Genomic DNA, 288,358 nt, shown 5'->3' on the forward strand with positions numbered 1-288,358 from the left:
CATAAAGATTCTGATTATGACACTGACTTTAAAATAATTTCCAAGTGACCGTCATTATATGATTCAGTTGTGCGAATCGATAGTAAATGATGCAAAACCAGACAATGGCACAAAGTTCAGGAATGACCACTCACTCTTGGAAATTTTGTGGCCAAATGCCACATGCATTAGGAACAACGGAATGGACAAAAAGAGGGCTAACTTTAGTCATAGCCAACAAAATCATTCTGTCCTTTATCACCCAGTGAGCTATGATAATTTTGTGAGGTAACTAAGTTTGCAGCAGAAGGAGACAAAAATAAAAGCCAAGAGGAATCCAATGTCCTTGTGTAGGATTTGAAGGACTGCCATATGTCAATAGACGGCATCCTCATTTTAATTAGAAGGGAGGAGATAACGTTCTTACAATGTTGCTCTGGTCCAAAGAGACGGTTCAACAAAATTTAGCAAAGAGACAAACAGAAGTGGCAGTTAACTGCAGGGACAGTGTGGGTCATCCATCAAACAGTCTCTGACATCTGAAGAGAATGTTGCCGCCTCCACACTCCCCACTTCATGCATTATGTTGCATACAAACACCATCATACACAGCCATTTTGTACAGTAAACAGCTAGAATGAAAAATGCTCGAAGTTTTACAGCATGAGCAATTTGGATTTATTTATCTACTTATAGATACAATCTGCAAAATTATCCACAAAAAGATTGTAAGCTAATGTGTTCTTGAATCCCAGCTGTGCCTTTGTGTTTTTGACCTGGTCTGAACATGAGGGCGTCCAAAACACACACATCCAGTGATCTTTGACACCAAAATTGCACGTCACCCCTTAATAGCTACTCACACACCATGTCTAGTGTCTCTCCATCCACTGAGGCATAGTTAAGTTAGTCACCAAAACACTGAATAGAGCTAAAGGAAAAAAAAAACATCTAACTAAATACGTAAATAAATAAACCTGTGCATAGACCTGCCACTTTGTCACACAAATCCCTGCCACGCACAGCTACGAGTTCTCTGTGTGTGCTCTTTAATGGAAAACTTAAGCCGTCCTCTTTCAGAGGCCGCTGCAGGCAACACTGTGGCCCATTAACATCAGCAGAACAACATGTGATTATTCCTCGCAGGACAAATGTGCTCAATCATATACTTAGATAGCATTATATGTGGCACACTTTCCCCTCCCCTTCAGTTTTATGCTGAAATGAGGTCCACTTCCTGCAGAGCATGCATGGTAACAAATCCAAAATGTCAGCGTCCTATGATTTATAACACAATCCTTAACTGAGAGGTTGTATATCATGTCCAAACATTTCATTAACAAGATGAAATGTCACATATTAATTCATGGCTCATAACTGCAGCCATATTATTTGTTGATTTCATTCATAGGTTAGACAAGACAGACAAAACACAGGAGAGTGAATCACTGGTTCAGTCTCTCAGGTGTGAGTGTTTGAATAAATCTGGAGGTTTTTTTTTAAATCACATTTGCCGTGGTGTTCTTGGTTTCTAATTACATGACTGTACATACTGTACAAATGTATCACTTAACACCACAATAAAATCAAGTCATATTTTAGGCAAAATAATATTTTTAAAGTGCTTCTTGGTGTGCCATTTGAACTGCCTTTCAATATTAATGTTCCACATAAAGCCAGTGAGATTTGTTTTTGGTTTGTGTTTGTTACTGTATTAACAAAATATAAGTCAAGGAAAACAAAGAGAGAGCAGTACTGCTGTTCAGTTGTTCTGGCCCCCTGAACAAAATATTACACATGCTGTTTCAATTATGAAGCCCAATTACTCACTCACAAGCCAGAGTGATCAAAAGCAGGCTCCTCTGTTATGTTGTTTGGTTTCTTTTCTCTGGATTTTCCTGAGGGGGATTTTGGGGGAGCATAGGAGTTTTTTAAGACTGGTGTGATTGAGGCTTTGAGAGCTGATGGAATTGCAATAATGCGCTGTGTGTTTTTAAAACTAACGTTCGCAAGGCTCATCCTCCATACAGCAGAGTACATTACCAGCTTTAATTTGACGTCTTAAGGATTTGTCTTGTGGGAGAAGTGATTTTTTTTTGCGGTGAAGAATGTCGTATGTGACAGATGTGATTGGCTGCATCTTTTTCAAAGAATAAGAAAAAGAAAAAATCTGTTGTGTGCAGCTGCTTATTTCACATCAAACTGAATCTGCTTCCTTCAGGAGCATGTCACGAGGCATTAGAAGCTAATTTAGAAAATTCCCACAATTAATTGCTGAAGACAGGTGGACTATTAAGTTGGACACCCTGTGAGCAATTAGATCAAAGTTGTCATGTGCCGAGAAGAGCTTTAGTGTTCACACTGGTTTTGTATATCAAGGTCATATGGATCTTGCTCAAGGATGGCTTTTGTAATTCCCCTTCCAGGTATTCTCTGATCTGCATGTCCAGCAACATGTGGATAAAGAGCTATGTGCAGGTGACATTTATATATTTTTTCCTAATGTTTTACATTGTGTTACAGCGTGAATCTAACATAAGCTATTGTTTGAAACACATTTTTAGCATGTGCCATCATCTAGTCAAGCATTTAGCCTAGAGCTGTCAACTTCTCTATGTTTGACATTATAGTAGCATTTAATGTGTATCATCAATATGTACTCAGATATGATGTGATTTGTCAATACGTCTCTGCAGCACTATAAAACATTCCTCACAAAGTATATTCATAGTAACTGTACACGGTACAGTAATTGTTTTTAATCCTGATCTGCACATGGCAACTGTCAGTGATGATGCCGAGATGCAATGCCTGATTTATGAAACTTATTAAAATGCTATTTTTATTGACAGTGTCATCCACACAGTGTCTATTTATGGGGATCCTAATTCCTAAGGTTTGTACACATTTATTTATCTTTATGTAGTATTTTTAAACACTAACAGAGAAAAACTTGCAATGGGAAGGGGATGCAACAAGTCAACTTGTTAGCTTAAGTCAGTGAGCTGATTGAGTGAGACAGAAATGGATGTTCAAATGTTATTCTTCTAGAATCAGTAAATTAAAGGAATAGTTTGACATTTTTGGAAAAAAAAAAGCCAAGAAATAGTCCGACACATAACTCAAAATCACAACTTGTTATTAATTTTTACACTTCGGTTTTGGTACAGATTAAACAAGCGAGACATGGAGAGGGACTTTTGGTTGGCCTCGCGGAAGTTCTGGCAAACCAACTCAGGAGGGGAAAGCAGGGCATGGCTCAGGCTGTGTTCAGCAGGGGAGAACTGCTGACCCTGACTGGGGATATTGTTGAGCATTGGAAAGAGCATTTTGAGGAACTACTGAACCAGACTGAACAGAGGACGCGTCGGCGTCCTCTGTGGAGGAGGCAGAGTTTTAAGACTCAGGGGAAGCCTCACCCATATCCCTGGCAGAGGTCTCGAAGGGTGGTCAAGAAGCTCCTCGGTGGCAGGGCGCCAGGTGTGGATGAGATTCGCCTTGAGATGCTGAAGGCTCTGGACATCGTAGGGCTGTCTTGGCTGACACGCCGCTTCAGTGTTGCATGGAGGTCGGGGACAGTGCCTGTGGAGTAGCAGACCGGGGTGGTAGTTCCCATTTTTAAAAAGGAGGTGCTCCAATTATCGGGGTATCACACTGCTCAGCCTCCCTAGGCAAGTTTATTTAAGGGTGCTGGAAAGGAACTCAGATCCAAGAGCAAGGTGGATTCCATTGGCCAGGGAACGGTGGACCAGCAGGGTTGCTGGGGGGGTCATGGGAGATTGCCCATACAGTCTACATGAGAGCGCTATCGATTGTGTCCCCCAGGGGGTCCTGTGAGGGGTACTGTGGGTGTATGGGGTACCAGGGCTATTGCTACGAGCCATCCGGGCCCTATATAACCAAAGTGAGAGCTGTGTCTGTGTTCTCTGCACAAACATGTTTGTGGTGGATTCTGCCAGAGATGTCCCTTGTCACATTTCTGTTTGTGATATTCATGGACAGGATCTCAAGGCGCAGCCGGGGGGAGGAGAGTCTCCAGTTTGGGGACTTTAGAATCGATCTTCTCATCTAACTCTCGGCAAGAAAGCGAATAAGCATATTTCCCAAAATGTCCTTTGCTTTTTGGTAAGGTTAGAAAGAAATCTAGCAACACATATGCATCTAAAACTTAACATTATTCTAATTAAATGTATGATACACAGGACCCTGTAGAAACAGAGTACAACTTCACCTACTTCCTAGGTGCATGGAGAAGGGAAAAAGTGTGAAAAGGTCAAAACTCCAGCAACCCTTGTAGTATACAGAACAACTTTATTGTCAAACCAACGCATTTTGGCCTTCTTCGGGGATGACCTGTCATGGATAAGCCCGATGAAGGCCACAAACCAAAATGCGTTGGTCTAACATTATGGATCCTGCTCGTGATTTATGATGAGAATTGCCCCGATAATTAAACATTTTTGTGCTCAGGATCAACAGTGATCCTGCCCCTCCACCCCAGAAAAACACACTTCTGCTCACCGTTGCTTTCATGTTAGGTAGTGTTGATAGTCATTGACCTCAGTTAACACCACCTAACACCCTTCAATTCATATCAACCAGAGACTTCCTCAATCTACTGTAGGCTTTTCCCCAATGCCCATGTGATTTAACTGTGGGTTAAAAATGTATTTCATTGAAATGATTATGGAGGAATTTACATTATTCATCCACTTTAAGATTAAAAAGGGTATATTAAACTATATAACTCATTTAGGTCCTGCTCTCGGAAACTGTTGTCCAGAATATTAAATCCCAGTCTATTTTCCAAGACATAACCTTTACATGAATTTCATTGTTATGAGCAATGAAAATGCTGCTACTGAGTGCACGAATCATTAGGAATTTGTGCTCTTAAAAATCAACCAGATCAAAATAGATTAAGCTCTGATTTCTTTAGTCAAAAATATGTAGATGAAAATGCTGAGTAAAATAATTAGTAAAAACATGGATTCTTTGTTTTAGTCCTGAGACAATTAAAACATAACATTCAGATAGCTTTACCTGCATTTAATGGTGTCAATAACTGATATTTTCTTGTTTTCCTTTCTCAACAGCTTCCCATTTGTAGAGAACAGTCCACCACCCTGCGGACATCTGGCCAATGAGAGCAGAGTGGTTGAAAATGGCTCATTAGTGAAAGACTGAAATATGCAGTGAGAGAGAAGCTAGTTAGTCTACTGACAATCCAGCGCATTAGAGCCAAAAGATCCATGAAAGCACACACAACTCATTATGCTTTGACACGCATGAGGGAGGAAAACCAACAACTTCACCAACTTCTGCTTCTCTCTGTAAACACAAGGCATTGTGATATACAGGATAAAGAGTGAAAAACCCTGCCTGTTAGAGGATTCTATCAACAGTGCTCATTCAGATCAATAAGAGTTCCTGTTGTTTTATGCTGGTGAGAACTAGTATTATGTACAAAACCGCCAGTGCTTCCATTTGTCATGCAACGTGTCAATATTGCTGGCTGTCGATGTTGTGGGGTGTGATTTCACGGTACACATTCAGCCCCTTGATGAAAGTGGAGGAACGCCACGGGGTATCTGAACATCAGAGGCAGCCAGGAACATCCCTTCATTGTACCCGCACATGCACCTCTGCAAATTGATTTTCTACAGCAGGCACATGCCCACGCCACAAGACCACAAATGCCTCCATGAACAGGACAGTGAAATCAGCTTACTGCGCTAACCTGCTCAGTCACCAGAACTCAATTGAGCATTTGTAGGATGACATGGTACAAACTGCAGCAGAAGCACACTGCTGAACACCAGAGAGGTTTCTCAAGGGATTCTCCAACACAGAAACCAGAGCTCTAATGAAGCTATATATTGTTCTAAGAGCAAGCAGGGGGTCAAGTCAGTGTTTAGAAGGCATTGCTATTAGTGTATTACACTGAGCATACACCTATACTGAACAAACACCCTGAGCCTATTTGACATCTCAGCTCAACACCAGCTTATATTACATCATCACCCTTTGGGTAAAATCTGCTTGATGAAGCTTCGGAGTAACTTCAATAGAAAATCCTTCTAGCAAATATTTCTAATCCATACACAAATCCCAGGCTTAGAATTTAAAGTATATGCTTAACCTGAAATCAAACTGGTTCCTGCCAGTCAAGTGTACGTTGTTTGATTTTTATGGGGCCTCTTCATCCTTTCTTCATTGAGCGTTCTGTGATCTCTGTCACACTCTCTTCCATTTTCTCTTCGATTGCTGCAATTAGCTTCATCTTAGTCAGTTACAATGATGTTCTGACAAACTGTCACCTCCTCATGTTGACAAGTTTGTGGCAGGTATCTACCTATTTGATATTTGAAGTTTGAACATTAACTTCAAATAAGATAACTTCAACATACTCTTCTCAGATACACTGCTGTTTTCCAGAATTATACAGTTTCAGTTACAAATGCACATATTATAGATACCATGTCATGGTAAATTCTGTTCTTTGTGCAAAAAACAGGTTTCCCTCAAATGCTTTGACGTTCATATTTTGCCTATAAATTTTTTTCCTATTTTCGCAGCCTTTGTTGTATCTCTACCAGAGTCCATAAATGGTCAGTCATCAAAATTGCCCACTCTGAAGATTTGTAAAAAAAAATAAATAAAATGAAATTACAACTGTAAGTCATCTTACATGCAAAGTAAAGTACATTCAAACGTCATTTCATTTTGTGCCCAGCTCTTTCTTTTCTAGAGTAAATTTCAGCCATCTATAACCACTGATAGTGACAGAGAGAGGGAGGTTAAATGAGACTCACATCACAGCGGAGACAAGGAAAGCTCAGAGTAGCTAATGCTGCAGTGTGACTGCTCTCGAATGTCTGGAAATGCAGATGATGGGAAGTCAAATTATAGTACCATTTCACTTCTTTCAAACTGTGTTTTAAAGGTTGAGACTGAATTTCTGCTCACACCAGGTGTTCATGTTAACAAGGATTACAGGCCGCAAAGCATTGCTACAGTGTCCCTTGGATGGAGATTATATCAGTGCTAAGCTTATTTTGGCTAAACCAAGCAGTGGTCAGCAAGTGGAAAACTCATTAGAAAATCTGTAACGGAAAGAAGCATTAGAATGAATGATAAAAGCTAAACCAAGCCATGACATCTCTATTAATAAAAGAGAATAGCAAGATGGAAGTTCATTATTTTATGTTTTATATATAAATTAAGGATTTATACACTGCTGATAAAGAAAAAATACAAAACATTTTTTGATCTTACATGACATTTACATGTGAAATTTTACACAACATATTCAATAACTTACAAATGCTTTATTTGCATAAAAAATATATCTCTTTACAAAAGTTTTGTAATATGTACATATTCATACACACAGGTTTTTGAATGGGATAACAATTGTGTGGTACATTTAAAAGTATTCTATTCTACTCTGGAGTCTGACTTGCTGTATGCTGTTTTTTACCAGATGCATTTCTTTTCTCATCCATAAGAAATATGAACCCGCAAAATATATTACATATCAATAACACAAGACATCTTGCCAAAGAATGCCATCAAGTATCAAAACTGTATAAATGTACAAAATGGACAGCAATGACAGGAATCAACATAGTGGTACAAAGTACTATATAGCAGCAATTGCTATACTGGATCACTTTTTGCCAACATGCACAGGTATGAAACTATGAGCTACTTTTCAAACACACCTCTTCTCAGATAAACCATCACAGCTGACATCACTGAGCTAAATCATTGCAAACTGTGCAGATAAATTACACTGATGTACTGTCTTACTAATGCAATGTATGTTATGTCGTCCTTAAAAACATATGCCCATACAGTATTCAAGGCACTGCAATGATGTAGAAATGTGATGACAGTGTCAAATTAATTTTTCACTTTTAAAACATGGATTGACTTGGATGATAGTACAATACTGATGGTGGCTCATGTTTATTAAGTGTGCAAAATTTTTCATGTATACTGTACATTTGTTGGCAGAAGCTGATGGTTCAGTAAGACATTGAAATAACCGTTTGTAGCAGTGGGTGTCAATAAAAGAGGCCAAAGCCGTGTATTCATCAAGTATCTCAGAGTAGGAGAACGGATCAGGAATTTACTGACTCAGGTGCGGTTTCCCAAAAGAATTATAACAAAACAATAAACACTGCTCAGTTTATGAAAAAAACAGAGATTATGTGAAGTTGCACTTGTTCTGTCTTGGAATTACTCTAAAGTAAGGCAGACACACGTCAAAACGTTTATTAACATAAAACAAGACAACAAGCTTCATCTGACCTCAGACTGCCCATTGACATATTTTGCACTTTGATTTACCAACATCCAGGCTTAAATAAACTTCTGGGAAACCTGGCCAGCTGTAGGTATTTTCAACTTTGTCAATCAATAAAACCTGAAATAATTAAGCAAGGAACTACTTTGAGATTATTGATACATACAGGCTCAAGGCTGGGGTTAAATCACTCTAATGTTAGTTTATTTGGGACACAAAAAGCTTGAAAATTATAGTAAGCAAAATTCCGTAAAAATAAATCAGTTTTCAGAACAGTTTCAATAAGTTAAGAACAGGTTAAACAGATGGATGATTTGAGTACAGCCCCACATGACCAATATACTGAAAGGTACAGTATGCCTTGACTAGACTCTCAAGACTAGCCAGCAATTTAAACTCTCATACTTAAAGAACATTTCTGTTAAAAACAAATTCATTGCACACAACTTGATAATAAACTCTAATGTTGACTTATCTCTTGTGAAGAAAATGTACTCTATTGTTGTCAGAGAACCTGCACTGTAACAATAAAAGCCCTAGCATTCCCAGTGGCACTCAAAAAATTGAAAATGTTTACTGCACTTCAGTAATTACATCCCTGGCCATATATTTTGTCAGTACGAGGTACCATCCAATTAAGAGGTATAATTGACCATATAACTTTGAACAGCATCAACACTATTTAAAGAGAGGCAGTTTCTTTTCTACTTTCTCCTCTCCTCTCATACACCCCACTGCTTGGAAAAAAGACTCTAAAGATTACATTGATCAACTCACAGTTGAGAGGCTCCTCACCTCTGTAAGAGAAAATAACTCATCAGGGTGAACGCTAGACTAAGACAACCCCTCCCCCCCAAAAAAGAAAAAAAAAAAGGGTCTAGATCTGGGGCTGTTTTATTGAAAAGAAAAAGTTTACATTTTTCATTTGGCATTGTGAAGTAACCCCTCTATATTTATACTACAGAGCATAAAATACTCTCTTTTATCTATATGCCAGAGGCTCTTTAATTCATAAAGACAACACTCACAGAGTGTAAAGAACCACTTCTCTTCACCGAACTACGGGAAGATCTGGAAAGGTCTTCCTTTCTCATTAATCTTTGAGATTCTGTATACGATCGAACTGCAGTGTTGCTGAAAGTGTGCTTTATGTTTCTAAGCAATTCTGTGTCTTTGTTGTATGTCATCAGAAACAGAAAATATAAATGTCTATATATATTCATGTTAAGCAAACAAGGAAAAGTTGTATTCTGCCTCTATGTGTTTCTCTTTCTCTCCTTCTGTCTTTCTCTCATACTCAGCAGACATCAAACCATGGTGCAGATGGTGTTGAGATTGGGGTCAAAGCGGACAACTTTCCCCTCAGCAGCTTTTGTGTTTGTGTTGTACATGGGATTCTCAAAAGTAGCCTGTCCATTGTTGTTCTCGTGGACAGAGCATCCTGTGTACTGCGCTTTATCTGTTTTCCTGAGGAAAAAAAGGAGGTTGCACATTAGTTGACAGACAGTGTCCTAATTATATCCACTCCTTCAAATCCAATTAACATGTTTCCATTATCATGGTGTGGACAGCTGCAGTAGGTAAATGACGCTGAATGGTAATTATTGATGAAAGATCAGTCAGAGGAGCCCTATGCCAGTTCACTGGTAACTAACATGAGTACAAAGCACGTCATAGGCTCTCCGTTTATGTACTGTCCACCCATCTATACACAGTACATACATTCATCCGTATTCTGCGCCCCTCCCTCCCACCCATTTCTTTCTTCTACTTTTTCCCTCCTTCCTACTCTCTGTAGGGTCCGGGGCGCAGCAACAGACTGAAGAAGTACAAGAGTTCAAGCTTGGCACATAATCTTTTGTTTTCGTTAATAAATCATTTAAACATATCGATTGATGGTGTGGTCCTTGCTAGTGAAGTTAAAGTTGTTCTCATTAAAAATGCCTGATGTATGCTATTGTGTAATGTGGTGTGGATGGTTGACTAATATTGCATCATGCTTTGAAGCCTCTCACACATAAGCTACTGTATCCAGTGAGGAAACTTCCTGCAGTAAAGCAGGCTGTGGAAGTGGGCCACAGTGTACTATCTACCTCATCTTGATGTGCATTTCCTTTGGCTGCAACTGTATAATCATCTACATAAATCTGGGTTTCTAAAACTTTTTCAACATCAGATCTGTGGTAAATAACTTTAAAACTCAACATGGGACACAGGCTCATGAAAACGTACTATTTTCTTTCTCAAGTGGGAACCAAACAGATATAGACCACAGTAGCTACTGAATTTGGGTTCCGAGCTACTATGGAAGACACCAGGACACTCTACAGTACATACCGCTGTTTGTAGAGATAAAAACCCAGGCCTGCAAAGATGAGGGCAAAGAAAGGCACGAGGATCGCGACAGCAACAGAACTGCTGTTGGTGGAGCCGTTGGTTTCAGGGTCAGTGAGTGTAACATTCTCTCTCACACTCAAACCTGGAAGAAAAACATTATATTTAGCAAAAGAATATGGAAAATAGTCAATATACAGAATATGTGAATGAAGACCATTTAAAATATTCAGATTAACAAAATGACAAACACAGAAGAAACAAAATGGAATAATAGAAAGATACGTATCATCTGCTGGTGACGCCGACGCCGATGATGATAATGAGGATGAAGGTGATCACAACGATGACAAGTTGAAGACGCAGCAGCCAGTTGATAAAGACGACAACCGTAATGATCATACTGATAATGATCATTGTGACTGTGATAATCTTGTTGAAGACAATCATGAGATGATGACAACAGGAAGGGTGAACACAAAGAAATGAATGACAATGATGTGGAAGGGAATAATCTACTTTCTGCTATATGAGTGTGGCAATAGGTGGTTGACAGCAGGTATTAAAGGCAATGCACTATAAATGTATGTATGCTGTCAATACAGAGCATATACATAGCTTTATTGTTTGAAAAAAAGGTATTGTAAATCTTTGGGTTATAAATTGAGTGTTGCCATTTAGCCTCAACTTCCTACAACTTGCTTTTACCATAGTAATAGTAGGTGTTACTAGAAACATTAGATCCTATTTGGGCCTCAGTTTGTATTTCAAAAAAACAATGTTTTAAATGAAAATGTCTCCATTTGGAAGGAGAATAATGGTTCTAACAGTGATAGTGAGGCAAAGGAGAAAATATGTACATGATAAAGATGTTTTCCTATCTGTCTCAACAAAATCTGGTCATATTTCCACATTTGCAATATTTTGTAATATAATCTGTATTTGCTATGATAGCAAAATAAAAGGTTTCCACAAAAAATTCAATTATCTTGTTAAAATTTTTAAAATTGCATCTATTTTGTCTCCCTCAAAATTCTGACTGATGACCACTGACGGACACAAGATTATCAGTGTAAATGTGCAGAAGGTTTCAAGTTTCCATATCACACTTGTAAGTTGCACATTGAACCACAATTGGCTTCCAAGCTAGTTGTGATGTCACAAATCATGCTTGCATGTACAGTATGCATCTTAAACTCTTTAAGGTGAACACAGGGAAACTTTCCTCCTTCAGCAGATGAATGTGAAAATAGCCATGTCAAACTCTGCTCATGCAGAACACATTTTTGCGTGGAGTGGGGGGTTTAAATATCATCTCTTTCTTTACTTTTATCAAAATGAAAGATGAGGAGTGACCAATGGAAATGGGACTTCACATACCAAGTCTCTGTAGTCCAAACTGTCCATAGTCTTTACCCTGTATGAAGCCTTGGAACACATAGCTGCCACCATCAGGCTCAGCTGAAACCTGGTAGAAAAAAAATAACAGAGCTCGAGAAACAGTATTTTTTTTTCAACGTCATTAATAAAATCTGCTTTTGAGTGTTGCATCTATTGCACACCACATCAAAAACTACATATACTGCATTTAGTATGACAGTCAACACATTCTGTCATGCTACTTTAGAAAATAACACCTTTGTTTTTTGAAACCCTGCTCTAGAAGCTGTGAAGTATGCTATCAATAGCTCAGCGGTGTGCAGTCACCTGTCACACGCTGTTATTAAGTGGACCTTGAAGTTTATTTTAGAAGAGGAACTTCAATTCCACCAACAAAAATTGTTCTGCAGTTGTTCCAGGTCCCTTAGATGTCAGGTGTGGCTGAGCTTATTCAGCAAATTGTCAATGTGGGAATGCTGAAATGATTCATAGAGAGTGCCTGGTGATTTGACGTACAGCCAATATAAATATATGTAAACAAAAAAAGACAATAAGCCAGGAAATTACTATCCCGCTTGTTGACACAGTTTCTTCTCATGTCTTGTGATTTTTTTTTTATGTTGGCACAGTAAGTAGGATGAGAAAAAACTAATTATTTATTATAGTTATTTAATCTTGGTTATTTTCATAAGATCACTGGTCAGCTGCTTTAAATTCCTGTGTATACTCACAAATCCGTCCATTGCCCAGGTCTCATCAGTAATCCTGCTCAAGGAGCTGTGGGCCAGCGCTCTCATCTGGTACAGCAAGAGCATTAACCGTTCCTCCTGGCGCTTGTACACTCCTACAAGGTAGAGGACAAGAGGCAATACGAGAAATTATGTGAATGAAGAGATGAGGCAATACGTGTGTGGGGGAATGATAAAGGAAGAAAAAAGAAAAAGAAGCAGAGAGAGGTAAGGAGAGAAAATAAAGAAAAAGAAGAGAAGATAAGCAGTAAGAAAATATGAGAACAGAAAAAACCGAGGGAGGAGGGGAGGAGACGAGTGACTCTTGAGTGGGCATTTAGTCAGTCAGCGCAGACTAATACATCCGTCTTTAGAGCCAATAGTTAATTTCCACTCTCATGCATGAGATCATTTGATGATTGACTGATTGACATGAGGCACCCTCAAAATAAATGGAAGTGACACGCAGCGGTAGTGAGAGGAGGAGAGGGGAGGCGGAGGGGAGGAAGTAGAAGACAGATGATTTATAGATGACTCACCAGAGAGCAGAAACTCCATGCTACTGTCGGTTAAAGTTACATTGACTTTTCCTGTCGTGGCATTAAAGCTTGTGACTGTCAAAGTCATTGGCTGTTTCAGGCCTTTGTAATCATATGAACCCTTCCAGACGAAATCAGGGGCAAAGACGTCGTCAGGAACTTCAGGAAAGAAGAAATGAAAGAAAACCCATTAAATAATGCCATTAAAATAATAGCATGAAAGAAATGAAAAAAATGCATATGTAGGAAAATGTGGTTATCAAAAGTTATCATTATACCAGCAGTGTCTAACATGTATCTTTTTAAGACACATCTAATCAATATTATGTTTTTAATTAAAGCTGAATACTTGCACCCGTGCTGCAAAATGGTAATTAGCTATGCAGTGGAATCAACATATCAAACAGCTGATAACAGTCTTTTCATTCAATTTGAATAATATCACATTCCTTATATGCTTTGACAATATCAATTAATGATAATTAAATACATTCTGAGAGATAACTCTGTGAACTCAGCAGAACTTTTTTAATAGTTTAACACTGATAAAACTTTTTGTAGCACTTCTACAGCACAGTCATTATCTACTTGTAATTATTTACTTGGAAATGATCAGACAATTATCCTTGCAAAAAGGTGACTGCCTGTAGTTAGCACCAGGAACTAAACCTAATAACAGTCAGAATAATTACCTGGTATTTACTAGATAATTTTCAGTAATCGTTGACTCAACAAGTTACATTTTAAGACATAGAAATGGGACTTAGATGCCACGTAACATTATTTTGCAATTGTCTGGCATTCCTAATAGTTTATTACTTTTTATGATATTGATTAAGCAAATGTAAAATGTAATTCTATAAGGGATAAATATTTAATTATCTTTTTGTATCAATTATTCACTCTTAATTATTTAGAAAGTACCACATATGTAACTGCAAACAAAGGGTAACAGATCATGTTTTGGCATAGTACAAACAGTACACATCAGGTTCTATGCTAATCACTTTCCTCTACTCTAAGAAATGCTGACTTTGATGTACAGCACTAAGACTAAGGACGTATGAAGACAGTGAAACTTCTATGATTTTGATGAACATATACACTGGGCATAGCTGCAGTTCTAACACTGAGCAGAGTGCAATGATATAGACTACAGAATTTGTACTGTCAAAGAAACTTTCTTATAGCTGAGGCTAATGCTATCAAAAAACAGATGCAGGACTGCTGACTTCTGTGGCTACCCGTTGAACAGCTTGCGCAATTCAAAACTCACCATTAATTTTAGGGCTTGGTGTCCCTGGTATGGGTTTGACAGTTTTCTCATGTGATTTGGAGCCGACTGCAGAAGAACATAAATATGTATGTCACAAAGATGTAGTGATACACAGAAAGGCTTAACAGCTGGAGGATGTTGGAAAAGTAAACACAGCTCAACTTTAACATGCTGCCTGCATTAAACTTTTCCACACTTGGGTAAGATCTCTGGTGGCTCAGTTTTAACAAACATTTACAAATCAACACACTGCTGAAACAAGTTCACAAAAGACTCTTAACAGGAATATTGCAATTAGTTGACAGAAAACATCACAGAAACCACAATGGTTCATTATATTTGATTAGTGTTTTATTTGACATAACTAACAGTGAGCAGTAGTGCAAATGACACATAAGATGGATTTTGAAATACTAAGCGTATGCACTCATCTAAACCCCCCTACCCTGCATCTTTAACAGTTGAACTTTTACTCCTTCCCCCCTCCTCCCTGCCATCTTCTCCATCATCTGCCCTTGTAGACCTCCGCCAACCACATACCTCTGCAGACAGGCACTTTGCCAGTCCAGCTGCTGTCAGAGCGGCAGACACGGTGCTCTGAACCCCCGGAGAGGAAATAACCTGGTTGACAGGTGTACACCAGGGTGTACCCGTAGGAGGGCAGGTCTAGACCCACAACGTCAGCATTGGCCGGGCTCCGCGGCTGCTTGCAGGAGTGAGCTAGAGAGCAAGGAGAGGGCAGACACGTTAGTACACACACATCTACACCCACACACATGTACAAATGTGAGCCAGATACACACACACACAGACCTAGAGATAGACAGGAAGACAATTAAGCACTCACTGGGGGGAGAGAGAGGGAGAGATGGGGGAGTGTCAGAAAATAAAAAGGATAAAAAAGGAAGCACGCACATTTTACAATTCAGAGTCCAGGGAACTATTAGGGAGCATATTGATACTTTAATATGTCATGTTTCTTTTCTGATATGAACATGGACATGGGAGACACTGCTTAATTTTAGACTGAATTTGCCTGCAAAATGAAGAGAGCTTAAATTAAATGAAAACAATAACTGTGTGAATTATTACAAGTCATTTACCCATAGGTTTGGCTTGCAAAACATAAGGTATCTCATGTTATAATGCTGTGCCAGTGCAACAGAAAGGTCTGGCTGAACTCATCTATCTATTAGATGATCTATTATCATTCAGCAATAGTTGAGAAAACATTCAGAGTTGTTTTTGTATTTCATGAACTAATGAAAATTTTCAAGGACGGGACCAAACTTGACTAAACTCACCGGTGTCCTTGCAAAATAGTGCTTAAGTGAATGTTTTTATGTTTTTTGAAACTTTGTTTATTGTTTTTTAAGTGATAAACATACAAAAACACATACAGAACACATGCCCCCCTCAAAATAAGTTACTAAATAGGTCAAATAAATAAATAAAATAAAATAAAAATACAGAAAGGAAGGAGTAAATGCAGCAAACTCAAATAATCCAAGGTTACATACCCAATTTCACTGTGCTGGTTACAACTTCAGTATGATCAACAACACTGAAATAATATCGTTGGAGTTCACAATATAAAATAGAGAGAAAAAACAGGAGATTAAATTCAGGAGAGACTATCCTATTTCTCAGGGTCTATCAGAGCGAGATATTTAACCAATACTGTTATCCTATAATCACATTTGCACTAAGGGTTCTCATGTAACTCAATCTCCTCTTCAACGTATCTTAGAAAGGGTCGCCAAATCTTACAGAATTTGCCAGTTGAACCTTGCAGTGTGTACTTAATTTTTTCTAACCTCATATAATATATTAGATATTCCTGATCCTGATTCCTGAGATGAAGGAATCGCGTCTTTCCATTTCAGTAGGATTAGACGACAAGCAAGCAGCGTACAGAATGCCAAGAAGTCACGCTGGAACTTGTTCAAAGAGTAGACATCAGAGGGTACTCCAAAAAGAGCAATAACAGGGGAGGGGTCTATAGTCACATCAAGGACCTCTGAAAGTGTCTTTGCTAGCTTGGAGCAGTTCCAAAATGTATGTAGATATGAAGTTGGGATCATTTTACATCAGTTACATGCTGGATCTATGTCTGGGAATCTCTCTGACAACTTCTCTTTAGTCCAATGTGCCCAATATGGTATTTTACACTGTAGTAGCCCATGTCTTGCACAAATAGAGGAAGTGTGGAATCGTTTTAATACAGCATCCCAAATTTAGTCTGTTATATCCTCACCCAGGTCCTGCTCCCATCTATGTCTAATGGTGGTGAAGGAGGACTTTTTTTTGGGTGAACAGTGCACCATACAGGTTAGATATTATGCTTTTAAATTATTGAACAGATGCTATTATGGAGTCAATATCAGAATTTAGGGGTAGTTCTGGAAAGTGAGGGACAAAATCACGCACCTGCAGGTATCGGAAAAAGTGTGCGCGTGGAATAACAAATTTAGTACGCAATTGTTGAAAAGAGGCAAAAAGTCTGTCTATATTCTGCCAAAGTACAAACGCACTATCCCACAGAGAGGGGGCAAACATATGGTTTGCATGAATTGGGGATTTTATTGAGAGCCTATACCATCCATAGTGCTGCCGGACCTGCTTCCATATTCTAAGTGTTGGTTTGACGAGGATGTTATTTGTGTATGGGGTAGTGTCTGAGGCCATAGATGCGTGGACTAATGCAGAGTGCTCTAATGAATGTTATTGTAAATCTTGCGAGTGTTTTCCACCATGAGGATGCGCGTATAGGTTGCAAGGTCACAGACACTTGTGGACACTGGAAGGAAGCAGAATGCTGACTGAAATAATTGAGGCTTACAAGTGCAGCCCATGTTCTGGAAGTCAGACCAGTGTAACCTGAAAAGAGTGTGAGCTCAATGGATACCAAAAAAAAAACAAAACAACTACAATATAAGTATAGATTTTTTTTTATAGTTTTTTAAGACTGTTTTGACTTTCTTGACTTTGACTTTCTTAGCTTATTATATTATGCTGTCTCAAAAAACAGGAAGCTAGTGACATGCTCATTGAGAATAGTGTTGAAAAGCTTAATTTACAAGCTTTCACTGAATCAGAAACTAGGGACAAAAGCTGTTATTGCTGTGTTGCCAAAACACAGGCCTCTTATAGACCATATTAAATATGTTCATTCTCTCATGAGTGGGTTGAGTATAATTTTTCACATTAACAAACTCTCTACAAAACAAAAATGTATGCAAATCACTCTGCACCACCAAAACACTGAGGGGTTGAACGTTCAGGCTCTGAGGCGTCAACAATAATGTGAAAATAGCGAAATAATTTTGCAGCTTGTGAGTGAAAGAATACGTTGCCAGCTGTCAAATGGGAGACAGCTGCAAGTGAGTCACAGTACCAAATTGATCCTTCATGGCGTCTTAATGACATTAGTGGCAATAGGGTGTGGAAGGGATGCCAGGAAGAAACCCAGTTTCTGGGCTTTATGAAAGATGAGGAGACTGCAGGAAATTCCTCTTGTTGGATATTACTTTTTCTGGTGTTTGATCTGGTAATATTATATGTGTGTGCATGTCTGAAGACATACATTTGTTAACACTCTGGTAAGAAAAATAGGTGCATCAAGGTGAAAGTTGTGTGCTGATATCCAGCAGGACTATTATTCATCTTATACTCAGTTAAACAGGGGCTATAACAATTTAGTATACATAGAGAGGACAACTGTATGTCACGTGTATGTGCCACCCAGAGCGTTTTCAATTAGTTGATAAATCTGCCTTGAGAAAATCGAATGTGGTATACTATATTTTTACACTGTATGAAAGAAGAAAAACTGCCTCATATTGTAAGTTGTAGATTCAAGACATAAAATAAATAAATAAATAGATAAATAATTAAATAAACTCCCTTCTCGCTTCCTGAGCACAGTCTATGTAACCCATTTAAAATGACAAACTGTCAGCACATGTCCAGAATGGTTGTAGAGTTTGTAGACCATGAATACTGAAGACACTTACAAGGCCGATGAATTGTGGTATCAAAGACATGTCATATCCCTCATCAAGTTCTGTTGACAATACCATGTTTATTTACACTTCAAACAGCACAGCGGGCGCTACTCCTGAGATTACATGAGGCCTCAAAAGACACTTTCACTTTTTCCATCACACAACAACGTGTAATGTTCTTAGTTGAAAGTTGGTATCTGATAGAGACAGAGTGCATTAGTTAGGGACACAGATAGACAGAGACAGATCGAGGCAGACACACAGAGACAGCCCTGCTGATGGCTTTCTGTTCGAGCCAAGGAGGTTGGCCAGCTAGAGACAGCAACAGCAGGTCACAGTCAAGAGGACAAAGTTAAGTTTTGAATTGTTACACTGTTTTTCTTATAGCATTTTTTTTTTTTTTTTTTAAAACAGGCAATCTTGTTAGCATGCCTTGCTGTACAAAATGACAAATTCTGCTGCTGGTCAGAGGCTGGCATGCATGTTTAGTTTGGCTGCTTACACTAGCGGTGTCTGCCAAGTAAATTTTGAGACTACTGCTGATTTGTACTTAAGGTACACTTACTGAACTTTTTTTAATACTCAATGGCACCCTCAAATCTCAAAATGTCAGTGTTGATGCTTTGGAACTCTACACTATTCATTGTTAAGTTTCAAAACATAAATGTGAGCTGGAAAGAAATTTGGGGATTTGGGGTGTGTACCTATAAGCAAAAATATTAATTTGATAGAAAGGTAATGTGATTAAGATCCAGTGATATTGAACTCTGACTTGTGTCCATTGCATCGATTACTTCTATTGTGTTGATACTCCCTCCAAGTTTTTGCTTTCACCCGCAGTACAAGATTGGTTGGCTTCACTTTTAAATCCATTTAAGTGGCTTCACAGTAACAGAAGACTATTTAATCATAGAGAAAGGTATTTTAGAGGATTTATGACTGCTTTGACTGAGGGTCAACACAGAGTGTCGGACCCATACAAAAGCACTCATACTCAAATACATATACATAACCACAGTTTTCCCCCAATGTATTATCGGCCAGACAGCCCTTTGGGTCTGTATGTCCACCTTCCACCTGAAAATGAATTCAGTTTTATTTTAAAGCAGAAATACACAGTACTTTGATTTATGTGTTTTGGATATCAAATGATGTAATAACTATACTCTTAAATTCATAGTAACCAAAAAATAGTAATATTGTTTATGAATGCACTATTCAATGATACATATTACAGTGCAACTTTACAAATTTAACAGTTTTGCTGCCAATACCTAATGGCAGAGTAACATAATGTTACATGATTTATGTGCAGACCTGTAAAATAAGAATTGTTTCTTCTTGGCACAAATAATGCTATATTCATACACCAACAGCAAATTTAAAGTTAGCATGGTCTTTTAATGACAATATTCTGAAAATAGAGTCTGCAGTATGACATGAATGTAGAACATTTACTGGATGTTTCTACCACTTACCTTAGCTGAGCTTATTTGCTGCAAAGTTAAAAGGCAAGCTAACTTAATTTAAAGGATATCTGTATTATGAAAAATAAAAATGTTTATTTAACTTACCTTCACCGATCTGTATGTAACATTAAGGTAAAAGTTTCCTCAGTTACAAATTTGAAAAATTTTAGAATTTATTCATGAAAATATGGGGTGCTAGAATCTGGCGACCATCAGAGATACATTTCTTGATTTGATTTCCAGTGGTAACAATGACAGGGTGAGGGCAGAGGAAAATAAATACATTTTTCAAGCTACCGCAGGCGATGGACCGAAGCCAGAGAGCAGCTCCAGGAACGTTGGCAACCTCAGCAGACACAGACAAACCTGGCTAAGAAACTGCACCTGCTGAACAGAGTGAGTCAGGAAAGTTAAAAGTTGACTCCTGACCTCAGCTCGTGTCTGTGCATTGCTCAGCAGTAGCATGCTAAGATGCTGCTGATAAAGTGCCTCATATTAAGACCTTTCAGACAGCAGCGGTAGAATCTTTACATGCATTTCCATAATAATGAAAGTTATAATATTATTATTCATTAGGTTTCCTCAGAGGAAATGCAAGACAACTGGTCGTCAACAACCAGAAAGTGACTTTAAGAGAATTACATTTCAAAGCCTAAAAGTTTATCTTCTTGTTTAGTGCTTTATCTTCCATTTCTGTTGAATTATTATGTTGTTTACTGGTATTTTCCTGTTTCCTTAGAAACACCAAGACAAACTGTGTCTCCCGCAGGACCATGCAATCTCAACCATTCAAAAATTTTGACAGCAGTGCATGCAGCCCTTGTAAGGAGCAGACTGTGTATGATCCACTTTGTATCAGTCATATATCTGCATGCAGATATTCCTCCTCACCTATCAAAACTTTTCCCAAGAAAAAATGTCAATTCTCTGGTTATAACGAAAATTCTAAGTGCCAGTTTGAGGAGTTTGCTGAAGCTTTAACCTATAATTCTGTTGACTTAAACTTACTCTGACATCTCTTTTATTTTAAGGGACCTGTCAGCGTACTGGCAATAAACGCCATTAAGGAGCAAGGGGACGCGCAACCTCCTGAATCATTCCTTAGTGAGCGGGATGACGGAGTCAACAGTTTAAAGATACAAGTGGAGCAGGAAAGGCAGAGGAGCTGTCGGGTGAGTCCAGACAGGGGTGTGTTTTGTATTCTTTTCCGCCGTCAGCTGTTCAAATTAATGTTTTAGAAATTTTTTGTTAGAAAATAAACTCTATGAATGACAGTAAGACCATAAAAGTGACAGACAATTTTGTGAATATTTTGTTGTTGTGTTCTATTGTAAAATGTTGTGTATAACTGTAGAAAATTTTGCTCTACATATTATAGAATATATATATACAGCATTTCAAAGTATTTGATTAAATGTCTTTGTTAAATGTGCTTGCACACAATCACATGCATGCACCCCATTTGTTTCAATGAGGGGAGACTAAATATTAGACCTATTAGATATAACACCTCTCAAATTCAACAGCACCACAAACAACAGCCTCCAAAACGGCCATTAAGTCGAATCAACACTTCTCTGAAACAATTAATAAAAACTGAACATGATAGCCCTCATGAAAGTAGGATTTATTGCAGTGATCTTGTATTAGACTGCATTAGTGTATTGCACAATAAAAAGACAGCATGCACATATTCAAGGTTTCACAGTCCTTTTAAAACTTCTCCTCCCACTAAAACATGCACGCACACACACACACAGACACACACATAAAGCCGTGCTGCACAGTAGATCATGTAGAGAAGATGGATAGGTATTACAATGTTTCTGCTCCCTCAGCACAAATGTCTCCGGGAAACTCAAGTGGGTGTTACATCTTGGGGCAGTTATGAAATCAAGATTACAAAATATAATTTGAATCCCCTTATCATCACACAGCTCAAGTGTTTACACTGTAAGTGCATAGTAAAATGCAGACTATAGTAAGATTTGAACTGGGAATATTTCCATGAAAAATGCTGCAGCTGAAAGGGATTTCACTGAAATACTGGATTACATCACAACTTTGAAAGCACTTGGCTAGGCAAAGTGACTGGGCTAAATTGCACAGCCCTAGTTTGGTGTTGGTGGACAGTTCAGGTAGTTCAAACAGAGTGACAGTAATCACGGTCAGCACCTCACTCTCAGAAAGACTGGGATGGCAGGTTGATTGAGGCGCGAGCTGCAATCTATTGGGAGGTCAAAGGTTATGGCAGGATTGAGCGAATAAGAAGTTGTACTGGAAGAAGGCATTGACGGGGGGGAACAGAGTGTCTAAGTAGCCAGCAATGCAGATAAACAGTGAGAAGATGCCAGAAGGGGAAGTGAAAAACAAAGACAAGAAGAGTGATATAAAGATATAGCAAGAGAGCATGAGGAACAAGCACTCACGGATACAGGTAGGCTGGATGCCGGTCCAGGTGAGATCTGGCAAACAGAGCCGTGTGGTAGAGCCCTGCAGTAGGTGTCCCTGTTGGCACTGGAAGTCTACTCTGCTGCCCACCTGGCCACAAACAGACAGCACACAAAGTGGAGAGAGTCAATACACTGATGTAAATGCCAATAGGCCCCCGGCATCAAATCTAAAGAGCTTGGAAAAAATACTGCACACTTAAGTTTTTTTCCTTTTTTAATGATTATCTGTAGTGTGTGGAGGCAGATGGAGACTATTCCTAGAGGCGATGGCCCATGTTTGTGTTCTCAACTGATGCACAGACATTAGAAAGTGAGGGAGCTGACTTTCTGGTAAAAATATAGAGCCAAACTGTTTTCTGTTATCTTAATAAATTACTTTAATTTTTAGCCATCATCCCAGTCGACGGTTTAAAAACAGCATCGACACATAACTTTCTCATTCGGTGGTGTCAAGATATTGGTAAAGTTATTCAGTAATGCAGAAAAACGCAAGACAGCCATTACAAGCAGTGATCCAAATAATAAGCTGCTTCTGCTTTCATTTGGGACAAATCTCATATCAGATATTCTACTGAATGTTCTGGAGAAATTGTTTGCACTTAACTTGTAAGTGACACTCTAAAAGCAACAGGGAGGAAATAAAATGAAATACACTGGCTGAAAACATCTTAAGGGAGCTACTGAGCATACACCAATGGTCATGATATAAATTTTTTTTGACTATGATGCATTTTAGCATTGCTCATTTTACACACATGCTTAAACTGCATAGAGTGCACATTATTATAGATCTAGATATGCACCATGTCTTTACAAATTCGCAGTGGTAGAGAAATCCGTTTTTTTTTTTCTTTCTGTGCAATCACCTGTGATGGATACAAACACACATCACTGCTTCATCGTTGCACATCAAATCATCTGCATACATGATGATACCTGAAACATCCAATGGAAACTGCCCATTTGAAAGAGGACTAAGTACAGGTAACACGGGTGAGCTGCAAGCTTTGAATGGTACTTTGATTTGGTATTTCTTGTTCACACTCATCTACCTCCGCCTCTCAGGTACAATAGCCAGGCTGCTTCAAATATTGATCACATGGAGATTTGCTGTATTAAGCTGAATTAAGTAAGTGAAGTATTTCACCGCATATCAAATATGTTGTGCTAGTTGAGTACCCAACATATATTTTTATGTTACATATCTGTTAAATAAACCTGTAAATAAACTAGGAATATAATTTTTCTGGTCCTGTTTGAAATACATTTGCTGGTACAAATTCACCTCAGAGTTAAAGAACATAACACTATCTGTATATAAAACACATCCATTGCAGGTTATACTCACTTTACCTTAAAGCCTGTTGTGTAATTCATGAAGCCATGCTCAGGTGTCCCTGGATTTTCACATGTGGTTCTTGTGGGCTCTGGAACAAGAAATCATTGTCACGATGAGCAGGGGAATTGCAGGAGAGCAAAAGTGAGAATATGACAGAGGGGTAATCATTGATAATGATGAAGCAATTTCTCTCTGGTGTACCATGTACCAGAGGACAATTACTGAAGTGGCGTTGTAACATGAGCAGAATTACCCTGCCATCTTTAGTCTCTTTGACTATGAATTCCTTGGCTTTTAAAAGTCTCAAGAATATGCACTTCCGAGACTTTTAATCATTAGTGAGACTAAATTTAAATTAAGGCACATTCATTTGATAAAATGTTTCTTCAGCACTTAATATTTCCTGCAACACTAAGCTGTAAATATAAAGCATTGCCCCTGAGGTAACAATATAAATAATGTATTTCATTCTTGTGATTTAGTTTAACATCAGTGCCAGATGGCAACACACTGATTCTAGTTCACCTTCAACTGTGCTGTGCTATTTATATTAGACGCTTCAAGAGAATCAACAGAGAACGATCATTTGGAAGACTAGTTAAATCAAGTGCTCTATGTTTTTCTTTAATTTTTTTTAAATGAAGGTTGTTATTATTAAGGGAAAACAAAATCCAAACCTACATGGCCCTGTGTGAATATAGTAATTGCCCCCTAAACCTAATAACTGGTTGGGCCACCCTTAGCAGCAACAACTGCAATCAAGCGTTTGCAATGTTATATCAAGCTTTTACAGCGCTGTGGAGGAATTTTGGACCACTCATCTTTGCATAATTGTTGTAATTCAGCCACATTGGAGGATTTTCGAGCATGAACTGCATTTTTAAGGTCATGCCACAGCATCTCAATAGGATTCAGGTCAGAACTCTGACTAGACCACTCCAAAGTCTTCATTTTGTTCTTCTTCAGCCATTCAGAGGTGGACTTGCTGGTATGTTGTGGATCATTGTCCTGCTGCAGAACCCAAATTCGCTTCAGCTTGAGGTCTTGCACAGATGGCCGGACATTCTCCTTCAGGAGCTTTTGGTAGACAGCAGAATTCATGGTTCCATTTATCACAGCAAGTCTTCCAGGTCCTGAAGCAGCAAAACAGCCCCAGACCATCACACTACCACCACCATATTTTACTGTTGGTATGATGTTCTTTTTCTGAAATGCGGTGTTACTTTTACGTCAGATGTAATGGGACACACACCTTCCAAAAAGTTCAACTTTTGTCTCGTCAGTCCACAGAATAATTTCCCAAAAGTCTTGATCAAGATGTTTTCTGGCAATAATGAGACGAGCCATAGCGTTCTTTTTTCTCAGCAGTGGTTTTCATGGTTTTGGAACTCTGCCATGCAGGTCATTTTTGCCCAGTCTCTTTCTTATGGTGGAGTCATGAAACCTGACCTTAACTGAGGCAAGTGAGGCCTGCAGTTCTTTGGATGTTGTTGTGGGGTCTTTTGTGACCTCTTGAAAGAGTCGTCTCTGCGCTCATGGGGTAATTTTGGTCGGCTGGCCACTCCTGGGAAGGTTCACCACTGTTCCATGTTTTCGCCATTTGTGGATAATGGCTCTCACTATGTTTCGCTGGAGTCCCAGCTTCTCATTTGTTCCTGAATTTCTTTGGATCTCGGCATGATGTCTAGCTTTTGAAGATCTTTTGGTCTATTTCACTTTGTCAGGCAGGTCCTATTTAAGTTTATTTCTTGATTGAAAACAGGTGTAGCAATAATCAGGCCTGGGTGTGGCTAGAGAAATTGAATTCAGGTGTGATAAACCACAGTTATGTTTTAACAGGTGGGGCAATCACTTTTTCACACAGGGCCATGTAGGTTTGGATTTTGTTTTCCCTTAATAATAACAACCTTCATTTAAAAACTGCATTTTGTGTTTACTTGTGTTATCTTTGACTAATATTTAAATTTGTTTGATGATCTGAAATATTTAAGTGTGACAAACATGCAAAAAAAAAAAGAAATCAGGAAGGTTTTTCACACTACTGTATTTTGTGGATTAGCTGAACCAACATACAGACTTATATTCAGTACCTATACATCGAGGCTGAGATCCGCTCCAGGTGCCGTCCTCCTGGCACATGCGTGTTGTTGACCCCACCAGCACATATGGAGCATTGCAGCTAAACGACACCTCGGACTTGAAGATGAAACTGCGCCCTTCTCTCCGTCCTTTGGCAGGCGTACCAGGGTCTCCACAGAACTTGGCTGCAGAGGCAGAAATGGGGAATATTGCTGATGTGATAAGCTAAGGTCCAACCAATCCAACACAGATGTATTTTCCTTCAAGTATTTATGCAACATTGTACCACACTGTACTGTTACACCTTCCCTCCAATTCATATCAATGTTGATACCCTATTGCTGTGCCCCATTTTTACAATTCAAACATTCATCTCTTTTTAACCCCATTACACATAAGGAATACTGCAGCAGCTATTTGAATGCAGCACTGAGTAGACTATTCAGCATTTATTTCAGAAATTATAAGTCGTGTGGGCTGCTGCTGTACAGATCAGCCCATGATGAGGAGTGCCTACAGTGGTTTCCACTGCTGCTGTGAGCTTCTATTTTTGATTGGCTTTTGATTATGTCAAATTTATTTGAGTAACTGACTGTAAAAAGCTATTGTCTTTCTATATGATTTGGAAAGAATTATTCAAATTGCATTGACGTTATGCTTGTTGCACAAATTCCTTTAGCCATTTTTAATTGTATGTGGGCAGATGCATTGATGTCCTTGTCTCAGGATGAACTGCTCTGTCTAAACATTTTTTTGTTTCCAACAATCAACCTTGCTGGTGAGTGGTTACAGTAGGTATGTGAGTATTCATCTTGGCGGCAAAGAGAGTGTGGGAGGTCATGGTACTCAATTTTAGATCAAAATAATTAGCAAGTGAAATATGAATTTCTCTGACAGGGCCTTGAGGTTAACACAACTGGAGCCATCTGTTACCGCTGTTGCTCTTCAAGCCTCTTGTATGATATCGGCTTTTTAATGGGACTCCAGCCAGAGCCTCAGCAGATGAAGCCCGTTGGATTATCACTGCTGCTCCTTCAATTTATTGCTTATAGTCATCTAATCAAATTGCCTGGAATAATTTAGTCTGAGTGGGTTTGATGGGGAGAAAAGTTAGCCATTTACAGTCTGCCAATGTACAGTATCTTTCTATCCATCTTTACTGTATATATACACATCCATCAATCCACTATAACCATACTGATCAGTAAAATTTCTCTTTAGCTGTAGGAGGTCCAGAAATGCGCAGTGTGTGAGAGAGTAGAGGCGAGGACAAGAGTCACAGCATTCAGTCACGCAGCCATAGCACTGTGGGATCAAGCCAATAATAAGGCAGGCTGCTTCTCCAGACCTAACATGTGCTGCTGCGTGGAGGTCTGGAGACAGAGATAAGTTCTCGCTTGCTCTCTTCCTAGAAATCAGGAACCAACAGGGGCTTCCCACAGCCAATCCCTGACATAATAGATATCTAGTAAGAGAGGAGATTAGGATCCAGCCCATGCAGGAATGGCTGAATAAAGCCATTACTGCAAATACTGTTATCTCAGAAACAAATCCTTGTATTCAGAGACATATCTTCTCCTAGAAAATATGTTTGCCTATACTGTAGGTCCCGTCTGAAAACGCATTGTATTGTGAGTTTCAACCCCCCAGCACCCAATAGTTTGACCGTGTTTGATATGACAACAATAAAGATGCAAATGTTGGCTGGATCTGAAAACGATTCTTGTCACTTTTCAAATTACATTGCATTTTTTGGGAGGTTTGACAATACAGGCCAAACAGGTGACATGCACATCAGTCATAAGCTTCAAGCCGCAGGGAAATAATGTACTGTTTTATGGATATATAAGAGAAATGGCCCCGGGCCAAACCAAGCTCAGCATACTTAAAGTGCCTGTGTGTAGGTGGATGAGTGTGTGTGAGAGAGAGACTAATCAAACTTTTTCTCACTCTCTCTCTCTCTTACAGCCTCTTTCCTTCCTTGATGAATTATCAATGCTTTGAAGTAATCAGTATGCAGAGGCCAGATTCAAAGTTGGGATCACAGTCTCATCCCTACAGACACATGAATGAGCATTCTCAGAAACAGAATTTTGCTGCTTGCTCTCTGTTTCCCATGTGTTGTGATAGGGAACATGAATATGCATCTTAATCCTGTTTATCTGCAAATGCTTACAAAAGTGCAGATTTTAAGAAATGCACAGACAGATTTGCATTTGTAGATGCATGGCATCTCCTGCAGTATTGCTGAGCTGGATTTCAACTAAAACTGCTGAGTATGAACTGCAATCATATTTCTAAAGTCTACAGCAGTGCAAGCCTAATATATGTCTAATACACAGCAAGACCCAGGCTTTAAAATTATTATGCACCAAACTAAATTTAATAAACTGATCAGGTTAAATCTGCAGCAGATGTGTATGATAGAGCCAAAAGGAATCTGATTATATCTTTTGCTCAGCTCATAATTTTGTTGGTAAATCTCAGCTCAGTCTACAAGGTGATGTAATGTTTTAACTAAAGCGTGGAGTATATTTTTATAGTTGCATCCTATACACAGATACAAAAACATTACTGGCCTGTGTGCATTTACAGCTGTTCCATGACAAATGTATGTGTTTCTAAAAGAATGCAGACTATGTACAGTAATGGTCAGTCCTGTGACTACATTGTGAGCATTGACATTAACTAAGGATTTACCGCTTAATAATGGCTTAACAATTTATAGGGACTAGCACATAAGACTGCTGTAGATAGTGCTGTGCTGACATTTTAATGCATAGATAATAGCCTTTTCTACACCAAATATGATCAGCACTTTCTTCCCTGTTGTTCCCATTTTCCAGACTGATTTATTTGCCTTAGTAAACTCAGTGATTTATCACAGACTTGCTTCCACTTTGAGTACTGTAGCAGGAGGCTAGCTATAACAACATGTTAAGGAGAGGCCAGTTCTTTACAGAAGCTGGTTATTGATCACACTGAATGATATTTATAGTGTATGGCTCTCAATTTGTGTCAAAATTGCACTTTGGAACCTGCATTCTAGGTAGTAAGTAATGGAGCTATTAAATATAATTACTACATCAAAAACAATTCTCTGCTGAGACACATTAAACCCTAACTTTACATCATGGGACATATAGGTTACACGCTCACATATCTGCACAAGGTTGTTTTGGGGATGCTGATGTGGAAAAATGATTGTAGTGTGTCGAGGGATGACACTGCTCATCATAATTGCAGTAAACAGAGAGTAGACATAGTACATTCACCAAGTGGAACCTTATCCATTTTATGTCCAGATGACATTTTTTACCCATCATAACAACTCAGGACCAGAACGCAGATATACCAGTGAACCTCAATAAAACAGGCAGTTGGTCACTTAGTAGTGCTAAAGTACATATCTGGTCATAACAGACAAATACGATCCTTTACTGTTAAGCAGGATATAAATCAGACAGCAGCATGCACATTGGCTTACATAAATTACAATAAACGACTGCAATGTGGCCATTTAGAAGAGCAAATGGCTGCACGCGGTACTGTGCTTCTAGTCGCACGGTCACTAGCAGTCTGTCAGCTGGATCTCAGATGCTAAATACCCAAATGGGGCCGTGTTCGCTTGACTGAATATGGCCACAAGCACCAAATTCAGTCATTAGCATCAATTACAAAAGAACACACAAGTGAATGTAGTGCTTTTTAAATAGGCTCAGGGGTCTCAGACAGTTTTTTGTCATGATCAAACATGTGTTACTAAAATACTACAATCTATTTTTTTCCAATTCATAAACTCTTATCCAAAGTCAGCAATCAACACAGTGTAGTTACTGTATGCATAATGAATGCATGCAGCGATCTGATAGCTCAGATTCTCTGCAAAAGAAGGCATGCAATAATCAATTAATATTATGCAAATGCAGCACAAAACTAAAGGACTGCCTAGATTCACCAGTTTAAGTGAAACTACAGATAATCAACTGTGCAGCACAGCAATCAGAAAAAACAACAACACATCTTTCAGCACTTGGAGTGTTGTGCATGGATATTTTTTAGTGACATTTGATTTTATTCCACTTAGTCCCGACTAACATTCAGTGAGAAACAAACACATGTAAGTAGTTTACCCTTCATGATATTTCATTTCTGTCTGACTGATGTAATGCAAGAATGATTCTGATGACAATGAGATGCTCTTGAGCAGTCATGCATTATTATTATGCTTGCAAAGATGATTCTGAGAAGGTCTTAATGAGGAGATAAAACTTTAAAGGTGCTATTGATAACAATGATAACATCCAGCCACTAGATGACGCACTCCCCCTCCCCCCTTCCATTCGATTCCAGTGGTTGCCAGTTCGTTGCACAACCTGCATATTTTATGGTCGAGTGGAGTGAGACTCAGACAGACTCAGTCATGTCAAGTGATGAATCTTTCGTGATAGAGTAATGAATTACATATTAGCTATAGATTTAGGTTACTTTGTGCGGTGGTGTTTCATGTAACATTATCTATGGTAATCTTAGGCTATGGCTAGCTAGCTTTAGGTAACCTTTTTTTCCCAATCATTTAATAATTATAGGGGCCCTATATTGCAACATTTACCGTAAAATGACATTTCAATCATCTTTACACTATAAGACATTAGGTAAATATTTACATTTTAATCCAATCAAATAGTACAGTACAGTGTTTTTTGAAGTGTTTTCTTATTAACAAATCTCATAGCGGAAAAAAAAAAAACAGCTGAGCGTCACACAGCAACAATGGCTACAGGGAGAAAGGACGACTGTATGATTATGTCAGTATTTTCAGATTTTTATATTAACGTGAGTACCGTAGCTGTTGAGCTCAACGCAGCTGGCTACTTGGCTAGCTAGCCACAAGTACCTCAGCGAAGTGTCTCATAATAGGGCTAATGATAGACTGCTAAATGAGATGACACCCTCAATAACAGTCATGTCTTGGGTCTAAACGCTATAATGAGCAGATTTACAGTAGTTCTGAACTTTAATTTACCTTCGACATGACACTTTGGTAATACACTGGGATCCCATGTCCACTCTGTTCTTAAAGTAGAGCGACCGTCTTTTCATAAGCAGACCAGTCCACAACTGACACGGACGGACCAGTGACCAGTGGTCCAGTGGTCAATCAAGTTGCCCAGAGATAAACAAAACATTAATTTTGGACCTGTCAAAATTTTAAAAATGGATAATTCACAATCATAATACTTTTTTAGGAAAAGTGATACCTTTATTCTGCACCTTTCTAAAAGCTATGTGGATGTATTATTTTTTTTAAATATTCATCTACATTAAAATGTTATCAATATAACCTAATTAATAACTAATGTACTGAATGTATGAGACAAGTTGTAAAATAACATGCAGGTATATCCCTGTTAAGAGACCTATTTGAGAAAGTATCTGCTATTTCACGACTTCCCCAATTAGAGTTGTACAAAGTTAAAACAAATTCCATGCACAGTAGTAACCATGGTAATTTTACAGTCAAGAGGCAAGATAGAATCTTTTATTTTTACTTCCAAATGATTTAATATGAATTCATGATCAATAGATGAGTAAGAGGAAAAGCAACAAGATGCCAGATTATAATTATGAGTCCATAACATTTCACATGCTGATAATGTTTAAAAAGGGGCATTAAGAGAAAAAGACCCAATTTAGCTCACTGTGCAAATGGCCATGTTTCATACAGCGACAGAAATGTCACCAAGACCATTTCAGTCTACACATAAGGAGACTTCCTCTATAATTATCATTATAATTATCATCAAAGTACGAAATGGTGACTTACGCAAGCACTGAGGCAGGTCTCCGCTCCATGTCCCATTCCCTGTGCAGGTGAGCACAGCAGGGAAGGACAGCTCATAGCCAGGTAGACAGCTGTAGCTCACACTGGTACCCCACTCCAGGACTGAGCCCTCCAGGAGGCCGTTGGGTATGGGTGGGGGTGTACGACACGTCACCACTGTGGGGAGAGTGAGGACACAGTCGCAGTCAAGACAAGCTTATCAAAGTACTATCGATACACAAAACAGGTCCAGTCAAGTTTGAGTCAAGACCAGGTTGTAGCAGTGGAGGCTCTACAGTAAACATGAAGGAGTTGGGAATTGAGGGTGGAATTTAAATCCTTGATAGTTTTTGGGTATTATACATAGACAGTACTGTGTGTGGCTCTCTTTCTGAGTCCCATGCAAAATATCTCTGGTGGGAATCTGGTCACTTGAGAATCAAGACATATCCAAGTCAACTTATTAATGAAAGCAAAAACACTTCATGACATCAATTCAGTGGTCTTTGGTTCTACAGCCCTGGACACAAGCATGAAGGATCACAAAAGATGCTTGAGAAAACACGGTTGCTTTCATCTTGAACCAAAACAGCTACTGTAACTCAAGGATAAGAGACAATGTTAAAGCTTGGAGATAATTACTATGATTTATGTGGATTTAAAGGGATATGGCAATATCCTAGGTCTTTTCTTTTCTAATCAAAATTTGATAAATGGAGGCGGTGGTGATTGCAAGAGGGAGTAGTGGTGTTAAAATGTATTAAACATTGTATTAAACCCACTTTTTACAGGTTTTATATTCCCATTTATATCCAGAATGATAAAATATCTTAATGTCCCAGAGTGCCTAAGCACTGCTTATTTTTAAAGACACAATAGGATTGATCTTTTTCTTGTAGGTTAAACATGAACATGTTTTGTCAAATCTATTATTACAATGCAAATTATAGTGTTATTTTACAGATATCAAGAGGCAATAGAGGTGGCACAAATTCCCCATTCTACATAATGTGGATTATGACTGAGTAAAAACTAGGTCTTTAGCCCAGAGAAATAGTCTGTGTTTTGACTGTGACTGTGTGGGATTTTTCTGCTGTTTCTTGTTTGGAGTATACTGAATAATTTCTGTGAGAAATGAAGGGACATCTTGTGTCTGTGTAAGCCATAAACTTTCTGCTCAACAAATGTAATAAATGAATGCATAATAAAGCTCGGAGTTTGTTCTGACACACTTGGAGATGAACCCGTGGGGACGCAGATGGGATATGGGTTTTAGGGATGTGAATAAATTATAGCTGTTGTTTTATACCATTATTATCCTCCTTCAACACCCATCTTTTCCCCAAGTCTCTCTTTCTTTTAGACATACTCATGCATGCCGAAACACTTGAAGTCAGGCTATATCCAAGCCTCACAACTGCCTTGCCAAGATCAGATGTTTAGTTAACAAATCCAGTTACTTAAACTGTCATGTTAACACCATGACTCTTATGTTAAGATTTAGTGTTATGGCACAAGATTATTGTTGACTAAAATGAGTCAAACTTAAAAAAATAAATTAATTAATTAAATGGACTAAAACTATGATGCATAAAGAGAATAAACGACATCTACACATCTCAATATTAAATCTAAACAGCTGGCAAAATTAACATCATCAACATATATTGCTGCATAGTAGCTTCCTTTCTTGCAAACTAGATTTCAGTTTTATTTCTTTTATTTATACAATTCAGAAAGCCTTCTGGCCAGCTGTTTAAAGGTTGCTTTTACACTATATCACGGTTAAAATTTGAAAATGAGTAGGTTTCTAATTACGATTATGATAGTGTTTATATTAGGTAGGCACATGATGGACACCTTTCTTGCTTTGAAAAGTTTAGTTTAGTTTAGTTAGATTTCCCTTTTCTACGCAGCGAATTACAGTAAATGTGGAGCAAGCCACTGAGGGATATTCACACATTCTCTCCAAGGTGGAACCATCTTTTGTTCTTGGTTGGCAGCGGATCCAAAAAGATTTCCATATGGACATGTTGCAGCAGTATATAGTATATATGCTTTAGATGTATGCTATATTTGGAAAGATATTTAGGCCATGATGAATAGTGAATAAAAGTTAAAGGCAAAACCATACTGATGTTGCAATATGCTTTTTAATGTTTTGTTTGGTAATGTAATTTTGTTTCTCAAGTTCTCAAAGAGAAACAAGTTCACTTGAAATTGTTTCTCTTTGATGTTAATGAATTAGTAAAGAGTGCCTTCAATTTGTGATTTCCCTGTTGTTGCTCTAGAGCCCTAAAAAAAAAAAGAAAAAAAAAAGGCACTTCATTCTGAAATACCTCACTAAAATGCCTAGCTGGATGCTGTAAAGTAGAAAGTTGGTTTGGGTGTGTATGTGTGTCTCCCTGCTGTATGTCTGTGAGAGAAAGAAAGAGAGGGGGAGAAAAAGATGGATGGAGGGAGAATGGGCGAGTGCACGTGTGCAAGTAGGCAAATTACGCTGATTAGAGGAGTAGACCTACTAATCCCAATGCATCAGAAATTACTTTAAATAAATGAAAAAAAAAGAAAAAAAAAGGCATGGGTGGCAGGCAGAACTGAATGGGAAGCGGAGAGTGTCCCCATTTTCCTAAGTAGTTCTAAGTAGCATTAGTGCTTCTTAGCTGAACACGCCAAACCTGGGATTCAAACTGAATCCTTGCCGGGCGAGGCTTAAGATGTGTCATCGGCAGTGTGTGTATGCACACCGCACACAAACGGCGTGGCTAGCACTGACGCACACACATTAAGTGCAAAATAATGCACATGTTAAACCTCTGTCTCTTTTAGTCTCAAATTTTCTCTCTCTCTCTCTTTCCTTCTCTCGCTTCCTTCTCTCTCTCTTTACCCCTCTCTCCCTTGCTAATATCCCTGCGGCACATCATCCAAATCTATGACAAGATGACAGATGCCCCGCATCATGACAATTTCAAACAGCTCACCCCGCCTGAACCGCTGCACCTTCGACTTGAACCCAATCACGCAAAAGAAAAAGGCAACCAATCTTATTGGAATAGACACTGTTTTCAGTTTCAGATGTAAGAAAAGAAAATAGATATTTTCTCAGTCCTTTTCTAAGACCTATTGCTGCGTAGGCTGTCAGGAGAGAGATGATAAAAAAAGCTGTGATTACCAGTGAGCTTTTCTATTGCTTGTCCTAGATAGTCTTAGAAAGAGACCAAGGGAAAGGAACGAGCAACAACAAGGAGAAAATAAAGCATAAAACATCTCTATTCCTTCGTAATACTCCATCCACACTGAGGAATCACAAAATTAATATAGAGCACCCACTTAATAATCAAACTCCTCTCTCTTGCCTTTCTTTTATTCATTTAGCCCATGAGAGAAATAAGTAGTATTGGAAAAGTGAGAGCAGTGGCGGGAGTGAGAGGAGGCAGGGGGGACCCTGTCGCTTGCTTACTAATGCATACAGGTCAGTACGAGCTGACAGCACTCAGGCAGCAGCAAACGTGAAGGTGTGTAAGCATCTGTGTCTATGTATGCATGAGAGAGACAGTAGTGTAATTGAATGTGCCCATGTGATTGTATGCATGCATGGTGGTGTGAGTGTGTGATGAGGAAGACTAAGCTCTAGGGTTTCGCTCCTCTCCACACCACCCCCATCAAGCATAGCAGCATTGGGGCAGAGTGCCTGAGCCGTTGCGGTAGCTGTCAAGGATTAGATCTCGGGGGTTAGGAGCTTCACACACTTTAATACACACATGCATGCACACATACACCCTCTCTCTCTCTCTCTCTCTCTCTCTCCATTTAAACTGCCTTGAAACACAACCATGAAATATTACTAATCAGTGTCAGTTTGGATGTTGTAAACTTCTAACCAAGGTGAAACAGGGAGCCTGAGGAGGGCAAGAAGTGTGTGGCTTAAAACCACAGTTCACTATGAGTTGAGCTAAGGAAAGGCAATGGCACAGACTACTTCTGGGTCAAAACAGCATTTTAAACAGAGTATATCTAGAAACAAAAACAACTATTACATAAGAAAAAAGATCAACAGGATTCATGTTTTTACATTCCCTGATACTCATCCCCTTTCGAAGAATTTGTCTGTGTTTGATTTTCTTTGCCTTTCTGTAAGTTGCACTAGTCTGTGCATATTTCTCCTACCTGCTGTTATGTTTATCCGTGTGCATGTCAGTCTCTCACACTCTTTTTTCTCACATTTTATTTGTCCTTTCCCATTTCTCAAGAGGCAAATACAACACCAGCTTGCTTCTCTGTAACTGAGACAGCAGCCTGAGAACAGTTCCTTAGCAACAATGAGCCACCATTTGCCTTGTGGGCTCTTGCCTTTCCTGGTGTGCTTTTGAACTGTATGTTGCACAAGTTAATCTTCCCTGCAAGACTTACTTTTGGGTGTCGATGGCAGACATGCTAATCTGTGCCTCCACTCGAGTGTCATAAATCATAGTGTGATGTAGTGCTGATGGGCCTACAACAACTAAGTCTTCTTGCTGGATTTTTTAACTTTGATGTTAATCAAGCCCATAGAGTGCGCACAAACTTTTAGAGAGAGGAAGCCAATGATTAACTGTTGTAGTACAATTAGAGAGATCCTTGTTGTGATGAAGAGGACTTGTTGGCCATCCATCATCGAGTGTCAGAGGAACTTTTAGCCTTGGCTCTGTGCCACTACAGGTGCAACTCTAGATGCAGGTGTGGGTGAAATCACTGTGTCCTAGATCAAGGGCTCTAAAAATGTATTATATATTTTTTTCTTTTTTCCCCCTGAAAGCCAGCTGAGCGATACTGTCTCTTATCTGGTGACTTGTTAAAACACAGTACTGCTTTTGTAATGTAGAGATGCACTGGATATAATTTAGAAAAAACATTCAAAATAGCATGTAGTGTTTGTGCAAATGTATGCACCTGCATATGCGAGTCTGTCCAGCCTTATGTATCGTTGGCACACCTGATATCAGCAGTGAACAATATCACACTACCTGACCGCATACCTACCTGACCTTGCTTGCTTATCTCATTAGATCTCAGGATGTAAGCATGTACTTTATATTGTACGTGACAGTGTGCTAGCGTGCCAAGGTTGTTACAGCATGGTCTGATGGTTATCAAGGTTGACTGTCTACTGCAGCATGTGTACCATGCAGTGTATGCGAGTGTGTGTATTTGTGGGTGGTGCTTACCTTGGCATGCTGGCATGGTGCCACTCCAGGTGCCATTGTTGGTGCAGGTCCTTGTGACAGTGTTGTCCCCTCCCATCATCACATACCCCGGCTGGCACATGAACGTCACATTCTGGCCCACCGTGATGTCATCACCAAATCTAAGTCCATTTGCTGGAATACCAGGATCGCCACAGGTGATCACTGTCATTGGTGGTTAAACATAAGGAATTTACATCAGAAATTATCCAAAATGGTGTTGTTCAATAGTGAAGTAAAATACTGCTTGTACTGCAATATGAAATATACCGTATTTTAAAAATAAAACTTCAACTTATCAATACAGAGTGTCTGAAGAAAGAGTGGTGAGGAGTTATCAAGTAAGCCCTAGATTTTCTATTTTTAGCCATCTCTTGTTAAGTTGTTGGTGGTTTTCTAATCTTACAGTTGTTCACTTGCGCCATCAGGGCATAACTATGCACTTGTTATTTTTGTTCATATTCTATAGGCAAAACGGGTGGGTGATGATTAATAATTAACAACTAAGCCACGTATTTAGTTCAAAAGTTTTAAACAACTGTGCCAAATACAGTGCATGATGAAAATCATGCTCATAAAATAGAGCATTAAAGAATCAGAGAGTGCAACCCACAATCCTTCACGAGCAGGTCATTCTTATTACAGATGACTTTCTGAACAGAAGCACATTGTACAACAGCATGAAGTTAAAGTCAACATTGTAAGTTTGTCACCAAATAGGTTATTAGTGTGGTGGTCATCAGTAACTGTTAATTGCCTCCCTGTTGTTGTTTACTTATATGGTTCAGCTCTCAAAAGTTGGAAATAGTGTTAAATTGTTAATGCACAGTACAGTATTTTGAACCCTCACTCAAACAACTCTGTAATCTTACAACCGTCTTCCTGAGTTGTCCTGTGACGGGAAGACTTACAAGTTGTAAAGACGGGGATCTTTCCCATCTCTACAATCCATCCCATATGATGTGAATGCGACATTAATGCAGGACGTAGGGACTCCATTGTAATGACATGTGGTTACAGTGATTCGCACAATAATCTTGTCAAATTAAAAACCAAGTATCTCCAAAATGTCAGCTGTTCATGAATTAAGAAAAATAACCTTGCTTTAAGCTTGACAATAATGCACTGGGTTTTTGACTAATACATAGGAGAATTCTTTGAACTCATAAAGGAACATTTATTCATTCACTATATACATACAATTGCTCAGTAAGCATATAAAAAAGGCCACTAGACACAGAAAAAAGTAACATAAATTGCATGAAGCACAAAAGTCTTTGTGGTTACTGTGTTATTGTGTTATGGTGTATCGTGTTGGTTGTGCATAATTCAATCAAGATAACCACAATGGATCAATATGGGTAATGGCTCTGTGTAGCATTTTTTTCAAATTAGAGACTGCCTATGTAACACACATATCTGTCCTGCACATAACGTGTGCTGAGCAATAAAAATAACTAAACAATAATTTTCAAAGCATCTAATATGATGTTCAGTTATGTGCAGATAAGAAATATCTACCGAAGTTGATAATACAGCTGTAGCCATATTAGTCTATGTCTGAGCATTCACAGCATCATCACAAAGCATCTGGTGTGCTGTGCCACTGACCTAAGTGTGAGGGACGCCTGTATTGTTATAGTAATCCTCATAGTAATAACTATGTTTTATTTACATATTCCCTTTCTAAATGCCGCACTGTGGTTATATCATCTTGAGATGCTGGTTCATTTTTGTCTAAATCAAGGGAGAACCCAGTGAAAATAATCATAATGTTGGGGAGCTTCCCTCCCCTGGTAATTTTTGTTCGGTCTCTTCTTTTCATATGCCTTTTCTTGGCTTCTTGTCATGACACAATCTCTCCAAAGTAAACAGATGGCTGAGTGTTGGCCCACTACATTGTCAGGTCTTAACCTAGTGCTATCTCTACTTGATTGCTTTTTCATAGCCCTTGTTTCATCTTACAGGCCTAATTTGTGCCTACTTATTACAAAATCTTTGCTGACTTGTTCACCCTAATGTAAATAGCCAGTTTGATACATATGGCTGTCCCTGCTAATGCCTCCTCCCTTCAATTAATTTCTGTTTGTTTATTTTCAGTTGCTGCCAACGACTTAAACACTTAGACATACAGTATTTATCATTACTGGGCGAAACTTTGTATCCTGATAGGATACATATGAGATTGGCCAGTTGTGAGCAACTGAGGTTTTGAGTTGATGGCAGTACAATATCACTTCCTCCAATAGTGAATCTAATCCCAGATGTATGTTTTCATGTATTAGCACAAAACTACAACACTGACAGGTAAGACAGTACGCTGCAGAAAATCAGGTAAAATGAAAGCTTAACTGTACAGCCTTGATGTTTGTCTGGTGGAAGCCAGGTTATATGGCTATTTGTGTGTGTTTTCTGTTTACTTGGAGGAATCCCATATTACATTCTCCTCCTCAGAGTTTCCTACACCCTGTATCCTGCAATCTATGGCAGATGATTGAATTGCAGTGCAGTTGGCACTGATGTATTTGATGTTTGATACACAGTGGCTCATAATGTAGGACTCTATTAGTTTTATTTTCACTTTCCCATATGCACTGCTGCCTGCCTTTGATGGAAATTATCTGTGTAATAAATAAACTAACCTGTCAGCCTTCTAACTTATTGGACTTTAAAGGCCTTGTGGGTAGTGAAGTCCTCTTTTGGGTCAGTTCAGTTTAGTTTGGGTCAGTTCACGTAAATCATACAAGAACATACATACAGACTTTTGATATGTCTGGCTATGTTTGTTTTTCTTTCTATCTGCTGGACTCAGGCCTCTCTTGCAAAAGAGATCTTGATCTTAGTGAGATTACCTGATTAAATAAGGGTTGTATATATAAATATCTTGCAGAGGAATGGTGTTCATCCCTCCAATAGAGTTCCACAGACTTGGCGAGGAGCACTGAAGCTGTTCTGGAGGCTTTTGGTGGCCTGACTCCATACTTAGACACTTCATGTTGGTTTTTCCTTTAATTTGTCACCCATCTGTACATATTTTACAAATGCCTAACTAGACATGAAGGTGTAACAATGTAATGGAAAAATCTGCATTAACAACAAACTCTTTCTGTGTCACTAAAGAGCTATCGTTCATGGCGAGCCCAAGAACCAAAAAACAGGAGATCGGGATAACCTGCCATTTTTGGCATTAGAATCAGGGTATCTTAAATTTGGATGATGATGGTAAATAGCAGCAGACCTAATGTCTCTGTAGCCAGGTGTATGTACAGTATATGCGTATGCGCAGTTTTGGGTGACTGTACATGAGTGTTTGTGTTTGTGCCGCATTGTAGGTCTTCAGTTAATTTTGACTCTGAGCCACCAAAATGACACTGAAATACATTATCTTGAATTAAGCATGATATGTCTCTCACAAAATTAAGCCAGAAGCAGCTGGCATGAATAAAAGACAGCTGATAAACATTTCAATTGGTATCAACTAGAAACATGTGGAAAAGTGGTCTTACTAGAAGAGAGAAAGAGAGACAGAAAAAGTATGTGTGTACATAAATGTAAATGTTTACATGTGCCTGTCTTATCTGTAGGAGTGAAAAACCCAGTCAGTCAGCACAATGCAGAAAAGCTGCAGGCTGTTGACTTCAACAGCTCAACTTAACTCTAAAGCTTTTTCATTCAGTACATTTACTTGCTCCTAAGAAAACAGGTTACTGGGAGAAATCAGGTTAAGGCAGGGAATCAGAGGAGTTTACATGGACGCAATAACCTGCTCCCAGTAAAACCCACATTTAAATGCAGTTGTTCAGTAAAGAGATCTCTCCTTATCCCGTACTGTATCATATTTTTTAACCATGCTGACATATTTTAGGCATGTTAGTGACATATGATGCTGCATCATGGAGAGTTTCTTCCTTTTTTTGTCATAGCATTGGATCACTTACAGTTCAACCAGAGGGCAGGATCTGTAGTATGGAAACAGACTTTGACTTATTTCATTTTCAGTCCTTTTTTTGAATTTAGTTATTTTGTATGCAGCTACTTACTGCAAAAATCTGACTGTAACCTGGTTGCTTCTAAAGCATTTTGCTCTGATGTCTTCATTTAAACCTATCCTCCAACCCCACACCCCCTTACCCCACATCCACAAGGAGAATCCAACACCACTGTGTTGGCATTTAAACTAGGGGAGAGAGGAAAGGAATGGAGAAAAGAAGGAGAATACTAAAAACAGCAGATCACGGCAAGTTACAGGGCAAATAGTCTTCCTGAATAATCAGTGTTTATTGTTTATTTCATAAAGTGCGTTATGGCTTTACTTCACAGTTCACTGAGCAAGTCTCTTTCCTAGTGCACTTCTGCTAATTCACTAATTCCTCAACATGCTCTATAAATTTCATTTATCAACCATCAAAGGTGTTAAGAAAAAAAAAAGAAGAACTTTTCTCTCTCCCCTTGAGAATGTTGTGCGACTTTGATCTGGTAACTTACATGATCGATTACCCATGAACTGTGAAAATGATTGCCACCTTAATGAAGGCACAGTGAGCCAATCTTGGCATCTTAAGTGTTGATGTCCCTGAACTGACCACTAAAATTTTATGTGAAGTGATAGCATTCAGGAGGATAACAATAATAAGTTTGGTGATGAGCAGGCTTGAAAGTGGGGAAAAGAGGCAAGAAAGCTTTTCTGCCCTTCTGCAAGTTTGATCATTATTATTCAATCCAATTTTCAATCTGTCTCTCCACCGCCCTCCCTTCCTGTGTATATCTCTCCAGAGACTCATTTCAATCCAAAATTGAAAATTATGCCCATACCATTTATCTTTTCTTGTGATTCAATAACAAGCAAAAAGAATGAGGAAGAGAGAATATGGTGATTTTCAGAGAGAAGAACAATGTGTAATTTTGTTTGATAGTCATCCTGGTGCAAATTGAATATAGATTGGCATACTTCTTAATTACTGCAAGGCTCATTTGCTGAGGTCCAGACAATAAAAAATGCCTGACAGTTTTGATGCTTTGCAGGAAGAGAAGGCTCAAAGAGATTTATGTGCTATTTGAAATCTTATACCCTATTTTAGCACTCAGAGCGCCTCCTTTTGGCAGAAATAGCGAGCGAAATCATCTTCAATCCTGTCTGTCTTAATTCTTTTCAGAAGGGTTTATCTGCTTTACAGTATAAATCACATGTTACATCACACAGAACACAAGAACAGTGGCTGATTCAGGCTACGGTACTAACTACAACATTTATTGTGACTGACATGCCTGGCCATGTGTATTTGGTCAGCAGCGGCTCATTTTGGCTGCCCCCATGACATCCACGGGAGTGCCCAATCTTCCTCGTCCTTTTTCTACTTATTTTTCTGTTCTATTTCTGAAAGCGATAATAACAAATTCTGTGAATGCCAATGTAGGTGTAAGTGTGACTGAGCTAAATGTGATCAACCAAGAAACATTGAATGGTGCTCTGTTGTGTTTCTCACATCTCATTGGTCAGACACTGATATTTCACAATTTTCTTTGACAGTGAGTAGACAATGCATTGCTCTTGTTTCATTTCACAGCATGAAAACTGTGCAGCAGAGTGGCCTTTTAAGTGTATTCCACAAGACCAAGAGACGTGACTCCAATATTCCTTCATGTTTCTGTGCATATAAAACTCACTTGTGCAGTTTGGAGCCGTGCCAGACCATGTGCCATTTGCCAGACACTGGCGTGTGGGCGAACCAGTGAGGAAATACCCCTCCATACAAGAATACACAATGGAGTGGGAGAAGGTTGTGCCATCCACGCGGGAAATACGGCCATGAGCAGGTGTAGCTGGGTTCCCACACTGTACCGCTGCAATACAGGGGAGAAAAGAGGAGGTGAACGGGTGTAATGGATTTTCTATTTTCCATATCAGTGATTCACAAACTGAGGGTAGGGAGCCCCCAAGGTGGCTGTAAGATAACTCCTGAAGGTCTCAGGGTGATTAAAGGGCTTTGAAAAATATATTCTTTCCATACTGTGTAAAAAGTAATATTTATTTGTGAAATAATTGCCATTTTGCTTTTGACTTGATGAATATTTGTAGTTTCTTGTCTGTTTAGCACTCAGGTTGAACAGTCTGAAAAGGGCAGATAGAAATCGTTGGCTTGTGTCAGAGTTCCACATTATGCGTGTGTGCTTCAAATTAGGGAATGCGAGGAAGCATTGTTTTTCTTTTAAAGAAGCTGTGAACCAAACCAGTAAAGAGCCACCAATCTATACAGCATCACAGCTTTATTAAGAGAGGCTAATGAGCAGAGCTGATGCCGTGGTACACAAGTCCCCATCACACTATTGATGAGTCATCAGTAAATAAAGTGCAGTTTGTGTATTGCCAAGTCCCATAATACATCCATGGTAATGACATTTAGTGCTGTCTAAAAGCAAGAAGGGAATCATGGGAGTAATGTGAACATTTGCAGCTGTGGACTCAGGGTTCAATTTTAACAATAACAGAACTTTTAGTTATTACATTTTACTAAATAATGAACAAATGTAGAACTATTTTACCATTTGGAAAAACTTTCCAGGTCATAGGATGAAAAATCACTCCTTACAATTTAAAGCACAAACTGAATTCAGACAGGAGGCTCAATTTCATGCAAAGTGTTACTTTAGATGTACAATCCCCGGGGAAGAAAAACAACAGACTTTCTGTAGTGGACTGAAGTGTTGGGCTTTTTAGACTAAGGCATCCTTTACAGCATTTCCAGAATATGCCAAACAAAATGTATTCCTGAAGAGGGGAAAGGACAGAGTTTATTTCATGTGTTTTTCTTGCTCCAAATAATGTCTAATTAAGAAACTGAAACACACACGAGCATGTGCACACACACACACACACATTCCAAAAATAAAGTATGGTAGCCTCTTTGGCTTCCTCTTTTAATAATTCAAGACAGACATGATGACAGATGCACAAAACAGACCTTGATGATATTGTGAGATGGATATTAAGCTGAATATCCACAGTGACTGTTTTCCAGAGACTGTAAACGGTTGTGGATAACGGATGAATGGGCTTTAACAGTAGACAGGGCTTTAGATCACAGACAGACAGCAATGAAACTCATTCAGGCTCCAGTGAATTCCTGCCCCCTCCCTCCTGCGGTGGAGGAATGGCTAAAACAATCTTTAAATCAGGAGTTCAGTGGGGAGATGGAGAGATAAAAAGGTAGTGGAAGAGAGATGTAGGGGAAAAGAAGGGGAGGGGGGGTAAGGCTGAGCAATATAGATAGAGAGAGAGAAAGAAGAGGAGTGGACAGGGATGGAGAGACAGCCAGACAACGAGATTAAGACAGAGAGAAATCAGGGGAGAAGCGAGAGAGAAAGGCTGACATCAGGGGAAATGAAGGATAGAGAGAGAGTGAGAAAGAAAAAAAGGAAGAAACAAGAGAGATGGTAGAGAGTAGTTCAGAGGGCTTGTGCATTGGCCTATCATATTAAAAATGACACTGGCACTGTGCCAAGCTGGCGGACAGTAAGGAGGAGAGCAGAAGCAGTCAAACATTTGCCTCAATATCCGGTTGACCCCTGGGGGTAATTTATGCAAGATGTAGAGCTGGCGTTCTGTGAACTAATATCTTCAAAATCCACAATGATTCATTTATCACAATCCAAAAAGAACTTGGCTTTAGGTGTCTAGAATTAATGAATTTTTTGGTTGCAATCTGGAAGCTAGTCACAGCACCATGTGCTGGCAGAAAATACCAGACTGCTGCAGAGAGATACTTATCCATCTGGTGCAGTACTGTGTTTGTGAGCTTTTGCAACCATTTGTGTGTGCAGGTGTGGATGCACATGAGCACCTATCTGTACACTTGATGCACATACATGCTTGCATGCAGCCCATGTGGTGCATACAAGGTTTGTTTGTGTATGCTAGGGCTAGTTACTGTTTGAATTTTTCCGAAACAATACCAAAACATACTTATTTTGATAACGTATTTTGAGGAGTATACAAAACAAATAAGCTATCAAATTCATCAGTTCATATCATCAGCGACATGGTATTGTACAGTACTTCCATAAAAGTGGGTGGTAAATGTCCATGTCTTTCCAACTACATGCCCTCAGTTTGTAACACAGGCTTTATGCTAATAATGTGTAGTCTCCAAGCCCAAGCCCTGACATCATTAGATTTATTTTGTCAGACTTTAGAAAGCTCCCTCCAGAGCCGCAAAAGACATTACACAACTTTATATTTCACAGGCTGATTAGTGCTCTCTGTGACGAGTAAACTAACCTGATGTGTAACTTGATGTGGTGGAGTGCCCTTTTAATACAAAGCAGTCATACAAGAACTTTGCCTAAATAAAATATAGTCTGAAATCATTTCCAAACTAGGTTTAAAATAGGCAATAAAAGACTAAGAATCTGACCAAGCCTTCAATGCCAGCTTCTGTATTTGATAGCTTTTAATATTCGGTGCTACAGGCACTTATGAGTCGGTACAAAAAGTATTATGGTTCAATACCCTGTCTTAGTGAAACCATGCATCACTTTGTAACAGTATGAGTTTCAATGTGTATGTGTGCTTGTTTGTGAAGAAGTATGAGTGTGCTACCTCCCTGTATAACTCCTATGCACTCCTCTCCTACTGTTTCATGCAAAACATCACAGAGACATTTTAAAGATTTCCCTTACGTTTGCAGAATGGCTGTCTGCCTGACCAGGTCCCGTTGGGGAAGCAGATCCTCTCGGCCGAGCCGTATAGAGTATGTCCCACTGCGCAGGTGAAGCGCACCTTGCTGCGCACCTTGAAGGTCCCTGCCTCCCTGCTGGCATGGGCGGGTGTGCCAGGATCCCCACAGGTGTCTGCCGAGTCACCTGCAATGGGAGATAACCAGACAAGGAGCAATGAAAGCAAGACACTGAAGATGCTATCCACTTTAACTGTCTATGTGTGTGTTCACAGATGGGCACTTTTAAGTTGGTATGGCAGTGAATTACAACACTGTGTTCCTGTCTGTCAAACAGAGGGACAATACAGAGAGGACTTAGACTCAAACTGTACATCTTTCACTTCCTCCAGGAAGCAGCTATAAAACACACAATGCACCAATGAGCAGTTGTCACCATGCCAAAAACCTGGAGGACCAATACCTTTCACTGCTTTGACACCAGGAGCTTTCTGTCCATAAAAACAGCGAGGCCAGCATTAAAAGGCAACCAGCTGTGGTTATGAGAAATGATGAATACAGTTTGACCTCTGAAGCTAAATGCGTTTTCATTATCCTGAATTATCTCTCCTGTCTTTTGTTCTGTGGAGGAACACACAGTACTTTCAGTGTCTTGCACACCTATGAATTAACTCAAATAAAAAGATGCTGTGTCTCTTGTTATGTCTCTGTTATGTCTTTCATATCCCCATTAGGGCTGTCTCCATTGGGTGAAAAAAATGGGACATGTTCTCTATCTAAGCCATAGGAAATGAGAGAGAGAGATGACAGGTACTGAGTCAGGGTGGTGACTTGAGAACTGAACATTTTATGTTGTGATGAACAGCAAGCAAAGCTGAGTGGTGTGTGAGTCTAGGAGGTGGGGTGGTTTTTGTTTTTTTATAACTGGGGACATCCTCAGAGCAAAGGAAAAAGCACATAACACACATAATACCAACCACCATTTCCACTGCTGCTGCTGCTTCCATTCTCTCACAGAAATGAAACCAGTGGAAAGAAAAAAGAAAAATGTTTGGCATCTGTAGACAGAGTATCGCAGAAAGAGAGATATAGATACGCAGACAAAGCAGAAATACAGACATACAGATAGACAGATTAGATAGATAGAGTACTGTGTGTGCGTTATCTGCCACTGTGGTTGTCTGTACAGTTCAGTCTTTGTGAGGGATATGTGCTTTATTGGCTTTGAGAACCTGTTCCTTGAGCTGTGCACACACCCTGTGCATCATTCCCTGTGTGTTGGCTGCTGCTCTCTGTCTACAGAGCAGCAAACAGCTGCAGTAATACTGGACTTGTTGACAAAGCCTTACTGCACAAACACAAAGCCCATATCTTCTACACACATCCTACTGCTCACATGTGCACATACTGGATTTGTCAGGTCAAGGGCTCACAGCTGGAGATGATTCGTTTGTCTGGCTGTGGTTAGCAATGAGTGTGTGTGCATATATACTGTATGTGTACTGTTGCCTACCCTTGTACTGCATATGTGCGTGTGTCTGTAAGAGAGTGCACTTGATGCATGCGGATGTATGTTTATGTGTCTCCCTGCCAGGCTGTGCATGTACTTACATACACTTGTCTTTGCAAGTACGTGTTCAATATGCATACTTATTTGTTGCCTGTGCGTGTGCATGTCCTTGTGTGTATATATACACGTGTGTGTGTGTGTGTGTGTGTGTGTGTGTGCGTGCGTATGTCTCACAGCAGCTGTCGGTACTTCATTAGTCTCCTTCGTTTAGGTGAGGCAGCCCGGCTCGGCATGCACTGTGACAGCTATCATCTCACTAATTGGGATGGTGGTGGATTTGGTTTGAATCTGAGTTAATGTCCGTTCACCAGGCTCCCTTTGTGAGGAAATAATAAGGCCTTCAACTCAGATGAGGACAAAAGGGGAATGGCTTCGCAAGCAGTTTTGAGCCCCCTCTTACTAATTAACAAAGGAGGACAAATGAGAGGAAGGATAGATGCATGGATGGATGCATGGATGAGAACTGTTGCTGACGCTGGGCTGGACTTCTAAGGAATTCATAGCCCAAATTATTTTGTTGCTATTGGTGATGAACACTCTGAGAATTCAAATGTGCCATTTTAATAACTTCTTGTTGTGCATATAAAGGTGTCTATAGACTATGCAGCAACCTTTCTGCAAATAAACTTTTAAATCATTGCAGAAGCATCAAAGAGAAGCTTAGACTAAGTGATGGGACATGATACAGGGACAGAAACATTTAAACATCATTAACACTTTCTAGATAGCTCATTTATCTTGCTAACACTGCAGTACTAATTGCATCACTTCAGAAGTTTTCGCTAATGTGCCTGTGAAAACTAGGTGCTAAAATGTACACTCACTAATTTAAAACTCTCCAGACATTTGCTGCATCAAAACTTTAGTTCCTGTAAGCAACAACTGAGTTCCAGCTGTGTTGTGTTTCTAATTTCTGCTACAGCTGTAACAGATGTTTACTGCCATGGGTCTGAATTCATCAAGCCTCTTAGTGATGAACAAGTCATCTACAAAGGTGTCTTCTTTCCATTATACGTTGCTGATTTTATAGTTAATTAGAAGCACTGATGCAGTATAATCCTGTGTGACAATGTGAGGACAATGCATTTACACTCTAATTACCATCATCTATAACCAACATCAATATCAATGAGTTATTGAGTCCTAGATGTCACAAAAAATTCTAACTACATAACGTCTGTACTTTTTCCCTACGTTTTTTCCCCCAATCATATATCAACATACCGGCAATTTATACGGTGATGCAATTACTGATTGGGCCTTGAATTAAAATCAGTCACAAAATGAGATCAAAACAAAACTGCTTCTAATCCCCTTTTAGTGTGAACAAAATTTCCAGTGCCATATATTTTTCTAGCAGCATCTCTTATATAGCAGTACTGTTGTATCACTACAAAACAAACTGAAGTTGCATTTTTGTAATCTGATTACGTGCAATCAAAATTTGTGTTATCTGCTTTAGCTCACCTCAGCACATCCTTTTTCTATAGCTCGGTAAGTCGGCATCATTTCTTATGATTAATTCCTCTGGCCACTGACCCAGGACTCTCATTCTGCTGCACAAATTCCTCCACAGGGGATTTACTCTCTAAACAGCAATTGCTCTTTGACAATTTAAATACTTGGGAATAGATTCATGTTGGCTTTACTTATCTCACTTTTCAAGTGATGAGTTGATGATGATTAGGTTTTGGACAAGTTAAATTAAATGCATTGAATCTAGTTGCGTATTATTTTTTGCCCAGATCAAAGTAGAGTGTATTAGCAGTGTTTGTTCAGACAAACAGAGGCAGTAGAGCTCAGAGTGAGTGATGAAATGAAATATAATACAAAATTGCAAATCATTACTTTCCAAGAGGCTTGTTTGTCATAACAGCAGGGTGCTGATCAAATCATCTCAATAACAGATGTCAAATTGCTTATAAAGACAAGGTGATAAAGAAGAAAAAATACCTTTTAACACTAATTCCTCTGACCATAAGCATTAAAATTACATGCTTTATTAGATTCTATGGCTATAATTTCAGGCCTAAAAGCAGCTATTAGGCTGTACACCGCAGATAATTATGCAGGCGCAAACAAAGAGAAATACTCCACCACACCTCCGTTTTGCTTCCTCCATTTTGCAAAAGTAAGAACAAAAAATGTAAAGGAAACTCTGGGAGATAGATTTGAGACTATGCAATCATGTGCATCTCCTTACTATCCTAGGAGTCGAACTTCACTACTGCTTCGCTACTTTCCAACTGTCCGAGCAAATACAAAATATTGAAGGTGAGTAGAGAGTTCGCACTCCTATTTAAAAATAGAAATAGAAATCCTAAGAAAAAAACACTGTCATACAAGTCTGCTTACAAACATTACTTCTGGGTCAGTGAGTTGAGCAAACCAAGTGAACATTCAGTAAAGAGAATCCACTTAAATGGTCAGGAATGCTTAAGTGTGATGGGAGGTAAGAGCACAGAGGGGTTAAAGGAGTTTGTAGTTTGGCAGACATACACTATAAGACAGACATTTTTTCAGGTTTTCAGAAAACATCAAAAGAAGAGTCTGCAACTAAATGTACTGAAAATTCTGTTAAAACTTTTGCCAGAGTCTGCATTTGGGTTATGTCAGGGGTGATATCTCTCACTCGATTGATTGTTTTATGCAGAAATCAACATTTGCTTCTACACATTCTTTGGCTGAGGCGTGAAGTCATAACTCCCTATCACTGAATTGAAGAGGAATCATGGGTAAGGTTTATTGAAATTGGGTTATTTGGTACTGGCCCACCATCAGTGTACTTTTTAAAATATTCATCAGCTAAATGCAGATATGCCAGATTTCTAAAAAAGTGAAATGCTGAAACTGCTTTGAATAGAAATTTGAGCACAATAATGGTCAAATATTTTGGCACTTAGGTACCATTTAAAAAATCCTGTAAGAGCTCCACAGGGCTCTAGTTTGCAAATTGGCTCAGTCAGCGGAACTATCCTGTGCGGTGTTTTCTCTGAACTTCACACAGGCTCTAACCAAATATCCCATTAATACCAGGACTCCCATGTACTACACCAATGTGGTATGGTGTTCAATCTCTAGCCATATAGATTGTTTTGGTTTAATTTGCTCAGGTTTTGAGATATACTGTATTTATTTAATATTTCTGGCACTCTATACAATGGAGTTGAATTGAATAGTGTTTGTTGTGCTTACTGACAGTAATCTCAGACATGGTTATCTAAAAGCCTCGGCAAATAAAACTTAAAGTATCTGTGTAGCGTGATACCACTAGAGGTAAGTGAGAAAATATGTTTTTTGTTTTGTAATTTGGGTAATTCAAACCTTTAAACACAACTCTTCCCATTCATTTAGAGAACCTCTGTGTAGGAAGCACAGACAGAGTTAAAACCAGTCCCTAATATTATACTGATATCAGTGTCATAAGGAAGCGTGAAAGAGAGAGAGTGCAGGCATGCTTGTGTATGTGCATGACTATATTTGTGTGTTTTGTGTGTGTACCTGAGCAATGTGGCAGTGGACCGCTCCAGTGTCCGTTCAGTTGACAGGTGAGTGATGAGTCTCCTATGAGCTGGCGGTCTCCAGAGCAGGAATAGCGCATTGTGGAGCCAAAGGTAAACTTCTCCCCGCTCATCACTCCGTGGGGAGGTGTACCTGGGTGGCCGCAGTCCACCTCTGCATGATGGTGAGTGAGGATGGATGAGTGAATGGATGGACAGATTAGTGTTGCATGCCTCAACACACTTGATACAATCACCACTAACATTGCTATGGGTTTCTACTGTTAATAAATGGCTTGATGAAAGAGTGTCATTTCGTTTATATTGATTATAAGTAAACAATCATTGAACTTTTGCATTTTTCCTTTTCATACAATGTTAGCTCAATTGGTTATGGCACATAGATTGTATTGGTGTGAAATGCTCGGCTGAAACGGCCCCGTGGCATCTGTCATGTCATACCTCACCGCTCCAAAACAATATTTAGAAGACAATATGCTTTGGTTCAAGCCTGACAGTCATCTGTGCTGTAGTCTCTATATTGCATGACATAATGTGGCTTGCTGCTTAATCAACCCTGTCAAAACTAACAACCACTCCAGTAGCATGTTGATCTACTCTGCTGTAAACTTATCTGTAAGTAGTGCAGAGAAGCTTGCGTTGAAAGATAGAACCATTTGAGATTACTGTGCCTTTATACGTTAAACAGAAATCAGTTTGCTTGCACAGAACTACTTCATTGTCATGATAATTTTTCCTAAAACTATAATAATTATATGTACATATAAACTAATAAAATGCTCACTGGATTATTTCAGGACTAAAATCTAATTTGGTACATCACTTTCTCTTATGCTTGATTATTCTTTTGACCTTTACATATTTTTGTGGGAGCTGTGATTTAATCAGCTTAGTCTCATAATGCAAGTAAGTTTCTGTAATTTCACAAAGCTAATTTCTTAAAGAGTCAGTGACGCCTGGAGCCGTGAATAAACATTTGAGATAGACACTCCTGTGTATCGCTTTAATTACTATTCTGTTTGATAAAATAAATGATGTGCGTCATCTCTCTAGCATGAAATGAAGTGCTTTCTGAGCCTATGTGCAAAATGTAGAGGTTTACGTCAGATAATTTCACTAGAAATAGGTCATTACTGTTGGTGGCCTTATGCAGAAGTAGAGAGCACGATGAGGCAGGTGTTTGAGAGCAACATTACAACCTCAGATAACCCCTACAGTTCATAGATGGGTGTTATAATTTGAGTGCTTGGTTTTGAGGGAACATTAGCTATAGCCTGAACAACTGGTCCTATGACAGTTTCCCCATTTCTCAGTTAGGCACAGTGCAACATAACCATAAGCCACTGGGGCATTGAACATTACACAGATGCTCTCAGTCACAGCATTTAGCAACTTGTACCATTTCAACTCTAGAAGCAAATAAGGACACAAACAAGGTTGTGGACACTCAATCAAGAGTGAAACTTTTCTCTCAATTCCTTACTTGCATCTCTTGTTAAGTGTATTAACTCATTAACTTTTGCATAAAATGCACTAATTACCTAGAAAGGTCGATAGGCTGATGCACTGAACAGTGGACAGGAGACACCCTTAATAATAACATGAATAATGACATGATTTACACCAGCTGATTGCAAAGGTAATAATTAAAGTGACCACTGTACCGATGCATTCTGGTAGAGGTTTGTCCCAGTGACCCACCGGCTGGCAGGTGAGCACTGATGAGCCAAACAGGTAATATCCTGGGTTACAGTCGTAGAAGACCACGCTGCCGAATGTAAAGTTACCGTGCTCAATCTTACTCTCCCGGATAGAATTGGCAGGGATTCCTGGATCAGTGCAGTTTACCACTGGATGAAAAAGAAAAGAAAGAAAATATAGTTATGTCATCATGAATTATTCAATTAGTTTAATCATAATGGGAGAATACAGACAGCAGAATACCAACAGCAGTGCAATTCATTTTTATTGCTGTAAGGATATTTCAAGCAAGACAGACGTTTTCAGTGTAATTTCAGGCAAATTACTGTTGGATTACCATTTCCCAGTACCTCTGTTGCCCTGATTGCTGGATTCATTTCATTCATTATTAGGGCCCAAGCACAAAAGTGAGAGTGCAAGGAATCTATTGTTTTGTCTTACGCATGGGCATGGTAAAATGGTTCCATAGTGCCTCCTAAAAAATCTTTAAAAAAGCAACCCCGGCCTGCGTTTCACCTACGTGTATGAATTTGGACATACAAAAAAGCCTCTTGGAACCATACCCTAAACCCAACAGGAAGTCAGCCATTTTTCGCCATTTACAGGCTCCGTACTTTAACAAACTCCTCCTGGAGAATTAATCACATCAACTTCAAATTTGGGCAGACCTAAAGACCTTTGTGACACTAAATTGTGAAGCTTTTTAGGTTTACTCAAATGGCGTTGCAGTGGCGATGCAGCAAATTCCAGGTTCCAAAATTAGTAACTGTGCTACCTGAGCTCCATATCGTCAGATCTTTTTTTAAATGATGTGTGATGAGAGTCCCAGCCTGAAGATTTCTACATGCCAATATTCAGACATAGTCATAGCGCCACCTACTGGCAACAGAAGTTACAGGCCCTATACTCTTAAAAATTTCTCATAGCAGGTTAACCAGATGCACCTCAAACATTTTCATCAAACACTGTTGCCATGATGGCTCATTATTCGCCATGAAACAGGAAGTTGCTGTTACTTGAGTGTACATTGTCCGATCTGCCCAAAATTACACAGGTTTGATAAGAGTCCCGGCCTGAGGACTTCTACATGTCAGTATTGAGTTCTAGTCATAGTGCTACCTATTGTTAACAGGAAGCAAGCCATGTGTGGCAAGCATCATCTGATCTACATGAAATTAGTGTGGTCTACACTTGATATACAGCAACATCTGTTGATGTGTCAAACGGGTTGGCAAGGCAGATGTGTGGGGCCATGCCAAACAGGAAGTGGGAATAACTCAGAAAGGGCACACGTAGAAGCGAGGGCCCGTTTAATGCAACTTGCAGCTTTAATTTTGATCTATATTCTCTTTATCATGGGCATGCTGTGATATTGTAATAATGGTTAGCAGAACTGTTCTTGGCAACTTTTCATCCACATCAATTTATTGTGGTTTTCAGAGATGTTTAATGTTTACTTGAGCCAAAGTGAATATTTATTTCTTGGCAGCGTTTCCAAACCCATCTTATGAATACTGCATGTATGATCATCTCTGTCCATAAGGTTGCTATGGCACTAGATGTTCTATTACCATACATACTGAATAGTTACTGCACTGTAACTGTTTTGTCATAATATTTAGATTATTTTATGCTTTATGTATTTGTGTGATGGGTTTCTATAATTGCCTTTGCCTCAACTGTAGTCATGTATACTGCATGTATCAAGTTAACAGTATCTGGACAAGTTGTATTCTGTCATGAATAATTTTACCTCAACATGGCATGGAGTAATTTTTTAGCTAATTAACTCCACCCAGTATCATCGCTGGGGATCTGACTTTTCTTTCCTGAAACCTGTGCAGTCTATTTTCTTTGGTTGGAACTTCATTTGCATAAATGCTATCTGTCAGCATGTTCACTTGTGAGTTAATAATAGAACTGTTGATATGACCCGATCAGTAGCCTTTTCTGTTTAAAGGGAGACAAGTGAGTACAGGCTATATTTAAGCATGGTCAATAATAATAACATCTAATTCTTGCTCCTGAAAACAACAGAACCAAAGGCATCTATTGTCACAAATTCACAAACATCCATTTTAGAAGCAGTTAAAGTCTCCAGGAACATACTGCTGACAAGGTGGTTTAGACAGCTGAAAGTATATGAGGGTGAAATTAAGTTCAGAGCAACATCAAATTAAATCAATAATGCAAATGTGTGAAAAAGCTGGCTTAATGTGAGAAAATGTTTGTGGGAACAAACAGACATATTTTGACAAACGGAGTCATGACAGTTTAATATGATTTTACTCTTTTGATATTTTACCAGGTCTGTCTCTACGGTGCTATTCACAGTAATGAAAACTGTGTCTCTTCACATCTGACTGCCAACAAAACTCATGCCAAGAGGAGAGATATTTTTAAATGGGCAAGTCTGGCAAATCTAGCTTGGGACGATCAGATCCAGAGGTAGCAGACCAATTAAAGCCATGCTGTATATAGCTTAAACCCATGTCTTTAATTTAATGTTTTAATGCTTCCTGATTTGTCACCTTGTTTAATACAATTTTTAAGACAGTAAAGATCATATTTACCAACATTTACCACACCTTCACACTGCAACAAATATCTATCTAAAGCTGGAAGCATTTTCAAAAGGCAAATATGAAAAATCTCTTTTTACAAGCATTATTAAAATAAAGAGCTTCCACCACACTGTACAATACAGATAGTGTCTGTTTCCATTTTATTTTGTGAACAATAATGTAAATAGTGGAAAATATTTCAAGAAAATATTGTCACACTGTCAAAATTATTTTGGGAAAACAAGTAAACATGTCTCTGGTATGGTCACACACAAACATTTCTGGACTGCTGCTGATTGTAAACACACCACTAATGAGCCTAACCTGGGCAGACTAAAATTGGACACAACTAAAACACAGCCACCATCTGACACTCCCAATAAGATGTCTTCCATTAAATCTACTCTGCACTTTCTTGCCTTCAAAGTAATCTCTCCTTGCAGCAAGTCTTTTGGTAAAAACTGCCAGTAAAATTGTAGAAACAATACCCAATTTACTCTCCCCTTTCCATACATTCTGCTGGAAGCTCGTTATTGCTGTTTCCCTGCTTTCACTCCAAGGCAAGGGCTCCAGATGTTGTTGCCTAATGCTCTACCCAGAGAAGCAGGACAGATAGTGACTCTTCTCATTCAAATCAATAGATGTGTAACCACTACCTCTATTCATTATGCTTGTGTGTGTATGCCTGTGCATGCTGGCGGTCACTGGCTGCTGATTCCTGAATGATCATGATTACATCTGCTGGCTGCTGAATTCTTGTGGTCATCTTTGCTTCTGATTCCTGAACCATCACAAAGCACCGGCAAAAGTCATTTCATTCTGTTCCAACACTTTGGCTGGATCCTACTTCTGCTCGCTGGCAGCTACCTGCTCCACTGATGGCTAGCCTGATTCACAGGAGCAGTATTGGATAGAAGTGGCTTCTGTTATCAAACATTAAAACACCTTTAGTTGTAGTGATACACTAAGAGGTACCCTCTTCAGAATATGAATCATTGCAGATGGTTAATGATATGCATATGAATATGATGCATCTGCTGGTTCCAAATTCATGTAGTAATTCTTGCTTTTCATTCCAGTCTGTCTTGCCTCCTGAGGCAATGTCTGTGGTCTGAGCCTTAGTTAAACATGGCAGAAACAAGCAGATTTTTAAGTTCAACTGTCAAAATACATCTGCATCCTTCTGATACTTTAAGTCAGTCCAGCTGCCAATCATTTATCCATTCTGCAGGAGCTCTGCAGCTTACCTCTGCATGTCGGTGGCTGCTGGCTCCACTGGCGGTTTGCCTGGCACTGGGCCGTGGAGGGTCCTTCCAGGGTGTAGCCTTTGTTGCAGGAGAAGCGCACCACATCATTGAAGTTGAATCCATCACCTGTGGTGCGGCCATAGATAGGGCTACCGGGGTGGCCACAGGTGACAGCTGAAGTTGACACACATCATCCAGGGACGGGACAGAATGGAGGAGGTAGAGAAGAGGATGGAAGATGAATGGCAGCAAAGAAGGGATACAAAGAAAGGGTAAAGGGGAGGGGGGGTGAGAAAGATACAGTGTGTGGAAAGAGACAGAGAGAGAATGAGAGAGAAGATTCAATAACAATGATCAATAGGTGTCACTGTAAGTCACCTATCAGAGGAATATCATTATCATATAATTAACCTCAGAGGACAATGGAGGAATTAGGAATTAAGACATGATCTCGATGGGGAAAGGGGTAAACAGCACATTTCAGCATATCAATAGGTGAATAGGAGATAGAGAATCGCATTATGAGGGTATGTATCGACTATTGACTTCAGTGCTTCTCAAACTAAAGGAGCAGGAAGCTTTAGGAATTGCAGGAAGCTTTTTAACAGTGATGCTAAAAACATTTTTATCAAATCACTTTGACTAAACCTTTCTTTCTCGTAAATACAAATCTCCATATTCAAGGCTTCGCTAAAAATGTATCAAATTAAAATCCAAAACTGTCTCCATCAGCTCTGAACAGTAGTGTGTATGGTGAGAAATTCAGAAATAACCAAGTGGGTTCTCTTTGTCACATAAATGCACCCTCAAACATAAACACACATGCACACACACATGGTCCCTCTTGCAGTGAGAATTGGTGAATTTGTACTCACATATACAAACTGGGAGCTGTCCGGACCAGTAGTGGTCCTGCTGGCAGATCCGTACTGAGGAGCCAATGAGCCTGAATCCGGGGTTGCACTGGTAAACCACTGTGTCTCTATAGCCAAAGTTTTCCCCGATCACCTGTCCATTTACGATATGCTCTGGAACACCACAGTGTCCGGCTGGAAAAATATGTATTGTAAACATGTTGAACAATTTCCTTTTGCTTAATGTTTATCTCTCATTCTCAACAAGATCATGAATTTCTTTAGTAACAGACTTGACCATGACAAAGACAGCATGTCCTGTAACGCTTGTAGTGTATGGTATTTATAACACTTAGTGTTAGTATTAATAATAATATTCAGTTGTAGCCAATGTAGTCCAATTATCACACTAGATGAAATGCACTTTGCATTACAAATCACAATGAATTATCTCAGTCAATCATTCATGTGGTACAATACTTTAGTTCAACTTTCTACTGTTTGAGAATAATAGCCTGCGGTGGTGCCCACTGAACTAATGGACGATAGTTGCAGGGTAGAAACACAATTTTGATTGTGTTATCACGTTTGAATAACTTTGCATTTTGACAACTGTATTATAAAATGAAATGAGGAAACTGCTGATTTAAAAGGTCTTGGAATTATAAAGCTGGCAAACAAAATTAGTTATTGTATTCATGAAACACTGGATTTGGAAAGCATTTTTCAGCTCATTATCTCTGAATTATTATTTCTAAATTCATATTGGCTTCAGCTTCACTTGTGGTGATAACTCAGCTTTTCTCATCTACAGTAGACAGAGACACGCGTGTGAAACTCAAAATCTATGCAATACGCTCATGCACGTAATCGTATTACTTTCAGCTACAATAAATCCCTTTCAGAGAGGAGGAATCTTGTTGAGATTTCCACTGCCACTTAAAACCTGGGAAATTGCCACTGACTGTGAGTCTGATTTCCCTAATTTACTTCTGCACCCAGAAACTCAGCCGAGCATTTTATTATCACACTCCAGTTGAGAGCAGCCAGATTCTATGAAGATAGTGCTGAAGTAGGTGACTACCCTGAGAGGTCCCTGGCTATGTTAACCTTGACAGCCATATTACTAAACAAAAGAGAGGTGCCCTTCTTTTAATGAACTGAAATAATCTTGAGCGGAGCTTGGAGAGCTTGTGCCACAGGGTTGATGAACGGACTAATGCATCTGCTAGGGAAACCGTCACATTCTGCTGCTGTGTGGGTTTAAATGCGGCTCAAATAATTATGTATGTCTCATTTTCTTCCACAGTACAGAGCCGTGATGAGCTGTGGTAAGGTAAGCTGTTGCATATTTTCTTACTTATATATCTTAATAACAGCTCAAATTGTGCTGGTACAGCTTGGCAAGTGTCTCATAGTTTCAGGCCAGCTGTGGCTCTATAGCTGCTCTGTCACTTTTAACATTTTAGAAACACCAAATCACACTGACTCGGAGGCTTTACTGTACACCACCATGCGCCAATCAACTAATCAGGTAAGCAATTTTTAACTCATGATCTCTACAATGTCTACAACAGTCTGATGTGTGCCAGCCCAAAGGAAAATATAAAGTGGCAGCGTTGAGTGTCAGCATGATGTCAGAACCAGACGACAAAAATTTTTACATCTTTCAAAATTGTTACAGTAATTAGCCATACACACTTGGCAACAGAGCCAATTATTGCCACCCTCTGCTTCCCCATCTGGATTTATTCTGGGCATGTTGGCCCAACCAAAAAGGCTCATATTTTGTCTGAGCAGATCGCCTGCAGTGTTTGACCCAGGTCAAGGCTGTCCTTTATAAAGTTAAAGAGAACATTCAGACCCTGCTTACCCAGGCAGTGAGTCTCCATCTCACTCCAAAGGCCGGACAGGAGACACTCTCTAACTGTAGATCCAATTAAAACATAGCCAAGGTTACAGCTGAAAATGGCTGATGCTCCAAAGGTAGTTTGGGTCCCGATTTTCTTCCCATTAGGAGGAGTGGGCAGATCGCTACAGGAAATGACTGCAATAAGATGAAGAGGATAGTGAAAAGAAGGGGAAGGAGACAGAGGAGGCAGGGAATGAAAGAACAAGACACCAGCAGAATGAGTGAGAGAGAACAAGAGAGAAAGAAAGAGGAGGTGGAAGTTGGCTTACATCTTCAGAGTCAATGGAGAGCACAGTCATTTACACCCATCTAGCCTACCTTAATGCAATAAAGGAGTGACCTGTACTATTTCACAGGGAGGATAATGATGGTGTTTGCGTTTGTCCCAACATCTTTCATCATGCTGGCTGGCATCTCTTTTTGCCCTTACAGAGGCTATTCAGCTCTTTTGCTTCTTAAAAGTAGTTCCCATGGCAGCATAGAAAAGCTTTTAGTTCCAATTCCTACAATAAACAATATCTAACCTAGGCTGGGATGGGAATAGGTGACAGTACAAAAGTGAATCCTCGAGTTGCTAATTAAGTGAGCTGTGAATATGGTATTCATTCCTCCGGTCTTGTAATGTTACAATCTTTGAATCTAGTGTACCTGAGGTGAGACATGATATAGATTTTTCAGTTTTGCTGGATAACAATGTTCAATTCCCTTCTATTCTATCTTTTCTATGAAACTAATGAAACACAAAGATATCGTGATTGTGAGATGGGACTACATGCGTGCATCCACTAATGTTTTATTTTTCATGATAATGAGACAAAATGGAGATAAAGATTTAATTTCTTGGAACATTATACTTTTGGTTCAATTTTCAAGAGAAATGCATTTTTGAATTAGTGTGATCTACAAGTGTTGATTTTATTTGTTGCTGCAACAGAAGTCACTCACTTCTACACCGAGGCCTCTCGTTTCTCCAGCTCCACATTCCATTGGCCAGGCACTGGATGTGGGCGGGGCCAACGCGGTAGTATCCAGGGTTGCAGGTGAAGATTATTTTAGTTCCATACTCATAGTGCGAACCGTTGACGATCCTCCATTTCCCATGGTCCAGAGAGAAGGAGCTGAGACTAGGGCACATAATGACTGTGCCAAAAAAAAGAGAGAGGGGATTCGGTGCGGAGTGGACATTGTTAGTTTTGGATTATTCAAATGGATTGACTTCTGCTTCAATTTCTTCTCTTATCCCTTGTACACACACTGCTAAGTCAAAACCCATAAACATGTGTAACAACCCACCAGTGTAGAGGAAATACAAATAGTTGCAAGGGAAAATTTTAATCAGTAGAATAAAACAATCCATGTAAAATGTAAATAGCAACTTTTCTGCAGTTACTTTATACAAATGTTCTTCCACAACAAAGTTGTTTATGAATTGGCATTCTCTAAAACCAAATTAGTTTCAAAACAAACTCTGTTTCCCTTTTTGCTGTGAGACACATTTACAGCAGGGAATAAACATTGGTCTCAATAGTAAACAATGTTGTCAATCACTCTTTACACTGACTTTCAAATTTGGAGGAGGCGCTGGCATGTAAAACACTCACCCCAGGGCCAGCTACAGATTTCCTCTCAATTATTATTCTCCCTTTCATCCACCCGTCTTATCATCACTACCCAACAAGTTAGTGTCTTTGTAACTTGTGGTTCTGTTGGGACTGCAGTCCATATTTCATGACACCTTCCATTACAGTATAGTGTTTTGTTAAAACTCTTCTCCAGAGGATTTTTCAAACTCGCTGACTTTTTCTGTCTCCAATACAGCTGTCAAAAATCCAAAATCATTGTCTTCATAACTCTTTCCTGTCCTCATCTTTCAATTTCTCCTTCCCACTGCTCAATCGTGCTACGGGTTCTTGCGGTTACCCCATCTCTCTCCTCAACATCAGCCTGCCTTCCCCAACATCCTCTACTCACCGATGCATCGGGGTATCTTGTTGTGGTTGCTCCAGGTGCCGTCTGGCTGGCAGACTGTGGTCGTCAGCTCTTTGGAGGAGAGCCGGTAGCCACTGTTGCAGAAGTAGGTCACCCGTGTGCCAACGGAGTAATCAGCAGCGAGCACACCTCCATTCACTGGCGCACTGGGCACACCACATGACACAGCTGCAGGCGGCAAGAGGACAATTGTCAACATACATGTTTATGCGCAGACACATACTAGGAAGATTTGTTGAGAAACGCCTGGTAAATACAGGCGTAGTAGGCAGGCATATATTCACTTACAGTAACAGTCACATTTTTGTTAGCAAGTGCTAAATACACGTGCATGTACTTCCACCAGTGTTGGGAGTGCAACCCCTTTATGCAAGCAATGTCAATTGTTCAATTTACACCAGCAGCTATTTCTTACTTGTTATTTTCCTTTCAAATGGTTATAATTTTAGTAAATAAAAACCCAAAAGGAAATAACTGCTCAACATTGACATTGAATGCCCCTGTAGAATTCTGAAAAGTTGCGTTGACATGTCACAGCAGGGAAAGCACAGGTGTAATTAATAACATTAATAACAACAGTATTCAATTTAGTTGAGCCAGTGCCAGAGCCCTGATATTGTGCATGGTAGCTGACTGGAATGGCTTACTGGAGCACTTAATGGAACTGAGCCATCATTAACGAAATGAGTTGCACCTGTGCGTTTCCCACTATGACAAGTCAAAAAGCCTGTTACAGGGTCACAGCAAAAGTGCAACATTTCCTAAATTGCAAAACAGTACGCCTACCACCACAGTCAACATTTTAGCAGTATTTACAACCACCTAATGCATTTCTAATAATGATGCGGGAATGCTTGTGTCATGTCAACACTTAATCAAGTCATTTGCTTATACTGTATATTTTATAGGCCAGTGAATCCATAAAGCTGCTCACTAGCTAGCGAAATCCATGAAAGTATTATATATAGGACTGGCCCCTTGAGGAAAAACGTATCCAGCCACCTCAGAGTGGAAGTAGTCTAACACACTGTGGAGAGGTATGTTATCAAAACTAAAGTCCTTAAATCTTCCAAAGGTTTTAGAATGTTTTCAGGTAAAGAAAGTTACCCTACTGACTTTACAAGTAACTATTCAACCAAGTCAATGAAACCTACAGACAGTTGGGATGATATTTTATTCTTTCTTTTCATTTCTCAATTAGTAATTTAACACTAATGACTTACTTTTAATGAAAACTAACTCATTATAGTGACTAGTACAACCAATAATGTAACTAGTTTCAACTGTAACTTTTCCTAACATATAGAGGTATGAAGCACTCATACATACAAAAATTCCCACACAGTGCTGTGTCCTTGCACCTACACAGAGTGAATCTGGGTTACTATGGCCTCAGAGCTTAAACCAGACAGAAAGCTCAAGCTAGTAGGTTTTAAGGTGTTTATCATCAGAGCCAAGTCGGAAGGAGTGAATTGAGCTGGGAAACCAACATCTGCGGGGCCACGCTAAATGGGAACAGTTATGCAAACACACACATCATAAAATGGAGCAGCAATGGTAGCTGCACACTGTGAAACATCAAAGGTAGGAATCTGCCAACATGGCCTGGAGCCATTACATTGCCCCTCACCACCCCATGAGAGAATCAGTCAACATTCATTTGTGAATACTGCTAAGTCACAATCTAACAGATACTAATCACAAACACTAAACACTTTTCTACACTGCAGATGGACAGTTTCAACATTGGAAGAGTGAAATTTTCATCAAAGCTTAGAAGGTGAGTAGGCCTGAAACATTTTAGGTCATTGCTCTTTCTATGAGATGCATGAGCAACACTGATGGATTAATATACTGTACATTCTCAGCATATCATACGATATGGACTGCAAAGAATGAAGGCTTGAACATTCTGTAATGTTATCTCCACCATCTAGCAGATAACAGATGGACAGCATCTGTATGAATATATTAGTTCATTTGCAGCCACGGTTGAGTTTATGTGCTTTGGAAAACCTGCATGCAATTACCAAACTGACGGAATTAATCACAGGTGTGAAGTGTTTTTAAATCATTTTAAAGTACACGACATACAGATTTTGAATTCGCTGCATCATGATAAAATGCAATTGAGCACACCATCTGTTGCTGTTTGCTGCTGTGTGAGTGTTTGTGTATGTGTCTGTGTTAGTGCATGCAATTTTCACATGTGCGCATCAAAGAACCCAATTATTTGAGTAAGGCCCAAAAGCAGCAGACACTGCATGCTAATGGCAAGTTAGCCAAAGTAATTCGAAGAAGTGGAAATTGACAGAAGAAGGGAGGATTGATTTCTGTTTCCTTTCCACCTGACAGGGTGCTGGCTCTCAATAAGGCTGGATTCAGTTCAGCTGCTAACAACACAGGAAAAGGGCTTGGGTTGAAACACTCGGGTGCCTTAAGCGCCTGCCTGTTTGCCTGCTGAGCGTAGGGGTGTGGAGGCAGTGACCAGAAGAACAGGGAAAGAGGCAGGCGAAAGTTGGAAATAACAAGTTGCCAGGGCTGATGTGTTTACCTTGACACGCGGGAACTGGTGCGTCCCAGGCGTGGTAGCCATAGGTGTTCTTCTTGCACACAGCTGTGCCCTTTCCGATCAGCTTATACCCCCTGTCGCAGGCCCAGCGCACCATGCTGTTAAGATGACCCCCAGTCTGGCTCACTACAAAGCCGTGTTGTGGGGAGTCTGGGGTACTGCAGTACATCGCTACAATAGATCGAGGAATAAAGGAACAAGGAAGAGGCGGAGAGATGAATGGCAATGCAAGGGAGAGTAGAGAGAAAGAGGAGAGAAGGTGAGAATGAAGTCAAGGAAAGGGAATAGAGAACAGCTTGATTAACAGGGAAAAAGAGAAATAAAGCAGAGAAAAGGACGAGAGGCATTAACAAAGCTCCTCTAGAGAAAGACTAAGGTGAACATTTTTAGTCACAGTAAGGCTCCATTTTAAATGCAGAAAGATAATGAGGGAAAATGCCTGAGGAGGGTCACATCTATTTAGCACTCGGGCTGCGTGCCACACAGCAAAGAAAGTCCTCAAAATCACATTATTACTATTCCTTTCTGGCCTATGGGCATGCACATATTCAATTTGCTTTAACACATGCAATACTGGTGCATCCCCCAGTTATTTGTTCCATAGCCTTCCTTTCCCTCATCTTACAGCCCATCGAACACAAAAAAGGTAAATTTGATTTCCAGAATATGAGCACTGAATAGCCGATGGGACAGAAAATCCAAGGGAGGGCTGTGTGCTTCACAAATGCCGTCAAACATTCCTTCAAATCAGCATGACTGGGAGATTGCAGGGATTTAAGATGAAAAGACACACTGGAGTTTAAGTCAGTTCCTGTTTGAGTCAATCAAGTCAAGGACAAGTTTTCTTTACAAAATTCATCACACTGACTTGCTTTCACAGTAACACTCTGGTGTATTAAATATAATGGAGAGACACAACATGAAAAATGAATGTATTTTGTGCTTTATTCATTATTATTGATGCATTTCAAATGTAGGAAGATCCCTATGCGTCTCTTGCTTAGCACCACTTGCTTTATTAAAGAGCCAATTAAGAATTTAAAACCTTTTTAAATTAAGGCGTGCAAAACACCATGGAAGCCTTCCAGTGACTTTCTTCTTGCCCCATGTTTTTGCGTGTGAAAACATCTCATATTGGGAGCCATTATCATTTCTGTGGAAATTCAAAACATTAAAAACATTAGTATTAAAATAAGTAAAAGCCCGAAACAATCACAGCACACTGTGATAAAAATCATGGGGTCAGATTATATCCACAGTAATATACAGTAGCTGCAGCAGAGAAGGTTCAATGAATATTTGCCCCTATGATGTGTTATCACTTGTTCAGTTGAAGTGTCTCTACACGGTGCCTAAAATATAAATGCCTGAATTGTAAACCCATGACTTTTATCACTTTTCTGTAGTTTAGAGACAAAATATGTTCAAATAGCACTATTAAAAAGAGAATATGATTATAAGCTGGATACATACTTTGATACTCACCCACGTATCTGATGTGGAAGCCGCGTCGGTTGGTGCCGTGGTCAGAGGACCAGCGAAGCAGGAGCTGATGGCCCGTGGTGGTCAGGCTGAAGGGTGTTTCAATGTCACCACTGAGTGATGCTAGGCTCTGGCTATAGATGTTGGGACCTGAACACAGAGATACAGGCGAACACACACACACACACACACACACACACAGAGTTCCCAGGCATTAATGTAGAGAGACATGGACATGCATCTTTAATTTTTTGGAATAAATAGCATTAATTACAGATATGCTAGTGAGAACAACAGACCAAATATCAGTAACGTTTCTAAATGATATCTAGTCACGGCATCAACCACACAGTAAGATATATTTTACTTAACACATGACTGAAATCCAAAATCAGACTTTCATCTCTAAGATACCACATTCAAGACATGAACAAATGCTGAAATAATGGTGCAAAACAAAAGAATAAGAAAGTATGAATGTTTTACTAAGAAGCACTAAAATTCACAACACAAGACGAACACATGAATAATTTCCGTTAAGAAACATTTTTTGTATCTTAGCTTACTAAATTTTTACACAAACACCAAAATTCCAGCAGAACCCACCATCAAATATTTCCAAGATGTCAAACTCTTTTTCTGTCTGGAAGATTTCAAAGTGCAGAGTGATGTTGTAACCCTTCTCCACATTGATCAGCCAGGAGCACATCTGGAGATTGGGATAGTTATCAGGGTATCCTGGACTCAAGATCACCCCTGTTGAGTCAAAACGCACCTCATGGGCTGGACATTGGACTGGAAGAAGAGAAACGGGATAAGGGCAAGGCAGAGTTAGAGGAAGACAAAGAGACAGAGGAGAAACAAAGAATGAAAGAAGAGAAGAAGAGAGAAAAGGCAAGATGAGGTGAGGGAAGGGAAGACAGGAATGCTCCACTGTGACAGTAGAAATTACATTGAAAAAAATAACTAGTCCTGAAACAATTGCATTTCACCCAGACTGATATTGCACCTAAGAGATGAGCTGGTGAGTCTGCCGCTGTCACCAGGCTCCTCTGATATCAATCTATCAAATAATAATACTCAGTAGGTGAGACAGCTACCTTTGTATGGAAAAATTGTGTGTGTAAGGCTGTGTGTGTGTCTGTATGTGAGTTCATGTGTATCTGCTCAGCAGTCCCTTCATTTCCTGTAGGCTGGCATGTCTGAAATAATGACAGTCCTGTTTTTCCTTTTCTGCTGGTAACAGAAGTTTCTCTTCTGGGCCACTAGTGAAGAAACATGACGCATATAAAAGGTTAATGCGAACAACTGTTTCAGATAAAAAGGTCATTGGAAACAATCAGACATATATCAAGAAAAAACAGCAGAAGGAAAGAGTTGTAACACAAATCAGTATGAATATTCCCGCTGGCGAGTCACTGCAGAGGTTTCAACTGGAACAGCCTTTTTTGCTCAAAGATAACAGGCAGATATGATCTCCAAAAAGTCAATGATTTTCTAAATAACAATGCATTTCTTAAATCAGAATATACCAAAAGTCCTCTGTGGACACTAAGGTCAATAAAATGTCTCATTAAATTGTATCAACAACGAGGAAAATACCTGAATCAAAGAAAAATAAATATTTCAACAAAAGCAAACAGGATTTGTACATGCCAGAATCAATATTTATAGAAACTCTGTACAGTATGCATTAGTGAGGCAACAAATCTCAACTCGATGTATTCTGAAAATAAATGTATGTAATGTAATATTAAATAGCAATATTTCTATCGTTGCTTGACAGTTTGTGAGAAACATGATCAATAGTTGCCTGTGCATACTTGTATGAAGAATTTCCTAATTATTTATTTCCAATTACTGTGCTCTCTTCTTTTATTATGTGCTCTGTAATGGGCAATGAGTGGTAGTGAGTCAGGTCAGTAGTCAGTCTGAAATTTTTTGCCAATTTCAGTTTTAATTTTACAGATTTTTAGACGGTTAGTTATTTTAAAACTTCGCTTTCTCAAGTCCACACTTGCCCAAAAGTGAAAGTCTGAGTGCTTTTCTACGCAGCTGAGAGACTTGATTTTGCATTTGAGAAGGAAAAACAAATTCCGTAGTGCTCAATTTTAGCAAGAGAGTTATGACTCTCACTGGCGATATGATGGAGTTCAGACCGGGGTCTTCAGTAGTTGCGGTTACATCAATTCACATGACTGCTTCCTCAGTTCTGTCATCAGCAGCAGCCTCCGCCTCTACTGATGCCAGTGGGAATATTTGTCATAGAGCCAGTACAAATTCAGCTTAAAGGGCAAGTGTGAACTTTGTAAGTAATTGCTACTAACAATTTCTTATTTCAAGTCTACATCTTTTTCCTACTCATTATTACACTGGGGTTACCAACCCAAAAAACATTTATACACTGTACAGATTCTCATTCCCTTCAGCGCTTTACCATATTGGATGGCTATAAGATAGATATGAAATTAACTCACTTGAAGATCTAATGCACTGTACATAGAACCATCTATCTGATAAGAGTTTGTTATTGAAATAATTGAGCCCCCAATACTTTAATAAGCAAACGTTGCCAGGCAACAAACACAAGTCTATCCAGTAAGCGCAGTTGTGGCTTAAACTGCTTTGCCTCAAACTTTAGGTTCAGGGATTTAAAAAATGAATCATGAGAGGGCTTAAAACTCTTTCAGACACCTCAATAGACCATGTTGAGGATAGGAAGCTATCCTGAAAGCAGACTGAAGCTTACAATGTATTCATATGGTGGTTTGGCTACAGAACAAATGCAGACCTCTGTACCTTAGTGTAACAAAAATGAAAGGCAGCCAAAGTACAGTTATTACCATACTGGATCAAATATTATAATATTATAAATATTAGTCAAAGAGAAAGGCAGATAAATACAATACATAAATCAATAAAAAAAAAATCACATTTGAAATACAACTGTTTAAAAACAAAATCTAGTAAACATGACAAAATATAGTCTTCTGGTATTTCTAATTTAAATTTTGCTTGTAAATTGAATAAGCACCTCATCTCAAGGGAAGCAGCATTAAACAGTGATATTTGATGCTAACCAACCATCCTTAGCCAATGAGCTACATCCAGGTAACTACTGAAACTAGTGATATCATGCACTGTGTTTTAAGATCCTTGTATATAGTATTAGCTATTGTTTGCAATGGCATGCATGCCAACATGATTTGTTTAAAAACAAGTCGCATTGGCATTTGTTAAATACTTACATACTTGTAATTCCTTGTGCAAACCACCAATTGTTTATTCTTTTACTCAGCACACTGTGCGTATGGAATGACAATATCATGACAATGACTGTGACATATCGTCGGCTACAGAGACATTATACAATATAGCTTACATAAATAAAGTGATGATGAAGTAAGAGCAGAAATTGTTTTTCATTAAATTTTCTGACAGACACATGAAAATCAATGTGAATGTGAAGATCAATATGACAACATTTAATGGGTTAGACCCAACCTCAACGTGGCAGATGGTTTACCAAGCAAACACAGCAGTCAACTCAGTTGTGGCTCTATCCTTGATCAAAGCTACTGCATAACCTTCCTTATAGGCTTTCATAAAGACAGAGCCTGGGGAAATATCTTAAAAACCAGGGATATTTGAGGGTAAAATTGCATAGCCATGCAAGGACATTTCACTGTTATCTTATAAGCATAAAATGTCAATTAACAGAAGGGTTGACAGCAAACAAAAGCAGAATTGGGGGAACACAGGAGAATTCTTTTTCCTGCCCTATCGGCGAGCTGCCGACAGGATATGGCCCCTTCACAAGCTTACTGTAGCAGTCTCTTGGATGTGAATAGCAGGTCAACTCAAATTAACTTCAACTTTACATGTCCCAAGGAGAGCAATTAGTTTCGTGCTAGAGGTGGCACAAGGACATAACATATCCAACACAAGAAAATGTAATGAATTCTTTAAAACTTCGCAAATTCTGGTCCATGATTGATTGCCTTGCACAAGAAATCCACAATGTTGTGTTCTACCAGAATAGTCCTAACATGCTTTGCCCATCTGGATTTGGCAGGTTAATTTAGTCACTCGAAATAAAGCCTGAGGAATTTTTTTTAAAAAGTACAATATGTGAGTTTTAGCTGATAGGACCTAGTTGGTCTTGGCAAAGCTCTGTGTAGTCAGTAACACATGAGAAGGTGAGCTGGCAAGACCAACATAACAAGAGAGCTTGGAATATTTTCAAGTACTCTCAAGTGAATGACTGCCCTCGCTTGGCACAATAGAAACGGATATAATTATTTCAAACTATTCCTATTGTTGCTGATCTGCTAATTTGGTCACTTTCAAACAAACAATGAAATAAAGCACTGGAAAGAATTTCAGTATAATTCCATTAAGCCTGACATTAATTTGATTGTACGTCTGTATGCCAGACAGATATGATGCAGTATGCAATGGAGCTATTCTCTCCTGTTTCCTCATACCCCTTGTGCTTTTATAAATTATTCATTTTGGAAAATGCTAGGTAGGTCCAATGTAGCATAAGTAAACGTAGGCCCTGTTTTCAGGACTCCCACACACGCATCAATATCATTGAAACTTTTATCAAATGTGACCTGAAAATTGGTCTCTTTAACCTTTGTGCATACGCTAATAGAGCTTTTCACTGGCTGTGCTACATGCAGCCTTTATGAATAAAGTATAAGAAAATGAGTAGCTTCCAAATCCTAGATCACCGGTCAGGTCACTCGACTTTGCCATAACTGTTTGGTGCTTTACTTGCGGCACTTTCCATATAATAAAATGAAATCAGCCAAAGTCTTACTTGTAAGAGCAAAACAATGTCAGCCACAAAAACGCTACAGGGGAAGAACCAAGATATCAAATAATAACAGCCAGGGGTTCCGAATCACTAGTCCTATTCTAAGATGCTTTATGAATGCAGGCTCTGGGTTTGTCGAGTATCTGTCATGCCTTGATCACACGTCCAATGCGATTACTCATAGTTTCTAGAAATAAAAAGACAGAAATGCTCATCAACTCAAGACTTGTAGACAAAGGACTTCAGGGTACTTCAAAAGATGCCTATCCACAGGGAATAGAAGGTTTCAGAGCGCTCTGTTGTCTGCGGCTGAGATGTATTGGCATGACAGGCAGGCTGATGGCATTTGTTTTTTGGTCTAAACAAAATCTCCGATGCAAACAACACAGGCATTTCTTTTCCTTTTCTTCTTGTTTGAAAATCCATCTTCTGAAAAAAACATGGATACAAACATCTATCAAACCCATGGGGCCATTTGAGCAGGGATTAAGGGGTAACACATAAGCTCCAATCTCTTTCTTTGGAAAAAAAACCCCCAGCTATGACTGGTCTCCATCTACCTTGTTACATTGCAAAAAAACACTTGTCGATGAAACCTGCTGATCTGTAATGTATTTCACACTGATCCTTCACAGTCAAGTGTTGGTTCTAGGGGAGCGCAGGTCTATGATCTTGGGTCAGTAGTATTCCGACTCTGAGTCTTGATAAATTAGAATAGAGATGCTATTTGCCACTAGGAGCCTGCTCCAAGGGGCCTTGCTGGCAGTCTATTAAATGATGCATCAACAGTGGGTGCTGCTGACTGCAACCAACCTTGGCAGAGTGGCGTCAAGCACACACACACACAAAGGCACACATAACTGAACATGGATACGCATACATGTAATGTAAATATTTGAAAACACATTGCGAGGAATACTTACTGACGCAAACACAAGAACATTCATAAAGCCACATAAAAACATGAAAACATACCCATAGACTCAAACTCACACACTGAATAAAACCAACCTTGACAGACTGGTGGGGGCCCATCCATCTGCAGCCTCTCTCCAAGTCGACAGGTCAGAATCTCATTGCCCACCAAGGTGAAGCCTGGCAGGCATGAATACCGAATAATGTCCCCTGTGAGGTCATTTAAACCCGCAATCATACAGAGACACACACAGGCCGGACATGAAAAACATATCCATTCATTCATCCGCCCACCCAACCACAAACACACACACACACACACACATCCCCAAGAGCTATGTTAGTAAAAACCTCCTCAGTACCAGCACTTGAAACAGTAATCAACAACACATTTTCTAATGAAGATTGACATCCCCTTAGCTAGCTGGAGTACTGAAGGCACTTCATTGCAATACAGAGCCGCAAACTTGCACACACAGAATCAAAATTACACTCAGTTTCAAAGACACAAAGTAAGGCAGCCAGTAGCCACATGATTTCCACTTCTGAACACTGAAAAACCAAACAGCTTGTATGGAGAGCTAATTAGCCCTGCCCTCAAACTAATATTTTATTGCATGGTGCACGAATAAATGAAAAAACTCAAAAGGAAGGAAAGAAATATAAGAAGGAAGAGCTTAGAGCAAGAAAGAAAAAGAAAGAGAGAGACAAAGACTGTATTGCAGGTGGAATGAGATAGTGAAGGTTGCAAAAAACATCTGTCCAGCAGCAGTATTATAGAAAAATGTATATGCTCAAATGAATATGTACTACAGACAAAGCTGTTTCAACTTGTGAAATGGACAGATGGATTAATACATTCACAAAAACTTTAAGAAAATAAAGACTAACAGCAAAGATATAAACATCCAAACAATGGTTTCAATGAATAAATAAAGGACACAACTCACAGGAAAATGAATTAATTAATTGATGGCTAAAACCATTTGATACGTTTATTCCCATTTTTTTCCTCTGTCCAGGGCTGTCCAAGCAAATTACCTTATGTCTGGTGCAAATTTATTTTACTACACATTGTCCCTGGCCAGTAAACAAGCAAAATAAAATAAGACAAACCTATTTCAAACTCGTCATCATCGGTTAGGATAGTGGCGTTGGCAACAGGAGGGGGAGGCTGACATGTTCTCAGCTGGTATGCTGTTGGGAAGAGGACAAATACTAAAATCTGCAACAGTGTACTGTATGTGTACACTCAAGTGCGAGAGAGCGAGGGAGAGAGATTTATTATTATTACAATTACAATATATTATTATTATTATCATTATTATTGTATTATCTTACCTATCTGTATATATTTTAATATCAGAATTCTTCTGATTATGTATGTTTTTATTTTACATATGCTTTGGCAATGTCTGTTTCCCCTGCCTATAAAGCCCAATTGAATTGAATTGAATTGAGAGAGAGAGTGTATATGTATGTTCTATTCAACTGCAGCACATTCTTTACTCTCCCATCACACTGAAACTTGATTAGACCATAAATTGCCACCTATCACTGTTCATAATCATCAAAAACCAATCACTAATTTAGTTGAGATGGGGGACATTTTATTATTAATCATCTTCTTTTCAAAAGGGGCATTTTAATAGTGTAGATGAAAAATAGGCATAAGAAGGCATTCATCATTTATCCTTACACAGAACAGGAAGTAATACCTTGTAGCAAAATGAGAAAGGCAAAATAATGACTCATAAAAAAGGGAAAATTAAAGGCAACATAGAAACACAGGGACAATATCCCTCTGTTCTTTTGTGATCTTCATTACTAGGTCAGGGCCCCAGCAATGTGGAGAACTGAAGATCAAATGAATAAGGGTCATTACAGCAGTGCGGAACAAGGTCTTTTCTTAGCTGGTATCAAAGGAGAGGTTACCGTAATAATGCAGCACAAAGAAGCCGCTGGTGCTGAAGTCGCTGTGGAATTTGATGAGGATCTGATTGGCGGTGGTGGACACGCCCTCCTGAACGGAGTTGCCGCTGAACTGACCGATTTGAGGCGAGGCCTGGTCAGGTCCATCCCTGATACAGTGATAAAGAGAGGTGCAGAGAGAGGGGAGTTGTGAGGGAGAGAGAGAGAGAGAGAGAGAGAGAGAGAGAGAGAGAGAGAGAGAATAAACACCAGTAATAACTTGCTGGGATCAAAGAGCATGTCTAGTTATCCCCGACAGTCTTGTGAACCCAGCAGTCATTCTGACGATCTAAGAAAAGTTTCACATTAATCAACAGTGTCAAAGTAGAAGTTGAGTATATGTTAACTGATGAGGTAGTAGAGTACTGAAACTTTTGCTCCCTCCAGCCATGTTACATATTGATGGGGAATAAAGTTTTGGGGGAAAAAAATCAATGATACAGAACTCTGCAATAACGTGCAAAATCCACAACGCCTTTTGTGGCCTCTTGCAAAACATTCCTTTACATTTAGTTGAGACTGTTAATATTCTGTACATGTATATGTACATAATGAGGGTGTATGGTTATCACTAAATTTCAGCCCCTGTGACCCTGGAAGGATAAAAGCATTTAGAAAATGTATTGATGGTTATCAAAAAATCCTAAAGCCCTGAATTGAATAACATGATGTATAAGGAACTGTAGCCCTGTGAATCAAAATTTAATTGAATCGTTATGACCTTTTTGATCTTCACCCTTAATGGAGAGAAGGGAGAGTAGGCTGTTATCTGTTAAGGGTGGATATGTCCATGAGAGTGTATACCCACATCTACATTACTGTAGCTAGAAGTACATGCGCCTTATCTCCAATTCAATGACATGTCTACTTTCAAAAATCAAACTTGATTTACACTAAATGCCATAACACAAATGCCATAATCAAAATGTGGCTAAGATGTGACACTAATAATATGTTTCGAGTGATGGAAACAAGTCTACTAACTCCTTCAGACACCTATAAATTACAAAACAGATACAAAGATAAGAGGCTAAGGCAGTCACTGAAATAGTTACTGGCATAATGCCAGTGGTGGATGAGATTCACTTTGAGATGCCGAAGGCCCCGAATGTTGTCAGCCTGTCGTGTCTGACGCATCTCTTCGACAGCATCCACCTTTGGCACTTGGGGCTGCGGCTCCAAGTAAAAGAGTTTAAGTATCTATGAGCCTTGTTCCTGAATAAGGGTACATATAGAGTGAAACTGACAAATGGCATAGTACTGAAATGTCACGCAGAAAATGGAGCTAAGCCTGAAGGTGAAGTTCTCAATTTACGGATACAAAGAGCTGAAATGAGCTGCCTGTGCAGGTTGGGGTCATAGGCGAATATAGGAGGAGGACCTGCTGCTCTACTGCTCCTCCTGAAAAGAGCCAGTTGAGGTAGTTCAGACATCTAATTAGGATGCCTTTGGGACACCTTCCTGTGGAGCTACATCAGGTACGTCCGACTGGGAGGAGACCCAGGGGGCAGACCCAGAACATGCTAATATTATACCAGCTGGGCTTGGTGGACCTCAGGATCCCCGAGGTGGAGCTGGAGGGAAGTGGATGAAAACAGATGGACAGATGGATCTAGGGTTGGCAAATATGACAATATACATCCTGTGAGGTGATTGAGATTTGGAAACCTGTAGAGATTTTCTATACCGTTCTGAGATAGCTAAACCCATTATTATCTTTAGCTCTATTGGGTGATTGAGAGCAATGTTGCAATTTAATGAGCAGGACTAATTTATGGCAATATTTAATTTATGCGATTTTTGCATCTACAGTGCCACTAGAAAGTCTGTGAACCCTTTAGACTTTTCTGTATTTCTGCATAAATGTGACCTAAAATATGATCAGATATTCATTCAAGTCCTAAAACTAGATAAAGAGGACCCAGTAAAACAAATAATACAAACAAAAATGTACTTATACATTTATTTATTTAGAAAAATAATCCTAACATTAAATGTCTTTGTCTCTAGGATTATCAATTCATTTAAAGGGGTAACTGGAGTCAATGGGATGACAATCAGGTGAGTTTAGCAGTCCCGGACCTATTGAAAGAATATAAACCGAGGTCTTTACTATCAAAGTCTGGTCTTCACCACACAGGCTTGTGGGAGTGTGCCAAGCCTTGATCAAAGGAGATTTCTGCGGAGCTCAGACAAAATGTTATTGATGGTCACCATGCTGGAAAAGGTTACAAAACTATTTCTAAAGAGTTTGGCCTTCACCAATCCACTTTCAGGCAGATAGTGTACAAATGGAGGAAATTCAACACAATTTTTTCTCTCCCCAGGAGTGGTCATCCAACAAAAATCACTCCAAGAGCAAGGCGTGTAATACTCCAGGTCGTCACAAAGACCCCCAGGGTAACATCTAAGGATCTACAGGACTCTCTTGCACTGGCTAATGTCAATGTTCATTAGTCCACCATCAAACAGACACTGAACAAGAATGGTATTTATGGCAGGACAGCAAGGAGAAAACCCCTACTCTACAAGAAGAACATTGCTGCCCATCTTTTTTGCTAAAATTTGCTAAAGGCCACAAGATCTAATTCACTTGATTAGCCAAAAGCAGGCAATCCTACCGGGTTATCATTCTGTACATAAATTGTTTCTAAATTGAATTTTTCAGGAAATTTATTATATCACGACATGTATCCCTACTGCAACATAAAACCACATTCACCATGAACATTTATCCATATCCCCCATCCTACGTTGAATAGATAGATGGGTGGAGGGGTGTGGGGTGATAATAGAACTTGTCATTTGCAGTGAAGCCATTTATGAGGCACGCATTAGCAGCTGACCCCATAGAACACAGCACCTCTGCTAACGAGAGCATTAGCAGAACCCTTGTAAGAATATTGCCATGATCTGTATCTGAAATAAGTAGCCGAAATAAGTTGGATAACAATTTTTGGGTGTAGCATGTGGGGACAAAACCACAAAAAGATTAATGTGAGAAGACAGTACTTTTCTTTTATATATAAATGGTATTTCTGTACAAGAGAAGTATTTGATTACTGGCACTTTCAGGTAGCTCCAGGCCTATTCACCTGAATGATGTACACTAAATACTTTTTTGTATGTGTGTGTACCTTTAATATCTTATATATTAAAAAAGTCTTATTGCAGTTTCATTTCAGAATGATCAGCAAAATGGGAGATGGCAGTCAGGCAGGGAAATGAAATGTTACCATCAGGGGACCGATTGTTTATGCGCTATTTCATTTGAAAACTGTAGTGCCAGTAGCTCCCTCCTCCCATACTATGAATGGTAGCCCCAGATGCTGGAAGGCATTTCCCTCCTCTATTACCCATGAGGACAGCTCCATGACTGCTTGAGGCTTATTATACTACAGAGAGGCTACAGAAAGGTAGAGGGAGAAGGAAAGACAGAGAGAGAGAGATGGCTGCTGTAGTGATAACAGGCAGGTAGCATAAAGTAGTTTACTACTGTACAATTATCTGTCAAGAGTTAAAGTTTCTACATACTAACAAACATCCAAGGTAACTCAAGAGCTTTCATGCTTGTATACATTTCTGTCTTTTCACATAACACTCACTGGGGAACTGGAGTTAAACATCTACCATAAGTTTAGTGAGTATGGGAAGAGGGACACACAGCGACTCACTTTCTTCTTATTTCATCAAATACCACAATCTATTTTGTTTTAGCAAGGGGCTGTAAGGAAATAAGGTATCAGGGAAATCCAGACAAAGGTCAACATATTTGGATGGCTGTTGGCTCATCTAATACAGGTGTCACATCAAAAGCTGTGAGCAAAACATGTCCAACTGGCCTATTGCCTTAACATTTTGTTAGCTGTTAAATCCATTGTGTGCAGCTTTTAAGTTTACTTCTGCAATGAGTAAGGGAAATACTCACCCCAATACAGAATGTTATTCTGAAAACCGTATATACTCTCCAGTTTTTCTTTGAGTAAATTAAACTTCAGTTGTCAAACCTTGGGGGAGCTGCACTATTAGCAATGCGCTGTATATGGTACAAACCTGGTGGAAACTTTAACAAGGGTATATTTTGTGGCTCACTGCTGAGTATTATTTGTAAAATCTGTGTCAGTGGTTTATAAAGCTTAAACAAACATCACTATTGATTGAGAAAGATTGCCTCCCAATAATTGTCAATAGAACTCTGTATCCAGCTCTGTACACAGAAAACAGAGTGTGTTTGATGTGTGCCATACGCTAATGATTGATGAATAATGTCAAACTGAGAGAGAAATGAGAACTTACCACACAGTGATGTAGTCGTAGATTGGCTCTGTATTGATGACAGAGAAATTGATGTAGATGCCATACCCAGGAGGCACTCTGACAGTCCACATGCAGTCCTGGAAGTGTGGATACTCGGCTGGGTGTCCAGGAGAGTAAATTGTGCCATTCATGGATGTTATATTCCCACCACAGAGAGCTGGAGGGAGGGAAGAAAGTCAGAGAGGCTGGATAAAAATAGAAAGCCAGTCTTTGGTTTACCTCAAGTCATAAAACTTGCTTTTATGGCTGCATCACCACTAACTGTTGATAAAACAAACCATAACTGTGTGTTATTGGGTTATCACTGAGGTACTGGGGGGGAGAATGCACACGTTAGTTACAACTGCAGGGGATGGTTACTGGTTGCCGTGAACCTGATGACACTGAGTAGTTCAGACACTACAACTCCCCCGTCATACCCCTTCAGAGGGAATGTGTTAAAATTTGACTTTGAACTGGGAGTCAAAGCCAAAGCACTGCCCTCGGGATCAAAAAATGATTGTAAACTCGACACAGACAATATGGTGTCTACGAAGCAAAACAACACTATTTACCACTTTCTCAGACAAATACCAAACTCTGTTGTGGACTTGAAACGTATGTTACTGCTTCACCTAACTGATGAGAGGAAAGCTGTAATTTATCATACCTGAGCAACATCTGAGGAGTCTCCTTGAAATTTACAACAGAGACAGGCGTAATCAGCTTTGCAATAAAGACTTGCAAATGCTCCATATATCATTATAATGGGCTGTATCAGTTTATAGTTCAGTAAAGTGGTGCTACGTTAGTGGTAAAAGTGAGTCAGATGCTTTAATGTGTTAGAAAAAAGGACAGGACTGCAAGCAGACTGAAGAACCTATATTCTTCTATTCAAAATAACTTCAAAGACTTCATTTTTAGTGGGTAATGGTGATGGAAAAGCGTCTCCGTCTTCTGTTTAGTCAGCTTCTCAGAAAGTAGCACGCATGACTTTCTCAAGGATTTGTTAGCACACATATATTTAAATATTTTCCCACTAAGTTTGGGGAAACTGACAGAAAAATATCAAAGAAAAGGCATTTCATGACTGATAAATGTAATTTGTTGATACTAAAAATGCAGGCTATTTGGAGGAAATATTTAGGTCTTGAAAGTGCAATAGTAAGATGAGTTCAGTACCGCTTTTTCATATTTTTTCTGCACATGAACAACACTGGCAGGAAAACAGCTGTTGTGTTTATAAGAGGAACTAGCCAGTCACCTTCGCAGCGAGGTATGGGGTGATTCCAGTTCCTACTGACTCCATGCAGACATGTGAGAGATGGCTCTCCAAGCAGAGTGTAACCCGGAAGGCACTCAAAGGAAATGGTCATCCCCACACTGTAGTCCTGACCGATCACTATGCCGTTACGAAATGGTCGTGGGTCCGGACACCTCTGTAGCTCATATGCTGGGTAAAAAACAAACCCATACACAGTGGAAGAGGTTTATGAAACACATACTCCAGGAAGCAAATAATAAAACACTACCACTATAATACTATATAATATCTAGGATGACCTCAAAGAACCAATGCCTGGTTTGTGAGCTGCTAAAAGCAGCTAATCTTGCATCACTGGTAAAATCTAATCACCAGGTTGCCTATATTATTATATGCTCTTTTATTGGTTGAAAGAATCCTCCTTTCCTATGATGAAGCCCTTTCTAAACCTTGATAAACTGAAAAATGTAAGTCTGGTTATTTTCTTTCTTCATAAAACATTTTGTCCAAAAACTCAAATTCTCTAGTCTATTACTTTTCCACTTTTGCTCTAACACATAAAATACCCCACTGACATAGCCAACACTATTACTATTCAAGGATATGTGCTATTGGATGTCTCAGCGGAGGTCAGCATTGATTTTTTAAATTTTTTTATTCTTTAACCTTTTCTAATCTAACAACCTCAGTGAAAACATCTGCCTTGCAGGACTAATCTTTGTCTCTGGTCTGTATCTAACTGACTGATGGTCTTTTAAGTGTTCTATTAGCAAACTCTTCCGTTTCCTTCCACTTTTTCAGCTGCTGCTATGATAACACCCCATTTTAACTTTACCATAAGGACTAATCTTTTGATCCTCACCCTGGTAGACAATGTGGAAGCCAGGCTTGTTCTGGGAGTAGTCGCTGTGGAAGAAGAGAGTGGTCTCGTGGGTGGTGCTAAAGAGAGAGTTGGGTACCATGGGGCCACTGAACCGATCAATCACTGTTCCTGTGTCCAGGCTCCCGCTGCGCACCTCCAGATAGTCATGAACAGGCTCTGTGGAGAAGTTCAGAAACTGCAGATGGATCCCTAAAAAGCAGAAAGAAAGGGTTAATGTACGAGATAAACTCAAGACTATATGAATAAAGTCAACGTGAGTGAATGTGTATGCTCCTTTCATTACTGTAGTAGGAGGTTACTTAAAATGTAATGTTAAAAGCATGCATTAAACTAGCAGGTCCTTTTTAACACAATAAGCATAGCATAGAAGAAAGAGGAGAGGAGAGGAGTAAACAGAACGATGCAGAAGCAGCAGAGAAGACATCAGAGCTAGCAGAACAAAAAAAAAAAGAGAGAGAGGAGAGGAGAAGAACAGAAAGACAGAGGGGGGATGACAGACCGAAGCCAATAGGGAGCTGAACTCTCCAGCTGCAGTCCAGGCTGCTCTGGTAATTCCCTGGGAAGCCTGGGCTGAGGATGACGCCGCTGAAGTCTGTCATAGAGCCGCCACACTGAGCTGAGGGAGACCAACCAAGGAGAAAGAACATGTCACTTCACCACAGAACGGCCCAATGGGAAAACAAAGAAAAACAATTACTATGAAGGGGGTGAATATGGAGGGAGCATTGTGTCTTTGTGTGTGTGGGTTTCAGTACATGCATATCTGGTGTGTATGTGTACAAAAAGGAGGAAGAGTAGCAGTGCTGTTTATGTATGCTTTTGCCGCGTGTGCACATAAGCATGTGCTTTATACACTCATGTGTTTGTATGCAGACTGTAAACAAGTTGCAGTTTTGTGGGCGAGAGAGAAAATTAAGTGCTGTGAGTGTGCTTTATGAGTTTAGGATTGAGGTAGGAGGAGAGGTGCTTATGTCTGTGTTTGAGCATCTCTGTGACTTGTGCATGTACATCTCTGCTTGACTGTGTGGATTATGCTCCATAAGGGCATCCGTGAAAAGATAACAGACGCAGGTACATTCCTTGTTTGGTGGTGCTTTAAATTAATATAAATAAGGGAGTCAATGTTCAGTACAGCACCACCGTTTTGCTCAGCGGTGGCGGTGATTACTTCACCCTCCCCCTGCAACACCTCACCTCTCTTCTTTGACTGTGCATTAGAGAACACTTCAGCTTGCTGTGAAGGTTACACTCATCCCCCTCTCCTGTGGCACATACCCTAGTCTTACACAAACACCCAGGTGTAATGCAATTACAGCCACCAGAGGCATCAATGTAAACTTGTAGTTAAATCATTCCTCTTTTTCCCATCCCAATGCCAACAGGCCTATTTATGTGGCAAATGGTTGGAAACACAAGGGGTATTGCTGCCATTTCTTTGGGGACTATCAACCAAGGCCAGAATGAGATGAAAACTATCTTGGGTTGAATTGTGCTGCTAGTGGTGGAAAGCTGCTTGACCTGTTTGTGTATTAAATGAAAGACAAGAGGAGAGGAGAGACACTGATGAGGATGTTATACTGTTTGTGCAGGGGCATGCAAACACTTTGATGTGAGTTTATCAGCAACAAAGTGAATACAGATCCTGGATTGTTGGGGTGAGCGCATGTACTGTAAACGAGCGAGGAGTTGAGCTAACGAGCCAACACACGCGTCCAAGAACGGGCCTGTCAATGGTAAAGCTGGGATTTATGTATGCAGTGAACTGTGAAGACCACAGGGACAGAACATTTACATTAAGAACGCAGTGAGCATGTGCAAGCGTGCATTTTTATTTGTGTTTAAATGCACTGTAAGGGTGTGTTCGCACTAATATGGGTGTGTTTGTGTGTGTGTGTGAATGTGTTTATGCAACAGAACAGTGAGTGCTTCCTTAGTAATCCCTGGAATCTATCACTGTGGCAATCAACATCAGAGGAAGTGTCAGGGGAGACTAGAGACTCTCATCAGGGGTATCACGGAGATGGTGCTAAGCCTTATTGATTTTCAACTGAAGGGGAAAGCAGAAAATTCATAATCCCCAAGCCCCCCATGCCCACCCATCATCCCCTCCCCTGATCTTACAATGAAATTGTTGCTTTCCCTAATACAATAAAAAGTCCTCTGTGAGGCCATTGATCTATTGTGTGGCTGTGTATGAGTCAAGTATTGGTATGGGAGAAATGTAAAAAAGAGGAAGAAGAAAAGATAAACGAAGAAAAAGGTAATGAGAAAAGGTGAATTGCAAATGACTGAAAAAAGAGACTGAGTTTGTATTTGATGCAACAATTATGGTTTTGTTGTCTGCAATTATATCTCATTGAAACCCTGTATGCTGGCAATGTTAATGTCAAATTGTATAAAATAATACATTACCTAAACACAGAGGTACGGGATAATTCCACCTTCTGACGGGACCAGGCATGCAGGTAATATATGCATTACCCTGTTGAAGAAAACAGACAAAAACAATATATTTATCACCTCCAAAATACTGTGCTATTAAAAAAAAAGAAAAGGAACACCAAGAGATCAAACCGACAGGTGCTTGCAGCAGATTTTATCTCTGCCCTGTGGATCTTTGGAATTAGTTAACAGTCAGATTTTTGGATTTCTCAAAATCCTCTTCTCAAGGTCTTGTGTGTAAATATTTGATGGTATCAGGAATAGGAGAGGGACTTCTTGCTGCTAGCTGGGCAGCAAGACTACCACCTGAGGTCTGACTACAGAGATATGTGTTACAGCCTGTGAGAACAAGAAAAGACAAACATCTTGTTTTCAGACTTATTTTATGTTAGATACAAAAATAATCTAAAAGTGATACATATTACAGTTTAATCTTCTGTAAAATAATCATAGCACTGTTGTTTTAATCCATTCGAAGGTTAGTGCAGTCCGGAAGGTTCCTGCAGCCAAGATGCTTGTAAAATGCATACATACATGTACATTTTCCAGCCAGCACGTACACTTATGCTAAACCTGAAAACAGACATCTACCAAATCATGGGCGTGTATGCACAGTTGTGCTACACACATACACCTGAACGCAAAAGACTCAGCCATACTTGTGCTTTTGTTTCTACAATGGCCTCTAGTCTATTTCTGGTGTTTAGACACTCAGCCTGAAGATGTGTGTAAGAAATTGCTGGCTGGTCCAGAGAGAATGTGAAAAGAAGTGAATGCCCGAGCCAGGAAGAAAAATCGGTGTGGGATTAGTGAGGCGACTGTTAACACAGCCCATCGCCCGTGGGGTTGGAGGGTTCTACAGCTCAAAACGTCACAGCTACAGTATCAACTCGAGGAGGATTGGAGGAAGTTAAAGCTGCTTTGTGACAGACATACACATACTCACAAGAACATCCAAACAGAGAAGCACGCAAGTACACACACACACTTGCAAATAAAGAAGCATAAATACACGGACAGTTACCCCACACTTGTGCTTTCACATATTTCTTTCCTGCACTTACTCTTCTGCTCACACACACACAAATGTCATAGAAAAAGTACTTAGTGACGCTGCCTTGACAGACTCATCCTTTGGGGTATTCCCTTGAAATTGTCACTCCAGGCAGGTAGATATGATTCACTTATCATAACCATAAGAGAGCTGGAAATCTGCTTTACCAGCACTGTATGCTTTCACCTACCTGTAATGAGAAGCCTTGATCGCACTGGAAGGACACCATGTCACCCACAGTGTAGCGATCGCCCACCTTTTGGCCGTTACTGGGAGGCAGCGGCTCTGGGCACGAATCCAAACCTATTGCTTAGGACAGAGTCACAACACACAAGTGTGGACAGCGATCATTCTTCTGCACTATATGGGTAGAATCAAAACCTGCAACTGCTCAACGCATTTGATATTGTTTCATTGTTGATCATCCATTGTATATTCAATTGCAACATTTACTTTTAATCATCCAATACCTATGGAGAAAAGGGAATAATTAAATGAAAACCAAACATTTTAACACGTAATTACACAGTGCCTCATTTTAATGTGCTTGTAATTGCATAATAATTGAGTATGTCTGTATTTTTTTCCATTCCCCTCATCATAACGTTTACAAACTGGGACAAGTCACAGAACTATTCTGCTGGTGGCTGTAATCGCAAAATCCTTCTGACTGGGATCTGAAGCAATCACTGTGAAATTACAAAGCAATCCCTGAAGTATTACTTGACAGAAGCATTGAGCTCCATTGGAACAAAGTGATTACAGTGCCACTTGCCAGGTACTGAGAGGCCTAATATTGTGTTTTAATGGCTTAAAAGTAATGGTGATCCCAGCTTTGGGCTATAGGGTATTTGAGGTAAATTTAAGCTACATTCCCTTTTACAGAGGTGACTAAATAAATACATAAAAATTCAAATCAGCAGGCAGAGAAGAACATATCTCCCCTTTACTTCATTATTGATACACCCGTTACACTGTTACTCATTAGCATTGGAAAAAAATGCTTATTTTGTAAGTTTTTCAACTGACACAAGTCATCTGTCAATAGGTTGTTTGAATGTTTATTTGGATGCATAAAACTGTATTGGCTACTGTACTGCTGCAGCAGTAATACATAAAAATGAAAGAAAGGGGACCTTTGTAATAACTTTGAAAAGCACATACACATTCATTCACCTAGACACATAATTAGTAAGCAGGCCGTAGGGTGAGAGGTAGTGGTAAGGAGGATATACAAACATAGCAACAAAAAAAGACCAATGTATCCCCACCCATGTGTAGGCATAGATAACACATACACACACCACTCAAAAAAGAAAAATACACACAAATGTACAAACACGCCCACAAGCCCACTCAAAGAATTACCGGGTCCAAACAAGTAGGTTGGTGGATGAATGTAAACATGGCAGCAGAAATGGCCACAAAAGATTCAGAACAATTTATAGGCAACTCATCAGAGCACTGAATGGCAGGAGTGGCCACTCCACTCAGCATCTAGTGATAGTTAGAGAGGATATTCGAGTGGGAGGAGACAGTAACCTAAGAGGTGCAGAGCAGGAAGTAATATGAGAGCACAGATACAACAACTAAAGAAGAGCTACTGTACAGAGGGAGTGGGTGGATTCTTTGAAGCTGTGAAGTGTTGTCATATGTGGGTTTAAATAAAAGTATAACTTTGACAAATTCAAATGACTGAAATTTTTATTTGATTTCAAGGAGATTTGGTGAGAGCAGTGTTTGCTGCGATAGTGAAAGACTGCCATAAGGTAAGTTTGACATCAAAGCATAATGAAGTTATAAATTTAACAGTTTCATGAAATGATCACGTGTCTTAACTGTAGGGAACAATCAGCCTTCCCCTTGCAGTGTTCTGTAGAACTAGTAAACTGTTTCATAAAGCAGTGCATTAACAATTACTTCAATAGTTAAATTAATTTATACAGGACTGGTGAAATATTGTAATACAGGATGTGCTGACAACGGCTTGCAATATAAACAGGAACAAAACAAAAAGTGTAAATGTGTATCCATACATTCATGTCACACACAGCATACAAGAGATGAACTTGAATAATACAAAACCTTCATAGATTGTCAGTAGGCCTTCACCAAAAGAGTTAAGTAAAAGACTTTGTTGCTAAGCATATATTAAAGCCTGCATGTATCAGACATATCACACAGTCAAAGTAAAGGTCCAGTTTACACAGCCAGAGGCAGTGTGCCAGACCTCAATTGGGCACAAATAGTCCTTTGCGCTCTGGTCAGGTTAAGAGTGGGTTAACAGACGGCAGTCAAACACAGAATACACATTTTGGCAGACTGTTGTCACCATGCTGTGCGAAGGTTGACACCCACTGTTCCTGAGTGTGCAACAGCGTCTGGAGGGAGTCCCGTCCTTATCAAACAAACTTGACATTTTCAACAGGATGCATTGCCGATTGTATCTAGCCAAAAAAATTTCAGCAGTGTGCGTCACCTATTACTATCTTAGGGTAGCTGAGGGTTTTATCTACTCCTGTTTTCAATTTAATATGTGAATTTACATACATTTAATTATTTCATTAATTTTAATAATAACATTTTTAAATTGGACCTGTAAAAAAAACAGCAAGTTTAGTGTTTAGTATTCAAAAAAGTAGGAGGAGGCTGGTTGCAAAAAATATACAAAGATAATGAAAGCTTCTTGGCAGATGCAGAAGCAAAACATGCAGGTCACACAATAGGGAATAGTTTACTAAGTGGAGCAGATGTCTCTTTGTAAGGGTACACACAAATACAACAGCAAACTAAAGGTTTAAGTTTACAAAGCATAGTACTGGGGTTATACACTATCAATAGTACAGGCAACTGAGAGTTTAAGATAAGGAAGAGATACTTTAGGTGGGTGGTGGCATACACAAAGTGGTAAAGAGTGGAGTTGAGCAGAGAATTTAAGGTACATCAAATACACGTTTCATGTATTTCATGTACATGTATTTTAGATTTTGTCATTATCTCTATATTAATTATCAAAAAATTAATTGTGACGATTATCATCACAAATATCACATAATTTATGCTCTTTATGCTCATCATCATTCTCTAATTGTCATTTAGCCACCTTCATAAATAAAATAAAACAACCAGCCTAACCAGTTTGACAACCAGGTGATCTGAATCATTAACTGACAGTAACATAATTCTTGATTCTTGATTTTACCATCATGACATATATATTTGAAATTACATTAATCTCAAAAACAAACAGACACATGCCTCAAATTTCCTGAAACTGGGCACAAGTACTGTTGCTAGAGGGGTGCAGGTGCACATGTGCGAGTAAATAATTTTTGAAACTTTGATGAACAGAGGTGCAAAAAAAAAACAGACGTTGGATGAACAGCAGGATGAATACACTAATTGTAGGAATACAGTATCTGCAGGTGGAGTCAGTGTGGGATTCAATAATCATCAATCACATCAGCTTCTTTCATCATTTTAAAAGCAGTGGGTCAAGCGGGGGAGATTTCTGAACTAAGAACGTATTGTGAGGATGCCTGCTGTGCACCTAGCTTACAGTCTGGTGCTTAGTGTGTTCAAAAACACAGAAGATGCTCACACTATTGAACCTGTTCATAAATACATGCAACAGATTACCTGAAACAGACACTGCAGTTGAAATGCATATATTTTCCAGGTGCTGATGACTATAAGTATTTAATAAATTGAGTGTGAAGGACATTCTACAATCAACTGTGGGCATTATTAGTAACAATGACTTATTAATCCAACCCAGTACAGACTCTGCCTTTAACACATTAAAATTGTACTTTGGTTTGCATTTCCATCTGTACTAGATGACAAATTGTCCAGCCAAGTACACCTAAAGTGACACTTCATGAACACTCCTGGACGAATGAGGGACACACCGTCTTATAGTGAGAATATGCTAAACTTGATTACAAGTTCAAGGTTCAGCCATGATGCATATGATAATGATTTAGTTGAAAAGTGCAAAGTGCATGTACTTATCCAGAAGATTATCTCTCGAAAGCTTAGCATTTACAGAAAACTGCCATTACCATATGCAGTGCCATATTGTCCTTTGAGTGGTGTGACTGAAATTAGATACAGTAAAAAATGTATTGACAGATCTTGGGGCTGATTCAGAGGATGAATCTCTTTCCAAGTTGTCTAGAATTGATTCATTTTGTTGTGACAGTCGCTCCATGTAGGTCATGTGGAATTAATATAGGCCCCTGTAGACTGCGGCAGTTGAAGCCCAATGTGGGACTTTATTTAGGATGCAAACCGCCATATTGCCTGTGAGAACACGCCAATTTTGTTTTCAACTATAGCACACTGTCTGCCTTAGGAGAGCTGGTTAAATGTTTGGCTCTTAAGAAGTTGTAATGACTGGTGGTATACAGGATTTCTATGACTGGTCTCAATGGACTGCAACAATCACCCAAAGGAAACATTTTAAAACAGATGGTTGACTGGCTGGGTCTGTGCCTATCCCTCTTGCCTTTTTCTTCCCACTGTACTGAGCATTCAGGGCATCCATTTGTAGCTAAAAACTGGAGTGTGTAAAAAATAAATGGGTAGTTCAAGCCTACCACAGGCTGGAAGATACAGGGATACAACCAACTAGAGGACACAATAGAGGATTGCTGTAATTTGACCAAATAAATCAAAATCTGAACTCTGCTATAAGCAGTAGACTAGAACAGCACAAAATAGGAAACAACAGACCACAAAAACAGATAATAAAGACATAAAGAATAGTTCTATAGAGAAGCAGCATGGCTTGATCACACATGCACAAATGTTTGCCAACAGGCAGACAGTAGAAGCATATGGATAGTAAATATGAATAGCAACAGGAAAAGTAGAAAGGAGTTTGACTGGAGCCTAGCTTACACAAAGCATCAGGGATTGCACTTTACCAGGGCAGCAATGGCAAAGTGTAAGACAGAGAGGAAGTGAGACATGGCACTGAAGTGATTCTCAGCAGTAGGTAGCAGTGGTGGGGGAGGGGGAGAGGGTTACTGCAGAAAGGAAAGAGCCCACAGAGAGATACGGGTACGAAGTGATTGCAAGCATGAGGAGGGTGTTGTGAAAAACGAAGCAGTGACTGTGAGAGACATGACTGTGAAGTCAAGTGGTATGATGCTCGTGGACTGACACGACTGACAGCGAGGACAGATTCAGTGACAGCAATGTTTTTTCATTTCTTCTTTTGTTTTGCAACACATTTGTCGGAATTGACTGTTAGACTGCATGGGAACTGATTTTGCTTAACATGTTATTCTTTAGTTGTGTTGTGTATGGGATCTCAAAATTGGTTATGTTAGCAGGATTCTTCTCACAGCCTTTCCCCTTCCTCCCTTTGTGCCATCGACATCCTCCCATTTTACTGTATCTTAACATTATGGAGTTCATGCCGTCTCCACTCTTACTTTCACAGTGATTGCGCTTTTTCACTGCCCTTGATGTACTTCACTGAAAATGGGTGACAATGGGTCTCCCATAGCCACACACATTAGTAAGAATAATGCTTTAATGTGTAGGTAAGTAAACTAGCAGAAAGACAAATGTGAGGAGGAGACAGAGAAAGTACTAACTTAAAATCCATCTGACCTTCGAGAGACTAAAAAAAGAAGAAAATTACCCTGACATTAAAAGAGACAAAGGGAAAGAGCCTGAGATGTAAATAACTCTGGGGAAATTGGTCACAAAGGATTGCATTATTAAATATCTGCAGAAGAGCTCCATGTATTACCTGCAGATCAGCACCCCTATCTTCATTTACACAATTTTTGAATGGGACGACTCCAGTTGAAATCAGTCGCTCCACTGGGGCCAGCAAATGTTTAGCATGCTCCTTAGCATATATGCCCCTAAGTGAATAGCCCACTGAGAGATAAGAAAATGTAGTCCTTAAATGAAAAAGGATGCAACTTGAAGCAATGGGAGGACTTAAAAAAGATGCCATTGGGGAATACTATGCCAGAATGCCAGAGAAGCAGATACATATAAGACATTAGAAAATTAGAAGAGATACAGAGGAAGAAAAAACTTTGCCCACTCACTAACTCCCTCATACTCTTTCTTTCTATGTCCAACTGTGCTACCCAGACCAGCAGTCGCTCTTATTTTTTATACCCCTGAGCAGCAGCTGGAAGACGGTGGCAGATGGACACATAGAAACAAAGTGACAACAGACAAAGTGACAGTCAGGCAGATAAGCTGTCTCTCCTCATACCTGTGTACTCCAAGTGGAAGCCAGCGGCAGATACACTGATGTCAGACTGGAAGGTCAAGTACAGGTTGTTGGACGTGCTGTTCAGCAGTTGGGGAATTGTTGTACCTGTATTATACAATATACATAAGACAGTTAAAACCATGTCTAGTCCATATTCCAGATTTAAGCCCACCAAAAACATATGGACATGTACATTACATGAACACATATCACCTCAGTTATATCAGAATCAGAATCATAAATACTTTATTGATCCCCAAGGGGAAACTCTTTTGTTACAGCAGCTCACTATCACCTCAGTGCACACAGGAATAGTTCTAAGCAAATCAGAATATAATACACCATAATACAGGCAAGATAAATTAAGTACCAAGTGGATATAAGTATAAAATTAAAATAAGTGTAAAGTACAAAGCGGATTACCGGTTGATGATAAGTATGTACAGTATAATAATACAATGTAATAATATAAGTAATAAGTAATAGTACATGAACTGTCAAGTTAAGTGTAGCTTATTAAGATGATTATGAGACGGTGGATATCGCACAGCAGTAATAGAAGTATGAATAAATATCAATAAATAGGGAATTTTAAACTGAAACAGTGTATATTGCACAGCAGTATTAAACACAGAATATTGTACAATTATTTCAAGTATTGCAGTGATGTTAATAATCCAATGTCCAGTTTAATGACTTAGGGTCATACAGACTGACACTTAGAGGGAGGAGTTAAAGAGTTTGATGGCCACAGGCAGGAATGACTTCCTGTGGCGCTCTGTGGTACTTTTGGGGGGGATGAGTCTTCCGCTGAAGGTACTCCTTTGCTTGACCAGCACGTCATGGAGTGGGTGGGAGACACTGTCCAAGATGGCATGTAATTTGGCCAGCATCCTCCTCTCTGACACCACCGACAGAGAGTCCAGCTCCACCCCGACAATGTCACTGGCCTTACGGATCAGTTTGTTGGGTCTGTTAGCGTCCGCTACCCTCAGCCTGCTCTATATGATCACTAACACTATAGTGATAAATATGTATGATTACAGTGAATATACTTTGTTGAACTGATTAATGAAGGATTAGCATAGATGTATTGGCTAAACAGGTACACATGTACTTGATTACTATGTAAAGATGGATTCGTATAGAGTATAGCTACACAATATGTGGTGCTTTTGTTTTCTCCTGGCATTTTTAGATGCAAAGCCTCTCTATGAGCTGTATGTGAAACTCACTCACTTACTCACAGGATCACGATTAGCTAGGCGCGCTCCAATAAGCTGTAAACCTATTTGGATTACAATGACCCTTGAGTCAAAAGTGTCACCTATTCAGTGTCTGACCAACTGTGAAATAAATATGGTCACAATCTCTCTTTCTGTTTGTGAGTTATGGTGTTGAATAATGGCCAAAAAAGTGTTTTTTCAGGAAATTATGATGTCACAGTGAAGTTGACCTTTGACCTTTTGGGTAAAAAATATCATAATTTCATCATTGTATCCCATTACACATCTGTATAGAATTTTGTCATAATTACAGCATCAATTCTTAAGTTATGGCCAAAAAGGTGTTTGTCAAGGTCATTTTGAAGTCGCAGTGACCTTTGAGTCAAAAGTGTCACCAATTCATTGTCCAACCAACTGTGAAATGTGGTAATCAATTCTTGAGTTACGGCCAAAAACGTCTTTTGTGAGGTCACAGTGACCTTGACCTTTGACCACCAAATTCTAATCAGTTCATTCTTGAGTCCAATTGGACGTTTGTGCCAAATTTGAAGAAATTCCTTACAGGTGTTCCTGAGATATCGCGTTCACGAGAATGGGACGGACGGACAACCCGAAAACATAATGACTCCTGGAGGCATAAAAATGTTAAATACTAAGTGCCTCACATAATACAATAAATCACAGACAGTAATAATCATAAAATAGCAAATCAAGAGCAGAGTCTATTTTAAAAATTCAAAAAAAACAGCCTTCCTTGGTCAGAAAAAATACTGCATTTTGTATAATCTGCAATTTATGCAAGGCCATTTGGGTCAACCAGAAAAGAAAGCATTACAATAGCCAGTGATATGCAATGATATACAGATTCTAATTTTAAGGCAGCAGCCAGATTCTCTGAATTTTTGGGAAGAGACAGTAGTAGTAGTAGTTTAGTCAGTGACTAAATTTTATTTACTAATGTCTCTACTTAAGAATTTTCAACAACAAACTTTCAACTACATGGAACACACATGCTGGTTCTGTTATACATTTTAAGGTGTAAGTAATGTTCAACACACTTCCTTTGGACCTTCAGTCAGAGAAGTCAGACCCAGAAAATCAAACCAATGAACACGAGTTATATTATATCTATAATTCTAACTCTGAATTTGCACTGCAGAATATTCTATGTGTGGCAGCACTGAGTTCTGGGATCATTTTCTCTATTCCAGGCGTATGTCTTCTGCAATTTGCATGGAGACTTTTACATATATTCATAATCACCTTCCTCAGTTTAGCCAAAGATAAAATTGATTGCTAGCCATTTAAAATGCCTTAGACTTTTCACACTGCGCGCTGCCCTGCAGAGTGACAGCTGTACTGTGGAGCTATTACAATATGTAAAGAGTATGTTTTGTTCCAAAATGAGATATCCTCCACTTGAGAAATTTGACACCTAGTCTAATAAAACTAATAGCCAATATAAAGGCAGAAGTCATTATGCTATACCAGTCCCTCTTATACTAGGATTCAGCATCTAAAATAATGTGATGGCCTGTTTCTAGTAGGTTACCATGTGGCAAGAGCACCATTTTCATTAGCGTGAGCCCTAAGGCAACACTACATTTGTAAAATTCCAGACTGAAACAGGAGCTACATCATGAAGATCTCTAATGCAGAGACAGGAATATCATGTGAAGGAGGAGGGATATTTTTTCTTCTTTGACTTCTTTAACTGGTTTTTAGACAGCATTCTCAAAAGGACATGCCAAATATCATCAGCTCCATCACCACATTTCTCTGCTGCTGGGCTCCTGTGATGTCTGACTGAAATTCAAGAGGGAGCTGACAACTAAAATTCAGCTGTATCAGTTTTACCTGAATAGCTACCAAGCCTTGGAGCATTGCCATCAACCCCGTCAAAAAAATCCAGCGAGTCCCAGTTGTGTTCTGTGGCGAAGGTCACAACTTGAATCTGAAAGAGAAAGATACCTTAATACAAACATATCAGAAAGCATGAAAAATACACATATACAAAAAATAGAAAACAAATGTACTTAAGTAGCAAAATGGCTAGCCGGATAATAATTAGACCATGTATAAAAAAAAATTAATCCACCCAAAAAATCTTTTTATCTCTCATCCAACATTTTACTAAGATCTGCATCTGTGTCCTCTCACTTGGATGCCGGCTCCCTCAGGAACAGAGATTTTCCAGGCACAGTTCAGATAGTTGGCATACGGCTCTGGGTATCCAGGAGAGAGGATAGTGCCTCTGCGGTCAGTTAACACACCGCCACAGGGAACTAGACAAAGGTTAACAGATTGAGAGAGAGAGAGAGAGAGAGAGAGAGAGAGAGAGAGAGAGAGAGAGAGAGAGAGAGAGAGAGAGAGAGAGAGAGAGAGAGAGAGAGAGAGAGAGTGTCAGTGTCAGTGTCAGTCACGACAAAGTTCAGGCTGAAAGATGTGAAGTTTACACACACACCTGCAGAGCCAGGAGTGGGCAGGGTCACAGTGGGGAAGTACCAAAATGTCAAGCATTTAAAAGCATCATTCCACCTACTATAAATGACCACTAATACATGGATTTTAAAAGAGCATCTGTAAAATCACTTCATGTGATGTAATTCTATGGACCAGGAAAGATTAGAGTTTCATGATAAAGCCAGTCATGATAATGACTACTATGGTATATAATTTAAATGAGCTTTATTTTATTAGTTTTGAACCAGAACATGCATCCTTGTCCACATGATATCATTGCCATTTAATACCCAGTGGAGCTTTGCATGGCAGCACAAACTCACCTTTCACCCCTCTACACAGATGTAAACAGTTCAACCCTGATGTGTAATTCTCTTGCAGGCCACACAAATCACATTTTTGCTATTCCTCTCTAAGCTCACCTTATTTCTGCCAGTGCTACAAGTAACATATTTATCAAGCCTCTCAGCTCTCAGATGAATGTTGAATTGGAGTCACTGGCCAGGTTGTGCTGACATTGTCAGGCACTGTGATATATTTGAGCAAGAGTAAAAATCAAAATGAAAAAGGGGCAATAACAGCTGCAATTTCTTTATTGCTTTTTAGACAGGTGCCAATTGGCCTTGTATCCGGCCAGCAACGTTCTACACAGTGTTTGGCTCCACTTTTTGTCCATTAAGGATTGTGGTAACCCAGCCTTGCAGACCAGAATCCTTTGGATTAGTACACACAACAAAACACAGAACTAAATGCATTGGTTTCCTATTGAAATGTAGTTCTGCTGGCTAATACAGAAACAAGCAATGGCCTATTAGGCTGATGAAATATTGCTTTTCTTTTACATTATCACAAGAAGAGAAGTCTAACGCAAAATGTTTGCTTTTTCATTGCAGCTTTGCTATGTTGAGATCCATTTTTCTGCTGTCACCAGCACATCACATGTTTTTCAACATTAATGACAGATACTGTATTCTACTACTCCAGATGCAGACACAATCCTTAGATTGAACTACAGGTTAGAGAAACAATGGACCCTCTATCTACTTTTACATCCAACCAAGTAATTGGTTTATCAGTCCTCTGATATCCAAGGTTAGCTAGCATTTGTAGCATGTAACAGTTTTCCTATAGGACCACGAGCAAAGCTGTCACTCAGGGTGGAGGAGGTCCTTCAGATGTTCAGCAGAGTAGTACAATGTGTTCTCTCAATAAAGAACCAGATGCTATTTGTGAAAGTTAAGGGGAGAGACAGAAAATGAGAGAAAAAAAAATGCTACTTATCACAAAGGGGAAAAAATGGCTGACAGAAAAAGTGTGGGGGGGGGAACACGTTTTCAGCTATCAGCTTGCTATAGTTTCAAACTCATCAATATTTTACAGGTGATATCTACTCTCCTACACATGATTGGAGAATCGAGCCAAAGTGGCTACTCTGTTCCTTTCACTGCTTTGCGCTTCATATAATCATCGCCACTGTAATGTCATCTTCAGCTAAAACATGTCACACATCGAGTATTCGGTATTGAAATCCATTCTCCTGCATCAAGTCTGAGGGAGAACAGCTTGTGTAGTTATTTTTAGTTCTGCACTGCAAATGAAAAATGAAGGTCAGTGCCTATGGAATCTGTACGAGCACTACTCAGAATGTCATATCCTGTGGTTAAAGGCTCCTTGAAGGTATGAAGTGTCTATACACTAAATAACATAGTGAGTGACTGAGTGACCAGCCTATCATTGTCAGTAACCTTGTTTTCTATTTAATAATTTCCTGTTGTGTCTCCAAAATCTCGTTTCTACAACATTAAGTGCAGAACAAATAAGTACACAGTTTAAAAATAATGATGTTTTTCATCATCAGATCTTTATTAGTTCCAACTTTCAATGATGAAACAAAGGTCGGAGAAATAATTAAAACCATTTTAAGAATAACAAAATATAGGGTTGATCTGTTTTGTTCTGGTTTATGTAACTTAAATTTCCAGCATGATTCTACGATCTTGACAACAAGCAATGAAAGACCCAGTATTTCAGTATAATGTAACAGCTCCTTTGAGTCCCCTGAGCTGTCAGTTAATGTAATTGGTTGAGGAAGATTGGAAATCATGATACTCATAAAAGCTTGAATGCTCCACACCCATCTCAATCAGTGGCAGTCTCATATGTCAGAGTTACCGCAGTTAGACAAACGTGTGGACTACACACATTTTGAGACACCATTTAGCACCATCTGATATGCAGGGAATTCACACCAACTTTTAATTAGAAGTGTTTTAATCAAGATATCAGAATGCACATAATGTGTGTACCACATTGGTATTTCACATCATATGCACTACTTAAATGTAATATTTCAAGTATATATCCCTAAACTGTTTCTTATACTTTGTATACTTTGTACTTTGTTTGTTTTTAGGATACATAAAACTTACAAATGTTATAATTAAATTACAGTAAATTCATATGTAAATTATGCAGTCAAAAACTGCCTCAATTATCTGATGATTATTTTTGTTCACCACAATGTAACATGTAAACTCTATACAGCAGTCATATCCTCTAATGTCTATGTTATTTTTGCTTTCTCTTTATAATAAGCAGTAGAGTTTAACTATCTGCTCTAAATGCAAACCCAAAGCTTTCTTTTACGCACCAAGTGGACACTCCTGCCAATATTTCAAGGTTAGTTTGCTTTGAGAAAGTCAGTGAAGACAACTATTACAAACTTAGCTCTCCTAAAATTGCGTAGGACATTCTAATTGGAATTGAATGTGGAGAAAATGTTGCTGCTCCCATTCTCAGGGCAAAATTGTGTTTTTTGGAGGCTAAAAGAAATTACCGATATTAGCCAGTTGGTCATAATGGATAATACTGTATAGAGAGCAAAATAGAACATCATCTTAGTATAATGACAAAAACTATTTACAAAAGACAAATTGCTTTTTGTATGTGGTCTTAACATTTTGGAGGGGTGGGTGGTGGGGTTTTCATTTTTTAATTTATGTTGCTCTAGAATTTGTAATGCCTGGATAAGTGCTAAAATACACTGTTAGTCAAACTGGCAGTAATTTCCACTTTCATTACAGAAACCCAAGTAAATTCCTCAAAGTAGCAGGACCTCAAGAGCAGCTCATCTTGCTCCAGAGAGGAACTCTGGCCTGGCCTTACCACACACCCCAGACTGAGACACTTTAATTGGTCTTGGGAGGCTATTTCAAAACAAGAATCCACTGTTTAAAAACAAGCTCAGTGCGACACTGTTTACTTGTTGACACCTTCGAAAAAGTGTTTAGGCCAACAGTGAATTCCATGGTGGGGGCATACTGAGTATGAATCATGGCAATCTGTGAGCTTATGCAATATTAGGCAGTCATGATTTTCACAATTTTATTTATATAGTGCCAATTCATTATATAGCGCCAATTCATAACAGAAGATATCTCTTCCTATAGAGCAGATCTAGACCGTACTCTTTATAATATTAATTACAGAGACCCAACAAATACAATCAGAAGTGATTTAGTTAGTGTGTGAGATTTAGCTGCCTTGCTCTCAGTTGTGCAGGGAACAAACCAACAGAAAATGGTGCTCATCTATCAATATTTGCCTTTACTTTTATTGTTAACTGTGAAAGACCCTTGTTCATTTCCACAATCTAATGGCGACATAAGCAGATGTTGAAAGAGATTCATGTACACATGACACTGAAACATTGAGAGATTACTTTAATTTTCAAGAGCTCACTGTGAAGTAGTCAAACTCCATCTGGAAAAAAACAAAAACATCTATTTATTCAAGTCAACTATTCTCTCCATAAAATTCAACAGAGGCCATCTAAACATTATGCATCCATTCAGGCGAGGCTAATTAAATCACGACAGAACGTTGTGCTAGCAAACTCAACAGCAAAGCCTTAATTCAGCAGCTTTGTATTTGTGAAATCGAAAGCAAAACAAGTGTTGCATGACGAGCCAGGTCAATCACAGCTGGACAAGGAGCTGGAAATGTATCTTCTGAAACACAGGTAGCTCACAGGAGAGCGGTGTCTGATGCCGTCATATCCCATAAAGAGGACTTGAGTAATTGAGCATAGTGTTTTTGTTGAAGCTTCCATGAAACTATATCCATTATTCTGGACGAGTACACTGCCGCTGGGGGAGATGCTGCAGCCAGATTCAATCTCCAGATAAAAGTCACTGTTTAAAATGGAACCACACGTGCCACTGCTATTCCCTTACCACTTGGCAGTAAACTCAGATGAACCCTGGCTTGAAATCTCCCGCACTCACTGGCTGGGACTATTTGCTAGCTGGCACAAGGCCTGACTTCAATATATTTCTTCCAACTTTATCTGTACTTCTTTATCTTTTCATGGTAGACACGTGGGTGTCTTTGTGAGACACCGAGTTCATGTCCTTCTGCATGTGTGTATGTTTGGGTAACAGCTTTTGCAGCATGTTGTGTATGAATGTGGGGTGTGTGTATGTCTATGCATATCTATGCAGGTATATTTAAGCATGCATGTGCATGGTTATGTGCATGCTAGCCAAAGAAGATAGATGCTGGTTCCTATCAACCTGTCATTTTGACTTTTAAATCTTTTATGTGGAACAATGACATCACAGACATCACTTGCCTAATTTAGTTTAAGAGTTGCTATCTTCATCCACCAAAAAATCAAAACAAATAGGTGTTGTGCTATGCTGATGATGTGTTTGTTGTACACACTATGCTAGAACACATACAGGTGACTCGCACCAAGGCAGTATTTGCAGCAGTAGCATTCATTCATTCGCTTGGAATTATTTACTTTACTTATAATAGACAATGAACTGCTATAAAGGAATTGTCATACCATAACCCTATTCTACATCCATTTTGGTGACAGAAATTGCTGAGATTGTTCATAACTCATTCACTGATATGCAAAATGGATAGAGCGATTTTAAGTGATTGGGATATTTAAACCTGCAATAACTTTTTTGGCCACTTGGGGGCAGCAGAAACAAGTAGTTTTAAGTTGATTTGGCAAACTTGCTAACAATCAGTTGCTTATTTACACATTCAGCAGTTACAGAGCAACATTATCATTAATTTGGAGTCGTGTTTCTGGCCACCTGATGAATGTCCAACATCCACTCTCTTTTAGCTCTGTTCTCTGGTCTCTACCAACTCCCGAGGGAAACAACTGTCTCTTTAGCTGCTAAATGCATTACTATGTTCACCAGCTACTATAGTCTCTAACTATGTCTGTCTGTTTGGTGCAGGTAGTGTACAATGGGTTTTTAGAGCTTTTTCACTGAAAACAGCGACCTGTTGCGGTCAAAAACAATGCTACAAGAACGGTGAGAGTGAACCAAAGCAGTAAAGCTGTGGGTCAGACAGCTAAATAATGAGCTGAAACTCACTATAAAACTACATAAAGCTAAGGGGAGCTGCAGATTCAGGTGGTAATGCTCAGTAGGTTCATCACTACCAGAAACTCCTTTCACATTGTCTTCACAATATCATTTGTTATTATAAAAATAACGAGTATAGCCACTTGTAAAGTATACACTGTAAAGTATTAAGTATGATGCTTAGCTTCACAAAGCTAGGCTTTATTGCATGGTATTGTATTGTGCACATCAATTTCAGGCTATTATTAGATTGTACAGTGTACCTGATAAACTGGTAACTAACTGTATTAATGCATTATATGCCTGCATAATGCATCATGAAACGTTTATTATGTCTTATCACATCCAGAAATCATTTCAGTGTTTCTAATGTTTTGTATACCTCCATTTACATATGTATTAGAAACACCTTCTATTGCAGGTCTGTTGTATTGAATTGCATTAGATAATAAACTGTTAACTGCATTAACTCTCTAACAGCATTAAAGATGTGGGCTCAAAGTGGGTGTTGCTGTTGGGCATATTCACTTTACACTGCTATTTATTTTCCCATTACTCTGGCGAGGCAGAGGAACCAAAATCCCTTGTCTGGGTAGAAAATTTATGTGACACTCAGTTGATTGTCCTTGCCTCTTTCTTCCTGTCTGAACTATCAAGACCAGAGATAGGCGGATGCTTTGCAATGGGTGACAGACATTAGGATAAGTAATGACTGTGAAAAACAGACACCAACCATTTTTGTGCACCTGCTCCATCTTTTTGGATCTGTGTGTGTGTGTACGCATGCAGGGGGTGAGGTGAGGATTGTAGGATAAGGACGCTTACCAACACATGTGGGCACAGTGCCGTTCCACTGGGCCAGGGCATTGGGCACGGCCTCACACCTGATGGCGTTGGAGCCGTGCAGCGTGTAGCCTGGATTGCATTCAAACAGTACCACCATGCCGATGCCAAAGTCATTCCCTATCCGCTTCCCAAACCGGGGCTCAGGGACCGAGCTACACTGAGTGGCGCTTGTCCGGGGGACAGCTAGGGATAAGAGAGGAGGAAGCAAGCATGAGAGGAAAAAAGACAAAGACAAAGAGTGGTGGGTGGATGTGGTAGGCAGAAAGACAACAGGGAGAAGGAGAGATGGCAAGACAAAGGAGGTAGAGAGAAATGGTAAAGCCCTTGTGTATCTCCTTGCACATCATTAGTCACTCTCTTCTGCTGTGCCAGGATACGCTGTTTGACTCCACATCATCCTGCTCTGCTCAGCCATGCCCAGCCACAGCCAATGGTACTCTGCTGGACAGCCCTTTATGTGATGAGCGCAAGGCTAAATTGTTTTGTTTTTTTTTCCCCAAAAGCAAGCAAATGGGCTCAAATAAGTTTCAACATCAATATTCTGGAAACATATCAGAAAAAGCAGTCTTACCTTGGTAAACAAAATGAAATCCTTTGGCTGTTTCTGTTCCATTTGTGGTAAACTTGAGTGTTATCTTGTTTCCTGAACTCAAAGGGAGTGTCTCGCCTAAATAACAAAATCAAAGGAGACATTATCAGTTATTTAAATGATGCTGTTAACACATGTCCAGAAATAACATATCGACAAAATAATTGACAAATTATGAACATAAACTCTGCATGACCTTATTAACTGTAAATTAATCTGGACAAAGAAGGAAAAATATTGATTTAGTTCTGTGTAACATGTAGTAGTTTGTGCCTTATATGCAATTTTCAATGTGATTTTAATTTACAGTCCGATCTGATCTACAGTATATCCTCAGTGGTATAAGTGGAAGTAGTAGAGCTGATTAATTTGTATGTTTTTACATTATGTCACAGTCTAATCAAGTAGAGTGTGACAACAATTTTCAACATCTGGTTTGCTCTTGTTATTTGAATTAGGATCTCAGGAGTTTATTCAATTGTAATCATAATGTATTATGTATCATCATTGTGTTTCATTATATCGTCATTACAGAAATGTAAGAAGGGAAAAAAAATCATTATCCTTGGCAGCATAAAGCTGTTAGGATGTTAGATTTTTAATTTGTCTGGGAAAATTTGTTATTTGATTTGAACTGAGTTAAGAGATGGATGTGCTGTCTTGCCTGCAGTGCAAAATGCTGTGCTTGACCAAACTACTCATACCTATAAGCTAGTAGCATAAAATATGACACTACGCTTAAGGGTTCCAGAGTTATGTTTTTACCTGAGTGTGATCCATATATGGAGGAGAGAAGGGCTGAATCTGTGGAGGATCCATCATAGATCTCGACCACATCACTAATCAAAGTCTGGAATACCACAAACTGACCAAACAGCACTACAAAGAAAGGAGAGGACAAAGAACAGAGGAAAATACAGGTACATCAAAACATGGTGGTGAATTTTCTGGCAAAAATTATATGTCAACATTCAGCCCATTCACTGGGGTTTATATTGTCCCTGGGAGGCAATTATCAGGTAAGCTGCTGAGAATTTAATGATTTTATCTTTTCAATCTTTCAAGAGTCTGGCTTCTGCTTTGACAAAGCTGACACCTTGAACCAGTAACACAGAGGTTAATGTTGTTTTGACTGGAATACTCCCTTTTGTTTGAAGGGTCATGTATCCAATCTAATTTGCATGTTTCTCTCCCCAGATGGGCACCATGGAAAAAAAAATTCTACCCAACCAATTTGTCATAACACTCAAACTTTAAATAAAATATGATTAGCAGAATTTATGGACTAAATCTCTCTTTGCTGGAGTAAAATTGTGTGATTCTGATAACTGACTCACTTAAAAGCACTGCTGACACGTCATGGCGCCACACTTGCCCACTCAGAGACACTGGGTGGATGGTGTGTGAGAATGCAGTGTAGAGCAGCAGTCTGTCCTGACTGTAGTGAACCAGTTAGTTTTCCATGCCAAGGGGAGACTTTTTTCCCCATCACGATTCTTTTATTTTGACTTAGTGTGATCCACTGTAACTCTTTCACTACACACACTTTATTCAGCCACTACTGCTCTCAATCAATCACAACATCAGTATCTATCTGATACCAACTAGGGCCAGATGAAATAGAAAATATTTACAATCGATTAGAGTTTATTTTGTTACAAATGCAAAATTCAGCCCATAGGCACCCTTTACAATATTGCAGTGCAGTAGTTTTAATGGTTTTAAGGCACATTTACCAGAAGCATGATGCACATTGGGTTTATTTCATTAGACAAAATATGAGGTTCATATAGTAAAATGATGACATAAATCCTAAACAACAAAACAGAAATTCAACCATGTAATACGACTTTCATGTATGACTCTGCTACTTTTGTGAGTCAAGGAGACATTCTGAGATACAGAGATCTTTGAGAATTGCTATCCGCATATTCAATAGCGGTAGTTCATGTCAATGTGTCTTGTGTTTTGGGAATAAAGAAACATTAGAACAATTCTACAAAAGTTGAGAAGAAGCAGGAAAACAACATGAACAAGTTAATGGATGTGCTCCGTTTTCTGATTGACAACTTGTTTTGATTATTTTTTTAGTGTTGGTCAAACCAGCACTTTATAGAGTGCTGCAGTGTAATGCAGCTACTTAGCCAGAACCTTTTAATTCAATGCTAAATTTGTATTTTTTAATTATCTACAACATAACTAAGAGTGATTAATAATGATAAATGAAAGAATGGTTGTACAAGCTGTTTCAATTTAACTAGCATTTAGGCTGGTTAGTTGTAATTATTGTTTTGATTTTATAAACCCTTAAGTAAAGCCATTTCGTCAAGATGATGTTTACCTATTTCACATAGCTCTGCCATTTTGCTGTATTAAGCTGGAAATAAGTCATATACTTAATATGCACACACATGTACCTAGATGGGGTTTGTGCTTGTTTAGTCCTCAAAATACCAATTCATTTTACTCCAATGTTAAGAAAAAATACAAATGTGCAGTACAGCATTAACAGCTGCAATACAAATTGTGACTTTTGGTGCAATATGCTTCCTGGCTTTTTATAGGTCACTATTTCCTCAAGCAAAGTATTATCTGTTCACCTACTGTAAACTTTTATGTGACATTTCTTTAAAAACCAATAATTAGGTATTCCTTTGATTTTTGTTAATCTCTCTTTGGTGTTCCATGGCATTGAACATGTGGAGACTAACCTTCATTCAATACAGTGTGATACTTAAAGTCAAACCTAATTCACATTTAGTCATCCCTTCTTACAGTCAAATATAATGTCAGGGAACGCCTTGGCAGCCGAATGGTTACAGCACACGACACATCATACCTCTACCTCTCCCTGTTTCCTGTCTACTTCTTCACCTGGCACTATCAAGTAATGCAAAAAAAAATTATCAAATAAATAAATAATGTCAGTGTTATTTCAAATTTATTGTTGTAGTTATTTATTATTAAAAATGGAAAAAAGCTCTTTGGGGAAATATCTGAAATAATCCTTTTCCTCTCAGCTGCTGGAGAGGCGTGTCGGTGTCTATGTTTGATTGACAGCAGACTGCAGGCTGAGCCCCAGCAAAAGAACGAGAGGAAAAGTAAACAAACTTGTGCTGTAGCCTACATGTCATGGGCAGACAGCCTGCTGTTAGTGGTATTGAAGAGAAAGGACCACACCTATTAGGGGTGGAAAACATCAAAATACATGCACACCAGTACCTGCCTGCCTAACTTGCACTCCACCTAACCTAGTTAACCTAGTGCTGCATTATCAATTTTGTTATGTCAGGTTTGTGTTGGTGTGTGTAGCGTAGGTGTGGCACAGGCGATCATATTAACGTGTTAACGTTACACCTAAATGAAACACACTTTGCCTACGCCACATGTGCATGACGCCTGTGTAACCATTGTAAGTCTATGGAAATTGCAGGTGTAATGTCAGAGGTTGGTCACATCGCAGACGTCTTGTCAGGCGCTAGTTAGGCGTTTGAGGTACTGGTGTGCATGAATATTCATATGTTCGACCCCTCATAAACACCAGCATCTAACCAGACCCAAGCGCAGGTACGTTTACATGCTGTTTACATGCTGTAGCTGAGCAGCTAATTAGCAGTCTAGTCTATAAACTGACTTTAGCAGTGCACTTTTCCCCGGTAAGCGTTTGTTTGGTGGCTCGTTCAACAACAAGTTCTCCGTCTATGTAGATAGAAAACTAACAGTATTCCGATCAATTAATGCAAAACTAGGGTGTGCCATCATGAAAACAAAAAATGTAAAATACAAATTTCTCCCTTTTGGTTTCTGATTTTTTTCTCAAAGGAGAACACAAGACAAGTGATTTACAGAGCTTACAGATGTATGCTGTAGCAGAAAAAAGAAAAAGACCATTCTGCAGGTTACTAGAAAAGGCACCCGAGCTGAGATAGTGTCACGCTGTGTGAACTGCATGGAGAGGGCATCTGGACAATGTCTTCGCAGAGTCTGACTTTTAATTAAATTAAAACTGCATTCACTTATTGACATGTCACGTCAGAATTACTGTTTATTACAAAAGTAATAATTAAATCTCATCCTCAAGTAAAAAAGCAGTGAAGGAAACTATTGAGCACTTATGATAATGAAAAGAGAATTATTTAAATAATGTCCTGCATGAATATTTCCCATTAAGCATTCCTGATTATGTCAATGTGTACACGCCCCTGAAAATAATCTGATCTTTCTCCAACCAAATGAATAGACATAGCCGATTGGATCACTACTTCTGTGATACCATGTGTGTTTGTGAATGTGCGGATGTGCATGCCAGTGGCTCTTACTACGATTTAGGCAAACCTCCATCACATCACCAAGGTAAGCGGCACCTTACACTGCCATTCCTGTCATATGGAAAAGCACATGCCTGCATCACAGGCTCGGGGCACTGAGTTGTTTGTGTTCAGCTACAAGACAGGTATCACAACCATGATGAAATCTGATTTGGAAGAGGAGCAGGTTATGAAAATAAATTAAAAACTACTGATATTTTACCTTCCCAAGAAAGTGAATTCCCAACTGTCTCACTCAGTTTCAATGATCCATCCAATGATGGAGTGGTTTGAAAAGAGTTCATTTAAAAGAATAAAAGTTAACAATTAACACCTGTTACCATCCTGTTTTTGACAAGTGGGTTTAATCTGTGAGAAACAGTAATGTAGAAGTTGCAGTCAACACATCTGAGTTAAATGTGTCATGAGAATAAAGCATCAAGTTTTAAACTAGTGAAAGTAGCTGCTCTAACTGGTACACAGACATGCTGGTCAACTATAACTGGGCCACGTTGTGAAGAGCAGACTTGAATACTAAAATGCAGGGGGAAAACAATGCAGTTTCCAGCCATTAATCGCCAATGTGTTAGCTACATCCACATGCCTCATGGCAAAATACACACAAAACCCACCTCAAAAGGTGTAAAAAACACTTGTAACAGAGGCAATTGATAAAGGTAAAAAATGGCAGCATATGTTTGTCCTTCTGGCTATGAATTATGGAGCAGCTTCCTGTCATGAAGAAGATTGAACACACACAACAACAAAGACAAATGACAGCCAAAAACCTCTGACAAAGCAAAAAAAAAAAAAAAAAAAAAAAAAAAAAAAAATGCAAATGCACACGCACACATGTAAACAGACAAAAAGGTGTCTTCACACAGAGCAGCACAGGCAGACCTGTTTCTTTATCTGTTGAGTAGTGAGAATGCCTATGGCTGAACCAGGGTCTGAATAAGAGATGATTTTACCCTTAGGGACAGCTCACTGCTGTGGTATTAGCATACTGATACCGTGCAATGTTGAATAGGCTGCACTCCCTGCTTTGTGAACACACACACACACACACACACACACAAACTCAAACACGAGCACATGTATACACACTATCACAAGTACAGTGTTGCTCATCTCTGCCTCTAATCCAAAGCCAGCCATGCATGACTCCAATCTGCTCCTTTGCTGTAATCACGTCCAGATATTAAGTCAATAAATCATTGTAAACTTGTTTCCTAATTTATGCAGGACTATGATGAATCTTTTGTCCTCTGGGCATAGTCATGGTAGTGTAACACAATGCACTTGGACAATGGACAACATTTTCATGCCTGCATCTTCACCTTGAATTATCCCAAAGCAGTTAAGTCGCTTTAATCGCATACCTTTTTGGGTATATTAGATCATGATTTTAGTGCATTCCTGCATCTCATACCACTGATATGAGATATGGTCGTGTCTGCTGGGCTTAAATAATGCAAAAAGTGTACAATTACAGGTTGATCTCATGCTCATGCGATGGTAATCAAATTTTCCTTACGTTTGAAAGCAGTCATTTTGAAAATGTGACAAGAGGCTGTGATGGTTTCTACTAATAGGTGGTCGTACATTACAGAAAACAAAGGGATCGTAGAAAAGGTTTTAGTCGTAGTCATCTGGACACTGTTTTCAGAATCAAGACGTTTCGGCTCCCATCCGGAAGTCATTCTCAATTGTGAAAAAATTGGACGGAACTGGAAATTTAAGCTGACTACGACTGAAACCTTTTCTACGATAGAACACTCCTGGACGAATGAGGGACTACACCGTCTTAAAACAAAGGGATTGTAAGAAGAGCACAGTCACAAAGTTAACTTTAAAATTCACTTTAGAAGATACACCTAGCTAAAGTTACATAAGAGATTTCTGCTTCAAAACAACCTAAATTCTTTGAGGCATGGATTCAACAAAGTGATGGTCCCAATTTCTTGGTCATTCTGACTCAATACACACAGTTCCTGCAGATATTTGCCAGCGCATTCACACTGTGCCACCACATCTCAAAGGTGCTCTATCGGGCTGGGATCTGGAGAAGGGGCAGGGAAGGGAAGTAAATTAAAATCACTGTCATGTTTTTGGAACCATTTTGGGATGATGAGTGCATTGTGACAAGGCTTGTTTCAAGTATCCATTTGAAAAAGTGTGGCGATGAATGGATGCACCTGGTCAGTAACAATGTCTAAGTATGTTCTGGTGTCTGAGTGGTGCTCAGATGGTATTAAGGGGAGTAATGTGTGCCAAGAAAACACCTCCACACCATTACACTAGAACAAACACCCTGCACCCTGTGTCTAGCTGGCAAGATGATTCCACCATTCATAGTTTACTACAATTTCTTTGCCTCGATTTTAACCCTATCTTTTAATTCTTGAATGCTTAAAAATAAAAAAGAACTTTACATTTAGTGTGTTTACAATAACATGTTTTACCATGATGGGTATATACTAACCAATTACACGTGCTTATTCATGCTAAATGTTCACTATACACACAAACTAGACATTAGGCTTACACAGAGGCTCTGTGCATCAATAGTTGTGATTTTATTTGCCAAATACCTCTGACACATTGCTTTGTTTCACAGCAAAGACAGACCACTGGAAATGCAAAATTGTGATTATATACATCTTTCCTGTGCAATATTATACATAATCCTTAGGTAAAAGTTTTGCAATCCCTTCTTTTTGAAGGTGTATATTGTTAACTGTACAACACTGTAACTGTTGCTTAGTATTTTTAGTCTTTCATTTCCTAATAACAAAGGAGTGTTTCTTATATTTCTGTCATTTCGTTGTAACTGTTAACAGGGCACTGCTGTAAGAGAGTATGTATACTCAGCAATGTATAAACAAAGATTAAATAAACGTAGTGTCCCCGATTTATATGGAGACAGTAGTCTGACTCCAATTTGACTTGCTTTCATCTAAGATTCTTCACATGTACATCAATATGCACATCAATATCATCATGCCATATTGAAATGTAGATTTGAGGATGGGTCTGACCAATATCAGCACTGTTTAAATGCTAAGAAATATCAGATAATATGTTAAAGGTTGGGACAATAAAGAGAAAACAAGAGCAGAAGAGGCTGATACGGTTGATATCTCCAATACTCTGCAACTCACACCAATCTAGATGGATGAATAGCACTACAGGTAAGATGAAAAATATGTATTTTTGATTTTGGAGTGAACTGTCCCTTTAATACTACTGCTACTCCATTATAAAATGTAGCTGCAATTTTCAGTTTTCATCTGGCTTCTTTATCATCTCGACTTTTGGGATGGACTCCTTTCCCTGTCAAAAACAAGGGCATGTGCTGCAGATAGCATCATTACAATACAGCTGGGAAGAAAAATGTCATAATCTTAGAAAGGCTCTTTCAGTCTCTGTCTCTCCTCCCTCTGCTATTTGATCTTTCTTCTACAGAATGAATGAGCATGGCCCACTGGATCACTTGTGTGTTGTGTGTAGTTGATGGATTGTGATAAAACTCATGTATGCCAGCCAGGAAAAACATTCCAAAATGCAAGGTTGAGATCCTCTCGTCTGTATTATCATGCTTATACGTTCAATGGTTGCAAGAGATAAACACTGTTTAGTTATATCTCTTTAAAGAGGTGTTATTGAGGAGTTGTTGAACAGAAAGACTTCTGTCCAAAAAGTTCATTATGTTTAAATGCTTACCAGTATAGTAGTAATCTCTTTTTCTCTGTTGCTATTTAATCTGAACAAACCAATCTGCTCCTGGATTGCTTTTGGGTTATGTTTACTGGTAGCATAAAAGGTATTGGGGGCTCAGAGATTATCACTGTCGCCTCACAACAAGACAGATTCATATGTTTTTCTCATGCAGTCAACAGACAAACAACTCAATGACTTTAGACTATGTGGTAAAATGTGTTCATGTAGCACATTGTATTAAAATAAGCTTATGTTGGCCAAAGTGCCATGCTAATAGGTATATAAAATCTCACTAACTATAAATCACTGTTACAATGTTACTAGAAAAAAAAAAGTCTGCAGCAAAAGCAATGGAGAACGTCTATTACACAGTCTATGGATTTAAAAACGTATCTGCTAAATAGACAGTATATTTGCCTCAGATGTAAATATAATTCCTCCTCTGGTTTTGGTTTAGGTGACTCCTTTGTGTCATAAGTCAGTCCTGCACATTTTGTTCCAAAACAATTCAGCTTATGATTTTTCAGTGTTACACTTACAGTGAGACAGAGACCAACCTCCGAGGCTGGTTGCGAGCTGAGGCCACAACTAGCAAACTAAGAAAACATGACCTAAACAAGAACAGAACAGTTTATCTGAAAAAATGTTATGTGACACTATCATGCTAAAATGCAGGACTTACGATTAAGTTCACATTAAGTGGTTACATACTCCAGTGGCATTACAGAATTTCAATTGTATCCCATTTGGGGATGGCTACATTTCAACAAAGCCTTGCCAGCACATCAATACTCGGTGGTGGAGTATTTATCTGGAGTTTATATTGTTTAAACATCTCTGTGTTGTCTGCCTTGGTGATGTTTTATTATACTGTTGATTCTATAAAAAATGTTGTTTAATTTATGTATCTTAATAATGCTTGTTGCACCCTCCGCGGTGTCCATAGACTTTTTTTTTTATTGCCAGTCATTTTTGTTTAATTGTCTTTTCTGGTTAATTCTAGGAAGGCTATACAGAGGAAGGTGGTTGTATGTTTATAATTGATAATCAGTTGTATGCACAGGCTGCAAAGTGATGTCTACAGTCATTGAATTTTTTTAACTGCAAATACAAAATTCAATGAGAACAGGTGGATTTAAACTTATTGTCTGTGATAAGTGACCAATGATGGTCTGTTGTATATCCTGGTTTCCATTTGTTTACTTTTTTTGTAAACTGCTTATGTGTTAATAACCACTTTCTCTGCTATCACCACAATCTGTTTGCAATTGGAGAGTTACATTTAACAAAAACATTTTTGGTCAGTCAACCTACATGTCCATGATGGCAGGAAATTAAATAGGCGGGAAACAGAAGTTCCTACTGGTACACAGCTACTCAGGTAAACTATCATTGGGTCATGATGTGAAAAGCACTTGCTCAGGACACCACAAATATAACTGGAAGCCCATTTTTGTCCACAGCCACTGCATTAGCTACATGTGCCTTAAGGCAAAATATGCACAAAGCCCAGATAAGGTGTTAAAGACACTCACAGCACAGGCAACAGCAAAAGGTAAGGAAAATAGCAGCATATGTTTGACCTTCTGGCTATGAATTATGGAAGAGCTACCTGTCGTCTTTGCTTTGTGGCAGCACAGGCCTTCTGAGATTCTGGGCTGTGACAGCATACACAAGCCTCATTTACAGAAACCAGAGGGATTGTATGACAGCACAGACACATATATTTTTAATGACCCATTATCACAGTGAAATTGCATCAGCCTTTTTGGCAGGGAGTATGTGGCTGCACCTTGGCACAAGCTGCATCCAGTCCATTAGGCTTCTATCTTGGGTAAAAAATCCCCTCTGTGGATTGAAAGCTGTAAGTATTGGTCACTTCAAGAGAGCAGAGAGAGGAAGAAGAAGACAAGGATATGTAATCATCTTCTTTTACTTCCAGTTATAGCTGCACTCTTTTTGCTTGGGTCTTTATCATCATTTTTAAATTTTTTACTTTTGAAACAGCATACAGTACTTTTCAGGGGCGTATCTGACAACTAGAACAAGCCATTGCACTCACACAATGGGTACCCAGAATCTCATCAACTTGAAAACGACAGGTTGTCAAATCCAGTCAATGCAGTAATTCATGTGAGTGTTCAACACACTCACATTTGTCAGAGGCACACTGTCTAATTACACATCCGCAGACATATGTACGTTAGTTTGTAAAAGCGTAGGCCTCTAAGAGCTCTCGCTATTGGGTTTATCCCCACACACATGCGCAGTCATGAAGATTTTCTTTCGTGCCTTGTACCGTAATGGTCCCTCATGCAGCCCACTAATCCGTGATGATGGGATTAGAGGCACATCATTTGGCACGTGCGTAAAAGCGCCAGATCTGGCAACGCATCATCTAACTGAATAAATCAGGAAGGACTTGCAGATAGAAATGGATGAAGGGGCATGGAGCACGCCCAGACACCCTGTGGATGCTCCACTCCCGCTGCTTGTGCGATGGTATCACACAGCTACTGAGACAGACGCTGTTTTGACAGAGCCACGCCTTGTGAGTGCCCTCTGTAATGAATGAACAGCTGTTCAGCCTGATATTTGCTATGCGCAAAACACTGGGCAGAGTTGGTGAGACGCTTCTTCTGCCTCATTTTTGTAAGGCGGGGGGAAGAACCCCTCAAGGGAAATAATTCTCGACCGAAAAGATTTCGTTAGGACTTTAGGTGTGAATGAGGGATTTGGCTGTAAAGTTGCTGCGCGCCTGTCCTCACTAATAGAAAGGCAAGAGAAACTGCGCACATAGGTCATTTACTCTCTTAACCAATGTCAGGTCTAGGAAGAGCACTGTTTTTAGGGATAGCATCTTGAGAGAGATTTGGGCTTTCGGCTCAAAAGGGGGACCCCCCAGAGTGCACAGCAGTAGGTGTAAATCCCACTGTAGTGCTAGAGAGCACACAACACGGTTTCTGTCATCTGACACCTTTTAAAAAGGGATGTGCAAAAAACGATCTCTTTGCATAACCTTCATGGCAGGATGAAATGGCTGCAGCTGCAGATAGAGCCAAATTGTTATCTACCATCACCTGAAGGTAGGTCAACACGAAATGCAGACCACCAGAATGACCGCAAGATTCGCCTCCTGAAGAGGCGAGAAATCGGGAACTGGGGGAAATGCGTAAAGGAGATTTCTGGGCCACAGCTGGTGAGAGAAGGCTTTCACTCCCAGTCGAGGGTCGTCTTGTGTGTTCACAGAGAACCACAGTGTGCATGGCGCATTCTCTTGTGAAGCAAACAGATCCATCTTCACCTTCCCTAACCTGCCCCACAACATCTGAACGAGTGTTGGACTCAGTTTCCGCTCATTGTGAGAGGGACCCCCGCAAGACATCAAGTCCGCAGCACGGTTCTGTACCTCTGGGATGTATACTGCTCTGATGGAGATCAGGTGTCTGTATGACCACAGCAGGAAGCTCCTGGCTATTTCCAGCAGCTGGGCTGAGCGCACGCCACCCTGGCAGTTGATGTACGCCTCCACTGTCATGTTGTCTGTCCTTACTATGACATGTCTATTTGTCATTAGAGAAGCAAAGTGCATTCAGGACCATGGACAGCGCCGACAGTTTATGTGGAGAGATGGAGTCTTCGTCCACCTTCCTCCAACCACTTGAGATTGACACATTCCACCCCAGCCAGAAAGAGATGCTTCCGTGTACACTGATATGCGTGACGTAGCTCTCCCGAGGGAAACCCCCAATGACAGAACATGGGGGGCTTTCCAGTACGCCAGGTATGACTGCAGTGAGGGAGGAATATTCAACATGCGTCTTTTGTGCCGTGTTGGGTCGGGGCACAGGCGGTGAACCATCAGAATTTTTCTCATGTGGAGGAAAATTTGCCCAACAAATGCATCACAGATAGCGCTGTCACCACTCTGTGGGGCGCGATGCATGACAACAGGGAGTTTAGGTTTTCCAGCCTGGCTGGAGACAGCTTTGCTCTCATGGCGGCAGAGTCCAGGTAAATGATCAACTGCATGGGAAGTGGAGAGCTCTTCTGCCAATTTATGGCGAAACCCAATGTTGACAGGTGTCGCATGAGTGCCACTGTGTAGAGTGCAGCTCTCTCCTGGGACGGGGCCATAATGATCAGGTAGTCCAGGTAAAAAAGTACCTTGATAACTTTTCTGCATAGTGGCAGGCCTGTTGAATAGAGTCATCTTTGGTACAAGAAAATAGCAGGAATAAAACCCTTCATTCTCCTCAGACCAATATCCCTCTTAAATGTAGATCAAAAGCTATTTACATCAATTATAGTAAACAGACTTTCACATATACTACCGAATATAATTACATAGATCAAACAGGATTAGTTAAAGATCACCTTTTAAGTGACAATGTGCAGCGTACCCTTAACATCAGCGATGACACAGCAAAAACAAAGCAACAAATGCTGACATTGACGTTAGACACTGAAAAAGCCTTTGATCAGGTGTCATGGTCCTTCTTATTCAGAGTATGTGAGAAGTGTGGACTTCATCATACTTTTCTTAAAATGATTAAGGTAATGTATAAAGAATCAAATGCAAGAGTAAGAGTGAATGGGACGCTTTCTAAGACTTTTACATTAAAAAAGGGTAACGAGACAAGGGGACTCATTATCACCCCAAATATTTGCTTTATGTATAGAACCTTTGGCCAAAAGCATTAGGAAAAAGGATAAAGGGTCTCAGAAAAAAGGAAGATGAATATAAACTAGCACTGTACGCGGATGATATTATAGTGTACCTTACAGACATATATAACTCACTACCTGTGTTATTAGATGAAATTATAAACTATGGTGTTCTGTCTGGCTATACGTTTAATTTAGATAAAACTGAAGCCATGGAAGTTGGTTGCCACTTGGACAAAGACATATCCACTCTGTATATAACACATTTAAAATCTGGAGAAGAATATGTAAAATAACCAGTCAATGAACAAGAAATGACCTCTTTAAGAGAAATAGCATGGGACCCAGATTTTACTCCCAACCATATTGACAATGATATCAAGACATGGAAAGATAAGAGTCTCACACGATTTTACCAAATGTATAATGAAGAAGGAGGAAAATATAGAATATTTTTGGAAATATAGCAAATAGATATGGTCTATGGTCTTCTAGAAATAACTTTTATCGATACTTGCAAGTGACAAGTTACTTGAGAGAAAAAGTCCAAATTAAGACTCTTGGAGACCTCCACCCACTTTTGAGATACATGGTAAAGACTCACCAAAGACATAACCCCCAAAATACAACTGGACAAATCCACCAAATACTTCAGGAAAATAAAATCAAATATGTATACTATACTACAGTGCATCTGCGCTTCACTTTTTCCACATTTTTTTAATGTTACAGCCTTATTCCAAAATGGATTAAATTCATTATTTTCCTAAAAATTTTACAAACAATACCGAATAATGACAATGTGAAAGAAGTTTGTTTGAAATTTATTAAAAATAAAAAACGCAAAAAAATCACATGTACATAAGTCTTCACAGCCTTTGCCATGACACTCAAAATTGAGCTCAGGTGCATCCTGTTTCCACTGATCATACTTTCTACAACTTGATTAGAGTCAACCTGTGGTAAATTCAGTTGATTGGACATGATTTGGAAAGGCACACACCTGTCTATTTAAGGTCCCACAGTTAACAGTGCATGTCAGAGCAAAAACCAAACCATGAAGTCCAAGGAATTGTCTGTAGATGTCCGAGACAAGATTGTATCGAGGCACAGATCTGGGGAAGTGTACAGAAAAATTTCTGCAGTATTGAAGGTCCCAATGAGCACAGTGGCTCAAATGGAAGAAGTTTGAAACCACCAGGACCCGTCCTCGAGTTGGCCGCCCGGCACCTGAAGGACTCTCAGACCATGAGAAACAAAATTCTCTGGTCTGATGAAACAAAGAATTAACTCTCTGGCCTGAATGGCAAGCAGCATGTCTGGAGGAAACCAGGCACCACTCATCACCTGCCCAATACCATCCCTACAGTGAAGCATGATGGTGGCAGCATCATGTTGTGGGGATGTTTTTCAGCGGCAGGAACTGGGAGACTAGTCAGGATCGAGGGAAAGATTAATCCAGCAATGTACAGAGACATCCTTGATGAAAATCTGCTCCAGAGCGCTCTGGACCCCAGACTAGGGTGAAGGTTCATATTCCAACAGGACAACAACCCTAAGCACACAGCCAAGATAACAAAGGAGTGGCTATGGGACAACTCTGTGAATGTCCTTGAGTGGCCCAGCCAGAGCCCAGATTTGAACCCGACTGAACAACTCTGGAGAGATCTGAAAATGGCTGTGCACCGACGCTAGTCATGCAACCTGATGGAGCTTGAGAGGTCCAGCAAAGAAGAATAGGAGAAACTGCCCAAAAATAGGTGTGCCAAGCTTGTAGCATCATACTCAAGACTCAGACTACAAGACTTGAGGCTGTAATTAGTGCCAAAGGTGTGGCAAATGGGAGAGATGACATTTAATATTACATATTTCTCCCACTAATTTCAGAGATTGTTTGGGTTGATTAAAGATGTCACACTCATGTCACACTTGTTACCAAAAGTTTTATGTTATTTCAGTTCATAATGCTGACAAGAATTAAATAATTATATAATGTTCATATTGTAAGGTCCACATGACAAAAAAATGTATCAACAAATCACTGAACACGTTCAAAAATTCAGTAGGCCTATACCTAATTAACCAATTAATAATTTCAATGATTGATGTTTGGATTACCAGAAGTTTTATGTTGCACTTAACATGTCTGGGACTATTTTCTGTGGGGGGGAGAAAAAGGCCGTGGGTTGGAATTGAATCCAAGCCGCTGCGGTAATAACTCAGCTTTAATGGTACGCACTCTACGAGGTGAGCTACCAGGACGCCCCACTGATCATAACTGTTTTCATATACTGTAGGACAGGACAGAAACATTGTCATTCTTATAAACTTAGTGTACTATAGGTTGCCAAGTGTCAGTCTATCTTCTGAAAATATTGTAAAATTCACCTGTCTGGCTAATAATGCATCCACACTAACTTTATTTCTGGAGATCTATGAATCAAATGATTTTACCAGCATATATTTTGGCCCGTTTTGGCTCAACAGTGTGAATTTCATACATTTACAGTGATAATGACCTAAGCTGAAATATTATAATGATACTTTAAATCAACATTTGTTAGGAATCAAATGGTTTTATCAGAACATACTTTATTTGATCGACTTTGACAGAGTAAATTTGACACCCCACATACATTTTTCCGTATTTAAAAACCTAATTTTAGTATAACTGAAAATCCTATGCGACAACTATGTTGACGGATGGTTGGTTTAAATATCATAACACAAATGTCCATTATGAAATTATGAAGTATACTATACAGGCTGGCAGAAAATTGTGTGTTGTGACTCATTCTCACAGAGTTACATGGCGTTTCTCTTTTTCTTCTGTCGCCTGTTTGCCCAGCATGGAGAGACTGCATCTGGTCTGCTCACATTTGCCACCTGGTGGTTGTTAGTGCTACTGCAGCTACTCCTGGATAAATCATTTCACCCCCCTTAACTGCCACTGCAGCATTACCGCGGTAATCACGTGAAATGAAACGACAAACGGTGCACATGGAGATTTTGGTAATGGAAGCGTCTGGCACAGGCCAACACCACTAGACTTTTTCATCGTCTGTTCTTCACTTGTTGACAGCTTGTATGCTGAAGAAAAAATGGGAGCAGAGCTCAGGTCAGATATATACTGCAGGAGTGGACCTGAGGGGGGCACGTGCAGGGCACAAAGGCGGAAAGAAGTAAGTAAGTAAAGGCGCGGGGATAAACCCAATAGCAACAGCTCTTAGCGGGCTAAGCCTATAAGAAATAGAACCTGTGGAGCCCCATAGAAAAAACACATTATAAAATCAAGGTGGGGCCGGAGCAGAGTTCACAGTTCATATTAGGTTAATCACACTGAGGGTAGTGTATACACTGTAGGCTGATGCAGACATACAAGGTAATGGTTTTCTGTGGGATATAGCATGTCATGTACTAAGGTGGCCCCAGGCATAATCGTACTCTCTAGCGAACATCAAGGATGAGTCAACAATCAGCCTCTGAGGTCAATGTTTTTATGATCCCTCTCAGCAGCACTCTGTTTCTCTCTCCCTCTATTCTCATTCCATATCTCACTCATTATAACTCTCTCCATCTAACATGTTCTCTCTGAGACTTTCACATTCAACCAAGATCTATGTGCCTCTTTCCCATAGTTAGACACTTCCTTTGCCTCTTGCAGTCTCTCTCACTCATTCTCTGTCCATCTTGTTACAGCCCAGATTTATTACTGCAATTTGTCAGTGCTTCTGTCTCGCCTCCTGACACATTCTGTGGCAACCAATATGCATATGTTGTTGTTAGTATTATATAAACACATACACTGGAGCAATAAAAAGCCTAGGGCAGATAAACAGAGGTGAGTGAATGTTGTGTCTATGAAATCAAATTCTCCAATGACTCATTATCAGCATCCTTCTGATTAGAGACTACCTTAGGATTAAGTGCAACTTTTGCAAAGTTAGTCACAATTAAAGCTATGGTGTTATAATAGTTATTTGATCCGCTACATAACCTTGTTAAAAACAGGTCCAGAGTTAGAGGTATATACAGTGATGCTATTGCAGAGCATTAGGAGTTAGCTTCAATTTTCAACTTCATTCATGTAAATGGCTTCTGACAGTCATCTCAATTTTAATGAGATTTGTAGATCCACAGTTGATTTCAAAGGTTAGCTACAAAGTTAATGATATTTGGAGTGAATGTTGCTACATCTCATTGGGGATATTTCATGCATGATCCAGTTCAAAACAAAAAAGCACATATTACCTTGCAAAAGAAAAAATATATATATACAAGAAATACCATGGAGGCTAATTGGAAGAATCTGGCTCACCTCTGAAGCTTCAGAAAGGAGGCTGCACTGAATAAACAAATACTCTAAGCAAAATACAAACAATACAAACTTAAAAAAAAAAAAAAAAAAAAAAAAAAAAAACTCACTTCACCTTGAAGCATGGTTTGGCATTTTTGTCAAAGAAAAATGTGTGTCCACATGTTTTTTAATTTATTTTTTCCCTGTGTACCAGTGCACACAATAGGATTTCACCTTGTTAAAATATCTCTACTGTCAGTCTCCCTGTTTTTACGTAAGAAAACACCATACACTGCTGGAAGTATAGGACAAAAAAAGTTATATACTAGCCACTGAACCTGGTGTAAACAAGAGTGAATTCCTGTTGGGCAGTGTATGTCTGTATGTTTACAAGCAGTGCCCAAGGCAAAGGTTGAGTGCCATGAATAATTCATCTCTTTAAAACAGAAGCACAGTTATTGTTTGAAATATGACTACAACCATTATTTCTGACAGAATAATTGAACATTAAAGGGCAAGACAGATGCACATTGTACCTTAATGACATCTGAATGGTGCAAAGTAAAATAAGCTATGCACAGAGCATACATATGAGCGCTGAGCTACCAAGAAATGATGGCTCACAAATTAATGTAGAGCCTTTTCACTGACTATACTCACAGTGTGCTTTAAGCACTCAGCTTATAATTTTTATGATCATCAACTGGAATACAGTGCATAAATGCCTATGTGAACATGTATGTACAGGATAAGAGCATGTAGGACCAGCAAGTCCAATGTAAAAAGACAGACACTTGATGATTGAGGTGATGCTTCAGGCAGAATTGAACTAGATTACACTGTGGCGCATTGTGATGTTATGGATGGATGTTTATTATGTGCATACACTATGTTAGTATATCAGGTGCAAAATGTGGTCCAAAGGAAAACACAGACACATACAGGGAGGTATGCACCTATCCAGAGGGTTTGTTCAGTCAGACAGAAACCATGACAGCTTGAATAGAACACAGTAAATCTATACAAACTGTACTATGATACCACTGAACAAAATATCTGCCAACATTCAACACATGTATAAACATTCCCAAAATGTTTTAAGCTCTCACAATCCTTTGCACTGTCAGAGAATCTTAAAAACACACAGTGTACACCTGTGCGTTTAAGAAAACTACTGCAGATGACAAAACAAAAAGAAGGAAATGTAGAATGCTGAATTCCTCGCCTTGGTGTAAAAGTTAAATGAGAGTGTTGCTGTCACATTTATTTACTTTTGTAGACAGAGTGTACTGTCACTACTTTGCCAGCCAGCCGCACAAGCAACAAGAACATCCCTAACTGACTTACTCGGAAATTAAAGGACGACTTTTCTTTTTTCACAACCTGTGATACAGTATTATTATCATCTGTGAGATAACTGCCATGATTTGGGAACATGGCAACATTCCACATTGTAATACGAAATAACGTTATCTGTGAAACACTTTCCAGCCCTGCCTTGTTTGCTGCATAGCCAGATCAAATATAGCTGTGATATGACTGATGAAGTACAGATCTGCTCACGCTTACAGTAGGTAATTATCTTGCCTATTGCAATTTACCTCATTATACTTGTGGCTACCTAGTACTGTAAATATGCAATAAAAAAAAACATCTGTTTTCAGGGAAATCCATTTTATGATGATCAACAATTTAAACATAGCTTTCATTCTGGAAACCAACAGCTGATGACAACTCAAACATGATGTCTGGCACTGTACTGGTACTAACTTAATCAGATAATTTAATAATAATCCCCCAGGTGTAAAACCCTCAGGTCAGTGGTCCGGAGTCATGAGATGTTATTTCCCACTGACCTTTTCCTGCAGGTTGACAAGATGTCTCAAAGGCTTATGGTATGCTATCGGTCACATGAGGGACAGACTAGGACACATGTTTGATACTCTACCCTAGGCGCTTACACATTTCAATTACCTGTATACTAGACACTGAAATGTGATTTCTGCTATCACACTGCCTATAGGCTAGACTCAGCTGCCAAGCCGCTACAGAGAAAACAGAAATTCTCTCCGTGCTGTTTTATCTGGTTAAAAACACTAAAATGCTAGACTCTACATGCATCAATTGGCTTTATTTTAATGCAATTAAAACACAATTAAGTAAAGTAACTCAGCGAAGTTAAAATAAACAAACAATAAATACTGTCATGGTGGTACTGTGATTGCAATATACTGTACAACAAATCAATGGTTAGTTTTCTAAGAGCACCTATATACTGTATGGAAATAAGCTCAGTTTTGTCAATCATCATTAAAGTAAAAAACTGCAGAGAGCTTGTTTTTCACTTCAAGCGATAAGATGTTGGTGCAAGGGCATTATCTGTTCTGGCTTTAGCCTCTATATCAAAGATTCATATATTACTAGTGAAATGAGGGGCACATGTTTTAGATAATTTAGGATTTCTTGTTACATCATAGCTAGAGTTGTAGTCCATTTTCAACTTGCTCTGCCCAAGCTGTGAATCCCAGTTGCTTTGTTAGACTACTACTCAGAATATATTTCCCTCAAGCCACGCCACAGCAGTCTTGTTCATCATAAGTGGGACTCTTCAATAGCCTCTGTGTCTTCACTCCCTGGAATAAATTTGCAGGCCCAGGTGGGAACGTTGCTTGGCGACTTCCACACTCCATTAAGCTTTTGCAGGCAGTTTAAGCAAAGGCTGCATTTGTATGCAATTTTTATAAAAACAAAAAAAGAGACCTGTGGGTTCCTGGACTCCACGAACAGTGGGAGATGGCAACAGAGGATGTAAACTGTCGGGCTGGATCATCACACAGGGGATTAATCTGTGTTTCATAAACACAGGGTTTTACAGAATAAAAACCTCTGCCTACGATTCCAGCAGCTCTTAATGACTAACATGGAATATTGAGCAGAAGCGCATCAAGGTCTTCTGGAGATTGTTGCTAAATTATGTATATACAGAGGCGCTTGAATAAACTGAGCATGGATGCTCAGTTTATCCAAGCGCTGATAAACTGAGCATTCATGCTCAGTTTATGTGGGCAATAGATGGAGCACATCTATTGCCCACAGCCCTCCATTGCTTGACCTTCCTCTCCATTACATATGGTACAGAGCATTTTTCATGTCAACACAATCAATTTTTGTTTTCCCTGATCCTACTGTGCTTTCACGCCTTTTGCTAGAGCCCAAACGCCATTATTCAGGTTGTTTCAACTCATACATAAGAGTGGGAAACAGTCACAAGTGGTGCAACAGTATGTTGGTATGAAATTCTAATATGTATGTATTGATTAAATGTGATTTCATTAGACACACACCACTGTGAGGAATTATACTGGCCTTCACTGACCTTTGTCTATTCATAGTGTATTCATTGGCTTGATTCTCTGCCAATTCAGTTGTCAGATATGAAGCAAGTATAAAGGGATTGAATATTAAAGGTGGGGTATGCGATTCTGGAGAAATCCAATACCATGACAAATACCATGATATAGAGCGAACAACGACACAGCAAGAAATATACAGTGGTGTGAAAAAGTGTTTGCCCCCTTCCTGATTTCTTATTTTTTTGCATGTTTGTCACACTTAAATGTTTCAGATCATCAAACAAATTTAAATATTAGTCATGTGGCTGAATTACAACAATTCTGCAAAGATGAGTGGGCCAAAATTCCTCCACAGCGCTATAAAAGACTCATTGCAAGTTATCGCAAACGCTTGATTGCAGTTGTTGCTGCTAAGGGTGGCCCAACCAGTTATTAGGTTTAGGGGGCAATCACTTTTTCACACAGGGCCATGTAGGTTTGGATTTTGTTTTCCCTTAATAATAACAACCTTCATTTAAAAATAGCATTTTGTGTTTACTTGTGTTATCTTTAACTAATATTTAAATTTGTTTGATGATCTGAAACATTTAAGTGTGACAAACATGCAAAAAAATAAGAAATCAGGAAGGGGGCAAACACTTTTTCACACCACTGTAACTAACATTAGCTAGGTTGTGGGTTAGCAAACTGTCCCTACAGTTGCAGCTGCAAAACTAACTGCCAGAGAGGACGAGACGGTTTCCCAGAGTCAGCACATGAGCTCCAGACAGCGATACTCAAAACTCTCCTGCTACTATAGCTAACATCATAACAACAGCATATCTTGGCAAAGTAGACAGCTAGCGGATTGTGAGGAGCTATTCGCTGAGTTTGACAAAAAGACGTGTATTGAATTAGAATCGCATATCCCACCTTTATTCCAGCAGCACACAAGCATTTAACCTGAGTGTCAATGGCTGTAACCATCACCCATACCAATCCAAACTTACAAAACACTGAATGCATGAAACACAACTTAAGCGCTACAGGGAAATTAATTATGTAAGTCTGAACATTTTGTTTATTAGTACTATGTCACCTATGACCAGCTTTGAGAATAAGCCTCCATTTCTTCACAGACTATCCTCTATCCTCATCATTAACAGAAAACTAAAAAAAAAAAAAACACAAACAATTATCTCTCTTAGCCTCCTCCGCTCCCTTCATGTTTGAAGTAAAAATATTTCTGGAAACTGACACCACATATGGGCTATAAGCTGCAGTTGAACAAACTATAAGTAACAATTTTCTGCAAGTCTGGGAAAATAATGACTGAAATGCTTACCAAAGTCCCCAGGGACAAAGATGTCATAGACACAGCTCTGGCCTCTGGTGTAATTATGTGGGTAGTTTGGGGACAGCACAGTTCCCTCTGAACCTGTGAAGTGACCTCCGCAGGGAGCTGTGGGGGACAGGAAGGGAAGCAACAAAGAAGCACAGTTAACAAATGTCAAACAACCAGCTTATAATACCTGGGGAAATGAGGCAATAAAATACAATCAGCAAATCCATTTGAACTGGCACAAGTGTACAGGTAAGCAGTTCATATCACAAAATGAGATGAAAAGTCACCTTTGAACTTTCAGCTGCTGACAAATATAATTTTGGCCAGCATACCACAATAATTTGACACTTGAAAGACACGTTGAGGACATTTTCAAAAGAAAAGTGAGCTGTAAAAGGACAGAAAAGGAAGCCTGAGTTGTGTTTACAGGGTTAAAACCTAAAAGGGAAACAGTCAGAGAGGAAAAGTACTTTTTGCCTTCAAAATACGTAAAAACACCATCAATCAACAAAACACACAATCACATAAGTTCCACACGCCTGCGACTTTAATCAGCCCATATCGCCCAGCAGCATGTTTTCAGGATGATTATATACAATTTGAATTGATTAGAACATTAGAAAAGACTATTCATTCATGTTAGTATGCAATAATGCAGCTTGTGCTGCTAAAGCCACAGTAAGGTATGAAGACCCCATCCACAAGAGGAGGGGCACATCTTTGAAAACAATTTGCTCCAAACAAAACGCATACCCTTGCATTCTTGAATCTCTCAAACTTTTACTTCCATCATCATAGTGTCGGCAGATATTCCACTGGTGACTAGGTTAATCAATATAAGCTGTGGTCTGTCCTGCACTTGCGTCACATCTCAGAGTCCTAGCTTAAGCTGTTAATGATGTACCTGATTTGCCATGAGGCCCTCTAATGCAGTTGCCTCAGACCTCACAGACCGAGCCATCAGGTGGGGGAGCCTCGACTGTAAACAAACACACACTCATTTGTCGGAGGGAAGCTGTCACCAGCTGCTCTGAACTCCCTGTGGCCCACACAATGCACATGTCATTGCTATTTCATCGAGCTGCACAGGAGAGGATGAACAAAAGCGAGCAGAGGCGCTAATGTTGGAAGACGGATCAGCAATTTATCCGTGTTTGGTTGTTGGAGTAGCAAGAGGCATGTAATCAAACATATGTGATGATAGCAAGTGGGACTCTAATTCAAGCTGATTTGTCAAACAGAATGGGAGCCATAGTGGCGTAGTGGGTGAGGAATTTGAGAATGTTGCTGGTGGGAAGGAAGGCACACTGCACTGTCAGTCAACAGCAGGTGAGAGCAGCACTAAGGAAAGGAAGGGATTCTCAGGATATGCTTTAATGGTTCCATTCTGACAGGTGAGTGTAGTGCTAAGGAGAAGTGGGCATCATTTTGTGTTCTGTAAAAGAGTGATGGGTAGGAATAACCTAGATGCCCCGACAAGAAAAAGGTGAGTTATTACTTAAATCTATACATATGACAATATTGAGTGTCAGGTTGCCATTTAAGATGGTGATGTATTAGCTTTAATTTCAAGAGAGCTCAAATTATCTTCAAAATCCAAACTCCAACAAAATTTTCATAAACATGATATATTGTTGTAAGTGGCCTTTTTAAAAATGTTTTTTTAACTGGTTACATTTGAAGGATATAGACCCAGCCCTGCAATCCACTTCATTTAGACAGACATGGGAGCTAATGGAACCATCACAGCACAATTGAACAAATCTAATGTACTGAGTGTGGGTGATATGCTAAAATGGGGACAGACAGTGTTGAAATTGAAATGCATACAGACGTAACTGATAACTGATCAGGGTTACAATTAGAGCCTAACCACTCCTGATCCCTTAAATTTGGTTAGAAAAGAACTGTAACCAAGACATCTACTGAGCACTCAAACATATCTTTGGCATATCTGTATGCAATTTCTTGTTACTTATTAGTTGGCATCTATGCCTATACAGATATATCTGTGATAACCTAATATTGACCAATAATATCAGCCGGCAAACATATTGGTCTGGCTCTGGTTACAATGTAATCCGTAGTCTGAAATGTATATCGTTTGTATATATACTGGATTTGAGTACCTGAAATGGTAAAACGGATATTATTTTTTAGCATGTCCATGGGTTACAATGTGATTGCTGCTGTCCACAATACCATTCAACAACAAATAATACAATAGGAATCAGTCTTGTTGGTAATTACCGACTTTTTAAACTGCAAGTTTTGCTTGTTTAGTAAATACTATCAACTTCAGGGACAGGAGCTGGCCATATGTTGAAGCTGAAGCCATTAGATTTAGCCTTTCGACTGGTAATTCATCAGTTCAAATTTGGTCTCAGAGTGAAAATACTAAATGGAGAGTTGCTGATGGACCCTTTAGTAAAACACATAACCCCAGGGCTGTCCAGTGAAGTTACACAGGTGCCAACTGTAAAAGTAATGAATAGCTCCCAGGTGTGAGAGTGGGTGCCCCTCTTCCCCACTGCTGAAAATGAGAGGTGAATTCTAATTCAACCTTGGCAGATAAAATATTTTGAGGAGTATTAAAAATGGTGTAATGCTACTGGAGGGAGGAGCGCTGGGTAGTTACATCTTTTCTCACTCCTCTACTTGACACTGTGATCACTGTGATACTGAACAGCTCTATGAAATGCAAATGCTGTATATTTGGCTGTGAAAATAAACAATTTATACTTGCTATATACTTTGCAATGAAAATTGTAAAAATCCAACAATTATAAAATTCACTATTTTTCAGTCAGTTTATGTCAGCACTTCATGAGGTTGCTTCAACTACTGTTAGTTTAAACATAAACTAATTCTGTAGAGTAAGTAGACTTCATACACCAATCAAACATTGTGGCTTTTATATTTCCATTAATTAGTATTTTTTAATTTTACTTTATCACAAAGATTGCTTCAATTCTTGTGAAGTCAAGGTATTGCAAATTAATGTAGTAATATTGCTTTTGTCATCGACCATTTCTTTCAAGCAAATATTACTCTGCTTAGATTAACTGGAACTGCAGGTTTTATGTTTAAGGTCAGTTTATTGGTGGATTTATGGGTTGATCAATTGATAACCTGAAATAGTGAATAGGTAGATCTTGTTGCTATTTGTGTTTATTGTAGTGGAAGGACAATTATTTAGTCTGTTTAGACTGATAGGATTCAGCTTAAACCATAAATGGCATCTGGGTGTGTATTGGAGAGAAGAGAAAATGGATACAAATTTGAACATAATATTTTTTCCTTTTGGCCTTTGTAAAAAAGTACTGTCTAATGTATAAGTTATAGTATTAGAAACCTTGATATCCAGCTTCTCAAATATGTGTAATTTACGTTTTGGGGGTGTCATCAAAAAACAAAACACATACACACCTGTGTGTGTCTCTGGAATTGACCAGACATGTCATTACAGACATAGTTTTGCTATGTTTTGGGACACTCAGGCTCCTTTCATTTAATTTCTGTAAAGGCCCCACCAGGCTAGAGCCCACATCACATAGTGATGTCTCTGATATAATATTCTGACATAGTTTGTATGTTGTTTTTTTTTTTTAATTCTATTTACACCTACACAAATTAACAATAAATGTTTGGCAGCAATGATTTAACTGCTCCACAGAAAAACACAGAATACTCTCCTCTGAGTTTGCTTTTCTTGCATTCTGCAAGAGAAGTTTACACTTTTTTTCACACTTCAACTCATTTTTATACAGCACAGTGCTGGTATCACATGGTGTCAAATATTGACCAAACAGCTGGAGTGCAGTTCTTTGCTACTCAGGCCTTCTGTTAATGTAGAAGTGTTGCCTCTCACCTTGGCAGCTTGGTTTGGCTCTGTCCCACTCTGGTCTCTTGCTGTTGCCCATGACACACGTCAGAGTGGAGTAGCCCTGCAGCAGGTAGCCAGCCTCACAGTGAAATGTCACCATAGAACCCAGCTTGTAGTCTGTACCCATTCTAGTGCCATTCATCATATTCCCTGGATCAAAACACGCCTCCCGCAGTTTTGCTGCCAATCAAAAGAAAAAAGCTTTTAGAAGAGTGCCAACTGTCTAAAATGAGAGGGGTTTCTAACTAAGTAGAGATGGTATAAATAGTTACTCAAAACTGTGTTATTAAAAAGAAATATGGTTAACATGGTGGAAATGGATAAGGGTGAAACTGGCCTCAACATTAGAAAAAGTTGTGTACAGTAGCGTACTTAAAAGATGTTATTTTCTAATTCATTTATATATGTATCCAACTAAATCCCCTGATGTAGTACATACACACATTCTGTGAAAATGCATATACACTCCCTCTTGCATTCAGAGTACCTTTGTATTCCAAATGAAAGCCAGTGTAGCTCACAGAGCCATCGCTGCGAAATGCCAAGTACATGAAGTTGGAAGTGCTCTCAATCTTCTCAGGAAGTTTACTGTCTTGAAAACTGCCAATCAGATGAGCACTGCTGTCTGGCCCATCGTAGATATACAAGAAATCATAGTTGGGCTCAATACTGAAGCTGTGACAAGGAAAAGAAACAGACAAATGAGAGATAAAACAGTTATTATTTCACCAAGTCTTAACCACCAGATTGTACAGATTGTATGTGAGATTTAGAATGCATTAGGGTTTCAAAATGAGAGTGTGCACCGCAGTGCTAGAAGTGAGTCACGCCAAGCGATTTGTTTTGCATCTCCAGACAATGAGATAAAAAAAAGATATCTCCCCCAAGAGGTGAGGAGAGATTAAATTGTTGTGACACTACACTGGCACAAAATCTTCCCAGACGGCAATGGCAATGCAGTGTGAAAAGATCGTTTCATATTGTAGCGCTGTATATCAAATCACATGCCCAGTGAGAGAGAGAGGAGCATTTGTTTTCAAAATAATGAGCGTGGTTTATGACAAAAATGTAAATAGCTTGGAGATAATTGCATTTGAGTTGGATCAAGGCAACTCCAATCTAAAATCATAACTCCATCCTTTCATTTGGCATTCCCAAGACAGGAAGCAGCATTGTTCTAACTCTATTAGATGTTTGTTTTGAAGGACAAAGTTGAAAAAGAAACATGGTAAATTTCTCTCCTTCACCTCAAGAAGAGGCAAAGTGCATGGGAGTCTTCTTCAGCCCTTCATGACACAACTATAAAAAAAATACTCAAAAGTCAAAAGTAACATTGCCCATGAAAAGTGCCCTCAGGCCCATCTGTGAGTTTGCTCTGCCAGTATTGCTGCTACATGCTTAGCTTACAGTCTTAGTATCATTCAGCCTAGGAAATGAGTTGCACTCATATCGCAGTTCTGCCTGCAATATACAGTTTTCATCCAGAAATCTTGTTTCACCACATTTTCAGCAGGAAGTAGCAGGAATACCCACCTTCTATGTGTTTGTAGAGGCACTACTGCTTCCCCCCTATCTCCCAACACACCTGGACTCAAGTTCAGGTCCTCTGCTTAACACACATGGCCAACTTTGCTCAATACTGTGATGTTATAGCTGGTTCCACTGCAGAAAACAAGCAATTCCATGGTACAACCTGAGCCGCTGTGCATCCACTGAGAACTGACTCCATTTTGTTTCAGGTAGGTTACAAACATACCACAGGTTTAGGTAAAGCTTCATTTTGTAAGCTACTGGACCATGTACTTAAAGGACAAGACTGTTTTTTCACTTTCACTGGAGCCACTGTTCATATCCTGCAGAAACCTTAAATTTCTGGGTTTTCTTTTTAATAATATAATTGTTTCAAATAACTTTCCTGATCCACACATGTGAAGAATGTATCAAACCCCTACGCTTTAAAATGTAAATAATGCAACTGGGACAAAAAAAAACTGTTTTTTACATTTCGTCTGGCCATTCAGACATCCAGTGTTGTTTCGTTTTATGTTTTGACTAAAAGCAGTTAAACAAAGTGAAATGGACCCTGTAGCAGCTCATATTACCTGATGAAAGCCAAGGAAATGACATAGTCAGAGTGGACAGCAATAAGCCAGTCACAGTCTTTGCTGTGTGGGTAGGGGTGTGGGTAGTTGGGAGAGAGGATGAATCCCGAAGATCCAGTCACATTCCCACCACAAGGAGCTTGAGAGATTAAAAAGGAAGAAGAGATGGATGAGAAAGTGCCTGTACACAGTGATCACAAAGAAAGTGCCTGACCTGCTGCACACATCTTTGGCTGAGCTGAATTCAGTTTGAGACAGGTAGGGAACAAGCACTTCTAGGTCATTAAATATAATTGAGTCAAATTCTATGACCTTTGTCGACCTCTATCAGCAACAACCATCAGGTACTGCACTGCAGTGACATCAGGCCAAAAAACAGGGCATTAGAAAGACTATACCATTATTTCCCTACACTATGATTAAAAGAGCCATTTTTATGACACTTGTCCTACCAAGGCATTGGATCTTTCTGGTACATTTTCCAATTAATTTCTGATGTAGCCTGTTAAGTGCTTCATTCAGTGTTCAATAGGTCAGCTGCACACAAAAATACAAAGTTTGTCCTGTGTATTTGTACATATCAGGTAAGCATAAAATATGATAAATATGGAGAATAAACATACAATTCAGCAAATATGGCGGCAAAACTTTCCAACAATAAATGATTCAAACAAATAATTGGATCTCAGTTTTTCTGACTTCTGCAACTCTTTCAACAATCCAAGTCTCACAAACTGTGCACATTTGACTTATTGCGCCCTGCTTGTTATGTAATTATCTTGATGACGGTTTATCGATATGTGACTCTTGTATCTTATTGGGACTACAAAGTATTGTAGACACTTTAATAATCAATTAATAAATATGGACATTTCTGCTCTACTGTAGGATTTAGCTGGATGGATTATGTTTATGTGATTTTTAATGACATTTTTTTTAGTGCCTCAGCATGTCAGAGGATACTCTTTGTGCCTAAATCCTGAAGCCTCACAAAAGGCTTTACTTGTCATTTGTTGAGTTTGATGAATAAACTAACAGCTGCCATGTTTCACTATGAAGAAGTGTTGGTAACACGTTGACGAGTATGTTGCTCTTTTTTGGTGTGGTAACACTTAACACCTACAAATGCCTAGCTCTTTCCTGGCCAGAAAAAAACCCTCAGTTAGACTGGTTGGCAGCAACTCAAGAACATCTAGGTTTCTTTGGAACTACTTAGTGTAATTATTTCTAATTGCATTGTTAAGTAATTAGCTGTTAAGCTCTAATAAGACAATGTGTTGGGAGACCGTAGAGTACTCATTCTTTGACTGGCTACAGAAGTGGATTTGTCCACATAAGAGTTGGCAACGACTCAAACATATCTGAAGAGTCTTGTTTATCCTACGCATATTTTTAAGACATCAGTGAGAGAGAATTATAGTCTTTGCTACAGGCAGTTAATAGAAAAACTCCCTTGCTCCCTCTTCCTCTCACCAGCTCTCTTTCACTCTGATCCCCTACACTTCTCCCTCCCTCTCTCCTTCAATCTATATACCTCTCTCTGTCTCCTCCAAACATCCCACCATCTCTCTCTACCTCACACTATCTCCCTCTCTCTCACCGATGCAGCTTGGAGGGCTGGGTTGCCAGTAGTATCTATTTTCCACTTGGATGCAGGTGATTCTGCTCTCCCCCTGCAATTCATATCCCGGATCACAAGAGAAGGTCACCGAGTCACCGGGCTCCCGCCCTTCCCCGTTGCGACTGCCATTCATGGGAATACCTGGATCTCTGCAAGCTGTCGCAAGTGAACCTGAAGAGCAGACACATACGCGTGACAGACACATACGCGTGACACACACATACATAAACACACATGTGCATGCAAAGTACAGGGAATCAATGAGCACAAGAGAGAACACGCATACACACACAAGGAGTTTCATATCATATGGTAGACAGCTGTCAAGCTGAAACTGTAGCTCAAACAGAGTTAGAGCACAGAGCAGATTACGGACTGATATCAGTCAAAATCCTGCCGTGTTTTCCTAATCTGTTTTCCTAAACCACAGCTGTGGAGCAGCCCAAAGCTACCAGAATGATCTAGTAAACTCTGATGGATTCTTCAAATATTCCCATCTTGACAGACTTTATTAAAGAGACTTAACACAGTTAAGTATATTGCAGTTTAGTGTTGTTGTTGCTTATTATTGTTTTCCAAAATACAAATACATCTAGCAGAAATACATCAAGTAAAAAATGCTGAAAAAATACAAATGTGGAATTAAACGGTAATGGTGATCATAGTTAATATGATGTGATTAATAGATGACATACACAGCAAAATACATTTGATTATCTGTCTTGAGCAAACCAGGTATTTAAGTACAGAATATATCTCCCGAATCGATTCCAGCTTCAAACAAGTGCACTGAAAATCATTCAATTGATTTTGACAATATGCTGACATGCCTGTATACTAAAGAAAATGAAAACATTTACAAACTCATCATACATTAGAAGTGGTCGACCAATATGGGTTTTTCAATGGCCGATGCCAATGCCAATATTTAGAGAGCAGAGCGGCCGATGGCCGATATATAACGCCGATATCAAAACAAAGAAAAGTCTTGTAATTCCACTATTCCATGCACATCAAAATATAATATACATGATTATCTTAGCCAGTAACATGTTGTTTTAGATGGAATTTTTAAATAGAAAAATATTGGGTTATGCTGTAGAATTCAGAACGTGACTGGTACTTACGGAAGAGTGGGGTACAGTCATTCTATACATTATAACATGATATATATTTAATGTTAGCCGGTAACAGTTTTAGATTAGATTTGCTGTCATTTATGACGGGAGAAAAGTGTGTTTAAGACAATGGTGACTGAGCAAACGCTTACAGCAGGATGCATGAGTTATAGTGCAGGGCTCGAAACTAACTTTCACCACCTTCCCAAAACTCACAAGGGGGAGCGCTAACATCGTTCCACAGCAGCCACACTGACAAGGCTGCCTGCAGATGTGTCTGCAGACTTTTTTTTATTTATCGGCCTTGTGAGCGCAGGCATCGGCCAATGCCAATTATTTCAAAATGCCAGATAATCTCCCCGATTAATAGGCTGACCGATTAATCGGTCTATCATCATACATGAGGTGATATGGAACTGCTGTACTCATGTGCTTGGTTTTGAAACTACTCATCAGCAGAAAATGTATGCATTAGTATTATAGCAGCAAACGTTGCACAGGATACTATCAGCAGTGAACTGTGAAATACCTGGGTCTTGCTCTGCTCATCAAGACATGGTTAAAGATTACATAAAATACTGAGAGATCCACATGGTATGAGGAAATGTTCAAATTAAAATCTGCACCATACTTCAGTATAACTTGGTATCATTTGGGGACATCCTGATTAAAAATTCAACAAGATATTAACCTTTAATTTATTATGTGATGACACTGCTTAGACAGACATACTCTGCGCCATATGAGGCAGTCAAAAATTCAAATAACATTAAATTTTAAAAAGAAATGTTTAACAATTTCACTACAACACATTCTCAATTCAGATAGTATACAATCTTGACATACCTGTACGTTTATGTACAAACTGAATGAAATACCTTATGTTCAGAGTGACTCTCACTAAGAGCAAATCTACAGTACATCGACTATTCGTTAAGAAATACTCACTGGAGAAGTCGATGGCAAAGCCAGACTTGGTGATATAAAAGTCAGTCTCGAACTGAATGGTGACAATGTTGAGAGTAGAGTGGATCCCCTCAGGCAGCAGCGAACCGCTAACCTCCTTCAGAGACATCTCGTTCTCAGGAGGCCCATCCCACACCTTCAGGATGTCGTGGGATGCCTCTGTGTCGAATGCAAGAAACTGGAGACTGGGAGAGGTGGACACAAGAGATTGTTACTTTGGCATAGTCTGGCTTTAGATCAATTCAGTCAGTTTTAGTCAAGTCTTTGCATTTAACATATGATCAGACTGAGATGAATTCAGCTTATATGACGGTTTATTCACTCATGTTTAGTTGAATTAATGATGGTTGTGTTCACCTGCACAATTTTGGATCGCAAATACAACGGATACAACTGTTCCCAAGAAGGCAAGTAACATGGGTGCTGAACTTGGCAAGATTAAATTGAGTTCAAAGGAGAGATCTATCTAGAGACAGTGTCCCCATGCTTTTGGGCATTTCACTTGAGATTTGGTATCATCAATCAATTTCTGCCAAAGTTAGAAATATGAGAGTACAGATTTATCTGCAATCTCATCAAGAGATGGCCTGAAGCAGCTCTTCTGACAAAGAATGTGTGGCTGACTTTATGAAATCATACCATGTTTACTTCGACCTCTAAGCCCAAATGGGTTTTATTTCACAGTAATACTAGGAGCTCTCAACCAAAAAAAATGCTTCCATGTCCCGGGAAAATTCCTCTGGGTGCTGTCACAGTGTCTACAAAGTCCCTCTCCGAATCATTGTTAATGGAGCTGCTGCAGGCTGTTTCTCTTGATGACATCTAGCTTTGGAGAAGAATTTTAAGTTTAAACTGTTAACTGAACTTTACAACATTTTAGGATGTTTTCATCTTTAAGTCTTTTGAAGTCAGGTAAAGCTAGGATGACCTCAGTTAATTTTAGATGTATTTAAATAAATTCCCATCGGTTCAGTTGTAGGCAATTTCCTTGTGTATAAACTGCAGTCTCATGATAACGCCAATCAAATTCCCTTTAGTTTCATAACACAAACCCACTGAGTGTCCTACTTTGCCTTTGTTGAGTTTAACTTACATTAGTTTCTTTATGAGACTAATAATTTAAGGCCCAACTATATGTTTTTTTCCTCACCACCATATTTGATGAGTAATGATGCTCAATACAATTTGTATATTTTGATAAATTATTGCACACATTAATTAAAATATTCTAAATTATAATAATATTCTAAAAAGTTATAAATGACTTAAGAGTTATACAATGACAATAGCAAACCATTTTTCATTCATACTGGCAATACAGTATATACATAAATATGCATGCATTATTACCATGTTATTAGCAACTTGATTTACCTAACAATGTTGCCAGAGTTGACCTCAATTGTCCAGGTGCACCTCAGGTTGTTGTCGTAGGGGAAAGGATACCCAGGAGAGAGGATACGCCCTGTAGACTCACCCTTGAAACTGCCGCCACACTCCGCTGCATGAATACACACAAATAATACCAAAATACATGAAAACCTCCAAAAATGCAAACTCAGGAAATAGAGAAAGACAAGCAAATGCCCATACAGTATGTTGAAACCAAATAGTCCAAGCTCACTGAAACTCAGAGTCTAGACTGAGGAGTAATGAGCAACAGTTTAAGCTCTGCTGAAAATGAACAATTTTCTTTTTCTAACAGATAATGGGACTTCAACAAGGACTTCCTGCCTGGGCAGAGATACTCACAGATGCAAAACTTGTTTTGTTTCTAAGTATGCCTCCTAATTATGCCATTAATTAACTTTAAAAAGACTGTGTCCAGAGAATATATAGGCTTGGCCTTGCACTGCAGGGAGGACACTGCTACAAATGTTAAATGACTGAAGGAATTTCTTATCATCCAATCTATGTTGTCTCTCCCCTGGTTATCGTCTAGCTATCTATATTACAGAACAAACGGCACTTAATTAATAGGAAAATTGCATTAGATTGCCACAGTGGTAGGCTATAATCAGTATCATAACACCAGGCAAATGTAAAAGTCCTTGACAGGAGCCAGGATGTGGCCCTGGAGAAATTTCACATGCAGCTCACAGATACAAAGCTCACTATTAATATTGACCATTTAGTGATCCAGCACTGTTAAACAGTAAATCAATAGACTGATTTAGCTTTTTTTCTGATTGTATTGAACATGCCACACACAATCCTAGATCGAAGTCCTTTTACCGAAAAAGGAACAAATACATGTTTCATTGAAAAAGGCAGTAGGACATGGTGGCATTTAAATTACAATTCTGCACACGTCCAGAATTTGTAAATCATTTTTTACCCTAATCCATCATTGCTAGACAACAAGAAACAGACACTGCCTCACAACACGTTCCAGACTCAAGCAGCGTGCAGGTAATAGCTTTATCATTTCTATGTCTCAGCATGTTCTGAATATGAAAGTACAGCCAAGTCTGTACAGCATGTCCATGACTCAATCTGATATGAATACTCTGATAATTATCCTTTTACTTCTAGAAAAATGCTGATCAATTGCTTGTGGATTAGAACATCTAAGTAACACAGCCTATGAATGAAACAGTCAGAGCAACACAGAGAAAGCTCAATAGTGATTAAGATTGCTTCACTATGGTGTTCTTAATGACTCTATACAGCCAGTTCTGCATCAAGAACACACAGAGAGATCAATGATTCACAATAAAACATCAGAGCTATTTATAGTCTCTTACAAAATGACAAGTATCGTATTTTCTTTCAACATAGTTCAATTAAGTAGAAATCATCTCGGAATAAATCCTTAGGATTGACACCTAGCTGAGCAATGTTAACAGTGTGCCTGACCTGAATAATAATATATTACAGAAGGAGAGAGAAAGAGAGAGATGGACAGAGAGACAGACAGAGACCGGGAGACAGAATGTCTAGGAACAAAAATTGAGACAGAGACAAAGACAGCATACAGACCTAGGCAGAAAGGATTACCTATACATGACGGCAGGTGGTTGTCCCATGCTCTTCTCTCCCCTGTCATGCACTTCAGTATGCCACTGCCGTGCAGAGTGTAACCTTGGTCGCAGCCAAACGTGATGGCACTTCCAGCAAAGTGACCCTGGTCACTGACTTTAAAGCCAAACTGCGGCACACCTGGATCATCACAGTGGGATAGCTCAAAGCCTAGACGAGTAAGATTGAGAGGGACAGGAGGAGGAGAGGAGGGTGGAGAAGAACATGAGTTTAAGAGTGGCATAACATAAAGACCATGAACACATACAAACACAGAACTGCTTGTCAGCATTTAAAACCAAATCCATTGGAGAGCAGCCATTCTGTAAACCAGCTTCATTTATCTGTATTGTAAAGGAGTATTGATTAAGCTTTGAGAATTAATTTCCAGTTGAGCACAGATGAGGGCTGGGCTTACAGTCCTATTATATGACTTGGCAGTAAAAGATTCCTTTTGGACAGAGAGAGTACACTTAGATGTTCACAATTAAATGTTCAATTGAGTGTGGGCATTTACCACGATTGAGAAACAGCCCATCCACTTGTAACACTTTTGGGTAATACAAAAGAAAGAAAAAACAAGCCACTAACAAGAAAATGTGGCAATAACTCTTTAGCTTACCATGTTTGAACTTGACCATGGTTGTTATATGTGTTCCGCTCTTTCAGGTACTAAATGTAAGTGTTCTGGTATGCAGCAACAGTGGCCACACATAAAACCCAGCAGTGCTGATTTATGGTCTCTTCTCACACCGAGGTCCATGCCCATGCCAGATGTTATGGTAGTATTACAAGTGTCATGCCCAGTATAAATCTCCAGCAGTTACTGCTCACATTTAGAAAATTACCTCAGCACTTTTGGTAGAAGAGTCATGAAAACATGATCAGATTTCATTTCCAGACAAGATTTAAGCTGCCCATATCCCACCTTCTCCTGCCCTCGTGCTGTTCATACATCAGTCAATCCTCTCCAAGTTGAAAAAGCCTATTCATTCTGGTTGAAAATACTAAGTAAAGGCTGCACTTTGAGATGGATAAAGGGTGCTAGCTTACATTCAACTATTTACCTTGTCCACATCCCTGGAAAAATCTGAAATTAAATCTAATTATGTGATACTTACTTATGGGTAATTCTGTAACTCAAAAGGCAGGTTGTAATTAAACCATAATTTCTTCTCACCTAATTGTAGTTGCATTTAGATGCTGATGGCAATTTATTTAGTTGTTGTAAATGAGTACACATTCCTGATTAATATACATTTTATTATTATTTTTGCAGGTCTGTCAGGATGCAAAATAAAACTAACTAACTCTATCATAAAACTATTTTTTATTTGAACTATAGTATAACTGTTTGTACCTGGCACATGTGGTGTAATTATCACAGACTGAAAATTGCCAGTGTGGGCCTAGTAATTGCAAGTTAGCTAAAAACTTTTTTGCTTTCATACTATTCAAGTCAAAACAGCACTTGGCCTGTTGCCATTCTCACTAACTATGTTGAATTCTACCTTAGAAAACTCACTGGTAGACAAAAAGAATTCAGAGAGCTCAATTGCAGGTGAAACACAAAAACACTTTAAATTGGACTGCAAAATGCAGTGTCACCAAAACATTCTCGCGCCACAGTAATAAATTAGAAATGGTTAGCAACAATACACAGTCAGCAAGCCAATTAGGGGGAGAAACAAAACCCATCTATTACTGGCCTACTTACAGCAATGACCCAAACTTTCAATACACACACATGCACTCATTCATACTGTATGTAGAGGCACACATTATATACAGTACATGCACATACACATTGCTAATACATGCACAAACACACTGATTTCAAACAATCCCAACAATAATTCACCTGTTTTAACAAGGTACAGTTAGACAGGTATGGACGCTAATTGCAGGAGTGGAGCGCAAAGGAAAACAGGGAAAAGAGATTCATATAGAGAGATAGAGGGAGAGAAAGGGAGGAAATAAAAAAGCAAATTTTCCTCCAGGAATAGTGCAGATACACATGCTGTGTTTACTGGATACCCTGACAGTGAAAGACACAGTGAAGCAGGGTGAGGGTCAATTAACATTTTCTTTTAAATTCTGCTACTTGAAATGCCTGGCTCCTGAAGAGAGGCTAAATTCACTCATTTGGAAAAGCTTTAGGGTCCTCCTCCCGCAGGGAAATGAAATGTGACTTACTGTGGTATATGAGCCGGAACCCCGCTGCCGTTGCCTCCTGGTCAGAGTAAAATTCAAGCCACAGATAGTTGGAGGTGCTGGTAAGGGACAGACCTTGCATGGACGTGCCTGTGTTCGTGCCAAGGAGTGGGGCTGCACCGTCTTTACCATCATACACCTGATCAGAGACAGAGAAGAACATGATAGAGAGTTTTGCTGCTTATGGAGGATTAAATACTCACAATAAAGTAGAATGATAATATTAAGAATTAAATATTAATACTGAAGAAAGAGAACCACAATTCAAAAGAAGCTATCCTCTGTTTTACATGGCACATCTATTGCAAAACCAATGTCCTAAATGGGATGTGAAAATTAGATTGGAGTGACCATAATTCTACCCATTGATTTGCTACTGTGCATCTGTAGAGCTGAATTAACAAGGTAGTTGGTGGGATTCATGATGTCAAACTAAAAAAAAGACTATTTAACAGCAATTATCAACCAAATATTAAATGTTCTTTAATACTGAAGTACTAAAATCCAATGATAATTTAAAATGAGTGCATTGCCCACACAATGAGTACAATACATTGTTTTTCTGTTTTGTGGATTTTTGCAAAACATAATTGCATTTTTAATCTTTATTTGTTATTCTATTTTATCACTGACATTTTTTAATCCTCACACTTAATGGAAATTATTATATGTGGAAGAAGCACACTTTTAAATTTGCAAGTACGAATTTCCAGCAGTATACCTAATCTTTCCTGATTGACATCTGTGAAATAACAAGAAATGAAATACAAGGCTCTGGGCGCTGCCTTTGAAATACTAGTGGGGCCCTCTCTGTTTTGTTTAGTTTTTCCCTTTCTTCAAGTCAATTTAGCTCTCAAAGCATATCTTTCCACATTTCAGATGTTCACAAAATGACTAAGTACAAGAGATTACTGTCTACACAACTCCATTACTAGAAACACAGATAGTAGGCTACAATGCTCTGTTAATTAGAGCATTAGACAAGACATCTGCATCCCAAAAAGAGTGCATTCCAGCTGTGAAGTGGGGACTACATAGTCATTTGCATCACATCTGTGGTGCTTACCAAAGCTGTTAAAATGCCCTTGAGCAAAGAAATGAATCCCTTCCTTCCCAAAGGGATGATGCTGATGATGCTTTTTGACCTTTGCTCTGACTTCCAAGGCAAAACAATTCTGCATTCTGCTTGGTGCTTTCTACTAAATCCCTTTTCTAGTTTCCCATGTTGAAAAGCACTAGGACTCATATACTTAAACATTAATTAAAAATGACACACATTGATTTGACTTAGTTCTTAACCAAAGCCCTGTGTTTATTTGTACATTATCTATTTTCTGTCAACAAAGAAGAAGGGCTGCATTGTGTCTTTACCTTGAGGATGTCACCTTGGGCAAGTTGAAATGTGCTGGCAGTGATGTTGATGCCTTTGCCTGTTTGGACCTGAATGCTGTAAACACATTCGTGGCTGTTGTCATAGTTCATTGGATAGTTTGGTGACAAAAGAACTCCCTCATTGTTGGAGACTGTCGATCCACACTCAGCTACAAGAAAACAAACAGAGACAATAGACATAATCAGTTACACAACAACAGGCACTGCAAAAACAGACTCTACTAGGAACTACTTTGGAATAAATACACTAAGATTGATAGACATTATATAACTGGTTCATTAGCATGTTACTATGCTAGATAAAGGTATAATTCAAATGTCTTATTTGGATGATCGTGATTACTGATTCATCTAAGTGTCCATCCCTTTTAATACTTTAGTATCATAATAATCATTATCAACTGGCACTGACACATTGTGAAACATTGAGTAGACTATTAAACGGTCAGTGTAAAAACATCACAGGCTAAGATTTACCGCACTGGCTTTCTTGCACCATGCCAACAAAAAGTAGAGGATTACTTTCCAAAAAGAAATGTTCTGAATCAAGAGCCAATTATGGATTTTGAATGGAAGGGACATCAATATGCATTCCTCTGCATGGTTTATATACATACACCAAGCAGCACATGACACTACTTTTAATGTATTTATTTTCGTTTTAAAAAAAAGAGCATGCCTACTTCAAAACTCGTGTAAAATTCATGCCATCATAGAAGTCCTTTTCTGGACTTCACAGGGCTAAAGTGGTGCGCCAGAGGCAGTTTTGTGCAAGAACCTATTAAGCACTCCATCACAGGTTGTGATGTAACTACAGTGGTGTGAAAAGGTGTTTGCCCCTTCCTGGTTTCTTATTTTTTTGCATGTTTTTCACACTTAAATGTTTCAGATCATCAAACTAATTTAAATATTAGTCAAAGATAACTCAAGTAAACACAAAATGCAGTTTTTAAATGAAGGTTGTTATTATTAAGGGAAAACAAAATCCAAACCTACATGGCCCTGTGTGAAAGTGAAGTCATTGCCCCCTAAACCTAATAACTGGTTGGGCCACCCTTAGCAGCAACAACTGCAATCAAGCATTGGCAATAACTTGCAATGAGTCTTTTATAGCGCTGTGGAGGAATTTTGGCTCACTCATCTTTGCAGAATTGTTGTAATTCAGCCACATTGGAGGGTTTTCGAGCATGAACTGCCTTTTTAAGGTCATGCCACAGCATCTCAATAGGATTCAGGTCAGGACTTTGACTAGGCCAGAGGTGGACTTGCTGGTGTGTTTTGGATCATTGTCCTGCTGCAGAACCCAAGTTCGCTTCAGCTTGAGGTCATGAACAGATGGCCAAACTTTCTCCTTCAGGAGTTTTTGGTAGACAGCAGAATTCATGGTTCCATTTATCACAGTAAGTCTTCCAGGTCCTGAAGCAGCAAGACCATCACACTACCACCACCATATTTTACTGCTGGTACGATGTTCTTTTTCTGAAATGCAGTGTTACTTTTACGCCAGATGTAATGGGACACACACCTTCCAAAAAAGTTAAATTGTTGTCTCATCAGTCCACAGTATTTTCCCAAAAGTCTTAGTGATCATCAAGATGTTTTCTGGCAAAAATGAGATGAGCCTTTTTTTTTTTTTTTTTTTTTTTGCTCAGAAGTTATTTTTGGCTTGGAACTCTGCCATGCAGGCCATTTTTGCCCAGTATCTTTCTTATGGTGGAGTCATGAAACCTGACCTTAACTGAGGCAAGTGAGGCCTGCAGTTCTTTGGATGTTGTTGTGGGGTCTTTTGTGACCTCTTGGATGAGTCGTCGCTGCGCTCTTGGGGTAATTTTGGTCGGCTGGTCACTCCTGGGAAGGTTCACCACTGTTCCATGTTTTCACCATTTGTGGATAATGGCTCTCACTGTGGTTCGCTCGCTGGAGTCCCAAAGCTTTAGAAATGGCTTTATAACCTTTTCCAGACTGATAGATCTCAATTACTTTCTTTCTCATTTGTTCCTGAATTTCATTGGATCTCGGCATGATGTCTAGCTTTTGAAGATCTTTTGGTCTTTTTCACTTTGTCAGGCAGGTCCTATTTAAGTGATTTCTTGACTGAGAACAGGTGTGGCAGTAATCAGGCCTGGGTGTGGCTAGGGAAATTGAACTCAGGTGTGATAAACCACAGTTAAGTTATTCACACAGGGCCATGTAGGTTTGGATTTAGTTTTCCCTTAATAATAACCTTCATTTAAAAACTGCATTTTGTGTTTACTTGTGTTATCTTTAACTAATATTTAAATTTGTTTGATGATCTGAAACATTTAAGTGTGACAAACATGCAAAAAAATAAGAAATCAGGAAGGGGGCAAACACTTTTTCACACCACTGTAGTTTACATGACACAATGCCTCTGCTGTCAAACAACTAGATAAGTGGAGTCCGCTCTTAAAATGTGCAAATACTGTAATTGTGCTTCTCTGGGGCGGGTATTGGTATTGTCCCTGAACTCCTCTCCCTTGACCTGCCCTTGAAGCACCCTTCAGTGGAAAAGAGATCTCCCAGGATAGTTTTAATCTAGCAGCTCACAGCAGTATTAATCACAGGTCTGAGTTTTTAATTGTAGTCTGCTTAAGTAAATCCAATTCCACTGAGTTCTTAAATGTCTAATAAAAAGTTTAAATCTCTGCCAAATACATTTAAAACCTGACACTGGCTAGCAGCATAAATACTGCAATATACATACAGGAAAGAAAACGGAATAAAAGCAGCTGACCACGTACCCACACACCTTGGCAGAGGGGCACTCCACATACGGCGGCCACCTCCCAAGCACACAATCTCCCTCGCCCCCTGTAGACGATAGCCCGTGTTGCAGTAGAACGCCAGTGAGTCCCCAATGCCAAACCTGGAGCCTGTGTGCCAGCCGAACCGAGGCGTTCCAGGGTCCTGACAGGGTTCGAGATTGTACTCTGAAAACAAGATAGATTTTAAAAAAAAATCAGTTTCAACAAATACAAATGCTGTCTTACCCACAAAAAATATATTACCAATACTATACTACTAATAAAACTATTATAATGACTGTTACTTATACTTATATTGATAATAATCCCCATAGGAGAAATCAGGTTGTTCTCATGCTCCCTTCAAAAAAACAAACAAAAAAACTCTGAAGTGAATGCACGTTCAGCCATAGAAAGCACTATTGCAAATTGTAGGGATTAAGTGTCTTGCTCAAGGACACTTCATCAGGTTGGGATACATGCCAAACGCTTGAACCCTGGATGTCTGGAAGACGGATGGGCTCTCTAAAAACTAGGCCACCCTGCATGCAATATTATTATACATGGGTTGTTGGTGGCCTTATCATTTGAGATGTAGATGCAACTCAGGCTGCATAAGAAGAATAAGGTCTTACTCCGGCAGCATTCTTCTTATGGCCTGTATTTGGCAGTATGCAGAACTATGTAGGCCTATTGATTTCAACACAACAAAACGTTACAACAGCACCCTACTGTAGGATGTGGCCTGACAGCATTGGCAAATTTTCATCAAAGGTCATAAAAGGTTAAAAAATGAATTCTAATCAGGAAATCTATAGATGCTAATTACAGAGCATGCAAGGACATACGCACACACACTGACAAACTAAATTTCATGAATATTCATGGCTGCATAAGTTATGCTTCACTTCAGCGAACAGCAGGCAAACATTTAGCCAGAATGCTCATGAAGCAGACCCTCTTGCTCTCCCTTTTTCTACTTTACCATATCTCTCTTTTTTGCTCTCTTTCTCTCTCTCTCTCTGCCATCTCCATCAACCCTGCTCACTCAGCATCACCATCTGTCTCATCTCCTTTCTCTCTCTCTCTATCTCCCTCCCTAAGCCTCCCATCTACACCTCTCTCTCCATTCCTTGGTCTCTGCATGGGGGGCCCATTATTTCTGTACACCCCCCCTTTCCCCTCCGTTTTCTCAGCCCTGAGGATACTGACCCACATGGCATGCTTTGATCATCATTCCCATCACGGTCAGACATCCTCTACCTGCGTGACCTCGTTGTCTCTTAATTATCATCCTCTGATCAGCACAGCCTGAGGCATGGTCTACCTTAAGCCCGCTCCCATTCTGACCGACAAATCTCTCCTCACATGTTACTTTATGCACGCTTCAGAGAGGCTTAGCACTTTCGATCTCATCATTGAACGAGCTGTCTTTCTCTTTCTGTCTGTCTGTCACAGTGTCTTTTGCTTTCTAACCCCCCTACTTAACAACTCCACCCACCACATTTTCAGCATCCTCCTCCCTTCTGCCTCCTCCACACAATTTATCCCCCTTCCTCTTTAAAAACCTTCCCTACCCATCCTGTCTACACACCTACCAATACTCCCCCCCTCCCTGCCTCCTACAGAGAGAACCCTCATATGCCTTCATACCTGAGAAGGAGATGTTGAATCCCTGCAGCGATATGGAGAAGTCAGAAATGAAGCGTAGCTGGGCCTTGAAGTTCCCATACAGGCCGGCGTTTACTGGTGCAGGCCTCTCTGAGCCGGTGAGTCGAGCCAGTGGTTGGGCGAAGCTGCCATTTTCTGTTATCAGAAGGTAGTCATGGTGATCCTCCAGGTGGAAGGAGTGAAAAGTGAATTGGACACCTTGGAGGAGAAAATAAGAAAGCCCAGCATTAAAGGTTTTCAGGAAAATACGAAGAATCACTGATAGAGATATAGAAAATGAATGGAATATGTTAATATAATTGAACAGAATATGTAATGCATAAATTTGATGTTTTCATGTCCATACTGACCTATAAGGTTAAGAAATGGATTTGCTGTTTACATTGTAGGGCACAGACTGAAATTGAAAGCAATGACCTCAAACTGAATGTGACCATTATTCAATTTAAATTGTAACTATAATTTCAAATGTCATTATCATGGGTAGAAATCGGCTGTATTAATTTGGGTTTAGCATGCTGAAACATCCACCTACACAACGCATTTTTCATTCATTAAATAATGATTGCTTTAATCCTTATAGCAGCACTAGGAATGAGTAAATTAATCGTATTAAAATGATCATACTGAAATGAAAAGGAAAAAGTTAAATTTAAAAAGAGATCCAAAAAAGATTAAAAGCAATTTCAAAATGCAAAGTGAATAGAAAACATACAGTGAAAACTATCAAAGTAAAAGTTAGATTTTCACAGCTGTCTTTTTTTAAAACTATGCAATTTAAGAAGCATGGCCTTTCCACCAGTGCATTAGTCAGTATTTCTCACACTTTGGCATCTGCCCATCATTTAAAACTTTAAAACTTGAGGACAACACATCCTTAAGAAGAGAAGAGAAGACAGAACATAATCAATGATAGAAAATCTGCTACAGCAGCAACAAAAATCTATCAGTTGTTTTCAGGTTGGTCAAAATTATTAAAATGTTTCTATCAACAAACTATTATTTAACTTTTAAGTTGGAAAACAAGATCTAGGTCTGTACATCCTGCTTCTATTTTCACACTGTAACTCAGACCAATTAAACACACCTTCATCCCATCCATGATGGCCAGTTGGTTGCTTTTCAGTACAATAAGCGCTGCCATTTTAATGCCATCTGTTGAATCTGTTCGAATATGACTCTATAATGTCCTCCGCAATGTTTGGCTCACTTGATAAAGAAAGTCCCAAATGACCATAAAATAAATAACAAAATGGAATGATTGATTGTGCTCTGTAAAACAGCAATTATATTACAAAGAGTAAAGGCAAATGATCAATTAATCAAGAGCCATCCCCATGAGGGGACATCCCAATATTTTAATATAGAAGGTACGGGATGTTGATAATTACTGAGTGGAATAGTTACATAGCTACTTTCCCTTAAGATGAATTTGTCTCTGTAGACACAGGATAAAAATACACAAGGTAAATCAATGCCATGATGAAAGATTCCTAATCTGTTCTCACATATAAAGCAAGAGCTTGATATATTTCTTCATGCAGGGAAGAGACACCCTGATGGGAAACATCAACTGTGTTTCAGGTAGTGCAGATGAAAATCTATAAGATCTATAAAATCTAAAGACTATAGTGCAATGGCTAGAGTATAGTTTTGGTTAACTCCCTAACCCAATGCCCGGGTACTAGTACAAGTATTGCTGGACGAGGAACTTTAGAGGCAACCTTATAGGTTTTGAACCTTAAAATGATGGGAATAAGTGTGCTTCTGAGAACTTCAGTGCCCATATATTTGACTATAATAATATTTGACTATAATTAGTCAATTATTTGGAAGTTGTCATAATTTCGAGCTGTTATCGGTTTTCAGTGAGTGCAATTGAGTTTTATGCCAGTTATTGATGAATGTTAAAAGACCCATGTAAGAAATGAAAAGGATAATGCTGTTGATAGGAGAGCGTATGTGAGGTCATTGTTGAAAGGTTGTTGTTACAACTGAAAAGAAATAAGACAGGGAAAAACAAAGAACAATACAATGCAGTTGAAACAAGTATTCAGTTGTTGGTGCGAGTTATTTAGGGGCTGGTTAAGTGATGTCATTGGGTATTCCACTACTTTTTTATTTCATGCCAGTCTCCTCTTAAAAGCTACACACACAGATATAACCATTAACTTGCCATCATGAGCCTAATGGTTTACATATGTATATGTATGTGTACAGTAATTATATTAATCTTGTCTTACCTAGCAAGAAAATGAACTCATGACAGGAGTTAAACACAAATTGGACACCTTTGAGGTAGAATTTTAAAAAAATGCTTAATTTTGTTTTCATGGTGTCAAACAACTCAGAGTGGACGGATTGCTGAGACTTCAACCACCAAAGGTGACTCTTTAGAGGAAATAGAGGTGCTAGTTTTGACAAGAGGATCAATTGGTAATGTACAAAGAGTACAATCTGGCATTTCAATGGGCCTTTTGAAAGAGGATAACAAGAAACACTATAGTAAAATATAGGGATAATACAGCTTGGTGCTAGGGCACTGAGATAAGCTCAAAGTACTTTTCAAATGATAATGAATAAGAATGTCTCGGAGAACTGGTTACTGATCACATAACTGCAGTGAGTGCTGTGATAACGGAATTAAACAAATTAAATAAAGAATAATGTGTGAATAAAACTGAGATACCAGAATTCTGTTACCAGGTGAACCACTGAAATGTCAAAGCTGTTGATTAAATGAGCTAGGTGAAAAATGTATAAAATGCAATAATGTAAATGTTATCCAATTGAGGAATGTATAAAGCAGCCTATGTGTACAACATTGGCTCAAATAAGTAAAATGAGTGGAAGAACTGCTAATGAAGAACTACGAAATAAACTGAATTCTTTGATACTTGAACACACTTTTAAAAATCATCACAGTTAATTTTTAAATAAGTGAACACCTCAGAGTGTAATGTTATCCATACGCATATTCTGGCCAGTTGCCAAAGATGAAAAACAGTACATTTAAATTATTTATTATTATAAATAATATTTGCTCAAGTAAAACATATGCTTTACACACTTCTCACTTTATAATAATAAATCCCTGTAATGTTCTTGGAATCCGTGGTGGGGGTGTCGTTTTAATTTATAGTATAATAATTTGGTCATTGTTAGGACTATTGAGTGTGTCACTGTGGTGAGGACTATAAAATAAATGTGCTGTTAGTGAGGTGCAGTGTGTGAATGATTCACAAAAAGTACAAAATAAATATATTAACATAATAATTAACATATCTATAATTTAAGAGTTCCTCAACCAAAATAAAAAAAATATTTTAGTACGCATTGTATATATGTATACGTTGAAGAATGTATCATTTTAAATTAGTGGTGTTTTCCTACCTTTTCCATGGCTGACTTCTACAGTCCACGTACAGTTTAAAGAGTTAGGATATAGCTCCGGGAAGCCAGGTGATAAGATGATCCCTCCAGGTCCCCTGATATCCCCACCACATGAAGCTGAATAGAAAGGGAAGATAATGAATGGTAACTATTGCTGAAAAAAATTAAAATAAAAATTGTAAATGAACCAATAAATCCTTCACCTGAAGACAGAGGAGCGATTTAAATGAATAATGCATTTGAGTCACATCACATCCTGTCCTGCTATTTTTATGAGTACCTGTAATTCTGCCAACACAATGTTTTTTTTTTCCTCCCTCTCTCTCCAAACCTGCCCTACTGCCAGGACAATAAATTATTCATTAATACAGCTATCCATCCATATTTTCTCCTCTCCTATGGCATCTTAAAACTGAAAGACATTGTCAGAAAACATGATAATCCATTAAATTTACTTACAATTTAAAAGAACCGACACAAGCATATTCAGCGGATTAGAGCATCTGGCTTTATTTTGATTGGGACTTCAAAGTGATTTTGAATTTCGTCCAAACAGAAACAAACAAACAATTGCGCCCAGCTACTTTTCAGTCAGGTTGTGAGGATAATCTAGTTGCAACCCACCATGTAGAGTAGTTACAGCTGAGGTGATAGGGAGTGTTGTCTAAAGGAGTAGCTCTCATAGTAACCTCAGTAATATGACTCTAATGCATGTTGTCTATTTACATATACTTTACTGCCAGAAAGCTCCTTATCTCATCAATGGAAGTTAATGAGATAAATCTTTACCCTCATTGGCTGCTGTGGTTAATGCTAGAGCCATTTGATGGTTAACTGGTCTAATTGGATATTGCTCAAACCTGCAACCGTTTTCTCATGCTGCCATTGTGGTTCAACTAAAAGGTCATTTTGCATAAAGGGCACTGCTTTTTAAATATAGCATTTATGAAATTGGACAAGCTTTGCTTTTCTTCTTTCTTTAAGTCTATGTGCATGGGTTTGTGTGTGTGTTCTTTGGCCTGAATGCCCTAAGAGTGACGTTACAGCCTCGGATGCCTTCCTTAAAAACAGCGATCGTTGACAAATATTAGAAGTAGAACTCTTGTGCATGTACATATTTTCAAAGTAATGAATGTCAGATGATGTTTTGGAGGATCACTGATATGCCTGAGGCTCCACAGCTGCACACACCCACCCCCCTCTTATCCTCTCTCCTTCCACCCTTGGGCCCTCCAGCCAGCACAACACATCAAGGCCTGAATCCTTACCCACCAACAAAATTATATCAAATATTTTATTAATGAACCAAAATTACATAAAGTCATTAAAAGTGGATGAGTACGCTTGGCAAACTATCTACTTTAGAGGCTCCATAGGCAGAGAGCCAAGGCATTTGGCACCAGTCTGGCACAAACCTAGGCAAGACAATGCTCCAAGATACAAAATGAATTTTCAGGACATCCATTGGGCTGAAGCTGTATAACACGGCACTGCATCATATGCACGGTATGGTGCTCCCCGCCAACCCTTGCATGTATTGTATTCATTATATTCTTTCAACTGAGTGATCCGTGACTAAGAGACATCATTTATGGTTTGTACGCTGCAACAGTAATCGCCACAATTGTCCTTCAGTGTGCTTCTAAACAGCACAAACAGCAAAACTGTACAAATACAGCCGGCAGAGAGATAATGTGAGATATCAAAACTATCAGGAACATGCTGAACTTCATGCTTTGAAGTAGAGCATTACATGAATCATAACACCCCAAGTAAGTTTTTCACACAAGGACTGGATCTATTTGCTGAATAAAAAGCATTTTGACAATTGTCTGTTTGGTTAGTCAGACGGGCTGTGGGCTACCCATAGTCATTTATGCTTGTGTCGTTAGCTCTTGCCAACAAGGCCATGTATTTTCTTTTCTTTTTTTTTTGAGGTTTCAGAATAAATACAGTAATGGAAGCTGCTGCTATAAGAACCCAGTTACCTTTTGCAAAATAAATTTTGACACCTCTTGCCAATTACTAGTGGCTACAAGTATTTGTGGCTAAAAGACTCTGCCAGATTATACATCCTAATGAGCTGATCTGGTGCTGTATAAAAATCAATCAGTACTTCAGGTCATAACCAGGTCAATTATCAGATGCCCTGTCAATGACTCTTAACATTCATATTAGAATTCTTCAAGGCATTTTTTGTATTTTTAGTCTTACAGCTCTAAGGTGTTCAAAACGACCATATCATGTCATAGGCTACAGTGTCATTCAGAGTCATTTTAAGAACATAAAAACCAAAATGGTATAAAAAAGATATTACAAATAAGATTAGCATTCACACACTCTCATGGATGAGACTGATGCCTCTGCTGGAATGCACTGCAAAAAAAATTAGTAGAACATTTTGTATACATACCATCACAAGTGGGCAGTGGGTGGCTCCAGAAGTGGTTCTTCTCACAAACCAGTGGTTCCTCATGGCTCAGCCTGTATCCTGGGTCACACTGGAAGGACACCGTGGAGCCAATGGACAGGTCATGGCTTAACCGTATGCCATTCACTGGGATACCAGGATCCATACAGGAGTATGTGTCCAATGTGACCACTACAGAAATTAAAATCAAACTGTTATTTATTGAATAGGTTTTGAGAGAATTGTACATATTCACCATGGCAATTGAATGTATTTACTGTTGTATTTGATTTTTATAGCAAGTCAAACTTTATATAGTTTCTAGTTTTTGTGTTAACTTATGGGCTAGTTGTCTGTGTCTGTTACGGTGACTGATGATGAGAATTACCAAGCTACACATCTTCATTGTATTGTGACATGTGGACTATGTATTAAGTACAGCATTTACTGTGCAAGGGACTGCATGTTTTTCCATTCTGTCACACAACTATTTATAAAGTAGAGGAGGGTCTGCTCTTTGTTATGAAAATAAAATGACTGCCAAGCTAAAGAGGTAAGTCATACAGCATACATGAAACATAAAATATCAACTCTATTTTTGCAATCAGTAGAATTTCTAGGCCACAGTCATACAAAAAAGTGCTGACAGAACCTTTGTTATTACAATCATCACAACAAAGGTAGATCTGCATACATAATACAGAAGGCAAGTTTTCCAAAGTAAGAGATTTACTTTGACCTTTATTTTGACTTTTAACTTCAAAAAGGAATGCTCGCTCATGCTTACTCAAAAGTGAGAAAAATATATTACATGACGAAAAAAGACACTGCACAGAAAAAGTGACACATTTCAGACAACAGTAAAGGCTGTTTTATAACACGGCACAGTTGAGACTTTGAAGAAAAATGCACTATTGCATCGACTGGTGAGATGTTTAACAATTTCTTTTTAAATAACCTTGATAGAGTTCTTCAGTTCCTCTAAACAAGATTTTATTTTCATACATTTAAGCAAGTCACCCACTGAGAAAAGGCCAAAAGTAGATGCTGTAGGTGGTGAGGAGGAGTACAGGGAGTACATGGGGAGAGAGAATTGGGGGTATGACCTCAGTGAAACTGTACAAATATACTGCCTCCTGTTCTATGCATGTGTTGGACCACCACTTCTGGCTTTCATTTAAAAATAATCTAACTGGCTATGAACTGGATACATAGTAGTTCCAGCTCCCTCTTAATCTTCAGTGATGCAAGCTGCAAAGAGATGCCCCCATTCTTCCCTGGTATTTCCAGGACTGCCGTTTGGATATCTTCCGAGCAGGTTTGCTTTTGAAGCACTAAAAATATGCAGATGTTAGGCATTGACTGGCAACAGTTGCGTAAATCAGTTATCAGGTCATCAGTGGGTATTCTAAGCTAGCATTTTCAGAACCTGTATTTTAATCTCTTACTTTTGCCATTTTGCAAACAATTTAATTAAACATGTAAGCATTAATTTTAGGGAGTTACTGGGAAAATGGCTATGGGCTGTCTGTCTATTAATCTATCTATCCATCCATATTACCAGACCATCCATATACACAGCCAGTAAGATATAATTGAACAGACATTTAGAGAAAAAAGCACACCTGATGAGTAACAGATACCAGAAATGGCTTGAGCTACTTGAATCAAACTGTGGTCATACACATATACAAATATTCGGAACAGATATTAACACAGCTGCAAGGTGTAACTAGCTATCACTTTTTGTTCTCTTTCAGAGGTGTCCTGGTACTAGTCCAGATTTGGGTGCTGCAGTAGTTTCAGGTGACTGTCCCAGTAAAAGGACTTAGACATGTCAGCAAATAGTATCCTGTTCATTGTGGGATGTCTGGCATCAGTGACTGTGAGCCCAGCATGAATTGCATTTAAAGGTACAGCAGACAATGTGAAATGTATGTAAAATTGCACCCACTGCAGAATCAAACAGCACTGGCTGCATACACTCTCAGCAAGTCAAACAAATATTGTCGATCTGAAAAGGATTAATACCCCATTGTAATAAATTCTAATGCGTTAGGAGAAGACCAGCAGAAGTTACTTTTGCCCGTGTGGCACTGCATTATAGACAAGAAATGACACAGTTAACAGTGTAATACAGTTATACTAAAGGGTTTGTGAGCTATAGATTACAGTCATCAACATTAATAACCTGTATAACAGCTCAGGCAGACTGATTATTCATGTGTGAAAACAGGGCTCTTCCTTTTTACTGCTAGGCCTCTGTAGAAAACTTGTCTTGCTCTCCTTGAGTAATAGTTGATATTTTTAGTAAGAGAAAGTGAATTTTGCCTGAACATGTTAGAGAAGTAGAGCATTCATTGACCAGTGTTGGTATTGACCTCTAAAAAATCATGCAAAAATAATAATTAAAAAAACGGTCAGGCGTAAAATTATAGAAAACATACATCGAATATGTGGGCCTAAATATTATTTGATAACATTTTGTAGTATTTTTTGTAACTGAATAGATTTAAGTTATCCTTAAGCTTAAGTTATTACATACAAAGTTAATGATGCAGTGTTTCTGTGCATCAGTTTATTCACAGCATAATTCACAACCGCCCTACTTTGTAAGACCAATTTTACAAATGAACTAGGCTGGGTTTCCCCAAAGCATTTCAGCAATAAGATATGTCCTAAATTGCAATGGAAGAAGCTAATATGATCTTACTGTTATTGCTTTTCAATAGCCTCATCAACAAAAGAGAAATGCACTTGAGAGTGAAACATAATAAGACAAAGGCACTTGTGGTCTGCTTTCAGTCAATAATACAGCCATAATAACAAACTCTGTCTTATGAATCACATCTGAGTGACAAGGGTAATGGTGCTAGTGCAAACAATCGTGAAAATACATCACACTATGTCCAGAGTATTTTTCTGTTTGATTTTTCAAAGGCTACAACTCCATGCATAATGATGTGGAAAGAAAGTTTATAACACAAACTCTCCTGAGAGCAGAAGATTTTACCCAGACTGTAGTCTGTGCACTTGAAGACAACCTTCCTCCATAAGCTTGCATCTTTAAACTTGGGGCTACTGTTGCGCCTGACAAGGGGCAGTAAAGCACCAGAACACATTTAGATAGCAAAACAGTGAGTCTGGGGACTGGGATTTGGGGCAGGTCCCTTCAAGTCCATTGCTGACATAAATCCCACAATTCCATTGAACACTCACAATAATATTCAATAAGCAGCACTGATTAAGATGTTACAGCTAACTTTGTCGCTAAAGTTTGGCTTTTATTTCATCCAGAAGCTATTCCCTAACCTCTCGCATAAAAGGCATAAAATATTGCTCAACTTGAAATAATTGTGTGAGGTATCCTTAACAATTAACATTAGTGGTACCATATGACTTACAATAGCAGTGTTGACCTTGGTCTCCCTCTAAAATGTTAGGCAATGTTTAAAATTCTGTAGTCTCACTCTTGAATTTTAATCCAAGTACCTAAACTGAATACATTTTGTTTCATCCTGAGAACCGAAGATCATTGAGTCAAGTTGTTATGCAAATACTGGTGCTCCTGTCATGTTATCCACCTGAAACACATCCTCAACACAGTTTGGTCTTGACACATAGTTCCAGAAACTTTATAAAAGTGTTACAGGAAAGGCAGACCAATTTAAAATTTGAGTGCCATTAACCACCGCATAATTGGAGTTTTGTCTCTTTGTTTCTTTCCTTTATTTGACATATCTAATTTAAAACTGATTCAGTGATTTTAAATGCTATGAAAAGTAACAAGAATATTCATGTACCGTTCCAAAAATATTTTGCATTCATAACTCATCCAGTTTAATGTTTTATAGTGCATGAAGGTAATAGTAGCATACTCTCACCTTCGTAGAATATCTTGAAGCCGCTGTTTGATCGACTGTTATCGGTGGTGAAAAGCAGATACAGAAAGTTACTGCTACTAAACAGGAACTGAGGGACCTGGGTTCCATTAAACGAGCCAATCAGAGGAGAGAGCAGGTTGGGACCATCATGCACTTCCAGGAAGTCATAACTGAGCTCAGTTTGAAACCTTGAGAGTAAAGAGAGCAGAAAGAGGGAGTTGCAGAGCAGACAATTATTTGTATTCAAAACAATACTTCTGCTTTGATAGATTGGACAGTTTGAAACCATTTAGCCTGTTGTGTCCGCAGAGAAAACGGTCTAATTTTGAGGAGATAAATGAGAAGAAAGGGCTTGCACAGCAAGTGTTCCAATTATTGCAATAGTATAAGATCAATGAGTTTCTTGGAAATCTGACATGGTATGGATCCGTGGTCACCCTCAGGTCTCTACATCATTAAACAAGTGACATCAGCACAGACCACAGATTTCCAATATTAATCTCAATATTGTGGACAATGCAAAGAGCTTAAAAAAAAAAAGCATATAGTATTACACCACTATCAACTGCATAATCTAGGCATAGGAAAACTTCATTCTAACTCATTTTAAGTAAGAGGGGCAAAAGATTTGGGCTCATTTCACAAAAAAAATCATAGGTAAAGTAGCTTTTTGTTTCTTTACAAAGGAGTGTGTCAGCACAGAGAAAGCATTGATTATAAAATATGAACAATTCATGGTTTTGCTTCTTAATGGTGAAAAATAAGGATCTTAAAGCAAGCAAGGCTATTTTTTTTTCTTTCTTTCTTCTTCTCTGAGGAAGTGAGCGGGAGCCAGTAAGCGAAATAAAGAATAACTCGAGGCTTTCATTTTCAACATTTTTGGAAACTAGGTCCAGGACTGCGTTCCACCTCTTCAGACGCTCTATTTCTAACTCAGAGGCTTCCAGGGCTAAGGGTATGCCTTCTGTGTTTGTGCGTACAGTATGTGCGTAAATTCACGTTTTGTGTGTGTGTGTGTGTGTGTGTGTGTGTGTGTGTGTATGCAGGTCTATGTCTGTGTTTGTATAGTAGTAGTACATTCAGTACATTACGTGGATATACATACATACATAAGGGATTGTATGCTGTCTCAGTTTTTGTCTGTGTCTTTGTGTGAGTGTGTGTATCTTTGTTTCCACGGCCGAGTTGTTGCAGCACTGTCATACAAACCTGTCAAAACTGATCTTGATGGAGCTTCCCGGCTCGGCCTCAATGACCCACTCACAACTCAGGGAGTCTTTGTAGTAGCCTGGCCACCCCGGGGAGAGGATGACACCAGACGGCCCCGAGTAGTGGCCCCCACAAGGAGCTGGAGGAGCAGGGAGGTGGAAGAATGGTGAGAGGGATGGGGAGGATAAAGATATAAATTAAAGATATAAACAGATCGAAGGGTGGAGGAGAGGAGAGGAGAGGAGAGGAGAGGAAAGGAAGAAAATAGATGGAGAAAAGTTGTTGTTTTAAAGACAATACCACTCCGTAATCTTTTTGTACCCACATGAAAAACAATGAAAGAAAATAAATATAGGATGAGTCACAAAGGGCTGGAGATACACAAATACCTGAAAATAATACAAGATAAATGTAGCCCAGTTTGGGTGGACTGCATTTTCACATAACCCACGCAAAATTCCCTCTGTTCTTTCTTTCTCTTCCTGACTCAATAGTTGTTATATCTGTCCACTAACCACACAGTTATTAGCTATTCCATTTCAGTACCTTCACATTTGGGAATGAGTCCGCTCCACATCACCTTGGCTTCCTCCAGGTGGCATGTGATTGTGTCAGCCCCCTGCGTCTTGATGAAACCCTCCTCACAAACCACAGAGATGGAGCTCCCCAGTTGGAAACTGTCCCCAAAGCGCCTGGCATTCAACGGTATGCCAGGGTCAGGGCACTCATTACGCCCGAAAGCTTGTAATGAGAAGAAAGAGAACAAGATCTAGTGACAAACACTCTTGTGTGAATGAGAAATGGGGTCTTTGAGTAGGGAGATAAGGGAAATGGATGTAGCTGTCCGTAGGAGAGAAAAAAAACAGAGGTCTTCTCTATACACCTGAGGGTGACAGTAGCCTCTGTCTTTAGAGCTTGTTGCGCCTTCGCCAAGACAAAAAGAATTACGGTGGCGTTCTATTAGGCAATGAGGCACAAGAGTTAGGAACTATTTACACCGTCCTAAATGCTGCTTTTTGTTTTATTAAGGCACTTTAGCTTCACCTGGAGTGCAATGTCATAGCACTTCCCCTTAAAGCGTAAGCATTTCATTTTTTCCCATCCTCTGCTATTAATAAGATGTCATTTGTTTGCATTTTACTATATATAATTCTTATTTACCTGGTTATTTGTTTATATGTTTTTTTAAAAGTGTACAAAGAGCATTCAGTCCTGATATTTGCTAAGAGACATTCACACTAATCCCTAGCCATAAAAGAAAAATGGTGGATGTAATTATTTGTTTATAAATGCTTTACTATGATATGATTGTTTGAATTAAATCGATCAAGCTGTCTCTTACTGCTATAGGTGATGTTGAACCCTCGCCCAGACATAGAGTGATCAGCCTGAAACTCCAGCTGCAGCACATTGCTGTTGGACGTCAGGTGGGAAGGAACTTCGGCCCCTGAGAAGCGTCCTTGTATTGTGGCTCCTGACTGGTCCCCATCTTTGATAGTGAGAAAGTCATAGGGAGGCTCCAGGTCAAAGTCATTGAAGGCCAGGTGGATTCTGGTGCCAGGCTCAGAGATAATCAGCCACACACAGTTCAGGTTGTTTCCATAGCCCTCTGGGTAGTCAGGAGACAACACCGTCCCCATGGGAGCGGTGAAGTTGGAGAAACAGGGAACTGTGTAATAAAGGGGGCGGAATATAATAGTAATGATTAAAAAACGTAAATATCCCAGGTACTCTCAGCAACTCTCACTGGTCACATGACAATCTACACTGATTCTGCCATGACAGGATTAGATACAAAGTTCAGTGTAGAACAATGTCAGTACTGTATAACTAGCTCAGCAATCAAGAGACAGCACTGCTCCCATGGGTGCTGAGTAGTGGGAGAAACATGAAACTGTAAGGGGGATGGAGCAGTTTGGAGTTAGTGTTCAAAAATACAGACAGCAATATAGGCGATCTGGAATACTACACTGTCCCAATGGACACAGAAACGGAAGACTAGATTTTTGATATGGGTTAGGTACAGTGAAACTCACTGGACGAAAGGACAATGTACAGTATAATGCAGGTTTCCCTTCTCCAGAGTATTTGTGTAGCGTAACAGTGTGTACCCTACTTTCTTCTCTTTCAACTCAACCCCAAATAACAAGGCAACCACATGCTATCAATTTCCCATTTTAGATTACGTATATTGCTGTTTACACACAATGCACTGCATGGTCATTTAACAACACTGTAATTAATCCTCCAATAGCTTAGTGTCATTGTGAACTTTCCAACCACATAAGTAATTGCTTCATTTGCTGTCATGAAAAATAAAAGCATGTATTGTACTCACATATGCAGATGGGGATATTAGCTGACCACTGATTGTTGTTCTGGCAGGTTATCATCCTCTCCCCGATGAGCTCAAATCCAAACTGGCATTCAAAGCGCAGAACATCTCCATTTAAAAAGCCACTACCTTCTTGGTAGCCGTACAGAGGTGTACCAGGGTCACCACAACTCTCTTTGTCAATTTCTGTGGGTTAGGGGAGGAGGATGGGAAGAGGGGAAAGGGGGAAAAGTAAAGGATTAAATCAAGCCAAGTACTTTGAGGTGCTTTTTTCCCTTTAACATTATCTATAAAGGTCCAGGTGAAGAGTCTGAGAGCCTGGTTAAGTAAGTTTTTTTTAGAAGGAGATAGAGAAGAGTGTGAGAGCCAGGCAGACAGGCAGATAGAAGGACAGAAAGGAAGGCAGGAAAATGGACTCATTGCTTTACTGAAGGAAACAGTCACAGACATGAATGCAGACAGTGAGAGATGATATCAGCACTAAAGTCTGTGTACCTTTATAGTTGATCTTGAAACCAATCGAGCCCACACTCTCATCAGACTGGAGATGAAGCCACATCTGATGGGACATGCTGACAATCAGGTCTGGGACAAAGCTCCCAGTCAGCCTGCAGATAGAGCAGCAAAAAAATATTATGGTATCAAAACCCACAAACATCATCTCATCACACAGTGTAATTTTAAAAATGTCCAAAGTCATGTAAAGTGCATTGAAACAAAAAGACAATGTACTGTACACATTATATAGTGTTGCATAACAGTAATTACAGGGCATTACAAAGTTTGTTTCAACAAAGCAAGCCTTCATTTACTGTAAATGGTGCAGTCTTTGAATTCATTCAAGGTTCTCTGCATATTGTGGCTTCACATTATCTAAAAAAATGTAGGACCAGATCTGCAACATATTTGACTGCATAAGCAATATCATAGTATATATATCCAATGAAATATTTTATGTAGTACTTACACTTGTATTATTGTTTTAGAATCACCTACTTCCCCTCCATCTCCGATTGTTAGTGAATCATACCCAATTTCTAGGTCGAACTCTTCAAAGTTGATCTGAATAACCTGTAATAAAATATAAGTCACTTTTATAATGTGTCCTTTGATAAGTGTTAACATCCAGCATGGCAGTGCTTACGTATGAACTTTAGTAATATTTAGAAACATTCCTACTGAAGCATTTATATCCGAGTCTGCCAACATGCAGATAGTTTGTGCACATATGTTGACATGTTGACAGTTTGTCTGTCAGCAAAATTTTATAAATTTTTATTAACACAAACAAAACTACGAGTCTGAAAGCCCCACCATCTGCCCCTGGAGGCCATTCTGTTTACACTCAACTGTACCCAAGTGGTTCAAACCGACATCTCTATTCTGAGAGTTGGTCTTATTCATGGTATTCATTTATAAGCCAAATCCTCTCAATCAGATGAGCAGTAATTCCAAATCATTCTCAAGTTTTATTACCAAATAACCCACCATCTCATTTATATGAAATTCAGAACATGGCTGCTCATTTCTAAAACTTTGCCTTTAGAGACAGTGTTTCTCAAGACAGATAAACTGAAAGAGGCAAGCCTATCTAGATAAAAGCCTATGCCTTATACATTTTTCCAAGCAGACAGCAACCTGTTTGATCAAACAATGCTGTAAAAACCTAAGACTTCCTCCCATCTCATAATTCAAATAGCTTCATAATATTGCCTTTTTGATGGTACGTTTATGAATTATGCAGAAACTACCCTAAAACTCAAATCATCCATGGTATCAAGAGAAAATGGAAGGCAAATATAAAATTCAACTCACATCAAATTTTTGACTGTTTATAGAATAAGGCTTTGACAAATAGCGCATGTCCATGCCATATATGCCGCAAACAAAAGGACACCACAAACATCCTTCAAAGCAATATAGAAACTGACAGCAACATCTCTTCACATTACTTTAGAGCACAAATCAAATACTAACAACCAATCATGGCAAGGCAAATTTAAGAGTCAAAAATTTTTAATAGCCTGTCTGCATTCATCCTTGAGACATCTTTGTCAGCTGTCACTGGTTTATCTTTTTTTCCCCTTAACAAATGTACATAACATCACAAAAGATGACATATTAACTGATCACACTGGCAAAAGCTGCTTACACTAATAATAATCATGTAAAATTCAGTCTACTACAGAGACAGTACACAATAAAGCCACATTATCTCAGCCTACACTTTGCCTACATAGATTAGTGATGAAAGGATGTTGTAATGACATGAGTGTCACATCTGCTGATGACAAACATATGATGGCTGCTTGCTCATCCTAAGCATCCCTTTCTCTGGCCATGGGGAGGACAATGCCTGCAAAATATCCATGCATAACAGCCTCATTACAATGCACGCATAAGCATAATTACCATCATAACACTAATGGACCAAGTTTCAGTGCCAAGTCGATGGCTTGTTTGCCTAGGAGAGGGCACGGCGGCACAAAGCTATGGCACTTGCCAGTCTTAGTGAGTTCTGAATGAGTGCTAGTTGGTTAGTTATTGTTTATTAGCAGGACAGCACTTAGTTGACACCCCTGTGTATATGACTCACTGGAATACCAATAGAGAGCCAGATTTGTTGTAGGAGAGCAGTAATGACCATTAGGAAAACAGCTTTGACCTCTTCACTTTGGGGAAAAGCTGGTCTCATTCAATCATTATTTCTCTCCATTTCTGTTACCCCAGATGAATGAAGCGAATCGCTCAATTGCTGACAGCTGCGGTCAAACTGGTGGTCTAGCGAGAACTGAAATGCAGTCTGCTACATCTATGTACATTAATGAGGGACAGTAACAATGAACTTAAGTCAAAATACATGCATATTCTATGTAACCTTTTCCCACACCTTGGTAAGCCCTTGGAAAATAGATGCATACATAAATACGTATCCAGGAGGGGGATACCTGGACAAAATGCTTTACACTACAGGAAGGGAGCGTTTTCTAATGTAAAGAGGTGCGGGTTTACGTGCTCGGGGTACAGAAAAACAGAAACAGAAATAATTGGCCATTTGTGTTTATTATATAACCAATGAGGGACTTTTGCACTTGTTTACACCACATTACTTAGACTCTTCCTTGAACTCTTTGAGATTTCGTCAATAAGTTAATCAAGAAAATGAAAGCCATTATGTCATCTTTATATATACGATGTGTACAGCGAAAAGTAATTATTACCTAATGGGATTGCAGGTAATGACTGTAAACACTTTTTCTCTAATGTCAGATTATTATTTTCACCACCTTTAACAGTAACCATGGCCCTCATCATGACAGTAGTCTATATCTACAGTATCTTAGAAGCAACTGCTTTATTTATGCTGTAAAGCAGATGTGAATAACTACAACACAAAACTTAGGTTGTACTGTGCATTGTTGTAGCGACTGAAAGTGTGTGTTTTGTTTATTGTATCTCCAGGGGTAATTGGTCAATTGAGACGTGAAGATGAGAAAAATTATTCGAGATCCATAGGCCTGCTATTGTTGCGTCCTGACATGACAACAGTAGCGGTGGGTTTTCTTTACACTTGGTCCAAGAGTGAGAATACTACAAATGCAAAGAAGACCCCTGACTCTATTGTACTACCTTGTTTGGATCGCTGGCCGTGATGATCCACACACACTGGGAGTTACTCTCATACTGGATAGGGAAGTTAGGAGATGTAAAAGTCCCAGAGGGTCCCTGTAGATTCGACCCACACGTTTTCACTGCAACAGTATAAAGATAAACATGAAGATGTAGACGATATACACATTAAGTTAAAAGACAGATTCAAAATATCCTTGATCTTTTAAATATATATATATATATATATATATATATATATATATTAATAGACAGTATACATAGTATAAATCACCACCACAAAATCTAAAAGTCAGTCCTAGGAATGTTAAATTCACAATAAATATGCTCAGAAGGGAGAGTAATAACTCCTGCATTGTAATATGACAGAAAGGTAATATATTGTTTGCACAAGTAGAGAGAAGGTCTATTAGCTGCTTTTCCATTAATCAAATTCTAAAAGGTGCTCCAGGTATTATGAAACAGAAAACCCGTCGGAGCATTTTGGAATGGAAAAGTAGAGTGCTGCAGCAGAGGCTTTCATACATAATTAACAAAAATGAACTTTCCTCTATCTGCATAGAGCCGATATCCAGAGGCGCTGCCTTAATCAAACTGTTTTATTAGCTCTTCAGAAGCCTCGCATACCCTTGCACACAGGTCTGTGGTCGCTCCAAGCAGCGAAGACTTCGGCTACGCGCTGGCAGGTAATCGTTTTGGAACCCTGCAGCACATGGTCTTCATCACAGGTAAATTGAGAAGTTGCTCCGATGCTGAGAAGATAACAAACACCATTAAAGCCTGAAAAAGCAGTCAGTTCCTCAAAAATGACTCCTTATGAAATATCAAATTCATTATTTATTTCATGTCATTCATTACAGCTTTACATTGCTCTGTGCATCAATATATCAAATTCAGTGGATAAATGAGTGAATGTATTCATTTATGTATTACTGTCCTCAGTCTCCATAGTTACAGTACAAATGTTCCAATAAATAAGAAACAATGATATCCTTTAATACAGTGAGCATTTTTTGCACATCAACCAATAAATACCTCAATTATGTTCATATGTGAATGAATACACAAAATATATTGCAAATTAGAGCTAACGGAGTCAAGTGCATAGTGATCTTAGACACAGAGGGTATATATTTACATGGAAAGAAACATGCACTCAGTTGTGCAGGGACCTGAGAGTGGGCTTAAAAGGTATAATATGTAACATTTCCGCATTAAAATGTCTAAAAACAACTAGAACTATGTTATATATTTTGTTGAATTGTGTACTTATCCCACATGTTTCCAACAATGTTCAAACCCAGAGAAATACGTAATTTTATTCAAGGTGCGTTTCATTTGGTCGCCCGTCAGTGGCGTCATATGCTTTACCCTCTCTAGTTGCTATAACTTCCAGGGACACATGAGTCCTGAACATGATTTCTGCCTGAGTCATGTCAGATTTTCATCAGCAATGGTGGTTGTTTAACAATAAAGACAACAACTCCCATGATCCCACGCTACTTCAGGACGTCATCAAATCAAACTATGTCTTTTGTTATTGTTTTGATGTGAGAGACCCCTAGCAGCAGAAATTACATACTGTGCATTTAATTGTGGCAGTTAGCTAAATCCAACTGGATAATTTTTGAACTAGAAAAAGTTTCTAAAGCTGCATGAGTTCACTGTGTAGTATTCTGCACACTGTATAAGACAAAAAAATTTATCAAAGTCTGCTACATGTCAAAGTAAATAGTATGAAATTGGATAGGTTTGTATTTTCTCTCCTGAAAGCAGAATGGATCTGGTTTATGAAAAAGAAGATAGACAGTACTGCATAATATTCGCAAAAATATTCTCCATGACTCTGGTAAATAGATCAAACATTATGTGATATGTGATAGTAATATAACAAAGTTTCAAAACTGATGCAGGTTGACATAACAAGATTAAAACTGGGATGTGCATACAGATTTTGTTGACTTAATAGAATGTGACAGTAATACTTGGAACATGCTGCATGTCATACTGCTGAAATTGGATGGAGAGCATGTTGTCCCACTACTTAACTCTCCTCTACACAAATCTGAGCTCAGTCACTTCAGCTGCTGCAGCACCAACTCACCTGAAGTCGGAGCCAATCCGTTTGCCATTCTCCGGCTCCCCTGGGTCAGGGCAGTAATTAGACACCTGTTTGATTCCTCCTTCATTCACTGAGTAAGAAAGAGGACCAAGAATGTTGTGAGAGAGACACCCACTGCAGTGAAAAGCACTTGAATAGTAGATAACTCTGTCTGTTTGAATGTTCAGTGGTTATGTTGGGTAACAGAACTTGGACATATCAACCTCATCTCTCAATGTCAGAGACATTCAACTGTTATTTGGCAGCACTGTTGTGAATACACACTCGTGTTTTGTGATATCAGAGTGAGTGCCATGGGTAAATGCAACTCTCTTACCTGAGCTAGACAAAATACAGGGAAATATATCTGCGCCCAACAGGGACTAAGAGGATTAAATAACCTTGAACTATCAATTCCATGAGCTACAATAATCACTCAGTGAGACTCTCCATACATAATAATAGTTTAAGTACACTAGATAAAGCCATGTAGATATGGTTTAATATACAGTATAGCCTTTAGAGAGGTTGCTTGGGAGTAGGAAAAAAGTTCAGTGTTTTTCTGTGTTCTGACTTAACATGCTCATCTCCCCCTCACATTATGATCTGTAAATCAAAGACCGCATGCACTGGAGATGAAATTCATGAAATTTGTAGAATCATAATTATCGTTAGGGTTTGTTGTAATATTTGCAATTAGACCCCCCACACACAAAGCTCTACTGGCATGTGTTCTCTTCTTTGACTTCTTTCAGGAAGTCCATTAGCTTTGAAGTTAATTGTTGCAGGTTATAACACAGTTATGGGTATTATATAGCATTGTCTCATAGAAAAGATTACAGCACTCTGCATTATTCATGTCTCCATGCAATCCCGAATCTATGACACACAAGGTAATAAAGATTACAACCTGTTATCATTGAAGTGTTTAGCACACTGTGGAGTTAGAGGGAATTGTGTTTTAGATTTATGTTAATGACAGAGCTCCGCAAGCAATTAGAATGCATTCGCTTCGGTCTGAAGTGTACACAAATCATCTGACAAGTGAGTGGTCACTCAACCTTGACTACTGCTGTGTGTGTAGATCACACAGTGCATGAACATAAGTCAATCTGATGTACTGCCTTAAATAGTACAGAAAGAGACAGAGGGGGTTTTGGCCGACTGAAACTGATCACATTTAGCATTTTGCTGCAATATACATAACCAGGCCTGATCTAGCTGAGTTCATTTCTGTTAGGACAGGAAGTCCGGGTCAACAGGGGAAATATGTCATCAGAAAGAAAAAGAGACTGCACTTCTGCAAAATCTAGTACTGTAGCTTAATTCCTTCACAAAATGATGCAGCAAAAAAAAGAGACAAGAAAGAAACAAAGACCCAAAACGCAAACCATACATAAACAAAAAAACAATGAAAACAGTTGCATAAGAAAAATAAAAGACTTACTCAAAGACAGTTTGTTAGTGTTGTCCTTTCCTGGTAATAATTTTACCCCTCTGGATTTAAGCTCTCCAGAGCTTTTCACTGGTCGAGAGCAATAGAAAGAGTTCATTAGATAAAAGAAGTTACAGTATTAGATGTGAGAAGATACAGTACAAGTGTTTCTTTCTCTGGATAATACTCGGTCCTACGAAGAACATCAAAATGTAATTGCTACTGGTGTGCTTTTTCAAAAGAAATAAGTCCAACGACTCTGATGCATTCCTAAGGGTTGCACTGGCAATTCTATAAAACCTAGATGAGTTTCTCATGTGTGTTTGTTCATATAACTCAGACATATTAAACAGTGGATGGAAATTGATTGGTCAGAGCAGATTTAATGGTTATAGCTTGTGGGGGAGAAGTACCACGCAGCCCAAGAACTGCAATGCTACATTTTAAGACAGTCTAATTAAACACAGCAGGGGCCAGATTGCACACAAAAGCCAGGTGATGCAAGCGGCTGTCATAATTTTGAAGTATCAACAGAATAGCCAAAAGCAATGAATGATGTATCAAGCAAAAACAAGGCTATTTGAATTTGAAAACATTGGGACAATACCTCTCCTCTGAACTACGCTTTAGGTGAACTGGTTAATTCAACCTGTGATAAACACAATTAGGATGCGAATCTATTTAGTGACCAGATAAGGATTGTTATTTGCTAAAAAGCGTACTGCGTAACAAAACCCCTCAGTGCCTGTCTTTACAGCATAAATAACAAATGCATATAAACATTGCTTTACCACTGCACAACAATGCACTGCAATAGATGAGAAATGCAATACAATTGATTTTATGTCTTCATTTACAGTAAGTTGCCACACATGCACGTTACTGAAAGTTTTTGTAGCGATGTTTACGGTGAAGTTGCAGGTTTCGTAACTGGCTTGGGGCCAGGCTTTAAGCCTTTATGGTATACTATATGCAGCACATACACTGACTTGAAAGTCATGCCAAAGAACAATGTCAGGGTAATGGATTATTGAGCTGCCAGAGCTGAGTTTTTATAAGGGGCAAAGTATATACAGTATTTATCTCTCAAATTTTTGATTAACAAGGCCCTTTGAAGTCAATGGTTTGAAGCAGAAAAAGCCTTCATGCCCTCTACAGAGGGGTATTAATCAAACTGTTTAATATTCAGTTAACAAAGATCAAAAACATGTTTTGTAATTACAGTGTGTTATTCCTACGATGATCCCTTTTTGTTCAAGTAGGGGGCCCTCTATTACGATGTGCAAATGAAGTAATCATGTCTTACCTTGATACTGAGCCCTGAAGCCTTTGTGGCGGTGGTTGCTCTCTGTCACAAAATGCAGCCGTAACCAGTTTTTGTTGCTGATGATGGGTGCTGGAATATTCATTCCAGTTAGCCTGAGTGTAAAGAGTCACAAATAAAAGAAAACACATGTCATCTATTTTAACTTTAATTCAATTACATAGCTTTCTGGTCACTAGTATCTTGTTTCGCCATAATCACCTAAAAAAAAAAAAAAAGGAAAAACAGGCTATTGAGTAAAATTAATAAACCATGAATGAAAACCTTGGAGAAAATTACTTCACAAGAATTAAAGGAGAGATGGAGTCCCAACTGAATGAATTCATTCATTTCTACATTATGTCAGGCCTGGAAAGAAAAGGATGCCCTTAAAATGAAGACCAGCCCTAAAATCTAGAAAAAAACCCACCTAACTTTGACTCTGCAGCTTCTCTTGTATGTGTGTGGGAGGGGAATGGGAAAACAAATAGTAACCTAAGAGAGTGTGTTTTACCTATGTGCAGACATGTGTCATTGTATGTGTGGTTGCCTCTGTCAAAACTTACCTGTGTGACTCAAGTCTCTGCGTTCCCACTATATCTGTCTTATTGTCTGTGCCGGTGTTTTATTCAGCGCATGGTCGCAGCATCAGGGACGCTCTATAATCATAGAGATTTAAAGCTGCCAGGGGCCTTCTCATTTGTCTGGATGACCAGCTTTGGCTTTTTTCTATTGCCTTGAAATCCTTGCGCCCTGTCATACTACAGTCAATAGCGCACAATGCCATTCTAGCTATTAAACAGAGGTTTGGGACAGGCTAAAAAAAAGAGCATGGTGCAGCTAAGCCCTGTGTGCCCAAATTGGCTCAGTGGATAAAAAAAAAACTATGTGTTAACTTGTTATTTTGTCTGTGTGTATGTGCCACCACCCGTGTATGTCTGTGTTATTGTGTGTACAGTCATGTTTAAGGTTTGTTTTTATATGTCATTTCTTTGGCATTTACTGCAGAGCCACCTAAGGGGCTGACAGACAAAAGCAAAATGAAAGAAATGAAAGTGGCAGTGAGAGAAAGAGACAGGAAGAGAGTGATGAGGAAAAACAAAGGAGAGGGTGACTTTTTCCCTTGGTGGCCATTGCAGATATAATAAATACATTAGTAAGTCTACTTGACACTTGATTTCTTCTTATTTTGTTTACACCACTGGTTCCTGATGTTTAAATTTTAACTTAATTCAGAGAGTAAAGACATCTGTCAGACAGATTATTGGCTGTTGCATGTTTTATTTTTAACATCAGCAAACTAAATGCGATTTTTAAATACTGATATTTTTAATACGAATTATCCATCAGGATAGGGGAGATGATGGCAGTTAAAAGGTAATTGATTTGCACACACAAGTTGACCTTTTCTCTCATTGCGTCACTGATAAAATGCTAATGACACCAATATACGAGCAGAATGAAAAAGAGCAGCCTTCAGGTAGCTAAACTGCCTCCATGTTTCCTATAGTGGAAGCTACAAATTATCACAAGATTTCTGCTAAAAGTCTAAAAGAAAATGGATAGTGACAATAAAGCTGTACACATCCAGAAGTTGCACAGATGCTCCAGGCAGCACAGGAGTGATGTTACAAATTTAAGACCAGCGGAGGTGAATATACTGTTGGCACAACGACAAAGTATGGCAGAGGAAGTGAAACATGCTCTGCCATCAACAGTAAATAAAGGCTTAATGACACCTTACAGAGGACTTACTTCAATGGGTACATCTGTATCTATCTGCGGAAAACCATTCTGTTAATTTATACGATATCATGCAAAAATCTCCCTGCTACATAAAGCAATGCAAGCACAAACTGAAAAAATATATAATGTATTGTGATACCATTTCGGGGACGCCTGATTTGCACAGAGGGAATACACTACCCTCACCACTCCCTCCAGCTGCTGTGCTCCCAGTAAGAGCAGATGCCCAAATGAACACAAATGTGCTCATAGGCGGGAAGCTAGCAGAGAAGGAAGACTTACAGCATCTGATGTGACCTGAGAAATTGATGACTTTGATGAAGATATTTAATGTTGTATGTAACTGAGCACTAAAGTGATACGGTATCATGTCAGGGAATATCTTCTATCACTTTTGTTCCTCAAGTTGTCCAGATTGTGATACATTTTTTAACAGTAGCCAAATGGTTATGCAAAATAATTTAGGTCTACATTACAAAACCTCTATGCTCGTCACTTGTACTCATCAATGTAACTGTCATAAAAACAAAAATTTCTTGTGGAAAGTGGGCTGTCCAGCCTCCTTAAAACAGATAAGAACATGTGAGTGCTGTCTACTGTTTTCTTATTGTATCTCCTCCAGTGCATATTGAGTGACAAAAGATGAGAAAGTCCAATTGGAAAAATGGATTCCTCACATAATGCACTGCCATTCTATCTCTGCAGACTCACTCAGGCTGTTTATTTGTTCCTTCATAGATATGCAATATGACTTGTCGGAGATTACTTCTTGGCATGAGTGCAGTCTTTTTATGTGCTTGGTTTCATCCAAGTTTTAGTATGCTTCATATCATCAATTAGGGGCGTCTCAAGGACTAATGGTAGATTCCAACATAGGTTGGGGAGGCATATTAGAGAGTTCTCATGAAGTTCTCTGAGTAAAATGGGCCTGATTTGATAGAATGAGGGGTTGAAGGGAGCATCGCAATCTCATCAAAATACCAACCTAATGAGTCCCAATGTGCAGGTACTGTGGCCAAATGTGGCCTTGAGGCCAGAGCGATAAGTTGAAATCTCTGGTGTCTCTACTTAGTTTCACAGAGAGGCAGGTTATACGTAGGTGCACCCCAGATAATGAACGATCAATTCAAATTTGTCAAAAAAGATAGAGCCAGGTGATTTTGTCTTTTCCTCCCACACATATTCTATAAAATCTGACAAGAGGGAGTAATTGTAAGAATATTTTATGTGATAAGGAAGAAGCCATTGCTGTCTATTCCTCATCAAGTTACTCCCTCGTCAGGGACTGGAGATGAACTTATACAGCTTGGTGCCTGTCTGCCAGTAGATCGGTTACTGAGAACAGTGAGCTAGTCACTGTATACCCAGTAGCTCCTTACATTAATTGCCCTGGTGGAATACCTTGGTCAATTGTCAATTCAAATTCTTTCAATTAAACATTGCATTCTTCCCAGTCTGACCTCATTAGAGGAGAGCTTTTGGAGACATTTTGATGGGTTATATTTTGCCTGGGAAGATCAATAATAAATCCAAGAAAGAAGAAATTGAATCTAATACACATGGTAATTTAACCAAAGTTTGAAATTTAGCTGCAGGCCACCTCTTGCTCTCAACCTGCTTTGAATATTGTAATCTTCCTCTGACAACCATTTAGTCACTCTGTTGAAATAGGATTGTTCATATTCAGTGAATTAAGCAAAATATTGCCAGATTGCTCTGCATAGTAGCAATCTTTTCTAAAGTCTGAGTTTTCTTAGTATGTTTACAACATGCAGAGTCAATATATACAGTAGGTAATCAAAAGAATCTGCGAAGACACTGGATGATAGGAAGGTAGAAAATAAGGTAGACATGGAGAGAAAAGTGCAAAAAACTAAAACAGAAAATTTCCTGATCAAATTTCATACTATGTAAGTAAAAAAGTGTATCTAATATCCGCTAAGCCTTTCAGGTTTTATGTTCTGTGTTTGTATTTGAAATAACGAGTGACATGTAATCTACAGCTTGTTGTTTTTGCCCTTTGAGAACAGGGCTGTACAATCATATTAAAGGTCAGAAGAATAACAAAGAACTGTTTTCCTTGGTTTAGCCAGAGTCCAAAGTTGGCTTTTGTCAAAGGAAAGACTTTTTTTTTGTTATTTTTCACAGTGATTGATGTGTAGCCTCACATCAACCTTCCCCAGCATGATGACGATGGAATCAATAAACTCATTTGCAGGGATCTGATAGTCTTCAATTGATAAAAGGATAAAAGCTGCTAAGAGGTGTCAGCAAAACATATTTCCTGCCCTATTGTCCTGGATTTTGTGTACTTTCAACTTTCAGGAACTGGTTATTAGTATTAGTCATCATCTATCATCCACTTTCAGGAAATTGGCTGGCAAAACTGGGCAGTTCAAAATGCTACTACATTTTCCATTTTCTAACAACTATTACATATGTTGGAATTAATTAAATATTCATATATTTTCAGTAATTACATTTATGTGGAATATGTGTTGATCTCATTAATTACGGCTAATAATTCTGCCTTGTGAATTATTTCGCAATTCTTATTCTCCAGCACTGAAGTTAATTATTCTGTCAGGGATCAAGGTTTCTTAATTTGTAACTCATTTTCGGCATTCGTATTTTTACTCATGTTTATCACTTGATAACAATCTGTAATACCACAGGTTGAGAGAGGATAACAAGTTAAGTTGGGTCACGCTTCAAGTCTATTTGCCTGAAAAAGGCTAAGAGGAGATGTTAAATCTAGCTGACTTTGAGGTTCCAGGCTGTCAATCATCGTTAAGCAGCTCTAAACCTCAAGGGTAAATTGACAGTTTGCTTGTCTGTGCCTGCAGCTGGTGCTATATGTTAGGATGTTTGAAAGTTTAGCTGTCCAATGGCCTTGTTCGCAGTCAGAGACACTCATAAAAAGAGAGAGAGCGAGAGCAATGAATTTTATAGGCATGCGAGAATTGCTCGCTCTGAATCGTATTTGTTTGCTTGTCTGTTTGTTTACCTGGCCGAGTTGAAGCCATCTCTCTAAAATTCTGGCCCCAGAGCACTCAAGCTCACAGAGTCCCACTTGGATTGTAGGGCTTAAAACGAGAACTCTGCCTGACAGCCTCTGACATTTGGTGACATACAATAACATCATCTTGGAGTTTTAAAGCGTTCAAGTGATGCATGGTGACTGCTCACCAGAAACGTAAGTAAAACTCCCATAAATAAAGGTGCTGCTTGTTAAACTGCTTTCCCTGATAAATAAACACAGTATGTGTCTTTTTAACCTCTCCTTAGACACTGGACAGCAGAAAAACTTAGCTGAAAATGTCAGTTCACCCTTAGGGATTACCTCTCCATGGATCACCCGATAGCTGACGGGGTCACAGGAAATTTTGTCTGATATACTGATATATTTTAATATACATTTTTATTAGCTGAAATTGCTCACTCCATGGTCTTAAAAAGTCAAAACAAAAGTATAGCTTGCTTAAATCAACCTGACAATTTTCTAATTGCTGGGATCTGAAGATAAGGTAATGGATAGAAAGGTATAGGAAACATATAAAGTATTCTTGTTAGATTCCACTTGATTTTGAAAGATAAGATAAGATTTCTCCAAAAACTCAGAATTTGTGTTTCTATGTATTTCCAAGTTTAGAGTTGTTATTTATATATGGTTTTATGTAATGCATTCATGCATATTATTTGTAATTTAAAATGTTATAAATGTGATAAAAGAAAAGTTAAAACATACTATTTACATTGTTTAAAGTTAATGTCTACAAGTATTTATAAGAAACCTGATAATGGAAACAACTAATTAATTTCTTTGTCTCTAGGTTTAATGATATGTGAACGTGAGATTCCGGGTGCAGAAGTCCATTTGTTTGCTATCTCCTCTGCAGTGCATTGACCAGTTAAATGTTTGAGATAAGTGTGAATGTGTGAATATATTTTATGACCGGAGGACTAAATGAATAAAAACTAAATAGTAATAAAATGTATGTAAACAATTAACCACTTAGAACTGTGACTCTCACTTTCAAATCCTGAAAGTGAGAGTCATTTCTGTCAGTGGAAGTGGGAGTTAATTTTTGAGCTTTTAGTTAGTTCAGGTTACCTGATGGTCTGTCAAAACAAATCAGTGTCATCCCATATCAGCTCCCTGTCACACTCTCTTTAGCTACGTCAACATACAATACTTAGCAGTCATCACCACACTCTGAGCACCTCTCCTTTTGACTCTCTCTCTCTCCCTCTGACTCCGGATGACAACTCTCACGGACAACAAACCTCGTAGCTCAGTGATTGATTAGAGCTTCTTTCAGCCAATTATAATTAATGCCCGGCAGGATCACATAAACCTGGCGGATGCTCCCATTCACACAGGGTGCAGAGGAGATGGATAACCTTAGCCTCAAGGTTGGGGGTCAAACCCATTTCATATTTCCTTGTTTCAGTTGGGAGTGACTTCTACATCAAGCCAATGCAGAAAGCCATAAACCAAAGTGTCTGAAAGCTGCTTTTTAAACAAAACTCTGTTGATGATTTGTAATTCATGTGCACTTTAATCTGAATTATGAGACAGGGAATCATGTGCCCTCTCTGTGAATTGATTTAATTCAATCAGAGCCACAAGGCATATTTAAAATGTTTTCTGCACACAACTGTCCATGAAAATTCATTAAAAAGGTACATTTGCATGCCAGTCAGCTGGCTTTTCCAATACATGCATCTGATTTTAAAGTGCTGCTCCTATAAAATATCATGTATGCTGACCATACATACCAAACCTTAGTTCCTTTGCATGATTTAAGATCTCAGTAGGCAGGCTTCCTTATTATCCCAACCAGAATGAAATCCTAAGGCAATACAGCCACATTTTACCAAGCCCTGTCCTCTCTTTGGAATAAATTTAGAGCTGCCAATACAGTATTTAGCTCTCTTGCGATCTGTAAATCTAAACTCAAAATAATTTATTCTCTTTATGAGTGCCCATAACCTTTTGTTTTTGTTATGATTAAATATACAGTAGTCTAGTCTCTATAGGGCACAACAATTACTCAGATAGGTAGATAAATTATATTACTGAACTAAATGTAATCTTATTATTGGATTATAATCCCATTGTTAGTTTATTATACGAACTGCTACATCTTCTCGTTCATTTTTTGTAATTGCCCATTTCCAACCTACAGCTCTTCATTGCACCCCCAGCCATCAAAGTGATGTTTCATCTATGCTAAGGTTTTCGAGGAAGTTCTTCAGAGAGTTTGGTCTGGGTTTGGAACTGCAGCTGTGTGCCTGTAAAGCCCATTGAAACATTGTATGTGATAACAAACATGACTTTACTACTTACTTTACTGGAACTTTCACTTGTCAATCAAAACTGACTTCGTACTTAAAAAACACACTAAGTGCGATAAAAGTGCTAGCATCTCTGGATTTCAAAACCTTCTTTCTGGCCTACATTCGGTTAGGCAGCCCTGTTTTCTAATAGAATATAGGCCATGACTTTACAGTTTTACTATAGCACTAAAAATTATTTTCTTGAGAGAATGTAGTACAGGTTATCTTTCTCCAACCACTACATGAGTCAAAAACACTTATGGAAACCAAACCTGCATCCTCACTCATATAACCTCATCTGACACACATCTGATGAAATACAACCACTACACACCCTCACTCCTCCTCACAGCACAACTCACCAGATGGTTGGCGGTTCAGATCCCTCTACATCCAGATAATCCGACTTCTCCTCCATCTGAAATTCAGTGAAAACCAGGGAGATGGTGTCCCCCGGATCTGCCAGGATGGTCCACTTACACTCCCCGCTGCTGCCCAGGCCTCCAACACCGCCACCTCCTCCAGCACCAGGGGAGTCACCGCTGGGGAAATCGAAGCTGGAGATGAGCCCGCTAGAGCCCCTCAGGGTGCCACCGCACGTGTCCTCCGCTGTCAGTCATCAAAAATAAAAGCAGGGTAGGGAGGGTGAGGGAAGGACAGACACATGGTCTCTGGGTTATTTTAGAGCTATTACTCAAAGTTCAACATGGGGAAAAAAGTGGCCTCAGGCATTAAACATCTGTACCTGTCCACTCAGATAAAGGCAAACCAGAGAAAGACCAATGTGGAAGCTGATGCTGAAGCTGCGCAGGCCATTTAAACACATAATTTGATTTGTTTTTCACACATCCACAGGATGTCAAGTCCAGTATCTACAGCTGATTCCAGCACAACTATGGGATTGCTAACAATATGAAACTTGTGTTTTCTTCACACTGGCAAGAATCATGAAGAATTCAGTGAAAACCAATTATTTGTGTAGTAATTCTGTCACAGTTTCCTTCAGTGCAATTTCTATGGAGGGAGGAAACTATCCTAACTATCTATTTAGTGCTTTTTCTTTCTTTCCCCCATCTTGTCTCCTCCCTCCATCCAAGAGTCAGTAATTCATCATTGTGTCCTCTGAGCCCCCTCAAGTTTCAGAAAAACAAACAAATGGTGATAAACAGGGCTTATAATGCTGTGAAATTGTATATTTTTTTCCAATGTGGGGAGCATGGCACGTCAGTTGAATGCTAATGCACTCTACCATAACAGTGGCTTGCTCTCTTTAACTCCACCTCCCTTTCCCCTTCTCTCCCCCACCCTTTCTCATCTCTCCGTTCCTCTTCGAGCCCTCTCAGATCTTTCTCCTATTACTCACCATCCTCCCCTCTATCCCTGAATCCGTTTTTTCTCCCTAAAGAATTCTAATGGTGGCAGGGCTTTCACAGTTTTCACTTCATTTAAGACTAATATGTGACACTCAGCTGTGCCAGCTGAAACCTTTGATGGCTCAGCGCTCCACTCAGGGCTGTCAGAACTGCCAGCCTTGGAACATTCCTGTATGCTGCATTACGCGATTGGTCAAGGAACAAGGAAGCGAGTGTATGAAATTCAAAAGAAGATAAAGAAAAAAAGGGGAGAAGATGGGAGAGCAGGGGCTGCTAGTTCGCTTGATCCATGTCCTTTGACACATTAGCTGAAGCACAGCAATTGATCAAAGTCTTTATAGGAAGGGTGAAGATTGCATTGATTCTGTGTGAGACATCAATGTTGTCCACACATATATGATTCACATCAAGGGCAGACTCTCATTTCTAAACTTCACCAAAGGCAGGCTTTCATTTGGTGAATGCCTGCAGCCTTGTAACAACAAAAGCATGTGGAGTCATGATTTTTTTCTGATGTAGCATGATCAACCAATCCTGATGAACATTTTGGATTTTTATTAATGAAAAGAATTTGCCTTTTCTGAAAGCTAGCTTCTAAGTCATAAAACAGGCCTGTCTAGAGAGCTGATAAGCTTTCTCCAGCAACCTCTCCTGTCCCACGACCTTTGCCGGACTGAGGTCACTAATGCAAGTTTGAATGACAATCTCGCGATTTATTGCGATCTGCTAAGGCTCACAAGCATGAACAACCTAAGCCTGTCACCACCCTCTCTTAAGGAACATCTCACCATCTCTGGTCTTCATCAAGTGAAACTAGGATTTGCCAAACTTAGACTAAAGGAATAAAGAAAATAACTTTGCCATGCAGAATCAAAATGTATTAACTAATAGGTTATGTTTAATTGACAAAATGAAGGGTGTGAAACTCCATGTGGTCATGCTGATGCGACAAAGCAATAGACCTGGTCAACAAAAGAACTGTTCTTTACGTAAAGAAATTAATATGTTACCATTTTTCTATATTAACAAAACTATTCTTTCAGAACATCCATAATAATTTTGGACAGAATATGTGATAATATGGGATACAGTTTCAGTAGAGTAAGTCCTTGCTTGCCACTCTAATGACATATCGCTAAGAATATTTTCAACTGATCTCTTGTTGTCTTAACATTAATATTAATCAATTGAACATGCCTAAGGTTACTGGATGTTACATATTCACCTATTATGATGTGCTGAATAGCTAATGAAGCAGGAAATGTGAATATATATCTACACAACAATTAATTTATCATGGCTGGTAATAAGGGACAATAGTGAAATGCTGAATCACACAGGGAGCGTGTGTATCTGTTAACCCCGCCTCCTCCTCTCACCCCACTGAAGAGAGTGATAAGCAGACAGATAAACCACATGCCTGAGATACAAAGATTGCTGAAATATGTGGACATTTAACTTGTGTGATGTAGTTTACTATTTCATTTACTGTTACAGATATATGTGTATAACCTATATATGGTGTGTCGTCATAATAGCAGATGTCTTAACATACAGGCCTACCATGTATGACATTTAATTAACAGTCTGTTAATTACTTAGGTTATAAGTTGACAATATCCCGTTTTATTAATAAAAATGTGTAGTGCCTTCCAACAACTGATAAGACAAGCTTTAACATGAGAGAATTCAACTTAACACTTTATTAATCCATCAGAAAGAATTATGATAAGATTTAGTGGGAGGGGGACGGAAGTTTCGCGCCTTGGACAAACAACCCCGCCCCCCTTAGAGAAGACTTAAGACAAGAGGAAACTGCTTGCACTCGGACATTCTATTCTTATGTCTCCGCTGCTCTCTAAGACAACAGTGGATCGGAATGACGGACTGAATCCTGTGGCCCACAGACTTAACTGACCTGCAAAAAGGCACTCAGAACATGTTAAAAAAATGCAGATATCCAACAACTCTGAAAGAACGAAGCCTGCTAAAAAGGAGGCTGTGACTTTTCTGATGCCCTGTGGGACCGACAGCGCAGCCTGAAACATGGAACTAAGGGGAACTTCATTCAGAACCAGCCGCCCACTGAGTGCCCAGAGAAATGGCACTGCTTCTCCTCTCCTCTTCCCTCCAGGGCAACACTTGCTCTGCTCAGCCAAAACTCAGGTGAACAACAGATACTTTTTCTGTGACATGGGAGTTGATGCTTTAGCTTGAACAATTAGGAAATGTAGATAAAAAATAGGATCTCCCATCAGCATAGGTATGATAACTAAATTACTTCAGGTGATTAACAATTCCTAATAATAATCTCCCTTGACTCTCCAGAACTTCTCAGTTGCTGAACGGTGCTACAGTTTATTTAATTGTAACTATTAAAGTTTAAATAGTATAAAAGTTTATTAATTATTCATCGCTGTGCTCATCATTCATTCATGGTTGTATATATCTGCTCATTTGTGTGTCTATTAGTATAGTTGTTTGTGTAGTCTAGTAGTTATTGTCCTGTGTGTAGTTAGTAGTTAAATAAACATTTATAAAATGTTGGTTATTGTGTGTTTGTGTGTATGATATATTCAAGTCACTGTTCTGAGACAAGAACTCTGTAGAAACTTCAAATCGAGATTAATACATAGATTATTAATGAAATTGATTATTAATTAATTAATTTATTTATTTATCTTTGTAAAGGAGTGGTGCCCTGTTTTAAAATGAATTCGCTGAGTTGAATACTGTTATTTAACATGAATGCTGATTTTATTCTGCTAGCCGGAAAAGAGTGTAAACCCGCTCCTTCCTCTTACCAAACGTAAGATCATTCGATATGATCAGTTTAATGCATTTAAACATCTGCTACACTGGTTTAAATCATCATACTCTCCACCATATAACACTTATCCTGAGTGACAAATTGTATATCCGCTCAATGCATTTAAGATGACATTCCAAACAGTGCCCAGCAGGTTTGTAGAGTAATTGGCTATAGGCTGAAATTTAAGTGCTGGGAGTCTGACCAAAGGAGCCATATCACTTTTTAACCTTGGTGACAAACAGGAGGGGCAGCGTAACGTGTCCTCGTGGCCATCAAGGCAAAGAGAGCAAGAAAGAAGAGGTGGAGAAGTGTTAGGTCATGAGAGGGGGGCAAGTGTAGGAGAGTATGGAGGGTTTTAAGGGCCGAAACTAAATAAATACATCAATAATTAAGTAATTAAATACTTAAATAAATGAATAAATAAATAATTGTGTATTTTAGTGCTTAATTGTGACTGTAAATAAATAAATTACAAATTAAATGAGACATAAAATATATAAAATTACATAATTACTTTATTCATTTATTTAAGCATTTTATTATTTACAAACATCATTATAAATTAATAATTTACACATTAAAATATATAATAATGAAGTGTTTTTAACATGTATGTCACTCCTTCCATCAAAGGCCAATCACAAAACACAACATCTGATCATTTTTGTTTTCCTTCCTCACTGGCAACATTAAACATCACAAAATCAAAAGGTCACCAAGTAATGCAATGATGGGGCATTGGGGATGCTGAGGCTGAGAATATCTGATGCCCGCGACCTCCAACCAGATGTTTTGAATGTATGGGCAGAGCCAGAGGGCATGGAAGTCATCATCAGTTGTAGTCGGACAATGTGAACATGTGAACTTTGGCTGAAGCCCATATGGTAGAGTTTGTAAATTGTGATGTGGGTTATATGAAGAACTTTATATTGTATTAGTTGGTTTTTGGAGTTGCATGTCATAGAAAATGTATCTGCTGGATAGATGGTGAGAGACTGTGGTTAATAATTTTGTTTACCTTCCACCAAGCAGATAGAGTGGTGTTGATAGTGTTGTTGTTTTTGTAGCAGATGTAGCAGAAGAGTTTTTATGGATTTGTCTATAGATGAGAGATTTTGGATGTGCAATTCTTGAGCTAAACTGTTTTCATTTTCTAGCCAGGGTGGATTGGTGTTATTTGTCCAGTGTCAAATGTAGAGTAATTGGTGTGAGAGAAAATAGTGGAAGAAATTTGATATATCAGTATAATATTTAAATTATATATATTTAAGTATTATTATTCTCTTATAATCTACTTTTATTTATTTTTTTCTTTATTCATTTATTTACTATTATTTTTACTACTACTTTTAGTTACTGTAGCTGTCATATGCCGGAAGAGCACACCGACGAGAGAATAGGCGGTGTGGGCTTACAGCACTGGGTGTATACAGAGAACTGGTTACAGCTGCTCACAAGCCCCAAACTAAATTTACTTTATCATTCAAACTCATGTTAACCATTAAAACTAGATGGACTGATCTTACTAGAAACATGGAGGTTGAGCTTTAGAGTTCATATATTTAGTAAGCATTTTTATTAACTCATCCAGAACACTGTGACATTGATTTGTAGTGCCACATAAAATAAGTAATTGTGAAACCCCAAACAATTGACTACATGTATTTATGATGCATTAGGTTACATACTGACATCAACATGAGTATCCCATTTTAAGGATGAGATTGAACTTCAGTGATCCCTGTGGGGACATAATGGGGTAATTTCACTTAAACACACTGATGCACACTACATTTGAAACTGTTATAGGTCTGGTAGCAAAGGCTGACAGTAAATGGATTACAGTCTAAAGCAACAAAGTTTTCAACAGCTGCCAATGAATAATAGAATATGTATTACAGCCAAACAAACATATTCAATCTGCAATAGTCAGGAGATAAATATAGTAAAAAAGAAAAGAAATATGTTGCACATCCCAAGGTCTTTCATCTCCAAACCCTTCTTCAAACTTCCCTTCAGTACTCTGGATGTTTTGGAAGTTGTAAATGTATTGCTTATGTACTTACAGTATAAGATGTACAAATTTTCATATTGTTAATGTTATTAAAGGAATATAACTAGCACAATTATCCAAGAATCTGCAGGGCATAATCTAGGGCATAGGGGCATCATATGATGAAACTTGATATGTAAATCAATCAACTATTAACACACAGTAATAAGAATCAGTACTGTAGATAAGAGTAAATTAAGTTAGGCCTTGAAGTGCATGCAGACAGCAAGCAGAAACTGCAGACTGTCATCCAGCACTGTTAATGTTCTATGTTTTGACTGGCAAAGCCACACAACGGACCCAACGTTGTCACCATGGCAAATGATACCACATAGAGGGGAAAAAAAGAGACAATGAAAATGCTCTCCCACAAACTGTAAACAAAAATGAAAGCCCTTTTTTATTCCTCAGATCTTTGTACACCAGAATAGGATGGAACAAATAAAAAATAGCTCCTTTATGGTTTTCTCTGAAGCGGTTTCCATGATAACTGACTGCTCTCTGATCATCGTAGAACATCATTCAACTTAGGTGGTTGCAGCAAGAAGCCATGTACAAAAGTGACAGACACAAAGGTATTGTTGTATGTAGACTGAAAATAGTGTGGCAGTGGTAACTGTCCACTGTCTACAAGCAACTTTAAAGAGACATTTGGTAAACCTAAAAAAGCTGCAAGTCATTCTCTGGTTTGTGTGCTATGGATTAATCACCAATATTTCAGCACAGGGCTTCCTTGAAGACCTGAGATAGATTTCCACAACCACATTTAATGATAATAACCTCATTTATAACTCATTAATGTGTCTACAGTTGCAGCCAATTAAATTGTCAGGAAAACTGGGTAGATGCTTGGAAGCAATTCATTATTGTACAGAAGTACTAAGACAGGTTTCTTAGCTGTTTCTTTGAGAAGCATTCATGCATGATACTGTAAATCATGAACCAGCGAACTGCTGTCTGAAGCTCAAAAAATGCTTTGCAGCTTGAGAATTTTAAATGGCTTCAACTGGATAATGCCTTACAGGTTCCATATATTCACATGCAGTTTTTCATTGGGATGCATGGCAGCATTTGAGGTACAGTTTGCCAACAAGATTTAGCGACATAAAAGAGACACTGAATGCTGGGCAATGTGTTTCTTAGCAAATCATTAGAGCATGCTCTGGAAGACGAAGAAGGATCAGTCTCTTTTAAAAATGGTGGCAGCGTAAAAAAAAGGATGGTGGTGAGGATTAGGACTGCTTTAGCTGAGCTCATTTACATCCCCAGCATCAGCAATCTAATGCTACTTGAGGAGGGATTAAGCCTCTTTCTCCTTGACTTTGATCAGATATACAACACTTGTCTTTCTACTTAGAAATATTCACCCCCAAGGATAGAAGGGAAAGAACTCATGTATAATTTTCTATCCTACCTCAGGTTTTTCCATTTTAATAATCTGTGTTAATGCAAAGGGAATGACTATGTCTACAGTAAGTCCCTCTTTTGCTCAGCTGCAAGTCATGTTAAACATTGACAGGGATGAGGAATAGTAAAGAGATCTGTAATGGGTGCAGAGATGCAATTCACATTGCATCATGCATGTTGCTGGGGGTTATTTAATTACAGTGACCATCTTTCTGTAATTTCAAATTTTAAATTATGATAGAAAAAAAAGGATGATTCAATGTGCTACATGGCAATTACAATGCTAATAAGAGTAAGGGATTTGGACCTTTTTGTTTTGTAAAATATGTATTGATCCTCATCATATTATCATTCTCTGAAATCAATAAATACTGAATATGGGAGGTTCACATAACCTAATTCTTAACCCAAACACTATTAAAATGGTTGCCTGTTATTTAATGTAAGGATTTCTGGCAGTAGCTTGGTGAAGATATTGAGCTATTTTTATATCAGTTCTAACTGTGGAGGACAACTTAGCACTCATTTGGGCTGAAAAATCTTGCAATGGGCAAGAGGGCAAGTCAAATTTTCATATTTGAATTCTCAATTTGTGTAGCAGAGATTGAAAAGGCATTGCATAGAGAACTGTGTGTTTTGTCCAAGGAGAAAGGTTTTTCTGTGGCCTAATTCTCTTATTCTGTTGGACAGTAGCTGGCAGCAAGAATGACAGTGTATCAATAGACCATATTCTCATGTTACCACGCTGTCCCCGTTTGCTGTCTCACTGCCTGGTTTAATGAATGTCCAGAGACAATTTAGATGGAAGGAATCGAAATGGGCTACTGGGAGGGGCAGTAGCAACTCATGATTTGAATAGCCATTAATTCTCCATCTCACTGCCTTTCTGCTTGGAGTTGATTCTGTCTGGTCTCTTTGACTATACACTTATACCATCCCTACACTTATATTTACGTACTCCTCTCTGTTTTTCAGTCAACCTTTCAAGCTCTATTGTCACCTTTAAAAGAGACAGTGATGCAGGATAATCACATGTTTATGGTTAATCTACATGGGATAACACCTGGCATTACAATAGCTTCACAGTAACTACAGCATATGGTTACTACAGAATTATTATGGGAGTCCTATAACCTAAGCCAATCCAAGCCATCTAAATCTCCTGTAATAGAGATAAATAAACATGATGTTTGTGTGTGGGTTGTTTCATAAGGAGACAAACTAAGGAAAATAAATACTAAATTAAAGCTGCAAGCAGCGTTAAACAGGCCTTCGCCTCCACTTGCGTCTTGGGGGAAGTGACAGCCGCAGTCTTCTCACCGGAGGCCTGCTGACAGGGCACTAATCTTCATGACTATTGGGCACTGCGCAGAGGAGTTAAATATCACTTCCACTATGTGGCGGTGGAGAACATGCACTAATCATACATGATGTTGCCGTCTATCCAGAGTAGATCACACAATATAACTACTAATTGGCCTGTAAATGTCCTCAGCCTGGGTTCTGGGTTCTTATCAAACTTGGAGAAGATCTGACGATGTGGAGCCAAGGTAGCACAGTTACTAATTTCGAAACATCTGAATTTGCAGCATCGCCACGGCAACACCGTTTGATGAAACCGCAAGAGTTTCACAATTTGGCATCTCAAAGGTCTTTAGATTGCTCCGCCCAAATTATAAATTGATCGGATTCATTCTTTAGGAGGAGTTTGTTAAAGTACAGAGCCTTTAAATGGCGAAAAATGGCGAAAAGTTAAATTGGCTTGTTGGGTTAAGGGTATGGCTCCAAGAGGTTTTTCTTTAAGTCTAGAAATGATACATCTGCCTCCTAAATTTTGTACATCTAGCTGAAATGTACGGCAAAGGCTGCTTCGTTGAAATTTTGTAGGGTGCACTATCGAGCCATTTTGCCAAACCCAAGCCCAACACTGTATCAGACACAACAAAATACCCCCCTTGTGAAGTGTGTGCCAAGTTTCGTGAGTTTTCAAGTATCCCTAGCTAGTTGAAAGCTAAAAAGTCATTAGGGGGCGCTATAGAGCTGACGTGCCACCCCCAAGCTCAAATGTGACATCAAATCAAAGCATTTACCAGTTAAACACATGGGTTAAAAGTTTTGGGACTTTTTGAGCATCCTAAAGGCCTCAAATATGTGTTTAAAAAATTAAAATTGATGTAGGAAATCCAAAATGGCCGACTTCCTGTTGGTTAAACTCTTAAACTGAAATATGATATTTATGATGAGTGCAATGATCCTCCTAAATCTCATGAATCTCAAAGCAACTTTATCCCAATCATGGCATGTGTTTGGGGGCGCTATAGAGCCCCCTGGTCACACCAGAGCCCAATCACTACAGAACGTTGCGATTTTCGCCAGTTCAGACGTGTGCAAATTTCCATGAGTTTTTGAGCATCCTAAGCCCCTAAAAGATGGGTTATAAAAGTAGAAAAATAATAATAATCTCAACAAAAACAATAGTTTCCTTGCATTTCCAGTGCAAGGAGCAGTTGGCCCTGGCACTTTTGTGCCCGGGCCCTAATTACATCACTTTATTCATACTGACCAAGTTGTGCCTCCAGGGTACACACTGCAGTGACCAGTTTTAATTAAATGAAAGTTGACAACTCTGTCCAGCTTATATCAGATAATTCCACAGTTTACTAATGATGTTTAATATTGGTCAAATTCTGGTTCTACAGCTTCATTATGCCGCTTTAAACACAGCATTTGTTTGGGAAATTAGTATTGTATATGTCCCTGCACTTTTCTCTTTTTGCTCCTCTATCCCTCAGTCTTTCTGTCAGCCACACACACACACACACACAAACGTTTGACTAACACGGTGGACTTTGGAAGTTGGATGAAGACGGAGAAGAGAACTGGGAGAAAGATGAAAGAGAGAGACATAGTAACAAAAGGAGGTGGCTGGTTGAGAGACTGAGGTGTTGGGAGACGGTGGGGGGTGGACGGTGGATTGGGGAGAGATTTTGTGTTGCTGTGTGTTTAGTGTGAAACAATCGGTAAGCAGAAAGGGCAGGATCTCTGAGGAAATAAGATCAAAGGACCATCTGCCCACATACAGGAGCTGGGCCGGATTTAGACAAGAGAGAGAGAGAGTGGCTCAAGCAGTGCCCAGGCCTGAAAAGGAGTGATGTTTCTGGCCCGTAGCAATAGAGGCTAACACCATCCTTAAATGGAAAGGAACCCTCCATCTGCAGCTTTTTGTTTCCTCCAAGCTTGCCAGTTCTCAAACATATGCTGAACCATTTTCTTTTTGCTGTGCCTTGCACTGTAGAATGAGTTGGCATGAGCAAATTTGCTTTGCTGGCTTTGGGATTGCTTAAGATTGTATATTAAGATGGGAGGGGGAGATCTTTGACTCTTTTTAGTATATTTTCTCTTCTCTTTGGATAACTTTGCACATCTTAGACCTAGTAGCCCACCAGCATCAAAATATACTAATTTATTCAATTTACAGATGCAGTTATTCCCTGCTTTTCATCTCAATAAAGAAAACCATGAGATAAATCTGCTTAAAAACAAGACAACTGAAAATACACAAAGACCTACTCCAAGAATTTCCATAGTGCAAGACTTTTTATTTTCGATTCTGTAAATCACTGTCAGTTCTTAAAGTTGGATAAGGCTAATTCAGTGTACAGCAATAAGAAAAAACAACAGCAGATTATTCTGTTAGATTGGAAGGAAATGATCTGTATATGAGAATGGCTTTCAATCCTTCTCCTTTAGAGTTTTTACCTAATGTTAGTTTATTTGTACTGTATGAAGAGGTGGCTGTCTATAAAAATTTAAAATAAATAACTGTCAAGGTTTTCCCCGCCTCAAAATGAGAATACGGCAGCACTTCCTGATGGTGGTTTGGGGTAAAGAGAGGCTGACAGAGCAAAAGCAAAAAAGGGGTTGCCCACCTGGAATATGTGCATTGCAGGTTTGAGGTTAACCCAAAATGCAATAAATACATAAATCTTATCACCTTTTCTTGTGTTAAAAATGTTTACTGAAATGTCCAAATGGAAATTTAGACAAGCTTGTAATAGTAACAAAAGGAGCTTGCTGTAAGTACATGCTAAGTGAGACAAACACTTATTCATAATGTGGAAAAGTTGAGACTGCTGGCTGAAGAGCTTTCTCATATGGGGTGTTAAGATTTGGTGCACTATTAGCTGAAATGCCAGAATTTGCATCGTGAAACCTAAAGCAATTTAAATGGCCGGACCTGTAAAATTCTCCATCTCCTATCTTCTACAGAGAATTTTCGCCAGTAGAGACTTGGGATGTACATAATTGACTGATATGAATTATTTGTCTTGCACATTCACATGCATAAAAAGATTAAACTCTCCAAACAATCCATTTTATTTTTGGGTCACTTGTCCTGTGGTCCTTGTCCTGTAATGGTTAAAATTTTCAACCAAATATAACTGTTTGCCATATCCGTGTATCAGCAGTCCCTGCATATTTGATCTGCCAGGCAAGAGAAAAGCCACACAGCCAAACTGAATAATGTGGTATTTTTATTTCAAATCCTCAGTGGCCTCAGAACAGTCTTTTTTCTCTGCTGTACCTGCTGTATATTTTCAACTTGCTGCTGGTCCATCTCATGGACAATGGTTCTGGAGTTGGTGGGTAACTACATAGAGTAAAAGTAAGGTTGTATTGTTTTTTTTACTGTCCAACATTTTCAGATAAAAATAACAGACTTGGTGTGTCTTTAATTGTTTCCTTTGTAGAACATGTAACCTGGTGTTGCTACCCATGCAGTCTGAGAGGAGAGGTGACTGTGACCTCAGTAAAGCAGCAGAAGCAAACAGCTCACCAAATGGAAAAAAAGCATCAAATCAGAAAATCCAGTACACATTCCAAAGAAGAGGTGTCCAAATCTCATACTCCACTAGAGTCAGTGCAGCTCAAATGGAGATGCAAAAATATAGTAGATGTACCACTCCTGCTTACATCATTAATGTATTTAAGCTCCTTGCTCTACAGGAATAAATATATAATTAACCTTTTGAGAAGCTCTAATCAACTTCTTCAACGTGATTAAAATCTTTCCATCCTGGAATGATTTTAATAAATCTATAGATCTAGTAAAGACTTGTACCAGACTTTATTACATCCATGGCACAGACCAGTTACCCAATCACACAGCCATCAAGCCGTCAATCATTAAAAAGCAATTAACTTGGAGCAAGCAATTCATGGAAATCAAAAGACAAGCGGTCAAAACAAACCAATCACCTGTTCATTTTAAATTTCTTAGGGGAACCCTAAAATATGTAGCTAACATCCTGCATTCTCCATGATGCCCTACAGTCACATTGTACAGCTGGGAGAAAAAGTTGGCAGCAGCTGTCATCACATGGAGTTAAAATGATTAGTAACTCATTTTCAGTGATAAAACATCCTCACCTCTGCAGATTGGCACAGGGAAATCCCACACTGACACACCGGCTGCATTGGTTACACAGGTGAGGAGTGAATGTCCGTCCAGGACATAGCCAGTGACGCACCGGTAGCGGATCTTGTCACCTACGTTGAACTGAGTTCCATTCAGTATGCCTTTGGGTGGAATCCCTGGGTTTCCACATGAGCTGCTTCTCAGCTCTGTAAAACAGAAAGAGAAGACAGTATTGTTAAGAATAACAATGTGTTGCTGTATGAAATATGTACCTGCAGAGTAGTACCAGAGTTTATAATATTTGACACTGTTAGTGATCGTGAATTGACTATATGAGGTAGCAAATGTCAGCACAAGTCTGAATTTTATGCCATTGCTACTCAGATGCTTAGTTATGTCTGAAGAGCTGAAATTAATATGGGAAGATGATAAAATGCACTGCCCAGGGAGTGCTGAAGTACCGCACTGGTGTCTTACCCATCTTTTTACATTAAGAGTTCACTAAGTAACATAAATCTATAGCTAGAAGCAGCAATGATGGGCCAAGAAAAACAAGTACATTAGCACAATGCACAAGGAAAGAAAAAGCAAGGTAGTAAAAAAAAAGATGGAAGGAAGACATGAAAGAAGCAGCTACAGCTGCAAAGTATAATAATTTTCTTGTACACTCCTGAATGGCTGCTTTGCTTAATAGTAGGAGCAGAACTTAAATTAATTTTCATAAATTCAAGGGTGAAAAAATCCCCATCACCAAAAAAACAACAGCACTGAATGTGCACTAGACTTTAAATTTTTGAAGAGCACCTATTATCTGATACTCACTGCAGAGCCTAGTGATATGCCAAAACATCATTTAACAAGAATACTGGGCTTCCATAAGAATGCCCACCCAACTTCTGGCACATTTTACTGTGTATTGATAATGTCAATGAGCTTGTCAAATGACCTATGTTACACAATATCATTTTAAATCCCTAGGTAGACACATTTGGGAAGACGGCATATTGAAGTTATATATCTTCCACATGAAAGCAATTCCCAAGAAATTACAAGCACCATCCTTATGCGCTGACAAAGCGCTTATGATCAATGTACTCTTTGGCAAACTATTGAAAGAGAATTTTGATAAAGATCTACTGTAAGTAGTGATAAACAGGCCTGGAGGACTGTTCAATCCTGTATTTTTTTGGTTGAACACAAACTTCCAGTACATTTCTCTCCTCCATTAGACCACCATAACTCAATCTCTGTCAAAATCTCCCAGCACATGTCCAGCACAAAATGTCTCAGCAAGGCTTTTATTTCAAGCCACAGTACAGGACAATAACACATCATCAGCAGTTACATGTTAGTTTTAAAATGTTAGTTTTAAAAGTGTTGACTATTCAGTTTGAAGGCAGGATTGGATCTAACCTGAATTCATGTCACTAAACTTTTAACACCTGTGTGACTAATGTGTAGACTAATGATTTCGGGTCCTTTTGGCTGTTGGACTCTGCAGTCAACCTGAACAAGGAGATTTGGCCTGTAAAAGCAATTATTTATATAGCAAAAAAAGTCTTTCTAAAGATGTTAAATTGGGTTTTAAAACTGTATATGGTGTTCCTACTTTGTATATTATTGTTTTAATGATGCTCTATACTTCTCTTGATTACAGTACAAATAAATGTGTAATCATGTGTGTAAAATGTGTTGTCATAGTTAGCCACATCTCTCCTCCTTGTTCCACTCTAGTGTAGCTCTCCCCCCCATGTTTTCCCTCCTACTGCGGATCACCGGCACACCTGACATTCATCACCCAATCAACTCCCACAATATATCTACCTGGCTCTACCATGCAACCGGCGCCAGATCGTCTCAGTACATCAGTACGGGACCTTCGCTATGGCTCCAAACCCAACCAAGTTCAGTTCTTGTTGCTCACCGTTGTTGTCTCCTGTGTAACCTTGTCTGTCTCTGCCGCAGAGCTACTCCCTGCCGGTGATCGCAGCCACCTTGTCCTCTCCGATCTCTGCAAACTGCCTTTCCTGATCTGCCTGCTACGCTGCACGAGCCATCTCCAGAACCCACTCTCACCGTCTCCGCTCTTGAGCCCCCTCGGTTCTCCACGGACTGTGTTGCAAACCTCACTACCGGCACCAGCGGACTACGCCTGACTCTGGAAGAGCATTCATCGACCAGTGATTGTTTACTATGTTACAATAAAGACTGTTAAAACCACTATTCAGCTCTCCACCTCGCTGTGTTCTGCTTTTGGGTCCTGAGATCGTGCACTATAACATTAGTGTCATCACTGTTTTTAAATTCCTATGTATAGGTTTTGTATTTACCTCTACCAGTATCAAACTTCAGACTGCAATTTAAAACAAAGAATAACTAAGCAACAAAGTGGTATGGCTTTTCAGTAGCTACAGTACTCTCTTAATATAGTGCACATTCATGATTAATAACTTCTGCTTTATCATCCATTCACAGGTAAATATTTCACATAAGCTATATCTGTCGAGAAAAGATCATTTCAGTGAAAAACATCCACTCTTAAAAGCAATATAAACCAGCACAGACACAGTGTATTTTATAAGCACACTTGGTTCAGCTTTATGATAATGAACACTGCATAACTGAATTTGTGTGTAATGATCAATACAACCCAATTAGTCTGATCAGATCCAGAGTTGTCCTTTTGATAGGAATATAAACCTTCCTTCCGTCCTACAGCTTGTGATTGATCATGCAGTCACGTTAAATTATTATTTTTGATATGTGCCATCTGTTTGTGGCTAATTATTCCATCTGACAAGCCAGGAAACAAAAAGCCATTTTTCCACTTCCATAAAGTGTGTGTTAGGTGGATCTATAGATAGACAGAGGGGAAGTATATTTGAGACCCTGATCCTGAGGTTGATTTCATTGATAGACGCATCTGTGAAGTTACGTTTTCTAATGTTAATTTCCAGGAATCATTTTTGAAATCCAATTACTAATCCACTTTACACTGCAGATGCTCACATACACATCCCTCACACGTATGATCTCTAATGAATGCAATATAAATCCTCAGCATCAACTGCCGGCTGTTTATGTTTATGAGTAAAATTAAATACCAACAGACTGCGACGGAAATAAAGCAGGACCTCAGAGCATGTGTGATTTCTTTTTTAATCAACTACAGGAAGTGTTGACTAATGCAGGTAAAATTCGGACACCCTAATCAGACCCAATACTACAGTGACCATATGAGCCCAACATTCCAAAGCTTCACTGAGGGTATAAGATTTCTAACCACAAAAACAGTATTAAGTGAAAATTAAACAATATACAGTATTTTCCAAAATCCAGGCACAGTAGCTTTTATGTTTATCACCTTTTCACTGAGAGAGCTAACGGAAACATTGGGAGGTGAGGCTCTCATTTGCATTCTCACATTTTAATACCAGTTATATTTAAATAAAATTAATCTGTATGAAGAGGAATAAAGTATGTATAATGGGTTTATTATCGATAAGGTTAAAATAGAAACATGTCATAAAAAATGTTAGTTCATATGAACCTGAGGGTAAAGAAAATAAAACCTTAATAATCATATTTTGTGTTGACCAATCCCTTCATACTATACATTAAAAAAACATCCAATGTCCATTAATCTGCCATATTGCTTTGTAGCCCTGCTTCACTATTATCAAATGCAACTATGTACTGCAGGCTGCAATGAATGTATGCATTCCTACACGGCACAGCATGATCCCTGGTAACAAACAGCAAATATGTCTCTTTGGGAGTTACAGAGAGCCTTGTGAAATTTAAATTTATTTGTTTGAAATATCAAATTTGTGGAGTTCAACAAAGTGTGACTAAGCACATCAAAAGCAATCCAAACATCTAAAAACGTGCCACAACAACCATTTATAGTTTGATGCAGAAAACGTCAGATTAAAATTCAGCACATTGCTGAGCTGAAAACATTTGCATCAAAAAAATCTAAACAAGACAGAAATTCATCTGGTCAGGGACTGGTGCTGTGTGCAAGCACGTGTTTCCCACAAAGCCTTCCATCACATCAACAGCATTTAACTGGACATTGACCATTCAAGGATGGCGATGATCACTGGAGAATACCAAAGGCACACTGTGCTTTAGATATTTAACACACATCACCCTATTAAAAAGAAACTTGATCAGCAAGAGACTAGCTGCTGAACCAGGCTGCCAAGCATTTCTTGGATGACTTATTGGCAGAGAACTGTGCCAGTGATGTTGGAAGGAAAATATGGTTAGGTGCATGTGTATGCATCACAAACTGTACTGTACATGTCGGGTATGAGCTTGTCACGGTATGTGGGTTGAATGTTGCTGATCTACCACTCTCAGTTTTGATGTATTTGGTGTATCAGTCTCTTTTGGTTGGCAAAATAATCAGTGTCCATGTTTACTAATTCTAATGTTGGCCTTCCTAAAACTCACTGTGCAATCTATACCTATATACTGTAGGAAAAAAATCAGTATATACTCAAGCTTAAATGGCTTGGCTAGTTTAGAGAAAATAAATGGATTTAGACATCACACAGAGATGCATAGTCAACATATTATATATATTAAAGCAGAATATTTTTATTATTTTCAAATCCCCGGTCTTAAGTCTGCTGTAACACACTACACAAATGTTTCTGAGTGTTTCATTTAAGCCATTGCCTTTAATACATACTATAGTACTCATTAAAAGCTATGTAAATATCATAAATTATACTATATGCCTGACTAAAGACGTTGGGCTAAAACTATACAGGTCATGCCCTGTATAGAAGCATCTGTATTATACAATAGCATATTTGAAAAATAATATGAATCCATATTTTGCAAGGTTGAATATCCAAAATTTCCATATCATAATATAAAGGACAGGAAGCAACTTTTGCAATATGATTGGAGGTGGTCTGTCAAGTTCACAACCATGTTTGCCAATGTTTTCAATATCACAGGGAACCACAGAGGGAAAAGAAATATGTTAAATATAAGACCCTGCAATTGAATCCCAGCACTACACGAGTATACACGAGTGTGCACTCTTATTTGCCAAGATTACTGACTTTTTCCTGCCACAGCATAAATGTAACATAGAAGTCTGGCAACTGTTAAAAATGCAAAATTAGCAGAGGGGAAAGTAACATTGTGTGTACCTACTACTTGACTTTGATGTAAACTGTTGGTACCATCTCTTCTTCAGTGAATAGTTGCAATATGTCAAAATACATTCTTTAAACTGTCTCTCCATAGTTCATTCGCCAATTTATTATTTGCATTTGTTTTTACCAGAGACATGATGCTGCTCACAAGTGTCTTGACTAACCTGCTGTAACTTGGATGTGACTATGAGTAAAATCAAAAACTCAGAAGTTTTTGGACTGTTGAGTGTTACAAATCATACCCAAAAGCAGCCTGGACCCTGTGAACCCTGAACAGAGCTCTAATTTCAGCAGCCAGATGTTGCTGGGACATCGGACAGATTGCACTCAGCCAAATAAAAATGTGATAACATATAAATTATTTTACAGGATGACACCACATTTTCCAAAAAATGTAACTTTCTTTAATAATTTGAAATGGATTTTCTATGCAAGGTTTTGCAAGGGTATGATGCATTTATGAACCCACTGCAATACTAATTGTGCAGCAGGTTGGACAGATTTTTAGTGAATGTTCATGTGCATGGTGTACAGTGTCTAATTTATAGATTTACTGGTAACATTACATTCAAACTGACTTACAGTAACGATCAGACATTCATTCCTATTATCATTACTTTCTGGCAGCTGTTCTTGAGAGAACTATACAGAGAAACAAAAGACCCGCTCTAGCAAGTAAGTGTTTGGAGAAACTCACCCCAGGTCAGTAATTAAAAACTAAGAGATGCATCCCAGCTGTAATTATACTAGCACTGACTCCTTGGCCTTTGGTGTATGGAAAGTCATAACTAATGTCTCAGACAGACATGGCTCTTGAACTAATTCAAAGGATGTGTTGCACATAGGTTTGGATAAGGCCTCTCATTGTAGGCAAAATAAAACTCTGTGCCTCAGTTGCAGCCACAGTCGCTGCATATCTGAATGTGAAACTGAAAAAATAAAGTACTTTGAATAATAACTGCGCTTAACAATGAATTAGGATTTCTACTTTTATGAGGGTTTGAAGAACCCCCTAAAGAAATCAAGTGTTTAAAATACAGTGTTAGCCCCAAGCTAATAAGAGTTGTTGTCTGCGGGACCCTAAATAAATTGTTGATATAACTGAACCTTGGGAAAACAGCTGCTCCTAAACACCAGGGGCTGGTGCTTGTGCAAAACCTCATGAAAACCTGTACAAACTTCACTTCAAGGTGGGAAAATGAATGCAAACAATGCTAATACAATGCCGATGGTGTAGTTTTAACCTCACAAAGCACCACCCAATCTGCAAAATAAAGTCTGGTTAAAAACAGTGCATATGGTGCTTAACACAACAAATATAATTGTGATGCCAGAGAAAACATATTAAATAATTATCTGTAAACTAAAAAGAGGAGAAAACAGTGCTATGTTTTAAATCTTCACCAAAATATGTTAACAGGACAAGAGAGCAATAATATGTAAAATAACATCTAAGGCCTGGTATTGCACAATTAATGTGAATAGACCGCAGTAATGGGATTTTGCCTGTTGGGCCTCAGCACATGTGGAGAACAAAGACAGGGGCCTAGATGGGAAAGGCAAAGCCTTGACCAAGAGGTCTAAATGGGAAACAAAGGCCAAACAGTGAAACGGCACCAAATCTCCATTAGCTATTAATTCACGCCTAGACGCGACATTTCAGCTTGAATCCAAACACTGAATTTTTACTGGACAAGCAGCCAGCCACAGTGCAGAAAATCCTGGCGCACAGCTATGATGTCATCACCTCCATAAAGCTAAGCGTGCAACGCTGTTCGATGTCTTTCCATTGTAGCCTCAGTTACTTCAGGAGACGCTTCACGTGAACTTTAACTCCTGAGGGAAAGTCTCAACTCGCTGGACAAGCAACAGACTGCTTTGTGTTCGCTGAACACATTTTTGGATCCTGATCGTTATTCCCCATAACGATCCCGTACCTGTAGAAGGAAGATTCAGGTTTTACAGCTTCTTCACGGAGAGAAAGACTGCCGCTGGGCCTCGCTCTCCTCCCACTGAAAGTCGACCGCTGCTCCCTCGCTGCCACTTGAAGGGACAGTTTCGCCATTGAACCTGCCGTGCGGACCTGGCTCCGTCAGTATCAAAGCCTAAGAAGATTTCACCGGACAACCAAACGGATTGACGCATTAAATCGCTAACCAAGAGCAATCTCAAGTAAGAGGATTGTGTCTGGGCAGAAATAGATTTTGTAACTGTGTGTTATTTCATCTAAGCTTCATTGTTGTGAATTGTGCTGTGCATTATTGTGGAAAGTAATGGACGCCGTGTCCTTGCTGTGTGTTTTCGTGCTTAGCATGTTCCACTGTGTATCAGTACCACGCTGCTGGGCAGTGTCCTCCATTTTGGCTCTCCCCTTTGTTTGAGTTTTGCAGGTCTGCCCGCCATTTTGGATCTGTGCGTGATGACCACCCACGTGGTCACGTTCGTTGCCCTCCTCACACCTCCCTCTCTATTGTCCCACACACACGCACAACATACCTTACATGCTGCTGATTGCTGTATGCTTATGTTTAGAATAGACGATAGTGGTTGTTGGCTGAAGTTACTGATTATTAATCAGTGCTATGGTTAAATAAACTCTATTGTACCTTTAAAGAGCAGTTGCCTGTGGTTATTTTGTGTACATGTTGTGATAACAGCTGGTTGTGACGGTCAGTGCTCGGATTCACCCTTCACTGTCCACTATTATTAATGTAAGATAGTACATTAAATATTTTAAGTGGACAGCCACCTTTGAGACATTTGGTTATTGGTCCCGGATCCCAGGGTGGTGCCCCGTAATTATTAATCCATATTAATAATTTTATTTTAATATTCATACATTTATATTTATATTATTATTATATTTGATATTTTTGCTAATAACCAAACCTGCCCTACCTGAATCTCAACATGTCATTATAAAAAACACTGCTCTACAATTTTTACCTACAGTTGCATACACAGACAATGGGAGTGAGAGTGGCTTGCATTATCCCTCACTACAGTAGTAACAAGTAAGTTATGTGAACTAGTAAATAAGGTAGTTGGGTGCAAGATTTCTCTGGGGCTGAGCTATTTATTTCGCCTGTATATCTAATGACTCTGTAGCCCTTTGAAGAAGATGGAAGTTTGACGGAGTGGCAGTGTTTGTGAGCACACAAGCAGCACACTTTCCCCACAGGAGCCGCCTGTGGGCTGCCTGTCTGGCTTCCTAGCTAGCTGCTTGAGTGGCTGCTGAGCTGGATTTTCATGCAGGAGGGGAAGAGTATTGACTGAACGCACGTTAGATCACAGGGCAAAGCAGCTGGTAAACAACACATGCTCATAAATGCATGCATGCACGCACGCGCACACACACACACACACACACACACACACACACACACACACACACACACACACACACACACACACACACACACACACACACACTTCTCCAACTCAGTGGACAATCTGCATGCCACAAAGGGACAAATGAAATGATTTGGGGAGAAAAGATGGAATTATGTTTTATGGGTCAGCTGTCTTTCAAAGACTTTTCCAAAGAAAGGGCAGGTTGAAATGGCATCAAGGCAGGTTTTAGATAGGCAAAGCAATGTTTTCGTTGAAAATACACAACCTTCAACAAAGGGCAATGAGATAGCATTACTCCCAGTTCAGTACATGTATGCTGGACAGCTGCAGCCTATCTTTATCCCTTGGAAAGTACAAGAACTAGTGGCCATTGTTTGGCTGTGTGTGTAGACAAGCCCACATATCTCTACTCCTTAATAAATGCAGCTTGACCCTTTTAGACCATTCCTAAATGTTAAGGTTGCAGGATCACACTGACAGAGTGGTGATAGTATAGGAAGGTAGGCACTAATCAGTAATAAAATTCAGGGAAAGTTGGCTGATTTGCATTCCAACATACTTGACAAAAGATTGACAGGAAGAGATGAGAAATTAGATTGATCCGGCCGTGCCCTTCACTGTGTCCTTCATATGCACACAGATTCAAATCCACTTAACTGCAGTCATGATTCAATCATCTCTGAGCAAGCATCACACATTTTCAGTCATAAGAATGAGCAGCACATACATATTCATGTGTAAGATGTAGCTAACCATATCAGCATAACAAGGAAGAAAGGTCTACAGCACGACAGTGAGTAACTATGATTTGCAAATGAATACATTATGGATGCGTACATTGAATATTTAGGTTTTATTTAGTCAGTCATGATATCTTGATATCATCACAAATTGCCATTATTTTCATGAAAATAATGGAAATTTATGATGATAGCCGTTGGGCTTTTAAATCAGATGATTATGGTGATGGTGATGATGATGATACTAAGTAACTTTCTTATTGACATTTCTTATTGAATTGCACCATTATAATCTACTGTAGCACCATCATTTCACATACAAAATAGGGTGTTACATTCACATTTTATGCAATTATTGCATACATTATACAACAATATGTTGGTAATACACTGTTTTAAAATTGATAGCACCATCATACCAAGGATTTCTGGGGAAACTCCTGTAGTACTTAGATAGTTGTTTAAATATTTATGCTGTGTGCTGTGTACTGTCTTGTAACACCAGGCTATTAAAGAATGAATGATTGTCATAAGAAACTGAGATGTACATGTTATGATCTAAGTATTACCATACCACAACACACAACCAGATGACCACAAAATAAATTGTACTATATTATACCCTATTGTCCTTATTGGAAAACTCTTTGGAATTGAGTAGTGGGAAATATTTGTGCTTTATGTGTAACAAAATGCGATTAACATCCAAATCACCATGAAATTCTGTTGAAGATTACACAGGCAAAAGGTGGAGGCAGAAGAACGAGATCTAATTCAACCAAGCCACCAACTGGAGACAGAGAGAGAGATAGAAGGAGACAGGAGAGGGAGAGCACAAATGGGCAGATGGAGAGAGGAGAGGTCCTGGACGGGCCAGGTCTGGCGCAGGTGGGGAGATGAGGAGGGGGTAAAAGGGGATGGAAAAGGACATCGTGGAAGGGAGGAGGAGTGAGGCTAGAGGATGGAGTCAGCCTGTTTGTGCAGGAGAAGAACGGAACAGAACAGAAAGTAAAGAAATAAAAAAGAGAAGAGACAGGAAAGGAGGTAAGTTGATGAAATGAGGAGGAAAAAAGAAAGCAAAGCTTAAGACAAAACACATAAAATATAATGAAGGAACGGAGAAAGAAAGAACTAGAGATGGATGAACAATGGAGTTCACAGGAAGGAGTAAAGGGGGAAAGTGTAGGGGTGAGCGAGGTGGTCACAGAAGGATAGTTCATATTTAGACAGCTCCCCTCTGCACTCAACACAGATAACTCGGTACATCCATTAGTTCAACTAATTCCCATCACCATCTGCCATCCAATTTCAGATGCACCTCTGGAGTCACAGAAAAGGTTCAGGACTTTGGGGGGAGGGATGTTGATTTGGAAAATATGAGATTAATTTGCTTAATTGAGGTACCTAATGTTTCTATAACTCAACAGTGGAAGTCCTACAGGAAGGTAGGAAGGAGGTGGAGTAAGTGTGATCACACGTCCCTCTCTTAAGAATAAATTGTGTCTACTTCTCCTGGCTGATGGATTTGTCTTCTAAGTGAAGACCCAGTTTATGAAGAGCTGTGCTGATCATAGTCTCTAACTTAAATTCCACATTTCTTTCAATTTTCATTTAAATGGCCATTTCTAAAGTCAGTAAAAGACAAAGAGCAGAAAAGTACACTTTTCTTACCTTCATAAGCTACCTTAAATCCATGAGCGCTTACTGCAAAGTCACTGGTAAGCCTCAGTGAAAAAATGGAGCCAGAACTGGTAACAGGCGGAGGGATGGTAAATCCTGTTAACCTGCAGATAAGAGAAAGAGACCTCAGTACTGAATTTATAATTGAATTCATATCAAACACAATTATATGCTAATAACAATAAAAATTACATTGTGCAGTTGTAGTTTGAGCCTAATTAAATGTTGTGAACCTGTTGTGAAACTTTTAAAAATATTATTGTGTTAAAACATTTGCATTTTTTTCTTTCACATGCTAAAAACCACACAAGTTCAAGACCAATGGATGCCATACTACCATTTAAGCTTTTTTGCCCCAAATTGTAATGATTCCAAATAGACAACACTGTTGAAAAGTTGTGAGGCAGAAACTAAAACACTACCTGGGTTTGTTAAACATCCATCATTTTTGTATTTAAATTAGATAGGCCACCAGGTGAAGTGCCTGACCATATATTTATAAATGCATGTTGAGAGATGTGTGCACTAAAATGCAATAATGCACAAAAACTGTACACCGCAGTAACTATCACTAAAAATAATGACTGTTCAAAGACCTCAAACCTCACACTAATGGTGAGTTTGTGCGCTGTAGCATTTTGTGTCTAATAAAATAGAACTGCTCTGAGAATTGTGATGCAATTTGTCCACCAATAATATACTGCTTGCTATACAATCAAAACCCAAGCAAAAACCTTCCCTATTGTTGGATGGTATTTGAGAGCTGGCAGTTGCATTGTAACAGACTGCTTCATTACTGCATTTCAAATTAGGTGCAGATCCAAACAAATCCATTTACTTTCACGATGTCGTAAACAAGATGTGTTGCTGCCCATTCCTCAGCGGCAGTAGCTGATGTTCTATCGACCTTCCACTGCCATAAGCCAGGCTGTGTAGCATGAACAGAACTGAATGAAACAAAATGTCTCCTTCTCTATAAGCATCTCGTTTTCTCTTGTTATCTTCCATTGCTAGTTTTGGGGCCTGTTTGTGTGACTGAACCTCTACTTGACAATAAGCCAGGTGAATAATGTCTGTAGTGGGCCAAATGTGGAAAAACAGAAATTCCCCCTGTGACAGCAAAGAAGAGGGTGCTGTATTTACAGCTTCAATAGAGTTTCCAATTACAGCACTGTGAACTGTGCTGGTCCTTGCAGTAAATAATTACCCTTTGTTGCAGGTACTGCACAGCATGCCAAGATACTGCTAAAAGCCAATTGCCACATGATGCAATTTTGAATACATTTATGAGGAAACAGAACTTAAAATGTGACCTTGTGAGAAGCTTAATCACACACACAGGAGCACAGTACTGAATTTGCATGCTATCATGGTTAAATTAAAAGTGGAGGCAAACGTATGCATCGCAAGAAAAGTCTTTGTTGGAGTGCTTAAACAAAAACAGCAAGCACAGGAGAGAGAGGTAGCACACTGAAACAATTTTTGTCACTTTTTATTGTTTTGCTTGTTAATGTTGACCAATGACATTTAGTTAGGCAAAATCCAAACTGGCCACAATCTAAATATTAAAGGCAATGTCATTCATTTTGCAGGCCCCAAACCAAGTGTACACATGTGCAGACTGGAGAAATATAGAGGAAAAGAAGTCATTGCCAAAACAAAAAGCTATCGAAAACACTCCTCTGCATTGGAACTGACTACAGCAACAAAATATCGACAGATAAAAACAGTCAAAAATATTAAGGAATTCTTTCACACTCCATGCCTTTTATATATGGTTTATAAATAATGTCAATATTTTTAGGCTATGCGATAAATATCAATATTTTACCATTTTCTCCAAAATAACATACCAGTAGATCTCTCACAGTATATTGTATGTATATTGAAAATCAGCTACCTGTCACCTGTAGATTCCTAAGTCCTCTAAGTTTTTTGATACTTGAATATTTTGGATATATCGCAAAGCCCTTCTTTGGATTATTAGAAACTTGTGCTGGAAACATAGCTCCAGTCAGAGTTCACATTAAAATGTCCCTTGTGGACACATCCGTTTGATCTAACTTCGGTTCTGTGCTTTCTGTTTAGAAAAAAAGCACTCAATCTTTCGTTTGCAACACAACTCTCTCTCAGCGCCATTCCAACAGGAGTACAGGGGTTGGAGGGGTCCACAGTGCCATTTCCACGTGGGAGTTATATATTTTCAATAAATCACAGTTTGATGTCAAGCTGGGTAGTTAAAATTTGCCCTCCTTACCCCAAGTCTGGGGAGGGGGAACCATAGGGGAACTAATTATTGGCTGAGCAGAACAGAAAAGAACAATCAGTGGCTTCAGAGTACACGCTCACACAGATGTCAATGGCACCCATCTGCAATGCAGTTACACAATGACACTAAAAAGCCTTTACCCGCAATGGTTACTGAAAAAGTGGGACAAATTAACACTGAATGAATCAAAAAGTTGAAACGCTTTACTTGCAGCATTGACAATGAAGAAAGAGTGTAAAGAGGATAGGAAAAGGATGTGCTGCTATGGCAACATATGATACAGAGAGACAAAGACGAGAGAGAAAACAGATGCAGAGTTAAGGCAAGATATACAGGGTAATGTGAAGAATTAGGCCTGATAAGCTAAAGCCTAGGTATTTTCTTTAGTCTCTTACAACCACCAGGATATCTGAAATAAAGACATTTTCTCATGACCACAAGCAAGGTGGATAAAATGCTGTACAGAAAGCTTAGCCCTGCAAAACTGAACCTCAGACCCACGTTCCAAGTCTCAACAGACTAAATCCTTTCTGAGATTGCACTGTTGTCATCACGGCACAAAATAGCAAGGGAATGAGGATGTCATGGGGTTAGTGTACATGAGGGGAAGACATCTTTTCTAACGCTGTCAGTGAGAAGGATTGGGAGGTGACAGTGTAGGCAGAATTGGTCAGAATTCTGTACTCCTAGACTTATTTCTGATTCAGACCGGTCAAGTCTTAAGTCATATGGGTCTGGATGATACACAAATAATTTAAACCTGAAAATAAAGCCCAAACAAGCAACATCTTAAACCATCAGCATGAAAATGTACAACAGCCTAAGAAACATTTAATCAGAATTAATCTTACATATTACATATGTACGTATACATATGTTGTACATAGTATGGCTTGTCTGAAGCATTTGGGAAGGACATGAAAATTATATTAAAAATTATATAAAAAAGAGCAGCCTGACATGTTGACAGCATTTTCTCAAGGAATCTTTGGAATATCTGGTTTGTTTAAAACCAAAGAAGAACATTGTGACCTAAGTATGTCTCTAACAAAAAGCAGACAAAGAGATCTCCATCATCTGACATTTACTGACACCTGCTGCTTTGGCAACAGGAGCATCAGGTGAATGGTTGGAAAATGTCATTAACAAATAAACACCATGGGGCCTGCTGTCTCCTCAGACGGAAGGAGCTTGTGACTTAGATATCAGACAGAAGTCTGCAAACTAAATCACACTTCCATTTGAAATTCTACAAAGAAGACATTTTAAATACAGGATTATGCCCTAATCTGACTTTGGGAGGTAGGCCAGACTCACCAGGGAACTTCCATTTTCATTTTAACTTGAGACAGTAAAAGTACAGCAGTTTAAAAAAATCACAGTCAAGATGAACATGCAACAAGAAGAAATAAAGGTTTAATACAAGGATAGGCACTGTAACGTTTGTCATAAGTTTGTCATAGCAACTATAATCATAGAAACTCACATTTTTAACCTCTCTAGCATACTTGGCTATTAAAACATCTGGCAATCTGACAAACACTCATTTAATTTACAGTTTATTCCAGCTCATTGCAAAAGCCCTTACTGGTTCACTGGAATATGGTGTGTATTTGACAGGAAAGCTAATTTTTATCCAGAACATTCACAGGCCTGCTATACTCATACTATATATATATATATATATATATATATATATATATATATATAGATAGATAGATAGATAGATAGATAGATAGATAGATAGATAGATAGATAGATAGATAGATAGATAGATAGATAGATAGATAGATAGATAGATAGATAGACAGACAGACAGACAAAAAAAACAACTTCGTCCTTCGTGGGTGGTCTTATCCTTCGAGCTCGGGTCCTATTTTTTTTTTTTTTTTTTTTTTTAAAGGTGGTACATAATTTGCACATAAGAAAGCGAGGGTTTAAAGTACTACTTTTTTTACATCCAATGAATAAGGTTACATTTAGGATTACAAATTCACAAAATTATTGTATATTTTAATCCAAAACCATTCCAATTTTAGAGAAAACAAGGTAATCCACTGTGCAATAGATAATGCAGTCCCATTTGTAGCCAATCAGTAACATTATTGGTTTTGACCTGTGATGGTGATGGAAGCTGACGTATTAGAGGTCATACAAAGTCGCAACCAAATTATTAGCTTGAGAACGCTTTGATGGACTTGATCAAAGCTGTTCAAAAACAAAAACATTTGCTAAGTTTTCACAGTGGCACAGCATGCAGTAATTATGACTTCCTTCAGGCACAAGTGAGATGGGAACTTTTATAAATTTGATCAAAGCTTATTCACAAAAAGATCATACTAAATTAAGCTAGGCTTGGGCCAAGTTAATTTAACTGAGAAGTGACGATGGCAATGCATATCTAGCTGCCAATGCTTTTTTGGAGGGGGCAGAAAAAAAAACACTGCCATGGTGATTTCTAAGGTGTGTGTACATGCACATACCTAAATAACAAACCATTATTTGTCAACCCTGCCTACATTTAAGAGTAAGAGTACTGTCTGCGGTGGAAATGATCAATGATAATAATATTAAAATAATATTAATAAAGTGATTAAGTAATTCACCCCCCTCCCCCGCCGATAGAATCGTCAATTGCCAATGGCTAGGGAGCTCGATGGGTCGATGCAGCTGTGAACACGATGACGCAAGCCTAAATTAAACTTTGTGCAGCTCTACGAATGGAAATTGCATGAGTCAGACAGAAAAACTAGTTCTGCTGCATCTGTATTGGACTCCACTAGGTCAACCAAAAATCTCACCGTGGATCTACGGCAGGTGTCTGAACAGCTATGGCGCCCCCCGTTTATGGATCAAAGCAGCACCAGTAACGTAATATGTGCCTGGAACAGTGAGCCAATGATTGCGTTGACAGATGCAGCCTTTCCTTCCACCTGAACACACATCATCAGCCCTGAAGGTAGCTGTCAGATATTCCCACCATCTGATTAGTGTGTCACTGTAGCGGCGCGCCATAGAGAGAGGGAGGAGAGAGAGACAGGAATGATGTACCTGTATTTGCCTGACTCACTGTCTCTCTACCTCCATCTGTCTTTCCCTCTGTGTCACACTAGCTCTTTCTGTCACACTAGCTCTCTCTCACTTTCTGTGTTTCTCGTTGCAAGACGTTGCTCTTATTCACTGTTACTTTTCCTTTTCCTGTCTTGTTGGTTCACTGTTTGTGGTGCTTTGCCTCTTTGTATCTCTTGTTTGTCTCTGCCCACCTCTCCTTGTTGCTACACTGCTCTTAACCCCTTTGTGTCTCCTGGGAAGTAAGAAGAAAAAACAAAAACACGCAGAGGTGGGAAGAGCTGTTTTGACTGATGTTACCTAGTAAGCAACAATTAGTGAACTCCTTTCCTTTAGTTTACTGTTGGAAACAGAGCAAAAAAGGCCTGTTACTAACTAAGGTGAATAATGTCTATCCGGCTGGCCATCCCCTCGAAACAAAGAAAGAAACAGCAGGGGATGATTAATAGACTTATTTTGCGCTGACATGTCCTAACTCATTACAGCAGCCCCAGACACTGACATTTCGTTTTAATAACTGCAGTTATAAAGGTCAAATCATCCTATCAATTAATTCATTCTTGGCTCTTCTCTGTCTAATAAGACAAAAATGTAATTTCTTGAATTGCAAAGGGAAATGTAATATGTAGAAAGCCTGGTGAATAATCAGAGAGTTAATATCCTTCTCTCTGTGTGTCTAGTGTGCTAATTCTCTTTAGTTTTGCACAGTATCACATTGTCATTTTCTACAGTATAATGCATGTGCAAGTAATTCTCCTGATGAGAACAGCCAGGGTGTCAAACACAAAACAAAACTGGGATAAATATGAGCTATCATTGCATCAAAAAAACTGTAATTAGTGCACAGGTGTGCAGAGTGTACAGGGTAATTAATCCTCTACTTCTCCAACATTTATGCCATCTACATTGTGGTTCTGCTATATTTGGGTTAAGAGGAGAAGACAGAATAAGCATAGATTTTAAATAGAGATGCAACGATTTTCTTGGCCATTCCGATTTCCGATTTTTTAAGTCCGACCAACCGATTCAGATTTTGGCAGATTCAGATTTTCTTTCTTTCTAACAACTATAATTGGTATACACAAACATTTTGTAACTTTTCTTTAATGGAAAATTGTTTCTTTTTTATTACGATCCCCCATTAGCACCAGCTAAGCATTGGCTATTCTTCTTAGGGTCCATTCAATGGTATGTTCATCTCAAAATCTCAAAATAAAAAAGTGCTCCAGGTTGAGCTACTCGACAGAGCTTTTTTGTGCAAATAAAATCCAACTGAAAATTAATTGCAGTATAACACGGCTCAGTGCTTCCCATAGAATGGCAATGTAACTCTGGTGGGGACGGGGGGTTAGGCCTATATTTGTATATTTTATTTAAGAAATATTTGAAATAATACATTTATTTATATTTCTAGTAGGTTTTTTCTTATTTCACTATTTTAATTCTACTTAATTCTCCACCTTATTTTAGTGTTTACTCATAAACTACTTTAATCTGCTCACCTTGCTTTTCCCTTCAGTTCTCTTGCCTCTGGGTAGGTGACACACCGTGACCATGTCTAGCACATGGAGAGGAGTGTACTAGGTCAAGAACTGAAGCCACTGGTCCTCTGCAAAAGACATGCCCAGATTTTGTTCCCAAATTGTCCTTAAGTTGTTCAGAGATTTCAGACTGATAGCGTTGATTACATCATAAATCCAGGTGATGGCACCCTTGAGATTAGCATTAAAGAACATCTATGGGGGTACTTGGGGGGTGATCTGGGAGAGGGTGGTAGCCTTTTTGTACAAAGTGCCTAATCCAAAGGTACCGGAAAAAATGGGAGCGTGGCGGTGCATACTTTTCTGACAGTTGCTCAGATTATGCAAATCCACCATTTATATATAAATCCTTAACAGCTCTAATGCCGTTCCCATGCTAGGCACGAAAGGCCAGGTCAGACATAGAGGGGGTGAAGAAAGTGAGGCATGGCCATACCTTCTAACTTTTTTGGCCTTTATAGAAATTATTTACGAATACATGGGGTCTTGCCGTCCCAAATAAAGCCAGGGACGGTTTGGTCCAGTGATAAAAAGTGTTTTTTTAGTAACAACAATCTGAATATTTTGGAACAAATAAAGAAATCTAGGAAGAACATTCATCTTAAATCAGGTTGATCCGGCCAGTTAATGACAGAGGTAGAAGCGCCAACTGTGTATGTCCTGCTTGCACTGATCGATTAGAGTTGTGAAATTTAGTTTAAATATCATGTGAAGGGGGCAAGATATTTAAAATGGGATGAAACTCTCTTGAATGGGAATGCTGCAGCTGGGATATTGAGGGTCGCAGAGTTTACAGGGTAAAGTTCACTTTTTTGTAAGTTCAGTTTGTAGCCTGAAAACCTTCCAAATCGTTCCGAAATAGACAGGGCATGACATAGTCATGGGTTGGCAATATACAAAAGGAGGTCATCAGCATAGAGAGATCATTTGTGTGTGGTATCTCCTTGGGTTATCCCTTCTAAGGCCTAGCACTGACCTGGAGAGGCTGCAAGGGGCTCGATGGTGAGTGCAAAGAGCAGGGGACTCACGGGGCACCCTTGTCTAGTGCATCTGTGTAATGGGAAATATCTTGAATGTGAGTCATTCGTATGGACAGAAGCTAAGGGGGATGCATACAGTAGTTTAACTCATGATAGTCATTACCAAAACCAAAATTTCTTATAGTCGTAAATAAATGTTCCTACTCCACCTGATCAAAAGCCTTCTTGGCATCTAAGGATATCACAAGCTCAGGAACATTCAACCAAGTGTGAGGACAGATAATATCAAAGAGCCTACGAATATTTAAGTAGGAATACCTGCCTCTAATAAAGCCAGTTTGATCAGGCAGTACCAGATCAGAAAGAACATTGTCGAGCCGCCTAGCAAAGAACTTAGCAAGGACTTTATAATCCACATTCAGAAGAGAAATTGGCCTATATGCTTCACACAGCAGAGGGTCCTTGCCCTTTTTATGCAGGAGACAGATAGAGGCCTGATTCAGGGTTTCGGGGGAGATTCCCGGTTGAAAGCGATTCAGTAAACATAGACAGTAACAATGGGGATAGCTCCTTTGAGAATTTCTTTAAAAATTCCGCTGGAAACCCATCTGGTCCTGGGGATTTACCAGATTGTATACTTTTAATGGATTACGAACCATCTTTCTGAGAGTCATCAAGGGTTGAAAAAAAAGACTGATTTAGAAACGTCATTATCATATTCAGAAGAATATAAATTTCATCTGAAATAGAACCCTACAAAGACATCATTTATCCCCTTGTGGTCTGTGGTCATGGAGCCCGAGGCAGTCTTAATTTGAGATATCTGACGCAAAGCAACCGAATTTGTAAAATGTATGCTGAGATTTTAATAACAAGTGTTCCACTTTTGAGGTAGAGGCCAAGTCAAACTCTGTCTGCAGGCAAATTTACTTTTGGTATAATTCTGGGGAAGGAGTCAAGACATATTGACTGTCTAGCTGCAAAATTTCAGCTGTGGGCCTTTTTAATTTGGCCATCATTACCTTTTTAGTATTTGATTTAATTTTAAATCACGATGTTACGATGGTAAAGCTCAGTGGTCGATGACTGTCAGCAATCAGCGATGGACGATGCCCAACCCTATACAGGAGTCATAATGAGTCACAAAGTTCACAAAACTTGAGACTTTACCCATCATGACTAATGATTTGCTTGTGACTGAAGACAGATATGGTGTCAAAAGGGCTTACAAGTCCCATTATTGAGGATTTCCATTCAGGCAATACTGTATTGTTTATTGTTCATGTATATCCTTCGTCCTCTCACTGCGACAAACCACTCTACTTGGATTGGTTGTGTCCAATGCTGTACACCACATAGCAACAAACTTCTTTCTTTAGTATCTGATTTGACTATTGCCAGCAGCATAATTTTTCTGCACCGCACTTTGTACTTTGTGTTCTCTGTGTTAGAATAGACAATATAGACCTAACCACTTGACACCAGTGGCACCACTTGTTTCATGACTAGTACTGTTCAGCTTCCAGGATTTTATCACAGAGATCAAGAGAGTAGCAATATATAAAATACAGGTCAAGAGTCACAGATTTACATTCTACCACCTTAAACTTTGTGTGCCACCTGAAGTGACTCAGAGGGTTAAGAATGGTAAAAATATGTAAGGTAAATGTCAGGCTTAGTTGAGTTAACCTTTCTGTTATTTAATGTCAAAAATATTAGGAACCACTGATATGATTCATGTATGAAATATAACCTATGCTGGCCACTCCACTGTGAAATAAGAGGGAGGGCTGTGCACCAAGTCATACTAACACTAGTAAGTACAAGACAATGTGCTGACACCAGTAAAAAACACATGAATACACAATGATTTTGTAGACGTGTTGACAACCTGAGCTAAAATCTTGCAACATACCTAATAACTTCACATGTCTTTTTTAACAACTTAAAAGAAACTTTGTGGCAAACAGGCAAAACTAAGCAAATCTGGTTTGTTTGGGATGAAGAGCTTTCAATTAAAAATACAAGATAAAAACACACGTATCTAAATTAAATGTGCAAAGTGCAATAGAAATGACTTTAATTGTATTGACTTGATTTGCTTCAGTGGGACTTGTAACTTGCTGATGAGTTAACTATGACTTAGAAATCACAGTCAAAGGAGATTTTGTCCCATATTCTGGCTCTAAAAAGTATGATGTGTACATGAGCCTAAAGTTGGTCCTGTATAAAAAAATGTATTGGATGTTTTAAATTTGAATTGATCAAGGATTAGGCTGGGGTTACACTTGTGTTTTAATAAGTCTTCTGTGACTGAAAGCTCCAGTTTAAAAGTAAGCTGTGTGCATGTGTACATTTCTACATTTGACATTTGCATTCAGATTTGAAAACAGATATGTAGTTTATAGTTACGTAGTTTAATTTCCCCACAACCTGTGGCTGCCTAAAAAAAAAAAAATATTACAATTTTAGTAATCTTACTAGTTTTTCAGAAAAAATGTTTTTATTTACTTAAGGGGGAACACAGTAATATCTTCAGAAAGAGACAGAAACAAAGATTTTGATGTTTTTGATAGTCAAGAGGAAAAAAAAGCTAAACTCAGTTTCACCACCTTTTTGTTTCAGCTGTTGTCAAGCTTCAAACTATCTTCACTACTTAGCCTCTGATACTGAAGTCATTCAAAAGGAACATCACATTTAAAACCCCATATCTACTGGACAGAGAACCAGTCCAACAAAGGGTTAAAGTCTCACTCACTGGATGTGATCTATTTCAATACAACCACCACTGCCTGACATCTACATTCTGTTTCCTTTCAGGTTTTTGTGTCTTCTTCTTTGAAAGTCCCAGTCTCTATGACCAACAATTACTAGCTTTCAAGCTACAAACTAACGATAGACAACTTTACGAAAAGTTCAGACTGAGCTGAGAAACAGATTTGTCTCATTCTGTGGAATGTTTGAAAGACATTAAAGGGATACATACAAAAATAATTTAACATCTAAAAAGGGATTTCTGACTAATTGGCCAGTCAGTAAGGCAAACGTGTCAGGCAAGAGTTTAATAATCCATGTAACAAAAACGTTCCTTTGGGGCACCCTGGTAGCTCACCTGCTAGATGAAGTAACAGTGTTATGAGTCTGTGTTTAATTTGGCATGTATCTCATCCACCAACAGCATGCATTTTAGTGAGAAATCAGAATTTTTTAAATGTTAGCCTCTCCTTCCAACGATCTTCTCCCACTAAAAGCAAGCGCAGCTAAACAACGGAGGCTGGTAGCGAATAGTTGAGGCACAAAATCCAAAATGTGAAGTACGGAAGGTATGTAAGTACGGAAATACAGTTTCTCTTTATGGATTATATTGATGCCAAATTGACAAGAAGACTGTCAACAAATGACACCTTTTATCTTGTGTTTCTAGAGTTATGTGTTTTTGCAGACACGTAAGGAATTGTTAATATCATATATATCATATTTCTTAAAGGGAGTTTGGCGCAATATTTTCCCCAGAGCCGCATTCAATCTGCTAATAATGCATGTAGCCAATATTTTTTAATGTTTTGTCACCACTACAGAAACAGTAGGTAACTGCTCAAGTATGATGAGGTTATTTGACGTTGGCTGTGGTTAGTTATTGGTTTGATTAATGGTTTAGAGTCTAATAATGTGTGTCTGTATTGATTACTGACGGTGGCTGATCAGGCTAATTATCAACTAATTGTACTCAGTTTCTAACAACAGTATACAGTAAATGTTGCTTTTTGTGTGCTTGTTTTTAAACTACTTTACTAATTAAACATGGTGTGCTTGATGGTGTTATGACTCCTGATGAAATTTGAAAACTCAGCATTCTCGTTACCCTTTAGCTTCCCTTTTTTAACATTTATTCACCAACAAAAAGCTAATATTTCTCTGTATAATATGACCTCTTTCTGTCAGCTGCTGTGTGTCTGTAGAGTATTTACAGATTTGGGATTTTTTTGTTTAATTTTAAGACACATTTTCAACATACATGAATAACCAGAATTATAACCATATAACATCAAACACGAGTTTAACACTACAATTTGTCAAAAAACACAAATTTTATTGGGGACCCACTCAAATGACCACCTATCCAAGGGACTCACTACATTGAAAACCTATCAATATCCTTTAATATCATTAAAGTTAATGTTGTGCTCTTTCTTGTAGTGTGTAATTAACACATAAAAGTTCATTATTATTGTATTTTACTTCATTTTGAGCTGAAATTCTCATTAATGCAATGCGTCCACATTCATTTCAATGGATCTTTGTTTACATTTTAGATTAGGTATTTAGAAATCCCGAAGGTATGATTTTGAATACTGTCAAAAATACAGACGCTCCTCTTTCTATTAAACTGATACGGAGATGCTGTATTGAGATTGGGTTGAGCGATATGCCACCGTCAGCCCAACAACAGGTGATACCGGCCCATATATTTGTGTGTGGCAAGTTTATGTTCCACAAGCTCTCTTTGCTTTACTAGTCTAATAAATAAACAAAATAAACTCCCAAATTGTCAAGAAAGGAAATATTCTTATACGTTCCTTATTAAACAAAAAAATACAACCGTATACCTTCTGAATTGAAGTTTCTTTCTTTTACCGAACTAAGACCAGCTTAACTGCCTTGTTAACTCATCTTAAAAACACACTTCATTAAAACTCGACAAACAAAATAAAACTCACCAAAACTGTCTCTATTAGTCTTTCAACTGTTTCAACAATCACCAGCTCTGGTTTTGTCGAAATAAATCCTTCATTCACCGAGTTAGATGTGAAAAATATTCTGGCTTTACATGCTAATTTATTTTAAACAGATACATTTTATCTGGGCATTGTAGTGCCTGTAGCGCAGAGGTGGAAATTAGCACCCGCCAAATGAGTGTGTCGTTTCCTGCACCAGGATGACACATGTCATTAATGGTAAAACTGGGGAGGCCCGCAAGAAAGGACAAGTATTCCAGAAGAGGGCATTGAATGACACAGTGGAGAGACTCCACGCAAGTTTCTCAGTCAGCATCCATGGCACAAGCTATCCAGGGCTCAGTTCTGCAGAATAAAGCCCTTCTGGATTATAAAAATCACAAATGTCTCAAAAACAGAAACATGTGCTTGTAAGAGCTTGTAAGAGCCACTTTGACTTTAAGATTAAGAAGCTTCACCAGCTTGCATTCTTGCAATCCCATCTATAACGCAGATAGTTGAGTCTTGTGTCTGCAGTACAAGCAACATGGAATGCATATACAGAAGGTGCATTAAATGTCAAGGAAATGCCTTCCCTACAGTCATCAATCTGTCAACCAAAGGAAACATCATTTCCTGGGACCAGGTTTCAATGATGAAAAACGGAAGAGATGGTGCACTGGAGGAGATTGAAGTAAAAAAACACCTAACTTGAGAAGAAGCACACATCAATAGAAAAACTTGCTGACCTCATGCAAGAACACATTGACAAATTCGCCATTCAGTTCAGTTTCAGAGGCTGAAGTCACCAAGGGAGAGGCCCAATTGTGCAATTTTGATGATAAATAAGGAAAATGTTTATAAAAAACAAATGTATTGAAATCTATTAATCTCTGTTAATCAAATGATATGAACATGTATTGAGAGTATTACAAAGTTTAAGAATCATTAGACATTATAGTCACAAAATGTCATACCGGATAACTGTTTGGACCCCATGGTGAAATACAAAAAAGCAACAAAAAGTCACTAAATGTAGCGAGAAAGTCGCCAAGTTGATAACACTGTGTGTGTGTGTGTGTGTGTGTGTGTGTGGAGAGAGGAGCTGCCTGAGCCCCAGCCACGGTGAAACTCCACACAGAGGGCAGACGACGAGAGGACAGAAGCCGCGTGACCAGAAATTACAGCAAAACGTGTCTCAGCATAGTTTTTTCTGTTCATTTGGCTTTGGCGCTGTGAAAAAATGCTTAAAGCCGCGCCCCAAGTCTTAATAATGGTAGGGAAAACTCTGCTGTTTATTCTGGCATTATGTTGGCTAAAATGTTGATGACATTCTTATATAAACAAAGACGCATGTGAACACAACAGGCAATATTGAGGTCAGAAAAAAAGTATTGAGGTCATGTCCATATATCGTACAATAAGTCGATAACGTAATTATTGCGACAGTACAGCTTCACAATGCTTGTTTAGTCCAACCAACAATCCAAAACTTAAATAAAATTAACAAAATTAAAAGGAAAAGCAAGAGTGACTATGATCTTCAATAAAATGATTCAAGGTACTTTTCAATAGTGAATTGAACCTGCTGTTTTATTATTCAAAAATCTGAAAAATGTTAAAATTATTTAATGGGAAATGTTAAACGTTTTCTTGTTTGCCAAATCTGGGAAAGAAACAACACTGAATGATTTTTTTTTTTTTTTTTTTTTTGGTCTGTGATTTCTTCACAGTATAGCCAAATTAATTTCCTTGAAAAAACAATTTTATTATTATTATGATTATTTATGAACATAAATTATGTTTTAGTTGTGTTAAAATTACAATTCATGTGGAAACTCATTTGGTGTCATATCAAGCAACAATTTCAGTCAGGTGGGATAACGCTGATTTTTTTTCCTTTAAAATGCATAATTTCATTTTATGGAGTTAAGAAAACAATAATAGCATGATGCCAAGTACTGTAAAAGATTTTCAGACGACATTTTGCAGCTTAAAACACATTGAGCGTTAAAATATGGGTAAAGAACTTGAACAAGTAGGGTCACGTCTAAAGCAAACACATTATAATGAGAAAAAATCATTGTGCAAGTTTTACTTTCTGAGCTCTAAATATGCGTTACTCTCTCACTATATATATATTCATGAAATATTATTGATTCAAATTTTTAATAGAATATTTCAAAAATTCATTAACGTTATCCCGTATGACATTTTGACTGGTGTCGTCATATGATTCTCAATTAAAACACTTAAAATACATTGTTTCTTGTTGTTGTTTAAGTAATAAGTAAATAACATCCTCATAAAGGCAATAGATACAGAAAAATACATCAGGTAGGTCAACCAGTTCATATGCTGCTTATAACATTTACATTGAATACATTTTATAAAATCAAATAATTGAAGATGTGTGACTGAGTTCAATGTCTGAGTTGAATCTCACCTCAAAATACTTTTTTTTTTCTGCTTATTAATTGCTAACATTGACAAAACCAGGGGAGTTCAACTTCAGAGAAAGAGAGAATGCAGAGCCAGAGCCTGTTTTAGAAGTGGGAAAGTGGGTCCTTTACTTATACAGTATATGATGCAGAACTGTTCCCTGGGACCATCACACAAGTATGTAGTTTACTAGTTGGATGTATGTACTAGTTGGAGGTATGGACACTCCATGTTAATGATAAATCCTGAGTCCTATTCTGTACCTTTTGTTCTGCCTATTTCCTCTGCAGATTGTGGGTGATCAGTACGAGGTGAACTCTATGAATTGTGCTGGGGAGAACAAGTTCTACATTCCGTCTTTGAGATTCAGTGGAGACAAAGTGTGGTACTACTTGGACGACATCAAATGTATCATCCCGGGGCCACTACCTGCCACATCCTTTGGACTTTTATTCAGTTCTTTGCAAGTGAAATGAGGGGTGGGGTGGATAGAATGTTCAGTCTAAGCAATGTTCACAGTTTCACATTTTGCTTAATCAGGCCTATTTAATGACATTTGTGATTGTTTGTGTTCTGTTATTATATTGTTTATTGCAGTGTGTATATTATTATTTTTAGACTTTTTAAACATACTATTTAAGCAGAATAAATACATGAACTGAACATATTCAGTTCAATGCTGGTGAAAATCTGTTTGTTCTATTAAACATGTTTGTGTTTTGTGTTGTTATTCTGTATATTGCATCTTGTATATTGTATTTTAACCAGATTGTTGTTAACCACAAAAAAGTCATGTGCTGAGCTAATGTTTTTAATTTTGTCCTTGTTATTGAATTAGTTAGATTATCTTATAATTGCTGCAAGAAAATCAATCTTACCAATTCTCATTACCGAAATCATCAACCTAATTTCTGAAACATGTATATCATTACCGAAACAGGTGCTAATTGAGAGGTTAAATAATTAATTAATTAACAAATAATATTTTGCTATTCAATTTGTGTGAAGAATATATAAATTTTGTTATTTCAGTTTTGCAGCATGACTGAAAATATGTCAGGTTTCCCTGAAATATCACAAAAAAATGGTTGTAGATCGTAGGAGCTGTAAGAGGTAAGAGAAATCAATAAAATGATATTCACAAGCTGCAGCAAGAAAACATGACTCCATAGCCAAGTAACAAATCAAAAACTAAACCTTTTATCAACACGGCATTCAATATGAGCTTGTCATAGTAATTGTATAATGACAGCAGCAAAGAGATCATTGTAATGAGGTCATTATTTGTGCAGGGCAACACTGGAATAAAAGGCTTTATTACCCTAACTCACTTCCTTTCCTCTGCCATCCTCAGCATATAATTTCAGCACAATAATGAGTGCTTCAACCAGCCATTCTCAGGCACAGGGGATTGTACGTAATGTAAGTGCAGCATCGAGTGAGAGGGATGGGGGAAGAAACTTCACAGAGCAAAGAGAATACATAGATCAATGGGGAGACACACTAATCAGGTCCATCACGGGGATGTCGATTCTTTTTCATGTTAAAAATTCATTGTCGCTTTTGTCGTGTTCCCTTCTGAATTTCTGCCTTAATTAATTAATAGCATTAATAAATTAAAGGCCTCTTTAATCTCTATCAAGGTTTCTATTTATAATTATCCTCAAAGAGTAAAAGAAAAGCTGAAAAAAAGGGTTGCCCGTCATTATGTTCACCTTCTTATTCATTCCAGCTGAAGTAACACCTGAGCGAACAACACATCAACATACATTCAGAGAATTGAAGGGAAAAACAAGGACAAACTGAAAAATGAAACAACTTCAGGTGTTGCCATATGGAAATGAGCATCTTTCAGAACAAGTTGCTTGAGGAGAGGGTGGGAAAGTTTGTGCTGCATCTTTCTTGATAAAGTTAAACAAAAAGGTAAAAAAAACACAAGGTAAGGAAGCTTGTTTTTTCCTTCTTCTCCGTGATTTTTGTTTTGGAGAGAATTAATTGTGCTCTACTAGCGTACATTTTGGGCCCGAAAGGCACAGTAAAGACTGTCATGGAATTATAATTTTCTGGCCCCACACAACATAGTCCCACATTGTGAGGAAATCCACCACTTGGAAAAAATCAAACTGTGACTAAAACACAAAGAATGTTGCTATTTAGAGGTTTGGGTCGGATCAGGAAAAAAAAACATCAAAATTGATCGTAGCAAGAATTAATAGTGCTTCTCCTCCTTCTCTCTGAATGGCGGGATTAGTTCCATGTGACATCAAAAAGTCTCAGTAAAATATCATCTCTGGTTTCTTGTTTGGAAAAAACACAGAGCATTAAAATGTATATTTGACACAGCCAATCAGCAATGGCTCCTAAAAGCTAATGACTTGACAATCCACTTTATTGGTATACTTGCACAATCTAATGCAATCCAATACAACTGTTCTCCCATAAAGTCTATTTTTATGATGCCTATATTGTAAAATTTTCATTGACATTGTCATCGAGATGTTAATTCAATTATTAGCATTATGTTTTAGCATTTAAGTCAAAAAAGTCCGCCTTTTGTTAGGCTGCCCATCCTTACAGTCCGGAACTGTCTTCTCTTTACCCACCACGCCATTTACCCACTAACTGACATAGACAGTAGTCTAACAATGGAATAGCAGTCTGTGCTGAAAAAAGTTTAAATCTAAAATCTAATTGAATCATGACCTTGAAATCAAAAGTCAAATCAAATCATGGATTACCCTACTTTTTAACATAAATAATAGGGACAGCAAAATAACCCCAAAATAAATCTATTTTTAATATTTTTTGCATTAGTGATATTGAAATATTGCTGTTACAGTCGGAACTGGAACCAGACAACGCTGCACGTGCATTTACTTGCGTGCGCACACAGGCTTCTGTTTTAGAGACAATGGTGAAGCAAATTAAGTTGTTTGACTGTGGGGTGAAAAGTTCGACTAACCCATCAACATCACAAACGAATGCTGGTATTTTGTATACCAGAAATTGAGGGTGGACACGTTAACTGATAACACTTAAGATTCAAATTCTGTAAAGTATCAGATGAAACATAAACTTCAGTTTGATTACTGTAATAAAGCTTTTAAACATTCTTTTATGTCACATTTTCATTATTTAACTGACATATAACTACATAGTATCTTAATTATTCAAAATATAAGGTGGCTAAAAATGGCAACCATATTTTCAGTTTTGGCAACCAAAAGCTGATGCCTGGTTGCCAGCCTGGCAACCACTTTTAAAAGTTAGTGTTGATGAGCCCTGTTGAAGAACATTATGAACTTTGTAGAGATGGATGTTATGGCAGGGCTGTTGTATTGGATATGCATTAGATTGTTCAGGTGTACCTAATAAAGTGGCCATTGAGTATATATATATATATATATAAAATCCAAAATAATAAATTATTTCTGTGGTCTAACAGACCAATATCGGTAATGACACCTAAGAAAAGACATTTGAATCTTATTCTGCAACAGCGCATCAGCACAACAATTATTTTTTATACTACATAGACCATATTGTAATTAAACATTACTCTAAAAAACATCTAGATTCTTTTAAGATCCTGTATCTCTGAAACATGTCAGTGTGTGTCATCATAAGTACAAGTTCCCTCCTGTAGTTTCCTGGTTGAGGCAGAAAATTACTGGACTGTCATAGTCCATTGGAGTAACTTGTGCGTTCAAGGGTTCCTACAGTGTTGAGCCTAATAAACTGTGGAAAAAATTACTGGTGCATATGACTTCACACTAAAAAACTAAATAGCTGTGCATTCAATTAAGATGTAACTCATTTACTACAATCCACTGACATTTTGTATATTGTATAGTTTTAATTTTGGATTTGTAGTGTTTCAGTAGAGTGCCTTGGTGAATGTAATTGTATAGCTTCCTGGCGTTCCTATGTAGATGCCATTAAGCTTGAACTTGATTATTTACATATATATATTTTTCTAAAGTCTGACTATAAATCATTAACAGATAAACATCCTGTACAAGACAAGCATACATTCTCATCACAACACTGCACAGCCACCTCCCACCACCACCTCATCAGCTTTGTTGTGCTTAATCTGGCTGAATAACATTGCAGCCTCTATCTATTGCAGATGCTTGAACCGACATCTCCGTAAACAAACATTGCATTGAATTTAAAAAAAAAAAAAAAAAAAAATCCTCAAAGAGTAAAAGAAAAGCTGAAAAAAGGGTTGCCCGTCATTATGTTCACCTTCTTATTCATTCCAGCTGAAGTAACACCTGAGCGAACAACACATCAACATACATTCAGAGAATTGAAGGAAAAACAAGGACAAACTGAAAAATGAAACAACTTCAGGTGTTGCCATATGGAAATGAGCATCTTTCAGAACAAGTTGCTTGAGGAGAGGGTGGGAAAGTTTGTGCTGCATCTTTCTTGATAAAGTTAAACAAAAGGTAAAAAAACACAAGGTAAGGAAGCTTGTTTTTTCCTTCTTCTCCGTGATTTTTGTTTTGGAGAGAATTAATTGTGCTCTACTAGCGTACATTTTGGGCCCGAAAGGCACAGTAAAGACTGTCATGGAATTATAATTTTCTGGCCCCACACAACATAGTCCCACATTGTGAGGAAATCCACCACTTGGAAAAAATCAAACTGTGACTAAAACACAAAGAATGTTGCTATTTAGAGGTTTGGGTCGGATCAGGAAAAAAAAACATCAAAATTGATCGTAGCAAGAATTAATAGTGCTTCTCCTCCTTCTCTCTGAATGGCGGGATTAGTTCCATGTGACATCAAAAAGTCTCAGTAAAATATCATCTCTGGTTTCTTGTTTGGAAAAAACACAGAGCATTAAAATGTATATTTGACACAGCCAATCAGCAATGGCTCCTAAAAGCTAATGACTTGACAATCCACTTTATTGGTATACTTGCACAATCTAATGCAATCCAATACAACTGTTCTCCCATAAAGTCTATTTTTATGATGCCTATATTGTAAAATTTTCATTGACATTGTCATCGAGATGTTAATTCAATTATTAGCATTATGTTTTAGCATTTAAGTCAAAAAAGTCCGCCTTTTGTTAGGCTGCCCATCCTTACAGTCCGGAACTGTCTTCTCTTTACCCACCACGCCATTTACCCACTAACTGACATAGACAGTAGTCTAACAATGGAATAGCAGTCTGTGCTGAAAAAAGTTTAAATCTAAAATCTAATTGAATCATGACCTTGAAATCAAAAGTCAAATCAAATCATGGATTACCCTACTTTTAACATAAATAATAGGGACAGCAAAATAACCCCAAAATAAATCTATTTTTAATATTTTTTGCATTAGTGATATTGAAATATTGCTGTTACAGTCGGAACTGGAACCAGACAACGCTGCACGTGCATTTACTTGCGTGCGCACACAGGCTTCTGTTTTAGAGACAATGGTGAAGCAAATTAAGTTGTTTGACTGTGGGGTGAAAAGTTCGACTAACCCATCAACATCACAAACGAATGCTGGTATTTTGTATACCAGAAATTGAGGGTGGACACGTTAACTGATAACACTTAAGATTCAAATTCTGTAAAGTATCAGATGAAACATAAACTTCAGTTTGATTACTGTAATAAAGCTTTTAAACATTCTTTTATGTCACATTTTCATTATTTAACTGACATATAACTACATAGTATCTTAATTATTCAAAATATAAGGTGGCTAAAAATGGCAACCATATTTTCAGTTTTGGCAACCAAAAGTTGATGCCTGGTTGCCAGCCTGGCAACCACTTTTAAAAGTTAGTGTTGATGAGCCCTGTTGAAGAACATTATGAACTTTGTAGAGATGGATGTTATGGCAGGGCTGTTGTATTGGATATGCATTAGATTGTTCAGGTGTACCTAATAAAGTGGCCATTGAGTATATATATATATATATATAAAATCCAAAATAATAAATTATTTCTGTGGTCTAACAGACCAATATCGGTAATGACACCTAAGAAAAGACATTTGAATCTTATTCTGCAACAGCGCATCAGCACAACAATTATTTTTTATACTACATAGACCATATTGTAATTAAACATTACTCTAAAAAACATCTAGATTCTTTTAAGATCCTGTATCTCTGAAACATGTCAGTGTGTGTCATCATAAGTACAAGTTCCCTCCTGTAGTTTCCTGGTTGAGGCAGAAAATTACTGGACTGTCATAGTCCATTGGAGTAACTTGTGCGTTCAAGGGTTCCTACAGTGTTGAGCCTAATAAACTGTGGAAAAAATTACTGGTGCATATGACTTCACACTAAAAACTAAATAGCTGTGCATTCAATTAAGATGTAACTCATTTACTACAATCCACTGACATTTTGTATATTGTATAGTTTTAATTTTGGATTTGTAGTGTTTCAGTAGAGTGCCTTGGTGAATGTAATTGTATAGCTTCCTGGCGTTCCTATGTAGATGCCATTAAGCTTGAACTTGATTATTTACATATATATATTTTTCTAAAGTCTGACTATAAATCATTAACAGATAAACATCCTGTACAAGACAAGCATACATTCTCATCACAACACTGCACAGCCACCTCCCACCACCACCTCATCAGCTTTGTTGTGCTTAATCTGGCTGAATAACATTGCAGCCTCTATCTATTGCAGATGCTTGAACCGACATCTCCGTAAACAAACATTGCATTGAATTTAAAAAAAAAAAAAAAGCATATTTCATGTATTTACAGTTTCTGCCTATCTCAATCATCATTGATTGACCACCAGAATTATGGGGACAAAGCACTGCTAAAATGCTGTGAAAACAAGTGAAACAGGAGATAATGAGCAGTGTGCTATGAAAGTAAACACTTTCTGTATTTGCTTTTCACAGTAAAAGCTTTCCGCTAAAGAGAACCCTGTTTGGCTTTTATTGTGAAATACCCACAAGATTTGTTCAGTGGTAGTCATTAGCAGTACTGTAGTTTTGCGTAGATTAGATGGATTAGATTAGATGTACACCAGGTTAAAAATTGGTCTAAATCTACATTTGAAGGTTGAAGTACAGCCTACACACATCTCCATTAACATTGTTACTAAAACATCAAATTATAATGTTTTATTAGGTCAAATTACTAATATTTGCTTTAAGAAATCTATTATCTTCATTTCTCATAATTACACAAAACAGCCATAATCATTAGGCCAAAGTAAAAACTGCTTATCTGGTACCACATACATACATACACATAGATATGGGGCTGGGCAATAATATTAGCATCTCCATAATATTGTTTAGCATCCTTATACAATTCTGTTGTTCAAATAAATGACACCATGCAATTGTAATTAAAAACTGAGTTTTGTCAGTGACATTTTTGTCTTATATGTTTAGTCAGTAATACATACTGTAACAGCAGAAGACAGTTCATTGCACTGAACACAAACTTTAGTCTCTTGAGATTTTGCTTCCTTTTGCCATATTGTGGTATGTCAGAAATATAATCCCATTAATGCCGTGATATGGATTTTAAACATTACCTAGCCCTAGTGTGTTACAATCCAATATGTAAACTAAAGAATTCACAATTATTTCCAACATTCCAACTCAATCTTGTTTAATGTTCTTCCATCTATGGAAAATGTCTAAATTAATTCTAGATTCAATAAAGGTAATTTGGGGTGAAGTCATTTAATGTTTACCGTAAAACTTCAATTAATAGCCTGGGCTTTTATATGCTTCAATCACTGAACTCAACATGCATCTATGTGGGACAGGCCTTTAATTCCTTTCACACAAAACTCTTGCTCAGCAAAGATGGGAAATACTGTAAATAATGGAGGAATGGACACATATTCAGACTTTATGACCGCTTCAAAAGGTAGGGTGTCAACACTTTTTTTTTTGTCTCTCTTGTTTACCATGCTAGTAAATCTGAATGAATTATACTGTGGTGCTTATGATTTCCGTAAAATGAACTCAACGATTGAATTGTGGAGAATCTAACCAATCTAATGATGTGTAGCATGTCCATATTGACAAATGTTTAAACATTTATATTTGTATGCGCGATCTAAGCAGCTAAGAACTAGCTCAAGCGGGCAACCAGGTGGGCTTTAAGAGGTTTTATACATCCAAAGAACTTCTATAAAAACCAGACCCAGCGTCTAATTGAGACCTGCGTTTATTTGTCAAAACCTGTAGCCACACCTGGCCAGCAAAAGGGACTCTGCGTTTAATTGGGGCTCGGCTTTTAATTTAAGTTTTACGGTAATAAAGACAGAAATAGTGTTTTAGTGTGCAGACTTTATTTCAGCCTTCAGCCTTGAACTGCATGCTTTGACAGTGGGCCAGTTTTGCATAAAGAACTGGTTTGGTGAATAGCTGCAAGTGCTTATTGAAGTTTGGGTCATCAAACCCCTAGCACATCAAGTCAAGGTACACAATGCATTTTTCCCATGTCATTGCTAGGATTATAAAACAGATTGGTCTGTGATAATACCAAAGTTTAAAACTGACCCTATACAACAAGACAACCGCTGGAAGCTAACAGACAGCCACTCATTTTCTCAAACATGTCTTGCACAATAATAATAGTAAACAAGAATAAACAGGCCCAACACTAACACAGACAGTCACTAATCAGACTGTTCTGTAATACGGAACAAAGGTTGAAACAGTGACAAACTGAAAACTATTTGAAATCCAGTTTGAAAACCACTGTAAGAACTTGTTTCTAACCCTCCCAAACTTCCATCCATATACCATCACAACTTCACATGGAGCCAGGAAAACCCTGCACTGTGGCAATCATATCACAGGGAAAATTAACTCAAATTAAGTTTCTGAAATTGGAATAATTAGACCAAGGACATGAAACGAAAACATGACCAGGGAGTTGAAGGTAACACAAAGGCTAAAAAAAATCCAAGTAAAGGAAGAAAATGCAAAACCTAATGTTGTAATGGGTAGAATGTCAAGATTCAATTATAAAGGAATTGAAAAGAAATGGTAAACCATTGGCAAGGACAAGGTAGACAGACATTAAGTCATATCTCAAGACATGGTAAAAAAAATTTGTGTCTCAACAATAACAGAGCTTTTTCACAGGAGATATTTTGACGTGTCACATCATGAAAAGCACAGGTGCATCTAATAACATTAAATATGGCTCTGGTCTATTTAGTTGCCACAGTAACGCTAATTCATGACAGTTTGCCAGAGTGCTAAATACCAGGGCAATAAAATAATTGGAATGTAGCCATTTTTAATGTCAAATTACACTTGTGCTTTTCGGCTAACGACATAAAACGTGTTTAAGCGTGGAGTTCTGCAATTCAATAAAATAACGTTATAGCAAATTAGGGTACCTGCAGTTTGCAGACGCAGCGATAATGTTTATCTTTCTGCCATGGTGGTTCATGTACCAATATTATCAATCATTGTATCCAACATTCATACTTAGACTTGGCGCTCAGCTTTTTACACTTAAGTTAGCCGTTATCTAGCCAGACTTAGCAAACTTTTCCTACAGTAGCTAACGTTATTGTAAGCAAATGAGCTAATTGTGTAAACGAAGACACCGGGACAAGATGAAAAAAATCATTAAACAAGCCACTTACTGAAGTTACTCATACAGGTCAAGCTCGCGCTTCTGTGTCATTGCTCTCTGTCTAACGACAGGTTGCGTTTGCGTATTTGTTCGAGTGTGGGAGATTTGTGCTGCATTCAAAAATAATGGGAAACTTGTGATTTTATTCTTCAGTGTAATATGGGAACTTCAATGGGGTAAGTGTCTTCTTTATGGAGAGGTTGTCTCTCCTTTGCCCACTCTTTTCGAACACCTGTAAATTGTAATTATCAATGCATTTTGCTGACACTAATTGTGATTGAATAACACCAACTGTACGGTAGAAATACTGTCTCACTGATTAAAATGAGCTGATTTATCAAAATTGAACTGAGGCTTGACAATGTCACTGAATTTAAAGTTATTATTGGCACTGAAGTAAAAATTCTGGCACTGTGACAACACCATTTAGACTTAACGGCCAACAGATTTATCTCAGCATATGAAGCAACGTCAACAGCATGTGTGATCACATATGATGTCTGTCATAACTTGTTGATGTTGTGCCATTATACTGCCATTAAACTCAAATTACTGCCATTAAATGCCATGCCCTCTGTTTATAATGCACCAGTTAGAGCCAATGTGTTATGAATATTTTGGTTTGGCTCAATTTAAGATAAGTGCAACAATGATTTCACTAGTATAGCAACAGAGAAAAAGCTAAGACTTCCAGTACTTTACCAAGCTTCTGTAGAGTACAATGTGGATGTAAAATCATAGCAATGTCAGGATTTGCTCCATAATTGCTCATAAACATAAGGAATTATATTTACAGGCTTTTTAAACCATATTTGTGGCAAGAGTTATATATAGTATGTGAGATCATTAATTGATGTGGAGTCAACCAGCATGGTGACAAACCTCTCATAAGCCTGACCTTGAAAACAGCATTATGTAACATAATCTTTTAAGTATCTAAAGTGATTCAGCTGCTAAAGTATCAACAATGATTCAGCTCTTGAATTTTTCCCCTTCATTGCCACTCTTTGCTATACATCCTCCATTGTATTAGCATGTAACTTTGGTCCACTTCCACTGTAGTTGAGCCTCATACATGGGCCAGGAGAAATCATTTGGCACTGTGTTTTTGAGTGTTTCACAGAGAAATGCTGGACCCCACTTTCACCTCTGATGGAGTGTGCTTGTGAATACAAGTGGATAATCAGACACTAAGATGTCCTTAAAAAAAAAAAGCTTTTGACAGGTTTAAAAGCTGATGTGTCTATCAGCTCAGACAAGAGATAATCTTCTCATAGTACACAGCACACTTATCTATAAAGACTGGGTTTATTTTGAGCAATTTGGTATGACAAGGAAAATGTGAAAACCTTTGTGGCTTTTTCCTTTGAAATCCAAACACGAAACGGTTCTTTAAAGCGGGTTTCATTTGGGAAGGAAATAGAACATCCTAAGAATGCTGCAGTTCCGATTCTTTCTGAATCAGACGTGAAATGTGCTCTTCTGTTATTATGGCCAATCAACAAACTATTTATATATTTAAGGATTTTTTTACACTAGGCAAGTCAATGATGATTGGCTTATAGCCTTCACGGTTAAACCAATTTGGTATGAGGGTTTGATTGAGCTCATGTTGGTGATAGTGTGTTTAATAAAAAGAATCAGAATGATTTATTAATCAAAATCCTTGAGCAGTATATGTCCCACAAAAACCTTCAAGAATGCTGCACTCTGAGAAGATGTCTGTATTTAAACCTTAGCCTTCTGTATCTAAACATGCACTACCTATTTGGAGCAGAGTCTTATGCCCATCCCTAATAATAGCTGACATGTGGGTTCAATACATACACTCCACTGCAAAAATCATTGACTGTCATCTCACCATGAGTATCAATTTGTCTTTATTAAATTCAATTATTGAACAGTACTTAGCTGTATTGTGTGAATTTACTGTCAAAATCAAACAGAGGAGAGCCAAATAATTCTGTTAGAGACAGATACTGATGAGAGGGAGATATAAAAATGAAACAGAAAAATCTTTCCACACGAACATCAGGCTTTTGTGAGATTGCAGAAAGCAGACTGAGTAAACAGTTGTTTGCCTGTTCAGTGACTAAAGTAAACAAAGAGAAATCTTTGTGTTTGATTTTCATGTTTTTCTCTACCTCCAGTGAAGCATTTGAATAAAGGATGGTGGCTACTGAGCTGACCCATGCATTACTGAAGACAACATAGCATGCTCATTCAGAAATAAATTCTGGGGATTCTGGTTAGAGCTTTCGGGTTGATGGGTCCATTTGCTGTGGGATCCAAACACATTTACAACACACTATTTATACACTATTTAAAGTCTGTTTTGGTTTAATTTACAAGAAGCATCTTTGCAAGTTGGTTTTTTGAAACCAGTACACAAAATGAGCTTCTCAAACGTAAAATTAAAATCAAAATCTTCTAGAGTTTTGTGAAGGCATTTCAATTCTGCACAAAAGCCAGAAAAGAGCGGAGACTCTACAGTCCACACACATTACTGCTGACTTGCCTGACACCTCCCTGACAAGAATAAGCAGCCTTTGTCATGTGTACATTAAAGATGAACTTTCCTTCAGAAGTGATCATTGAAGGCTTTCCTCCCTCCTACTTCCCATCCCTGCCTGCCAGCCTTCAAACACAGCCTCCAAGGTGCATAGCTTCAGGGCCGCTTCCTTACCTCGTCCTGAAGTTAGCCGGGTGTGGATGCCCGTCATACAAAGATAAAAAGTCATATTCCTCCTCCACAGCGAAAGACTGAAAAACTATATGAATCCTGTTCCCCTCTTCAGCAACAATCACCCAGGTACAGTTCGCTCCATTTGGATATCCATATGGAAACCCGGGGCTTTCTATCGTCCCATTCCTCCCTTTTAAAGTGCCTCCGCAAGTATGGATAAAACCTGGAAAGAAAGGAAACACCCAGTCATTATCAAACGCATAGTGAGTGTGTATGAAAAAAATGAAATGCTCTAAAGTGAGATTGTAACATAAAATTTACTTAATTTTGCCTGGTGCACACATCCAAGCAGCAATAAATAAACCGAATGGCTGTTTAAATAGGCCTGCACAGATGCTATTCCAAGTAACAGTTTTATTGTAACAACTGTATGCACCCTGTAAAGTTCAGGTGCAATATTTCTTCAACTGAGAACAAATTGTTTGGAAAATCCACATTGTTCTCAGCTGGCAGAAGCTGTGAGGGAAATCTGGCAACCAGCTGAATAAGAGCCAAGTTTTGTGTTCCCATTTGTGTTTTCAGTTCCCCTTCAAATTAAAAACATAATAGGCTGCAACACCTACTGCTGTAATAATGGAAGAGAAATGCATAATGGAGAACTACAGTGATGCTTTTCAGTGTTATATTGAACAAAAAGCTTGCAATGTATCATTACTGCCCACTTGTTTCCAGGGGTCAGAAAGCCCTAGAGACAAGCTTCAAGCAAGGTCTTCCAATTTGGTGCCACAAGCCCTTAACTCTCTGTTTCACAGTCCTCGCAATATATATCTGTGCACCTTGTTGCACTGGCTTGCTGAAAATCAATACCCTTGACATATTAGGTTAAGCATTAAACTATCATTGTCAAACTACAATAATGTGATCGCTTGGCTAACCTTTGTGGTGTTAATGTAAATGAGCGAATGTGCCACAGCTAAGTAACTCTAACTCAAATCCATATACAAACATAATCTGTGTCACTCATGCACAGACATTTACGGTACCCATTTACAGTACAGTATTCTTCCACACTTCCACATCCAGTGTACTCCCACACTTACACAAACAATGTATGAACATGCTCCCATACACGCTGTGTCAGAGTGCCATTTTATTTGAGGCTATCTTGCATGTTGTCTAATGAAATGCAAACTTAATTAAGATGCATGGTTTATCCACCACAATTTACTCCTAGTGTAATTAGGATTTCACACTCTGTAGGTAATGTTTTGCATAGTGTTAGGCCACACACACGCACTGCAGTATGGGAAAAAAGCAAAACACACAGATGACTTGGCAGTTATGCAACTCAAATGGCCTCTAACTAGACAAACAGTAGTAAGTGTTCCCAATAATATGTTCACCTTCTTAAAAACTGATGTGAGCAAACAGTCGAAATGTTAAACTCCGACAATTTATTTTGCATGTGTCAAGGTCATTAATTATATTATTTATGGACAAATTCTGGCAGCTGTTTATATTTCACAAAAAAACAACTCTGTTGTCACAAACATAATAATCCTTTGGAAGATTTTCCCACAATCTTTACATTTTGCAAAACCTTCAGGATATTATACTCACAGGGGTTCTGACCCAGAGTCCCTGACAGTACAGTATATCTCTATTGTCCAGATAACTGACCTGCCCGCAATTCACTCCTCCTGTGTCCAGTGATCAAATGACCTGACCTATTTATAGATAAAAGTTACAGATACAGTATATATCATGCCCATACAGGTTTATGATGATGTTGTGTCTGGGGATGAGCTGCTGCTCTAAATGCAGCAGGGAAAAATTCCCGCCAAGGTTTGTTGCATGTCTAAGTTGAAATTATTTCCGCCACCATTGAGCAAACAGGGTAATCATGGCAAATTTGCAGCATTTATGCGCCACCTACAGGGTCAACATGATCCAACCTGTGACATGGTGCATCATTGCTGCTTTCAAGCGCTCTCGGGAATATCATAATTACCAGCACAGCCCTCTTCACTGATCCAACAAAGTTGTGTGTATGACTGTAAAGGTGTGGATTTTTGATGACAGATGAGTAATTGTAATGTGACAGCATGTTTGACCAACAACTACTGTGATATTTATATTGTTATTGCTTGGTTGTCTGTACATTTTCGCTGACCTTAACTGGTCACACATCCTTGTATTTAATGATCTGAAATAGGGCCTACCTGTTAGTCTGTTCCACATTGCCTTCATTTTTACAAAGCTTAAGGGGCCACCAACATATTTACCTAGCAGCCACAATTGGCTTGTGTTTCCAACTAAAAGCATTTAATAGTTTGACTGGGTGTATGTAGGACAAATTAAAAGAAGAGTTAGAGCTAATGAAGAGCATTGAAGACAAGACAGAATGATTCGCACCCACACTGACTGTTTAAAATGGCCTTGAAAAAGAATTTTAAGGAAGATATGGCCATTACTGAAGGTGAGCCCAGCTGCAGTTGCTGTTGTAGTTACTGTTTAGACTTAATTAACTTCAGTATAAGCAGGAGCATCAGATAATTATGAGGGCAGAAATGCTTGACAACACAATATTTGAAAACCGATGTTCAACTTCAGTCTATTATTTATCTTGGAAAGTCCCCTCTTTCATTTTTATGATGTTGTATGAAAATAATAAACTTTTACCTGGCCATGGCCAACATATAATATTATGTAAAGGAAAAGTGCAACACTTTTACAAACAGTTAAGCTTTTTTAGTTTAAATTGGCCTTCCACCAATTTTATACATGAAGTTCAGTTCACTTGTCACAAGGAGTGCTACTCAGCCTGTAGAAATAGTTGTATAATGTCTACTCTATGTTTGTAAAGTCTTAAAATAAAAACCTGATGATGTCACCAGGGTTATCTTGGTTTGGGCTTGAGACTTAACAGTAAGTCTGTGTTACTAACTGGAGGTGTTGGGTTTGAAAGAAGTGGGCATTTAGGAGGCAGGGAGGGTCTGAGGAAAGATGCTATTCAATTCAGGGAAATGTAGGATCCAGTGTTTCGGAACTTGACTCATACTGGGGACTAAAAGTCAGGAGATCTCTTTGCTCTCTGTTGCTTTGATTTTGACCTCTTTTTAAAAAGATCAGTCTCTTGTGAGTCCCCTTATTTTATGAAAATTGCAATACTAAATTGCTGGAATATCCCTTTAAACATTACAACAGATAATGATTACTACTGACACTATGCTAGATTTCATATCTGTTAGAGTGAGATTGTTAGAACAGTAAAAAATATATGAAACCAGAGACATTTACTGCTCCATAACCATGAGTGCAAATCAAGTAAACTAGACTTGAGTTGTGGTGAGGTTACCACACAATTTTGTAACTGTGTAACTGCAGCTAACCTGGATAACGTAAACCTAAAGCAATCTTGGTTGAGGATATCAACAGAGCACAGAGAGATGCCCCTAAACCTTGTGTTGGGCTTAGTAGCAATCAGACCCACACAAGTTCAGAAGTCAAAATCAAGTATTTTATTTGAGGCTCTCTTGTATCACCCAGAGTTTATAACTACAGCAAGGACAGCACCCATGGAGCTCTATTAGTCCCTGATATATTTCAGTGTTTGTCAAGCATTAGAGGACTAATGTTGCGAACTATTCAGAGTAATGCTGTTTGTGTGAACTGCTTAGCAGTGTTTGTGTGGCTGATTGTTCTGATGTCCTGAAGATGACAGAACAGATGCTCATTGCCAAGATATTTCCCATTTCCCTCTTTCCGCCTCTCACTCCGTCTTTCTCCTTCTCAGATCTGTGTATTCCTTTCATCCTTCATTCTCCCTGCAACTCTCTCACCCTCTCTTCGTCTCACTCACCTTTTTCATTCACTGCCTGTTCAGCCAATTGTTCTGCATCCCCCTTCCCATTATCTATTGCTCCTTGTTTTTCCATTTTTCAGTTTTTTTTCTATAAGCTTGTGAATTAGAATCCCCCTTTTCAATGCTGTGAATCATAGGAGCTTGTAATATGTTAAGCACTGTCATCTCCATAAAAGCTGTATCTATAAAAAGAACATTGTAAACGTTCATCTTGTTTCTTCAAAGGAAAATGCGACGACAACATGTACTCCCTTGTACAGGAGAGAGGACATGCATTAAATCCATTTACCACTTACACCTACAGTATGTCTTCTTTGAATTCCACTGTCACCGCTTAGTAGCCTGCTCCGACCTCCATCATCACTTCAATTGTAAAACGCGCTCCCCTGGGTTTTCTCCAACCCCATGTTAGCGGCACACTGCAGCACCGACCATAAATTGTGATAAGAAACCAAATTAACAACATGCTGTGATTGCACAGTGGGGAAAATGCGGTTCAGAAATATGAATCAGTATCATAACATGCAAGCCTGGCACAAACAGGGGCCTCAGCAGGCAGCAAAGCTGGTTGACAGACAGCTCAAGAACGGTCCCAGCTGTTCCTCAAATAGTTACATTTACCCCTGGCCTTTTGAATATACACACAAGTACCACCTTTTCACCGCACCACACCTTTGATGCTTATAACTGATTGTTACACTTGCTGAGCAAAACACAGACAGGAAAATGGCAGTTGTCTCCCACCATGATTTCTGCCTGAACTGCATGTGTGTGTTTGTGTGTGAGTACATGCATATTTATATGTGCTGTTGGCCTTGCAGAGCCTCTCACTACTGCAAAGGATGAAACAAGACTACTGAATTGGATTCTCTCATATTTGCCCAATGAATACAGAGATTTTGGGTGGAATGAAGCAATTAATGAACCACAGTGTTGTACCCTGTGTGGATGGAAAATACAATTGATTTTGTAAACAAAATGCATTATGCATCTTAACAGGTATCTTATTATAGAATGTGTTGCAGGCCTAATAGTTTATTTAAGGTTTACTTTAAGCATGGAATGATGAGAGACAACATTTTGGCTTTCCAGTACATGGACTAATGTGTGAAGGGATAGGTGCCCCCTAAACAAGTAAACAGCCAATATGTTGTCCTCCACCATTAATGCAGATTTGTAGTTGAGCCATAAAGTGAAATGATTATGTGCAGCAGGGAGAGGGGAGGAGGAGTCATTTACTGCCATCCAAATTATTATGAGTGACAAACAGACCATTGGGTAATGGATGATTGCTGATGGGTATGAGAGATTGCCCATCCCAGTCGACTATTTTCTGAACGGACCATCATTAAACAGGCTTGACAAACATTCGCAGTGTGACCTGCTCCCTTCAGTAGTTGCTTCAGGGTCCCGCAGGGCTGATTTAACTGCTAGACAAACTCTTTTCTTCCTCTGGCAGTGAAACTGTTGAATTCTGATGAAAGACTGTAGCACTTAGTTTGGCAAATTTATTGTGTTCCATTTGCTATATTGTCCTTAAAGTGCATTGAATTTATCTGCCGTCTATTGTGCTGTATTTGTCTTTTATCGACTGTCTGTTGTCCCCAGTTTATGAGGCAGCGTGTGTGTCCAAAACAGTTTTTCCAATGAGACAATAAAGTTTATCTAATCTAACAAAATCCTGTGGCTCAGAGCAATCAGAGTAATATTGAAATGAAAGTTTTTGTGTTCTGATTAATGGCATTCTTATGTACTGGCAATTAAAGAAATGTTGTAGCGCCCCCCTTTGGCACCAGTCAGTGTAAACTTCATGCATTAATGGAGCAACGATGCATATTTTATTCAAAGTGGCATTTAGACTATGAACCAAAGATCTAAAAAATTCTTTGGACAGTAGATCAGTTACTTGTGAACAATAACCATCTGGAAAGCAACACCATTGATGCATTATATATCAAAGACTGTTTGTTTGTTTTGGGGTTCTTCATAAGTAACATGTCTAAACATCAATGTCTAAACAGCAAGACGACATCAGCTGCAGGGCTCTTTGTAAGATCATTTGGCAAGGTCTATTGGACACTGTAAAGGGACGACACTTTGAAAAGTCTGCAGTGTCAGAAGAAAGAATGCTATACAATGTCAAGTTGTATCATTGCATTACAGTCATGTGGCAGATGCTTGGTGTTCGTTGTCTTGTTAAAGGAACCTCGAACAACAGGTGGACAGGGAGAGCCGGGGACTGACCATCATATGACAAATATATATATATATATATATATATATATATATATATACATATATATATATAAAACATGCACATATGTATATATATGTAAAACATGCTCTACCATCTGAGGTACTGCCACACCTGCATGATCACTTTGTAATAATACCTCAATGCTGGTGTTATTGTAGCCAGTGTGTGCCAGTGTCTTGCACTGAGCCTAGAGACCGAAGAAAGTAGAGGCGGACTTGTTCTTTCTGTCTCTGACCTCTGACACACTCATGAGATGTTTATGTTTCAATGGAAAATTACACTTCTTCTCTTTAAAAAGCTGAGTGCTTTCCTACCTCACTGGTAGAATTCATTAAGGTATTATGTTATAATGTACTATTACTACTGTGTTTAAGCTTCATTTAGGATTTTTTATGACTTTTTAACCAGTGCCTGCTCTTTAAATAGCAAATACACCTGGTGGGTTTTTCTTTTGAAAGATAATAGTGTATAATATTTCTTCTTTTGGCATTGGTTTTATGTTATGTTGTGTTGTGTTATGTTTGTTATACTGTGAATATGGAAAATGAATAAACAGAATTTTCCAAAAAGGAAAGATAATAGTGTTAAGTAGAGAGCTGAGCCCCCAACATGTCTTGAAAGATAACTTGCAATAAGTGACTTTGACACAAACAGTGTGTTTGAGTTGATATACATAATATGCATATAGATGCTTCTATATAAATATACAGTAGTGACTGTATAAGGATGCAAGGGTCACCATATCAACCAAATCAACAATCCGAAATTTGCAAAGAAATTACTGACTTATGACTTAAATGCAAATACTCATGCAGTCCATAAATATTCACAGCAATGTGGTTAAAATAAATACATGATTACATGAATAACTAAATAATACTAAAATGCACCATTTCAGACTTTTAGAAAGAAATGAGCCTTGCTTTGAACACCACTTGGACCACCAGTCGATCTATGCATGAAAAATGTTTTGCCTTCACCCTTCGTACATCACAGTATATTTCTTCAAACAAATCCTAAGCCCAATATCCACAAGCCTACTGAGCTATGCGCTTTCAAGCTCCTCTTCTTGACTTATTTTTGGCATGTATTATTTCTTCTCTTCTCGATACTCCATTTCCTCACGATTGACTGTATGCTTTGTCAAGGACACCTCTTCTTCCGGATGGCATTTCATCATTGTTCATGATGATGGCCTATTACAAACAGAGGGGGAGGCAACGGCACCACAACTAGCAATCAAAAGTTAAAATACAAAAAAACCTGCATTGATTTGCACCTGACCTTAAAGGTGAGTCAGCTAATATAGAGATATCCATCACCGAGGCCATGGTTACAGAGCACCGACTGGAAAGATAGAGCCCTTGCCAAGCAAAACAAAGGTCATCAAAAACCTCCTGGTAGGCTTCATTCGCTGCAAAGTATCCACACCCCTTACAAAACGCAACCAAGAGAAACAGTAGTGTTATACATATCCCCCTTGAATTGCTGAGTATTGATTTTATGAAGTCCAGAAAAAGAAAAGGAAATAAAAAATATAGATTATGTTGAACATTGAACATAACTATTGATCAGAGGAAATGCGCAAGGTAGAGTTGCTTGTCTGCTGTCATAACTTCAGATCATGAATCTTCCGGGTCTGCACCGTATCAAATCAGAGCTGCTGCAGCACTTAGGAGTTATATTTAGAGGTAATTTTGTTTTGAGAAATCCAAGCACTTTTCTCTTAGATCTATGACAAGCTGTACCCTGAACAACAGATTTAAAATGTGGAGGGAAGAGAAAATAATTTTTCATCAGCACAACCAGGAATACAACAATGATGACTGCTTGGTCCTAGACAGCCACCTTAGTAGACAGAAATCTTAAATTGATGTCCCCAAAGAGAAGGATTTTATCTGCATGGCTGTGCTGCACCTTCACAATTCATACTGATAGAATGTGCATAATCGCAGCCCCTCACTATACTTGTCTGCATGCTTGATGAAAGGGAAATGGGCTCTATACAACAGAAACAGAAAAGAGGCTTTCTAGTGAATGACTATTACCTCACAAGTGTGTCACTGCAATTTGGAAAAGGGCTCTGAAATATTCCATTTGGTGGTTTTAAATTGCCAACCACTGAGGTGAAAAATACTAAAATCAAATACACTGCCACACTGAAACACAGCTGGCACATGCACAAATACACACACCATTGCACAAGGAAATAACAGAAGTCATGTGTCTGTATAGCCAAGTATAATAAGTGTTTCCCAACGTCTGCGTTCTGCTGGTGCTTTAGCTACCTCCCAGCAGATACAGTATTTTATGGCTAGACACCAATACCTCCTCAAAGTGCCACTGAGCCATACTGCACCTGATGCCAGGCCACCACTGTGAGAGCTGCTGTACAACACAAAACTTTGAGCCAACAACACATCTAATAGGACGCCTGTCTCTCTAGCCTCCAATCATCCAAACAAACAGTAACATCAACACTTCACTTTCCCCTGAAAAGGAAAGAAGCACTGAACAAGAATCTGTCTTTTTCTATCTAAAAACAACCACAGAGGCAGAAACAATACTGACTGTTTTTCACTTTCCAAGTAAACATCTTCCAGTTATTGGGGACATGTTTTTTAGATGCAAAGCACCTCATGGAACACCTTGAAACCCAATCACAAAACCACCTCATTAACATTTAGCTGGCTGCAGATTATTTTAGTAACACTCAAGTTAGGGAAGCTACTAACAATATTTTCTAGAATAATTGTTTTGTCTAAAATATGTCAAAAAAATGTGACAAATGCCCGTCATAATTTCCCACAGTCCATGGCAAAGTAAAGCTTTAAATCTTCACATCTGAGACGCTGGAACCAGCAAATGTTTGTAATTTTTACTTGAAAAATTATTTAAACGATCATTCGATTATCAAAATGATTGGCGATTAATTTTCTGTCGATCAGTTAATCATCTAGTCGTTGCAACTCTAATCACATTTTAGTCAACCTACTCTGCTAATTTTCCTTTGGACTCTGCATCGTCCCATTGTTTTGTTTTGTTTTTCGCAACGAATAAAACGTAGATAAGACCCCCTTCTTTCCCCCTCCGATGAAACCTGGAAGATAGAGGACACACAAGGACACTCCAAGCTGTGTGAACTATACTCTTCCTTGTATTCAGTAGAAAATATTCTTGTGTTGTAAAAGAGTTTACATTTTGCAGGTTAAAACATCACATACAAGTACACACACACAGAGCAGGTGTTACAAAGACAACTACAACAGTTTACAGTAACATTCATTGCCTCTAGGTGGCACAATAAAGAAGCTTTTTGCTTGTCAGTTCTAACCTGCTACTGCTCTCATTGCTTTTGGATTCCACAGGCTGGACTGGAACTGCAGGTCTCAAACTGCTGCCACTGCAGTTTGATGATATTGGCTTGGCCTAGGTTCAGCTTCTTCGTGTCAGTGACACTGTGTGTCCATGATAATGCTCTTATGATCAAAATTAGACCTGGTTTTAAACTGAGAATGGACATAGATAGATGAACTAAGTGCTTTAATAAATGCAGCTCCACAGGCCAGGACCAAGGGCCAATGTACACAGCATGGAACCCTAAAATCAAATGATTAGTCAATCGATGATTTTATTTCTGTATGCAGAAGCCTGAATGTGTTTTCTCACATATTCATGAGAGATCATATTTTTGCTACTTTATTCCTTATAGAAGAGGCTAAAAAACTTAAATACAATTTGTTCAATTACAATTGTTCAATTAACATCAATGTAGCATTAATTTATTTATTCTAACTAAATGGAATAAGCAATCCCCAGTGCTGCCTCCTCGACATTGACAGCAAAGTGGTGTAGTAGAGAGTCTAAACAGATATCTGTTAAGCTATCCTCACCTATCATTTTAATTGCTGTTGGAATATGCTGTGGAATCACAGCAACCTCCACTAAGCAGTCTCCCTCTTCAATTACCTTTACATCACCCCACTTTGTTTCCCTGACCGTGCTTCACCACTGCCTGCTCTCCTGTCACAAATCAAAAATTCAGTCGACAGCCGCAGACACAAACAAGAGCAGCAGTAGTCATTGCAAAGGAAGATTCATGAAGGTACGTGGGCATGCCATGGTCACAGGTTATAAAGTGAATAATACTGGAAATATAGCGTACTGTGGATACAATTCTGAACAAGATTAATCAACAACTATCCAATGGTATGGACATCATTGTGCTGAACACATGCACATAAATGCTATGCTGCATTAATAACTGTTAGTAAACACAGTTATTGCATAAATATATCCCAACTACAATGTGACTGCAGATTTCTCACTTGTCAGGTTTTATAGATTTGAACCACTGCCTGGATGAGGCTAAATATATGCACACATTTTTATCTGTGAATATGCCTCTAGACAGTTAACAGAGTTGAATCCCCTCTGAAAATGGCACCTGAGGTTCAGAAGACAGTCCACCTTGAATCTGTAGCCTTGACTGGAAAGCAGCCTCTCCTCAACCTATTACATTTAATCTCAACAAACGGTGAGCTATTTTTCTTCCTAAAGACAAGATATTGCCAATCTCTCTCCCCCAAGAGTACTGCTTATATTAAAACTGATACCTGAGAAGAACTGACTTAATCAGAACCAGCAAACTATATCCAACCTTTGCAGGGACCTGTCAGTAACATCTAAGAGCCTGGCCCAGACCTAAAGCCATGGCCATGAGGCCAGTGGGTGAGCTTAGTAGTACTTTGGTACACCACTAAGGTTACCCAGTGAGATGTCAGCGCTAATAGAGGCATCGGGAATCCAGGGAGTGAAATTGTTACTGTTCCAAGTTCCTGTATCCTGGAAAATTGTATTGTTGAACCCAGGTGATTCTTCTGGAGACTGTCCACTTTTTTCCTCATACTTCTTCTTCTACTGTTGTGGAGATCAAGAACCTGAGGGCCAGCGGGATAATGCCCCAAATTCCCTGTAGATAGTGTATAATTACACAGACAAATTGTAATCCTGATTAGCCCCAGCAGCCTTTCCAGTCTGTTTACATAATCACATTGAGAGAAAGTCTTCATCAAGGGCTCAGTGGCCAGATTACTGTCTGTGCAGAACCCACCTGATTACCAGCAATTAGTGACTGCCTGGTATAGAGTTAAAAAAAAGCTAAATTTTAACAAAATATGGAAGCTAGAAGGAAATACAGCGTAATCACAAGAAACAGAAGTGGTGGGAAACAACAGATGGACAATTTTCAACAATCTGCTCACTATCATTAATTGTTCACTGCCATTTGACATGCTAATGTCAGTGCGGCAAACAGACCAGTGTCTGTGTGTTCTGTTTGTCCTCTCCTGTGGTGTCACTTCAATGTCCCATGATGTCCCCTCCCGCTTTCCCTTATCAGGTCTCAATGAGGACTGTCCGGTGTAAAGAAATCCCAAAAGACAGAAACTGAATATTCGAGTAGATTTTGACCTGCAAAGTACCATTTGAAATGGATATGAAGGTAAAAATGTAAAGCAACATTACATGCATCAGTTTCAATAAGACATATTCTAATAGTTGTAAATAATATAAAGGGCAGATCCAGGAAGCTGTGGCCATAACTCCAATGTGGATCTTCGTCACTTATAGTTTGAGAACATCTCTGCTCTCTCACATGATATTATTCACTGCTTACACAAGCATGTGTCATAAGAATGGGGTGTTCTCAGCTTTGTTACTGTTTCATTATTGTGAACTCGACTGATCGTCGTCCAATCGATGGATGCAATGTGATTGTCATAAGAAAAAAGGGCAAAGCAGCTGTTGTACCGAAGAGACAGTAAAGTGCTCACTGTCAATTCATTTTGTATGTGACCCAGGTCTTTTGCTCTGTTTAAAAAGAATCCAGTCCCTAAAATTTAGCTTCCTAAATCTGTGTCTGTGTCAAGCACTTCAATAAATTCCCCCAGGATTAGATGACACAATTGCAGTGGATGTCCTTGGTTGTTTGGTAGTGGACTGCTGCAATGAGAAAATATAATTATTTTTGAATATAATTATTCAAAATCATTGCACAGTTTTATTAATTCCAAAACTAAGTTTCTAAATTTCACTAAACTGCATTTCATGATGCTGTGTAGAGTGCCAAGAATCAGACAGGTGACTGAGATAACTTTGTGAACAGAGAATCAGCACTGTGCACCACCCACGCACAGAATCCTGCATCAAAAATAATCTAATAGGAAAAAGCACCTCTAGCAAACCGGTGTTGTACAAACTTTGCTAGATTGAGCGCTTTTTTTTTTTACAGCATCATTATCTTAGCAGGAGAAGTGAGTCACAGGCCAGATCTAGTAGATATCTTTTTACTTCTGCAAACATTGTGTCAGTTGTCAGAGCATAGGAACAACTGCTGTTCCATGGTTCTTCCTCCTCACCTTGCTCTGTGTCACTATTTCCTTTGTTTTTTTCCAAAAGAAGACCCAGGCCTCCTTCTCCTCCTCCCTCTCTCCCTCCCTCCCCAATTCCTGGCTGGCTGGCTCCCTAATAAGTAACAGAACTAGGAGGATTGGCAGTGGCCTCAAGGTTTGACATTGCCACAATGTGGGTGGTGATGAAACAGCATTGTGCCCGACTCTGCTCGACGCGACTTGGCTCATTTTTGGTGGGCGCTGCTACTCTGCATGCTGCACATTTCATCCACCCCCAATAGACAGACATGAGAATTACTCACAGGGTGAACAATCTGCATGTAAATTGAAATCTGAGTGCCCATATACTCAGATACACGTACATGCATTCAACAGATAAACAGCCATGCGCTCACACACAAAATGTCCCTGACGTACAAACAAACACATTGAGAAGCAAAACATTTTGAGGGATGGAATTGGATTTGCCTTTTTTCTTTGGTTTTACTTTGAGTTGGAAATGAGAATTCCATGCATTAACATTAAATATATGATACACACACACACACACACACAAACAAGGAGAAACACACACACACACACACACAAACACTCTTGTTTATAATTAACATGTAACTGACATTGCAAAGAAGCAAAAAATGTATTTGTATTTGTTTTCTGTAAATGTTGTTTAAATGTCAGTGGACAATGGATGAGCACATGGTAATTGCAGTGTGGTAAATGAGCAACAATTGCTTTGACTTGACTTTCACAGAAGCTGTAGTATGTAAATAGCATGAATCAAATTACTGTGGTAAACAGGGGGAAGAAGGTGGTCAGAAAGTTAAGTACAAAGTCTAGGAATTTTGTTGCTTCAGATAGTCCAAAAAAAAGTAGAAGCTGATGCATTTAAGAAAAAAAAAATGGAACCAGCGGTTACCTCACTAGCTAGAGCGAGTATTCAGATGGACAGACCCCGAGAAAGCGCCACTAGAATACTAACAAGCCCACCTTCAACCTGCCTTCACTGGAAAGTCCGATAAACACCAGTCGACAAATTGGTTCCACTACGACTAATTGCCTCGGCCCCCTAAATGGTTCCAGTAACATTTCTGGCGAGAAACTGGCCTGACGCAAATCCCACATAAATACTTGAGAACTCGACCCAGAAAAGAGAGAACGCGGACAGCTCTAGCCTAAATAAATTCGAGTCTCTTAACATCCTATAGGAAATCTGCAGTGCATGACTTGCGCCTCAACAATTCACTAGTTACCCTACTAAGCAAAGCAGCTCACGTAGGCTATTAGGAGAAGCGTAGCCTACTGCAAGCATATCTATTGAGCGACTCAGTCAAAGCCTGCGCTGAGCGCAAAACCGGTGAAATGCGTCTCTTAAAACTCCATCCAGTAAACCGTGGTAGCCCATTTTGCGCACGTTGCAACGTTAAAGCTTTTGATTTCTCGCACGCACGCACACACACAAACACACAGGCACACCAAGCGCATCACAAAACACAGAGAATCGCTGCAGTGGCTCGTACCTTTCACACAAGTGAACATCAGTGAAAAGATGAGATTCCAAAAAACAATTCCCGTCCTAATCCTCATCGTTTTGGCTTGAACAAAGTCCCCTCGGCCACATTTCACGCATCTCCTGTTGAAAATGTCCCGTAGTTCAATAGATCCGTCGTAGTATCCGTCTCTGTAAATCCCCTTCATGTTCGCAACTAACACATGTAACCTATAGCCTAATTTTTTCTTTCTGTTGGGTTGAAGTAGGTTCCCTCTCCCTTCTCAGAGGAGAAACAGGCAGAACCGCCCGCCGCGTTATGTCAGCTGATAGGAGAGAAGTGAGCAAGACTGAATTTTAGGATAGGACCACAGCAACCTGGACGAGGGCTCAACCATCTCTGCTGAGAGGGGCATCAAGTGTGAGGATCTCTGGTGCTGCGCTCTTGCATCTGCTGTTCAACATCTTTCCTTTTTAATCCCTATAAACCGGCCGAGGACGGAGAGGAGTCTAGCCCACAATTTGAATGCTGCCTTTATCGATCAGCAATTGAACCACGCAGAGTGAGAGAGAAAAGGTGGTGGGGAGGGGTGGGGGGAGTAGTGAGAGAGAGTGTCCTGTTTAAGTATGATGTGGCTGATGTGTGGGTAACAAATCATGAAGTGGGAACAGTGAGGTGTGGGTGGCAAGGGAGGAGGAGGCACGTCTTTATGGGAAGGATGTAAATCCTGAGAATGAAATGAACTCTGTTAATGACAGCATGTGGTTTATGTGAGGGGGGTTTGGGGAGACTCAGACAGGCAGCATCCCGTCCCGAAAGCTGATGAAAGAAATTCGCCTGGTAGGCAATCCCACTATAACTCTGATTTTCATTTTGGAGATCGAGCGGAGCCGTTATTGGGAGTGATGGGACTAGGCAATTTGCAATGCAAAGATGGGATGATGACGGCGCAAAGCGCAGCTCAGCTGCAGTGGGGCTCTTCTGCCATCTAGCTTTGGAAGAGTCACCGACCTCTACTTTGAAACGGAGAGGGAAAGGGGGAGCAGTGAAGTGAGAGGCCGTGATTGCAAATAGAATGAACATCATCAGGTCTCAAACGCATTCAGATAGTTTCTTCAAGAGCTGTTGATTCTAATGCGTGTGTCCTTGCTTCCTTTTCCCATTAACGTAGTCTGATTCTTATAGCTTTGAATAGCCCAGCAAATTAAAGTTTCTACTGTTTGAGAGCTGTTTGATATCAGGTAAATCAATTATGTGCATATAGCTTCGGGTTTGAATTTTGCCCACTTAATAATTGTACCTGCAATGACCTCCATAGAAATCAATATCCTGTGCCCTAGATATTGTCAAGATTTATTAGCGTGAAGTCAGCAGGGTACGTTCATAAGGAAACCTAATAAATTAACCCTGAGCGTCACTGTGCATTTGAGGCGAAGCCAAAACGAGCGCTTCTCAGTAACAGTAAGGGAGCTGTCCATGGTGCTGAAACTGTAAACCAGAGCGTCTGCTTGGAACTGAGGCCACTTTAGTAAGGAAACTGACTTTGCTTTCATCATTCCCCACAAAAAATGACGTGCATCAGAATAATACACTATTGATTTATTAATATGTGTATTTCAAACTAGTTAATTGACTGTTTTAATAAGAAAACAGTCAAAATTCCACTCTAAAGTGCAAATCTGCTTTCCAGATCTTTTTTGCATGTTTCTGTTCTATGTCCAAGGTTAGTTGGCTAGACAGGGTAAACCTCCCACTCCTACCCCTGCTCTCCCTTGGGAGAATAAATGGGAGAAAACAGCTTGATCCTGCTGTAATCTGGTCTAATTATAAGGCAGCAGAGGGCAATGGGATTGTTGTCCTTTGGCCAGATATTCTGAAAACATAATTCAACTCTGGAGGCCAAATGGTGATAAATATCACATTTATAATTGTAATGCCTTGAGATTTATTTGGGATTGTTTGTGCTGTAGCACTTTATGGGCTTTGTATTTTGTGAATTACATTTTAGTCTGTATTTATTGTGTCTTTGCCAGCTCAATGAAATGCATTGTAGCGCTTTTGTGAAAATCTCATTTTACATGTTTCTGTGAACAGCTTGATATTAATCTCGTTCTACCCTTACAAACTGAAATGCTACAACATGAGCAATAGATTTGTATCATCGCTCCATTTCTCTCTAGAGTTGTTTATCTCAATGGTTTATGCAGCAGAGGCAAACCACTGCGTATCTGCAAGTGTGAAGTGGAAGGTCCCTTATTCCCTCCTGGCATCAGAATTCTTCAGGTGTCTACAGGCCCAGCAGAGGCTGCTGGGAATGGATCGAGGCACCAGGCAGCTTGTCTTTACCACTGTAATCGACAGGTGGGCCCAGGAGAGTGGGCTTCAGTCGTATTGATGCCTCTCGCCAGCTCTCGCTTGCTGCTTGATGAGCAATCAGACTGCTTCTTGCCTGATCCTCCTGTTGTTCTTGTGTGCATCTGTGTGTGTGTGTGTCCATGCCTATGTGATAATAGTTCACACATGCTAAATTGAACATATATACTCTTGCATTCTGTGTGTATGGAGGCATCTTTGCACACTTTAGCTCACACAGAAAGGGAATTCATGTGTTGAATGTACTTTTATGCGTTTGCCACCGCATCAAAAAGAACAGAACCAGTCAGTTAACCAGCCAGACAATCAGCCAGCCGACTGAACAGCCAGTCAGACTGTTATCCCATCAGGGACTCAGGCTGTTGTACTTGTGAATCTGGGCAGCATGTTCTGATTAGCAGCGGCCATGTATGAGGACTGATGCCACACAGGGGCAAAAGGTCTCCTGTCTTTCCAGAGGGGGCCTTGTGGGGGTTTAGACAGGTGTCTGTGAATGTGTGTATGCATACTGTATATGTGCATGGAATGCACGAGTGCATGCACATGTGTGAATAAAAGTGGCAGACTATTTGTGTGTACGTAACACGTGTGCCCTTCAGGGATCTAAACTAAAAAGTGTGTATGCCTGTTTGCATTTACATTGGCATACATCTAAGTTGAAATCTTCACGCCTGGGTTATATTTTGTTTGTGTGTGTCTGTTTGTCTGCGGGGCCAAAGTGCAGCTGGTAGGGGGTTGATAGAGTAAGTACTGGGGTCGGATTAGCTGCCTTGACTTCCCCAGAGGAATGTGTCTGAATATGGCTTCTCTCACACACTGCCACTAATCCACTGCTGCTCCATTGCTCAGGGTCTGCTACCTACAGCACCCACGGAGCACTGGGAAAGTACGTGCAGGTGAAAGGGGCAGAGGGGAGATATCTGTGCACGTGCGTAAGATGGTAGTGAGGGATGGGGATGGACTAATGAGTGATGAAGGACACTTGGGGCATAAAAAGATGTTTCAAATGAAACTTCCAAGCTCATGGAGTCCACACAAATGTTCACTTACTATTGCATTTTTTTCATCATGGTTGCGTGTACATGTGAGCTCTACCGAGTGCACTATGTTATGTTCTAATGCATTCAGCCACCATGGTAGTGTGGATAATCTTTGGTCCGTTCCAGCACTTGGGGATGATGGCCCGTCAGTGAATAATGATTGAAAAAGAGAAAAGATTGGTTTCAAATAGAAGCAATGTAAGATGGATCTTACAATTATGCAAAAGTGCACCTTCACACCTTGTCCTGTAGCAGGTTACATGGTGGCGTACTGACAAAAATGTGCATTGACAGTTTCACTGGCATGCCTGGCATGATCATCATCAGCCTGATGCTAGCACTTTAGCTCAGGGCAACACTCTGAGCTGTGAGTCATGGCAAATGGGTTAGTCTGAATAAGTATGGATAAAAAGTGACATTATCAGAACCATTTTTGATCCAGTTTTAGTCTAAGAAAAGCTTCATTAAATATGAATTACACAATACTTTCCTCTACATGACCTTTTGCTTACATATGAATGCATACACTTTCTCTGTTTCATCTCACTCTCCTCTCTTAAATCTCACCACCTTTACCTTATTACTACATGTTCACCACACGCTTCTGTCTTTGGCTCATTAGGTTCTATATAGGTTTCAATCAGATTCCTGCGGATTGAGCCTGCTCATGTGCTTTGTTCACACATCTGACATTAAACATTCTTAAACCTTTTATCTTCTGAGGGAAAGTCTGAAATAGTAGAGGGACAGACAGAGAGGGAAGGAAGGAGAGGGGGAGGCGAGAACAAGGAGCTGAGAGAAAACAAGGGTTAAAGGTATTGATTGAGGGATGGTGGCAAACACAAAGGTGAGAGACAGAAAACAGATGTGAGTTGAAGAGAGCGAGAGAAAGACACGGAAGGACAAACAGGCAAAAGGAGGGCAGAGAGAGGATAAATCGAGGTTGTTGGAATTGGGGGGGGGGGAGAGGAAGAGAGACAGAGGAGAGGAGCAAGGGTAAAGCATTATAATAAGCAGGCAAAAAAATAGATTTGAGGAGCACAGAAGCTAGAGCAACAAGGAAAATGTAATGAATAGTGAATCTAACTGGATACCAAATAAATGTGTTTATGAAAGAGATAGCATATTTTGCGTGACACAAGCCATAGCTATATATGGACCAGGAAGCTTGGAAGTGTTTCAGTATTTTTTTTTCAATTACGATAGAAAATAGTTCTGTGAATGCTCCACAAACTGTTTGTGTGTGTTTACACTTAAGGTCAAACAATTTAAATGGGATAATTAACAAGATGGAAAGTGTCTCCATTCCAACAATAATTGGTGAAAAACTACAGACAGTTATTAAAAGCTGCAAGCAGTTGTTCTCCAAAGTGACTCCACTGCAGCATACCCAACTTCAAAGATGGTCTCATCATATATTGAAATGTAGAATGAACAGTCTGGTGATACACAGACTTAATCATATGAATAAAAGATCAAAGGGAAAAATTGCTGATTGAGAGAGAGGAGGAGAGAATAAGCAAACGCTAGCCTTTTGATTCACTCCACAGAGGGGAACAAACGAGTTAAACACCTTTTTTTGACAGTAAAAAATTGTGTTTGATTGTACGTGTGGAGGAGAGACTTGTAAATGTGCTGGTTGGTATAAAAAATGTGCTCGGGTTATTGAGTGAGAGGTTTTCTGACAGTCCACAACATAATCTGGTATTCATGACAGCCAAGGCTAATCACACTGTGAAATACCAGACTTACCTACACTGACTCAAGTGTTGCTGAGCTTAAATAGCACCTTTAACTCAATGCTACACACACAACCTTTTGAGGCAATTTATGCATCTACTGCATGCATGAGGTTTTTTAATGCGTTCGTTCCATATTACCAAATTTTCATCCCTGCTGAGCAAAACATTAGAATTCCCTTGAAATAGTGTCTTTGTTTCTTCAGCACAACAGCTGCTTTCTGTTACACAGTACTCCTTTCAACCTGACTGGAATAGCTACATTATTTTTATATGTTGTCAGTATCTTACTGCCAAGCGGAAAAAACGATGAATCACATGATGTGCTGTGTGTTTGAACACACCGGATTCATGTGTAAAAAGAGGCAGATTACTGGTTTTATTTTTTTAGAGCAAGCATTACTTCTTGCAGAGCATGGTGCAAGGCTGAGGCAAATCAAATATCCTGCTAAGCAGCTTAGCAATTCCTATAACACTTAGTGTTGTTCCCAAGGTGAAATGCATGTCTGTCAGAGCAGCTCGCTACACTCCCTGTAGGTCAATGACTTACCTGAGGCTCAGGCTCCAAGCACTTCCTGTTTCAAGTCATGGTTCGGGTATCCTGGTGGCACTGCAGTTTTGCATACCATACATTCCTCCCCTGTCATTGCCTTTGTCTTAATGAGCTTCACTGTGACTCGGCTACTGTGAATTCTCAAGCAGGAATGAAAATAATCAATAGCTCAGTTAAATTACACAATAAAAATATGTTTCTTTGCCTTCAGCAAGAAACATGATATGATATTGTATCAGCTTATTTTGACCATTAATAACTCTGCTTACCAAGTTTTTTCATTAGAGGAAATTAAAAATGTACATATCCATCGGTAACAAATTTATGTACCATGAAATGAAGGTGAAATGGTCAAAAAGCAGGTAAATATGGTAGTCGGGCAGGTTAGGATTTTTATTATAAAGGTCTCAAAGAACAAAACATCAATGATTTCACAGTCTGTGCAAAAACACATGGTGCTTTTTTCTGTGTACATTATGACTTTGAACCCTCTTCCGGAGTTGCACACAACTGATCTATGGCAGTACAAAATGCTCCTTCTGACTATTAATGTGTGGGCAACTTTAATTTATATTAGTTTCATGTTTGAAAAGCTGGGTAAAATAAATAAATAGTAACACAATACAAAAGAGCAGATGGTGGTGTTAGAGAAAAAAAAATCAGTTTTTCTATTGAAAATGATGCCCATTTTGTCCAGACGCTACTGTAAGAGCTGAACAGAGCTGAAAATGGGTAGGTTGAGCTGGTGGGTTAGATGACTCACCACTTATATCCACACAAAGACATTAATGTGATCACACATTTAACTAATTTCCTGTATCTCTGATAGAAGAGAGTACATAGATAATGAGGTAAAAGAGGCAGGTTACTGCAGGTCAGGACGTTTTATTTTTGCTGTGTCAGATGTTGGGTAAAGATATCGCAATTATGACTCGAAATGGAATTAGATACATGTGAGACTTTAGTATTATATACAATGTGAATTCATTAACTAATTCTGGAGCTGGTTTGCTCCGCAAAGCAGTTTCTAATGTTATGTAATAATATTTATATTCTAATGAAATGAACTCAAGATATCAAATGTTTGCTCCAGTGGGATTTTCAGATGTCGCAGAGCAGATGTACATGTATATGATTTGATCAGAGGCGAGGGATGAGTCTCCCTGATCTAGCATCAGATACATACATATACATACTGTAAACAAACCTGTTGAGTCAAGCTGTGTCTTGTTTTGCAGTAGATTATGTCGGTGTAAGTTAGGTAAATTCACAAACTAAAACTGGGACATTTTGCAAAGATACAAATCATCTGTGTCTGAAATCCAACAGGTGGCAGCTGAACATGTTCTGGTGAAATGGCCAAAAGAGACCAAAAAAGATTTGACACTCTGCAGCCTTGTTATGTGCATCTATTTTTTCCTGTGGTATGGGAGAGTCTTACATCTTACCTCCATAGGATATATGTTGCCTCCTACTTAAAAAAAAGGGTCATATTTCTAAAACTGCTTAAATTCATGTTTTCTGTTAGTTTCCATGGATGCCCAGCAACCTTAATTATACACAGCAATTATTGTCTGAGTTGAATGCACATTTATTTTGCTGTACTAGCATAAAATGTGAAAAGCGGATCCATTTACCCTATTCTCCCCATATGGCTTTGAACATAAACATCTGTTTATTGCATGGGAACTTTGCAATTCAAAGATACAATTTGGGATCCAAAACCTTACATTTGCATTTTACATGTTAGTATTTAGATTGTGTTTTTACCCAGGGTGACTTGCAGTGAAAATAACAGTGTAATAAGCCTCATTTCCCAGATCCTCATAAGAACAAGCAACCAAACTTAGTGAGTGCAAAGGTTGGGCCCTTTTGGTTCTAACAATACCCGTGTGACCATAAAATGATTCTGTTGGCTTGAAATGGTAGGAAACGAAATAGAATAAGTGCCGGACAGAGAGACAGAGGGGATATTTTGAGAGAGCAATTAGATTCAGTAGAGGAGAGAGGATATGATTCAGGGAGGAAGGTGATGTGCAGCCCTTCTTGAGGCAAGTTTTCAGCCTGCAGTGGGAGACATATTTTATCACTCTTTTCCCCTGTGATGGGAAATTTGTAAAATTACCATTTGTTTAAGGACATTATTTGGGCCCTCCTGAATCCAGATTAAGCTCATGGCACAGAATCTCAATCAATCAAAGGTATAACAGGCATGCAGCTAGGATTGTTTTTGGTTGTATTGAAATAAAGTGCACATTGATTGTGGAATGTGATTGAATTCCATTTTAATGCAATTTAATCGGGTGCTCTGAAATGTGTGTTTCGTTTTGCCTTTGCTTAAATACCAAACTGCAGTAATCAAGACCTGATCTCTACGCTCCCACTGTGATTGCCCTTTAAAAGACCAATTAGACTTGTGTTTTCTAAATAAATACCTGTGTGGAGCTGCCTGATATATTTGTTTTGGATTTCATCTTTGTGGAAACTTCCCAGTACCACTGGAGAGAAGGGAAGTGGAGGAAAAGTTCTTAGTGTAAGTGTGGCTTTAAGCCTCCAGCTGGACTCAAGGCTTAAAGCCACGACTCTAACTCTTTTCTTCCTCCCGCTGTTACCAAGAAATAACAAATGAATAGCTGTTTTACTTGAAGGAACAAATCAGAAAATACTTTGAAAACTAACATTATACAGTAAATATACGATAAAATAAGATAACTTTATTGTCCATTACATTACATGAAATGGAAAGTTGCCTTCAGCTTTCTGGCAACACAGTGTAAAACAGACAGTAAAGGACAACTAAAATACATTAAAAAAAGTAAAATGGAAGTAAAATGTCACATTTATGAGATCATACAAAGTATGGGTTCAATATGACGCTTAAACAGAGAAATACAGCAATTGAAAATAGGGCTCCTGGAAAACCTGCTAAATTTATCTGAAAAGAAACTAAGGAGAGCATTTACTGGTGTGAGGTTGTGACAACTTGAGATTGCGAACCAATTATTCGTGCCTGATTGGGTGAGTGAAAGACATGACGCAGCACACACAGAATAGGTTTCACAGATGAATTTGCTGAATTTGACAGTTTCAGGCTTGTATCCCAGCCTGTGGTGCAGAGTGACTGGAGTGAGCAAAAAAAAAAAAAGCTAGAAAAATGAATCCTTATAGCAACTTTAGGAGAATCCCCACTCACATCTGGATCAATTCCCATCCACACAACTTCCCATTGTTGTCCTAATTGAGTTTATCTTCTGTTTATGATCACTCTAGCATGCTTTGTTTTTGTGCCTTTGGCTTCTGTTGTGCTTCCTCCAAGATTTCATCAAATCCCCCCGAAGAAATGGGAGTCGTGTCTGTTTTGTGCCTCCTCACTTCTTTGAACTTCCTGTATTTATTGTGTTTTGCCGACTGCTGTTGTTACATCATGTCTCTATCTAGTTTTGCTCCTTAATGTTGAGTGTTTGCGTCCACCTGAATATCTTCAATACCACAACTCCTTTTGCTTCTTCGTCATGCCATCACTGTGAATAAATGTTTAACAAACAAACTGAACCACCCCCGTCATTCCTACAAACAAGACATTGCAGAAATATCACCAAATGAAAAAATAAATCAAGACTACTGTTTTTTACAAATAACTAAGATAACACATAAAAAAAAATGCCACATTATAGCTAAGCACACTAGTGACTAATTTATAACAACTAATTTATGACTTATGATTTATAATTTAGTCACAATATATATATATATATATATATATATATATATATATAAAGAGTCTCAGGTATGAAGAACTGGACAGCACCAGGCCCTGACAGGATCCACACCTACTGGCTAAAGAAGCTCACTGCACTCCATGAGCGCCTAGCAGCACAAATGAACCAGCTGCTAAGAGATGGGACGCACCCTGAATGGCTTACCGAAGGGCGCACAATCCTGATCCTGAAGGATCCCGCAAAGGGTACAGTCCCATCCAACTATCGGCCAATAACCTGTCTCTCCACAACATGGAAGCTCATGTCAGGCATCATCGCGGCTAAGATAAGTGGACACATGGATCAATACATGAGCGAAGCACAGAAGGGCATTGGCAGAGGAACCAGAGGAGCCAAACACCAACTCCTGGTTGACAGAACAGTCACCCAAGACTGCAGAGCCCGACACACCAACCTGTGCACTGCCTGGATTGATTACAAGAAAGCGTATGACTCAATGCCGCACACATGGATCACAGAATGCTTAGAGATGTACAACATCAACAGGACTCTAAGAGACTTCATTGCAAACTCGATGAGGCTGTGGAAAACCACCCTTGAGGCCAATGGCAAGCCACTTGCACAAGTATCCATCAAATGTGGCATATACCAAGGAGATGCTCTGTCCCCACTGCTGTTCTGCATAGGTCTGAACCCCCTCAGCCAAATAATCAACAAGACTGGCTATGGATACCGACTCAGGAACGGGGCCACCATCAGTCACCTCCTCTACATGGATGACATCAAGCTATACGCTAAGAGCGAGTGGGACATTGACTCACTGATCCACACCACCAGGATCTACAGCTCTGACATTGGGATGTCATTCGGGCTTGAGAAGTGCAGTCGAATGGTGTCAAAGAGAGGGAAGGTAGTCCACACAGAAGGGGTCTCACTCCCAGAAGGAACAATAGCAGACATTGAGGATGGGTACAAGTACCTTGGAATACCACAGGCAAATGGCAACCTCGAAGAGGCAACAAGGAAGACAGCAACGGCCAAATACCTTCAACGAGTAAGGCAAGTCCTAAGAAGTCAGCTCAATGGCAAGAACAAGGCCCAGGCAATAAACAGCTACGCCCTGCCAGTGATCAGATACCCTGCGGGAATAATAAGGTGGCCAAAGGAAGAGATACAGACCACAGACGTTAAGACGCGAAAGCTCCTCACCATGCACGGAGGGTTCCATCCCAAATCCAGCACCCTGAGACTGTACGCTAGCCGTAAGGAAGGCGGCCGTGGACTAGTGAGTGTGAGAGCCAATATCCAGGATGAAACATCCAAGATCCACAAGTACATCCAAGATAAGGCCCCAACAGATGACGTGCTCAGGGAATGTCTCAGGCAATGGGGAACAGAGGAAGACGTGCTGGAGGAAGGACCATCATGGGAGGACAAACCCCTACACGGGATGTACCACCGGAACATAACTGAAGTGGCTGATATCAAGAAGTCCTACCAATGGCTAGAGCGGGCTGGACTGAAGGACAGCACAGAGGCACTCATCATGGCTGCACAGGAGCAGGCCCTGAGCACCAGAGCAATAGAGGCCCAGATCTACCACACCAGACAAGACCCAAGGTGTGGGCTGTGCAAAGAGGCCCCTGAGACAATCCAGCACATAACTGCAGGGTGTAAGATGCTGGCAGGAAAAGCATACATGGAGCGCCATAACCAAGTAGCTGGCATAGTGTACAGGAACATCTGCACGGAGTATGGACTGGAAACCCCGAGGTCAAAGTGGGAAACACCTCCAAAGGTGGTAGAGATTGACCGAGCCAAGATCCTGTGGGACTTCCAGATTCAGACTGACAGAATGGTAATGGCGAACCAGCCTGACATCGTGGTGGTGGACAAACAGCAGAGGAAAGCCGTTGTGGTTGACGTGGCAATACCAAGCGATGGCAATATCAGGAAAAAGGAACATGAGAAACTAGAGAAGTACCAAGGGCGACAGTGGTGCCCGTGGTCATCGGAGCACTCGGGGCAGTGACCCCCAAACTGGAGGAGTGGCTACAGCAGATCCCTGGAAGAACACCAGACATCTCGGTCCAGAAGAGTGCAGTACTAGGAACAGCGAAGATACTGCGCAGAACCCACAAGCTCCCAGGCCTCTGGTAGAGGACCCGAGCTCGAAGGATGAGACCACCCGCGGAGGGTGAAGGACAAAGTTTTTTTTTTATATATACTGTGCATCAAAAGTCAACAACAGTTTGAGGGAGTATTTTTTTCTTTCAAAATAACAACTTCCAAGGATGTTGGGTATTGACAAGTGTTTCAGGTAAAAAGGAGAACAAAGACACACGTTTTTGAAAATAATCTATACAATATACTATACTGTATGTTTTGTCACATTTTTCTTGTCTTTGGACTGAGACAGATGTAAATAAATACATTACCATGATTGTCACAACACCTCTGTGGATCATATGAAATTGTGTATTCTGTTTTTTCAGTTTTATTCTCCAGCTTCACTTGAACTAATACAACCAGTAAATCCTGTCAGCTATGAATGAATTCTAGCTGTAAATGCCTTTGCATTTATACAAAAAAAAATGTATCTGTGGAAAAACATCTGGGCATGTTTACAAAGGAATTTTTATTTGTACAAAGTACATTATGTGCACATCTGAAGTGAGAGAAAATTGTTTTGGAGCAGAACATTTCTAAGTTTTTTCTTCTCATGGAAACACAACTCAACACTTACACCAACAACTTACATTCATTACTTCAGCCTCTCAAATCCTACACTACATCTTGCAAGTTGTGAAATTCACACACTCATGTTTTTACTGCGACTACTACAGTAAAAACCATAGGCTGTATAAAATAAAAACACATTCACATGTACATATTGCTACAAATAATACCTAAATATCGGTGCATGTCGGAGAAGAGTGAAAACCATTTCAGCACATGTTGATGGAGGAGAGTATTGTGGTCTGTAATAAAATGAAAACGAGACTTGAAGGTGAGCTGGCTGCCATTAGTCAGTCATGGAAAAGCTTCGTTGAAGACCATTTCTGTGCTGCTGTGAACTAAAATGTTTTATCAAGTTAATTTTTGGACATCTGGGACTGAACAAACATGCTGCAACATATTGGTGGCAGACAGCAGGTTGGGGATTGGTCTGTGTAGTTTGAGCAAGAGCCTTGATTGAGGTTAGATTTCTCAGGATTGAACGCTATTTTAAAGGCAGCGGGCACCTCTCCTGTCTGCAAAGATTTGTTGATGCATGTGGATTTTAACTGAGACAAGATGGGGGGAAAGGATTTAAAGAGAGGTGTAGGTACTGGGCCGAGGGAGCAAATGGAGCAGTCAAAATTAGGTATGATGGCTTGCAGAGCCAAGCGGTGACCTCAGTGAAGGGTCGAAGTGGTAGTGGATCCAGCACCTGGAGCTGCCGTTTATAGCTGGTACATTTCTGATTACTTAAATGTACATAATACATAATACAGGACTGGTAGTCTGTGTGGAGGTGGGTTTTGGTAGCTGTCATTTGCAGAGGGAGAGGTGGTGGAGTGGCTCAGGTGAGCAGCATCAGGGAGAGGTAATTGGCACAGCTGTGACAAATTATGCTCTCCCTAAATACAGTAGCATGCTGGACACAAGGAGGAAGAAGCAGAGGCGGTCGGAGGAACGGTGGATGCTGACAGAAAGATTGTGTGTGGAGAAAAAGAAATAAATAAAGAATATAAACTGGAAACACTGTCTCAGCATGTGTCTCAGGGCCAAGGGAACTCACGGTAGCACGATTCCGCTACAGTCTGGAATCTTCATTTAGCAGGGTTAATCGGGGTATATGTCTTACCGAGAGGAAGGGTCTGAGGTCACCTTTATCACATTCAAGCCAGATATTTTATATTTTATTACTATTATTTTTTATAATATGTATATATAATGATCATTTTATATTATGAGTCAAATGTATTCTTCTAATTATGTCATAGATCATACCTCAAAAAGTCACAGTCCTTTCCCTATGGTATTTGGTTTCTTCCAAAAGGATGGATCACAGGATGAAATTAACAGCAGCACACACACAGCACTCTGTGGTGCATCGATGCTGGAGGAGATGTAGGCTCCAGCTTAACAGTGTGTTGCTAAAGTGGTTCGTAAGCACATCAATTCCGTTTTCAAACTTCTGAAAATGAAATGCAATTAGGAAGTGAACTTGGAGAGAGTTTGGGATTTCTTTTGGAGTCTTGCAGACAGACATGAAAATTACACTTCGCTATTATTGCTTCTCCCCTCTGTCTTTTTCTCTGTCTGGTATTTCAGTGTGTGTAGGTGTGGTTACAGGTTACGTGTACTTAACCTCGTGATGATGATGAATCTTTCTAGGAGGCTGAGCAGTTTGGAAAATAGGTTACTATTGCTCAGTCTGAGCTTTTATTGGCAATGGAGCAGACACTGCCATGTGATGTCAGTACAGTCTCTTCTGTACTCAAGCTGCTTCCTGTGCATTGTGTTTGAAAATACAGCTATCACCATGCTGGCAGGTTGCTTTCATCTGATGCTTTATTATCTATGTTCTCTAAATTAATTGCCATTGTGGATATAGTCCTTTTGTGAGTAGTGAGTTTATGCCCCTTAAAGGTTTTGGGTGAAGCACACAAAATTTAGCTCTTTTTCAAGAAAAATGGCAGCAGTGAAGAAGTGAGCGAATAAGTGAGTGTCATGTTCAATAACCATAACAGCACAAATAATTGACATGAAAATCTCAAAATAAATAGACAGTATTTAACCCACTGACTGATAATGAAAATAAAGTTAAAAAAAATAGAATACATAGAATGCATAAAATCAAGTAAAATACAGCATTTTAAAAGAACTGCCAAGCCATTTGAACAAGCTATTTCCTAAACATTGACCATCATTCTTAAGAATTATCAGGAGACCCCTGTATATATATTTCATTTTAATTCTATGTGCTATGTTTTTGAAATATTGTGAGCCACATTAAACAAAATTTTCCATGAATGGACAACAAATGGACAGTAAAGTTTTTCCAAAGCTGAATATTTTAGTAATTTGAGTCAGATCTCACCCTTAAGGCACTACAGCTGATGGACCGTAGGTGTGTTGTCATTTTTGCCTGACTGGTACCCTTCTGAGGACTGTGTTGGTGTGTAAAGATTGTGCTTTATTCATACCCTCTGACCCACCTATTAGTTTTGTTGCACCTGTTATGTTGCAGTCAAACTGGTTATCGCTTTCCATCCATTTCTACGTGGAATGGAGCGAGAGACACATTTGTTTCCGGTTGCAAATGTATTCATATTGTTGGTTTATATTTATAACCGCATGATGAAATGATACAAGAAGGAGAGAACGAGGGATGCAGTGAGTGCAAGGACAGTGACAGAGTTTATGACAGTGAAATGTTTGATAACAAGCTGTATAATAATGTATAATAATATAATTCGCAACTTTGTGGATGGCTGTTGTTAGCCTGCTAGCCATGCTAACTGCAGTTTATGTTACCGACACTATTTCCTGCTGTTTTCTGAGGTGTTCTTGGCGCTGTTTCACCACCATCCACAATTAGTTTTTTTTTTTTTCCAGCTGTGAGAAGCTCCTCCATTTCCTTTGTTTGTTTTTTATTAGTATGCATATTGACTGGTTTGAGTGAACACATTCTGCTTAGATGTTAGTGTGACATTAGTGTGAAGTATGGATTTGTATGACACAGCTCTGGTTTCTGGAATAGCAAGTTGCTTATGAGTTTTTCAAATGTATTTTTTCAATGCTTTGAGCAGGTGGATATCTCAAAATCTTGGCACATAAAACAAAAACTATCTGCATGGGTAAGTTTTTTTATAATGTTTGTGAAATGACACTTTAATTACTGCAAACCATCCTTTTAACTGTTTCCTATTCAAATGTTTCTATTGCTCTTGTACTATTAGGTTAAATGGTTAACAAAAAACTTTGAAACCTGCGTCTAGAAAGTTAACAATGAATATCACTGAAGTGCCTTTATCTCCTGACTGGCACTGGAAATTTTTAGACCAAAAATAAACCAAAGTTGTTTATTAATTGATTAAGCAGAAAAACAGAAACACTTGGCTTGAATAACAAAACATCATCAGCATATAAGGCTTTTTTTTAATGGATGACTGCAGAGATCCGTGTGATAATCTTTCTTTGATCATAATCAGTTCATGGAAGCAGAGTAGGTGGACTAATGCTTTATATGGAATTACTCTCTACACACATACACACACACACACACTCATACACGTGGCCATTTTGTTCTCGCTCTTTCTTTCTCTTTTCCCTACCTCCCTGTCTCCTCCTGAGCTCCACAACAGAAGGTGGCTTATTGAACAGAGCTCTGGGGTAGGAACACATTCCATCATTTCAAAATGAAACGAGTCTCATTTTTCTCTTTCCTCTCTCTTGTCACCTTTCTCTCTCTTTTTTAGTCTCCATCCAACTCCAGTTCTCGAGCCTCTCTTTGTTCCTCTCTCTATTTCTTCCTTTCTGTCATCTCCCCCACATTTATATCATATTGTCTCTTTCTACTCTTTCTTTCTTCTTCCCTCCTCCTGTGTCCTCTCTGTGGACCAGGTAATTCCCTCTGCATCCTCCTCTGGGCAAACGAGATGACCCACTGCTTCCTAATTACCTCTGCACTCTCCTATTCTTCCACCATTATTCTATTAGTATCTACTACATAATAATCATTAGGGTGGAGATTAGATGTAATAGCTTAGAGCAGAATGTTGTATGAACAAGGAAGCAGGAGACAATTAAATGGCCTTGGTTTCCCAAAGTAATTCAGTCAAGTTTGTGTTAGTTGGGCTCAAATGGAAGAATTATTAATGTTATTCAAGTGTAGGTAATTTTCTGTACTGTAGTTCTAAATCAACTCCTGCTTTGTATGTATATAGTAAATGGTGCCCATAATAAAAGAAAGGGGGAAAACGGCACACCAGTTCAGCAGCATTCCAGAAAGCGTGTAGACTTCCACATTACACATTATAAAACAAACTGAAGTCAAAAAGCAATTATAGGTAACAAAAGGTAACATTTACACCGGCAATATGTTTACCAGTGAAGGTTAATGATGCGATTTACAGTGAAACCTATCTAAACTTTTGGCTTGCAAAGATTTTTAAGGAACAAATATTAGAAGCTATCAATTACTTGGTCCTTGGTGATTTTTTTTCCATTCAACTCAAGCTCAACCTTTTAAAAGGACAGCGGTGAGTGGGAGGAAGGCGTCTTTCTCCCACTGTTTTACTGAGTAACAGTGGAGAACTCGCTGGGAGAAATAGCCTAACTTAATCATTGAGATTTAACTGCTAACTGTAAGTGGGGTTTGCAGTGGAATTATGTGCGCATTGTTTGGTGTATTTTACAAGACAAAGTGAGCATACACATTTGTGTTTATTTGCTGTGCTGTACTTGTACTGTGCTTGTACTTGTTAGTCACCAGCTACCAACACAGGTGTGCTACTAGGGAATAATGTATTTATGTTTACATTCAGTTTGATTGACTATTTATGTGACTATCCGCTTTGCGCAAGGCAGAAAACGTATTAATTGTTTAAAGGTTCTTGCTCTCACACTCGCACTCTGTAGGCGCAAGCGAGCAAGTGCTCCGTGCTCTGCGCTCTATACTTTCCTGCTTCTTTTGTCCTTTTTGCCAATCACATGCTTGAATATAGATGCATGTTAAAGTCTGCCATGTTACTGGTTCCCACAGCCTATAGGGACAAATGCTTTTAGAGCCTGATAAATCTTTCTATTGTGTGTTTTAACAACAAATTCTCAGCACAAAGTCCATTAACTGAAAAATCTCTGGAGCGTTCAGCCACATATGAAATTTGCTCAGTTATCATGAAGTTTGTTCGGTTGTGATAACAGGTCGTCATATACAAGCGGCTACCTCTGGGGCTAAAAAATGAAGCCAACGCGGAAGTGCCAAAAGCATAATCTCCATAAGCTCCCGTGATAAAATGCCTAATTTCAAGGCAGAAATAAATATGTTTACAGCCTGGTACAAAAAACAGTTTCAAATCTTTATATAACTCACCTATTTAAATTATATTAAGGCTTAAAGTTTTCGTAATTAAGGATGTGGCCTCTTTGAGTGACAGGTGCATGCTGTCACAGGTGGCTGGTTTCAGCAACCAGGCTTCATTCGGCCCACCTCAGCTCCATCCACACTTCACTTCTTTGCCCAGGAGTTAGGTGGAGTCAGGCACTGCTAAGATGGCGTCGGCCAGAGCCACCACACTAAGCTTTCACAATGGCTCTTCAGAAACCTATGAGTGAAGTCATGGAGACTACGTCCATATTTTATATAGTCTATGGTTGTATACAGTATCGGGGGGAGAGCATAACCTCTGTCAAAGATGGTCTCTGTGGCCTCCTTGATCTTTCTCTGACTTCTAGTCAATAACTTTGATGCCCTCCCAGTCGATGCTGTGGCGGGTTTTGTCCTGCTGTTCCAAACAGCTAATATTGTTTGTTTCTGGTGTTCATTCAATCTCTTATCCACGAAAATTTCCAGTAAGTGGCTCTTATAAGATTTTTTTGTCAAACCACAATTTCCAAGATCAATAATGACCCATTAGCTCAAGTTCTACTATTCAGTTTTTATAATTTAGTTGGTAGCCATTTGCCTTTATAACAGTTATGATAGTTGTTGTCCTTTGTAATGATGACAGTCCTGATATCATCACAACAGTTTGCATGCAGGTGTTATATGTCAAAATAAGAAGATTGTTAAGGACAGTATATGATTTATGATTCCTGAGGCAGCACCCACTGCTTGCTTTGGGATACACTCTATAGCTTCAGTAAGTTTTTATATTTTATTTTACTAATTTGATGAGGTTTTTCCTTGTTTTCACTGAGCACTGCAGGTGTAATTTTCATATTCAATCATTTATTGTTTTGTAATGACTTGAACCCACAACACTTCCTGTGGCTACACTTACATGCATGGAGCAACACAGTTATCTGCCATATTCTGGTTAACATCTTGTTCAGGTTAAGCTGTGCAATGGCACCTTTGATAAGGTGCCACTCTTGTCCTGAATAAACCAGTTTGGAGAATATTAGTGTCCACTTGTGGTGACTGTCACACAGATAAATAGATCACCAGCAAAAGCATCAAAAAGGGAAGCTTCCTCATTATTTCACTGACATTAATTATAATACAGGTGAAAGAAATGTTGTCAAAGTACTAAGAACAAAAGCTTGTACTGCTTTGTTTTTTGTTGATATCACAATGTAAACACAACACTGTCAGAATCAGAGAGTTTGCACAGATGGTAAAATCCAAAAGCACAAGATTTACATTTAGTATTGCTCTGCAAAGGCATCTTAACTGTGTCTAAGTCTGAGCTTCAGCAGTTTAATCTGGTGTTTGCTGTGTTAAGCCAACTGCAGGCAGTTCTGTGTACATAAATATAGTCATTGTTGTTACCATACTGTTTTCTTTTAATTACTCTTGTATTATTCTTCAAACAGTAGCAATTGCATTTACAACATTTTTTGGAAGATGTGTCTCATGATGGATCTCATTAATAATTAATACATAATAAACATGTAATGAAGATTTTAATAGCAAAGTAGCAGTGTTGCTATATACTCTAATATCAAACATACACAATCTAATGCATAAATATACAAAGACACAGCTTTTGTCTGGCATGTGAAGGTGCGTGCTGAAGGCTGCAGTGAGGTCCTCATCCACACATGAGGCTTCTACCATATTGCCTAGTGTTTGAGCTCTACTAAAGTGTTTGGCTCTGGGTGGCCTGAAGAGCACATCATAATATTCATTAGCATTACAAAGGCACACATGCACAGAGGTCTCCTTCTGCCGAGCACTTCATATAATTCATGTGGCGTGCTATGATGCAATACAGCTTAAAAAATTAACAGGTAGCATGTAGGGCAAGGTTTTAATACAGTAAATAATTAGAATGTCACTATGTGGATTTCCAACCTAAATTCTGTTATTGTAATGTACCGAGGACGTGTGAAAATCAGACACAAAAATTCCCAAAACACCATTAAACACAACTTTTGTTGTCAGGTGGGAAGCCAGTGAGGGGTCACATTTTTGCTGCTACTCTATTGTTTTGGTTGGGGGTGAGATCTATGGGGATAATATGAATCTCCACACTTGTGACACCCATGGATGATAAATGGAACGCATGGAAGATGAATCCAAACATGGTGGCCCCATTTATTCCAATTAGAGCCGCTCACCCAGCACATACAGTGAAAAAGTTTTCCAACTTTAGCACACACTTGCTACATTGAGTACCTATAATGCCTGCGTATTCTTTCTCTGTGCAGACCATCTGCCTGCTGGCATGAAAATAATATCTTGATACAGCTTTTTGGTGGCTTTAAAATAAATATTGAATTGAACAGTACAATTTTAATTGTATTTAATTTCAATAATTTGAAATAAACAATTATACTAAATATATTCAGCTTCTTTGATAGTAACTAACATTTGTAATACTTTACATATTACATATTAAATACAAATAACATTTTACTAGTTTTGGTTCACAGGTTTCACAGTAAATATTGGATATTATATAAGTCTAAAAAGGACTGAAAGTGCGGTGCCCCGGTAGCTTTCCCGGAAGAGTGTGCACACCATGTACTAAGGCGGCCCAGATTCAATTCCAGCCCAGGCCCTTTGCTGGATGTCATACCCCCTCTCTCTCCCCGTTCATGTCTCTCTTCAGCTGTTCCTATCCAATAAAGGCTAAAAAAAAAACCCAAAAAAATAATCTAAAAAAAAAGGACTGAAAACAGAGCAATGGCATTTGCTCCAGTACTGGGCATGTCTGATAAATTTTTGCAGTTCTAATGCAGGCAACATTCAAGACTGACATAACATCCACACTAACAACGGTGAAATTGTACTTTAATATATAACATACTTTAAAAATAGTATAGTACATAATGGCCTGTTAGAAGCATCAGAAAAATCTTCATGGCACAGTAATCTGTTTTTCTTTACCATAGCCAAAAGTGATATTGACTCCCCTTAATCCTTTGTCACGGCTCTCCTCTACAGAAGCCACGCTGCAGGATGCTGGTAAAATAAGTTTGATGGAGACCTCCAAGCTGCAATTTCTTTAGTCCATGCTGTCCGTGCACACAGTGATCCTCACTATATGCAGGAGGAATTTGTCCAGCAGCGGCACTTTTCCTGTCTTACTGATTGTGCTATCTCGAGAAAGGTTCAGGAAAGATACCATAAACACCAAGCCTGCTTGCAAGCAAATAGACACTCATCATGACTCCCACACACTCAACCACAAGCATACACACTAACAGTATGTGTCATTCACACAGGATATTTTATTTTTCAATGTGCTTTCTGTATTACTTATTCTTTTATGTTACCTTGATCGACAAAAACAGACAAAAACCGACTTCCTAAATACACAGAATTAGTAAAACTGTCACTTCTTTGAATATGAATCAAGGATAGATAGCATCACATGTACAGATTGTGAAGCCCTATTGTTGTTTTATGTGCACTCATATCTGCACATGTGTATACAAGAGCACTTTGATACGAATTAGTTTTACAAGATCCATTTATCGCACTGACTCTCTTTGGACATGTACAAAGAGAGCTGAGGAGAACACGAGGGGGGAAAAGTTAAAAGAGGTGTGAAAAAGAAATGGGAGTGAGAGTGAGAGTGAGAGACAGACGGACAGAGAGGGAAGGAGAGAAACAGGAAAGCGAATAGAAAGACAGGCAGAGACAGGCAGAGACAGAGCGAAAGGGGGGAAGTGAGAGCAAGCCTGTGGGAGAAGAAGCACTGGCAGAATTTCAAGTTGTGCTTATGGCATTGCTCTCACACCTTGACCTCTACCTGCCTGGGAATATCTCAAGGCCTTCCAGACACTGTTCAGGGCTGTTGTAATTCACTTTGGAGCTGGGAGATAAAAAGCAAAGACAAATTCAATGGAAAATGCGACTTCTTGCTCTTTTATTTTATTTGTAGTCACAGTGGAACAGTTGTGTCCACTGTTGATAGATAATGGACAAAAGTTTCCTCCTGCGGTTTTTTTACTGCTGCACTGACAAGAAGGTAGGAGGGATATGCTCATAAATGGACATTTTCCTCCCAATTCAGCTCATTGAAAGGAGCATTACACACATCTACAAGCATACAGAGGACAGTCAGCGGACTATTAATAGATTTTTTTCCCTCTGTGTTTGAGAGGAACTAGCACATATACAGTGAGCCGCTGTCTGAAACAGCCCTTCTCTACCTGAGCTGGCAGGAGCAGATGCTTCATTGTACACAGAGAATCAGTGAAATAAATCTCCTCTGTAAATAGCTCCCAGACTCCGAGAGACAGATTATTGCTCAGATCAAAAGAGGACCGTCTTCCGAGTGAAACAACAGCACCTAAAATATGCTCGTTAGTCTCAGGCAGTTGAGCCGAACATACCTTTTGCTCAGTATAGTTTAGTACGATGGATAGATTCTTTGCATAGGCGCTGAATATGATATGACTGCATTTTGATAAAGAAAAATGAAAAACAAGCAAGATGTACTTTAAACAATTTTCACTATTGTTGGGCTTCACAGCAGTCTCTGGTAGGCTGACAAACATGTCACTACACCTGTGTAATAAATAAGAGCCAATTAAAAAAAAATACAGTTAAGTTGTTGGAGGCATCTCACACCTGCCGTGGTTTACTATGGATCACTTTTATTCGAGTAGCATAAACAAATTTTCTGAAAAATTATTTAAAAAAAAATTATTATTATTTTCTGAAATAACTGCTGCAGTGATTTGAGAGAGATCATTATGAAAGAGAACATGCTTCTGGCAATGCGTTATTACATTTCCCTGCCAGTGATCACATAGAAAGACAAAACACATCATGCCTGTAGTTCTTGTCACCTGCGTAGCAGTAGATGTGGGACTTTGATGTTTTAACTGTTGAGGCAACACACATGCACACACTAATAGGCTAATAAACAGAATCAATCCACCATTATTGAGTCACATTCTACTAACGATATTTTGATGAGTCCCTCTCTCTTATTGCACCTATTTTTGTACTAACACAAATATGCTGAAGTTGGGAATTAATGAAGCCTTGCACTGCTGCAACTCAAGAGAAAAAGTAAACAATGGTGTTGCACTGACTTGATAATGTAGGCTACAGTTTATAGGCAAAAACAAATAATTTTCAATTTTTAAAAATGCATTATGGGACTCATCTGACAATCTAATTACAATAATGCAGCCAAATGTCTTTTCATTGCTTTAATGGCTCTAATTTACATTGCAGCGAGATTCTGGATTCCAGTACTGTCTGCCTCAGCAGCCCAACTGAAGAAGCCAAACACTAGATGATTTTGGCAGTTAACCACTCCTCTTCCTCAGCTGTACATGCTGCTTCAGGGTATAGAAGACGGAGATCTAACAACACTGTAATAGTTGCAGATTTACAGAAGCAAACACAATAACATTATGGAAGAACGAAGCTTGAATTATTATTAAGAGAGTCATTAATGTGATCTTTCACCTAATCAGGCTCAGCATATGTAAATATGTAAATGTTGAGAAAAAGGAAAAACTAAGTTGCAGGAAAATAATCACATGATATTCCACTACTCCACTGTGGCTCTTGAAATTGGGGGGGGGAACGGACGGACGGCATAATGGTGACCTCCGAGTGAGCACTTGTTAAGAATAATTAGAGTGAAGTGGACAGAGAAGCATTGTGAAAACCCGGGTGCCATCTAATGAATCATCTTCATGAGAGGCTGCAGCAGAGCAGGTACTGGCTTCTTATATTTGTGAAGTGCAAATGGCATGTTGTTAGAGCAAGTTGTTTTCTTGCCATAGGAGCAACAATTCTCATTATTAACCTGCTGTTATCGAAAGAGTTATTAAAGTCGTTTAATTAAATGTGAAAAAGGCATAGGATGTAATTAATAAGAACAAATTTCAGGTTGCCAGGTTGTGAAAATTCTTTTGATTGGTGTTTATACTTTTTATTAGAAAAGTTACCAACAAGTCCTCCAACCCATATGACCTTATTTGTAATTACTCTCTAATACAACCCACAGGAGCGTTTCCTAAATTAGCGCCCCTCCCGATGGCAGTTGAGGAAATGTTAATCACATTTCATATGACATAAGTCATGTAACGTTAAACACGTTAACGTTGTGAAACGGTTGGTTAGGTTTAGGCAAAAAAACTACTTGTTTAGGCTTAGGAAAAGATCATGGCTTGGGTTAAAATAAGTATGTTATATAAGTTACACAACAAAACGTAAGTTAAGTACGTTACGTAAATTAAAACTTTAAATAAGTCAAGGTTGACTTACATGGGGACACAAACCCTGGTCCCCTGGGTGAAAGTTCTTTGTTTGTGCAATCCACCCACCTCCATAAGCTGCCTTTTTATGATGGCTCTTATACATCTGACCCACCAAGACATGCCCTGCTGGCAGGGTGTCAGGCACTGACCTGAGCAAACATGGGACTACTGGTGCATATCTCTATCTGTGTTACAGCACCATTCATGACAGCTCGACTCCATCTTCCAATAAGGAGCAATCTGCCCCTATCTCAATCCTGCCTGACTGTCTGTGGAGTCTCATCATTGTGTCAATGGACTGTGCTGCTCCCACATGATTACAGGTGTGACCTTAGCCATCTCTGCCCAAGTATGAGGCAGTTATCGACTTTCCTCATCCAAACCACAATTGCATGATTCAGCAATGTCCTCAAGTGCAAATGCAGCGAGCTGTGTGGCAATGAATATTTTTGTGGTCTCCTCAGTGCAAGCATGATGGTCTCACAGCAGGGATAGTGTCATCACTGAACTAAAGCATTTGATTAAACCTAAAATACGTCCAATTTGCTATTGACTCCTCTCATTTAAAGCGCTTGAAATATTGACTTGGAAACAACATCGGGGCATCCTGGCTGAGTGGTAGAGATGAGAAACATTGTGAAATATGATATATATATGGCACATGCACAAAAGTATAATTTGTGAGGATGTGATGAAATCCTATGAAATCTATTATAATGATATGGTGATAATGATGACACAGGCCAGCTTTTTCAAGAGTGTGTAAAAATGCCATCAGGTCAATATCCTTCAAGTGTTTAAGGCTACATCTCATGACTGATGTTGTTGACATTTGGACATATTTTCTCTAGCAAAGGGACTCATTAGTAATGCGATTGTGAAATGCGAAACTCTTAACTGCTGTTTGCTGCACCCACAACGTGGGCACAATTTAAAATTTTTCAGAACTCACAAATGTCTCAAACATCCTAACAAGACCAGACCTAATATAAACAAAGTCTGAGGAATACTAAGTTAATCCCTGGTCATTACATGCCGCCCTAACACCTCTTCACTCAAAACAAAGCCTATCAAACTTGACATCGCTTAAGGCGGTGTATTCAGAGGAAGATTTTATGCTCCAAAATAACAAAAATAAAATAACATTAGGATGGATTTTTTTCATACATACAGTATGTGAATTATTGAGAATCACATATCCTGCCAATGTCTGTGCCCCCTTCATGGATGTCAAGTTAGTGGATATGAGTTTAAGGGCATGTGCACTGCAACCTTTCACGTATAAATTACAGCTGAGCTGTGCAGCAAGTAGTCTTATGAAAAGTAATGAAAGGTCTGTCAAATAGCACAAGGTCTCTATTATTTACTAAGCTCCTGCGTGCTGTGTTATATCCCGACAATGCTCTCATGACAGTAAGCTGTTGCAGTATTAAGAGCAACAAGGTCAACTGACAAGTCTTTCATCCAACACTCAATATTTCCACACAACCAAAGAAAAACAAACTTGTTTAAAGACGTTGTTAACCCAGAGCCATGCAATTACAGGCAACGGTTCTTTTAAAGTACATTATGCTAATATATTCATGTGGCATAAGGTGAGTGAAAGGTAGGGAACAAGCCCAGTGCTGCTGGTGTCTTGTGGTGATCAAAGCATTACACAGACAGGGAGCACTACTCCCCTGGGCCCAAGTAAATTCACCATTACTGGTCGTGCATATGCAATCAGTCCAAGCCAGTCCCACTTAAAGCCTTTTATCAAGCATTTCATGGGACAAATGTCTGTGTGCCCAGGCTGATTCTTATGAATGGTAGAGAAAAGGTTCTCTTTTCTTGTGTAGTATTCATTTTAGAATTTCATTTTAGAATTTAATGAGAGAAAGGAGAGATTTGTCTTGTGGTTCATTTTGCTCCGAGGTTCAGTAATGTCCTGTGCATTATAGGAAAGCATTATAATGATAAAGCAATAAGAGCCTTTTTTTCTACATTGCTCCACATTAGTGAAAAGCGATTAGCTGGTGCTCCAACGACATGTTAGTCATTACATTTGAGATTAAACCAAGCTAGTCACAGGCTATAGTGGGACCAGACACAAAAATAATGGTATCTCTCAGTATGACACTACAGTATTCTCTGAATGGTACCTGAGGTGGCCAGTAAGATTTGGGTAGCCCTTGTTGTCACTGAAAGGCCAGACTAATAACAACTGAGGATTAGCTTTGCAGTGTAACGGTAGTGGACAGGCTGGATTCAATTTTTAAAAAATGTGAAATCGATGAACAATAGGAAAAATCTGAAATCATGCAACCAATTAAAGTGTATAAAACAAGCTTCAAGTACAGAAATTCATAGTAGTCCAGCAGATATGTGGAATAATTGTGCCTTTGATGATAAAATATGAGCTTTGGCACACTGTTGTGGCATTGTACTAAGGAAGGCTATAGGGCCATCGCATAGGCAGCCACACCGGTTGTTATTTAACCAATTGTTATTTTACCAGTAGCTCATATATGAACCACAGTTAGGGCACATTTTTTGGAGAAGCAGCAGTGGCAGAATGTGTGTGATAGTAGCTGAAGCTGCACTTTTGGGTGAATTTGGCCATTTCTACAGAGTTTTGTTACTCACTCTTGTCAGGCTGAGCATGTGTTGTAAGAGCAGCTTACAGAGCAGAGTTTTGCAGAATAGTTGAGGTTTCAAAAAGAAAAGAAAGTCGAAAGGAGTTTTTGTGTAAATGACTATAAGCCAATGAGGAGTAGGCTATATATTGCACAAAGATTGCCCGTGAGTCTTTTGAAGTGGTGTAGTGGACGAATGGTATAACCAAAGGGATGCCCTGTAAATAAAAATCTCCACATATGCTTCCAAACAATGCTCAGCTTGTCACGTTTGCATCACGTCACGCAATATTACCTTATATTGTGCTGTCACATGAATCGATTTTAGCTAGCTAGCTGGCTAACATATAGGTAGTCTGCTGAGTGAGGCAGTTAAGGAGCTAACTTTGCAGAGCTGGATTCAGTCTACCAGCAGTCCAGCAGGTGAAACATTATGATGGAAATGTCAGGCAACCATTTCTGACATAATTAATTTAATGAAAAAATAGGCCTATTTTCTCAGATGCATTTTTTTTAAGTTGGAAGTAGGCTAATAACTACCTAACTAAAAACAAATATTTTAATCAATGATAACTACAGAGTATATCATATCTGTGCATAGTATTGTGAATGAGTTTTATCTTTAACATAATCTTAAAGAGAGTGCTTCTCTGTAGCGGGCTAACCCCAAAAGCTCCAGTTCAGAGAACAATGGAGAGTCTGGTGATCAAGTACAATACTTCTAATAGCTATAATGAAATATGGGATGGTAAGGCCAGAAAATATGTCCATGAAATCCTATGTGACATTTTGTAATTGTTCTGTATACTTGTACATATTTTTACATACAAAACTAGATATAGCCTACTCCAGTGTATTTTCTATGCTTCACCAGGAAGCACTGAGTCAAGCCACTGTCAGCATCACATCTATGAAAATTCAACTGGCTACACTAAAATGTTCAGTTGTCTTGGTGCATTTTTTTGCAGTGAGAGATGAAACTCGATGATTCAGTCGGACATTCAGAATTGAAATGATTGGAATTGTTGAACCGGCAAAGTATATATAAGGTACTTGCAATATTAAATAGGTAATTCTACCATGCCCAAGCAATTTTGAATGGAAAATGCTGTGTACAATGATATTCTTAAATCTGATTCCAATAATTCAATTTAAGATGAGGTGCAACCACAAGGCTCCAGAGCAGAGTGAGCTAGAGCATGCTGAGCATCAGGAGACACATCAGACAGGTACATATGAGGGTGGTAATGGCTGAGTGTGAGAGAGTTACTATAAAGGGCCATGCCAGTAAGAGTGGGATAAAGAGAAAGATATGCTGTGGACAATGGTATTCTTTACTATTCTAAATTGTATGTATGTCTATAAAGTGTCTTTGTGACAAACGCTTTGTTAAAGCGCTATAGAAATCAAATGGAATTGGATTGAAAAGAATTTTGCCTGGCACTGTCTTTATATTATTGTCTCTGGAAATTTCATAGACAGAAATGTTTAATATGTAAATCCAGACATTCTGTGGTATTCATTCATGAAGATATGAGTACAATCAAAACTTGGTTTTGGATGATACAGTGAAGTATATTCAATTTCCAATGGCTCAAATTTGCAAAATCTACTTTTAAATTTTTACTTTAGATGATGTACACTATATCAACTCATAATCATCTGAGTCCAAAGAGTTTATGTTTTTGAAATTTGAATATTGTGGTTTTCACTTTTTGGTTTTAAAAATGTATCCTCAAAGTTTGAATACTTTACATAGCTTCTGCTGTCTATAACAAGTAATTAAATGAAGGACCATTGTGCCCCACATATTTTACAATCAAGTTGATATGGCAGGGTGAAGTGTAAAATGAGCTTGAAAAAAGGGGGTTGCCCTTTTTTAGGTGTCAGGGTTATTGATTTGGAGGGAAAAATAGACAGCAAAACATAATTACAAGTCATGGATTGCACTTTATACCTTGGCCTTTATTTTGCTGCCTACAGGTCTTGAAATTGTGCTCATCCCCCAAGTTCATGCTTCATATTTGCCAGTCCCAGCTTGCATTGCAGTGTCCATAGTGGTACAGTGCTACACAGTGCCATTCTGAAATGAAGAAGAAAGGAGAGTAACCAAACAGAGGCATGCTTCACCTGAGTTACCCTATTTCTGAGCGAATTCAAACTAAGTGACTTTTTCAGGAGGAGCTGGGTGTCATATTGAAGGAACGTCAGCCGAGTTTTGTTATGATTCATTCAAAGTATTTGTTTGTCATTGGTATAGCACTGATGTAGGACATTTTACAGTGGCACTGTATGCCAAGACATTAAATGCAGACACAAAATGCCAGAGAGAGAGAGCGACACAGAGTGCTGACATTTGCTCTACAGTGAGCAGCCTGCATGTGCAGGTTGAGAGCAATAATCCAGTAATCCAGAAATACACACACACACACACGTGCACAGCACTCTCATCTACATGTCATTACCAGTTAGACCTGGATTATAACCTTTTATATTATGCAAAAATTTAATGAAATATTTAAAAAAGAAAGTGGAGATTAATGTGCTCCAATGAGTGTTTATCCAACAGGGCCGAGAGGCACCACTTCTGCTCTTTTCACTTGGCCCAGCTTCTGTTGAGAGAGGCTTGTGCAGAAGCTAAAGTGGGAATGCAGAGAGCACACAAATCTTACAGCGCGGCCTCATGAGATCATGATGAATGTGTGAATGTTCAAAACCATTCATGAAGAATGGCACACAAAGTGATGATGCCACTTGTTGCCTCTGGTGCAACACTCTGAAAGGCTACTTCTTTTCAGCTGCTCAAAGTAAACAACCCTAATTTGTAAGCATCATTCAAAGTAAAAAAACAAAACAAAGATACAGAGATACAACAGCAGAAGTGATTAAAAAGATGGAGGAAGGGTTTGAGATCTTCCTGGAGTCGACCGGCAGAAGGTCAGAAGGTAAACTGCTTCATCTCAAAATCAGACAGAGATTCAAGGAATAGCACAACAATTCTCCAGAGATGATGGAGAGACAGGAAGATGGCAAGCTAAGGGAGCAGAGAGAGATGCTCTAAATTTAACAGTCAAACAATGTCAGCAGATCTTAGTTTAAACCCGCTGTGTGTGAAAGTGCTGTACATATGCAGACGGATACAGACATAGGTAGATCATACTATTTTTAGTTGTACTACTTTGTATCCCCAACTGCATTAAATTAAATGCCTATTACTTATGAAAGTATGTAAGACGGCAGCTGTGACATCAAATGAATGCAAAATAATACCACCTTTTCTTAATAATTTGCCCACTCAAAGGTCAAAGTCAGTGTGCAACAATGATCTTTTGTGGTACAAACCCAGAACAAATTATCTTAGTGCCAAAAATTTAAATTGGTTGGTGGCGTTCTAAACCTTCAGGGTGCCACACAGGCTTTGACTACACAAAGTAAAAGGTGTGGGCAGAGGGGATAATTGCTCCTGCCCACAGCTAACATTTTGAAAAAAATTAAAACAAAACACAGACAAGGACATGCAGGGCTTAATCAAAAAACACAACACAAAAAACACTGCTATGCTTTAATTTCCCTGTAATGCTCAAACCTATGGTGAACTGCTGCTGTTTACAGATGTGACCACAATGAAAATGACTGTAATCAAGTTCAGATTGGTGGTGATTTGTGCATTTTGTAATTGAAAGGAAACCTCAAATTCTTCTCACTGATTCTTCTCATTTTCCATACTGTTCTGTCTTTCTTTGCACCATTTGATATAATAGAGTGGAAAACATTATTCGGACTGGATATTGCCTTGGGTGTGGCTGCCCTTTACAATAACATAACATGTGGGGTGTGAGTGGTGACTTCTAATTTGACTCATTTTTATCAGCGGTCAAAAACATGACCCCAAGAGCCTCATCTGACTCAACAAGAATCTTGTGGTGCCTTTAAATTGTAATGAAGTCAGGGGGCTGACAATCAGTGTTCTTCAGTCAAAAGTCACCTAAAACAGTTGCTTCAAATTACCTTTACAAAAGTAAAATCTCTCCCAGGGGTATGTTGCCCTCCGACCCCTTTGGCATTTGGTTGGATTTGCTTTCGTCTTGGGTTTTAACTTGTGTCCCTGAGAGTCTCTGCACAAAACTGTTGGGAAGTGTTTGACTTTGCTGAATGAACCATGTTCTCCATGAAAGATTCATGAAGAGAAAGAACAAAAAGAAAAAGAAGGAGGGGGGGGGCACTTACACACAACCCCTCAAAACCACTCTGAAGTTTCATCATCTGTCTTTGAATTTTATTTTATTTTTAAATGTTTCCTTTGACGAGCAAAACTTAAATTAACAGAAAGTGATGAATGATGGTAAGGGACAAAAATCAAAATGGGTAGGAAGTGATATTTCCTTACTATATTGGATATCTGTTGATAAACCACAGCCATTAGTGTGACTTGTAATGCAAAGCAGAGCTCATCAGGGCTTTTTTACCCAGCCAAAAGCCTTTCCTCTGTCCAATGTACCTGGACTGATAGGAACAGTGGATCTCTATTATCCTGAGTATCTATTTCCCCGAGGAGCTATTACAGTCGTTAGCCTTATCTTATCTTTAAACAAGGGGAACTAAACGGCGCTCCCTCCAGCCCTATTCAACCTGAGAGGAGGAAACTTCAGCTCTGAGCTTAGGCGACTTCAGTCACCAGAGACAGGGCTGGTGTCAGTAAGCCTGGGGCACCTGGCATGTCTGGCCCGCTGTGGCTGGAGAAAAGTGATGACTTTCAGTATAGCGGATTGGGGCTGAGTCATAATGGGCAGCGCAGTGGAGGGATTACATGGGAACACAAGGCTTAGTCACGTCTTTCTCTGGGCATAATGAAATGTATCCACCTACCAGTCTAATTACCACTGACTGGCTGCTGGAGTCACTTCCTGTAAGGGCACACTGTATGGATCATGTCTAAATTCTGTCCCAAAATATGTATATATGTCATTTTACTACATGTACTATCCATTCTTTCAGGCTTGATTCTGATTGCATGTGAAGTGATGTGTGTAATTAAAACAGTGCTCCAGCATCTTACAGTAGTATCGCATTTCCATAAAGTTGGAGTCAGATTTTTAAAAGGATGGTCAAAATTTATTCAGCAAGCACAGATATATCCTGATCTTTAGTCCCTCTATGCCTCTTCCCAACATGAAACTGAATAGCATCTTTCATTATACCCTCTATGAATGGTTAAACCCATGTAAAAAAAAAAAAAAAAACTCAGACAGGCTTTCCATTAAAACATTTTATATTCTCCAAGCAAAAGCTAAAATTACTCAAGTGATGTTGCTTGAATAATTTTCTCAGACTTGACAAAACTCTAAAACAGGATGTGTAGTACTCCCCATGTCTAGTAAATTGACTTTGACGTGCAAAATTGGTGAAGAGCCACTTTAAACCTGCACTAATAAATGTTTTTGGCCCCATGGGGGCAGTGAAACAAGCTGTAAGTACAACTCTGGCATATTATCCCCTTATGTTGGTTTAGTGAATGTGTAAGCAAACAGTTGCCTACTTACACATCCAGCAGATGCAGAGCAACATTAGCATTTATTTAGGGATCATGTCAAGTCCAATATTCACTCTCTTTTTAGCTTTGTTTTGGTCTCCACCAACTCCTGAGGGGAAATATCTGGCTCTTAAGCTGCTATATGCTCCACATTTTTCACCGGCTAACTGTGTCTGTATGCCGTTTAGTGCTGGGCAGGTAGTGTGCATTGGGTTTATCAGAGCTTTAGCCAGTAGGCAATTTGTTAAGTTTAAACGGGATGCCTTTTTTTTTCAGAAGGGAGCCTATTTTTTGCCCCTTGAACTGATTTTAGGGGCATTTACTTACTTTCACTTAACTAAATAATGTATAATTATTAAGTTTTATTGTCATAATAAGTGAGAACAGCACTTCGCCCTCCGCTTCCCCACAGTGTCAACAGTGTGTGACTGTGACAATAGCTATCGTTAGCTTAGAAATGGAGTCAACAAATGGCCGGCACCCACTACAACAGAGTCCAACACAAAGTCAAAGCTTTAATGATGTAACAGTACAAAGCAAAGGTGTATAACGATTGCTTTCTACTAGCCAAGAGCGATGCAAGGTAGGGGCACCTTGGCTGGCTACGTGGTGGGGTCTGGCATTGGTTGCTTGATGGTGTTGGCTGATGGGGTGATTTGCAAACGGCAAGCTAGTTAGTATCATGGAGCCAATGGTCCAAATAAAATATAGGAACATTACATGTAATAGTAACGTTATTCTAAATATGATTGTAATTTATTTTCCAGCATTCAGTGTTTATTTCAGCGTTTAGTCTCCTGTATGTTACTTTTGGCCAATGCTTAGGATGATCGCTTGCACCTACAGAGTGTGAGCGCGAGCATGAGCAACAGGATACTGACTGCAGTTCAATTAACGGCCACAGGTGTCATTATTAACAAGGGTTTTCTGAAAGTTACATATAGAACCTTTAAATTTCATCTGCTACAGCACTACCACTTTTTCATGCACAAACAACACTTTAGCAGAATGAAATATTTAGCATAGAGAAAGCAACATTCAGACTGTACTGTCATTAAATGCAAACAGAAAAAATAAATCAAAGGGAATAAAAACACATTTACTCCAAACAAGAAGTTCGAGGTCAAGTTGAAATCAGGTTTGAGGCAGTTGCAGCCAGTTAAACTCTCCTGTTCGCTTACTCCTCTCTGTACCTCAGTACCTTGGCAGGATAAGATAGCATAGGGCCACAGGGTATGAATAAACCCTTAGGCCATCATCTGTAGCCCACTCAGTGCTGTCAGAGGTGGCACTTGTGACTAGTTAATCCAAAGTAACGAGACGTCAGAGGCCTGAAATTTGGTGGAAAATGGAGGCGTTTTGAAGGAGTTATAGAGTGTTCTCTGCAGATACCAGCAGAAAGAGTCAGAGACTATTTCTTCATGGAAAGATTGTTACACCAGTATGAAAGCAAAATACAAGCAGTAATCATGGCTCTGGTGGCTTGCCAATGAATTATATTCTCCTTTCAACATGTGCAGCAAGTGGGAAGTTCATTTGAATAATCTTAAATCAATACTGTTAAAATTTCTCTAAAAAAAAAATCCTCATCTTGTATTGCCTCTGACTCATCATCTGGATCTGTGAATGCATTTTGTGTTGGTGTAGAAATGGCACACAGCTATACATTTGGCAACACACTCATCTTGTTAGGCTGTTTGTATGACGCCGTCTTCGTCTTTGCTTTGAACCAAGCATTAGGAACACCTTTAACTACTAAATCAATTCACTGATCACAGCAGTATGCAAAGCTAAATCGCAAATCAATTAACTCCTGCACTCTGACAGACACTCTTGCACGTGCCCAAGCGAGAGCGGCTGATGTGATGGACAAACATCAAAGAAGCAACGAGGAAATGGAAATGGCTGGGCAGCAGCAGCAGCTTGAACTGAGCCACAAGGTGAGGGACAGAGTGAGACTAATGAAATGGGACGTGCTAAATGTGCTAAAGCACCAGCAGGATGTGGAGCAAGAGGGCTTCAAAGCAGGGGTGGGGGGTGTCGAGCAGTGGAGGCTCTAATCCAGACTGACATTGTGTGAACTACAGTAACCAAACCACGCATCAATATGGAGCCCATTGACTCACTTCAGAAGATGATCTTATCCCTTGAGACAGGCTGACATACACTAAGACAGAAAGGACCTGAGAATTTAATATCTTCTTATGATAATATCCATTTAATGCACATCAACACAAAATAAGATCTGTAATGATTTGTTCGAATTCAAAATTCATGTGTGACAGAATATTTGTGTGACATTTCAACTCAAATGTCCAGTATGAGTTGCCCTCAATAGATTAGGCTACTGTTGTTATCTTTGCTAATGCAAAACGAAACGAGCAGTGCATAACGGATAATTATGACACCAAACCACCTGAGAAGTAATGTGTGGAACTGTAGCAGTTGTGTAGCCTACTCTCTCTTGTGTTGTGTAATGAATGAGGCCCAAACAGCCAAATGTATTTCTGCTAACAAGAAAATGATATTAGGTCTCTCACAGCCAGCTTCATAACAAGCTCCAAAAACACTAAAAACAAAGAAATAATTAAGCTAACTGCTGGTTAGCAAGCTACACCACAGAGATTTATTGTGAAGCTACGTGAGGCACAACAACAGTCAAGCTAGCAAAGTCACCGATAGCATGTTGTGCTCAACAAATTACTCTACAACAAACACACAGCCAACTGCTGTGGTAATTATAAGCCCTTTTTATCACACAACATACATAAAACACATTTTTACCAACAAAAATAAACTTATGTATTAAGTATTAATGGACCTTATTACAGATCAACCTTCCACAGGGACAGGATAGAGCAGACAGATGAGTCCCAGTGGGAAAATTAATACAATACATTAACAATGGTAAAATATAGCAGTGACTAATGAGACATTAACTAAACTGTGGTAAAGTAAAGTGTAATCATTAACTCTGCTACAGAAGCATTTTGGATTCAATGCCAAAGATGAAAAAACTTGGAGTAGGTAAGGCCGAAATAGAACACAAAAAAAAGCAGAAGTCAGCTGTTAGCTTAGCTTAGTGGCAGCAGAGGCACCATGAATAAACGGAACATCAATTCTACAACGTAGTTTAGGAGTAGGCTATGTGTTGTGTTAGAATTAATTTGAATGAACAGTATATACAGCAAACATGTAGTAGTAAGAGCAAACGGTACATTTGTTGGGGACTATTTTTAGCCATGGATAAATACACTTTTGGTCTGATTGTGTACGCCACCAGAACAGTTTATTTGTAGTTTACTTGAAACAAATTGCATGTTCATTCCATGTTCATCGTAATGAAGGAATATGTCACTTAGTGCAACAATGTGGCTCATGTGTTTTTAGTTTTCTTTTACAAGAATGGAGCTCTATGGCACAGAGGAATAAGCTACAAGGCTTTGGTTTCATAGGTAATACTGAACCTATTAATTGTTGGTTTTGGTCTTTTCATGGTATTTGTTGACACTGAGAAAAATATAGAACACCCCCAGCCTTATCCTTTAAAACTAAACTGGTGAGCCGATAGATGTAGAGCACAACTGGCAGGCTTGGCTCCTGTTCAGTCCAGTCTTATTCAGGCCAGTGCTTACCTGACATGTGGGAACACCCAAGGACCCAACCCGTTCACACACAATCTGCAGTGGCACAATCCCATTACTCAGCCTGTTATTGGCCCCTTTCACACAGTGCAGCACAGCACTGGATCAGTCAGCCACAGCCAGCCTTGCTGCCTCTCTAGGGAATAGACTGGCTGCTTGATTTTCTAAGGTGCTCGTCTCACACTCTCTTCCTCCCTTACCCTGCATTGTCCTCACACCTCTGTGCTCGGCGTCTATCTTCCCTCAGTCTCTCTCCCTCCCTACCTCCCTGTCTCTCTATCTTGCTCATTCCCTCGCTCTCTCTGTTGCCCTTGCTCCTCCTGGGTATCTCTTGTTCTGTCTCTCTCGTTCCCTCTCTCTCTCCCCTTGCCACGGTCACGGCTTTTTCTCTGGACAACAAAAAACCTTATTTAGCAGTCTGCTCAGCACAGCCATGGCAAAGCTGCCAATTCACCTGCTTAGACTGCTGTATTCTCTACCCTGTCTCCAAAACCCATTGCAATTACAATCCCTGCATAAGTAAATGCACCTGGTAGCCTACACAGCCATGTCTGATCAGCACCCTGTATCATATACACACCCTTCCCAAATGTTTTATTCTACATGGTTTCATTACCAACAAACACTGCTTTTTAAATGTAAAAGCAGCCATTACCTGACATTTGTTATTAAATCTCTGTGTGAAAGAAGAGTACACATTAGAAGCTATTCTGAGCAAGACCTCCTGGTCAACATTTGAGTACCTGTGTTGTCAGATTTTACACCCTTTATTATGCTGTGCTGTGCTTGGTTTGAAACCATTCAAGGCAGATGTGGAACCATCTCTGATTCATCTCAGATTAAAATGCAAGCAAGGGTGACCTCATGTTACGCATGTTTGCTCTACCAGGTACATTTTTGTTGTACTGAATAACAAAGTTTCTATTTTGAAACATTGCCATTTCATGCTAACAGAAAATTGTGCATGTTAGTAATGGCCAAGACTGAAGTTTTCAGTTTGTTTTTTGTGATAATCTATTGATTATGAATTCCAACTGACAAGTGTTTAAGTGCTCAGGGGTATGAAGGGAGTGAGAAGTGAGCCTGTGCTGACTTTAAAACTTTCCCTATGGAAGAAAAGCATTGTTTTAAGAGAATCGCTGAAAAATATATTTAACTCATGTGTTGTCTTATATATCACAGAGCTGCTTCTACATGTCTGCAATGAAGATCTTGTCCATTCTTCTGACTTCTACTGTACTAACTGGCATACTGGATTTCCTTTATTCTTGGCTCTGTGCAGTGTAAGAGTGTCTAGATTCATTTAGTGCTCTTAGGTTCTCTTTCTGTAAAACAGCATTGAAGGTTTGTGAGGAATTTCATCACAGCCATTAAATGTAATTTAGCTATAAAGACCATTTCAAATAGATAAAATAGGTAAGAATGTTTTAACAGGTGTGCTAAATCTCACAAAATGTTCAAAACAGTCCTTGTGTCACACTCAATGATTTTAAGGTCTAACCAGATTCAATTAATAATTGAAGGGGGCTGAGAAGAATTCTAATCTCACAAAAGGTGTTTAACATGAAAGGCACTTGATTGTAGGTTTCATCAAAACCTTTCACAGCAAGCAGCTGCTTGTAATGCGTCTACAGGCCGAACAGAACCTGCCCACAGAATGTATAAGAAGCTTGACCACGGCAAGCAACATGCAATGACTAGCAGGATGGATTTAGACTGTATTTTAACTCACCTTGCAAACAAAGTTGTAAATGTAAGACATGCAAAGACAATATCCTGCCTGTGTTGCTTCATAGTTTCTCCCAAATGAGTAAAATTTTAGTTTTACTCAAAGTGAATCATTGACAGTTTTTATAAAAGAGGTACGTCATCTTCAGAAATGGAGTATACACTAAATACATGATCTATAGTAAACATAAAGACCAATAATGTTATGGCTGTGTTGCTTTTCAAAAATGATTATTGTCGGGAGCTTTTAGACAATTCATGTGCTATCTCTTTCAGTAAAATTCATTCAAATTTACAAATTAGGTCATACAAAGGTTTAGGTTATACAAATAAAAAATATTGCAACATTGGGATATGTGTGTGGCATATACTGAACAAATACTGTCTCTCTGGACTGTGGAAATAGAAAAAGCTGATGATGAGAGACAGATGACAGATTATGTCTTCATACAAAAGAGATTTTGGGTTTAAATTTAAAGGCAAGGGTGTGTCTTTTTTGATCCAGGGGACATGGAGTGCATGCAGAGTATGAACATTACACAACGGTTAATTAAACTAGAAAATCATTATGTCTGTGCTTTTCATCTGTGGTTTTGGCCTCTGTGTTCTTAATTTGGTTTTTATGTTCTTAATCTAAATTAGCCTGCTTGAATATATAAAAAAATACCATATGAGATTAGTTTTGACCTGAGCACTTCCATATCAAATTCCAAGATGTCCTTCTTGATTAAGGAGCCTCTAGCCATGTGTAATGGCTGATTTTGGATCACCTTGGTGTCGATCATAACAGAGAAATGGCAGGATATGCTTTCTAAACTGCAAAGTAAAGTATTAGAGTGTTAGCAGCCTTGTTCTGAAGAACCAATTCATTGCACTCTTTCATTTTCAACAACCACAGATACGTCTATGTAGGGTAGAGTGATTTATCTGACTGTTACATCACTTTGACTGACTCTCCATATTCAGAGTGATAAAAGCCAATTTACAGCATCTCAACAATGCTGCTAACAGCCAACAAGACAACAAATATGCGTCACACTGTTAAAAGCTTGTTAACAACTTGTCAGAGAAATATAAAAGCCCTTTAAATACGTTCTGATACAGAAAACACATTTCATGAGGAAAAACACCCCACAGATGTGCTCCCTGACAATGTGATGAAAGGAGATCAACATGGGAAAGATACTGTATATATCATTTTCATGACAGACAGTGCATGCAGTATGTGTGTATGTGTGTGTGTGTGTGTGTGTGTGTCCAGCCACTTCATCTGTCCCCTATGTGGGGCATGCATGCAGCCAGCTTATATCAGTTTTGTGTGTGTGTGTGAGAGAGAGAGAGAGAGAGAGAGAGAGAGAGAGAGAGAGAGCTACAGGTTGGTGCAAAAAAGGAGTTGTGTGTGCATGGTGTGTGTGTGTGTGTGTGTGTGTGTGTGTGTGTGTGTTTGTGTGTGTGTGTGTGTCAACTGTCAATTGTCCAAGCAATTGAGTCTGTCTTTAACGTCTGCTGTGATGCCATGCTGACCTTCACAGGGCTTGCTGGGAAACTGTGCAAATAGCTCGGGGCAACAGTCATTAGGATGCACACAAATTACAACGGCTGCGATGCCATTAGACTGTTTGTCTACTGGCCCTAGGAGGACAGAGACTCAACCCAAGGAAGGTTAAACTAAAACACCCCACAAAGTTCATTTTAAAATGTCTTGAAATGTCAGAACTTTTGGCTAAACTCTTTTAAAATTAAAGGCCATGAAAATGTGTTTTCTCAATCAGCTTCTTGTTATCAGTGCTTTAGGAAGCATACAGATCCTTTACTTAAGTAAAAGTACTAATACCACACTGTAAAATACTCCATTACAACTAAAAGTCCTGTACTGAAAATCTTACTTAAGTAAAAGTATGTAAGAATAATAAGGAAAATGTACTTAACGTATCAAAAGTAAAAGTACTCAATGCAGAAAAGTGGACCCTGTAACTATTATATATTACATCATTAGATTATAACTACTCATGCATAAATGTGTAGGCTCAGGTGAAACTACTTTTATTTATTTTACATAAGGTTACAACTAATGATTATTTTCATTATGGATTAATCAGCTCATTATTTTCTCGATTAAACAGACAAATTGTTCGGTTTGTAACACTTGCCATCACAATTACCCAGAGCACAAAGTGACACCTTCACACTGCTTGTTCAATACAATTATTAAAACATTACAAGGAAAAAGCAGCAAATCATTACATTTGAGAAGCTGGAGCCAAATGATTGGCATTTATGCATTAAAAATTGCTTAAAAGATTAATAAAATAGCTTCCAAATCATTTTCTGTCAATCAGCTAATCAACTTATCATTTAAGCTCTAACTGTATATACTGTTGGGTAGGTTTATCTATAACAAATCATCATATTTATATGAATGTGCAATGTTCTGCCAAAATAATTTCTGTATTTGTGCTTTGTTCTACTTACTGGTTTGAACTGAGGTGAGGTCATCAGGATATAGGAACATTGGAATCAAAAAGTGATTGTTTTCTTATGTTACCATGCAGGCCACTGTCAATCTAATCTGATCAAACCACACCCACATAGTCCTGATGAAGCTGATTAACTGTTAAGCGTGAAACTGAAAACAGCTGGTGTCAGATAACTCCTCTCCTTCTGCAGGACAGTGCACTAATTATATACAGAGAGATGGGGGGGCGGGAACTCAGGCTTGATAAACTGATATATAGACAGGGATGAAAAGAGCCACCTGAGGACAGTTTGAATCAGAAATCACAATGGGAGATGGGGAGAAAGAGGAAAAGGGAGGAGGTGAGGGACACACACACAAAAACAGCCACACTGAGGATTATGGTGAGAAAGAGAAAGGAAGCAAAAGAACAGAATGACATAACACACAGCGAGTTGGCAGTGATGACCGAGCCAAAGAAAGAAAAACCCAGCTTCCGTATCTGTGTGATACTACTAATGAGGTGCCGCTGTGTTTCAGCCTCTACATTGTGGTCACCTCTGCCACCACCGATCGCTTCAGGCCAGCAGTCTTAAAGCAGTTTGAAATATACATAGCTCTGCAGTCACGATCAGGGTACAGGTGTGGAAATTAGCCCTTCGATCCAAAGGGGGCCCTTTCACTGTTACCTTGGAAACCAGCTCTGGACTGTGGAGTTACTTTGTTCTGTGTTGCCTACCTGAAAGTTCCCTCTGTGACTGGAGATGAAGATGAGATGTAGGTAGAAAGGATTAGAGTCGTGAACTACTCTTTCTATCAATACTGGCTTTTCCTTCCTGATGATTCTGACTATTTTGGATATAAAGACTATTCTGTAGCACTGAATGTTCAAATAATGTCAATTAATCCTCAGATAATAATAATCTTCACAGAATCTCATATTTTGCAGTACATATAGTCTATTTCCTAGTTCACGTACCATTAGCATTGCATGCACAAAGGTTCACATAAACCCATAGCAGTGGACTTTCAGAATTTCCCTGCTGTCGTGTTGTTTCTCCACTTCTTTTTCCATTCCCTGCAATTGTTGAGGCTGAGGTTGAGGCAATGTGTTCATTTTCTTTTCTTATTATTCTGCCCAACCAAAATGGATCAAAAGTGGATGATGCTATTGTGTGCTTTCTTTTCCTCCCAGCTGAAGCCTTGGAGGAAGATTACTAGCCTTTATGTACTCTGTAGAGTTCAGGTAGAGTATGCTTTGTGCTTCATCCCACAGGGAGCGTGAAGCCCAAGAGATAACATTTAACAATTTTTACATTTTCCATTCTAGACATTTAGCAGATACACTCATCCAACACAGCATATAACAAGCAGAGTGCAAGTCGGACAAACAAGAGTTCATGCCCGAATGGATACGTTTATTCTTCCTTTTCCTATTAAAGGATTAAATTCATTGTCCCTGTCTAAGGTTGTGACAAACACAATTTCTATGCGTAAGGCTTAAGGGATTTCATAAAGGATGGCAGTCATAATAGGTCAAACCAATAAACTACGCTCTTTATGAAAAACTCTGATGTCAAGCTTCTAATGATTAATGTACTTTGTAGCAGCAAAATGTCAAAGTTGATAACTCAAACTTTGGTTCAATCCAGCCAAAAGATTTCTGCCCAAACAGATGGAAGACATACTTAATAAACTCAGCTCAAATGGAACATGCACACCATTTTAACATGCTTTGAGTTGAGTTTCATTTCCCCGTTGCTAATGGCTTTGGGCATTTGTGTACTTATGAAATTGTACCATCATAACTCCACTGGAGACACTTTTGGCATAGCCTGGCACACTTTTGATCTTAGAGGGGAAAAGTGCCTTTAATCTTGATGCAACTGTGCTTGGCGAGTCACGTCCCCGGGGTTCCTGGTGAGAGCAGCGAATGACTGAGTGGCAGTAAAGCCAGTGTCATCAGTGCAGAGCTGGGCTCACTGATTCCTGGTCTTTTAATACTCCACGCTGCAAGGCCTCAGCTGTGCTTGTGTTCCCCTCTCATCTTGTCCATCTGTGTCTGGGACCACGAGGGCACTCCAGTCCTCTACCTTGCTCTCTCTCCATCGCTCTCTCTATCTCCACATCCTTCCACCGTCATTAGAGTCGAGCCTAAAATAAAGATGAGCCCGGTCTCTGAGTAGTTTATTAGGGAAGTATTTGAAGTATTTGAGACATGTGAGAGTGCAAAAGCTGAAATCTAATTTTTAACCATGGTATTATTGTGTCTACACATGATGTTGTACATGTGGACTAACTCCATAAGGAAACAGTTATTGACAACAAGAATGCCTTCAAGGACCCAAAAATCCCTTTTCTGGGTGTCACTAAAATTTCAAAGCATCATTGTACACAAACCCACCCAGCTCTGCAGGACTTCGGTCGAGGCTATAACAGGTTATCATTGGAGATTTTGAGCTTTGGCTGACTAGGCAAGAAAGAAAAAGGTTAGTATGAGAGGATTATCACACAGACACACTGCAGTCTGATATGTTGCCTGGCTTATCACAAAGGAAAAAAAGAAAAGACCCAGCTTTGAAATTATCCTCAGGTAAACTCAGATAAATCTGAATAGTTAACTTGTTGGAGCCAGGATATTCTCAAAAATATATTTACTTCTTTTATTTCACCGTTAGTTGAATAAGGAGATATGCGTTTTCATGAAATCAATGACAGTTTATACTTTGTGCCATCTTTGTACTTTGATTTCAGTGACAGTGAATGAACTGTTAAAAGAAATGAAACAATAAATGGAATAAAAATATTGCCTGCCTTTCCACCCACACATCACTCCCTTCTACTTCTACAGATCAAATATTCATACAAGTAGTTCAAATATTTGATTGGCTTGAACACTGTCCTGTGTTAGCTTTCTATTCAAATTTTAAATCTCCTCCTCCGTAACTGGAGCATGATTCAAGAACATACATCGCTTTATTATTGAAATGAACTCCTACATCATTAGTATGTGAACACATGATTCACATTTGAAGTGCTCACCTCTGCTCATTAAGCTCACTCATTCACTAATTACTCACCAGCAGGGCTTGTTCAGAACGTGATCAATGTTAAGAACAGATACAGCAGTGTAATCATTTTCACTGTATCTCTACATGGATACCTATCCATGCTGTGTGACAATTGAGCTCGTATTATGCGACTCGGCTTAATTGCTCCATAACTTTTCAAGTGTCCGTGGTAATTACATTCAATGAACCGAGCGCTGTAATGAGAAACTTTGCTTCATGTCTCCCTAATATTTGCCTTTAAGGTGATCAATATGATACTCGGAGCATTTGCATAAAGTAAACTCTGTGTTGTTTCAATATTGAAGGGCAAAGGCAACCAAAGGCAAATTATGGGCTTGAACTTGGATTCCAGTTCTTTATTAAAAATGAAGAACTAATACTTTAAGAATAATTTTAAGGTGCTTATTGGAATTCAATCTTTACATTTGGGATAAGGCTGATTGTAGATTTATTGGACAATGAAGTGAGGTCACTGAGTCCAAGATTGGTTGCACCAGCTATTTGTAAATCCATTACTAAGTATGTGTGTAAAGTCCTTTCTAAGTTCTTAGTAGCTACTAGCAAATTTTAAATTAATGATTTACTAAATTGGGTTGCACCATTAAACCAACTTAAGAAATGTTTTAGATAGCAAAGACTAAAGTAATGTGTAAAGCAGTTGCTATAGGAAACATTCGCACTGTAGTGCCGTCCAATCAAAAGCGATCAACTATGTTAACAGAAAGTAACTGCAGCATCATGACTGCTGTGACATAACTGCCAAAAGCAACCATTTTGGAGGGCCTAGCAATAAACTGAACTTAACTACCTCTCCTTTGTAAACGTAGGTTTCATTTTTTATGCATACTGTACATGGGAAAATTTTTGTTTTAGAGTTAGATTTTATTCATAGTTTAAAATGATTGGGAAATATACAATTATGCTAACCTATCTGACACTATGTAGTCATTTAGTCTGGTGGAATTAGCATAACACTTTGTAATTTGAGGAATATTGTGTTGCATTGTTTACATCATAACCAAACATGATTTTGATATATGTGGCACCATATTCCATATTACCTGTTTTAATCGTTAGTCTTAATGGTTCATATTAGCATGCTAACATTAGTTTTTTCAGTTAATTCTGTTAGCTATATGCACCTCGCAGTTAATTATACTTAGTAACATTTTATCTTTATGTAAGAACTTGTATGTGCAACCCATTTTAATTTGATATGTAAATCTGCACTCAGTAAACACTTATATTATTATAAATAGGCTGAGTCTGAACTTCAAGGTGCAACTGGCTCCAGGCAGTAAAAACTCCCAAAATGTCAAAGGATTAATTAACAACAATGACACCTGAGCTCACTACTCTTCATCCGATAATATCTGGAGGGAGCAGTGATGTATTTAAGGAATATACTTTGCCACTAAACCAATGTAAATTATTTTTCTTGCTGGGTCATATGGATGGAGTGTGGGTGGGGGAGGGGGAAGGTCATTATAATCAAAGTAATGAAGGGATCTGTGTTAATGTCCTTTTGTTGAAGCATTACATTTTACCTCTTCCTCCTCTGGGACTCTATTTAGGCCCATCAATGAGGTTGGTAATTTCTTTTTCACGTCCTAATTGTCTTTCTTTTTGTTAGCTTTTTATCAGCGGCATACAGTCTCTGTTGCTTGAATGAATTTTTGCCAGTGGCAGAAGGTCTATTACGTGTTGATCATGGCATTTTAATGCTTCATTTGTGCGAGTTATGCACAGAATAATGCATTCATATGAGGTCATTTCAGTCTGTCTGCCATTGAAACGTAATTCTAGATGTCCCTTAGATAGCTGATACATGTTCTGAGTAAACTATCAACACAAGGACTAAATAATGGTTGTTTTGGATATGATTGTTGTGTGATCCCACCAGCTGAGGGATTTCCCTCATTTATAGCTCTCTAATGGCTGCTGTTTCTGGCATTTGCTGCTCCCCTTTAGTGGACAAGGCCAATGTTTATCACCACTATCATTATAATTCTGAATAATCACCTTGGTACTCCATTTTTATGTTGGATGGTAAAAGCTGAAATGGGATAATATCTGGTTATTGAGGAGGGAGGATCCAGCAGTGCAAAGCATGTGTGAACAGTAGCAATGATATCCTATAATATAGTGGCCCTGATCTATCAGCCTATTGAGGCAAAGAGCACCAACTCTAATGTGGCTGAATCAGACATTTGTCACATTTGATTCTTGAAATCCCCCTCACAGCAGCAAAATGAGCACAATTGTGAATTGATAAAAGAGTTCCAGCTGTTGATTCTGTGTGCAAACTACTGACTATTCATACATCATACATTCATAAACTCTTGGGACGTAAAACAGTGCTTGCAGCACTGAAAATTTTAATCTGACTCTTTGAGTTGAATCACTGATGCAAAACTTAACAATAATCATAAAGTAATGCATTTTAATTGGTAAATAGTATGTCAGAAAAACTAAATCTATGAAATTCTATTTAAATTGAGAAAAAATAATGACTTAGCATTTGGAAAACACCTTACACATTATTGATAGCCTATACATGCATGATTTGATGGTGTTAGACCCTCGTCAAAGCCTCTTATCTTCAGTTCCATGGCGTGTGTGATCAGACTGATTAAATGCAGGGTGTATGTATGAATCAGATATCTGAGCAGCCACGGGAGAATGAACTGACTGCAGCATCAATTAGCAACAACCATGAGGCAGTCTCAGATAATGCTTAGCAATGCATTCTGAAAAGTCAGCCAAACTAATGGAACTGAGCTGGAATGTTTGTGTGTGTGTGTGTGTGTGTGTGTGTGTGTGTGTGTGTGTGTGTGTGTGTGTGTGTGTGTGTGTGTGTGTGTGTGTGTGTGTGTGTGTGTGTGTGATTGAAAATGAAACAACAAAATGAATTCTGAATAGAGTTACATCTGATTGAATTCTGATTGAGCCTTGAATCTCAAAGCAGAACTGAAAATAATATTTTTCTTTTGGTAAATGGACCTGTAATGTGATGGATTTCCCGGCTTGTGAGTGATGCCTAAAGAATACTTCTTCAGGGAACTAACAGCAACTGTCATTGTCGTGTCAAAGGTAAGAAGCATGTAATGAAATTCATGGTGTGTCTGCAAGGTCGTGGCGACGCGGATGTGAGGACTAACAGATTAAAAGCAACCGTACTGCTGACCCTCCAGGAGCCTTCAAGGTGAGCGGCAATGACTTCTGCACATTCTCTGTGGATGCTATAATTGATCATTTTCTAAATGTTGCTACGCTGCGTTGATCTTCCCCTGCACATAAAAACATTACCTTTAGGATGGTTACAGAATTCTGAGCTTCAAAGTCTGAAGTCCACTGTTTGGAGGCCCTTTGTGTTATGAATTTGACACACTAAAATAATTTTTACATGGGACTCAGTCAGTAAGTCATGACCTCTCAATTTATTTATCTGTGCTGCATGTTTGCTCTTTTTGTTTTTTGACGGGAAAATGTTAATTTAATGCAGAGAGATTTTTACTAAACTGCTCAAATTCCAATAAATACCATGCAGCAGTAGACATGAAAAAAAATCATACCCCTGATTCCTTCATCTTACATTTGCACTGCAGCATTTCCCATACAAAAATCCTACTGGGATCAAGCAACAGTGAATTTTTTCAAGGTAGCAAAAGTGTTAATGCTGGGACTTTCAGCTACATCTGCCCGTGAATTTCATTTTAAGGAGGATTTTTTAGAGATTTGATGTTAAAAAGCTTCTAAAACACCAGTGAAATCTGATTAGTAACTATATCAGAGCAGTAAATCATCTTGTGAAAAGATGAAAAACCCATCTCTTTTTCCAATCTCAATCCTTTGTAGAAGACCATTTTAGACACAATAAACCTGCTCTTTGATCGAAGAATCACATCCATTTTATCTCCCCATGCTGCTGCAATTACACCGTTACCAACAAAAGTTATTTTCTCCTTCAGCCCTAAACTACTTCTGTTCAATATAATATCCAATTAACTAACTCTCGCCCTCCTCTGTGTGGTCTCCTATCCCTCTGCAGTCAATGAAGAGAATATGGCTACAGGCAAACTGCATTTTTGGCTTTTTGGCTTTAATCAGTGGATTTTCTTGCACTGGTGCAGAAATGCACTTCATCAAGGAACAGTGGCAAAAGGTGATCTGCTTCATGGAGAGTCAGGCTTTGGAAGAAGAGGTGGTGTGGCAAGAAAGTGGGACAGTGACCTGGTGTCGTTCACTGCGAGCATGCCAACAAGAAACTGACTAGTGGCAGGGTAGGTCGATGGTGGCTGAGCCTGACCCCTTTATCAGGCAACAGCACTGAGCTGCCGACTGCACACTGCCACAGCACTAATCACCCAGCTGTCTGGCAGTAAAAGAATAGGCTAAAGCTTGGGCTGGATTCACTCAGCCAGCCAAATGACAGCCTGGTGGAGAGGAAATAACTGCTTTCAGATCAGTATCACTCATATCAGTCGATAAACACTATGGGTTTTCACCTGCACCTACGCCATCAAATTTTCTACTGCACAATAAAGGGACCTTTAAGCTGCATGGCTCAGGATGGGGTTTTTTGTTGACTGTTGGAAAGAGAGGGTTAGGGTTAACCTAAGGAAAAACAAATCATAAGCTACCATGGTGCCAGATGACAGTTGAAGTTGAATCTCTCAGTCAGGTGTCAGATTCCATGATACTGTTAAAGCAGAAAAAAAAATGCAAACAAGCAAGAAACTGGGTAAAATGCCCAAACTATATCTGCTAATCATATGAAATGGTACTGACCATAGCAGCTGACTGAACCTGCATTAAATGTATTAAGAAAGACATTGTTAAAGCAGATATTTCTATTTTGTAAACAGTTATTCCAATATCAATGTAAAATATTACTTTTGACTTTAACTTGTTAGGACACGGCACTGTCAAAGATTGACCACCACATGTATTTCAGCTTATAGCCCATTAACTACAAATTGCATAACCTATACAAGAGCAAGAGCCATTATCAGCTCATTCAAAGAAGCTAACAGCAGCTGCCACTGAATCCACAACCAAGAAGTTTAGTTGGCTGTTCCTACTGGCTACTACAAGTAAAGGTCTCTGCAAGTTCATTTTTACAACACAGTGACATAAAGGTTATCTAGCTTTGTCAAAACACTCCTTGTCTCCTAAATAGAATTTGTGCGTTAACCCTGCAATAGCTGATTTTTTTTTTTTTTTGGCCACACAATTGATATTGACACATTGACATCATCACCTTTTAAGTTGATATGGTGAACTTGTTAGCAAACAGATGCTTATTGACACACCCGGCCATTATCATTCAGTTGGAGTCGTGACCACCTGGTGAACGTCCAATATTCACTTTTAGCTCTGTTTTTGGTCTCTACCAACTCCTCGCCAACTGAGTCTGTCTGCTGTTTGATGCTGAGCAGGTAGTGTACAGTGGGTGTTTAGAGCTTCTTCTCTTAAAACAGCTGCCTGCTGCAGCTGAAAATGGCAATATAAGAGCCGTGAGAGTGAATCAAAACAATATAGATGTGGCCCGGACAGATAAATGAGCTCAAACTCGCCACAAAGCTACAAAAAGCCGAGGGAAGCTGCCAATTTAGGTGATAATTCTGTGCTGGTCCATCACTACAAGTGACCCCTTTCACATTGTCACATTGTTTTCACATTTGATACATTGGTATTATAAAAAGGTCGATTATAGCCACTTTAACAATCAAACAAGAGGAATAGTGTAGTGTCTAATTTATACACAGCTCTGACTGGCGAATTATTTTATGAGCAGCATCATCGACAGTGTAAATTATCATTCTCACATCTGTATGATCAAGATGGAGAATATGCTGGAGCTAGCAGCTGGTTAGCTTAGCTTAGTATAAAGACTTGAAAAAGGGGGAAACAGCAGTGCCAGCCAGCCAGTTTTTGTTTAATCCATACAAAATGTGTAAAAACAACAATTCCCGCTTTATCGGTGGATTAAACAATGTAATACTATTCCTTTAAGAAGTCCAGTTATTGCTAGAGCATTTTGACTAAGAGCTCCTTGCTTACTAAGATGTGTGCTTGACATACCAATCCATGTGCATAGAGTTTCACACATTTTCTTTATCTACCATTTGACCCCCTGATGGGCTCAGTAGGTAGGAATGTAGACAGGAACATTAAATGATTAACTCTGATATGTGGTCAGTCAATCTTACATAGTAGAAATTGTAGAAAATGGGTCTGAACATGTACAACCAGTATACATATAACCCAATCAATCTTCTCAGTCAATATTAAGACTAAGATATCATCTTTTCCCATCTGATTCGTGTTAAGACGAGTGTTATAAAGTCAGAGATCACTGGCCTTCATGTCAGGGCCTGTGTTGGTGTGGTCTAGCTATTGAAGGACAAAATGTGATGAATTCTGTCAACTCACAGAGCAGCGAATTCTCAACCTGTGACGTTCTCGGCATAGCCTCTTTCAGTGAAAAACTGAACTCCAATTTCCCTTTACAAATCTGAAATAATGGCAGACACATTTTTTCAAAGCTATTGAACTCTTAAGTTGTCACTCCTTATACTTCTTGTAAAATCTTGTATTGTATCTAGTATTTGACTCATATTAATGTAGTGTCCATCTCTCTACACCTGTATCCTATTTCTAAGAAGTTTCTTTGACAGTCCATGTTAGATATAATAACTACAAGCTTTAAGCAGATATTCTTCATCAGTCACTGTACCAATTATCTTTGTGTAGGTTTCTACAAGGTCATAATCGGTCATTTAAATGATCCCAGGTTATACAACTTTAAATGGGATGTGAATAACGTTACACGTGCACTAAGGCAAATTTGCTAAAAATGTTACACAGGATGTGGACAGCATGTGGGGATTTTACACCTACTTCCAGTGTACAGTGGTACCTGTTTATATACCTAGGCTAGGTGTCCAGTTGCAGTGAGCCTGAATGCATCAGATATGCTCCCTTTTTGTGCACAGACCATGTCAAATCAGCCATGTACAGCATAACCGATTCCTTCTAAATTGGGTGAAAGATTCAGAAATTTCTCTTTACTGAGTATATGGATCAGGTGCCATGCCAAATACAGTGAGACAAGCCTCCAAACAGCACCCTTAGACAATTTTTATAGGTCCAGGAGTGAGAAGACGCACAAGGAATGACCAATTTCAGCTCTGAAAATTGTGTGAGAATTTATTCCAGCCGAACCTAAAGTAAGCAATGTGGAAAATGCTGACACTTTGAGAAAATTTACAACTGCTTGGCCTTGGCTGTGCCTCTCTGGCAGAGGGTTTGGAGAGCATCAACCTGATTTTCTCTAAATCACTTACCTGCAGGCCATCATGCCCTTACAAAAGCCTGTTATGGCTGCCATAAGCTTACTCTATCACACTCCAGCAATAACAGGTCGGCAGTTGCATCCAAGTGGTGTAGCATCACCCTGCAGGTGGCTTAGGAGAAATTGAATTAAAATATTGTAGAAGGGAGTAAAAGTGCAATCCTGGATGTTCACCACTGCCTGCTTTGTTTATTTATGTGCATTTGATCATCTCTGTTCCTGGTCAGGATCTCACCATGAGATTCTGTTAGGAATCGCTGTATTTGTGTTCTGATGGTTTGATTTACACAGCACTTGCCATGCACTGTGTTATGTGTGGTTCAGGTCACAGGTGGAAGCAGCAAATCATTCTGCTAAAATAATGTGATTGAATGTCAGTGGGCTTGCTGCTTCCCTCAAAGGAAATAAATGGACACCGAATGACAAGGTTCAGGGCGCAGGCGTCAGCATTTGTTATAGTCAAAATGCGCGTGGAAAGGAAAAGTAAAGCTGAAGGTGAAAACTGCAACTAATCTAAAAAAATATGAGCTTCTATTCATTGTTTAAATTTGTTGTAATTTGTCTTCCCAGCCAGGAGATAATGTGATAGTTCATACTAAAAAAAGGTTAAAAAAAAAAAAAAGGTCACTGCTTAACTGCCTCTCTGACAGTTTGTACTTGTATCAAGAGTGTGAAATGCATATTTAGAAATAAAATTTTCATTTCTTCAACATCGGTGCACTCGAAATGTTAAAAGCCAACTCTGCAGTTATTTTTGCATCAGACACAGGAGAGATCAGAAAAATAACATCCACTGAGTGACTGTACATGTTGCTGCTCGTATAATAAAGTCTAACTTTGTGTGATGAGAGTCAAAAATAGATAATAAGCTAAGGGAGAAAAAAAAAGGAATAAAGAATGAGGAGATAGATAGATCACATTTTCACAGTATGTACATAACTGAACAGTGCTTAGCATGGAACGCATGGAAGCATTTATATGACATTAGGATCATATGGCAGTCCCCAAAAGACTCTTACACTGATAGAGCAGTTTTATTATCACTTTGAATGAAGTATCATCATTGACATTTTCCTCTCTGAGTGGTTTCCAGAATCAGGAATACTAGTAGGCTGCGTCCTCTCCTTCAAGCTCCTAATAACCATTGACTAGATTGTGTGAATTACAACATCAGACAGACGTAGAAGCATCCAGGGAACCTCTTTTTTCATTTTGAAGAAAGATCTGGACTTGTCAGGCTATCCAGCAGTCTGAATCACGCTGCAATTCAGACTGGGCTCAACATCAGCACCCCCAAGGTTAGGCGCACCTCTATGGATCACCATTTTTTTAAATTGGTTTTTCAAAAGGAAAAACATGTATACATACATAGCCTATAAATTGTATCACACATCAAAATATTACAGCAAACTACACCTAAGACAGGACAACAACAGGAAACAAGGACAAAGGGAATATAAAAGCAATAGAACATCATATATAATATATATTCTACATGATATACAGTATATTATATGTTCCGATTAGTTGTTTTTTTTATTTGAAAGGCTACAACTCTTCAGCACATCAGGTTACCGTAACATAAGGGCCCCATATTTTCATGTAGATATCTTGCCTATCTATCAGCTTATCGTCCAACCATTCCTTCACTGATATATCTCCTTGAGTTTTCCAGTGTCGCAGCACTATCCTACATGTATCCTACAGTAATAAGTGCTATTCTGCACCAGGAGATCTGGTGGGCATTTAGACCTCTTCTCTTTGGTAGCACTCCTAATAGGCAAAGCATTGGTCCTTGAGCCAGCAAAGAAGTCATCACTGTATTGATGAAGGTGCTAATCTTAGACCAAAGAAGATCTATCATAGGACATGAATACAACATGTGTAAGAGAGAGCCACAAGAAGTATCACATTTTCAACACAAGTCAGAGCTTCTGAGTCCAAGCCTTACCATTTTACTTGGGGTACAATAAGTTCTATTGATAATTTTATAATTAATTACATGTGTCTGCATTTCCCTTGACACTTTAAACCACGATGCAATGATTTTTCCGCGTTTCGCCAGTTATCTCTTCCCCTATGATATTCTCCCAGCATCGCTCAAGGCCTTCAAATTTGTGACT

General features: G+C 39.0%; 1 protein-coding gene and 1 long non-coding RNA gene across 3 annotated transcripts; one reads left to right on the forward strand and one right to left on the reverse strand.

Annotated features, from left to right (window-relative positions):
- Window positions 1-7,290: 7,290 nt before the first annotated feature.
- On the reverse strand, window positions 7,291-236,556 carry LOC122881629 (CUB and sushi domain-containing protein 3-like). Of its 2 annotated transcripts, none has more exons than XM_044208068.1 (70): window positions 236,045-236,556; window positions 221,990-222,212; window positions 194,674-194,786; window positions 183,740-183,934; window positions 171,027-171,273; window positions 163,579-163,691; window positions 162,285-162,362; window positions 160,841-160,928; window positions 159,364-159,488; window positions 158,737-158,858; window positions 156,074-156,177; window positions 155,602-155,714; window positions 155,110-155,292; window positions 154,114-154,440; window positions 153,318-153,512; window positions 152,772-152,910; window positions 151,563-151,750; window positions 147,682-147,870; window positions 145,269-145,385; window positions 141,858-142,073; window positions 140,202-140,390; window positions 137,419-137,588; window positions 136,030-136,186; window positions 133,813-134,004; window positions 132,187-132,313; window positions 130,795-130,997; window positions 128,708-128,899; window positions 127,108-127,246; window positions 125,493-125,680; window positions 124,991-125,185; window positions 121,120-121,236; window positions 100,213-100,326; window positions 99,430-99,525; window positions 98,838-99,041; window positions 92,314-92,438; window positions 92,011-92,107; window positions 88,928-89,032; window positions 82,868-82,986; window positions 81,594-81,663; window positions 79,681-79,797; window positions 79,161-79,370; window positions 78,299-78,487; window positions 77,035-77,212; window positions 72,703-72,848; window positions 71,884-71,964; window positions 70,864-70,977; window positions 65,634-65,822; window positions 65,031-65,177; window positions 63,528-63,716; window positions 60,956-61,141; window positions 59,930-60,124; window positions 58,946-59,119; window positions 57,094-57,267; window positions 56,219-56,392; window positions 52,371-52,556; window positions 50,687-50,860; window positions 45,620-45,802; window positions 42,608-42,784; window positions 36,926-37,108; window positions 31,725-31,898; window positions 25,909-26,082; window positions 23,833-23,906; window positions 22,456-22,567; window positions 15,091-15,270; window positions 14,551-14,616; window positions 13,275-13,433; window positions 12,739-12,851; window positions 12,008-12,095; window positions 10,631-10,772; window positions 7,291-9,760 (listed from the first exon to the last, which is right to left on the reverse strand). In XM_044208068.1, exons 1-70 carry the CDS (start codon window positions 236,220-236,222, stop codon window positions 9,601-9,603), a joined length of 10,860 nt encoding a protein of 3,619 aa, XP_044064003.1. In that variant the 5' UTR covers window positions 236,223-236,556; the 3' UTR covers window positions 7,291-9,600. The 2 variants fall into 2 exon arrangements, with proteins under 2 accessions (XP_044064003.1, XP_044064002.1); XM_044208067.1 differs by having other exon boundaries at window positions 65,019-65,177.
- On the forward strand, window positions 173,862-185,951 carry LOC122881631. The gene is made up of 2 exons (XR_006379193.1): window positions 173,862-174,203; window positions 185,694-185,951. It is a non-coding gene; the product is annotated as an uncharacterized LOC122881631 (long non-coding RNA).
- Window positions 236,557-288,358: the final 51,802 nt, after the last annotated feature.

This window comes from Siniperca chuatsi, linkage group LG9 (genome assembly GCF_020085105.1).
Source record: "Siniperca chuatsi isolate FFG_IHB_CAS linkage group LG9, ASM2008510v1, whole genome shotgun sequence".
Classification (NCBI taxonomy): Eukaryota; Metazoa; Chordata; class Actinopteri; order Centrarchiformes; family Sinipercidae; genus Siniperca; species Siniperca chuatsi.

Excerpts from the sequence above, each read along its gene's own strand:
- LOC122881629 (XM_044208067.1), bottom strand. The coding sequence starts at position 236,222 with ATGAAGGGGATTTACAGAGACGGATACTACGACGGATCTATTGAACTA. Across the intron at positions 159,489-160,840 it reads CGGATTGGCTCCGACTTCAG|CATCGGAGCAACTTCTCAAT; the intron begins GTGAGTTGGTGC and ends TTATCTTCTCAG. Across the intron at positions 92,108-92,313 it reads CTGAGGGAGCCGGCATCCAA|ATTCAAGTTGTGACCTTCGC; the intron begins GTGAGAGGACAC and ends TTTCTCTTTCAG.